The sequence below is a fragment of the Salmo salar genome, chromosome ssa07, assembly GCF_905237065.1.
Source record: "Salmo salar chromosome ssa07, Ssal_v3.1, whole genome shotgun sequence".
Classification (NCBI taxonomy): domain Eukaryota; kingdom Metazoa; phylum Chordata; class Actinopteri; order Salmoniformes; family Salmonidae; genus Salmo; species Salmo salar.
This window is the reverse complement of record NC_059448.1, coordinates 36721389-36938945: the sequence shown is the minus strand read 5'-3', so window position 1 is coordinate 36938945 and position 217557 is coordinate 36721389. Positions and strand designations below refer to the sequence as shown.

The following is a 217557-nucleotide window of genomic DNA, read 5'->3' as shown; positions in this document are numbered from 1 at the left end:
TACTTGCGATTCAATTCCATATGCTTTATTGTCCATCAAAATGTCATAAAACAGAAAATTGTAAAGACAGGATCATGTAAGGACACAGTTTTTACGTATCAGACAGGGCCCTTGAGGGTCGAGCCTGGGGCCTTCAAGAAGAAGCTCTGAAAATATGTGGAACACTATAACTATGGGAGGAAGAAGGAGCCCTCGAGTTGTTATCAGCTTGGTATTTGAAGCCACAACTGCAGGCAGACACTGGCAAGGTACTATGATTAAAGGTGGTGGGAAACTTTATTTTGTTGCTAGGTTACATATGTCAGATAATGCAATCCTCTATGGAAAATAATTATAATAATACAATATTACGTCAAATATGTTGAGAGACAACTGAACCCTCTCAACAGTTGCCTTGTAAGATGACAAAAACCTTATGAACCGCTGTCACGTCCTGACCAGTAAGGGGTCATTTTGTTATTATAGTATGGTCAGGACGTGGCAGGGGTGTGTTTGATTTATGTGTCTTGGGTTTTTGCGTAATGTTCTATGTTGTCTATTTCTATGTTTGAATGTCTATTTAGTCTATTTCTATGTTCAGGTTTGGGTTGGCCTTCAATTAGAAGCAGCTGTTCTTCGTTGCTTCTAATTGGAGGCCATATTTAAGTAGTTTTTTTTTTGGTCACTGTTTTGGTGGGTAGTTCTATGTATAGCTGTGTAGCCTTACAGGACTGGGTTTTCATCGGTGTTTGTTATTTTTGTTAAGTGTTCACGTTTATCCAAATAAAAAAGGAAGATGAGCATGATACCCGCTGCGCCTTGGTCTACTTTTTACGACGCACCTGACAACCGCTTTGAACTTACAGGGCCCATCATCAACTGAAAATAACTGGTAGGAAATTATCCAGACACAGGTAGCTGTGTTGTGGAAATATCGGTTTGCAGAATCATCAATGCCTTGAGCCTCATGGGCCTTCCTTTGGCACAATGTGGTTACTGTTAGAGGGTCGAGAGGTTAGCAAAACCTTAAGCACACAGTACATCACTCAGATTCATTACCATCAAAACGAACAACAGCAACAACCACAAAAACCGATGTATGTAGAGGATGAACAGGGTAATCGACGAGATTCTTTGACCATACCTTTTCTGTTAGAGTAAAATAGATATTACAGGTCCACCCCAGATCTAGGAGAGCAAATTTATCATGCAGAGACACTGACCTTTTGTTTGGCCATAGCTCCTCTCATCCCTGCAGCGTTATAATTAATGCAAGACTGACTGTATTTTCCTCTCAGCAAGAAATCGTGTTAATCCCTCATGTCTCTTTTTCTGCCTAAGCACACAGATTGTGTTAAAAGGTAGTTCTGAAAGTTTTGAAAAAAATGGTAATGTTTTACTCTCAACTCTCACTAGGGTCACAAGCTTGATGTAATCATGTGTGCAGTGAATATGGGACCAAATACTAAACTTTTGACTTTTAATGCACTATTATATTACTGAATTTGTCAAAATACTTATGACTTCCAATGGGAGGAGTAAATACATAAATTGCTTTAATTTCTAAATGGTAAAACAAATATGTATGAAAATACCCTCAAATAAAAGGTGACATTCTGTACTGTTGCCTCATATGAAACATTTTATCTCAAATCCAAAATGCTGAAGTATATAGCCAAATGTAAACATTTTAGCTTCACTGTCCAAATAAATACGGAGGGGAGTGTAGTAGCAGTGACACATATTCATGAAAAATGTATCGAACTTGCAGAGTATACTGCAGAAAACAACTTCTATTCATTTTCTACTGAAAGTAAAGAACATTGTTATCAAAGCCTTAAGTTTACTGAAGAAGATGAAGGCCAGGTAAACAGAGTCCGTTCATAAAACATGTGAGGCTTATGGGCATAATATTTAATAGCTAGACATAGAAAACATAAACCAAAAACACATTTAAACAAAGTGACACTTTTAGTGACACACAATGTCTGTATACTACCTGGAAAAACAGACACACTTGTGTGAGTCTAACATCGAGCAAGCAGATCAGAAGCTGTGAGGAATTGAAGAGCTTTCAAAAAATGTTACTCTACAAAGGGATGCTGTCCACACTCAAACAAAAGTATTTAATAGACTTTGAAATAATGTGTCAAAGTCAAACACAACAGGCAGAGAAAAATAAGCTTCTTGAATTCATCAATGGGCCCGAGGGTTAAAAGTTTTAGATTGAAATTCTTTCAAGGCCAAATCATAACTTCTGAACAACGTGTGCAACTCAAATATTCCTGCTAATCCTACACTGATATCAATACATGATCAATGGGAAAGTTTGAGTTAAGTGCATAATATCTGAAGTTATTATTCGACCCCTGAGGTAAAAATAATTAAAGATTGATCCACCCTGGTGCAACAGTTGACTGAGCTGACAGTGAATAAAAGCATACGTGATGAGATTTCACACTGAGCATCTTTAAACATGCACATGGCTGATGTGTCTGAATCAGGGGTGCAACTTTCACTGGGGACAGGGGAGATGCAAAACGAGGCAACGGTGTGCTTTAGGACCATGTGGTTGTCTCCGAGTGGTCGGAGACTCCAAACAGCCTCTATCTGACTGGATAAAAAATTATGTCACCCCCACTTCTAAAACCAAAGTTGCACCCTTGGTTTGAATCAAGACTATTTGTAAAATGAGTCTGTACTGAGGAGCGCTGTAAAAAATGCTGCCGCTTGGATTTCAAATTGCTGTGTATGAAGACTGATCTTCCGTCAGACTGTTGCGCTGCGTTTTATCAAGTGGAGCCTTGACAGCTTTCATTCTGATGATTGATTGTACAAAAAAGATCACCCTATGAGCGCTACACAACAATATATCATTCATCAATCACTACTCTTGAGAGAATGTAAAATGACTGGCTTGAAAACAAAAACAGCCCATATATTATGATTGAAAAAGGATCCTAATACAGATATGAGCCTAGTTTCCATACTAATTTCTCTTTCTCTCTCTAACTCTCTCTAGCTGAGAAATTTTTTCCACCTGGGCCTCGGGGTAGCAGTGTATGACGTAACCGTCGCATGACTCCAATGTACAACACTGTGTTTTTTAAAGTGACACCTCTCTCCCACTGATGAGCTTGCCAAGACTATTTGTGGAGCTCTAATGATGTTCCCCACCTGTCTGCTGAGAAACTAAAGGTGCTAATCCGACAGACACAAAGTGTCAGAGGATAGATAAAACAGGGGAGAAAAGAGAGAGGGGGAGGGAAATAAAGGGAGAGAGGGGAAGTGAGAGAGAGGGAGAGAGGGGAAGTGAGAGAGAGAGGGAGAGAGGGGAAGTGAGAGAGAGAGAGAGGGAGAGAGGGGGGAGAGAGAGAGGGGGAGGAGAGAGAGAGAGAGAGATGAATAAGTGGGAAAATTTTCAAAACAGGAAAGGAGCTCACTAGCTAAGGACACACACATCACATTACCCTCTCTCTCTCAGTCTGTCTCTGTCCCTCTCCCCCCTCTCTCCATCTGTCTGTCCCTCTCTCGCTCTCTCACACACACATACCACAAACACAACACTAATGATCTATTCTGTGTGAAATAGATGTGTTTCATTAGCATCTGAAATAGACGCTCTCAGAATGTACATGACATCAATCGCATGTTCTTCAAAACCTCTCCTGTTCTATTCACAATATAACTCCCCTTCATTCCCAACAGAAGGTGTTAATGCATAATAACATGAGGTAATTTACACCTCCACACTAGTGGACAACTCAGCGGGAGGGAACACGAAATCACACCCCAATAAATGCAGCCTTAGCGCACCTTGGACAACATGGGTTTTTATGTCAGGCTCTTGTGACAAATTTAGGGAAGCTAAAGGAGACTAGAGATTCATGAATATATTCCAGACTGCTGCTGGCCCAGAAGCTCGGTTTAATTGTTGTGACATCTAGCCCTGAGCCTGAGAAAGGTAAATGGATGAAAACAATGGCAGAATGGTCACCAGGTTTAGAATCAGGTAAAGTGGAGAAATTGGCCCTTAAACAGGAGGAGGGAGAATGAGATAGAGAACAAGTAAAGAGTGCAGAGATGGGATATAGATCATTTTCTGAGAGAGAGAGAGAGAGAGAGATACACAGACTGATAGAGTGATAGAGAAATGGGCACATAAAGGGAGGACGGGAAGGTGAAACAGAGGGAAAGAGATATGAGAGAGAGAGAAAGGTTACCACCCTGTCTCTGGTTTGTTCCACCAGAGTGCCTGGCTGACTCCTATAACCACCATGAGGAGTTAGGGAAACACATTTTAGACAGACTGAGAGACAGAAACGAAGACAGAGACAGACAAAAGGAGTGGCAGAGTTCTGTCGACACCACGGTTGTAGGTCTGATAACCATCAGTTTTAAGTTCCTCTGCGTCCACATCACAGAGGACTTGACATGGACCAACACTCTTGTCAAGAGGGAGTAACAGCGTCTCTACTTCCTAAGGCAGCTGAAGAAATTTGGCACGCCATCCCAGGTCCTCTCCAAATACTACCGCTGCACCATCGAGAGTGTCCTGACCGGTTGCATCACGGCCTGGTACGGGAATTGCTCTGTCAATGACCGCAAGGCCCTCCAGCGGGTGCTCCCACCCATCCAGGACATCTAATCAAAACCGTGCCTAGGGAAGGCTCGCAGCATCATCAAGGACCCCACACACCCTAGCCACGAGCTGTTCACTCCCTTACCGTCGGGCAGATGGTATCAGAGTATGAGGTCTGATACCAACAGGCGCAGAGACAGTTTCTATATACAAACCATCAGTCTGCTGAAACCTTGAACTGGACTGATCACCTGCACTGACTCTCTGCACCTTAGCACACACACACATACACACACACACACACACACACACACACACACACACACACACACACACACACACACACACACACACACACACACACATTGAGTATACCAAACGTTAGGAACATCTTCCTAGTATTGAGTTGCACTCTCCCCCTTTTGCCCTCAGAACAGCCTCAATTCTTCGGGGCATGGACTCTACAGGTGTCGAAAGGCCAGTTCCCTGTGGAATGCTATGTTGACTCCAATGCTTCCCACAGTTGTGTCAAGTTGGCTGGATGTCCTTTGGGTGGTTGACCATATCCTGATACACACAGGAAACTGTTGAGCGTGAAAAACCCTGCAGCATTGCAGTTCTTGACACAAATCAGTGTGCCTAGCACCTACTACCATACCCCGTTCAAAGGCACAAATATTTTGTCTTGCACATTCACCCTCTGAATGGCACACATACACAGTTCATGTCTCAATTGGAAAGAGCAGGTGTTCTTAATGTTTTGTATAGTCAGTGTATACACATTCGTGACACACACACACATCATAACTGCTGCTGCCAGATTTGTATTATGATTGCTAAATACTGCACAATTTAAACACTTGCTACCCAGTCCCCCTTCCCCAAAACACATGTAAATATTGAACTATAAATTGTGCCTTCCTGTATTATACTTATGCTAAAATGTGTATTATATTCTACTGACCCATTTACTTTATGTTCGTATTCTTAACTTTTATTAGTTCTTATTGTTGTTGCATTGTCGAGAAGGAACCTGCAAGTAAGCACTTCGTTGGACAGTTGTATACCATGTGTATCCCGTACATACGACTAATTTAGGGGCAGCAGGTAGCCTAGTGGTTAGGGGCGGCAGGTAGCCTAGTGGTTAGGGGCGGCAGGTAACCTAGTGGTTAGGGGCGGCAGGTAGCCTAGTGGTTAGGGGCGGCAGGTAGCCTAGTGGTTAGGGGCGGCAGGTAGCCTAGTGGTTAGGGGCGGCAGGTAACCTAGTGGTTAGGGGCGGCAGGTAGCCTAGTGGTTAGGGCGGCAGGTAGCCTAGTGGTTAGGGCGGCAGGTAGCCTAGTGGTTAGGGGCGGCAGGTAGCCTAGTGGTTAGGGGCGGCAGGTAGCCTAGTGGTTAGGGGCGGCAGGTAGCCTAGTGGTTAGGGGCGGCAGGTAACCTAGTGGTTAGGGGCGGCAGGTAGCCTAGTGGTTAGGGGCGGCAGGTAGCCTAGTGGTTGGATTATTGGGCAAGTAACCGAAAGGTTGCTAGATTGAATCCCCGAGCTGACAAGGTCAAAATCTGTCGTTCTGCCCCTGAACAAGGCAGTTAACCCACTGTTCCTAGGCCGTCATTGTAAATAAGAAGAATTTGTTCTTAACTGACTTGCCTAGTTAAATAAAGGTTCAATTGAAATAGACAGACAAAAGGATGATTTTTATTTAACTAGTCAAGTCAGTTAAGAACAAATTCTTATTTACAATGACGGCCTACCAAAAGGAAAAAGGCCTCCTGCGGGGACGGAGGCCTGGGATTTAAAAAAAATAATACAATATAAATATAGGACAAAACACACATCAAACAAGAGAGACAACACAACACTACATAAAGAGAGACCTAAGACAACATAGCAAGGCAGCAACACATGACAACTCAACACGGTAGCAACACAACATAACAACATGGTAGCAACACAACATGGTAGCAGCACAAAACATTTTACAAACATTATAAGGCGCAGTCAACAGCAAAGGTCAAAAAGGTAGAGACAACAATACATCACAAAAAGCAGCCACAACTGTCAGTAAGAGTGTCCATGATTGAGTCTTTGAATTAAGAGACTGAGATACAACTGTCCAGTTTGAGTGTTTGTTGCAGCTCGTTCCAGTCTCCAGCTGCTGTGAACTGAAAAGAGGAGCGACCCAGGGATGTCTGTGTTTTGAGGACCTTTAACAGAATGTGACTGGCAGAACGGGTGTTGTATGTGGAGGATGAGGGCTGCTGTAGATATCTCAGATAGGGAGGAGTGAGGCCTAAGAGGGTTTCATAAATGAGCATCAACCAGTGGGTCTTGCGACGGGTATACAGAGATGACCAGTTTACAGAGGAGTATAGAGTGCAGTGATGTGTCCTATAAGGAGCATTGGTGGCATATCTGATGGCCGAATGGTAAAGAACGTCCAGCCGATGATATTATTCTTTCTATACAAAATATACAGTTTCAACTTGTGTTTCGAGGTCTTTCAACCAGATTCTTCCATGCCTCAGGAGTGAAAATAAAGTAGGATCACTATTCAAATTGCCCAACTTCAAATAAACCGTGGAGTCTGTGGGAGCGCCGATATATAAGGCTTGTAACGTCATGATCAGGACACAAACATGAGTATGTCATTGTCATTACATGTTACACCATGTTTATTCTGTATTCACACAGCAATCAATCAAAAACATACACCACAACATCAAAGCGTCATTCATTTTTTCAATTCCCTTTTCAGGCCTTGCTCTTGCCCTTATCCCAGTAAGACCATGCCTTGGCTACAGGGAAAGAAACAATGTTCTGTTTAATCGGAGCGGATCCAGCCTTGTGGCTTGCCAGTCTGGTGCCTCTCAATTAGCAAGGTCGCAGAGCAACATCACCAGGACTCCACTGCAGGGGGGTTAAACGTTGCCACACAGCCAGAGTCACAAGGCCTTTTGTTTGGGGTTGAGAGAGGTTTGGTTTTAGCCTACGGACTGAAGTAACTAAATGAAGGCATGTGAGAAGAACGAAAGCGCCTGTCTAAGGCAGTGCATCATGGGCTGTCAGTTGGTCTTTGGCATGGGCGGATGGTGGTTGGTGTTGTGAATTCAGCTTTACTGAATGTGGGAAGAGGAGGTTGGTACTGGAGTATACTAGAGCAACGGTGGTGTCACCACAGCCAAGCATCACCTTTCTCTTCCTTTTATGTTGTTTGTGTAGTGGGCATGCAGAGGCTATAGCCTGCCACTTGCTTCAGACAACTGTTAAAGATGCTGATAACAGAAACAATTTGCAGAGCCTTCCACACAATGCCTCTGACAAAGTTGACATGTACAGCTCCCACACAGAGAGAGGATACATTCACTTCCTCCACAACACTGTCACCCTCAGGTGAAAAAGAGGAACACTGCACCTTTTAAAGAGTCCAATGGGGCTTACTGATATGTCCCAAATGATTTATGCTAAACAAAATCATAAACGCAACATATAACAATTTCAACGATTTTACTGAGTTACAGTTCAAATAAGGAAATCAGTCAATTAAAATAAATAAATTAGGCCATAATCTATGGATTTCACATGACTGGGCAGCAGCGCAGCCATGGATGGGCTTGGGAGGGCATAGGCTCACCCACTGGGGAGCCAGGCCCAGTCAATCAGAATGATTTTTTCCCAACAAAAGGGCTTTATTACAGACAAAAATAGTCCTCCGTTTCATCAGCTGTCTGGGTGGCTGGTCTCAGACAATCCCGCAGGTGAAGAAGCAGGATGTGGAGGTCCTGGGCTGGATTGGTTACACGTGGTCTGCGGATATGATATGATGCCGGTTGGACGTACTGCCAAATTCTCTAAAATGATGTTGGAGACAGCTTATGGTAGAGAAATGAACATTGAATTCTCTGGCAACAGCTCTGGAGGACATTCCTACAGTCAGCATGACAATTGCAAGCTCCCTCAGAACTTGAGACATCTGTGGCATTGTGTTGTGTGACAAAACTGCACATTTTAGAGTGGCCTTTTATTGTCCCCAGCACAAGGTGCACCTGTGTAATGATAACGCTGTTTAATCAGTTTCTTGATATGCCAAACCTGTCAAGTGGTTGGGTTATCTTGGTAAAGGAGAAATGTTCACAAACAGGGATATAAATAAATTTGTACGCAACATTTGAGAACAATAAGCTTTTTTGCATATGTAAAATACTGAAATATTTTATTTCAGCTCATGAAACATGGGACCAACACTTTACATGTTGTATTTATATTTTTGTTCAGTATATACAGTACCTGTCAAAAGTTTGGAAACACCTACTCATTCAAGGGATTTTCTTTATTTTTTACTATTTTCTACATTGTAGAATAGTGAAGACATCAAAAGAACGAAATAACACATATGGATTCATACTCTAACCAAGAAAGTGTTAAACAAATCAAAATATATTTATATTTTATATTCCTCAAAAATTGACGACAGCTTTTCTACACTCTTGACATTCTCTCAACCAGCTTCATGAGGTAGTCACCTGGAATACATAAAATACGTCCATATTATGGAACAGCTCAAATAAGCAAAGAGAAACGACAGTCCATCATTACTTTAAGACATGAAGGTCAGTCAATCTGGAACATTTCAAGAACTTTGAAAGTTTCTTCAAGTGCAGTCGCAAAAACCATCAAGCGCTATGATGAAACTGGCTCTCATGAGGACCGGCACAGGAAAAGAAGACCCAGAGTTACCTCTGCTGCAGAGTTAAAACCCTTGAAGGGAGACCAAAGGGTAGCTGTCGATAGATCAATTATCCAGTAGGAGGTACTGCCCAGACGTTTAAATTTTGTATAATGTTTTTTAAGACCTGACGTTGTTTTAAAGATACAAATTCAGAAGAAAAAGAAATGCACACCTATTAAGGCGAGATGCTGGCTAGCGGAGTAGAAAACTAGAAAATAAGGGAGAGCCGCACACTCTAGGAGCTCAGATGCAAAAATGTAATATCCAACGTTGACAGCCAAGGTACAAATTCAACATATTTTATACAAGGCATGTCTATGTTGAAATTTGTTTAACATGATGACATAATTCTGTGGTTGAAATGTTATTTGATGTTATTTGATGACTTCTTTCAAATCCAATGTATTTTACACCTATGGTCCACCTCGCAATAGGTTCACAAATTACTTCACAATACATTGGATTGTGTGTGTGCGCGCGAATAAGTGTGTTTGAGCAAGAGTCCCAATATGGACACGGATGGAGTCCAGTGGCATGTATTCATGGGGGCCAAGGGAAGCCAGGCTCCCCCTAAAAATTACATTTCTTTTTTACAAAAAACATACAAAATAAAGTATCTTTCGTCTCTCTGTGTTTCATAAATTGCCTTCAATTCGCAAGAGGCTGAATGTATCTCACCGGAGAAAGCATCCGAATAAACGAAACAGCGCCCCTCAGTCCCAGTATGTGTAGTGTATATATCTGATGCTGTCTGGTCAGAAAGAGTATGATATTGTTGCCGCCTGTAGCATTGAATGCAAGAGAAGCCAGAAAACATTTGACCTCCGTTGATTAAAAACAACATAAAATATTAGCCAATCAGCATTGAGCTAAACTGTTAATGCTCCAGGGGCACCAAAATTAAGTGTAAAGGGAAGCCAGTTTGGATTTGGCTTCAGACCAATCACATCACAAGCCAAAGGTCATTATTGACCGAAAAAAATATTGAATTGTTGCATCTCGTTGCGTTGTTGTCCTCCGGTGGCAAGCTAGCTAAAACCGTTCCTTTCCTAAATTAGCCATGATGGTGATAGGGACTTGGTGATTTTTCTTAATTCTCCGTACTGGCCAGTGATTATAACAACGATTCTGATCCAACCATAAATTCATACATTGTGCCCCTGGTCTGAGAGGATAGAGGTTCAACATGTAGCTAGATGTACAGCAGTATACTAATGTTAACTAGCTCGTTGGTGTCACGCCCTGACCTTAGAGAGACGTTTTATTTCCTCTAGTTTGGTTAGGTCAGGATGTGACATGGGGTGGGCATTCTATGTTTTGTATTTCTTTGCGTTTGGCCGAGTATGGTTCCTAATCAGAGGCAGCTGTCTATCGTTGTCTCTGATTGGGAATCATACTTAGGCAGCCCTTTTTCCCTCCTTCAGTTGTGGGATCTTGTTTTTGTACAGCTCAGTAAAGCCTGCAGAACGTGACGTTTGGTTTCCTTTGTTTGTTGTTTTGATTTAGTTAATAAATATTAATATGAGCACTTACCACGCTGCACCTTGGTCTCCTCACTACGACGTTCGTCACAGTCGTCGCATTGTTGCCCATGAAAGGAAGCTAGGCTAGTGAGCAAGTATTATAGCTAGGTAGCCTACGACAACAACAACTAAAAGCGTGTATTGAATGACAGAGTCATAGACCGTATAGGCAACATTAAAGAGGAGGATGGCATTGTCAACATGTTTTTTCTACTTGCACACATGCATGCACACACAGAAATAAATACCACTATCATATTTAGCGTACGTTGACAGGACTAAATAGTTTTTGGAATGTTTAGTTGTCACTGTATTAGACTAATCATACAGTGCATTCAGAAAGTATTTAGACCCCTTGACTTTTTCCACATTTTGCTACGTTACAGCCTTATTTTAAAATGTACACACAAAACCCCATAATAACAAAGCAAAAACAGGTTTTTAGATTTTTTTGCAAATGTATTCAAAATAAAAACTGAAATAACTTATTTACTTAAGTATTCAGACCCTTTGCTATGAGATTCGAAATTGAGCTCAGGTGCATCCTGTTTCCATTGATCATCCTTGAGATGTTTCTACAATGTGATTGGAGTCCACCTCTGGTAAATTCAATTGATTGGACATGATTTGGAAAGGCACACACCTGTCTATATAAGGTCTCACCGTTGACAGTGCATGTCAGAGCAAAAATCAAGCCATGAGGTCAAAGGAATTGTCTGTAGAGCTCAGAGACAGGATGTTGAGGTACAGACCTGGGGAAGGGTACCAAAACATTTCTGCAGCATTGAAGGTTCCCAAGAACACAGTGGCCTCTATCATTCTTAAAAGATGGAGGCCACCAAGACTCTTCCTAGAGCTGGATGCCCGGCTAAACTGAGAAATCGGGGGAGAAGGGCCTTGGTCAGCGAGGTTACCAAGAACCCGATAGTCACTCTGACAGAGCTCCAGAGTTCCTTGGTGGAGATGGGAGAACCTTCCAGAAGGACAACCACCTCTCCAGCACTCCACCAATCAGGCCTTTATGGAAGAGTGGCCAGACAGAAGCCATTCCTCAGTAAAAGGCACATGACAGCCTGCTTGGAGTTTGCCAAAAGGACTCTGACCATGAGAAACAAGATTCTCTGGTCTGATGAAACAAGATCGAATTCTTTGGCCTGAATGCCAAGCGTCACGCCTGGAGGAAACCTGGCGCTATCCCTACGGTGAAGCGTGGTGGTGGCAGCATCATGCTGTGGGGCTGTCTTTCAGCAATAGGAACTGGGAGACTAGTCAGGATCGAGGGAAAGATGATCGGAGCAAAGTACAGAGAGATCCTTGATGAAAACCTGCTCCAGAGCACTCAGGACCTCAGACTGGGGTGAAGGTTTACCTTCCAACAGGACAATAACCCTAAGCACACAGCCAAGACAACACAGGAGTGGCTTTGGGACAAGTCTCTGAATGTCCTTGAGAGGCCCAGCCAGAGCCCGGACTTGAACCCGATCTAACATCTCTGGAGAGATCTGAAAATAGCTGTGCAGCGACGCTCCCCATCCAACCTGACAGAGCATGAGAGGATCTGCAGAGAAGAATGGAAGAAAGTCCCCAAATACAGGTGTGCCAAGATTGTAGCATCATACCCAAGAAGACTCGAGGCTGTAATCGCTGCCAAAGGTGCTTTAACAAAGTACTGAGTAAAGGGTATGAATACTTATGTAAATGTGATATTTCAGTTGTTTGTTTTTAATAAATGTGCAAACATTTAAAAAATGTGGTTTTTGCTTTGTCATTATGGGGTATTCCTTGATGAGGAAAAACAACAATTTAATCCATTTTAGAATAAGGCTGTAACGAAACAAAATGTGGAAAAAGTCAAGGGGTCTGAATACTTTCCGAATGCACTGTAGGTGATTAGATTATGTTGGAAGGTTGAAGTTGAAATGGTGCTGGAATAGTGGAGGCAGCTCCTGTTTTCTTTGCGACTTGCGGTAAATCAATGGTTCTAAATCAATAGTTGTAAATCAATAGTTGTTTAGTAGTACGAAAATGTTGGAAACATTACCTTGCATGACCATGCTGTAGCTCAAATGCTGTTTGTTACAAGCAATATGTTTTGTGGGCTTCACCAGACAGATGTTGTTCTCCGGTTTTGTAATGAAACAAATGTGTGGTTGAATTTATTCTGCCACTTTGTCTTCTTATTGTCTCGGCCTTAGGCCTATACATCACGGTGTCAAGGTATATGAACTAACAGGTTTTAAAGCAAACAACGCAATTATTACAACACATTTTTTTCTGGATTGGCTTTCTCTGATTTTACCCACACACTGCTTCTAATGGATACGTGTCTAATCCACAATAACTGTTAATCAGCACAGCAGTAAGAGACCCTAAGCCAATTAACCTGCTGCAACAAGGCAGGAGCCCTGCTGATATACCGGTAAAGTAGAATTAAATGTTAACGCAGGAGCAAATGTGCAGCACTACACAGGCAACTGCTGCCATTGCCTATAGGTTTTCTTATAGAGATGGGGAAAGCAGATTTGTGAAGAAAAGAGAGGGAGGAAGCAAGAGAGAGAGGGAGAGAGAGAGAGAGTTTGCCAAGCTGTTTAAAACCTTGTCAAAAGTAATTAAGGAATTGCATGGTGCGAGTTACCCAAAGGACTCTAAAAAAAGAGAGAGACAAAGAGGGAGGCATCTGGCTTTAGAAAAGGGCTGCTGTACTGTAAACTGATGAGAAGTGATTGTAACTGTACTATCATTTAATCAACAGCAAAATAGATATCAATACCAAGGTAAACACACCAAGGTAAGCTATACAGTACTGTTTGGGGCTTATAGAAAACATGCTGTAATAATCCCTTTACTGTATTTTTTATTTATTTTTTCCTCATCTGATTAATCATTTTATTCCGACACCAAAATCCATACTCCTACAGTATGGCGGCACGTTTGTCGGTTTAATCCTAACTGGTGGTGTTGCAATTAACAGAGCCTCTGTAGTTGGAAGGGAAACCAAGGCCTCTCTTCCTGCATGGATTCACAACACTAATGGGGTGTCATGATGATTCTTCAGCACACCGAGTGATCCGTCAGACACTACCCAGCAAGGGGCTCATAGTGACTAGTGAGAGTGATATGGGGGCTTGGTGGGAGAGCTCTACTGACACCCCTAGGCTGGTTTAGTGTCATTAGCAGCACAGCCAGCGTTGTTCTCGGTTCAACCTCCCTCTCTCTTAACTGCTGTACTGAATGGCTATCCTGTCCTGGAAATGCCAGCTAAGCCCCCAGTCTGTGCTCTACGCAGGAGCTCTTAATGCTCTCTCCCAACACACACACACCTCCCTCTTTCTCTCCCTCTCCCTGCCACGCTCCCACGCTTAGGGAACAAGGCTCAACCAGTGGTGGTGGGAGAAGCGGGACTGGAGTGTTTAGTGCTGTCGTCACTGCTCTTGATTGTTTGACCCTGGGAGAAAGTTCTGCCACAGGGGGAGATATGTGTCTGAAACCGAGGGACTGGAACAGACAGAATAGGAGAGGGATACCGCGAGCGTGAGAGCCTCGGCTCAGGCTTTGACCATTCAGCTACCGGACGCCAGTGAGTATGGTGTGAGCCTACATGTAAATTAGTGTAAATTAGTATGTGTAGGAGAAAATATGTGAGTGTGTATGAGTGTATGTAAGAATGTGGGTGAAGTGCTAAGCCTCCTGACAAATTTTCACATCATTGCGACATCACATCACCTTGAGTTACATGTGCATTAAAGGTATCCGACCTCCATTGCCTTCTAACTAAGTGGTGATAATTGCAAACAATAACCTTTAGTCTAGGGAACATAATGTTCCAACTGAATTAATATCTGGTGTGTGTGACCAAAAATATCACCATGGATTAACCTTCTGTTTTGCTTTGACTCGACCTGGGTATTCATTTGTGGATGTCTATCATCAATGTATTACGAATTATTCATACAATAAGTTACGAATATGCAACGTTACCAATTTGTTGTGGCTAACATTAGCTAGGTGGCTAAAGCTAACGTTAGGTATGAGGTTAACGTTAGCTAGGCTAGGGCTTAGGGGTTAAGGATAGGGTTTGGGATAGATTTAAGGATAGAGTTAAGGATAGGTTAAACGGTTAAGTTCAGGGAATGTTCGAAGCGGGCCCTAGTGGCTCAGTAATTGCTGTGTTCAGTTATCAAAAGCACTTTGATGAGTTTAGTTAATTGTGATGGGTGCAGGACAAGAGGAGTTCAGAGAGCTTTTCAGAAAGAAACAAACTGGGCAACGCAGGCCTATTCAGCTAGAGCCTCAATTTCCAGCAACAGACAAAGGCAGGCTGGATGAGGCCGCTGTCAAAACAGTGCACAGAGGTACTTAAAATAACTGCCGCTGTGCTTTAATTTATTGCCACCCTTGCACGATTCACTATTTCTTTTCAAATATGTGGAAATTTAGAAAAAATCAATAAAATCGAAATTGAAACTGATATTTTTCACACCGAAGTCAAAAAATGGCCAAATTAATTTGGTTGGAGGCAGGTGATTCTCGTTTTCCTGGTAATTTCTCAACTGCGGTAGGTTGCCTACATTGTGAAAACAGCCATTCAACCAGTTTTGAAAAGAGAAAATTCTGCTCCATTGCACTTCATTGTAAAGTGCAAGGGAACCAATATATAAGTGCGCAACTGTATGTAAATGCAAGTTTGATGAAAGCTCCTCTACAACTTCTGCATCCCTCCGTTAAAACTACCTATTAATTGTATTATTATAGTGAACCAGATTGACCCAGACACAACTGGGTGACACAAACACAAAAGGGGGGAAACACAAACACACACTTACGCCTACATCTGCCAGGGGCAGGTGTGTCAAGCCGGGCTGGATAGGATATGGAATAATATTCAATATGTAATCCCCTGTTATCTGCCCGTGTGACAGAGACCTACTTCCTTGTCGCGAAGGTATTTCAATCAGATTAAAGACGGTATTAATCCAGAGACAGACTGACTCCACTCCTAATAACCAGCAGACACACACAGCATTATCCACAGCCTTACCAGCTGCTTTATCAGTCTCTACTCTTTTTAATAGATGTTCTATTGTGCAATACAAAAAAATAACTGTTCCAAGAAATGTATCATTTCATTTTCATATACTTGCCACACTAAATTAGTGAACTGATTTGTTTTTTGGGGTGAGGGCCATGAACCCAATCAATATTATACATGGAGTGTATAAAACACCTGATCTTTCCATGACATAGACTTACCAGGTGAATCCAGGTGAAAGCTATTATCCCTTATTGATGTCACTTGTTAAATCCACTTCAATCAGTGTAGATGAAGGGGAGGAGACAGGTTAAAGAAGGATTTTTAAGCCTTGAGACATGGATTGTGTATGTGTGCCATTCAGAGGTTGAATGGGAAAGACAAAAGATTTAAGCGCCTTTGAACAGGGTATAGTAGTAGGTGCCAGGCGCACTGGTTTGTGTCGAGAACTGCAATGCTGCTGGGTTTATCATGCTCAACCGTTTCCTGTGTGTATCAAGAATGGTCCACCACCCAATGGACATCCAGCCAACTTAACAACTGTGGGAAGCAACTCAATATTAGGAAGGTGTTCTTAATGTGTTGTCCAACATATCCATGTTGCCGTCGTTATTCCAATTTGGCACATTGAGACAATTCTATTTTATCCGCATCAAATCAGCAGTTATAATCTTAATTGCTACGTCTGTATAAGTAATCACATTCATCATAAGATGCTACTTGTACTGAACCTGTAGTGGTCTGGGTGTAGCTGGTGCAGAGGAGTCAGGCACAGGACAGCAGAGATGAGTAACACAAGTAACTTTACTCAAATATTCCAATAACATGTCGTAATACCGAGCCCACAATAACGGACCAAACATACATAAAACAATCACGCACAAAAACCATGGCGAAAACAGAGGGTTAAATAATGAACATGTAATTGGGGAATTGAAACCAGGTGTGTAAAACAAAGACAAAACAAATGGAAAATGAAAGGTGGATCGGCGATGGCTAGAAGGCCGGTGACGTCGACCGCCGAACGCCGCCGAACAAGGAGAGGGACCGACTTCGGCGGATGTTGTGACAGAACCATACTATTGTATTGAACACCAAGTAATCATGGTGACTTCCATGAAATTTCAACTGAAAAAGTGAGAGAAAAAACTGTACATTCTGTATTTCTGTTACTAAGAAAGCATAGTATCACTGAGCATGCATGATCTCAAGTAAAGGAAACTTTGGGCATCCATCGTGATGTACCTGTACTTCACCTCATGATTCTCTTGCGCTGTTAGGTCAGAGAGGTCAGACGAGACCTTCCAAACACACAACTCAGACACATAGCCTAATTCTAACACTGAACCTTATAACTACACTGAGCAGCGTGTGCATTTTTACACTCAAGCCACAGGTGGCATCTAAACACACTGTCATTTAAACAATAAATAGCAAACAGTAAAATATATTAAAGTAAGATTCTATAACAGTTGGCCTCCCGAGTGACGCAGCGGTCTAAGGCACTACATCGTCCGGGTTAGGCGAGGGTTTGGCTGGGGGGGCTTTACTTGACTGATCGCGCTCTAGAGACTACCTGTGGCCAGCCGGGCGCATGCAGGTTGACCTCGGTCGTCAGGTGAACAGTGTTTCCTCCAACACATTGGTGCGGCTGGCTTCCGGGTTCAGCGGAAGCCAGCCGGCGGTCATGTTTCGGAGGATGCATGACTCGACCGTCACCTCCTGAGCCCTTAGTGGAGTTGCAGCGATGAGACAAGATCGAAATTGGGGAGAAAAAAGTATTATTGATTCTATGACAGTAAAGTTTTGAGAACAGTAAAGGTGTGTGACCAATCCAGGTTTTGACTGCTGAGAGCAGGAAGGAGGGTGACTGACACTCAGTGGACACTCATAGGCAGATCAATCTGTTAAACAGACCTAGCAACAAATGACTAGCCTGGCTGCCAGTCTGTTTCTGCTCTCATGTCAACTCGCTATGGAAATGTCATGCCAAACATGTTTAGCATGACAAGGAGGGGAATAGCAAAATAGACTGGCACACAGGCTAACAATTGACTAGCACTGGCCTCAGGCTAATCAAATTGCAGTCATTTAACGTGATCAACAACATAAAACAAAACAAACATGAAAGGATTACCGGAGGGAGTGGTTCATTAGTCAACATTAGTCATAATGAATTACGGTAAATAACACAAGTTGCCTTGTTTTGGTGTAAGACATAAGCCTAAAAAATGTCAGAGAAGGGAAAATATTGAGGATTTAAAAGTTGATTATACAAGGAGCCAAAAAAAGCTTTCAGGCACTGAGAACACTTAATGGACACTGAGGTGGGGTTTAGCAAGAGAGGCCGCAGTGAAAGTCATGTCACCCGGGCTGGTTACCGTAACTGCCTTGGCAGAAGGCTGTTAGGAGTGAACAAAGAGGGACTAAATTGTTTGTAGCAGTGGTTCCCAATCAGGGGTACTAGGCCTATCCACAGGGGATACATGAGAAGACTCATAAGACCCTAGTCCTACTGGTAAAATGCACGAGGGGCTACTTCACGGGTACACCGGGCAGAGCCAAATTCAGTAGGTAGTAAAGTAACCAAAAAAGGTTGGGAACCACTGGTTTATAGTATTAGAAGGAGGACTTGCGGTGAATGCCAGGATGTAAACAAAGGGGAAATGGTTGTCAACTAGTGCTGGACTGACTGTACTTCATATTGGAAAACAAACAGTCTTAATCACAAAAGTTTTTTGGGGATCCTGGTTACCTAAATGCTGTCAATAATGATTTGCATATAATACAGAACTTAATATCCGGTCTCTGCTGGATTAAGTTATAAAAATGTAACACCGCTATTTTGCTGCTGGTTTCTGTGGGTTGCAGTTGTGGCTGAGAGACTGGAGGCTCAGGAGGCTAGAGGAAGATGTTGACCCCATGGGGGTTGTTCCTCTGCCAGCTGGCAATAATCACATCCTACCATGTCATCAAAGGTAGGCCAGAGTTCAATCAAACTCTCACTGTGGGGAATAGCGGTCTTGCTTCTTCAGTTGCCTCAACATGAAACTGCAAATACTGTGTGACCACTGGTATCATGTTATGGTTTTTGTAATTAATCACTTAAACCAAAACTACAATGCCTCCTGGCTTAATAAAGAGAACAATGCTACTTATGGTTGAACCGCTAATGAACATAAGTCATTGACATTTCATTTAAGTAATTGAATTGAGAGCCATTGACCCCAAATCTGTGTCTGTTGATTGACAGCCAGCCTCTGCCTGGGTGGGTCGGACATCTTTGCAACGGTGAGCGAGAACAGCCCCGTAGGAGAGTTCATAGCGAACCTCAGCATCATCGGGGACCCTACAGGAGTCAATAGCATCCGCTTGTGCCTCACCGGAGAGAACGCCAATTGGTTCTACCTTGAAGGGAGAACCATCAGGCTAAACTCATCCGTTTTAAGAGTCCTGGATCGAGAGGTAATAAGACATCACGCTGTTGCTGTCCTTCTGTTTTAATTCTTATACCAGAAAACCAGTTATCAGTTTTGATTGAGTAGGACACATTAATATCTTTGACAGTTCATACTTAACAAGTATAATTAATAGCTTTTTCTCTCCAAGCGCCATGGATCTGTTTTGATGGCAGCATTAACATGTTATGAAGATGACATAATACAGGTAAGGCATCTCAACTAGGCCTACAGCATGTTATTCCCAACCTTTAAATTTAGAATGTGAACCGACTTAAAATGAAGGAGAGGAAATACCTAAACTGAGTTTCTGAAAATACTGTTTTCTTTCTCTAGAGTGAATACAGGGTCATAGTTGAGATCCTGAATGAAAACGACAACAAACCAAGGTTCTTTGAGAAGACTATACAACCACGTTACATAAGTGAGGTAAAGATACATCTCTAGATCACACTTTGATGATATAGATACTCTTGTGTTTCAGATGCATAATGACAGGTCTTCTGTATTTCATCAATCCTCAGCTCACTGCAGTCAACTCTGTAGTCTTCACCGTCAAGGCCATCGATGCTGATGGAGACAGCATCACCTACATCATCGACAGAGCCTTGGTATGAAAAATGGCGCCAACAGATAGGGCTGCCGTGCTTCTAGCTCTTAAGAAACCCTGCAGTATTTCGTTTTTTTTTATGTGTTATTTCGTACATTATTAGCCCCCCCAAAAAATTGTGTTATTACATACAGCTGGGAATAACTTTTGGATATCAGAGCAGCAGTAACTCACCAGTATTACGACTAGGAATACTACTTTCCCAACTCAGATCCTTTGTTCGTACCCCCCAGGACAATTGAACTGATTTCAGAGGCTGATCCAAAACACCGCCGGTGGAGGAGAGCTACTCGGAGTGGACTTCTAGTCCGACTCAGGAGGCCTGCACACCACCCACCACTTCTGAGTATATTACTAGCTAATGTTCAGTCTCTGGATAATAAAGTTAACAAGCTCAGCGCGAGGATTTCCTTCCAGAGAGACATCAAGGACTGTAACATACTCTGTTTCACGGAAACATCGGGATATACTGTCTGAGTCCATACAGCCAGTTGGGTTCTCAGTTCATCGCGTAGACAGGAATAAATATTCTTTCCGGGAAGAAGAAGGTCGGGGGTGTATGTTTCATGATTAACTACTCATGGTGTAATTTAGATAACATACAGGAACTCAAGTCCTTTTGTTCACCCGACTTAGAATACCTCACAATCAAATGCCAACCGTATTACCTCGCAAGAGAATTCTCTTCGGTTATAGTCACAGCCGTGTATATTCCCCCTCAAGCCGCCACCACGACGGCCCTCAAAAGAACTTCACTGGACTTTATGCAAACTGGAAACCACATATCCGAGGCCACATTTATTGTAGCTGGGGATTTTAACAAAGCAAATTTCAGAAAAATGCTACCAAAGTTCTATCAACACATTGAATGAAGTACTCGCGCTGCTAAAACACTCGACCACTGCTACTCCAACTTCCGGGATGCCTACAAGGCATGACTCCATTTTGCTCCTCCCTTCCTATATGCAGAAACTCAAACAGGAAGTACCCGTGCTAAGGACTATCCAACGCTGGTCTAACCAATCGGAATCCACACTTCAAGATTGTTTTGATCACGCAGACTGGGATATGTTCCGGGTAGCCTCAGAGAATAACATCAACGAATACACTGATACGGTGACTGAGTTTATCAGGAAGTGTATAGGAGTGTATAGGAGACTTTTAAAACCTACATTAACCAGAAACTGTGGATAGATGGCAGCAGTTGCGCAAAACAGAAAGTGCGAACCATCGCATTTAACCATGGCAAGGTGACTGGGAATATGGCTGAATACAAAACAGTGTAGTTATCTCCTCCATAAGGCATTCAAACAGGCAAAACGTCAGTATAGAGACAAAGTAGAGTCGCAATTCAATGGCTCAGACACGAGTCGTATGTGGCAGGGTCTACAGACAATCACAGACTACAGAGGGAAAACCAGCCACGTCGCGGACACCGACGTCTTGCTTCCGGACAAGCTAAACACCTTCTTCACCCGCTTTAAGGAAAACACAGTTCCACCAACGTGGCCCGCTACCAAGGACTGTGGGCTCTCCTTCTCCGTGGCCGATGTGAGTAAGACATTTAAGCGTGTTAACCCTCACAAGGCTGCCGGGCCCAGACGGCATCCCTAGCCACATCCTCAGAACATGCGCAGACCAGCTGGCTGGAGTGTTTTCGGATATATTCAATCTCTCCCTATCCCAGTCTGCTGTTCCCACATGCTTCAAAATGTCAACCTTTGCTTTCTTGGGTACAGGAACAAAGGTAACTGAACTAAATGACTATCGCCCCGTAGTATTCACTTCTGTCATCATGAAGTGATTTGCGAGACTAGTCAAGGATCATATCACCTCTACCTTACCTGACACCCTAGACCCACTTCAATTTGCATACCGCCCCAATAGATCCACAGACGATGCAATCGCCATCGCACTGCACACTGCCCTATCCCATCTGGACAAGAGGAATACCTATGTAAGAATGCTGTTCATTGACTATAGCTCAGCATTCAACACCATAGTACCCTCCAAGCTCATCATTAACCTCGAAGCCCTGGGTCTGAACCCCACCCTGTGAAACTGGGTCCTGGACTTCCTGACGGGCCGGCCCCAGGTGATGAAGGTAAGAAACAACACCTCCACTTCGCTGATCGTCAACACTGGGGCCCCACAAGGATGCAGTCTCAGCCCACTCCTGTACTTCCTGTTCACCTATGACTGCGTGGCCACGCACACCTCCAACTCAATCATCAAGTTTGCAGATGACACAACAGAAGTAGGCCTGATTACCAACAATAACGAGAGCCTACAGGGAGGAGGTGAGGGCCCTGGGAGTATGGTGCCAGGAAAATAACCTCTCACCCAACATCATCAAAACAAAGGAGCTGATCGTGAACTTCAGGAAACAGCAGAGGGAGCACCCCCCTATCCAAATCGACAGGACCGCAGTAGAGAAGGTGGAAAGCTTCAAGTTCCTCTGCGTACACATCACTGACAAACTGAAATGTATTCTATCCTACTGTATCTTACTCTATGCCGCTCTGACATTGCTCGCCCTAGTATTTATATATTCTTAATTCCATTCCTTTACTTTAGATTTGTATGTATTGTGTGTATTGTTGTGAAATTGTTAGATATTACTTGTTAGATATTACTGCACTGTTGGAGCTAGAAACACAAGCATTTCGCTACACCAACAATAACATCTGCTAAACACGTGTATGTGACAAATAAAACTTGATTTGATTTGACAGTCCCATGAGTTTGAACTTACAGAGAATCATAATGGGACAGTGTGTGATAGAATTTAGAGAGTATGAAGAGTTAATTGACAGCAGTCAAACTGTATTTGTACCAATAAAACTCCTCGCTCTCTAGTAGGCAATTCACCACAGTGTTGAATCCTGTTGTCATGTTCCTGTTTATTTCAAACAATGACCCAATATATCCACTTATAGTGACAACCCAACATCTACTCAAATTAAATCTATTTTAATGCTCCTGTACCTCCTAACCTTGCTGATTACACCTCTGTGTCAATCACTTGGTAGACCATCTGTGCACTAAATTAATGAGCATTCATTTCCATGTTTCCTCTCATCCCAGCCTGATGCCAGCTACTTCAGGATAGACCTACCCAACAGTGGTAAAGTGATCCTGGACAAGCCATTGGACTATGAGACCAAAACCCAGCTGCAGCTAGTCATCTACGCTGTGGTAAGACCTGCTACTTATCAGACCTGGGTTCGAATAGTATGTGTTTTCTTTCAAATACTTTGAGCGTCTGATTGAGCCTGTCTGAGGTACCAGACGGACGGGGTTGCACTTCTTGGGCTATTTCAGTGAACTCATTGAGTCAGACATGCTCAATCAAGCACAGCTGAAGAATGTTAAAGAAAACAAATACCATTTGAACCCATTTCTGCTACTAATCCCCTTTTTCATTAATCAACAAGAACACATTGAGGCCAGAGGCCAATAATTCTGAAAGCCAGAGGCTATTACTGTGTACTCCCTGCCTAGTCATATAATATAATTATAATCTGAAAATATGTCATCTATTACTATGCCACTGCCTGACTAGACGTGTATTATAATCTACTCAACTATTTATGAGTAAAGCCACCCTCAAATACTCTGTGGAGAGCAACCAATCATAAATAGTTACAATGCAAAGCACATTGCATCTTGCAGGCAGCATCATTCTCTAACCTTAAATCTCAAATGCTGTGGAAGGACATGGCTGGGCTGAATACTGGTCTCCCGACCATGTCTTTGTCTTCCCTTACAGAAAAAAAACACATGAATTTCATGTGAACACGTGATTTTGTGTGATCTCGTGATGAAATGTAATTTCATGTGAATTTAATGTCATAACATGTAACAACATGTGAAGCAACATGTGACAACATAAAACTACATGTGACAACATGTGATCACATGGAAGAACATTATCTCATGTGAAACGAATGTTAAATAAATGTGACATGGGGAGGAAACATTTCTACATGCAATACCATTACATTTTAGTCATTTAGCAGATGCTCTTATCCAGAGCGACTTAGAGTAGTGAAGGCATACATTTCATACGTTTTCATACATTTTCTTTTTTTCCCCGTACTGGTCCCCCGTGGGAATCGAACCCACAACCCTGGCGTTGCAAACACCATGCTCTACCAACTGAGCCACACGGGACCTACACATGTAGTGACTGTATTTTCTTGACTGTATTTTTAATAAGGTTGGGATTTAATTTTAAGTCCAAAGTGTAGCAATACAGTCGAAATCGGTTACTGACACAGACATTGTGGCATAGCAGGAAAATCGGAACACTGTAAACCAAGAGGTTGTGAGTTAAAATCACAGGTAAGACATGTTGAATAATAATTACTGCATAAATAAACATACACAATGTAGTATTGTTTGTTAAAGTTGTTAAGTTGAAAACACCATGTTAAAAGTGCTGTGTGTATCACGACTCTGGATGTGGCCCAGATGCAGACACAGGAGGCAGATAGTTTGATTCTCTGAATATTTATTATAACAAAGGGACAGGCAAAGGGCAGGTCGAGGACAGGCAGAGGATCGTAATCCAAGTCAGAGTCAATCAGTGACAGAACGGCAGGCAGGCTCAGGGTCAGGACAGACAGAAAGGTCAGCACCGGGTAGAATAGAAAACAAAAACTTGAGAACAGCAGAAACGGAAAACATGCTGATAAGACGTGACAAGACGAACTGGCAACAGACAAACAGAAAAAGCAGGTATAAATATACAGGGGATAATGGGGAAAAATAGGAGACACCTGGTGGGGGGGGTGGAGATATGCACAAGACAGGTGAACAGATCACGGTGACAGAGTGATTATCATAATGAGTCATTATTGTTCGCAGGGCATCACCTGTGAAATCTCATGTGAAAATTTGAATCCACATCCAAAAACACATGGTTTCACATGTGCAAAACATGTAAAAATGTCAAATGTGAAATTGTGATTTTCCACATGTGAAATCAATGTGGTTTTTCCGTAAGGGTTTGCTCTCAGTCTTGCCAGGTGGAAGAGTTTTCCATTATATTGGGTGTCATTACTGAAGCTTAGATAAAATAATAATAAATATCTACTCCAGGAAACCAACACCAAGGAGTGGTACAACACTTCCGCCTCTCTGACTGTGAACGTGAAGGACGGGGACGACCAGTACCCTCAGTTCCTACCGTGCACACCTATCTCCCAGGACAACAACCACACGATTGTCTGCACCAATCCCATCTACGCAGTCAACATCACAGAAAAGGACCAGGTCATGACTACTGCTTAGATCTTTCATTGTAGAATTTTAATTATATGGATGTGCATACTGCATACACTATTGATTCTTTTTTTGATTAACCCTTAATATATTAACCAGGAAAGACACTTGAAGTTAGAAATCTCTTTTGCGAGGGCAACCTGGCAGGAGTCAAGATGTAACAATTGATTGATTAAACAATCCATGTGGATTCTAAGATGCAGTAATTCTCTGGTTTCAGGACATGTTACTGCATTTCTCTCCTGGTCCAATTCATGCCGAAGATGGAGACAGAAGCCTTGATACGCCTTTGCTCTACTCCATTCTCTCAGGTGTGGGCCTACCTAATAGTGTCTGCTTAAGCCATAGTCGCCAATAGGCATTTTCAAGGCCTATTGAGAGGCCAGTAGACGGCTCTAATGTTTCTTTTTTGAAAGGACTGCACTGCAGCCTTACACTTGACAGACGTGAACTCATATGGTCATTCTGTGTGACGTCCCGTGTATTTACCTGTAACACATGTGCCTCAGGTGCTGACAAAAACAGGTTTCAGATTGACAACCAAACAGCAGAGATCACATTGACTAGACGGGTGGAAAACAGACACCTGACACCTATATTCCGACTACGCATCATGGTAAGAAAATAACGAATGAAACAACGATAAAAGCACTAGTATCAGTAGAGTGCCTAATCAAAAAGCCACAAATGAGACAATAGGCACAGTACTAAGAGCCTTTTAAAAATCTAATTTGGTAACCGAATAGATCTGAAATGGGATCTTCCTGGACTGTTTGACATTGAAAACAACATCAATCATCTACAGGCATCTCAGCTGAATGACCCAAAGAAGTACAGTGTGGCGACAGCGCTGGTCCGGGTGCTAGCAGAGAACCGGTTCCCTCCCCTCTTTAACAGAACCACGTACAAGGGCTTCATCGTCGAGAGCTCCAGTCCGGCCACGCTAGTCTCCACCTATGGGAACGAGGTGCTTCTCATCCAAGCCATAGACCAGGACTTCGTAGATGTAAGCAATGGGACGATGTGTGTGTCTGACTAAATTTAGTTAGTTTAAAGGGATCATAAACCAAAGTATTTTCATCCCATCTTGGTTCCTGGTACATCCTCTCTCGGTTCACCTTCCCTCCATTCACAGGGGGTGAATCCAAAAATGCATTACTCTCTCCCGCCCACATCAGCCACAACTGCACTGTACCACATCACCCAGGAAGGGGTTATCATCGCTAAGACCGACCACCTACGACCCTTTGAGAGGCACATCCTAGAGGTACGGTCATAGTCAGACAAATATATACTGAACAAAAATATTAAATATAAAACGCAACATGCAATACGTTACAGTTCATATGATGAAATCAGTCAATTGAAATAAATTAATTTGGCCCTAATCTATTTATTTCACATGACTGGGAATACAGCTCTGCATCTGTTGGTCACAGATACCTTAAAAAATGGTAGGGGCGTGGATCAGAAAACCAGTCGGTATCTGGTGTGACCACCATTTGCCTCATGCAGTGCGACACAACTCACATACAGTTGATCAGGCTGTTGATTGGGGCCTGTGGAATGTTGTCCCACTCCTCTTCAATGGCTCTGCGAAGTTTCTGGATATTGGCAGGAACTGGAACTCGCTGTCGTACACGTCAATCCAGAGCATTCCAAACTTGCTAAATGGGTGACATGTCTGGTGAGTATACAGGCCACGGAAGAACTGGGACATTTTCAGCTTCCAGGAATTGTGTACAGATTCTTGCGACATGGGGCCGTGCATTACCATGCTGAAACATAAGGTGATGGCGGCGGATGAATGGCACGACTATGGGCTTCAAGATCTCGTCACAATATCTCTTTGCATTCAAATTGCCATCAATAAAATGCAATCGTGTTCGTTGTCCATAGCTTATGCCTGCCCATTGCAGAACCCCACTGCCACCATGGGGCACTCTGTTCACAACGTTGACATCAGCAAACCGCTCACCCCCACGACGCCATACACGTGGTCTGCGGTTGTGAGGCCGGTTGGATGTACTGCTAAATTCTCTAAAACGACGTTGGAGGCAGCTTATAGTCGAGAACTGAACATTTAATTCTCTGGCAACAGCTCTGGTGGACATTCCTGCAGTCAGCATGCCAATTGCACACTCCCTCAAAACTTGAGACATCTGTGGCATTGTGTTGTGTGACAAAATTGCACATTTTAGAGTGGCCTTTTATTGTCCCCAGCACAAAGTGCACCTGTGTAATGATCATGCTGTTTAATCATCTTCTTGATATGCCAGACATGTCAGGTGGATGGATTATCTTGGAAAAGGAAAAATGCTCGCTAAGAGGGATAAACAAATTTGTGCACAACATTTGAGAGAAATAAGCTTTTTGTGTATTTGGAACATTTCTGAGATATTTTATTTCAGCACATGAAACATGGGACCAACACTTTACATGTTGCATTTATATATTTTTTTCAGTGTAAAACCTGGATTTGTTAAACAGGGACATTTGGTTTTACTAGTCGTCCCTGGCTAACTGTATAGCTAGGTTAGACCAATAAGTGGTCCAGTAGTAATACAACTGTAGGTAACACACACATTAAAATGTGTTTAATTTAAGATTAGGGTTAGAAATACACATAGAAGACTTTTTTGGCTAAAATCTACAGTTCTCTGTAATATCATTATTTATCCTATAGGTGGTCGCTATGGATGAGGAATCAGGTGAGGTTGCTAAAGCCTCAGTCGACATAGAGCTGCTACAAAGAGGCCAGCCAGGTAAGTACTGAGTATTACTGACACGTCAAGGGGGAAAGGGCGGGTTAGGATACAGGAACCCCACGTACAGAACACACACACACACACACAGTATCAGCTCTTTAACAGTTAGGGAAAGTCACAATGACAGTACTGTGCACACAACATATGGAGCAGATCAACACTGGTTAATCCACTAGGGCTCTCTGAATGTCAACAAAGAACAATACTATTTTCTTACAGTGTAGCCTATAGATGCAGGAAAGACATCAATTGAACTCAACCAAAACAATGGAAATGCCATGGCATGCCAGGCAACTATACTCACGTGTCCCCCATGGGGGAAAGATTCAGAATCTCTTCATTGCCCCCCATCAAAAGTAGTTTACAGTTAGGCTATGGTATTTCTCACTATTTTGGGATAAAAATCTGAATATGGTGCTTGTATGGATGTCAACCCCAATACATGTTCATGTCATTGCCACCAACCAACTCCATTACACTTAAAAACGGCTTCACCACAGATTTCTATATGCCTTGCTATGCTACCAGCTTACACGAATGGCAGTTAACAGAAATCTTTTCTAACCCCGAAATTGACTATTTCTAAATATTATGCAGCGAAAACAGCCAAATTGTTTAGTAACCACATTGTGGGCCTGTTAGAACACAAAAATCATGACGGATTTAGGTGCGCAAAATGACAGCGTCCTTGTTCTTTCCCCCACGGTCTGCATTCCAAATTATTGACACCCTTGATAAAGATGAGCAAAAATGACTGTATAAAATATATAATTGAAAGACAGAGCTACAGTATATTGTATGCTCCAAAAAAATGGGAAACTATATTATTTTATACTAATACAATTGCTCAGAGAAAGAGATTTTGTTTAACAAGTAATATAATATATTATATATATATTTTAAGCTAGGGGTCAAAATTATTTATACCCTGTTTTCATTACCTTACCTTGCGAGGATAACGGCACAAAGCCTTTCTAAAATGTCCTTTATATCCTTCGTATGTGCTTATGGACTGCCCTCTTCAATTCAAACCACAGGTTTTCAATGTGTTTTAAGTCCGGAGACTAAGATGGTCATTGCAAAATGTTGATTTTGTGGCCAATTAACTATTTCTTTGTGGCTTTTAATGTGTGGTTGATCTATTCATTAAATATTTGTGACCTTATTTGCATAAGAGGTGATAAGAAGCATAAGAATTGATCCATGCTGGACGACTTAGAACAAACCCGAATGACATAATGCATTTATTCTTTAAAGTTATTGTCTTGCTGGAAGATCCACTTATAATCTCCCAGTTCACCCCCCCCAATGCACGGTCAATCACGCCACTCCAGACAACATGAATACAATAGGAAGAGTTAAGCCAGTCAACTGGCTGGACGTCAAGGATGAATGAGTAGGACTCTGCAGGGCTATGAGCACAAGCCGGTGCAAAGTGAACCGGCTTGTGCTCATAGCCCTGGACCAGTTGTGCGGGCAGTTGGACTTCATACGCTAAACCGTCTCTCCTATCCCTCCATCCTTTTCTCCATAGTTCCACGGACACCTTTTGGAGAAGAGCGGTTGTTCAGAGACATGGATGTGAGGATGGCTGGCGGTATCATGGGTGGGATGCTGCTGCTGTTAGTGACCACCCTGTTCCTGCTGATCCGATGGGCCAAGAGGAGACGGAGACGGGACCCGGCCAGACGAGGGGCTGTCGCCCTGGGGAAGCACCCCAATGTGGTAAGGGCTGCTCCATGTACACGTAACACACACATTGTATCCACACACGACTCTCACACACACACAGTGGCAACTAAAGCACGCACACAAGTGAAAGAAAGATATTGATCCAGGTGTTGAAATATTGAATGACCATTTGCTGGCTAGTTGCGACTGAATGAATGCTCAGGAATGGCAAAGACACATAAAGTATAAGCATGAAACAACATGTAAACCCACTGAGTACTACAGTCAAACACAATGAAGCAACTAAGGACAGCTCGCTTATACAACCCTAATCTGAGCTAAATGTGTCATTAACCAGGTTTTCATCCAACCTTTTTATGCAAGTAAAAAAAAAAGTTGTTGGTGAACTTTCCAAATGTCGACAAAACCAAATACGCAACGTAAAGTGAGAAATTCCGGAGGAAACACCTTTATGCGCAAATATTGATACAATAACCATCATATTGAAGTAAACTTGGAGTCACGCCATGATATGCTGTGTGGTCCTCCCACTACGACTTGGGAAACTATGCAGTTTATTAGGCTACTGATGAAATAAATGATGATGAACTTCACAGGGTGGTGAAAGTGCACGGTGATCTTGATGCTCCTTTCCAATAAATATCAAGGGTCTGATTCTGGTGACATGATGATCGATGCTTGACTGCCATTTGACAAATAAAAATATCCTCACTTCTTATCTATAATAATCTCATCACGTAGACTAGCCTACCCGCACTGTATCTGAGAGCTGTTGGCTAGAACGCACATGCCAATACCATAGTAGGCACATTTGCTATTTAACACAACAGTTTTTGTGAAAAAATGTTGGGAGTGGAAACCACACTGGTGGAAAAATGCACATATTTTCTATATGCAGGTTTTAGAATATTGGTATGACAATCTGTCGCCAATTGGATGGAAACCTAGCTACTGTCAAATCTAAACTAATCGACCACTTATCTAAACTACAGCGTAATCCAAGGCAAAAAAACATTGGGACTAATATATATATTTTTAAACATGTCTGTAACGCCATATCAACTACAATCTTTGAGCTCTGACTCCTAAACCAGTGGTTGGCAGAACAAGTTAAAACTCAGCATATCAGTCTTTCTTTCCTCCCGTCCTCACTCTCTCCCTCTATGCCCCTGATGTCTTTTTTCACTAATGCTGTTTATATAGAGCTTAAGGGGGTTCCAGATGGTGAGTTTTCATGAATGCATTGCTTTGACGTATGCACTAGAGTGATGTTGTGGTTGTGACAGTGAGATGGTGTAATGTGTGTTAAATGTTTACATGTGATGCACTTCCATTGCATAATTATGCTAATTCAAGTATGGCACCTGTGGTTGTACTGTGACGTCGTGGTTCTGCATTGTGTTTTGTTTTCTCAAGATGCAGCAACAAGAAAATGTAGTGCAGCTTGAGAAAATGTATTATGGTGAACTCTGTAAATGTTACACATCGGTGATGTGTAACAGTAACACATGAAACATAATAGTTACATGTACAGTACAGCTCCAAAAGTATTGGGACAGTGGAATTTTTGTTGTTGTTTTGGCTCGGTACTCCAGCAGTCTGAATTTCAAAAGATACATCAACTGAGGTTAAAGTGCAGACTGTCAGCTTTAATTTTGCACCATTTTAGGGGACCAAAAGTATTGGGACAAATTCACTTACGTGTATTAAAGTAGTAAAAAGTTAAGTGGCCCCATATTCATAGCACACAATGATTACAGAAAGCTTGTGACTCTACACATTTGTTGGATGCATTTGCTGTTTATTTTGGTTGTAGTTCAGATTATTTTGTACCCAATAGAAATGATTGGTAAATAATGTATTGTGTCATTTTGGAGTCACTTTTATGTTTCTAAACATTTCTACATTAATGTGGATGCTACCATGTTTATGGATCATTCTAAATGAATCGTGAATAATGATGTGTGAGAAAGTTAGACGCACAAATATCATACCCCCAAGATATGCTAATACAATAGCAGGGGAGGCTAGCATTTTTGGTGGTTATGATATTTCTGCCTCTGTACCTTTCTCACTATCAGGTGACAGGAGACAAAGGGCTGTGAGACATGGGTTTACATCTACACACATGAAAGTAGGAAGTATACGGAGGGTACGGGACAACAGAGGACGAACAGCAGAGGGGCTAATGATTTTGGAGCAGGAGGGAAAGGTCTCGGCTTCCAGGGATGTAGCCGCGGGGCTATAGCGGCGTGCCAGCGCATCCGGTTTGACCTTCTTGGATACCGGTTGGTGCTGCGGAAGCAAAGTGGACCGGGCCTTACTGAAACCCTCCCGGAGGTCCTGGTACTCCGTAGGGTTGGCGGAGAGGTCCAGAGCAATTTCCAAGCCCCCAGGAATATGTCCCGGGGCAGGCAGAGCTGACTTCAGGCAATGAGTGTGGCAGAACAGGCTCCAGCCCACAATGGCACCAGTAGGCCAGTCAATCGAGGGATTGTGTCGCTGGAGCCAAGAGAATCCCAATACCACGGGAACCTACAGAGATTCAATTAGCAGGAATTTTATCGTCTCGCTGTGGTTCCCCGACACTCGTAGGTTGATGGGGTGGTATGGTGGGTGACCCGGCCTATAGAGTGCCTTTCCAGCGCTCTAACATCCATGGAAATGGAGAGGGGTTGAGTGGGGATGCCCAGCTCGGACGCCAGGGTAATGTCCATAAGACGCATATCGGCCCCCGAGTCGATGAGTATCTGGAGAAACTTGGACTGGTCGCCCCACAGTAGGGTGGCATGGAGAGGGGGTTGAGTAGGGGGAGAAGCAACATTATCCTTAAGACCCATCAGAGTACTCATTCCTACCAATGAGCTAGGTCTCTTGAAGGGACAGGTAGACACATAATGACTGGCAATATCGCAATACAGACAACTCTAGGTGTTAAGTCTGTGTATGCATTTGGCTGGAGACAGCCTTGCCCTGCCGAGCTGCATCGGCTTGGGAAGGGACAAATCAGCAGTCTTCGGAGGCTCTTGGAGGAACTAGGGTAAGCTCGGATCCTCTCGGAGATGAAGATGCCGGGGACTTCCAGAGTTCATCAATGCAAGGTGGGATCCTTGAGTGAGCGTTTGGGACCACAATCAGACCTCTTCTCCCTCCTACGGTCCCATAGCCGACCATCGATCCGAATGGTTAAAGCGATGAGTGAGTCGAGATCCGTCGGAAGTTCCCAGGCTGCAAGCTCGTCCTTTACTTCCTCTGATAATTCGTGCAGGAACGTGTCGAACAGTGCTTCCGGGTTCCAGGCACCCTCCGCTGGTAGCGTGCGGAAATCCACCGCATAGTCTACCACACGGAGGGAGTCCTGCCGAAGCTGGAGTAACTTCCGGGGAGCCTCTCTCCTGGACACCGGAGCCTCAAACTTCTCACCTCCGCTACGAATACCTCCAGACTGAGGCAGACGGCGGATTGTTGCTCCCACACCGCCATGGCCCAGGCGAGTGCCCCCCGGACATCAGCGTAATAATGTACTCTATCTTCGAGCGGTCCGAGGGGAACGAAGAAGGCTGCAGCTCAAAAATGAGGGAGCACTGGGGGAGAAAGGCCCAGCAGGTTCTGGAATCTCCATCGTCGTGCTCCGGGGGAGGTAAGCGGGGTTCCTGGGAATCCGAGGTGACGGGGCTGCTACCAGCTGGGTTACTGAGGGGCATGGATGTTACCATTGTGGTAGGCTGCCTAGTAGGCAAACCACAGAATTGCTCCCGCAAAGCGGACGTTCGGCCACGTCTTGGAACCCTTCCATCAGACCACGATGCAACTCCTCGTGTCTACCAATGAGGGCTCCTTGGGAGGAGATGGCGTTGCGGAGCTGGTCCAAGTCTGCTGGGTCAGTCATGGCCAGTTCATACTATCAGGTTTCAGGTAAGGTGCAGACTGTGTTGAAGTAACAATGTGTATTGCAACAACAGGGGCAGGCAAACGACAGGTCAAGGCAGGCAGGGGTCGATAATCCAGAGTAGTGTGGCCAAGGTACAGGACGGCAGGCAGGCACAGAGCCAGGACAGGCAAGGGTCAAAACCAGGAGGGCGAGAAAAAGAGAGACTGGGGAAAATCAGGAGCTGAGAGAAAACGCTGGTTGACTTGAACAAACAAGACGAACTGGCACAGACAGACAGAAAACACAGGTATAAGTACCCAGGGGATAATGGGGAAGATGGGCGACACCCGGAGGGGGGTGGAGACAAGCACAAGAACAGGTGAAACAGATGAGGGCGTGACACTCACTCATCCTTACTCCTGATTCATTCAGGATTATTCGTAATCATGGTAGCATGGTAGCACAGAGCCAAAACATTTTTTTTTTTAAATGTCACTGTCCCAATACTTTTGGAGTAATTATTGTGAGTTTGGTGATGAGGTGAAATACTGACTTGCTTATGTTTTGCATCGTAGACTGAAGCCGATTTATGGTCAGTACCCAACCCCATGTGTAAGTGGAATATTATAGATTCAGTCATAGAATAGATCTAGTATCTATCTATATGGATTCAGTAAGCCAATGTGTGGTGTTTTAATATTTCAAAAACGGAGTGGCTTCGTGACCAGATTCTCTGGAAGCTTCTTCCCGATAGCTAAACAACCGTACCTTCTGCGTATGTGCTAGTTCGGCTGGCCAGAGCTGAAACGGGCGACTCTGGCAAATTTCAATGATGTGCTGTCTATCATATCGTTTGGTGTTGCGAAATAACTGCGTTAGGCTACATGTTATGTTGTCATGTAGGCTAAATGCATTTGGTTTCCCACCACGTTTAGGATAAGGATATTGCAAAAAAAATTGCGTACTGCTTATGTTTGTGCTACTGCAATATCCTTAGTTACAACAGACAGAGAAGGTTGTAGCTACATGCTAATCATGTACTCTTAAATTAGCCTACAAAATAGATATTTTGGGGGAATGCTCTTTCAAAATGCTACAGGGTTTTTATTTCAGCTGTTAAAAAATGTGTGCGTGAAGTAACACATGAACAGAATGTGATACGGTTGTTTAGCTCTGTGGAAGAGGCATCCTGGGAGGCGGGGTATGGGCATGGAGGGGCAGTTTGATCTGGTCGTACAGCCTCAGCTTTTCAAACGTGCTGAATTGTTTGTCCATAATTGCCCAATGTACTTTTGAAATTCTGAACGAGACCAATGAGACTTTTGCACGGACAAGGACAACACTGCATCAGTTGGAACATAAGTCACAAAGCAACCATTTCAACTCAAAGCAACCCTCTAAATGCCCCTTCTTTCCGTGATCGACAGGTGAACTCGGGCCGGCCCATGATCCCCCTGATCGAGGAGGTCTGCTACCAGAACAAAGGGTTCAGCATAGACTACGAGGCCTCGGGAGGTTCCGAAAGCCTCCATGGGAGACATGGGGTCTACACCAGGAAACAGTCACTGATCCCACCACAACCACGCTCCCACAGCAGCTATCCAGACTGCGGCTCCAGGACCGTAACAGGCGACATGCTGCCTATACTGGTGATGCCAGAGCCCTTGGTTAAAAACCTCACTCCCACCCTACTCTCCAATGGCAGGAAAGCTGACAGCACCATCAGCATGGGGGCTGTGACGAAAGACGAGAAGGAGAAGGAGAGGAATAAGCAGAGGGATATGGAGAAGGAGGAGGAGGGGGAATGGGAGAAGGAGTGGGAACGCGCCGTTGACACAAAAGAGAAGAGATATTCCGAGGGGGAAAGGACGGATAAGTCGAGAGATGTTTTGGGTGCTTCTAGTGGCGCTTCTAGTGAGACCGCAGATGTAAGCGAGACCTCTGAGGACCGAACAAACACAGAAAAGCCTCAGAGTCACAGAATGAAAACACACCAAATCAGAGATCCCAAAGACGGACACAAAAGCACTTCTGAAGAGGAGTCTGAGACAGAAAACCAATATAAGAATATGCACTCAGTGATCTGTCTTTCAGACGATTATGACATAGCCATGGAGGATGAAGCTGGCGCCAGGTCCAGTTGCTCCAGCATCAGGACGTCGACGGGGGAATCGCAGCGCAGGGGCTCAACGAAACAAACCGGCGACCAAGCAAACAGACGACCAAGTAACCCACAGATGCACCATTCAGACTCACACTCTGGGCTTCAGACTCACACTGAGGAAGATGCAAAAGAACTCTAACCATTTATTCAAAAATAAAACGGATATTATGGAGCCAAACGAACACTGTACACAGACAAAAATGTTTATAAATTGTTTTGTTTTCTCAGTGTTTTTTCTCTCTCCAATTCCAAATGATTATTTTGGCCTAAAAGAGCTCAATCACTTTTCAGGTCTTGATTGAGTAAATGGACGAATGTAAATCTGATAACAGAAACGTGTGTTTTCTGTAAAACAGTGTGGGACCAGACTTAATGTGAATGAAGTCATTCGGTATTACTTTCATTTGCAGTGTTGAAGAACTAGTATTTCAGGAATTAAAGTCATAATGTAAGCGCATGCAATGTAACTACAGTGCTAGGGAAGCTACTCTGAAAATGTAGTTTACCAAGCTACCAATTACTTCACACTGGAAGAAATGAAGCTACACTAAAGCTACCCTTAAGAAAAATATAGTTAAGTAAACTTAATTTGAAAAAGTAGTTCACTACATCCAAACTACTATACTTAGTTAAAAATTATCATATCTAAATCTGAAATGCCATAGACTACATATTGCAAGAACAAATCACTCTGGAATCAGATGTTAACAGAGTGTGTAGTGAGAATTAGGCACACAAAATGTGTTTCAACTGAGAATTAGGCAGGTCTGATGCCAAAAAAGAAAGAAAATTCTTACCTACTTCACCTATATTTTATTTTATCGTTGCAACAAAGTAGTGTGTAGTTCCAGTAGTTAGCTACACTGCCACATGGCAAAAACAAGTTATTAACTACTGAAAATACTACCAAGATTAGAATTTTGCTACTGCAAAATGTAATTAAATTACTTGTTGAACTACACGTAGTTCACTACTCCCGAACACTGTGTAACTATAGTGTACAGTGATTATGTGGCGTCACTAGTGTTTGCTTTAGAGTGTAAACCGAAGTTTCATACTGTAGATGTTCACACACGAAGACATTAGTGTTGTTTCAAAAACAATGGTTCAACCCCACTTGAATGATGTGTTCAGCACATTGCAAATAAACACATTTTGTGATTTCAGTAACTGTTTCAAAATTGTGTTTTCTTATGAATAACTGGAAGGAATGGATGTATTCCATGTGCAGCTATGATAGAATGATATTGGGTATACTGTATATGTAACTATGATATTTGTATTAATGTATAATTGTAGCTAGTAATAACTAGCTAAAAACTACAACACTTCTCTTAAACATAAAGGCACACTTTCAATCACTGAGAAAAGTTAAGTTATAGTAGCTTTATAGGCTTTTAATTGCCCTTGGGCTTCCTGAATCACTCATCCTGTCTGCCACGAGGCTCAGCAGCAGCCATGTTGACTTCCACGAGCCTGAACGATTGGACGAGTAGTGCTACGTGCATAAAGACTTCCCTAACAATGCCCATGAGACGTTGACGAAACACCTGGCCATGGGCTGGAGGGTGTGGCTAAACAGTGCCCCGAACAGAGGTGTGATCACCTGTTCCCCTAGCGCTACGACTAGTCCCACTATCAACACCTGTGTGCACACGGGTAAAGACAGGTGAACTAAATGCAACCTAATATAATATACTTTGAAATAAGTGAATTCTAGTATCTGAATATACCCATGTACATCATTATCCCTCTGAGAGCAACTTTACCTTTATGACATACTGTGTGATGAAGCTGAGCAGCTCTATGATGAAGGCAGTAGCCGGGCTGAAGGGGAAGCTGATGGACTGGAAGATTCTGCTCCAACACCTGTGGATCATCTTATTCCCCCTGCGGAGACAAAATAAACTTCAGCAAGAAGGTCAATTTCAACATGGATAATGAACAAAGTGTGGCAAGAAAGGTTGCCACTACCTGTGCAGGGAATGGTCAGAGGCGTCGTCATCCTCTGGGCTCATGCTCTCTCTGTGATGGGGTGACATATGCACAGGTCTGTGAAAAGGAAACAAAAATCTCAAATACTTTATTAATAATCCATCAATAAATTGAATACTCAATGTGCACAACCAAACAACGCAGAACAACCAAACAATGCCAGAGTCTACATCCTTTGCAAGGGGCTGTGAGCTGCTGTGTGATTGCTTACCTATCCTCCATGTGGTTGTTGGCTGTCCTCTCACCTGCTGCCTCTCTCTGTCTGTCCCCAGGATTTGCATGAGCCCTGTCATCCTCTCCAGGCTCCTTAGAGAGGGAGAACACACATCTCTCACACCACTCTGGACATCAATCACACATCCACAGACTGAACTGCTTTTAATTGTGATTCATTTTCAGTTATTATGTCTGTATGACATGTACTGTATATACTGTAGTACTATCTCTTTAGAAGCACTGTTGCCTTTAGAGATGTGTCCCTTTTATAGAGGTTAAGGGGTGGAACAGACATTAGTACTGCAAGACATTAGACATTAGCAATGTAAGTACAATTGGTTCGTCTCGCTCGCTGCTGTGTTGCCATCGATTGTCTTGCCCCGGGGGGCCCTTCATAGTGTCCAGTTTCAGGAGAAGATGCTGGAGTTTGTCCTTTTTCAGAGAGAGATCTATCAGAGAAAATAAAAATAATACATTAACTTTAGCTAAATGCAAACCAAACATTAACTAGGCCTACATTTTGAATAATTTTGCATCCTAGACAGTGAAAGGCCAATTTCTTAGGGTCATGCTCTGATTACTACCTCATGCTGTGAAAAACATGATTCAGGTACATTACTATCAACAAATCCACCCAGTATATTTCCCCTTTGCCCTGTCAAAGACCTCTGACATTTCCCTCTGACCACTGACCTTTGACATGGCGTTCCTTCTGGGCCCTGAGATGGGAACCGGCCTGCTGTTTGAGATGGAGAAGGTACTCATGGCTGCTGGAGGGATTGTTGTAACTGGAGGGTCCTACATCATTATCTTCATCATTCACTTTGGTGCTACAGCCCTCTATGAAAACACAAAGCTTTCTACTCAAGTGATGTTTTGTCTTGCCTCAGGAAAGTCCTAGTTAGTGGTTTTTGATTGAACAGGGCCCTCAGTCAAGAGATACACTTCAATGCAATCTAGTGTTTGGAATATAAGGAGTGTCTCATCATGATCAATGGACAGGAAGTTATCATCGATGACCTCATAATTCTCTGCCATTTGGCTTTTGCTGTGATTGGTGGAGGTGACATTTACAGGTGTGCTTGGACCTTTACTTGAGAGATCTAAAACCTGCCCTGAGACAGAGGCAATACCCAAAGGTAATCACCTGCTTTTGACAGTTGTTAGGCCTAAATTAACATTATGTAATCCATTCAATCATCACTCGCCTGCAGTATTTTTTGTTCCTATCATTTGTTATACAAATTCAGTGCTCTCTTTTACCAGGGTTGAGATTGTTCTCCATAGGCTGTGATGGTGGGATAACATGCCCTGACACCAGCCCTTTCTCCACGTACTGAGGAACATTGCTGATCACCCTCTCGGTGGAACATCTGCAAAAACACATTAAACCATAGTGTTGCGCTCATAAGCCAGTTATCCAATTAGTGGCAGAAGAAAAACAACAGATAAAATACAAAGCAAGTTAAGCCATGGCTGTGATGTTGGGTGTTGGCTGTAATAGAAGGCTATAAACTACAAAACAAATAAACAGTTGGCTGTGATTTAGTATTCTACTGTAGTCGGCATGTATATTGTGCCAGTAACTGCAATGCAGGTACACTCAGCAAATACACTAATTTTGCATCTACACTGCCTCCACAATTTCTTTCAAACATTCAGCAGGGGGTCTACTACCTTGAAGAATTCAAAGAGTTCTACTCGGAGGCAGACACAAGGTCCTCTCTCCCTGTTTTGATCCAGTGCCCATGAAATTATGCCTAGATATGGGGAATGTGTTAGAGAAAAAAATTAAAACAGTATGCTGGTGAAGTCAATGGATCACATTTTAATTATTTTACTCACCATAGTGAAAATTAGGTCAACTCTAGTGCACTATGGTATCACAGACTTGCATACAATTCATTTACTGATGTTTAGAGAACAGAAAGAACCCATGCAGGTTATTCCACATATCCCTTCCAAAATGAATGTTTCCTGCTATAATTATGTGTATGGAACCACTTGTTGAAGTGGACGGATGAATAATGACTACAATACCACCTATCAACTAAATCAGCAACCATTACCATTCTCCTAGCAGCAGGATAGTAATGGAAGCACTATCCTGCCACTAAAGTGTCAATACTATCTCAAAATGTCTACTTATTATAAACATTTTTAGATACCTAAGTAAACATTTCTAGATAATATCTAAACATTTATAGATCCTAAGTCGAAGTTTACCATGTCTTTGCAGGGAGACTGAATGTGTTGCCAGCATAATATCCTTTTCCTATCTTATAGCATATGTTTCTTCATTTGTAACATTTTGTGATTACATTGGGGGGGGGTTCAACCTATCAACTAACAACTAATCATGAGTCAACTTGTCAAATAATCATCAAGCCCTTGATTGGGTGAATCATCTGGGACATGATGTCCCAGATGTGCTCAATTGGATTCAGGTCTGGGGAACGGACGGGCCAGTCCATAGCATCAATGCCTTCCTCTTGCAGGAACTGCTGACACACTCCAGCCACATGAGGTCTAGCATTGTCTTGCATTTGGAGGAACCAGGGCCAACCGCACCAGCATATGGTCTCACAAGGGGTCTGAGGATCTCATCTCGGTACCTAATGGCAGTCAGGCTACCTCTGGCGAGCACATGGAGGGCTGTGCGGCCCCCCAAAGAAATGCCTCCCCACACCATGACTGACCCACCGCCAAACCGGTCATGCTGGGGGATGTTGCAGGCAGCAGAACGTTCTCCACGGCGTCTCCAGACTCTGTCACGTCTGTCACGTGCTCAGTGTGAACCTGCTTTCATCTGTGAAGAGCACAGGGCGCCAGTGGCGAATTTGCCAATCTTGGTGTTCTCTGGCAAATGCCAAACGTCCTGCACGGTGTTGGGCTGTAAGCACAACCCCCACCTGTGGACGTCGGGCCCTCATACCACCCTCATGGAGTCTGTTTCTGACCGTTTGAGCAGACACATGCACATTTGTGGCCTGCTGGAGGTCATTTTGCAGGGCTCTGGCAGTGCTCCTCCTGCTCTTCCTTGCACAAAGGCGGAGGTAGCGGTCCTGCTGCTGGGTTGTTGCCCTCCTACGGCCTCCTCCACGTCTCCTGATGTACTGGCCTGTCTCCTGGTAGCGCCTCCATGCTCTGGACACTACGCTGACAGACACAGCAAACCTTCTTGCCACAGCTCGCATTGATGTGCCATCCTGGATGAGCTGCACTACCTGAGCCACTTGTGTGGGTTGTAGACTCCGTCTCATGCTACCACTAGAGTGAAAGCACCGCCAGCATTCAAAAGTGACCAAAACATCAGCCAGGAAGCATAGGAACTGAGAAGTGGTCTGTGGTCTCCACCTGCAGAACCACTCCTTTATTGGTGGTGTCTTGTTTATTGCCTATAATTTCCACCTGTTGTCTATTCCATTTGCACAACAGCATGTGAAATTTATTGTCAATCAGTGTTGCTTCCTAAGTGGACAGTTTGATTTCACAGAAGTGTGATTGACTTGGAGTTACATTGTGTTGTTTAAGTGTTCCCTTTATTTTTTTGAGCAGTATAGTTCAGGGCTAAAATAAAATTGTGAAACGTCTGGACGTCACCGAGGAGGTATTTTAGAACCACAAGGCTAACCTAATCAGGTTAAACTCCAGACCCTAGTTGGAGGGTATGACATAAAATGGTTTTATATGGGCTATGATGGGACCATATTTTTTCTAATTATGTCATATGGTAAAAAAAAAAAATGCAATTGGACAATAGAACCAACGGGGCTGCGTTTGCTTTATTAGGCCTTCAATTAGGACTTTGCATGTGTAATAAAAAAAAGTTAATCACACAGTATTTCATCACTATTGTGTCAATTGATTAATTCGAGTCAATAATTGTGGTTTGAAGGTCTAAGTAGCCTAGCCACCCGAAGTTTGAATATGAACCAAATTTGATCACATTCACATTTTCTCTTAACACAAATAAATAGGCCCATTTCAGGCTATAAATGCATGACGTTACTGACTCTTTTCCCCTGGCCAGAGGGGATCAGAGCTTAATAGGCTTCTCTACCTGCAGCTGTGGTTGTTGTCAGTAGGCTACCGTTGATCAGACTGAAGCACAGATAAATTGTGCACGAGTTGACAAATCATGATGCAAATCAGTCTAAACAACTTTACTTTGTCCCTATTTTCAATGCGTTCCGTGTCAATACGTTTTATCAAACCGAATCAAAAGTGTTGGGGCATATGCCAGCTCGCCACACGTTTGCCAGCGGCCCTGCTGTGCTGATCTCTGGAACGTGGTTAGATTGAGATCGCCACATAATTTTGAGATAATTGTCGTTTGAGATACTCTTTTTTTTATATATATGTTGCAGGGCTTCCAAAGGATATTATGCAGGCAGCATTCATTAAAAAAAATGTTATTTAACTAGGCAAGTCAGTTAAGAACAAATTCTTATTCACAATGACAGCTTACCGGGGAACAGTGGGTTAACTGCCTTATTCAGGGGCAGAACGACAGATTTGTACCTTGTCAGCTTGGGGATTTGATCTAGCAACCTTTCGGTTACTGGCCCAACGCTCTAGCCACTTGGCTACCTGCCACCCCATGATTATAGGTTTTCTTTCTTTAAAATAAGAGTCCCCCTGCAAAAGCGTTTCACTGCATTGCAACCACCTTTGAAAAAATACATGGATAATTTGATGTATTATATTTTATATTGTATTATTTACACCAGCATTTATTTTGAAAGTTTACACAAATACTGGTATATCGAAAGCGATTGTGTAGGCTTGTCACACCCTGATCTGTTTCACCTGTCTTGTGATTGTCTCCAACCCCCACCAGGTGTCTCCCATTACCTCATGTGTATTTATACCTGCGTTTTCTGTGTGTCTGTTGCCAGTTTGCCGTGTCCCGTCAAGTCCTACCAGCATGTGCCCGTGTTTACTGTGCTCTATTTTTTTGTTGTTGCTTTTTCTAGTCTTCCCAGTTCTAGTCTTCCCAGTTCTGACCTTCCCAGTTCCTTTCTGCCTGTCCTGATCCTGCTTTCAATCCTGTACCTGCCTGACTCTGATTTGGATTACGACTCTTTGCCTGCCTTGACCTACCGATTGCCTGCCCCTTGTACTGTAATAAACTCGGAGACTCGTACTATCCGCCTCCCGTGTCTGCATCTGGGTCTTAGTCTGAGCCGTGATAGTACGAACTGGCCATAACTGCCCCAGCAGACTCGGACCAGCTCCGCAACGCCATCTCCTCCCAAGGAGCCACCATTGGAAGACACGAGGAGTTACTCCAAAGGACCAGAAACTGCATTTCTGCGCCTTTCTTTCCCGTCGTCTTAACCTCGCTGAGAGGAACTATGACGTGGGAAATCGAGAATTACTCGCAGTTAAGATGGCGTTATGGGATACTTATTGGCTTGTAGAGAAAGACTTTCTACCTCTCTCAGCTAAAGAGGGGTGGGAAATACTCAGTAGGGTCTTTACTAACCAAATATGGTTAGTTTTGGAGGGGGACTGCGTCGTACATACAGCACTTCATTATCCAACCCTTCCATAGTCCCCAATGCAATACACTGTAATAGATTTTACATGGGATACATACTGTTTTGTAGAAATAACTTTTCTACTTGTCTCAGCTAAAGTGGGGTTGGAAATACTCTGAAGGGTCTCTACCAAACAAATATGTGTAGTTTCGTACATATCCAGCAACACAGCTTTAAATGACCTGGTGGCCTACTATCCATGGTCCTGAAATCAATACACAAGCAACAACTAGTCTCCGGAGGCTCAGGGCCGATGGGCGTCTCCGCAGGCTCAGGGCCGATGGGCGTCTCCGCAGGCTCAGGGCCGATGGGCGTCTCCGGAGGCTCAGGGCCGATGGGCGTCTCCTGTAGGGCGACTCTGGCTGCGCCGGTTCCGGACTGTAGGGCGGCTCTGGCTGCGCCGGTTCCGGACTGTAGGGCGGCTCTGGCTGTGCCGGTACGGACTGTAGGGCGGCTCTGGCTGCGCCGGTTTCCGGACTGTAGGGCGGCTCTGGCTGCGCCGGTTCCGGACTGTAGGGCGGCTCTGGCTGCGCCGGTTCCGGACTGTAGGGCGGCTCTGGCTGCGCCGGTTCCGGACTGTAAGGCCGTCTCTCTTGGTTCCGGACTGTGGGCCGTCTCACTCGGTTCCGGACTGTGGGCCGTCTCACTCGGTTCCGGACTGTGGGCCGTCTCACTCGGTTCCGGACTGTGGGCCATCTCTAGACGGGGCACTGTCGCCGGACACTCTGGACGGGGCACTGTTTCCGGACACTCTGGACGGGGTACTGTCGTCGGAAGCTCTGGACAGGGACTGCGCACTGAAAGCCTGATGCGTGGGGCTGGTAGTGGAGGTACCAGACTGGATACATGCACCCCAAGGCTAGTGCGAGGAGCAGGAGTAGGACGAGCTGGACTGGACTGACGCACTGGAGGCCTGGTGCGTGGGGCTGGTACTGGAGACACCAAGGAACTTGAAGCTCTCAACCTGTTCCACTGCAGCCCCATCGATGAGAATGGGGGCATGCTCGGTCCTCCTTTTCCTGTAGTCCACAATTATCTCCTTTGTCTTGATTACGTTAAGGGAGAGGTTGTTGTCCTGGCAGCACACAGCCAGGTCTCTGACCTCCTCCCTATAGGCTGTCTCATCGTTGCTGGTGATCAGGCATACCACTGTTGTGTCATCGGCAAACTTTTTAAAATATATATATATATATATATATATATATATATATATATATATATACAGTGGGGGAAAAAAGTACTTGATCCCCTGCTGATTTTGTACGTTTGCCCACTGACAAAGAAAGGATCAGTCCATAATTTGAATGGTAGGTTTATTTGAACAGTGAGAGACAGAATATCAACAAAAAATATCCAGAAAAACGCATGTTTGAAATGTTATAAATTGATTAGCATTTTAATGAGGGAAATAAGTATTTGACCCCTCTGCAAAACATGACTTAGTACTTGTGTGTGTGTGTGTGTATATATATATATATATATATATATTTGGCCCCTTTTTCGTCATTTCCAATTGGTAGTTACAGTCTTGTCCCATTGCTGCCACTCCCGTACGGCCTCGGGAGAGGCGAAGGTCAAGAGCCATGCATCCTCCGATAAACAACTCCGACACAATGCACAGTTAACCCGGAAGCCAGCCGCAACAGTGTGTCAGAGGAAACACCGTACACCTGGCGACCGTGTCAGTGTGCATGTACCCGGCCCGCCACAGGAGTCACTACAGCACGATTGGACAAGGACATCCCGGCCGGCCAAACCCTCCCCTAACCCGGACAACGCTGGGCAATCTGTGCATCACCTCAAGGGTCTCCAGGTCGCGGCTGGCTGCGACACAGATGGGGATCAAACCAGCATCTGTAGCAACGCAGCTTGCACTGCAATACAGTGTCTTAGAAAGCTGCGCCACCTGGGAGGCGTGTCATCGGCAAACTTGATGATGGTGTTGGAGTCGTGCCTGGCTATGCAGTCATGAGTGAACAGGGAGTGCAGGAGAGGAATGAGCACGCACCCCTTGAGGAGCCCCCGTGTTGAGGATCAGAGTGGCGGATGTGTTGTTACCTACCTTTACCACCTGGGGGCAGCCTGTCAGGAACTCCAGGATTCAGTTGCAGAGGGAGGTGATTAGTCCCAGGGTCCTTAGCTTAGTGACTAGCTCTGAGGGCACTATGGTGTTGAAAGCTGAGCCGTAGTCAATGAATGACATTCTCACATAGGTGTTCCTTTTGTCCAGGTGGGAAAGGGCAGTGTTGAGTGCAATAGAGATTGCATCATCTGTGGATCTGTTGGGGTGGTATGCAAATTGGAGAGGGTCTAGGGTTTCTAGGATAATGGTGTTAACGTGAGCCACGACCAGCATTTTAAAGCATTTCATGGCTACAGACATGAGTGCTACGGGTCGGTAGTCATTTAGGCAGGTTACCTTAGTGTTCTTGGGCACAGGGACTATGGTGGTCTGCTTGAAATATGTTGGTATTACAAACTCAGTCAGGGACAGGTTGAAAATGTCAGTGAAGACACTTGCCAGTTGGTCAGCGCATGCATCATTTCAGGTGAACAAAAAAGTCAATACCAGAGGTGGCCAACCTCGCTCCACTGATCCCTGATCTACTGACTTCTGTTCCAGCCCAGCATTAGAACACTTGATTATTAACTAATTACGTTTGATACATTGAATCAGGTGCGTAGACTGAGTTTGGTTTTCCAACATGGCGCTTGGTGCGGTTGCTAGGTGATTTGTGACGCAACTGTAAACCCTATATACGTAATTCTCAAACGTTCTAAGAATTTATGAAAACATGAAAATGACCATCTCTAAGTGGTCGCTTGTTAGAATTATATATATATTTTTTAAATAGTGTCATTCTTCCTGTGGGTGTATATGGACAGATTAAAATAGGATTTAATGTTGCTAAAATGCAGTTCCACTTTAAATGCAACAATGTTTCACACACATAAGTTATTTTGAAAGAGATGGCTAACAACAGCAAGCCCGCTGCAATAAAAAACACAGTTCCACTCACCAGATGATGATCACTTGAAACGTAACTTCTTGTTGAAAGATATATTCTCGAAAAGGGAGAAGCTAACAAATTAGCAACGACATCCTCTTTGGAAACACCTGCTGCAGCGCTGCAAACGAGCCGACAACAAAAGCTAGCTAGCTAGACTGTTCGCTATTGCACAGTGACCTTTTGGCCTTCAAGAAGGCAGAAGCACGGATAGAAGAACAATGAGGTTTAGTTATAAAAAAATATTTGGCAGAGGTTTCCATACATTTTTATAAAACGGTCCCACCCATAAAGTCAAAATGTGATTGGCTGATTCTATTGTCACTCTATTGTCACTGCCTTTTATCTATCTTCTGATGCCCTAGCCCCTCATACTCAGACCGGATCCGGACACAGATGTGTCAATGTAGACCAGAGCAATTAGCTTTAAAACAGAGGAAGAAAATCTCTGCCCAATGCAAAATGTGTAGAATTGATGGAAATTAGCTTTAAAACTGCAACATTTTCTCTCCTCCAACAAGAGGGATGTGAAAAGTTTGGGGTCACATGGGTTGCGAGGTGGGGGTTTGTTACTACACCGATAAATTACATTAGACATCTGAACCTTTGCCACCTAGGAAATTTGTGTGACCGGACTTTCTCAAATAGTACTTGAGTACCCCTGGCCTAGCCAATGGCTGACTGACAGTTAAAGTCAGAAGTTTACATACATTTAGGTTGGAGTCATTAATAAATCCTCATTGGGCTAGGGGGTAGTATTTTCACATCCGGATGAAAAGCGTGCCCAAAGTAAACTGCCTGTTACTCAGGCCCAGAAGCTAGGATATGCATATGGTAGTGGTAGTAGTGGTAGTAGTGGTAGTATTGGTAGTATTGGATAGAAAACACTCTAAAGTTTCTAAAACTGTAAAATAATGTCTGTGAGTATAACAGAACTGATTTGGCAGGCGAAACCCCGAGCACAATCCATCCATGGCAAAATACATTTCAGGTCATTGAGTTTTCCAATACTTTTCTATGGGAAACCTGGATTGCAGTTCCTATGGCTTCCACTAGATTTCAACAGTCTTTAGAAATTGTTCAATGTTTTTCTTTTGAGAAATGAAGAAGTAGTCCTATTCTTTCCATGTGTCACTCAGATGGACTCAAGTCTTTTTGGTGCGCGTGAACCGGAGCGCGCTCCTCGTTATTTTTCTCCGGTGTTGGAAACAGTTTATTCTGTCTTCAATTTTATTGATTATTTACATTTTAGGGTACCTGAGGTTGGATTAGAAACGTTGTTTGAAATATTTGGACCAAGTTTACAGGTAACTTATTAGATACTTTTTAGTCATGTTGGGCGAGTTGGAACTGGTGTATTTCTGAATCAAACGCGCCAAATACATGGACATTTTGGGGATATAAAGAAGGAATTTATCGAACAAAATGACCATTCATTGTGTCACTGAGACATTTGGGATTGCAAAAAGATGAAGATCTTCAAAGGTAAGGTATTTATTATAGCACTATTTCTGACTTTCGTGTCGCACCTGCCTGGTTGAAAAATGTTTTTCATGTTTTTGTATGCGGTGCGCTGTCCTCAGATAATCGCATGGTGTGCTTTTGCCGTAAAGCCTTTTTGAAATCTGACACAGCGGCTGGATTAACAAGAAGTTAAGCTTTATTTTGATGTATTACACTTGTATTTATATGAATGTTAAATATTTATATTTCTGTAGTTTGAATTTGGCGCTCTGCAATTTCACCGGATGTTGTAAATCTATCCCGCTAACGGGATTCGAGCGTTAAGGGATCCCTAAGAGGTTTTAAAATTCGTTTTTCAACCACTCCACAAATTTCTTGTTAACAAACTATAGATTTGGCAAGTCGGTTAGGACATCTACTTTGTGCATGACACAAGTAATTTTTCCAAAAATTGTTTACAGACAGATTATTTCACTTATAATTCACTGTATCACAATTCCAGTGGGTCATAAGTTTACATACACTAAGTTGACTGTGCCTTTAAACAGCTTGGAAAATTCCAGAAAATGATGTCATGGCTTTAGGAGCTTCTGATAGGCTAATTGACATCATTTGAGCCATTTGGAGGTGTACCTGTGGATGTATTTCAAGGCCTACCTTCAAACTCAGTGCCTCTCTGCTTGACATCATGGGAAAATCAAAAGAAATCAGCCAAGACCTCAGAAAAAAAATTGTAGACCTCCACAAGTTTTGTTCATCTCTGGGAGCAATTTCCAAATGCCTGAAGGTACCACGTTCATCTGTACAAACAATAGTACACAAGAATAAATACCATGGGACCACGCAGCCGTCATACCGCTCAGGAAGGGGACCCGTTCTGTCTCCTAGAGATGTGCAACTCAAAAGTGCAACTCAATCTCAGAACAACAGCAAAGGACCTTGTGAAGATGCTGGAGGAAACAGGTACAAAAGTATCTATATCCACAGTAAAATGAGTCCTATATTGACATAACCTGAAAAGCCGCTCAGCAAGGAAGAACCCACTGCTCCAAAACCGCCATAAAAAAGCCAGACTACGGTTTGCAACTGCACACGGGGACAAAGATCGTACTTTTTGGAGAAATGTCCTCTGGTCTGATGACACAAAAATAAAACTGTTTGGCCATAATGACCATCGGTATGTTTGGAGGAAAAAGGGGGAGGCTTGCAAGCCGAAGAACACCATCCCAACCGTGAAGCACGGAGGTGGCAGCAGGACAACAAGGTCAAGGTATTGGAGTGGCCATCACAAAGCCCTGACCTCAATCCTATAGAAAATGTGTGGGCAGAACTGTAAAAGCGTGTGCGAGCAAGGAGGCCTAGAAACCTGCCTCAGTTACACCAGCTCTGTCAGGAGGAATGGGCCAAAATTCACCCAACTTATTGTGGGAAGCTTGTGGAAGGCTACCGAAACATTTGACCCAAGTTAAACAATTTAAAGGCAATGCTACCAAATACTAATTGAGTGTATGTAAACTTCTGACCCACTGGGAATGTGATGAAAGAAATAAAAGCTGAAATAAATAATTCTCTCTACTATTATTCTGACATTTCACATTCTTAAAATTAAGTGGGGATCCTAACTGACCTAAAACAGGGAATTTTCACTTCGATTAAATGTCAGGATTTGTGAAAAACTGCATTTAAATGTTTTTGGCTAAGGTGTATGTAAACTTCCTACTTCAACTGTAACTAGCTAGATTTATCTCCCCAGAGACCAGCAAAGAAAAATCCTGATGGGATTTCTGTTTCGCTTCAGTGTTAACCCTTTCCTTTCCAACTAAAACTGAAGGGATTACATCAGAACATCATTGAAAATAATAATATAATTATTATTGGTATTATATTATTGTTATTTTATGAATCATTAGCCCTTCTCTGAAGGAGTAGAAGGCCCATTGTTCCCCACTGTGTTTAGGTTAGTAATAATTTGAAGAGTGGCTCTATTTCCACTCAGTATGCATTTTTTCACGTTGCTTTTTTAATATTTTTTCATGTTGTTCTGAAATATGAACACAGAAATACTCTTATTATTGTGGTGATTTGACAAAATTACAAATATGGTCTTGAATTGGACTTGCATTTTTCTGGTCTGGGTCTTGACTCAGTCTCGAACCCTTCGTCCCCCTCCTGGTCCTGGTCTTGACTCGGGCACGCCGTCCCTCCGGTCTTGGTCTTGACTCGGTCACGCCCTCCCTCCGGTCTTGGTCTTGACTCGGACTCGATTTGGGGCATCTCAAACACAACCCTGACTAAAACATATTCTTGTATTTCTTTGTAAGTGTATATTTTTCATACACTGTGTTTGATTAATATGTATCAAGTCTGGTAATGCTTTTGTCATTCTGTTGCTGTGATTTCCATTTTTAATGATTATTTTGTTATCTGCTGATAGTTGGTTCAGGGTTATGGAGTCTAAGAAGGCTGTAGGATCAGTCCAACTGTTATTCAATTCTGATTCAATGAAGCTTTTAAAATGGTTATAAATAGCGTTGTTGTAAATCCTTATCTTTTAAAATGATAAATGGTTTGGCATCTATTTCTTATGTGAAGTCAGAGGTGTTTACCAGGTTTATTTGCCATTACATAGTTTGCTTTATTTGAGTTTAACGTATAGTTTTGGGTTCTCTTCAAAAGTAAAATATTATATTCCTGCTTAAGTTTAGATTTCTTTGTATTTTTATTACATTTTTTTATTTTGCAGTGTATGAGATTATCATTCCCCTAATGTATGCATAAAAGCATCCCAAATTATGTTGGGTGTCGGCTTTTCTCTGTCCTCTATGTCTACATTTGTAATGGTAAAGGTCTTCGTTTACATATTTAATACATTTCAGGTCTTGAAGATGCGCTCTGTTCATTCTCCACATTCTGTCACTGGGTGTATTTTCTGTTGGTGTAATTAAGCGTGATACAGGAGAATGATATGACATCATTATACCATGGATTTTAGAACCCAGTATATTGTTTAGTGCATTTTTTAAAATAAAAATGTAAATTCTAGAATAGATGTAATTTTTTTGAGAAAGAAATTGTAGTCTTTTGTAGTTGTAGGTGTCTTGTAAAATATTTGTAGAGATTAACATTTTTGTCACGGCTGTCGTAGTGATGAGACCAAGGCGCAGCGGGTTGCGTGCTCAACATATTATTTATTAAAGACGTGACCACAAAAATACATAAACACGACAGCAACAGTTTTGCAGGCTAACAAAACGCAGTGCAAAAACAACTACCCACAACTAAACAGGTGAAAACAAGCACTTTAAATATGACTCCCAATCAGGAACAACGATGAACAGCTGTTCCTAATCGAGAGCCACACAGACCACAAAGAAATACACAAACTAGAAACCTAGAACACAAAAACCCAGAACATACACCAAAACCCCGGAACACATAAATACAACACCCCTCTACATACACATAACCCCCCGAACCACATAAAACAAATACTCTCTGCCACGTCCTGACTGAACTACAATAAGAAATACTCCCTCTACTGGTCAGGATGTGACAATTTTCAGGCTCTTTGGAGTTTCCCTGAATGACCCTTGTTTATTGCTTTGTCTGTCTAACTTTCTGAATGCTTGATTTAGGTCACCTGCTAAAATAATAGTTCCTGTCTGGGTTTGATCTAATATAGCTTGAATTGTATCTAAAAACACAAGTTTTGCTACTGGGGGGGATATACAATGAAATCAATGTGTATTTTTCCCCATCTAAGGTACAATTCAAAATGATAAAGAAATCCTTCTTGGTCCCTATGCTGGTCTAAGGCACTGCATCTCAGTGCTAGAGGCGTCACTACAGACCCTGGTTTGATTCCAGGCTGTATCACAACCGGCCGTGATTGGGAGTCCCATAGAACAGCGCACAATTGGCCCAGCGTTGTCCGGGGTTAGAGTAGGCTGTTATTGTAACTAAGAATTTGTTCTTAACTGACTTGCCTAGTTAAATAAAATAAAATCAGCATGCCTACAACTCTGCTGTTCAACCCAACTCCTCTTAGAATATTACATTTGTGTAGCTCTTGCAAAAAAAAACCCCAGATCTGCTGACAATCTCTTTCAATGTTCTAGAACTTTATGCTTTTTTTGCCATTATGAAGCCAGTGCACATTACATGTAATAAGTTGGATTTTCTTGGCCTACAAAGTTAACATTGTCTGTTCCATCTGTCATGAAGAACCAGATAAAAAAAGGCAGTGGACATACCATGGATATGGAAGAGTCATAGTATGAATGCATAGTTATCATGTAGGCTGTGCAAACATTTAACAGAGAACATACAAAAAAACAGAAAGGAAGTACTTATTTGTACTTTGAGGATTTTACTCTTCTACTCCTCCCCTAATGTACCAAAAATCGGTGGATTATGTAATTGTACACACATAGGAGAAAGACTGCAACTTAAATATTGTGGTCAGTTTGTAATACCTTAAAGCATAGTGGCTGGTGGGGCTCTACTTGGGGAGAGTGGATCTGCTGAGAGACCGAAGTGAGGTGAGTGGAGGCACCACTCATACTTCAGGAAAATGTCTGATGCCCTCCCAGATCCCCCGTCCCGATCCCTTGGATAGAGCCCATCTCCACTATCGCCAATAACTATGATGGCAAACAAGGAATAATAATGACTTGACCTCCTAATTTGGCCAGAAATAAAATTACATTGTTGTATAGATAAATCCTTCCTTTCCACTTTCCAAAGGCAAGCTTGTCCCTCTCCACCCCCCCTCCCATTTCCCTCCCCCCTTTACCCCTGCCCAAGCTTGTCTCACCCTCCCATCCTTGCCCACCCAAGCCAAGCTTGTCACAACCTCCCATCCTTGCCTACCCTTACCCAACCAAGTCAAGTTTGTCCCGACCTCCTGTCTTTTCCCACCCTCCCTTTTTCTCAGACACATCTACAACCATCCATACATCGATTTACTCATCCATTCTTCTTTGCTCACATATCATATACCCTATGCATCCACACACTCATTCTCTCCCACCCTCCTACACATATTCACCCTCTTTCACAATCCCATTCATATGCACAGACACACACATACACCCACACACACCTGCACTCACACACACATGCCCACACACACATCCATAGAACTTGTTTAGGGCTTCATCAGCACTTGTGAATTCCATCCTTTGTGTTCCGTTCTATACCCGCAGCACTGACAGGAAGTGGAGTTGAGATTTGATTACATTTTTCTTCAGTGACTGTCTGATCAGAATGTATTCCTTGTGTTTTTTCCTCAGCCTAGCAGACAAATCCTGGACGAATCGAATGGACTGGCCGTGGATTTTGATCTCCTTTCCCCCTGTGCCTTTAGAATGTTGACTTTGGTCTGATAGTTCCACAGCTTGAAGATTACCATGCGGGGGGCGTTCTTCTGTTTCACGCCAATCATAGGGCATCGTTCCAGATCCTCTGGTGATATATCCACATCAAGTTCCTCTGATATCAGTTTGACCACATAGCTGGAAATGTCAACTTTTTCCTCCTCCTTCCGGTAAGGACAATATCCTCATGTTGTTCCGTCTAATTCATCAGTCCAATTCATCTATCTTTGTTTCCAGAAGGCAATTTTTGGGGTCTTGTTCGTTCATGTACACACCTTATATGTTCATGTCTGACATGAAAGACTCTACTTTCTTTTTGATCTAATTCACTTTTTTAATAACAGATTGTAGCAGTTTGTTTGTCTTGGTGTGCATTAAGAGCATTTTAGCTATCTGGATATCCTTTAGCTGTTCATTACTCTTGTTTGCATCTCCATTACTCTCGTTTGCATCTACAAGCCATGGCTTGTTGGATTGGTGTAGCTGCGCCGTGTTACCAACTGATTGGTTCGCTGTTGTAAATAACTGATTCCTCACTCTCTCCCAGTTGCTTGGGGATATATTCAATCAATCAAATGTATTTATAAAGCCCTTTTTACATTAGCAGATGTCACAAAGTGTTATACAGAAACCCAGCCTAAAATCCCAAACAGCAAGCAATGCAGATGTAGAAAATCTATTGATTTTAGAGGCTTGGTTTAAACTTTGTTGTCTGGCTCTAGATATAACCACAAACGTTATATCGGTATGCACATACACTACCGTTCAAAAGTTTGGGGTCACTTAGAATGTCCTTGTTTTTGAAAGAAAAGCACATTTTTGTTCATTAAAATAACATCAAATTGATCAGAAATACAGTGTAGACATTGTTAATATTGTAAATTACTATTGTAGCTTTTTATGGAATATCTACATAGGTGTACAGAGGCCCATTATCAGCAACCATCACTCCTGTGTTCCAATGACACTTTGTGTTAGCTAATCCAAGTTTATCATCTAAAAGGCTAATTGATCATTAGAAAACCCTTTTGCAATTATGTTAGCTGAAAACTGTTGTACTGATTAAAAAAACAATAAAACTGGCCTTCTTTAGACTAGTTGAGTATCTGGAGCATCAGCATTTGTGGGTTCGATTACAGGCTCAAAGGGGCCAGAAACAAAAAACTTTCTTCTGAAACTCGTCAGTCTATTCTTGTTCTGAGAAATGAAGGCTATTCCATGCCAGAAATTTCCAAGAAACTGAAGATCTCGCCATCACGGTTGACAACTCCATTGTGTCCTCCTCCCAGAGTGCTAAGAGCCTTGGCGTGACCCTGGACAACACCCTGTCGTTCTCCGCTAACATCAAGGCGGTGACCCGATCCTGTAGGTTCATGCTCTACAACATTCGCAGAGTACGACCCTGCCTTACACAGGAAGCGGCACAGGTCCTAATCCAGGCACTTGTCATCTCCCGTCTGGATTACTGCAACTCGCTGCTGGCGGGGCTCCCTGCCTGTGCCATTAAACCCCTACAACTCATCCAGAACGCCGCAGCCCATCTGGTGTTCAACCTTCCCAAGTTCTCTCACGTCACCCCGCTCCTCCGCACACTCCACTGGCTTCCAGTTGAGGCTCGCATCTGCTACAAGACCATGGGGCTTGCCTACGGAGCTGTGAGGGGAACGGCACCTTCAGGCTCTGATCAGTCCCTACACCCAAAGAAGGGCACTGCGTTCATCCACCTCTGGCCTGCTCGCCCCCCTACCTCTGCGGAAGCACAGTTCCCGCTCAGCCCAGGCAAAACTGTTCGCTGCTCTGGCACCCCAATGGTGGAACAAGCTCCCTCATGACGCAAGGACAGCGGAGTCAATCACCACCTTCCGGAGACACCTGAAACCCCACCTCTTTAAGGAATACCTGGGATAGGATAAAGTAATCCTTCTAACCCCCCCCCCCCACCAAAAAATATATATAGATGTACTATTGTAAAGTGGTTGTTCCACTGGATATCATAAGGTGAATGCACCAATTTGTAAGTCGCTCTGAATAAGAGCGTCTGCTAAATTACGTAAATGTAAAATGTAAATGTAAATGTCACGTCCTGATCATAGAAAGCTGTCATTTTCTATGGTAGAGTAGGTCAGGGCGTGACAGTTTTTTTTTCTAGTTTAGATTTTCTATGTTGTTATGTTGTAGTTTGTGTATTTCTATGTTGGGCTTTTTTTGGGATGATCTCCAATTAGAGGTCATCGTTGTCTCAGATTGGAGATCATACTTAAGTAGTTGTTTTTCCCACCTGGGTTTGTGGGAGATTGCTTTTGAGTAAGGGTATTTGTAACTCTTCGTTACGGTTTGTTGTTTTGTTCATTTAGTTTATTTTGTATGTATTGCATAGTTTCACAGTTTAATAAAGAAAATGTGGAACGATACACACGTTGCGCTTTGGTCCGCTCCTTCATCCTACGACAAACGTGACAGCTGTGTACTACTCCCTTCACAGAACCCCGCAAACTGGCTCTAACCAGAATAGAAAGAGGAGTGGAAGGCCTCGGTGCACAACTGAGCAAGAGGACAAGTACATTAGAGTGTCTAGTTTGAGAAACAAACGCCTCACAAGTCCTCAACTGGCAGCTTCATTAAATAGTACCCGCAAAACACCCGTCTCAATGTCAACAGTGAAGAGGCGACTCCGGGATGCTGGCCTTCTTGGCAGAGTTGCAAAGAAAAAGACATATCACAGACTGGCTAATAAAAATTAAATATTAAGATGGGCAAAAGAACATACACTGGACAGAGGAAGATTGGAAAAAAGTGTTATGGACAGACAAATCTAAGTTTGAGGTGTTCAGATAACAAAGAAGAACGGATGGAGGATGGAGGATTCTTTGGCGAAAGCAAAGTTTGAAGGACACAAGTATTATTTAAATTAAAAATCATTATTTATAACCTTGTCAACGTCTTGACTAAATTTCCTATTAATTTTGCAACTAATTTCATGTATGTTTTCATGGAAAACAAGGAAATGTCTAAGTGACCCCAAACTTTTGAACGGTAGTGTATGTCTGTCCTCCCTGGGGGTGATATAAACGTATAGCAACATGATTTTACTAGGATACTGCCTAAAAAATATTTGATTTGTCAGGCCAAGCGAGTGAACTTATGCATTTTTTGGGCACATCTGGCCTTGGGTTGATTTAAATGCGTAAAGGTGTGCCATTACCATCACCATCAGGTTAATCTACGTCATTAACAGGTATGCCAGTTCATCATTGTTTACACTGTGTCTTTGTCTTTGTTTCCATTTTATTTCACACTGGAAGCAAACAGGGTAAGCAAAACATGTTTTTAAGTGTTTTGTCTTTACAACTGATATTCAACACAACAGTACATTCATTTATAGTTTTGGAATAATTATAACATACAAATGCAAATAATGCAGCCCCCTCCAAAACAACACATGTTTTGTCAGTAGAGACCCTACTAAGTATTTCCCACCCCACTTCAGCTGAGACAGGTAGAAAAGTTCGCTCTACACGCCAATATTTATCCCATGTACAATCTATTGCATTAGGGGCTATGGAGGAGGCGAAGTGAAAAGCCAGCAGCAGGCCGTGCGACACAGTTCCCCTTCAAATTAACCATATGAAAAAAAAGACATTGCATTTTCTTGTTGGCATAGTAAAAGTGGCTATTGATTCAAATTCTATATCTTTGAATGAGTTATCCACATTTAAATGTGGGCTTTTATTTTTAAGGTTTCCTCATTACCAGTACTAGAATATACATTACCAACAGCATACCACCCTGCATCCCACTGCTGGCTTGCCTCTGAAGCTGTAAGGCCAGTAGGAAGCACTCTTTCCTCTGGTCTAAAATATAAAAAATATCTCAATGCCCCAGGGCAGAGAATGGGGACATTGCCCTGTGTAGGGTGCCATCTTTCGGATGGGACATTAAACAAGTGTCCTGACTCTATGTGGTCACTGAAGATCCCATGGCACTTATCATAAGAGTAGGGGTATTAACCCCGGTGTCCTGGCTAAATTCCTAATCTGGCCCTTATACCATCATGGCTACCTAATCATCCCCAGCTTCCGATTGGCTCATTCATCTCCCATCCCCTTTAACTAGTCCCCAGGTTGTTGCTGTAAATGATAATGTGTTCTCTTCTCAATCAATTTACCTGGTAATAAAAGGGATAACTACTATAGTATAGAACCAGGACTACTTCAATGTAAGACAAAAGCTTTGTCAAAGAAACAAAATAGCCTAACGAAGGCTTAACAATGATGTTGGGGGTTAAAATCTTCCTAGAAGTCACGGAGGGACTTGTCAACAAGTCTCTCCTCCATTGATTAAAATGCAATATCTTTTGAATGAGTTATCCACATTTAAATGTTTTCAAATGCGGGCTTTTAGGTTTCTTCTTTACCATACAATCCTTACCAACACTAGCATAGACGTTACAGAAGGGGTAACCTTATAAAGTTATAAATATCTTTGATACGAAACTCCCGCCCCCCGTGTAGTGATGTGTTCGGTTTTGTTTCTTCAGGCTTACAGGATTTCCGCAGATCCTCTTCAGTGGCGCCATGATCACTTATGTTTTCTACACAATGAAACTCAAATAGGCTACTTTGATAAAATATAGCTATTTCATCAAATCTCACCAGCTGCTCTCAATCGCATATCACCATGAATGTAAGAACACAGAGCCAAATTGGACTGGATTTTTATGAATTGTTGCAAGAAACAAATCGAACAGCAATGAGAAGTGAACACCGAGACATCTACAACTCAGAGTTTCGAAACAGGTAAACTCCTCTTCATCGATGAGATGACTCTTGTCCAACTATTTGTTCAAACTTGGAGGAAAGACTTGTTGACAAGTCCCTTCGTGCACTCTCTGTGACTGGTAAGATTCTAACCCCTAACATTTCTCGAAATGTTCACCATCATTGTAAAAACCTAGTTTGGCTATTGTTTCTATAAGACCTTTTTTGGAACGTAAACCAAAACAATGAAATTAGAACACGCGGCCCCACTACATCCTGCAAGCTGCCCCAATAACTCAACATGTCAAGTGCATGTTACAAGAAGAAAAGTAAACAAAGTCTTATAAAGACGGAAAAACAGGTTTACATGTAGCCTATAGTCAGTGTATGGTGAATTCAGAGGCGGAACTAGCAGACCAGACACTTCAAAGGACGTGGCTACTTGGCCTGGATAGTGGCGAGAAGCAACGGGCCATGGGGAGGGGTGCAGTGGACACTAGCCTCATTGTAGGACAGGCAAACATGGTGGGACAAATTTTTCACAGGGGTGTTGGGGGAAAAAAATACACTTTTAAGCCACATTTTTATATTTAAATGCTTATAATTTCCGCAATTTAATAGGCTATTTTATTGCTCCACTCCTTTTCCCCAGACAAAATAAATAACATTTGGGGCGTCATTGTACTGCATGAAATACATAATTCTGCAGGAGTTCATTTCATATTAGGCTACATGTGAGATGTTATAGGCCTGACAGTTTCCAGATTTCAGTATGTATTCCATTTAACCCATCTCAAGTTCAAATTGATCATTTTGGCTCTCTCGTTTCAGCTCTCTCATTGGTTGGCAAAGTAAACATGTTATAATGCTAATTCTTAATCTTTCGTAATACTCCAAATAGGCATAGTAATAACGACAGTCTTTCAGTGTCATATTTAAGTAGGCATAGTAAAACTTAACGTTTATTTGTTCTGAACATACAGGATACTTTACATAGCACAATTAAATAGTAGCCATACTTTCAGTAATGGCAGTGTAGTACAATACAAGGAATACTTGTACAGTGGTGCAATAGAGACAAAAGTGGTGTGGGTGTAGAGATGTGCAAAGAGTCATCTTGTGACAAAAACATGGAGGGAATAGATACTTTAATTGTACATTGGCACATCTCTGTTCTTCATGCTTTTCCCAACATGCTGCAGTGCAGCACCCCTGGGTGGAGAGCAATTGTGGGGGGGGTTCAGTACCTTGCTCAAGGGCACAATGGCAAGAGATGGTACATGGGAGCCTTCCAGCTGCCAGTTCAGCTCCATACCCATTTTCTGGGCTTGAACCATTGTAGTCATGGCACTCCACTCAGTCATTGTTTCTGATGTAGCCTAGCCCAAGATCAGTGTTTCCTGGTCCTAGGGACCCAAAGAGGTGCACATTTTTGTTTTTTCTTAGCACTAGCCATCTGGTTCAAATGATCACCATATCAACATTTGACTATTTGCATCCGCTGTGTGGTGTTAGGACAAAACATGAGCACAATGTTTCTGAACAGGCCTCGAGACCATGCCAGGACCATCAGAAGGACCAGTCCCGACATTAGGTCCACTTAGTACAGAAACATCCATATAAGCGCCATCAGTCCGCACTGTAGGTCTACAAATCTGTCTTACAGCCTCTGCAAATGATACATCATTGCTGATTATATATCTCTGAGCCCCTCTCTGCATCTGGCATCCACCAAATGCTGCACTGTGTTCTCCCCCACAATTACAACACTTAACCTTCCCATTGCTTCCACATTCACTGTAATCAGTCCCATTCAAAACACTGCAGTGCATATGAGACACAGTCTCTAACATTGTAACTAAGGAATCCTATCTGTACTTTTCTCAGCAAAACCTCAAATCTCAGCATCACTGATAAGTGTAATGAACACGAGGGGAGACAGAGCTGGTTTCAAGCGCAGCAGGTGTTTATTGCAAAGGACCACAGGAGGAGGCAGGTAGCTGGGTCCAGGCAGAGGGTCATACACAGGGGGTCCAAAAGGGCAACAGTACAGGCAGGGAAAAGGCTAGTAACGTCATCCAGGAGATCAGGCAATAGGTAGATAACAGGAAATCCGATATGGGCAGGGAAAAGGCGTCGTTAGTGAGGCAGGCAAAAACTATCATACACGGGAAGAGTAAATCACGGGAAACCTGGCACTCTGAAAGTCGTGTCAAAACAAACACTACCTCAGTGATGGTGTGCAAAGAGCTGAACTAAATAGTGTGTGATAATGACATACAGGTGTGTGAACAGGTGATTAGAATTCAGGTGATTGGGATCTGGAGAGTGAGCTGCGTTCAGGGGATGTAGGTGTTTGAGAGTGAGCTGGAAAGTGGGTTGTGTTCAGGGGATCTACGTGTTTGAGAGTGTGAGTTGGAAGCAGACGTTGCAGTACGCCACCCCCGGGCGGCACTTGACGGCCTAGGAAGCGGAGCAAAGGGCCTCCCCCGGGGGCGTGGAGCTGTGCGGTCACGGTGGAAAGCCAGGATCAAGACTGGGTCGAGGATGTCCTGGGCATGGATCCAGGACCGTTCCCCTCCCAATCCACTAGGTAGTGGATGCGACCACCCAGGCACTTGGAGTCAAGGAGGGCTCGGATGGAATAAGCAGGTGCAACGCCGACGTCAAACGGAGGGGGTGCGCCACAGGAGGATGGAGAGGGCTGTACCTCACAGGCTTGAGAAGGGACACATGGAAGGATGAGGAGATCTGGTAATGAGGTAATGAGGATCTGGGAAACTGGGGATGGTAGGTGACAGGATTGATGCAGTGTGTTATTTTGAAGGGACCAATGAACTGGGGACGGAACTTTTTGCAGGGGTCATGAAGCCGGATGTCCCGGGTAGAGAGCCACACACGTTGCCCAGGGTGGAAGAGTGGAGTAGGTTGGCGACGCCGGTCAGTGAACCGTTTCTGGGAGAGGGAAGCTTGATGGAGGTGCTGATGTGCGGCCTCTCAAACCTGCTCGCTTGTCAAAAGCACTCATTGACGGCAGGCACAGTTCCAGGCTCTGTCTTCCATGGGAACACGGGGCTGGTTGGTATCCGAGGACACACTGAAAAGGAGTGAGATGGAGTGAGGAATGCACCAGGGAGTTCTGTGGGTATTCGGCCCAGGCTAGATAGCGACTCCACTCGTGTGGTTGGTGGGTGCAGTGTTGGCGAAGGTACTGCCCTATTTCCTGATTCAGGCGTTCCGTCTGCCCGTTGGTTTGGGGGACGGTATCTGGAGGATAGGTTGATGGAGACCCCCAGTCGGTCACAGAAGGCTTGCCACACCCTGGAGATGAACTGGGGTCCCCGATCCAAAAATGTCTTCCGAGATCCCATACAGACGAAACACCTGTTGGAACATGCACTCGGCCATTTCCATGGCATTAGATAGATGCGGAAGGGGTATGAGTCGGCACATCTTGGAGAACCGGTCCACTACAACAAATAGTCTTGAAGCCCGACGAGTCCTGCAGATCCGTGAGGAAGTCCATGGCGATGTGGGACCATGGTCTGTGTGGTGTAGGCTCGAGCTTACCGGTAGGTAGTTGGCGAGGGCTCTTTGCCCAAGCACAGACGGGACAGGAAAGAACGTAATCTCGGACGTCGGCGGTTAGGGATGACCACCAGAACTTGCGTGTCAGTAGCTCTGTGGTCCGGGTGATTCCGGGACGGCCAGAACTCAGCGGGTCTGATGGCCATACATGGAAGGAGTAAATTGTGGGGAACCCAGCGCTCTGAAAGACGTGTGTCACAAAGCAAACAATACCTCACAGTGATGGGGTGCAAAGAACTGAACTAAATAGTGTGTGATAATGACATACAGGTGTGTGAACAGGTGATTAGAATTCAGGTGATTGGGATCTGGAGAGTGAGCTGCGTTCAGGGGATCTAGGTGTTTGAGAGTGTGGGCTGGAAAGTGAGCTAGAAAGTGAGCTGCGTTTAGGGGATCTACGCGTTTGAGGGTGTGAGTTGGAAGCAGACGTTACAATAAGCTTTCACTTCTTTGGTCCTCTTTCCTACTGATCAACCTTTTGGCCTCAATCACTCTGCCTCTCTTCACATTTTCTTTAATATCATCTATGGACATAGATATTGGGACCCCAGTGATGACTCCCCTCAACCTAGCATAAGCACAAGGTACATGGCTTTTAATCTTCTTTCCATTTGCAGAACCTTTTCCATTTGCAGAATCTTCCCTTGCTGAGCCAGGCTACCACAATCTACCATTTTCAATTAACCGGGCTAGTTTAACTTCACCTATCGCTTCCTCTAAGGCATTAGTTAGTCAGATAGGGTGTAAATGAGGCCTTGTGGTCTCATCAAACACCATTACAACAGGTTAAGTGTTGGTCCCATGTTTCATGAGCTGAAAAAAAAATAAAAGAATCCCAGAAATGTTCCATATGCACAAAAAAAGGATCTCAAATGTGCACAAATTTGTCTACATCACTGTTAGTGAACATTTCTCTGCCAAGATAATCCATCCACCTGACAGATGTGGCATATCAAGAAGCTGATTTAAAAGCATGATCATTACACAGGTGGACAATAAAAGGCCACTTTATAATGTGCAGTTTTGTCACGCAACACAATGCCCAAGATGTCTCAAGTGTTGAGAGAGTGTGCAATTGGCATGCTGACTGTAGGAATGTACACCAGAGCTGTTGCCAGATAATCTAATGTTAATTTCTCTACCATACACTGCCTTCAAAGTTGTTTTAGAGAATTTGGCAGTACTTCCAACCGGCCTCACAACCGCAGACCATGTGTAACCACAACAGCCCAGGACCTCCACATCCGGTTTCTTCACCTACGGGATCGTCTGGGGTGGGGAGGTACTGATGAGCATTTATGTCTGCAATAAAGCCCTTTTGTGGGAAGAAAAACAAATTCTGATTGCCTGGGACTGGCTCCCCAGTGGGTGGGTCTCCCTGCCAAGTGGGTGGTGGCCTATGGCCTCCAAGGCCCACCCATGACTGCACCCCTGCCCAGTCATGTGAAATCCATAGATTAGGGCCTAATTAATTTATTTATGATTGGTAAGTGTAGATTGATTTCTTTATATGAACTGTAACTCAGTAGAATCTTTGAAATTGTTGCATGTTGCGTTTATATTTTTGTTAAGTATACATCTAAAATCAAATCAAATCACATTTTATTTGTCACATGTGCCGAATACAACAGGTATCTTACAGTGAAATATTACTTACAAGCCCTTAACCAGCAATGCAGTTTTAAGAAAATACCTAAAAAAGTAAGAAATAAAAGTAACAAATCATTAAAGAGCAGCAGCAAAATAACAATAGCGAGGATATATACAGGGGGCACCGGTTAGTCAAGGTAATTGAGGTAATATGTACATGTAGGTAGAGTTATTAAAGTGACTATGCATAGATAATAAGAGAGAGCAGCAGCAGCGTTCCGGGGGGGGGGGGGGGGGACAATGCTAATAGTCTGGGTAGCCATTATAGTAGATGTTCAGGAGTCTTATGGCTTGGGGGTAGAAGCTGTTTAGGAGCCACTTGGACCTAGACTTGGCGCTACGGTACCGCTTGCCGTGCAATAGCAGAGAGAACAGTCTATGACTCGGGTGGCTGGAGTCTTTGACATTTTTTTAGGGCCTTACTCTGACACCACCTGGTGTAGAGGTCCTGGATGGCAGGAAGCCCTCATGATGTACTGGGCCGTACGCACTACCTCTGTAGTGCCTTGCAGGTTCTACTCTTTTTGGCCATATGCTGGTGTTTTGTGATGGAAAACTGAGCGGGTTGAGTATAACACGTCAACTCTGTTACTCATAAAACATTTTATGGGTGAAGCTTGCATTCAATTGCCACTCTCGGTTGCTCACAAATAGCTTCCATTCCCCATGTCACAAGGGAATCTATGGTTTATGTAGTCAACCGGTCAACCCTGTTACTTTATTTGGCACTTATACAACGGGTGGGTCTAATCCTGAATGGTGATTGTTTAAAACCGAATTCCAGCCGGTGTCTATTCCACAAGTTACAACCGGCTAAATCTATGACGTTAAAATGCTATTTACTCTGTTCCATCTGACTGCGCAATCCACTGTCTCATCAGCCCAGCTAGGCACTTTATAAACTTGATCTCCGCTATAAAGATCTAGACATTATTTTACATTTCTTTTAGACTAACATTTTGTTTTGAACAGCGGAGATTTGTATAAACCTTGCTGTCTGTCTGGCCGACATTTGCAACATTGTTTCAATATTCAAATTCGACCTCCAGCTGTCCCATAGTAGTCTAGTGGGAGGCTTCTCTCGGGCCTAACACCCATGCCGATATATCCTCTAAACACTTGCTTCTCTGGCATTATCACTTAATTATGAGCACTTACTAAAGTCTTTAAAAAGAATTACTTCTTGAGATGTGAAAGAGTTTATCTTTTTTTATTCAAAGTTTTAAGTTCTTGTTTTTCAGTCAACAAAGAAAACACAATACACATTCACAGATGTGGCAGACATAAATAATATAATAAAAAATAAAATGAAACAAACAACAAATTTGCAGCAGCATTATCAGTGATCATGTTAGATATTTCCAGCTTTAGCTGAGATAACGAGAACATCATTCATTTTATAGCCCCTTACACATCATGTATACAGACACATTTCCTTAATCACCACATTCACTCTGTCCAGTTTGAAATATAGTTGAGTAGTGGAGACCGACCCTGGGTTGTCTCTTGCGGAGGTCATAATTTAGCTTTTCAAGAGGAAGAAAGTCAACAATCTGGTCAATCCACATTTTAAACGTAGGAGAGGAATCTGAAGCCCGCATTAGGAGAATACATTTGAAAACATGTTTTTTACAAAGTTGAACATGTACTCTTTATGACAGAAGGTTAAAATTAGTTGAAATTCCCCCCAAAATTGACCAAGTTACACTTCTCAAAAGGCACAGAATTGGTAGAACAGCCCGTTTGTATTTGGACGTGACTGGTCTGAATGGATGGGGGGAGTTCATGAACACTTCTGAATTTTAACCTCTCTCTTTCTTAGGGATGGAGTGAGAGACCCTAACTTCATTAAAATCCTCTACGCTCTCAAGCTATCCAATAATGCCAAAGTCTATTCAGGAGTGGTGAACTTCAAACCAAAGGTAGGCCTACAACACTAGCCTGGTACAGAGTTATATGAACATATGGCCCTGGCCTGGTTGCTTTAGACAGGGTGTTGGTAGGCCAACTTAACTAAACAGTGTGCCAGGGGGATTCCAGGGTGTACAGCACCACTTTATGGTGTTGCCAGTTAGGTTTAGCAGAGCCCCACACATACACACACTGTGGTCCATTGTGTCTGATGGTCACATGTTAACTACTAACTCATAAGGGTCATTGGGTTACTGTTGTGTTCCTCAACCCGTTCACAAGTTGTGCGTGTGTCCCGGTTCAAGTCCGGGTTCATGATCAGCCCACATCCTCCCACACCCTCTCCAGCTCAGCTTTTACAACCTGTACCAACCTGGCAATCGATACCAACCGCATTCTGGCGTGTGTGTTTCCGTATGTTACAAAGTCAACATTGCCAAACTGAAATAAAAAAGAAGACCGACGTCCAAATGACTCTGCTCTGATAGCAGATATAGTCGTGGCACTAGACTAAAGAGGCGGAAGGTTGAATTTGACACCTGAGTGTGTTGGTCTGCAGGTGAGGGAGTTCTGTCAGGACCAGTGGCAAGGACCCCGAGGAAAAGGGTGTGGCCAGAAGCAGCAGGGGGTGTCTAGCTCTTTTCCTGTTCAGAATGGAGGACAGGTTAATGGTGTGGGGCAGAAGAATGGTGTGTGTGTGAGTGGAGGGTGTGTGGCGCCCTCACCTGGCCCAGCCCAGACATCACACACCCCCAGGAGAGACTGGAGAATTCCATCCTCAGGAAGTTCAACTCTGACAGGTGATTGGTCCAGACATGGAGCTGTTTGTTTTTACCTTTATTCTTCATTCGTCAGGTCCTTATGGATCCTCGGTAGCCCAATCCCAAATTCCCTATGGACTGACAGGATTTGATAGATATAGGCAATATGGTTAAACTTCCACCTAGCCTTTCAGTGAGCAAGTGGAGCTATTATCATATTGCTCACATTTTTCAAATCCTCTCCGATCTCGACAAGTGCATAGGGTCTAGGGGTCTATTTGGGATTGGACCTCTGTGTAATGTGACTAACCTAACCCCTGACCCCTACCCCGTCAGAGCTAAGTTGATCTCAGACCGTGGCGGTGTAAGCATCACTTCTGACCACCTTGTTGTTGATGGCCTGATCAAGTTCACTCTGGAGAGTGAGACAGAGGTAAGACCAGAACTTTAACCCTGACTCTGTCTGACCCTAATGCTGCGTTCATAACATCTCGTAAATTCGTAAATACCAGCATACGACTGGGAAAAATCCACTTGAACGCTTGAACTGGTAATTACTAGTGGGAAACTCGTCTATCATTTCGGAACTCTGACTTCTCCTACATGCTTAACTCTGAAGTCACATACTAAGTAAACAACCTCAATAACAGCATTTTCGGCAGTTAAATGCAACAACAAAACCTTATTTATAAAAAAAACGATCTTTTCATGTTTTTTGAACACTAATTAGTTTGCCTGCATAATATGTGTACTTTTAGTTTATGTTTGTCTCAGCAGCCAATTGGCGTTCTCGACGAGTTCAAAGCACGTGAATGCACAGAACGCAGACAACTCGTTTCTCCCAGTTTACAAGTAATATTTTACGAGTTTCCCACTTGCTGTGAACGCAGCATTACCCTAGCATTGTTTAAATTGGGGACACAGGGGGGAACGCCCAGCACCCAACATCAGAGTTTTTCCTCACAAAGCCGACATAGAATTTATACTGGTGCGTTAATTAAGGATAGGTGTCCCTAAACATTTAGGTACATATAAGTGTCTTATATCGTCTGAAAGCTTAAATTCTTGTTAATCTAACTGCACTGTCCGATTTACAGTAGCTATTACAGTGAAAACATGCCATGCGATTGTTTGAAAACAGCGCCCCACATCAAAATATAAATATCCACTGGCACAGGTTTCATACATTCACAAATGACGATTAATTCACTTACTTTTTGAAAATCTTCCTCCGATTTGTCATCCAAAGGATCACAGCTATTACGTGTAGTGTCGTTTTGCTAGATAATATCATTCTTTATATCCCAAAAAAGTCTGTTTATTTGCCACCATCGATTAGATTAATCCACTCGTTCAACATGCAGAGAAAGGAATCCGAAAATCTACCTTCTAAACTTTGTTTCAACAAGTCAAAATATGTTTCCATTTACTCCTCAGATACCCTAAAATGTAATCAAACTATAATATTTCTTACGGAAAGAAGTATGTTCAATAGGAAACCGATTTTAGCAGGTGCGTACTGTCTTCATGGCACGCTCAAACATGAATTTCCAAGACTGTGTCTGTACTAAAACTGATATTTCTTATTCATTTCTGAAGTTACAAGCCTCAAACCTTGAACATAAATTGCTGTGGAAGCCATAGGAATTGCATTCAGGGAGCTAATTTTCAATATGACCTTTTACTTGCATTTCTAAGAGGATGGTCTCTCTCAAAGAAATAATTCTGGTTGGTTTTTATTTGGATTTTCTCCTACCATATCTATTGTGTTGTATTCTCCTACATTATTTTAACATTTCTACAAACGTCAAAGTGTTTCCTTTCCAATGGTACCAATTATATGCATATCCTGGCTTCAGGGCCTGAGCTACAGGCAGTTTACTTTGGGCACTTCACTCAGGCGGAAATGGAGAAAAAAGGGGCCTAGCCCTAAGAAGTTTTGAATGGTCAGATGCGGCACATGCAAATCTAAAGTGATAGCAGGCGACAAGATGTGGGAGAATGGGAATAAAAGGCGTCAGACTGCTCTGAACTCTAATTCACAAATAAGAGACAGTAGTTAGTTGTCCCACATCTGTAAATCTACTTTTACCCTAACTCTAAGACCAGTCCTGTGACAAAATAGTAGCTGTTTTCTTTCAATGACTTTACAGGAGAAACGAACAAACTCCTCCCCTCCCGCGCGCTCTCTCTCAGTACATGCTGGGAGTTTTTTTGGAGTCTGAGTGTTTGGTGTGGAGTTAGATTCCCTGTGTTTTCTTTTTTGTTTCATTTTCTTGGTGGTTTTCATTTTTCTAGGCATGATTAAGGTTATCATTACTTAAATGTTTTGTGGTAGAACTAGGTATATTTCATGTCTGGTTGGAATTTTTTTCGCTTTAGTGGCAATGGCTACCCACATGGGGACGCTGTCCCTGTCACTTCGGCTATTGTCACTGTGGAGGAGTTTCCGGTCGCCGTAGGAGAGAAAGTAGGCTATGAAAATGTTGCTTATGCGTCGCAGATGAATAAAGCGGTGGTGGTTTTTCTGAAAGAAGAGAGTCTAGTTGATCGGATGCTTGAGCATGGCGTACTTCTTAAAGGTATGTTTATTCAAGTTATGCCGCTTTTTTCTCCATCAACAAGGGTAACGATTTCGGATGTGCCGCCGTTTATTCCCAATGAGCTATTGGAGCGCGAGTTATTGCGGTTCAATTAAGATTGTCCCGTTGGGTTGCAAACACCCGGCGTTGAAACAGGTTATGTTGTTTCGGCGACAGGTGTTTATGTTTTTGGACTCACCGGAACAGACTTTGGAGGTATCGTTTAAAGTCAAGTATGACAACAGACTGTATATGGCTTATGCTAGTATGGATAGTCAACAGTGTTTTGAGTGTGGGGATGTTGGCCATAAGCGACATACTGAAAAGGAAGAAGGCGAGGGAGGGGCGCAGGTGGTCCTCGTAACACCTGGGCCCACTGAGGTAGGGATAGGTGGGCCGACAGTGGTAGAGCAGCCACAAGCACCTGTTGCTGAGTAACAAGCTGTCTGTGTTGAGGGTATGGAGTTGCAGCTTGTACCAGAGGGAAATATAGCGTTTGATGTGCAGCAGAAAAATATTGTTGTAGGAGGTAAGAATGGATCTGGGGAGCCAATTCCCCAGACTGGAGAGGAGATGCCTGGGTACGAGTGATGGGGTGCAAGTGGGGAGTTTTGAGAGTGATGTGGCAGAGGAGGGGTCTGTGGCCTCAGTTGAGGAGGATCAGTATGATACGGTATCATCTGGTGACGACTCAATTTACAATCTAGAGGAGGTAAATTGGTTCCTGGATCAGACTTTTGGGAAATCTGTCAAATTGGCAGATTTTTTTTTTATGTTGATACGTTTGTGGGGTCACCTGTGGTGTTATAGAAGACGGTGGGGTTAGATCAGTTGTGTGAAGAAGCATTTCCGCTTGAGGAAATTTGTTACTGCTGTCACGGCAGCAAAAGGTAGTGAGAAACGTGGTAAGGTTAAGAGAAAATGAAAACAATATGATGATCATACCTCATAGGGTATTTTTCTCTCTGTCTGGGTTCTCTGTGGTTTCAGCAGATTTTCCTTTCTCCTTTCTATATGGCAATCATTTGCAAGGATCCTCAATCAACGTAGACAAACTGAGCGTGATATATAATCGTATAGTACATAGCAAACTCACTTGGGTTATCATGGCTTTGAGGTGAGCCTTGCAGTTCGTTTTCAAAGTGAGTGACAGAAGCAAAACGGCCACCCTTTACCGAGATGTTCTCGGCATGAAGATTTTGTGTCACAAAGAGTTTGAAGAGGGATGTAAAAGAAACATGTAACGGCCCTTATGATGGAAACTGGAGCAAGACAATGGTCAGCTTTGGGCCAGAGGATGGTAACTTTGTGGCTGAACTGATCTACGATTATGGAGTGGGAGAATATTGCCTAGGCAACTACTTCCTGGGTCTGACTCGACAGTCTAGCCAGGCTGTCAGCAATGCTAAGTAGCTTGGTTGGCTCCTCACTGAGGTTGGAAAGGCCCTCTATCTGGCTGAGGCACCAGGAGGTTATCGCTTCTACCTGGTGGACAAAGAACAGCCTCCCAATGATCCTGTACAGAAGGTGTGTCTAGCAGGGTCTGACATGCAGGAATCAATACACTACTGGTCCTCCCTTTTGGGGATGAAGGAGAAAGAGAGATATGAAGAGAAGAAGACTGTGCTGATGGGATTTGCATACACTCAGTGTAAACTAGAGCTTCAGAACATTGTTGAGATAGTAGATCATGGGACAGCCTTTGGACGTATAGCATTCTCCTGTCCACGTGAACAATTGGCAGATCTTGAAGCACTGATGACAAAAGGAAACCCAAAAAATTAATTAGCCTGGACACCCCTGGGAAGGTTACAGTAGAAGTGGTCATTTGGGCTGATCCAGATGCCCATGATATCTGCTTTGTTGTTTGAGTGTTCATTGTGCTGTGGGTAGGGTTGCAAAGGGTCTGAAACGTTCCAGGAAATTTTCCATGGGAAGTTAAGAATTTGGGGAATTTTGCTTAAATTCATCAAAAAAGTTACCTTATAACAGTGAACCTTTTTTTGTGGGATACACATAAGGCAATTCTAGGTCTTGTGGCATATTTTGATTACACTATTCCCAATTCAATGGAATTGTAACCCTCTGCATGCACAGTGCATTCTTCCATCACATGTACAGCTGATTCTCAAGATCTTGCACACTAATGAGATGCCATTGAGCCCACACTACTACACTGTCTGAGCCAAGGATGACATGCTTTCTGGTAAGTTTTGATTACAATACTGGGTGGGGTGAATATATGTTATATGACATACATTATTTTTTTGTTAACTAGTAAATAGTAGCCTACAGCAAAGTTTGTTTAAATCATTTCTAACTTGTTAATTTCTGCTAGTTTGTTTTTGCTACCATGTGAGTTTTAGCTTGATTGAGCCTGCTAACTGAGGAGTGTTAATTCACCTGTTTCCATACATGTTTCATTTTAAAACATTTATCTTACAAAGGAGTTGTTTAATCTCCTTAAATATTTATCTGTACATGGAATTGTATTTGTTTTATTTTTACATTTTCTTTTCTAATCTTTACAGGAAAATGCCACAGGCACTATCTGTTGTGTGGAGACATTTCACTGCAGCTAATGTAGAAGGAAAAGATGTGTACATTTGCAAATACTGTGCCAAATCATATGTGAAGAATGCAACAAAGATGCAGAATCATCTGGCCAAGTGCATAAAGTTTCCTCAACGCTCACAACAAGCAACCTCTGACAAAAGTCCCTCTACTTCTATTCGAGGTAAAAATTATGAATCAGAAACCGATAGCAACAGCTCATGGTCCTCCTGGAATCAAAGTTTTTTGACTCAATGGAGGAACGTAGTCACAGAAATGCTGATGAATGTCTTGCTCGAGTTGTGTATGCAACTGGTTCACCTCTGATGCTCACAGGCAATGTGTATTGGAAGAGATTTCTGAATGTTCTTTGCCCAGCATACACCACTCCAACCAGACATGCTTTATCTACTCATTTGCTGGATACAGAGTTCAACAGAGTTCAAGTGAAGGTCAAGAAAATCGTAGAGAAAGCAGACTGTATTGCAATCCTCTCTGATGGGTGGTCAAGTTTGTGGGCAAGGAATAATTAACTACATCATCTCCACCCCTCAACCAGTATTCTACAAGAGCACAGACACACCGGTCTGTACATTGCAGTTGAGCTGAAGGCAGTCATCAATGACCTTGGACCACAGAAGGTATTTGCACTGGTGACAGACAATGCTGCAAACATGAAGGCTGCTTGGTCTAAAGTGGAAAAGTCCTATCCTCACATCACACCCATTGACTGTGCTGCTCATTCATTGAATCTGCTCCTCAAGGACATCATGGCACTGAAAACAATGGATACACTCTACAAGAGAGCCAAGGAAATGGTTAGGTATGTGAAGCATCATCAAGTTATAGCAGCAATCTACCTCACCAAACAAAGTGAGAAGAATAAGAGCACCACATTGAAGCTGCCCAGCAACACCCATTGGGGTGGGGTTGTCATCATGTTTGACTGTCTCCTGGAGGGGAAGGAGTCTCTCCAAGAAATGGCCATATCACAGTCTGCCGATATGGACAGCCCCATCAAGAGGATCTTCCTGGATTATGTATTTTGGGAGAGAGTGGTAAGCAGCCTGAAACCTATAGCAGTAGCCATTGCACGGATTAAGGGAGTCAATGCCATCCTGTCTGATGTTCAGACACTGCTTCACTGTTGCTCCAAGCAGAGGAAACTGCAGTTCTGAAATACATCAAAAGCGTGAAAACTTCTGCCTGAAGCCGATACACGCCGCAGTGTACATGTTGGACCCCAAGTATGCTGGCAAGAGCATCCTGTCTGGTGCAGAGATCAACAAGGCCTATGGTGTCATCACTACCTTGTCTCGCCACCTTGGCCTTGATGAGGGCAAGGTTCTTGGCAGTCTGGTGAAGTACATTTCCAAGCAAGAGCTTTGGGATGGAGATGCAATATGGCAGTCGTGCCAACATATCTCATCAGCCACCTGGTGGAAGGGACTGTCTGTATCTGAGGCTCTTTCCCCTGTTGCCTCCATCATCCTCCAAATCCCAACAACATCAGCCGCCTCAGAGCGCAACTGGTCCTTTGTTTGGGACACACACACACACCAAAGCACGCAACAGGCTAACCAATACAAGGGTTGAAAAATCAGGGGCCATCTGGGCAAATTTGAGGCTTTTTGAGCCTGACAACGAGCCATCCTCAACAAGGTTAGAAAGTGACAGTTAAGATGAGGCCTCAGAGTCTGATGTTCAAGCGGTGGACACTGAGGAGGTCCAGGGAGAAGACATTGAAGCCTGAGGGGAAGACAACCAAAGCTTTAGTTTCTAGACTATCATTTTACAGAAGTATGTTGAAATTTTTTTGGGGAGATGCGATCGATCATTGGTGATCATTCAATATTCCCTTTTGTTGTTCAGTGAAATCATCCCAAGTGAAGAGTCAACTCATTTAATTCAAGTTCAATTCGTAACAATAAATGTTTTATTATTTCTATCATTGGCAATTATGTCTACTTATGATAAGGTAAAAGGTTTATGTTTCTGTCTCCATATGATATGGTAAATATAGCCAATGCAAAAAACATCTACATTTAAATGGTACTAATATTAATTTGCATATATTTCCGTTAATTCCCATATATTCCCATTAATTACCACGGAAAGTTTCCACCTCTGAATATTCCCCAAAATGTGCAACCCTAGCTGTGGGTTCCCAGACCCAATAAATGTTCTTTAAAACTCAAAAATCTCTCTCTCTTCCCCCTCCCAACCATCTTCTCCTCTCTCTGCCCCTTCCTCCCCATCAGTCTCTCAGCCAACAGCCTGAAGCCCATGGTGCTTTTCCAGGACCACAAGGTTCCAGGATATGCCAAAGATCTGATCAAGTTCCTCAATGGATACTCCTCCTCCTCTACTCTTTTACTGGATGCTCAGTGAGTACCTCCTCTTCCTCCTCTGTAATCCTAGACCACCCTGCCAGTGTTCAATATGAGTGCTGTGAATGTCTCTTTCTTTCTCTCTCTCACCCTCCCTCCCCCTCTTCCCCCAGGTCTATCCTAGAGTCAGGTCTGAGTAGAGAATTACTCTAAACGGTTCCAGCTGCTGCTGTATCTAGAGGAGCTACAGATGGAGGTGGACATTAAAATATACAACAAGCCCAACACTCCCATGGTCAGAGACAAGACACTACTGGTGCTAGAGGCACACACAAACACAGATGTACTCACACATGGTCAGAGACAAGACCAACAAGACACTACTGGTGCTGCAGGACACACACAAACAAACAAACACTAGGAACGTATCTCCTCCTCTACTAGATGGCCCAGGGTTTATCTCCAGCCCAGTATGTTGTGTGCTCATGCAGGTACCAGGTGAGTCAGAGAACCGTCCGTCTGTTCTGCAGGGCAACTCCATCCTGGTGACGAGGTCAGGTGACGCTAATAAGGGGGGCGTGGTCAAATACCGTGGTTACGTCCACCGTGTGGAGCTGGACTCCGTCAAACTGGGATTTGACAGGAAGTAAGGACATGATTGGAGGAGGCTTCTTCCCGAAGGGATCTTATAAATCAAAGCTCTCTCTCTTCATGGTTGTCTGGTTACATTCCGATTCTCTACTCTTTCTTCTAAAGTGCGCACTCGTTCACTCCCCCTCATGCATTTAAAAGCACTGGATTAGGGAAAGCATGGCTGGGGGGAGTTTCCACCATATTCCTTATACTAGTTAATTTCTTTTAAATCCGTGAGGTGGCGTGTACGAGTGTACACTGCCACTCTGAACTCTCACACTAAATTCTTACGCTGCTCTATCATTTGTTAGACTTTAGTCTGAATCTTCCATCATTGAAAGTTGTTTTTTGGCATTGTTTGTGGTGAAAACCAATCCCAGTATCAAAGCCAATTACGTACCACAAAAACGCAGCTTCACCCATGTGTGTTCTGGCCCAACACATTGGTTTCTGGAACCAATCAGACAGCCCCAAAGGGTCTAAAACAAACGTCCGTGGGTGTGGCATTGTGTTTGAACAGATTAAGGAGTCAGAGTAGCAGTGTTGTAAAGCACTTAAGTAAAAATACTTGAAAGTACTACTTAAGTTGTTTTTTGGGGTATCTGTACTTTACCATTTATATTTTGGTCAACTTTTACTTTGCTGCATTCCTAAAGAAAATAATGTACTTTTTACTCCTTACATTTTCCCTGACACCCAAAAGTACTCATTACATTTTGAATGGTTAGCAGGACAGAATATTGTACAATTCACACACTAATAAACAGAACCTCCCTGGTCATCCCTACTGCCTCTGATCTGGCGGACTCACTAGACACAAATGCTTTGTTGGTAAATTGTCTGACTGTTGGAGTGTGCTTAATATAAGGAATTTTAAATTATTCATACTATTCATTTTGATACTTAAGTATATTTAAAACCAAATACTTTTAGATTTTTACACAAGTAGTAATTTACTGTAATTCTTCACTGGATCAGTCTGAAACTTTGCACACATACTGCTACCATCTGGTGGCCAAAATCGAAATTAAACATAGGCCATACTTTAAGATAGGAATCTTTCTCTTGCATTTCAAAGATGATGGAGGAAAAAAATTACGTTTTTTGTTTGTATTATCTTTTACCAGATCTAATGTGTTATATTATCCTACATTAATTTCACATTTCCACAAATTCAAAGTGGTTCCTTTCAAATTGTAACAAGAATATTCATATCCTTGCTTCGGGGCCTGACCTAGACAGATTTGGGTATGTCATTTTAGGCGAAAATTGAAAAACAAAAAAGGGTACGATCCTTATTAAGGAAGTCAGACATGTTTTTTTTTAAAGGCAGTAAATGAGGCTGAATAAACAGTTTCGCCTCAAGACAAGGCTCCGCTGATAGCCAGGTGCAGCACTGGTAAGATGTTGGGACAGCTTTATGTAGGCCCTAACAGTTTGTGGGCACCGTTTGTCATCGTTATAGTGCAATTAATGTTTTGTTTAGTGGCTTTGCAGGCATGCATTCCACTTTTTCTTCCCCCACCAAGATTTACATGCTAAAATCGCCACTGATTCACTTCTTGGAGTTTCTCCCATTCTTCTCTGCAGATCATCTCAAACTCTGTCAGTTTGGATGGGGAACGTTACTGCACAGATATTTTCAGGTCTCCAGAGATGTTAGATTCGGTTCAAGCTAGACTAGAATATCTTGCTAGAAGAATTTATTTGTAGCATTTCTTATACAAATAGACTATTGTACGAGGGATGCAAGCTGTTTACTCAATGTTAAATGCAGCAGCTAATAGAACTCAGGGCCACAGGCCAGGGAGATTGAAGGAAGAGAGAATGAGGGATGGCGGTAAGCTATAGCAGTTATTTGTTCAGACCCGTAACCATTCAGTCTTCATGAAGAGAAAAGAAAGCCATCTGCATCTTATTGTAGTCCTGTCTTATTCAAGCATGTCATTACAATGATGATCAGGATAAAACGTATTTCATTTAACTGTTGAAAGCGAGGAAGGAATGAAGCAACAATAGAGAAAGAGGAGGTAGGCTGATAAGCATGTTGCACAACTGTAGGGGAAATATGAAAGGTATGTATGCATCAACCTACTAATGATGAAAATGTAAAGTAGGGCCTAATTGTAACTTCGTAGGAAGCATGTCCTTCACCAAGATCACATGTTCTCTCCCTGGTTCATGGTTTGAAAGAGGTGCATATAGTACAGTCCACACTAAAAAAAGATTAGCTTACTGGAGCTTATTTAATTTACTTTCCCAACAGAGCATAGCTACATCTATGAGCTTTTATGTTTTTCTGTATTGTGTAAATGTTTTATTTCACCTTTATTTAACCAGGTAGGCTAGTTGAACAAGTTCTCATTTACAACTGCGACCTGGCCAAGATAAAGCAAAGCAGTGTGACACAAACAACAGAGTTACACATGGAATAAACAAACCCAGTCAATAATACAATAGAAAGTCTATACACAGTGTGTGCAAATGAGGTAGGATAAGGGAGGTAAGGCAATAAATAGGCCATAGTGCCAAAATAATTACAATATAGCAATTAAACACTGGAGTGATAGATGTGCAGAAGATGAATGCAAGTGGACGCAAAGGAGCTAAATAAATAACAGCATGGGGTTGAGGTAGTTGGTTGGACAGATGGGCTATGTGCAGTGATCTGTGAACTGCTCTGACAGCTGGTGCTTAAAGTTAGTGAGGGACATATGGGTCTCCAGCTTCAGTGATTATTGCAGTTCGTTCCAGTCATTGGCAGCAGAGAACTGGAAGGAAAGGCGACCAAAGGAGGAATTTGCTTTGGGGGTGACCAGTGAAATATACCTGCTGGAGCGCGTGCTACAGGTGGGTGATGCTATGGTGACCAGTGAGCTGAGATAAGGCTGGGCTTTACCTAGCAAAGACTTATCGATGACCTGGAGCCAGTGGGTTTGGCGACGAATATGAAGCGAGGACCAGCCAATGAGAGCATACAGGTCGCAGTGGTGGGTAGTATATGGGGCTTTGGTGACAAAACGGATGGCACTGTGATAGAATGCATCCAATCTGTTGAGTACAGTGTTGGAGGCTATTTTGTAAATGACACCGCCGAAGTCAAGGATCGGTAGGATAGTTAGTTTTACGAGGGTATGTTTGGCAGCATGAGTGAAGGATGCTTTGTTGCGAAATAGGAAGCCAGTTCTAGATTTAATTTTGGATTGGAGATGCTTAATGTGAGTCTGGAAGGAGAGTTTACAGTCTAACCAGACACTAGGTTTTAAACTGCACATCTCCAGGAAACTTTTCCAATTAACACTAGGTATTTGTAGTTGTCCACATATTCTAAGTCAGAATCGTCCAGAGTAGTGATGCTGAACGGGTGGGCGGGGGCAGCGACCGGTTGAAGAGCATGCATTTAGTTTTACTTGCTTTTAAAAGCAGTTGGAGGCCATGGGAAGGAGCGTTGTATGGCATTGAAGCTCGCCTGGAGGTTAGTTAACAGTGTCCAAAGAAGGGCCAGAGGGTGCCTGTGTTTACGGATTTGGGGGTAATGTACCTATCGTGGGCTATGTTTTGAAATAAAAATGTAATTAACGTAAGGATTACAAAATGTGTGGCTCATCGGGCTCAGGCAGCATCAGACTTGAATTTTCAAGTCGATCAAAGCTCTAATCAAATCCAGGCATATGCTTTAGAATGACACTTCCGGTTTGGTTGGGAATAACCGGGTTACCCAGGAGAAAATTAATTATTCTTGGGATGGAACATATGTAAAATACAGGGAAAATATTCGACCCTAATATGTAGCTTATTCTTTAGATGTTTGGGGCTGCTGGTGAACCATGATGTGCAGGCATAATCAAAGTGACACTGGACTAGCCCACTTGCCAGTCTTTAGGATGTCTATAGCTATAGGTTCCGATCCATTGGTGACAGATTTTCATGCAAATATTCTAAAATCAGCATATAAACAACGTGAGCATTTCAGGGTTTACTTTACAAAAGTTTGGCACCTGTCAACATGACTGAAGAAATTTACCGAACATCCATACGCATGCAGATCCGACTTGGCGCAGCCACCGGGCCAATAAACAAGAGATATTGGCCAAATGACAAAAGCTTAAGAAAATACGCACATCCAGGTACTTTCCGCAGGTTGCTGGAGTTGTAGGCAAACTCATGGAAAACAGAAAGGAAAATGCAGCACACTGCTGTTCATGCTCCCAGGTTATTTTATTTATAACGTTTCAACCCGTAGGTCTTCATCAGGCATCCATCCAGATGGGGATGGAAGGTCCTATATACAGGGTGAGTACTCAGTTACATCACTTCCTGAAACTATAAGTAAAAAAAATATATATAACATAGGTTCACAATATTAACATTCATAGGTATCAAAATATATGATCATACACAAGGAACTGTGAGGGATGCCATCATGTCACAAGAACAAGACATTTATTGAAAGGAGCATCCAACTCATCACTGCACTTTCACCACTGTGAAGTTCATCATAGCTTATTTCATCTGTAGCCTAATAAACTGCATGCTTTCCCATGATGTCATGACATTTTTTATCCGACATGTAGGCTACTTACCTGCATAAAAAGGGTGGATGGAAACCTGGTTAATGTCAAGCCATTTTGAGGATGCTGGAATTATATTTTAGATGGTGTGCATGCCTACAGAAGACTTTTGTAGTAGCCTAATCAGACTAAAACATTGTGACTGGTTGTGTTTATGCCACATAAAAGGTAATACATTTTAAAAAGTTAAATAAAAAAATATTTAGGCTATATTGAAGCGTTAGGTTCTAAGTTCGCAAGGAATAGCCGCTTACAAATGAAGCGTGTGTTTAGTGAGTAAGCTAGATCACGAGGCAGTAGGGATGACTAGGGATGTTCTGTTGATAAGTGTTTGAATTGGACCACTTTTCTCTCCTGCTTAGCATTCAAAATGTAACAAGTACTTTTGGGCGACAAGGAAAATGTATGGAGTAAAAAGTACATTATTTTCTTTAGGAATGTAGTGAAGTTAAAAGTAGTCAAAATATAAATAGTAAAGTACAGATACCCCAAAAAAACTACTTAAGTAGTACTTTAAAGTATTTTTACACCACTGCTCCAACTGTATGAACCAAGTGCCTAAAACCGTAGTGCTGAGCGAATCACCGAAATTCATTTTTTTCCTCTGCGGTTTTTAAACAACTAATTGACCGACGGCAGTTCAATAATTTGAATTCCATTTCTTTCAGTCTTTTTATATGAGCTCAATGCACACATTACAGTTTCTTGAGAGATAAATCAGATCCAGTCTTAGTAGGGAGTTATACTTTCCAACAGGTCAATATTCTACATAGTTTAGCGCAGAAAACGTTGTAATTAACTACAATGACCATAATCCATTATTGCGCATTGTCGTGTCTTTTTCTTTTATGCCTGCTACGAAAAGGCAGAAGAATGCGTGATCGTGAGGGGATAGAGAGCAGCTGTTGCTTCGCGAGTTATCTCTACCTAAAAATACATTAAGTGATTTATAAAAGTATGCCTTATTTACTTTAAAGAACTACAATATAGTGATTTTGTCAGACAGCATATGCTGCAGCTCTATAGAGATGAGATGATGCTCGGAATGAAATAAAGTCATCAAATCAAACAAATGTCCAGGTTCGATCCCAGGCTGTGTGGCAGCCGGCCGCGACCGGGAGACCCATGAGGCAGCGCACAATTGGCCCAGAGTCGTCCTGGTTAGGGGAGGGTTTGGCTAGCCGGGATGTCCTTGTCCCATCGCACACTAGCGAGTTGTGGTGGGCCAGGCACATGCACACTGACTTCGGTCGCCAGTTGTGCGGTGTTTCCTCTGACAGCAATGTATGGGGGGTGATTCATGCCAGAATTAAGCCTCATGAAGCTACTGATACCTCTCACCAAGTCACCTAACAACTTCCTAGCGCCATTAAATAACGCCATGAATTAACATGGACTGTCAATGGAGACAAGTTTGTTTCTAAGGCGCCAAACTGCCGACGCATTCACGTCACGTGACACGTACACGTCATGCAGAGTGTTCACCTGGTCTTCACTTTGCGTGTCAGTTTGTGTGCAAGTTTATTATGAATGATCTTACCATTAACGCCTTAAAAACGTCTACATGTGTTACGCGTTAGTTTAAGTGTCTGTTTAGTTCATCAATTTCATTTGTCGAAATAGCTTAAGTAGGCCTATCAAATCTATGCAAATATTATTATTGCAGCCACCATTACTGTGTAGATATGCCTATTTCTTGCATCAATACAAACACATAGGCTTCTTGGTAGCCTAGTGGTTAGTGTTTGGTCAATAAACCTAAGGTTGCTAGATCGAATTCCAAAACTGACAAGATAAACTTTTTTTGTCGTTTTGCCCAAGCAAGACAGTTAACCCATTGTTCCCAGGGCGACGAATACGTGGATTTCGATTAAGGCAGCCCCCGCACCTCCTCTGATTCAGAGGGGTTGGGTTAAATGCGGAAGACACATTTCAGTTGAAAGCATTCAGTTGTACAACTGACTAGGTATCCCCCTTTCCTTTTTTTTGTTGGGGGTAGTCTAGGTCTCTAGTGGTGCATTCAAACCAACTCGGAAGTCGGCAATTTCTGTTCTTCCGAATTCAGTGCGTTCAAGACAACTTGGAACTCTGAAAAAAAACAGACTGGGATTTTTGTTTTGAACAGTGATCCAACTCGGAATCTCAGGCATATTTCTCTGACCTGAAAATCACTGATGTCATGATTTGACCTAATTTCCCCACTGTACACAGTGATGCCGAAACGTTGGTAAATACCCATTAAATTGTTAGGAGATTATACATGCAGTTCGCAACTTTATTTTGATAGTTTATTCACCATCAGTCAACACCTCCACACAAACTATTTTCTTGGTGTGCGCCAGCTCATGTTTTTTTATTGAATAATGTTATTTACCATCTTCCGCTTTTTATGAATAAACAGGCATTGGGGTTAACATAAAATCATTTCAATGCACCCCCACACACACATTGTCACTTACATGCTGTCAGCGTTGGTACTGCTGACAGCATGGCGATGCCACCCACCACGAGGCAGCAAATGCAAATAGTTATCGGAGATTTTTATATTCACCTTAACGGATGTTGACCCCAGCTAGGAGGGAAAGAGCACCACGCTTTCCTGGGTCTCGCCTTCCTTTCGTCCTTCCATTCACCCAGATGTCGAAGCACTTGGTCCCCTTGATTCTTCTCAGGTGGCTCTCCTCATGTGCCCTGTCCATGTTCAGTCTCACCTTGATTGATAATAGAAATGCAAATATGTTTCATATTATTACAAAATACATTTCTTATATATCTATCTCTTGGAAGTCCAGAAAATAAATTAACTGCGGACAATCATTTTTACCTGGTCAAAAACCTCCACATCCTTCTCAGTCCGTGCCTGAAGGTGGTCTTCAAAGGCGTTCTGACCTGATTCAACAACTTCCACATCAGGTGGAGTATCAGTGGCGTCAAAGTAATAAAAATTATACTACAGTATATGCAATTGCATTGTTTATGTCAGTTAGTTAACTGCTGCGGCTCCCCTCCATATAGCAGGCGATAGAGTGAATACTCTGGAGGTCTGGACACTGCTGTGTTGTGTGAAAAGATAATTACCTTCAGATTGTCCTTCCACCATTCCTGGTACCCGTCAAGGGACTTGCCAGTGGCAGTCCCATTGGTCCGTTCATCCAAACGTGGAGTCACCATACATCTACACATTATATAACTCACTGTACAATCAGTGTCAATTTTGAAGAAGAAAAAAACTAAATTACTGGATGCCTATGCGAAACAATGCTACTGTGACCTTCCTGGTCCCGTCCCTCAAGTCAGGGAGTCAACACAGGAAGGAGTAATGGATGGATAGTTCATTTATCTCCAAAGCTGCAATCAAGGGGGACACAGTATGGATGAATGATGAGTAGTCGACGGGATATAAATAGCACTTCCACAGCAATTCTCCATAGATCTGCTCTATAATATACTAACAAAAGAACAATTAAAATGTCTATCAAAGTCGTGATCATATAGTCGATTTAACAATTTCTAATAATTCCTAATTTACTATAATAAAAAATATTGTTTCCATGTGTAATCTCATATTTACATCAGAATAAACTATCATCCATTTTAGTATTCAAAATATATCAAATGAACCTGAAAGATTACTCAACGTCACACTCTTGTGGCGAAGAAATATAATATCTAGAATGTACCACATTTTCCTAAGCTAACACAAACAGGCTAATACGCTGTTAGCTGGTGCTCGTAAATGTATAAAACATATACTTTATACATTTGTCATAAATTACCTGCAATCATGGGACACACACAGTGTGGATGAATGATGAGTAGTCGAAGGGATATAAATAGCACTCCTAAAGAAGATGCATTTTCAAGTTAGCTACCAACTTCAAAGAGGGAACTTTAACTAGCATAAAACCCACATGGCAAACAGGTTCGGCAAATAACATATAAAGAGTGGCTTATTTGGCGCATAAACCAACAACATTGGTTACTAATAACATAAATTGCTAATGTACGACGTAAAAGGTGGATTTTATGATCTTATGTCAACTTTATACATTTCTATCCCAGGATCATACATTTTCAACTCACCTACAGCAATTCTCCATAGATCTGCTGTGGATTACCCAGAATCCCATACCTTTATCACTGAGTGTATTAGACAATGTAAACATACTAATCCACCATGAGGTGGCATAATACCCATTTTATGCAGGAATATAACAATTTAATTACACCATTATACTACAACCATTACATTAAACTGACATTGACTAAAACCAATTAGGCTAGAGCTAACTAGCGCTTAGCCAAGCTAAATTTGGTTAGCATCAAGCTAGCGAACTGTTAAACGCTATTTTCGTACAAATATTAACACTAACACATTTTATCGTGCCGTCAGATATTTACATATATTACCTAAAGTAAACTGAGCCTTTGCTCATAGAATATAAAACAAATTGAATCTAAAACGTTGTGGGGGGGGGAAATACAGAAAGTTGATGTTAATCCCTTCTCGTTCATGTAAAGTGTAAACCATTACCGTTAGGCTAGGTTGCTAACTCCATTACTTACAATGGGGAATATACCAAGCAGTTTTTCACTCAGTTAAAACTGCCTTCAAACATCACCAAACTCATGGACTATGTAATTAACCATGTTACCTCAATATTTTGAGTCGTATTGCATTTTTGCACATTGCATACCTGAATTAATATGGTAAAATGAAGAGGCAGAGAAACGTTCGTTTTCAGAACTAGTCATTCTCCATAATGAAGAAGAAATGTTAAATATCTCACTAACTCACTTCATTGACGTCACAGCTCCCCTAGCGGCAGTAATTATAAACAGACATTAAATGCAAATACCTGGGAGGCAAAATAAAACATTAAAAATATCACCATACATATGTGTGTCACATACACATGGCATATGCTTGAGTACTACCTTGCCATCTCTGATCTGCTTGCCTCAATAAATTAATACTAGAACATTGGTAGCCAGGAATAGCTATTTCAAATCAAACTTTGTCACATGCACCGAATACCACAAGTGTAGACCTTACTGTGAAATGCTTACTTACAAGCCCTGAAACAACAGTGCAGCTCAAGAAGAGTAAGAAAATATCTACCAAATAAACTAAAGTAAAAAATAAAATTAAAATAAATAAAAAGTAAAACATAACATAACAATAACGAGGCAATATACAGGGGGTACCGGTACTTAGTCAGTGTGCAGGGGTACAGGTTAGTTGAGGTAATTTGTACATGTAGGTAGGGGTGAAGTGACTATGCATAGATAATAAACAGCGAGTAGCAGCATTTTACAAAACAAATGGAGGGGGGTCAATGTAGCAGCAGCAGCGTATCTCATCTCCTAATAATTGCATAATGGTGCAAGTTAGACACGTCATCTTTTGTTTGTATGTTTTTTTATATACATTTTTTTTATTGAACCTTTATTTAACTAGGCAAGTCAGTTAAGAACAAATTCTTATTTACAATGACGACCTACCCCAGCCAAACCCTAACCCGGATGAAGCTGGGCCAATTGTGCGCTGCCCTATGGGACTCCCAATCACAGCCGGTTGTGATACAGCCTGGAAACTAACCAGGGTCTGTAGTGATGCCTCTAGCACTGAGATGCCGTGCCTTAGACCGCTGCGCCTCTCAGGAGTCCCAAGCATGTATTTTTTGTTGGTTCTGTATATGTTGAGTGATCACACATGCCTTAGCACACATAGGTTACTTTGCCTGCTTGCAAATGTGTGCTAAAAGTGGGGATGTTTCATAGTATTTCTGATTAACTCACCACCACCAATTAATTTTATTTTTCACAGATATCCACGGAACCACGACTGCAATATAGGCCTACACTCAGATAAAAAGGTGCTATCTACAAACTAACAGGATTCATGCGCTGTCCCCATAGGATAAACTTTTTTGGTTCCAGGTAGAACCCCTTCTGTGTCTAGGTAGAACCTTTTTGGGCTCCATTCCACAGAAGGTTCTACATGGAACCAAAAATACTTCTACCTGGAACCAAAAAGTTCTCTCCTTTGGTGACAGCCAAAGAACCCTGTTGGAACCCCTTTCTCAAAGAGTGTACTCAATAAGTTTAGCCTGTTAAGTTTACACCATTTGATTCTGTACTCAAACATCTGCCTGGTATTCAAGATAACAAGCAACATAGCACCACCACCTTTCAAGGTTTTTGTCAACCTCTGCTCAGACTTAAATCACAGTGTTCCAACAACCTCCACCAGGGGTGACTGTAGTATCCTCAAATGGACAAAAAGGAGACACAAGAGGCACCCCACACTCATTTTAGATCCCAATGGGTCTTTATTTTCATACTGTATGCTCTCACTCTCATCACTATCTCCTTTGCCATCTTATCAAGTCTTTACGTGGAACTCCATCCATACACACATACTATAGCATCTTGCTTACATTTCTCCCATTTTAGGCATCCAGCTGAGGTCTTGGATGGATCATGTGACACAGATGGGCACAGGGGTATATGTACAGTCATTGTTAGAGTGGTGGCAAAGTAGTTGAACAGGAGAAGAGGATGTGGTTACTTGTGGAGGGAGAACAGTGAGGGTGGGGGGTTGAGCACCTACAGTGAAGCTGATTGGTTGCTCTGGCTCATCACATTTTGACTAAAAGAAATTAAAAGAAATTATTTCGACATTGCCATAGTTCAACAGCTGAAAAGCCGTCATTAACATACTCCCAGAGACAGCAATATATTCAGTAGCCTACCCATCCCCATGTACAATTGTATTCATCAATGAAAGAAATGATACTATAGCACATTCAATTACATTACTATTGTAGACTATAGACTATTCCTGTGTCTACCTTGTACAATAACGTAAATATTGAATGAAATAGCGTACCCATCCACATTTACAATGTAATTGATCAATTAGATAAATAATACTAGCATGCACATACAGTTAAATTGTTGAAGAATAGGCTACTACTGTATCCACACTATATTAGGATACCGTTGTGATATTGTCAGGCATGATTTTAGGTCTTCAATCGAAGTTGCATGTTGTACCTCGTTTCCCTTCAGTGAAAAATAGCTATTTCATTTACAATTGAATGAATCCATTAAATAAATAATACTAGCACATCAAATTACGTTATTGTACACTAGCCTCGACACAGTAAATAATATTGCCTACGTGCTTTCGACAATACGTAATCAACAATTTGTTTTTATTTTCCAATAAACCAAATTTGCCTTAATACAGTAGACCTAAATATTTCCTAACGATATCGCAATTTAAATATAGCCTACTTACTCCTCATTTGGATTAAGGACATCTTGGTAATTGTTTTCATTGTCTCGAATAAGTAAACTATCCGGTGCAGACACTCGAAAGTCGCTTCTGCCGCTTGTACAAAACAAAAAAACAAATGAATGTCTGTGTCGCTGCCGAGCTCTCAAATACCGTGCCAGTCTCCCACTCTATGAACGGTCACTGCAATACGGATTCATTGGGACGTCCTTACCCTGCTGAACCCCTCTTTTACGCTGCTGCTACTCTCTGTTTATCATATATGCATAGTCACTTTATCCATACCTACATGTACATACTACCTCAATTAACCCGACTAACCGGTGCCTGTATATAGCCTCGCTGCTGTTATAGCCTCACTACTGTATGTAGCCTCGCTACTGTTATTTTTCACTGTCTTTTTACAGTTGTTTTTTTATTTCTTTACTTATCTATTGTTCACCTAATGCCATTTTTTAAGTTAAAATGTGCACTGTTGGTTAGGGCCTGTAAGTAAGCGTTTCACTGTAAGGTCAACACCTGTTGTATTCGGCGAACGTGACAAATAAACTTTGATTTGATTCGATAGAGGTGTGGACAGCCCAAGGATTCCAAATAACATGGACCCTCTGGGAAAATCTATGAACGGCTCTATTCGACTGAGAGGACATCCCAAGGATGCCGAATAGCAACTATGAACTCCTCTGAAAGCCATGGACACAACTCTTATTGGGTGTCTGATGTCGAACTCGTAACAACACAGTCTGTGATTGGCTAACAACATTTCAATCTGTATACAGCGAGACAAGATAACGTACCATGCCATGAGGTGTTGAGGGAAAGACAGATTATCTATAGATTGGACATCATCTTTTCTAGGCCATTAGCGATAACAGGAAATACACAAGCCGTAGGCTACACTATAGTTTGCCTGCTTGCACGGGAAAAATTGTAAATTTCTAACATTTATGGTTGAGACTGAATTAATATAAATATAAACTTTGCACATTATGACTTTCATTAATGCAGGTGTCACGCAGACGTTAGTAAGGTGTTGGTATAATGTCATGTAAGTCAGACGCGTTAGTATCATGTCATGTCAAGTGGTACGGTTGCCTAAGCTTATATATGTCCCTTATCACCCCCCATAGCAGTGTGTCAAGAAGCAGTGCGGCTTGGCAGGGTCGTGTTTCGGTGGATGCATGGCTCTCGACCTTCACCTCTCCTGAGTCTGTAGCTATGGAACAAGACTGTAACTACCAATTGGATATCACGACATTGGGGAGAAAAAGGGGTAAAAAAAATAATTTGAATAAATGAAGGTAATTAAGTGATAAGCAGTAATGGCCTGTCACTACCATCAAAATATTATAATTGAACTGTAACCAAACCAACCTCAAAAAGCACCAATAGCTCAGCACTGGTAAACAGGAACAGGATATGACATCACACAGGGAGCAAGAGATGGCTGGAGCAGTGGTGCCCTGTATGTCCCAGGTTCCCCTGGTGTAAGCCGGGTTACTGTAAATGCACTTTGACAACTGCTGATGTAAAAAAAAAAAAGGCATATATAATTTTGATTGATTGATTGTATATGTAGAAGTAATGTGCAGGTAGGAAGTAGCAGTGCCAACACTGCCAAGTGGCTGAGTCCACCGTTCTCTCCACCGCTCCCACCGTCTGCACCCCAGCCCCCTCTGACCACAGGTTGACCCACCAGACTCTTCGCATATTTGGGCGAAAGTGTCTGGGAACGAGATTAAATCAAACACAACTGAGAACACACACAACTTCATAGAACAGTGAACACATTCATCTCTCACAAAAAACACACTTTTATGAGTATTATGGGTAGGGCAGACTAAAACAACTGACACACAAGCACACAGGTTTTGTTAGACTTCAGTGCGGCTCTTGACATTATCAATCATAGTCTGTTGCTGGAAAAGCATATGTGTTATGGCTTTACACCTCCTACTATATTGTGGATAAAGAGCTACCTGTCTAACAGGTAACTAAGATTTTTCAATCTTTACGAATGGCATGCCACTGGCTTTGAGTACATCCAGTGTGTATGTATGCGGATGACTCAACACTATACACGTCAGCTGCCACAGCAACTGAAATGACTGCAACACTTAACAAAGAGCTGCAATTAGTTTCAGAATGGATGGCAAGGAATAAGTTAGTCCTAAATATTTCAAAAACGAAAAGCATTGTATTTGGGACAAATCATTCACTAAACCCTAAACCTAAACTAAATATTGTAATGAATAATGTGGTAATTGAGCAAGTTGAGGAGACTAAACTGCTTGGAGTAACCCTGGATTGTTAACTGTCATGGTCAAAACATATTAATACAATAGTAGCTAGGATGGCGAGAAGTCTGTTCATAAAAAAGTGCAGCTCTGCATTCTTAACAGCACTATCAACAAGGCTGGTCCTACAGGCCCTAGTTTAGTCACACCTGTACTACTGTTCAGTCGTGTGCCACAAAGAGGGACTTAGGGAAATTTCAATTGGCTCAGAACAGGGCAGCACGGCTGGCCCTTGGATGTACACAGAGAGATAACATTAATAATATGCATGTCAATCTCTCCTGGCTCGAAGTTTAAAAGAGATTGACTTCATCACTACTTGTATTTGTGAGCTGTCTTTTTGAACTACTGGCACACCACTCGGACACGCATGCATACCCCACAAGACATGACACCAGAGGTCTCTTCAGAGTCCTCAAGTCCAGAACAGACTATAGGAGGCACACAGTACTGTGGGGACTGTGAAGCAACACAAACATAGGCACAGACACATGCATACAAACACACAATAACATACACTATACACACACGTACACATGGATTTTGTGTTGTAGATATGTGGTAGTAGGGGGCCTCCCGAGTGCTAGCTGTGCCACTAGAGATCCTGGTTTGAGTCCAAGCTCTGTCGCAGCCGGCCGCGACCGGAAGACCAATGGGGCGGCATACAATTAGCTCAGCTTCGTCCGGGTTAGGGGAGGGTTTGGCAGGCAGGGATGTTCTTGTCCCATCACGCACTAGAGACTTCTGTGGCAGGCCGGGCGCAATGGACGCTGACACGGTAGCCAGGTGCACGGTGTTTCCTCCGACACATTGGTGAGGCTGGCTTCCGGGTTAAGCGGTCATTGTGTCAAGAAGCAGCGCGGCTTGGCTAGGTTGTGTTTCGGAGGACGCACGGCTCTCGACCTTCACCTCTCCCGAGTCCGTACGGGATTTGCAGCGATGGGACAAGACTGTAATTACCAATTGGATACCACGAAATTGGGTAGAAAAAATGGGTAAACAAATACATAAAATACAAACATATAAAAAAGACGTGTCTGAGGGCACACACTTAATATGTTGTGACATCTGTTGTGAATGTATTGTAATGTTTTTGAAAATGTATAATTGCCTTAATTTTGCTAGGAAGAGTAGCTGCTACCTTGGCAGCAGCTAATGGGGATCCATAATAAAATACAAATACACGTACACACTCACATTTGTGGAGATTAAGATGTGTGTGTCCTGGTGAAAGGAGAGGAAGGTCATGTTTTTCTGGATGTTCTTCCTCAGAGGGAGCAGCATCAGAAGCAGCAGGATAACCCCTTCAGAGAGGAAAGAGAGAACAACACAGTCTGCCTCCTCACTTCCTACACACACACGCACACACACACGGGTTAGAGCCTTCAGATACATACCCTCTAACAGTTCCCATCAGGAAACACTCACTCACTCTACCACACCACACAGACACAGGCGCACACAAAACACACACACACACACACACACACCTCATAAGATTCTCAGTATAGACTTTAAGCCTTTCTATGCGGAAATGATTACCATGTGTATGTCTGTGTGTGCTCATCCATTCCTGTGTGTGTGTTATCTATAGGAAGTGGACTGGCTGGTATGTCTATGGATGTTCGTCTCCACTGAACATGTGAAGGATGTGAGGGATTGTAAGGGAGAATGAAGATTCTACACACAGCGAGTCAAATACAAAGTCAGTTTAGTTAATCTTATTTTACTCAGTGTCCCTGTCCCTCTCGAAAAACTGAGGGAAATATGTCATACTCTAGTACAGGTGTATTCAACTCTTAACCTATGAGGTCTGGAGCCTGCTGTTTTTCTGTTCTTCCTGATAATTCATTGCACCCACCTGGTGTCCCAGTCTAAATCAGTCCCTGATTAGAGGGGAACAATGAAAAAATGCAGTGGAACTGGCTTCAAGGTCCAGAGTGTAGTTTGAGGGCTCTAATATATACAAAGCCCTACCATGCAAGGTAGGGGATGGCAGAAGTGTTGTACCTGCCTATATGTGTAGTGTCACTGTCAACGCTGCCAGCTTCAATCTCACCCAGTGGTGCAGGTGTGGTGGTGGCCATACATGCACACCTAAAGTGCATTCGGAAAGTATTAAGGCCCTTTGACTTTTTCCACATTTTATTACAGCCTTATTCTAAAATGGATTAAATTGGGGGTTTTTCCTCATCAATCTACACACAATACCCCATAATGACAAAGCAAAAACAGGTTTTAGGACATTTTTGCAAATGTTTTCAGGTCTCTCCAGAGATGTAGGCATCAACATTGACAGTGGTGTAAAAATACTTTAAAGTACTACTTTAGTCGTTTTTTGGGGTATTTGTACTTTATATTTTTGAAACTAAACTACATTCCCAAAGAAAATAAAGTACTTTTTACTCCAAACATTTTCCCTGAACCCCAAAAGTACTCATTAAATGCTCAATACACACACTTATCAAGAAAACATCCCTGGTTATCCCTTCTGCCTCTGATCTGGCAGACTCACTAAACAAACAGACATGCTTAATTTTTAAATGATGTGCTCTGGGCAATCTGTAGATACAAAAAAAAAATATGCAATTTGGTTTGCCTACAATAAGGAATTTTTAATTATTTATAATTTTACTTTTGATACTTGAGTATATTTTAGCAATTACATTTACTTTTGATACTTAAGTATATTAAAACCAAATACATTTAGACTTTTACTCAATAGTATTTTACTGGGTGACTTTCACTTTTACTTGGGTCCTTTTCTATAAGGTATCTTTACTTTTACTCAAGTATGACGTTTGGGTTACTTTTTACACCACTGAAAATAGATACATCTTACAACCACTAGGCTAGTACTAGGAGCCTATCGAAAATGAAACAATGTTTGCATATTACTTCTGTCTACTTTAGAGCACTGTCTATCAACCGGTAGGGTGGCACCACTTTGTTCATGTTTAACCACAAATCATGTTTGGCCGCTGTTTGTGGAAAGTTTTCTGAATAAGACTTTCTGACTGTCATTCTCCCACAAACCCATTGAACTTGTGACGGTGTTTGACATGGTTTTAGTCAGTTAGCCTACCTAGTAAAAAAGCTTACATGTGGCAGCGCACATACTCTCTGCCTGGCCGGTTTCTGTTTGTGGAAGGAGGGATCCCTACAGTCAGCGTACTAGAACTCTTCGATACAAGGGAGCGAAATAATTTTGTGGGGAAGACCTATCGTTAAAAAGGTGGGTGCCGCTTAAAGTTGTACTTGTTTCCTAAAACAACTATAGTAGCCAATTGAGATTGTTTTCAGACCGATTAACTCATCTTTTGAAGATTGTGTACATACTCATGTCAGTGTCAGGCGGCCGATTTTCAGCTTTTGTCGCTTTATTTTCATTTTTTTTCTCAACCTGCCTTCTGCACCCTAGTAAACCTATTCCTGTTTTAAAACATTTTTCACTTAAACATACTATCTATGGAGTCTAGACAATAGAATCCAGACTTGTGCAATTATTAAGTTCTTGAAACTAATGGGAAGTCCCCTTTTTATCTCCACCAACATTGTGGTTACTCCACAATACTAACCTAAATGACAGAGTGAAAAGAAGGAAGCTTGTAGAAAATAAAAATAATCCAAAATGTGTATCCTGTTTGCAATAAAGCACTAAAGTAAAACTGCACAAACAAAATCGATGTCCTGAATACAACGTGTTATGTTTGGGGCAAATACAACATACAACACATCACTGAGTACCACTCTTCATATTTTCAAGCATAGTGGTGGCTGGATTATGTTATGGGTATGCTTGTCATCGGCAAGGACTAGGGAGTTTTTTGGGGGTTATAAAAAGACCTGGAATAGAGCTAAGTACAGGCAAAATCCTAGAGGAAAACCTGCTTCAGTCTGCTCTCCAACAGACAGAGACAAATGCACCTTTCAGCAGCACAATAACCTAAAACACAAGGCCAAATATTTTATTTGAACTTTTTTTATTTCACCTTTATTTAAACCAGGTAGGCAAGTTGAGAACAAGTTCTCGTTTACAATTGCGACCTGGCCAAGATAAAGCAAAGCAGTTCGACACATACAACAACAGAGTTACACATGGTGTAAACCATACAGTCAATAATACAGTAGAAAAATAAGTCTATATACAATGTGAGCAAATGAGGAGAGATAAGGAGGTAAAGGCAAAAAAGGCCATGGTGGCAAAGTAAATACAATATAGCAAGTAAAACACTGGAATGGTAGATTTTTAGTGGAAGAAAGTGAAAAGTAGAAATAGAAATAATGGGGTGCAAAGGAGCTAAATAAATAAATACAGTAGGGGAAGAGGTAGTTGTTTGGGCTAAATTATAGATGGGCTATGTACAGGTGCAGTGATCTGTGAGTTGCTCTGACAGCTGGTGCGTAAAGCTAGTGAGGGAGATAAGTGTTTCCAGTTTCAGAGATTTTTGTAGTTCGTTCCAGTCATTGGCAGCAGAGAACTGGAAGGAGAGACGGCCAAAGGAGGAATTGGCTTTGGGGGTGACCAGAGAGATATACCTGCTGGAGCGCGTGCTACAGGTGGGTGCTGCTATGGTGACCAGTGAGCGGAGATAAGGGGGGACTTTACCTAGCAGGGCCTTGTAGATGACCTGGAGCCAGTGGGTTTGGCGACGAGTATGATGCGAGGGCCAGCCAACGAGAGCGTACAGGTCACAGTGGTGGGTAGTATATGGGGCTTTGGTGACAAAACGGATGGCACTGTGATAGACTGCATCCAGTTTAATGAGTAGGGTATTGGAGGCTATTTTGTAAATGACATCGCCAAAGTCGAGGATCGGTAGGATGGTCAGTTTTACGAGGGTATGTTTGGCAGCATGAGTGAAGGATGCTTTGTTGCGAAATAGGAAGCCAATTCTAGATTTAACTTTGGATTGGAGATGTTTGATGTGAGTCTGGAAGGAGAGTTTACAGTCTAACCAGACACCTAGGTATTTGTAGTTGTCCACGTATTCTAAGTCAGAACCGTCCAGAGTAGTGATGCTGGACGGGCGGGCAGGTGCGGGCAGTGATCGATTGAAGAGCATGCATTTAGTTTTACTTGTATTTAAGAGCAGTTGGAGGCCACGGAAGGAAAGTTGTATGGCATTGAAGCTCGTCTGGAGGGTTGTTAACACAGTGTCCAAAGAAGGGCCAGAAGTATACAGAATGGTGTCGTCTGCGTAGAGGTGGATCAGAGACTCACCAGCAGCAAGAGCGACATCATTTGATGTATACAGAGAAAAGAGTTGGCCCAAGTATTGAACCCTGTGGCACCCCCATAGAGACTACCAGAGGCCCGGACAACAGGCCATCCAATTTGACACATTGAACTCTATCAGAGAAGTAGTTGGTGAACCAGGCGAGGCAATCATTTAAGAAACCAAATATACACTGGAGTTGCTTATCAAGACAACATTGCATGTTCCTGAGAGACCTAGTTACAGTTTTGACTTAAATCGGCTTAAAAATCTATGGCAAGACTTGAAAATTACTGTCTAGCAATGATCAATAACAACTTGACAGAGCTTGAAGAATGAAAAGAAAATGTATGTGCAAATATTGTACAATCCAGGTGTGCAAAGCTCTTAGAGACGTACCCAGAAAGACTCACAGCTGTAATCGCTGCCAAAGGTGATTCTAAAATGTATTGACTCGGGGGTTGAATACTTATGTAATCAAGATGTATTCGGTTTTTTTCTTCATTTTTTTTTTTAAATGTTTGAATTTTTCTTCCACTTTGACATTACAGTATTTTTTGTAGATTGTTGAGAAAAAAATACAATTAAATCCACAACAAAATGTGGAAAAAGTAAAGGGGTGTGAATAATGTCTGAAGGCACGGTACAATGTGAAGCGCTTTAACTTCTTACATCTTGGCGAACCCCGTTCCGCCAGCGGAACCCCTAGCCAACAGCCAATGGAATCGCAGGGCGCGAAATACAAAAATACCGCAATTCAATTTTCTCAAACAATCAACTATTTTACACCATTTTAAAGATAAACTTCTCGTTAATCCAACCACATTGTCCGATTTCAAAAAGGCTTTACAGTGAAAGCAAAACATTAGATTATGTTAGGAGAGTACATAGACAAAAATAATCACACAGCCATTTTCCGAGCAAGGATGTATGTCACAAAAACCCAAAACACAGCTAAATGAAGCACTAACCTTTGACGATCTTCATCAGATGACACTCCTAGGACATTATGTTACACAATACATGTATGTTTTGTTCGATAAAGTTCATATTTATATCCAAAAACAGCATTTTACATTGGCGCGTGATGTTCAGAAAATGTATTTCCCACCAAAAACTTCCGGTGAATTTACAAAAATACTCATCATAAACGTTGACAAAATACATAACAATTATTTAAAGAATTATAGATAGACTACTCCTTTATGCAACTGCTGTGTCAGATTTTAAAATAGCTTTACGGAGAAAGAACATTTTTCAATATTCTGAGTACATAGCTCGCCATCACAGCGAGCTATACTGACACCCGCCAAGTTCGGGGCAACCTAAACTCAGAATTAGTATTAGAAATATTGTCTTACCTTTGCTGATCTTCGTCAGAATGCACTCCCAGGACTGCTACTTCCACAAGAAATGTTGTTTTTGTTCAAAATAATCAATTTTTATGTCCAAATACCTCCATTTTGTTTGTGCGTTCAGGTCACTATCCAAAAGTATGATGCATGAGCGCAATTCGAGACGCAAAAAGTCAAAATGTTCCATTACCGTACTTAGAAGCATGTCAAACGCTGTTTAAAATCAATCTTTATGGTATTTTTAACGTAGAAATGCGATTAATATTCAAACCGGACAATAGCGTATTCATTCAAGGAGAAAAACAAGGAACAGCGTGCTCGCGGGACCGCACATATCCAATCCCTTTGTTGCCAGGCAGTCCATTCAGAAACTAAGCTCCTATTATCTGCCCAGTGACAGGAGAATGCTCAAACCACTTTCTGAAGGCTTTAGACAGCCAATGGAAGCCTTAGAAAGTGCAACGTAACCCCACAGATACTGTAGTTTCGAAAGGGACTAGAAAGAAGAACTACAATTCTCAGATCCTCCACTTCCTGGTTGACTTTTTCTCAGGTTTCTGCCTGCCATATGAGTTCTGTTATACTCACAGACACCATTCAAACAGTTTTAGAAACTTCAGAGTGTTTTCTATCCAAATCTACTAATAATATGCATATTCTAGTTTCTGGGCCAAAGTAGTAACCAGATTAATTTGGATACGTTTTTCATCCGGCCGTGAAAATACTGCCCCCTATCTTCAACAGGTTTTAAGCACCAGCAAAAAGTGCATAGGGGCCTACCGGTATAAAGGCAATTCATTATGTATTGCTGAAGTGCTTATAGTTGAATCCCATTGAGCTTTTACTCAGCCACCTGTTATTCACTCATTCCTGGTGAATTAAGTGAAACTCAATTTTCACCTCACCACCTCTGCTCACTGGGTGGGAGCCTATAGCATGACATGTTTTTCATTCACAAAGTGTTGAATGAATAACTCAAAATAAATGTGTGGTTGTGTACTGCATCACAAGACATCTCAGTTCACCCAGCGAGGGGTGTCATGCACCCCAAAAATCTAAGGGGGCACAAAGTATGCAAGGATGGCTGGGGTGTGCTCCAGAGGGGGCCTAGTCCCCCCCTGTCTGCAAGTTGGAGAATTTATCATTTTTCAAACACCTGAAACAGCATTTTCCTGCAATGTATAGAGCCATAATCATTATTGTTAATTCTGTAAAAAAAATATATATATGCATGAATGAATGAATGAATCTGGGCAGAAGATTAAAAGGAATGTGAGTCTTATTCAATACATTTAGTAATTGCTTGCCTTTTCTAAATTCTTAACAACCTTGCCAGCAGGCATGCCAGCTAAGATAGATAGACAAGCTAGCCACTCTAATTTGATTGATAGCCTGAAATAACTTATTGGAAGCTTGTTATGAGGTTGGAAAATTGGGAACCTATCTAGACTATTTAAAGCCAAAAATAAACAGGACAAATCTGAGGGGGCATGTGCCACTGTGCCCCCTATCGGCATGACGCCTCTGCACCCAGCTGTTGTTCTGTGTTACATACTCCTTAAAGTTACATTACCTTTTTCAACTTGTGTGTGTGTTGGTACAAGGGCTCAGAAGGACATGAATGGGAGCCTCGGGAAGAGGACATATTCTATCCAGATGCATTAGTTTGTCTCAGCGCGTCCAGAGGAAAATGCAAGCTGGCCTTGTATTTTCCTCTGATGTGCTGCTTGAGACAGAAGTTGGTCTTTGGCTATAAAGGAGTTACCTGCATTCCTCTGTGTTCATATGATCCTCTGTGATCTCATACAATACACTTGTGTGACAGTGGACTCTGCATCTGTGCCCGGAGGGCCTAAGCTTGCTGTCATAGTATCAAATCCAACATTTTAGGATGACAAAAGCAAATTTGGTACTGTTTTGAAATGGCGTAAAGGATTAAGGAATAGTCTACAACTGTTACATGATGTATGTTAATTCACCAAACTCTATAATGTTGTTTTTTATTGCCTTGGAAGTGTTTTTGTTCTGTATCCTTCAACCACAGAGCACTTTTTTTGGTTTCTCAGTAGATCATTTCCTAAATAGGCCTGTTGCCATCATAAATAAAAACGGAGTTGTTTACTACTCTCTCCACCCTCATACCTCTCTTTTCCCCACCCATCCTCTCTCCCCATTTTCCCCAGCCCTCTTACTGCAAATGGTAGGGAGTATCTTCTTTCAACCCTCCCCACATTGCCTCATCACCCATCTGAACCATTACTCTCGTATCACGCTTCAAGACACTCCCTCAGTACCCACTCTCTCCCCTACCCCCAGTGCCCCATCACCCATCTAAACCATTACTTTTCCCTTCACCTTTCCAGCCTCTTCACACACCCCCTCTGAAGCCTCTTTCTCCTCCCTGTGTGGTGCTCTGCCCCATGATGAGTGCACAGCCTCGGAGGATCCGCCTAAAGCCCTGGCTGTTAGCCCAGGTGAACAGCGGGAGGTACCCCGGCCTGCAGTGGCTCAGCCCGGACCACCGGATCTTCCAGATCCCCTGGAGACATGCCACAAGACACCAGCCCACCTCTGAGGAAGAGAACACCATCTTCAAGGTGAGAGGGGGGTCCATGCTGAGAATGGCATGACAGATCTGAATACTTAAACTCTGTATGCCATCATTTGGATATCAAACTGTAGTTAGATCAAAGTTTTGTCTTAGATCTACTTTTTCTTTGATTACTACTGGCAAGTCGAGGAACAGACATTTGTCAAAAGCTAAACCATTTTCAGAAGTGTTTAATCAAAACAGCACAGACATTATTCCCTGAACTTCAAGTAGCACGTTTCAGAAAAGTATTTCTAAGGAACTACGTTACTAAACTCAGCAAAAAAAGAAACGTCCTCTCACTGTCAACAGCGTTTATTTATAGCAAACTTAACATGTGTAAATATTTGTAGGAACATAACAAGATTCAAACTGAACAAGTTCCACAGACATGTGACTAACAGAAATTGAATAATGTGTCCCTGAACAAAGGGGGGGGAGGGGTCAAAAGTAACAGTCACTATCTAGTGTGGCCACCAGCTGCATTAAGTACTGCAGTGCATCTCCTCCTCAGGGACTGCATTCGATTTGCCAGTTCTTGCTGTGAGATATTACCTCACTCTACCACCAAGGCACCTGCAATTTCCCGGACATTTCTGGGGGGTATGGCCCTAGCCCTCACCCTCCGATCCAACAGGTCCCAGACGTGCTCAATGGGATTGAGATCCGGGCTCTTTGCTGGCCATGGCAGAACACTGACATTTCTGTCTTGCAGGAAATCATGCACAGAGCAAGCAGTATGGCTGGTGGCATTGTCATGGTGGATGAGCCTACAGGAAGGGTACCACATGAGGGAGGAGGATGCCTTCCCTATAACGCACAGCGTTGAGATTCCCTGCAATGACAACAAGCACAGTCCGATGATGCTGTGATACACCGCCCCAGACCATGACGGACCCTCCACCTCCAAATCAATCCCGCTCCAGAGTACAGGCCTCGGTGTAACGCTCATTCCTTCCACGATAAACGCGAATCTGACCATCACCCCTGGTGAGACAAAACTGCGACTCGTCAGTGAAGAGCATCTTTTTGTCAGTCCTGTCTGGTCCAGCGATGGTGGGTTTGTGCCCATAGGCAACGTTGTTGCCGGTGATGTCTGGTGAGGACCTGCCTTACAACAAGCCTACAAGCCCTCAGTCCAGCCTTTCTCAGCCTATTGCGGACAGTCTGAGCACTGATGGAGGGACTGTGCGTTCCTGGTGTAACTCGGGCAGTTGTTGCCATCCTGTACCTGTCCCGCAGGTGTGATGTTCAGATGTACCGATCCTGTGCAGGTGTTGTTACACGTGGTCTGCCACTGCGAGGACGATCAGCTGTCCGTCCCGTCTCCCTGTAGTGCTGTCTTATGCGTCTCACAGTATGGATATTGCAATTTATTGCCCTGGCCACATCTGCAGTCCTCATGCCTCCTTGCAGCATGCCTAAGGCACATTTGCGCAGATGAGCAGGGACCCTGTTCATCTTTCTTTTGGTGTTTTTCAGAGTCAGTAGAAAGGCATCTTTAGTGTCCTAAGTTTTCATAACTGTGACCTTAATTGCCTACCGTCTGTAAGCTGTTAGTGTCTTAATGACCGTTCCACAGGTGCATGTTTATTAATTGTTTATGGTTCATTGAACAAGCATGGGAAACAGTGTTTAAACCCTTTACAATGAAGGTCTGTGAAGTTATTTGGATTTTTACGAATTATCTTTGAAAGACAGGGTCCTGAAAAGGGGGCGTTTCTTTTTGTTTGTCACCCGCACACTTCCTTATCCCATTCAGCGATAAATGCATCAACTGTTTTAGTGAACTGAAAGAGCCTTAGTTTCATTTCCACTGATTCTCTAGTGTCAAACCTCTCTGGGTGTTCCTGACCTCGTGTATAAGGATGTCCACATGATATCCACTGCACCAACAGCTGTAATTGCCTACTCCCTGCCTCAGACATGCTTTTGGCTGGAGTCATTTCCTCATTAGCCATTACCCTGTTCTCCATTTACAGTGCATTCGGAAAGTATTCAGATCCCTTTTTGCACATTTTATTACGTTACAGCTTTATTCTAAAATGTATGAAATTATTTTTTTCCTTATCAATCTACACCAATACTCCATAATGACAAAGCAAACTGTTTTTTGACATTTTTGCAAATGTATAAAAAAGAAATTTAAAAACTGAAATACCTTATTAACGTAAGTATTCAGATCCTTTGCTATGAGACTCGAAATTGAGCTCCGACGTATCCTGGGAAGTGTACCAAAAAAATTCTGCAGCATTGAAGGTGCACAAGAACACAGTGGCCATCATTCTTAAATGGAAGAAGTTTGGAACCACCAAGACTCTTCCTAGGGCTGCCCGCCCGGCAAAACAGAGCAATCGGGAGAGAACGGCCTTAGTTAGAGGTGTGACCAAGAACCCGATGATCACACTGACAGAGCTCCAGAGAGTTCCTTTGTGTAAATGGGTGAACCTTCCAGAAGGACAACCATCACTGCAGCACTTCACCACTTCACCAATCTGGCCTTTATGGTAGAGTGGCCAGACGAAAGCCACTCCTCAGTAAAAGGCACATGATAGCCCACTTGGAGTTTGCCAAAAGACACCTAAAGGACTCAGACCATGAGAAACAAGATTATCTGGCCTGAATGCCAAGCGTCACATCAGGAGGAAACCTGGCACTATTCCTGTGGTGAAGCATGGTGGTGGCAGCATCATGCTGTGGGGATGTTTTTCAGCGGCAGGGACTGGGAGACTAGTCAGGATCGGGAAGGGTGAACGGAGCAAAGTACAGAGAGATCCTTGAAGAAAACCTGCTCCAGTGCACTCAGCACCTCAGACTGGGGTGAAGGTTCAACTTCCAACAGGACAACAACCCTAAGCACACAGCCAAGACAACGCAGGAGTGGCTTCGGGACAAGTCTCAATGTCCTTGAGTGGCCCATCCAGAGCTCGGAATTGAACCCGATCGAACATTTCTGGAGAGACATGAAAATGGCTGTGCAGCGACGCTCCCCATCCAACCTGACAGAGCTTGAGAGGATCTGCAGAGAATAATGGGAGAAACTCCCCAAATACAGGTGTGCCAACCTTGTAGCGTCATATCCAAGGAGACTTGAGGCTGTAATCACTGCCAAAGACACTTCAAAAAAGTACTGAGTAAAGGGTCTGAATACTTATGTAAATGTGATATTTCTGCAACAATTTCTAAACACCTGTTTTTGGGTTGTCATTTCTAAACACCCAAAAACAGGTGTTTAGAAATTGTAGCAGAATGAGGGGGGGAAACTATTTAGTCCATTTTAGAATAAGGCTGTAACGTAACAAAGTGTGGAAAAAGTCAAGGTGTCTGAACACTTTCTGAATGCACCCTAGTTGTGACTAATGTGGTTGGTTAATGGCAGTGCAGTAACCCAACCATGACCCCTGTAAGCTTATGAAACAACAGAGTTAAATGCTCGGCAGTGGCCAACTTATTACAGGCACATAATGCCGAATGTTTATTCATCATTTGTTCCAGGGCACTTCAATTGGCACTGCTACCCTTAATAATTGCCCCTTGTGGATGAATAAACTATATTGATTTGAATTTAATTTAACTCTCACCCATTTGATTCCATCCAGATGTGACCCCTTCTCCCATTCATTAAAATGTAAACTCATTCTCCTCCTTGCCTACCCCTCTCTTCCCACAGGCCTGGGCTCTAGAGACAGGGAAGTACCAGGAGGGTCTGGATGAGCCTGACCCTGCCAAGTGGAAGGCCAACCTGCGCTGTGCCCTCAACAAGAGCCGGGAGTTCAAACTGAAATACGACTGCACCAAGGAGACACCCGTCCAGCCCTACAAGATCTACGAGGTCTGTGACCAGCCCTGCAATGGAGGTAAGAGTGTGTGTAAGCATGCAGGCTCATTGGCAGCTTTGCAAGTCTTATCTGATTGTCTGTCTTCGAATTTAAATTAGTTATTTTAAAATAACTTTGTTGAACTTGTCTATCCTCAGATATGAATGTTTTGTGAAATTAATGAGATTTTCTCCCCCATGTTGATGGCATATTCCTTTTGATTTGGTTTTAGACACAGTTGATGAAGATGATGAGGAGGTGGTAAGGTGTAGACAATTACTTTTCCATTATTTCAGAACAATGTGTTATCTCAGAACAATCTGAGAACAATAACCATATACCAGCTTTTTTACATAAACATTAAATCTTGTCTTTTTCAGATGCCGAATATTGTTGGTCTCTCCATTGGTAAGTGTATACTGTCAATACACCTTTGCTACTGAGCCATGGGTGAATTAGGCAGAAATCGCTTGAAAGGTTAACCATTTCAAATGTGTCACTATTGACATTATGCAATGTCTTAAGTGTGTGTGTGCGTTTGTCCTCCTGTCTCTCCCAGACCCCAGAATTAGTGACCCACACAGTTTTCAGGCATTCGGGGTGCACCCTGGACCCGTAGGATCCCTCCAACAGCCTGGGGTTGGGCGGAGGGAGCATGCAGCCTCCTGTGGTCACTGAGATGTCCCCCATGGTTCCTTCTGCTGCATCTGTGGCTCCGGTTGCCCCTAACCCAGGTGCCGCCCCCATGGAGGCCATGTCAGGAGTCCAGAACCAGGAAGAAGGGCAGGCGGTGCCACCCTACAAATATGACCTGCTGAACAGCCTGCCATGTGAGTGGAATAGAACCTATAGGTCCATGCTGTGTTGAGAGGAATACTGCTTAATGTACAATGGCTTTACTTTGGCAGTCAGGCACTAATGCAATAGTTCTTACATGTTATCCAAAAAATCCTTCATTGTAATTCCCCTACCATAAAAACAGGGTGTCAACTTTATTTGGTATTGCAATACATTCACTGCAATACATTCACTCAAAACAGTTGCCTCCAATTGACTCATTCGATGGATTATAGGCTATCAGGCATTAGTGTAGTAGTCTGGAATACCTGCCTGTCATATCCATCAAATGGAATACACTGGCAGCTGTCAAAGTGTGGGGAACGGTAAGACAGGCTCTGTAGTTAATTGGAATAGGCAAAATCGAGTTTTGCCCTTTTAATTGCTAAAGCGATAATGTGTTATTCATTGATTCTCACCCCTTTTCAGTCTTATGATAACTTGGTATCAGAATACTATTGGGCATGATTAGAAAGAGCTTTATTCAATGTTGACTTTTTGAAGTGCCCACAATTATTCTAACACTACATTATTTGACTCTGGTTTCAGTGACTGACCTAGACATGAAGTTCCTGTACCGGGGTCGCAAGATGGGCTCCCTGACGGTGAGTAACCACCAGGGCTGCCGGCTGTACTACGGCCACCTGGAGCCCACCCCGGACCAGGTGGACCTGTTTGGCCCTGTCACCCTCAACCAAGTTCTCTTCCCTGGCTCGGCCGACATCCAGAACGAGAAGCAGCGGTTCTACACAGAGCACCTGCTGGATGTGATGGACCGAGGCCTGATCCTGGAGATCTGGGAGCAGGATATATACGCTATCAGGTTGTGTCAGTGCAAGGTGTATTGGTCTGGGCCGGGCATTGACGAGCAGGGGCCACCCAACCCTATGGAGAGGGAGAGGAAGTACAAAGTGTTCAGCCTCAATAACTTCCTGCACGGTAAGTCAGTCAATCCATTTTATTGCTGGGTATTTTAGTCATCTAAGGCACAAGTTTCATAGTGTTTGAATCCCCATCTGATCAATAACAACAATGCTGGACTCCATTGCCATGATTTTTCAGTTAACTTGAGGCTCTCTGAGTTTCAATTGATCCCTGAATATTTCAGTCACATGCCCTTTCTGTGAGTAAGCTCTTGAGTAGTACTTATTGCTTGTACTGGTATTGTTGCACAGCCCAGGCATCCAAATGGATTAGCTGTAAAACAGATATCACATTAGAGAAGATAATCTTTATTTCTCCCTCTCGTGCACACACACACCAATAGGGCTCATCTTGTTCCAGAAGGGTGAAACTCCCACCCCACCACCGTTTGAGCTCTACTTCTGCTTCGGGGAGGACTGGCCAGACCAACAGAAACCCAAGGAGAAGAAGCTCATCGTTGTGCAGGTGAGCAGAACGAATTGACCCCATACCCTTGTTGATCGTTGACAGATACAGTACACACACATGGAATGATAACAGGGACCCTCCATCCATTTCATGTCTAGGTGGTCCCGGTGGTGGCGCGGATCCTAACAGAGATGTTTTCTGGAGATCTGTCCTGGTCCACAGACAGCATCCGGTTGCAGATCTCCAACCCAGACCTGAAGGACCAGACAGTGGAGCAGTTCAAGGAACTCCAGAGGCTTCTCCAGAGTCAGCATGGCCTGGGACCCTGAGTCAGGGGCCTCTTGCTGGGTCTTAAACAGGGCCTGTCCTGGATCAAGGCCTTGACTGCACTTGGATAAATAACCTTATTCAACTGCGTTTTGTGTTGGGATATTAGCCTTCTTTCAACCCTGAGCCTCCCTCAATGGAATCGATCATCCCTACCATCCAGCCTAGAGCCCTGTATCTTGGGCAGAACTACATCAAAATCCAGACTGCTGTATCCTCAATGTGTTTTAGTTCCTTAAATTATTTTTTTGAATTTCAATAAATACCATTGCAGTATTTTTTTTTTTTTTATAGTTGTGGCAGATATTACTCCCTCGATTGTCACAAATTTCTATCCATTTTCCTTTCGCAACACTAACTGGCTCTCTCGAATGGACACGGATGCTACGGAGCCAGAAATGTGACACACGCAAGCAATGAATACATTAATCAGCAAAGTGGTCATTTGGTACTTGAGACAGCTGTCAGAGGGTGTCTAAGTCAAGGCTTTGTAAAGTTGCAGTTGAGAATGGGTGAAAGTATCCACTGATACTGTCGCTTCACACAGGCTCATTACCCTCAGATTCCATAGGCAATTCTAGAACATTAAGAAACGCTTACCTTCGTTCAGTTAACAGCTGGAAGGGAACCTGTTTGACTTGAACAGAGTTGTGGACGTGATCCAAACATGTACTTGGCAGTGAGGGTGAACCAGTCAGCAAATTACCCTCCGCTGATGTCACTCACCACCCTTCTATGGAGTTCTACACGCATTCACTGGAAATTTGATTAGTGTGAATGGGATTGAGGAAAAGTAGGGGCTTGTGTGGAAGTGTCTCCGGATATATTTCCGAGTTGCAGCTACACAGTAAGCTACTTAAATGTCCAGACGAATTCATGTCGGCATCCAAGTAGAAAACACCTATAGCACTCCAAATGCATAATATCAATGTGTGTATGTGTTGTCTGACAGACTAGTGGCTCTGCTGCAACAAAGAACACCTTGACCAACTCGTTACTTTTAGGGGGTGAGGGATCTGGTATGAACAAACATCTAAACATGATACAGACAAGAGCACGTTTGTTCCTCACAGTCGTTTTTATTGTTGTTCACAACATGGCTACAACGCCGACGGTGGTGCCTACCTCCAAGAATGGACATTGCCAGAGGTGGAAGAACAAAAAAAATATATATACTATTTGCCAGAGTCCCACTCGACCTGTCACAACTCTCCTTCCCTGGTAATAGAGAACAGTAAAACTCCAGCCAACATGTTTAAAAAGGTCAAAGGTGACGCCAAATCTCCCAGCATTCCCTTCAACCATTTCCTTAATGCCTCCACAAAGCAGTGGTGACCATTTTGTGAAGGGCCTCGTGGGTTTGCTATTTATTTTTCTATATGGCACCGACAGCAAGACCATGTTAAAGTTCTAAAGACACATCCATGAAAATAAATCATTTCTCAATTTAAAAACGTACAAGTCTTTTTTTGATGCATTATGATTAGCAACCAGGCACATCCTTAGTTTTTTTCCCCCTTCCCTTGTTCTTTTTGAAGATAGATCCTGTAGAAATCCAACTGACGCAGAACAAATCCCATTTCTTTGAGTCGGTGAATTCTCCCTCAGACATGCCCCCCTGCCCCACCCCCTTTCAACCCTCGTGCCACCTGTTACTGTGGCAACAGTGAGGCAGGGGAGCGAGAGGGAGCGGAAGGGGGGGGGGCGTCTCTTCTCACACAGCCAAAGTCAAAGGCGCATTTCGTTTACGGGTTCACCCTGTCACTCCAATCCTTGCGATGCGTCTTGATTGGCTTTCCACAGTGCCAAGTCCCGCCCATCTGTCCAGTAAGAGATCCCTTTAGATTCTCGTCTGCTGCGGTCTTCAGCCTCTTTGCCGTCACCTCTGAATGTTCGCCAAAATATTTAACCTGAGGAAGAAAAACAAATGAAATGACAATAAGAAATCAATGGAGATGTTACTGACACTTGCCAACCTAAATACGATCAGATATGTTTTTGGAACCATCTAAAAGACATGAGGAGAGATGAGTCTGCAGATCCCAGTGGGGGGGGCTGTTTGGGTTTCTGTGTTGATGCCTAACCTGGTGTTCTGGCAGAGCTCTTTGGGCGTGGCTATCGGAACAATCTGGTGAACTCCCGGATAGCCCAGCACACCTGCTTACACTCCTCCGCACTGGAGAGATGGAGAAAGAGGGGGTGTCAGGAAGAGGGGGAGAGCGAGAAAAGGGCAACATTATTAATGTGGTGCATTTACATGGTTAAGGTTATTTCAAATGAAATAGGAAAATAAATGTTAATTCAACACATTCATTCAAGTTCACTTTAAATGAATCTGAACTGAAATGAACCCATGTCGAGCATGCGGTTTGTCTCACAAGACTCCTACTTGGAACTCAAGGTGCTCCCTGAGAAATACTATCTAGCGGTCATCTGTCTGAAGCTCCCATTCCCTCAGAGAGACTGCATGTGAGGGAGGGTGGAGCGCTGGAAAACTGGGGCAGGGAAGGGATGCTTCTAGGCGCGCCTGAACATGTGGCAGGGAATCCATGAGGTTTCCCCTACTCCGGTTTTCCAGCGTTCCACTGCTGCAGGAGCAGCTTCTTTAAGCATGCCCAGTGACCCATGAGCTCTTCCCAGAGTCAGAACATAAACAGCTAGCTGTTTTCCAGTAGGAAAGGGGCGTGGCTGTGATATGCTCACCTGGTGACCTGCTTGTGGAAGTCTGTGAGCTGTTTGTGTGTGACTGTCAACGCCCCGCCTGACGTCTCCTTAGGAAGCCCCTTCAGCGCGTTCTCCAGCCAGCGGCAGGACGTCTAGAAGACATATCCGCAGCATTAAACATCAAACACACATCAGGAGGCAATGCAATTGTAGTACTACAACACTTTCTCACAAGGGAAAGTGCTGTCATGCCCATGTCATTGGAAGTGTGTGTGAATATGAATTGTGGTCCCTGTTGAAAGATATTCTCTTAGCTCCATCTTGTGGTATGACAGTGAGCACCTGTCGAAGACAGTGTATGTGTACTTTCAACTGCATATGTATTGTACAAGTACTGTCGGGAGTGGTAGAGCTACGAGCGTGTGTCAATATACTTGTGTGACTCACCGGCCTGTCGAACACCATGATCTCCCAGAGCACCTCAGCCACATCGGGGAGTGTGTAAGGTGGCAGACAGAAGCAGCATGTGTGCATGAGCTGGGTGACCAACTGCTGCCCGTGCTGCCCCATGGCCTGGCCTATTAGCTGCTTTCGCAGCTCAAAGTCATCCTCGTGCTGCAACGGAGGGGGAAAAAAACACATGACAATCTGACTGACAGATTGTTGTTATTCAGAGGAAACTTTTGGTTGATCGTCAGACAGTGAATCCCCATGTTTGAGGGGGTCAGTTTGAGCAAGGCGAGGCACAGATTTGCTAATCTTGATGACATAAGGAATAATTTGGGATACAAATGTATTTGTGGTTCTGCGCAGTCTGCAACAGAGACATCAAACAAACATTGACTGTTGAAATAGATTGACTTTGTTGGGGCTGACTCACGTCGTTGCTGACGCCCGTGTGGATGAGGTCTCTGACGAACTTCATGACGCTGCAGTTGGCGTCCCGGTGGTCCAGTGTGGTGGCCGCGATAGCACACTGGATGATGTGGACGATGATGCCACTGCTGAGCAGGGTGACGGGACTACGCTGGACAAACCTGCAGAGAGAAGAAGCGAGAGAATCTTTATAACCTGAATGCTGCTGTAAAACAAGTATGCCTGTGTCAGGTCCCCGGCAATGGTTAGTTTTCATCCTTGCCACTCAGACAAGGCCCATTGAGTTGACATTTAAACTTATTATTTTGAGGGAGAGGAGCAACTGTTTGAACTGTGTTCCAGTCGATCATACCTGGTGGCAAGTCTGAAGAGGTCATCTACTGTGTCTGGGTGGTTACGGAGACCGTTGGGCTGCTCCAACAGCTGGAAGGTGGGCATACACAGAGCCTACAGGGAGCGAGAAGGGACAGTCAGTTCAAAACCAATAGAACAACCAGAGTTTCACTGCCACTCCAGTGAACTATGAGTACCTATGAAAGTGATGTGTGTGTCCTACCTGTAGCATGTCTAGTAGACCTTGTCTGCAGCCTTCCTCCATGCCGTACTCATCCACCAGGATGCTGCCCAGATAAAGGAAGCAGGAGTGGGGATACACCTGATACACACTGACCATCTGAAACACCACACATTTAACATCTTTACACCTGGTACACATTGACCATCAGAAACATCACACATTTAACATCTTTACACCTGGTACACACACTGACAAGGGCCTGACATTATCTTTTGGGACTGAATTTTTACCTGTCCGAAAGCTCAAGTCTGAAAATTGGTGACTGAAAATTGTGTTGTATGATGCAAGGAACCACTTTACCAATAACATTCATTATTATAACTGGTATTGACAATGGAATGCTGCTGGTCTCTGATTCCATGTATTAGATCTCCTGCCGTTGTGCCTTGAGCAAGGCACTTAACTTCATCGGGGTAGGGGGCAGTATTTTGACGTCCGGATGAAAAGCGTGCCCGTAGTAAACTGCCTGCTACTCAGGCCCAGAAGGTAGGATATGCATATTATTAGTAGATTTGGATAGAAAACTCTGAAGTTTCTACAACTGTTTGAATGATGTCTGTGAGTATAACAGAACTCATATGGCAGGCAAAAACCTGAGAAAAAAATCCAACCAGGAAGTTGGAAATCTGAGGTTTGTAGTTTTTCAAGTGATTGCCTATCCAGTATACAGTGTCTGTGGGGTCATTTTGCACTTCCTAAGGCTTCCAATAGATGTCAACAGTCTTTAGAACGTTATTTCATGCTTCTACTGTGAATGGGAAGAGAATAAGAGCCATTGGAATCAGATGACTGAGAAAATGACATGAGCTCAGACAGGCATGCGCCTGTGAGAGTTAGGTGTGTTCCTTTTCATTTCTGAAGACAATGGAATTGTCCGGTTGGAATACTATCGAAGATTTATGATAAAAACATCCTAAAGATTGATGCTATACATTGTTTGACATGTTTCTACGAACTGTAATATAACTTTTTTGACTTTTCGTTTGAACTTACTGCACGAGCACAGTTCATTTGGATTACCCGACTGAACGCGCAAACAAAAAGGAGGTATTTGGACATAATGGATGGATTTTATCGAAACAAAACATTTATTGTGGAACTGGGATTCCATTCCGATGAAGATCAAAGGTACCGTAATATCCGGACTATTGAGCGCACCTGAATATAAGCCGCACCCACTGAATTTTAAAAAAAAGTATTATTTTGAACATAAATAAGCCGCACATGTCTATAAGCCGCAGGTGCCTACCGGTACATTGAAACAAATTACCTTTACACAGGCTTTAACGAAACACGGCTTGTAACAAAAATAAATAGGCTGTAACAAATAAAAAAATTAGCAGTAAACTGTAGCCTACCAAGAAAGTCATTGGTCACCATCTTCCTCCTCCTGTGCACTGAAACCACTGAAGTCATCTCCTTCGGTGTCGGAGTTGAATAGCCTCAGAATTGCTTCATCCGATATTGGATCGTTTTCATTGTCGCTCTCGTCACTGTTTGACCTTAACCCGTTCGGCAATTTCATTGGTCTAATGAAAGCTTCATGCCGCCCAAAAACTGAGCACGTCACAGAATGTGTTTTTTGGAGAAAAAAAATTGAAAGCGGGAAAAATCCATATATTAGCCGCGTCATTGTTCAAAGCGTGGGAAAGGTTCAAAGCGAGGGAAAAAAAGTTGCGGCTTATAATCCGGAATTTACGGTAAGTGAATATTTATAATGCCATTTCTGTCTTTTGTTGGCTCCGCAATATGGCGGGTTTCTGTATTGGTTGTGTTTGTTGCTGAGCGCTCTACTCAGATTATTGCAAAATGTGCTTTCGCTGTAAAACTTTTTTGAAATCTGACACAGCGGTTGCATTAAGGACAAGTGTATCAATAATTCTTTGAATAACAGTTGTATATTTTATCAACGTTTATGATGAGTATTTCTCTAAATTGATGTGCTCATTCACCGGAAGTTTTGGGAGGCAAAACATTTCTGAACATTACACGCCAATGTAAAATGGGGTGTTTGGATATAAATATGAACTTTATCGAGCAAAACATACATGTATTGTGTAACATGAAGTCCTATGAGTGCCATCTGATGAAGATCAAAGGTTAGTGATTAATTTTAGCTGTATTTCTGTTTTTTGTGACGCCTCTCCTTGCTTGGAAAATGGCTGTGTGGTTTTTCTTGTCTAGGCGCTGTCCTAACATAATCTAATGTTATGCTTTCGCTGTAAATCCTTTTTGAAATCGGACACTGTGGTTGGATTAACGAGAAGTGTATCTTTAAAATGGGATATAATAGTTGTATGTTTGAGAAATTTGAATTTGGCGCCCTGCTATTACACTGGCTGTTGGCGAGTGTGTCCCACATACCCCAGAGAGGTTTAAACCCCCCCCCCAAGTAAAATACTGCACAGATAGGCTACCGTATATAAAACGTATGGTCGGTCAACCCTCCATCCGGAGAACTACTGGGTGTACAGGCTTTTTAGCCAACCCTGCTCAAACACCAGTCAGCTTATCAAGGTCCTGTTGTGCAATGTGGTGTGTTAGAGCAGGGCTGGAGCAAAATCCTACACACCCAGTAGCTCTCCTGGACGAGGGTTGGCCACCCTGCAACATTACAACTAAGGATGCATGATAGAAATGTATATATATATATATATATACATACTGCTCAAAAAAATAAAGGGAACACTTAAACAACACATCCTAGATCTGAATGAAAGAAATAATCTTATTAAATACTTTTTTCTTTACATAGTTGAATGTGCTGACAACAAAATCACACAAAAATAATCAATGTAAATCCAATTTATCAACCCATGGAGGTCTGGATTTGGAGTCACACTCAAAATTAAAGTGGAAAACCACACTACAGGCTGATCCAACTTTGATGTAATGTCCTTAAAACAAGTCAAAATGAGGCTCAGTAGTGTGTGTGGCCTCCACGTGCCTGTATGACCTCCCTACCACGCCTGGGCATGCTCCTGATGAGGTGGCGGATGGTCTCCTGAGGGATCTCCTCCCAGACCTGGACTAAAGCCTCCGCCAACTCCTGGACAGTCTGTGGTGCAACGTGGCGTTGGTGGATGGAGCGAGACATGATGTCCCAGATGTGCTCAATTGAATTCAGGTCTGGGGAACGGGCGGGCCAGTCCATAGCATCAATGCCTTCCTCTTGCAGGAACTGCTGACACACTCCAGCCACATGAGGTCTAGCATTGTCTTGCATTAGGAGGAACCCAGGGCCAACCGCACCAGCATATGGTCTCACAAGGGGTCTGAGGATGTCATCTCGGTACCTAATGGCAGTCAGGCTACCTCTGGCGAGCACACGGAGGGCTGTGCGGCCCCCCAAAGAAATGCCACCCCACACCATGACTGACCCACCACCAAACCGGTCATGTTGGAGGATGTTGCAGGCAGCAGAACGTTCTCCACGGCGTCTCCAGACTCTGTCATGTCTGTCACGTGCTCAGTGTGAACCTGCTTTCATCTGTGAAGAGCACAGGGCGCCAGTGGCGAATTTGCCAATCTTGGTGTTCTCTGGAAAATGCCAAACGTCCTGCACGGTGTTGGTCTGTAAGCGCAACCCCCACCTGTGGACGTCGGGCCCTCATACCACCCTCATGGAGTCTGTTTCTGACCGTTTGAGCAGACACATGCACATTTGTGGCCTGCTGGAGGTCATTTTGCAGGGCTCTGGCAGTGCTTCTCCTGCTCCTCCTTGCACAAAGGCGGAGGTAGCGGTCCTGCTGCTGGGTTGTTGCCCTCCTACGGCCTCCTCCACATCGCTGACAGACACAGCCATCCTTCTTGCCACAGCTCGCATTGATGTGCCATCCTGGATGAGCTGCACTACCTGAGCCACTTGTGTGGGTTGTAGACTCAGTCTCATGCTACCACTAGAGTGAAAGCACCGCCAGCATTCAAAAGTGACCAAACATCAGCCAGGAAGCATAGGAACTGAGAAGTGGTCTGTGGTCGCCACCTGCAGAACCACTCCTTTATTGGGGGTGTCTTGCTAATTGCCTATAATTTCCACCTGTTGTCTATTCCATTTGCACAACAGCATGTGAAATGTATTGTCAATCAGTGTTGCTTCCTAAGTGGACAGTTTGATTTCACAGAAGTGTGATTGACTTGGAGTTACATTGTGTTGTTTAAGTGTTACCTTTATTTTTTTGAGCGAGATAGATAGATACAATCGGTGAACATATCTGAAGATTAGCTAAAAATACCAACATTGGTATCAGCCCAATGTCTAGTTTAACGCCGATGTGCAAAAGCGATGTCAAAGCTGACGCGCATACCTATAAAATTGTAGGTACATGACACAATGACAACACGTAAAATTTTGTGCTACACGTGCAACACAGCAATCCTAACCTAGCCCACAATGTCTGCTGTGTGGATCAAACAGTCAACAAGTCAAGCAATCATTTGAAAGAGTAAGAAAATTTCAGCGAGACAACTCAAATGCAAAATCAATTAACGGCAAGATAATAGAATTCATTGCCCTTGACAAATCAACCGTTCACTGTCGTGGGTGATGGCTTTCGTCGAGTACTGGTACACGTTGCCATACCGGAGTAACACAGTAATAGTGTCACTTGCTATTAGCTTCACGACATACTATGGAACGCCGTTTGGGTCTTTGCATGTCAAAAAATACACAGGTCAACACTATTTGACACGTAAAATAATACTTCTTGACCCGTAAAATAAGCTTTTAACTTGACACGTCAAATAAGAGTTCTATTATAGAATGTTGAGTGTTGAATTTGCACGTGCAAGCCAAGCGCCACCACTACTATCAGTAGCACTGTCAAAGCTGTACAAATAGTCTGTAAACAAGAAAACACCGGCCACAAACGATGTGTTTACAATACCGCATTAGTAATAAAGCATTATTTGTTCGACCGCAACTTCTGGGGTAGCTAGCTTTAGCTTGGTACCTAGCTAGCACCAAAACAACCAGCCTGAAAACAATGACCAGTAGTAACTGCAGTCATTTTCATTATTCTTAGTAATGATTTAGGAATCCTTGTAAGTATTAGCTAGGTTGCCACTTGTTCACCTTTTAAAATTGAACTTCAGTTCATGGAAATAAATAGCTAGCCAGCTACTTAACCCTGTTGCCCAAAGCTAACGTTAAAAGCAGCTAGCTAGCTTCATCTGGCTAGTGATGCTCGACCGGACCGGGTTGTGTTGTGAAGCTAGCCACAATAAGGATTAGGCACAACAGTGGAATTTGCGGTTTGCCTTTTAATAAAAGTACCTATTTGAAAGTGATGCAGAAGGTTACAATTGGTGGAATCCTGCCATATTTATACTAGATAATGCTAAACAAGGTTGGAATGTGAAGCAATGAAATGGGATATCAGTCTACTCAATACCCAAGATAGTTTCCCCCAACGTCCTCAGAGTTATCACGCAAACATCCACACAGTATTGTTTTTCCTCTGGAATAGTGTTCAATACACATAGGTTGACAATAAATGTGGCTCAATTCACAGTAGTTTCAGAGTCCCACAATAAGAGCTACGACGCTAATGTTCTCTGCGTGTCAATTAGTAGACTGATACCTATGGATTGTGGATCAATTACATGTTGTAAGGCTGTACAGTGAAATAAGTATGCCCCCAATGCAATTCTAAAGTCTAATACATCCAGTGTGATTTCAGATTTGTCAAATGAACAAATTGTATTTTGTTGATTTTATACAACATTCCAACCTCGTTTAGCCTGATCTATTCAATAATGGGATAATTCTACTATTCATTTGCATCACTGTCATACTTTTATTTTGAAGGCTAACTGCAAAGTCCACTATTGTGGCTAGATTCACGAAGATGGGTCCGACCCCCATTAATCAAATAAGAACGGTCTTATAAATTAGGGTTATTTTAGATGACACCTAGCTCGATTAGTTAGTTAGTTAGCTAGCTAACTATCGCTACTGAAACAGATGTCGTTTTGCTATGTTTTTGGGGAAGAACATTGTTTGCATCCATCAGATACCTAACTTACCTACAGTGCTAGCTATCGATGAATCGTTGTGACATGAAATACAAGTGGTAGAGTAATCAATGTGTAATAATTACGTTAAAAAAAAATGTATGAACGTGTTAAATTTGATGCAGTCATATTCAGGTCCTGACTGGTCAAAATAGTGTTATTTGACACGTCAAAATAGTGTTATTTGAGGTGTATCTTTTATGACACGCAAAGACCCAAAACGGCGTTCCATAGAAATCCTGGTTGAGAATGAAACGACTGAACGAAACAGCACAGCAAGTAAGTGAGAGAAATAGGTTTTGATTATGTTTTACTGGTAATGGGGACATATGTAAATGCCAACAAAATAACTTTTTTGGTCAGTGTGGCGTGTGTGTGACCTTTATTTAACTAGGCAAGTCAGTTAAGAACAAATTCTTATTTACAATGATGGCCAAACCCGGACAACGCTGGGCCAATTGTGTGCCGCCCTATGGGACTCCAATTACGGCTGGATGTGATACAGCCTGGATTCAAACCAGGGACTGTAGTGTCGCCTCTTGCACTGAGATGCAGTGCCTTAGACCGCTGTGTCCAAGTGTGTGTGTGCTAACTATTTAACTGTACTAGAATGCATAAAAGGCCCTTAGATATTTTTACATTTTATCTTTTGGGCAAGGAAAATATCCTTTTGGTGTATCACTAATTACAACCAAATACTTATGTCTTTATAAAACAATTCACTCATTTAATGAACCAGGGATTAAAATGATTAAGGTGGGCGAGGTAGCCTACTATAAAGTTTCTATTTGTTAGGTTAAAATATTCAGTGTTCAGGGGAGATCTTTACAGCAAACGAGTTACTTGTCAATTGGGCTATTCTAAGAATATTTGTTAACTTTGTCAGAATTACATGGCCAGTATTGAATAGAGGAGAATCCTAGCTAATTGAGCGCTATAGAGATGGTTGTAAAACCGGAGTATGAAGAATCGGCTTCATCAACTGCGCACCCATATCAAAATGTGTGTTGGCCATTTGGGATAATAAATGAGTGCCGGTGGAAAGTTATTTTAGTACGTCGGACATGACATTTAATGCATACTAACAGTTAACTAGCGAGATTCAAATGCAAAGCAGTGTAGTTTGGCTGGTTATCTAGTTAGTCTTTTGCATATCATTATTTTACCTGCTGTGCAAATGTACCTGTCTCGCTCTCCCTCCCTCCGGAAACTGGCGCACAGCTGATGCACACCATGACTTTTTCCGGATTCTTATTGTTGACCAAAAATGTGCTATAACTGGGAAATAGCTTACTAGCAATTATCATCAACAAATGTGCAAACGAGGATCCCTTTGACCTCAAAAACACATCTCGCGACTGCATGATTGAAAGACCACTTTGCCTGTGTGATAGAAAAATTACCTATTTACCTGATTTGTTTGATATTAATAATTAACGATGATATACTTAACTATAGTAAGACATTTGTTCTATTAAATGTTGTGTTTCTGTAAAGGGATGGTTTCCACTAACTTCCTGCAGTTAGTATGGCGTATGGTCAGGGAAATGGGTTTTTCTAGAGATAGCTTGAGCTGACAATGACTTGGTGATAAAAATCTAAAACCGGCATTCCATAGACAAGATGTGGTGTGTGTGACCCAGATAGAGATAGCCTGGAAGACTTTAGAACAATCACTCATTGTCTTATCTTCCGGGCATCTGGGAAACTAAGCCGAGTTGGGAGTAAAAATAACACCCCCCGTGCAGATGACCACAGGATAAATCCAAAGTGGCTAATGGTGCCCCCAACCTTTTTTGGGAGGGGTGGAACCAGCCATGACTAAGCATCTTTAGTGTCAGCTATATAAAAACTCGGCATTGTCTGTAAAGTTTAAAGCTCGGCCCAACAGTCAAGAGTGTTGGGTTGGGGGCCTCCCGGGTTGGATGTGCGTTGTGTCAAGAAGCAGTGCGGCTAGGTTGGGTTTCGGAGGACGCATTGCTCTCGACCTTCGCCTCTCCCGAGTCCGTACGGGAGTTGCAGCGATGAGACAAGACTAACTACTACCAATTGGGTACCACGAATAAAAGTGTGTTGGGTTGACTAGTCTCATCATTATTGTAATAATTCATCGATATTAAATAAAGATGATTGTTTGAAGAAATGACAGTCTCTCTCAGTATGAATTTCCACGAAACCTGTCAGTGCAGGCCTACAATAACTATACTGTACTCCAATGCGCTCTGCAGAGATTGGGAGGACAGTGAGCAAAACATTGCATCCGGAGGACACTGATCCAATTGTGATCAGTGATTATGATCGACAAGCGTTAATGTTATGTTCTGCTGACCATCTGAAACACACACTGTTAAAGACCTATACTAGGGCAAAACAAATTCCAGTAACTTTTCACAGATTCCCAGAAATCTAGATTCAAGAGCGAATAATCAGGAAGCAAGGGAATCTGTCAACCCAGCAGTTTTGAAAAGTTACAACCCTATACTGTACATTCAGCCTGACTTTGTCATCAGTCACCAGCTGCCCTGGGCTCAACAAGCACCCGGTGGCGATGGACATTGTATACACAAATAACAGACACGCCAACAAAGATTAACCCATCTGTATATGGGGCGTATTGTGACCCAAACACAGGAACACGCACCTGTGTGACGAGTGGCTGTAATAGAGAGGCAGAGCCCTTGCCCACGCAGCGCACAGCGAACCGCAGACAGCGACAGCAGCGTTCCACGATGCGGTTATCAGCCTGGTGTGTGTTTAGAGTCTGTGACAGGACCGGCCAGATCTACAGAGAATAAAGGAAACACCAAATATAGGTTTAGCATGAGAAACTGTGGGAATGACTGTACGGAATCATGGCCTCAAATTGAAATTACAATCTGAAAAGGAAAAAAGCACCAGAGTAGTTGAACACCAAAATAGTCGCATTAAAACAACTCAGTCCAATTCATGTGTTGAACAACGCAGGTTGTATGCAATGGTAGCCTTGTCCAAATACAAAAAAAATGTAGAGGGTGAAAAAAAAAATGCCAGTTGCTTTACCTCCTGGATGACTTTCTGACATGGGTGTGTCTGTCCATTCTCTACGATGGGGTTTGTGTGTCTGGGGGGGGGAGAAAACATTAAGACAAACATTTCTGCTTAAAATATTAATCAGCACAGCTACATTAGACAGTTCGTGAACTGTGCAACCAGGATAGGTATATAGCATAATGTGTTATAAATGAGTTGTGTACCGGAAAATAACTGCTAGTCTGTCCAGCCAGACAGTGGGGTCAGCAGCTTTCCCATTGCTGGGGTCCTGTGAGAGAAGCTGAAGATGGGAGACAAATAAGCAAACCTGTTGGTATCACACATATACCCAATCCACAAAACTATTACACTATTGCAGTGGGTTACACACTTCTGAGGTACCTCATACACACAACCTACAACCAAACTTGCACACAAACAAATGGCAGAATAACACACACCTTTTTGAGGGCCATGACCTGCACAGCACACAGGTCACTCAAACACTCAGCAATCTTCTCCAGGGGAAGACGAGCCAGGACCAGGGCTGTACCTGCATTGCAAAACAACCAGCATTACCATGGTGACAGAGCAACACCACTTGGTTTAATACAAATAAAACTCATTAGGCAATCAAATAAAAATACAAACTGGACCCACAGTCCAGAGAGAACAAGTTGCTGAAAGAAATGAACTAGCAAGTGAGACAGAAATTAATAAAACAAGAGATTGAAAGTGAGAGATGGAATAGAGAAGGAGCGGAGCGGAGGAGAGAAAGAAAGACCGACAGACCAAAGTAGTGGAAAGGGTGGCATAGTATAAATGCCTGGACTATATTAATTTTGGAGAATCTCTTATACAATGGGTTAAAGTTATGTATAATAGTAAATAATGGCCACTTCTCAGAAAGTATTACAATTGTCAAAAGGAGTTAAAACACTGTTGTCCACTATTGCCGTATCCATTTATGGCCATTGAAATGTTAGCTATTAAAATCAGATCCAACAATAATATCAAGGGGTCTAGAAATCCAGGGCTTTAAGACAAAGGTGTCATTGTACACTGACGATGCATGTTGTTTTCTTTTAAATCTGCAATTTGGATCCCTGCACAGCCTTGGAAGATATAGATCAATCTCTCTCAAACCTCTCGATTACAACAGAATTATGATAAATTCACCATATTACGCATAAAAAATTTTAAAAAAATACTTCTACATTACTGTGTAGTTTACCAATAAAACGGTCTGACGGTGAAGTGGAAATACTCTGTATTCATATCCCAAAATAAATAAATTCTCACTACAATACATTTTAATAGAAAGTTAGCCAAATTAGTTAAGATCTTGCTACCATGGAAAATGACAACACCTGTCTATTTGTGGAAAGAAAAAAAAGTAAATAAATTCACCCAGATTAATTATTTAGTCATACCAGTTTACCTATTTACTTATGGCCCTGCCTACACTCAACTTTTTAACAATGTTTTATTCTACTTTATTTGGAACGGGCCCATTTATATAATGAATATGAATTCGGAGGGCAGAAATGACTAAATATTAAAGCATTAGACCTCTCACTAAATGCTTCAATCATACAAAAACTATACTTATATCCAAACTGGTTCTCTAGCCAATCAGTAAGAATGGCTCACCTAGTATTCAAGAATGGCCTTTTTCTCTTCATTCAGATTACAACCTCTCACTTTTGGTTATTTTTAACACAAGACATAGAAAACTGTTTGCAATTTCAGTTTAATCCACCAGAAGAGACAGTACAAATATTATCGTTAAACTCCAATAGACTGATTAAAAAAAGTGTTTTTGGAGAAAAAAAAATTCAACTGTATAATCTTTGTAAATGATATAAATATGACTGGTGGAGTTATCACACTGGCAGTTAACAAAAACATATGGAAAGGTTTGCTCTAACCAAAATCACAACCAACGGATTGCAGCATTACAGCACAAATGGAGGAGTCAAGTGGAAGGGGGAGAAGGTAAGGAACTTGTCTGTTGTCCCTACATGAAGACCAAAATCATTTACAGCTGCGCCATACAGGTTGACAAAATAGTCAGATTTGCGATGTACCAATTCCCTGGCACATGGTTTATGAACTGATGGACAAAACGACACCAGATTAAAAACGTAGAATTTCAAATATACAAAATTCTTGTGACACACACACACACACACACACACACACACACACACAGTACCAGTCAAAAGTTTACACCTACTCATTCCAGGGATATTTTTACTATTTTTCTACACAGTGTAGAATAATAGTGAAGACATCAAAACTATGAAATTACATATGGACTCATGTTGTAACCAAGAAAGTGTTAAACCAAAATATATTTTATATTTGAGAATCTTCAAAGTAGCCACCCTTTGCCTTGATGACAGCTTTGCATACTTGGAATTCTCTCAACCAGCTTCATGAGGTAGTCATCCGGAATGCATTTCAATTAACAGGTGTGCCTTCTTAAAAGTGAATGTGGAATTTCTTTCCTTCTTAATGCGTTTGAGCCAATCAGTTGTGTTGTGACAAGGTAGGGTGATATACAGAAGATTGCCCTATTTGGTAAAAGACCAAGTCCATATTATGCAAGAACAGCTCAAATAAGCAAAGAGTAACAGTCCATCATTACTTTAAGACATGAAGGTCAGTCAATTCTGAACTTTTATATGTTTCTTCAAGTACAGTCGCAAAAACCATCAAGCACTATGATGAAACTTGCTCTCGTGAGGACCGCCACAGGAAAAAAAGACCCAGAGTTAACTCTACTGCAGAGGATAAGTTCATTAGAGTTACCAGGATCAGAAATTGCAGCCCATATAAATGCTTCAGAGTTCAGAAAAGAAAAACAGTTCAGAAAAGACTGCATGAATCAGGCCACCACTACTAAAGGACACCAAAAATAATAAGAGATTTGCTAGGCCAAAATACACAAGCAACGGACATTAGACCGGTGGAAAACTGTCCTTTGGTCTGATGAGACCAGATGATCTCTGCATGTGTAGTTCCCACCGTAAAGCATGGAGGAGGTGGGATGGTGCTTTGCTGGTGACACTGTCAGTGATTTATTAAGAATTCAAAGCACACAACCAGCATGGCTACCAAAGCATTTTGTAGCGATAAGCCATCCCATCTGGTTTGAGCTTAGTGGGACTATCATTTGTCTTTCCACAGGACAATGACCCAAAACACCTCCAGGCTGTATAAGGGCTATTTTACCAAGGAAGAGAGTGATGGAGTGCTGCATCAGATGACCTGGCCTCCACAATCACCTGACCTCAACCCAATTGAGATGGTTTGGGATGAGTTGGACTGCAGAGTGAAAGAAAAGCAGCCAACAAGTGCTCAGCATGTGTGGGAACCCCTTCAAGACTGTCAGAAATGCCTTCCAGGTGAAGCTGGTTGAGAGAACGCAAAGAGTGTGCAAAACTGCCAAGGCAAAGGGTGGCTACTTTGAAGAATCTCAAATATATTTTGATTTGTTTAACACTTTTGGTTACTACATGATTCCATGTGTTATTTCATAGTTTTGATATTTTCACTATTATTCTACAACGTAGAAAAAAGTACAAATAAAAGAAAAACGCTTGAATAAATTGTTGTGTCCAAACTTTTTGACTGGTACACATGATACAACCATCCCAGCTCTGCAGACTTTACTGTGAAGAAACAATCATTAGATCACTTGTTTTGGTACTGTCCATATGTACTGTAGCTTGTTTTTGGTCGCAGGTTCAGGAATGGCTGAAAGCTCCAGGTACATTTACCTGGAAGCTAACTCCACAAATGTTATAAGTCATAGTCAAATCGATCAGTAATACTCTAAGCAAAGGTTTTGAACTTTAAATGTACAATCTGTAGAAACTATGAGAATAGAAAGGTTCAAAACTTTTGTGAAACATCAGTGGAAAAATATATGGCAGCTAGAAATCAATACTGGATGATCTTCAGAGATAGATGGGAGGGGTTGGGGTAGTTGAAGGAGTAAATGTATATAGTATTTATGAGCTGGAAGTAGAAGCCTAAGTATTTTTGTCCATTAGTTTACTCCAATTTGGGGAGGGGTGGTAGGGTCAAGGGAAAAAAAATAAAAAAATAAATAAAAGTGGGATTGAAAATGCAGACTACACAGATAGAAGCCACAATCTGCAATATTAAAACTGATCTACCCCATAAAAATGGTGTCAAAAATAAGGGTGGCATAACATTACCTTTGAGGAGGCCTACGGCGGCTTCGGTGGTCAGGGCAAAGGAGTCGAGGGCACGGGCGATGTCCAACAGGCCCTGGAAGTGCTGGGCCATGTGGTCCCGGCACACAGAGCAGATGTTATGGATCGCCTTGGCCGCCACGGAAGCCAGGGTCTTCTCCCTCAGGCCCTTCATCAGGTAGTTCAGCACGGGGTCTGTGACAGAGCGGGGCTAAGGTCATACACACATCCAGAGTATACAACCAAGAGAGGCAGAGGTGTAACAAAACAGAGCGATACAGGCATTTGACACAGGAAGGAACAAGGAATGGAAAACAAAGAAAAATTACAAGGAAACAGACGTGCTCAAAACTAGCGTTATATACACACTAACACACAGATGAAGATGAACCTCCAAATTGATTAACTCAAGCCACTCAGGTCCCGAGCTAAGCAATTGACCGTAACGTGACCACTGAACCTACCTAGGAATCGTGGGTTGCGGTCAACGACCTCGCTCATCTCCCCCACCAGCTCAATGCTGGTGTAGCGCACGGCGATATGGACAGTCTCTGGCAGCAGCACCACCTGCTCTAACACCTCTGTCAGGGTGGGGTTGTTCTCACTGACAGGGGGAAAGCAATAACACGTTACACACAGGATTTATACATAACGCACAAATTAAAGATTGAAACGTTACACAAACACCCTGGGGGGGGGATGGATATACAAATCTACAGTAGTTGTACACATTCTACACAGTGGGGAAGGGATTTAGTCATTCATTCTATTAATGAGTAATAATGTGCAGAGGACACTCACGGGTCTACACTCTTGGCGATGGCGGCCATGATGAAGAGAACAGCCTCGGTCACCTCCCAGGGAGGGTTCCCTTCTTTTAGAGTGGAGTACAACTGAGAGAGCGAGAGGGAGGGAGAAAGAGAAAAAAGGAGAAGGCAGTGGGTATAGTTTGTCATCTTAATGACATCATTTGAACGTGCAATATCCGAAGGTAGCTACCTGGGAGAAACATTCCATGGAGCCCACAAGGAAAATGACATCCTTCACAAGATCAGACACCCTCATCCTGAACTCCCCAAAGTCATCTGTATCTTCTGGGATGCCCTCCTGTGGATTAACACAAAAGTGGAGACCGTGAGTGAATGATACTGTACTACCAAAGCCAAATGATGTACTGAACTACTTGGTAATACATGCACATGGTTAAGGGATTCTACAATCAGATATGACACAAGCAGAGTATTGGAGAGTATGGTTGGCATCACTGGAATTGGTTAAGGACTCCTTGTCATGTGCTGGGTGGACCTTACGTGGTCGGGGTCTAGTTGGCAGTGGCGGGCCAGGCCGTGCAGCAGTCTCTGGATATAGGGTCTGAAGATGCCGTGGAGGGCAGGGTCGTTGGTCTTATACAGGTTCTCTCCCAGACGATACCAGAAGTTAAAGGAGATCTCCACGACCTGAGATTCACCAGAAGAGAACCCACACACACACTTGAAATCCACCCAAAACAACAGAGCGTGTGTGTGTGTGTGTGTGTGCGCGGGTGGATCTTGTGTTGTGTACCTCATATTGGGGGTGTCCTGCGCAGATGAGCAGTAGCTCAAGCGGTCGCAGGTCTCCCATGCCCTGGCCTGGACTCTTGACTGTGGTCTCCAGAAACGTCTCACACAACTCAGTGAAGATCCTACAGTAATTCAACACTCTGACAGAACAAGGGAGAAGGAGAGAGAGAGTTAAGGAATGAGAGAGAGTTGTGGATAAAAGTTAGCATTCTTTTCTTCCACACAGAGGACAGCGGAGAAGAGTCAGACGAGTTCAACATCAAGAGCAATGGAGAGGAAGGATAGGTTTGGGGCAGGAAGGAGTGTGGTGATTGGATAGGTGATCTTGGTGTATGTATGTAAAGGGGAGTAGTGTGTTCATACTTGTCGAGGTCCTCCCGTGCCACGGCCATATGGTAGGCCGTCTCCAGCGTGAGGACGCCCTGGAAAAGCTGCAGGGCCAGGGGCATGTGTGTGTCCACGTTCTCGATGGCGTACAGCGCTGAACACACGCAGTCGGACGCAGCCTCGTGCAGGTTAGTGGACGTCTCGTCTCTTTGCTGCCAAAACAGACAAAAAAAATAACAGTATGTCAAAGAGAGCTGTTCCGTGGCTGAAACCCATGCATTATGCATACAAGCGATTTGCATTCTAAACCGCCATAAATTATTTCCCTGCCCCCCCATGGTTGTTGCACAAATAAGGGTTTGGAACGAATGCTGCTCTAATATTTCAAGAGACTTTGGGAGTGTTTGTCACTAGCACTGTTTATTTGTGCTTCCAAAATGCGATATGAGAGAGTGAGAGAAAGAGAGAAACAAAGAGCGAGAGAGAGAGAGACAAAGAGAGCGAGAGAAAGAGACATACCAGCACTTGGAAAAGGACCATGAGGAGCTGGTTGTTGGCCATAAAGTTGCTGTCCAGGACTCCCAGGTTGAACCAGCTTCCCAGACAGCGGAACACCTTGATCAGCATCTTCTCATTGCTGCCAGACTTCTCCACACAGGTCATCTGGAGACAACATTTTAGTCATTTAGCAGACGCACTTATCCAGAGCGACTTAGTGAGTGCATACATTTAAAATATTTATTTTTTTATTTTTTAGTACTGGTCCCCCGTGGGAATCGAACCCACAACCCTGGCGTTGCAAACACCATGCTCTACCAACTGAGCCACACGGGACCACAACACACACGCGCTAACAACACTGATCCTTATCAAAACCACAATGCTTAAAAACATCTACAGTCAAACGTGGACATTCTGCAGAGAAAATTATACTACAAAGTGAGTGGTTCAGTTTGTCCCTCTAAGGTAGTGGTAGTAGTTGAATAGCTTTGTGATAATGAGGCTGTACATCCCAGGGTTTTATAATGAGAGGATGAACCCATGGGAGGTCTGCTTAACCAGTAAGGGGGAGTGGTGACAGGTGCTCTAGTTTAGACCAGCTTAAATCAGGTGGGTAAAATAGGCTAGTATGCGAGTGTTGGCGAGAGAAAGATGAACAGATAGTGTGCGTGTCGGCCAGAGAGAGAACTCTCACCAGTAGGGTGACCACAGTACTGGAGTAATAGGCCAGGTCCTCGATGATCTCTGTCCTGCGATTGGCGCCGATGCGTAGGGAGCGGCTGTGGACCTCCTCGGGGAGCACTGTAAGGATCTCTATCAGAAACGTCATGGAGCTGACATCATTGCTATACCTGAGAGAGAGAGGGAGAGAGAGAGAGAAGGCAAGGAGAGTGGAGGAGAGACGGCAGCAGTCAGTTATGAGAAAATTAGCATGAAGGAGATGTATTTGAAGCTTAATGTCACCTCAAAAATACCAACTCACCAACTATTTACAATGGCTTTTGACTTTATAGAACCACCTACAACGGTCTAATATCCTGTAACTCTTGCATTCTGTTACCCACAGGTGTGATCTGAGATGAGTGGTTGAGCGGCAATGGGAGGGGTCTTACTTTTCAATGAGGGTGTGGACACAGCCCTTCCATGAGGCCATCTGTAGGGCGAGGTCTGCAATGGCCAGAGCAAGCTGAGAGAGGGAGGAGAGAAATTAGACAAAAAAACAGGAAGAACTTGTAAGGATTAGAGTATCTTAATGCCCTGTAATACTGTACTTGTTAAATTGTACCACAGCTACACCCCTGTAGTGGTACATTGGGGTAAATGCTAGAGTTCTATTGTTACTGTGCCATGTGCATTGCTAAGGCTTTGGGACATTTCGATGGTCAGTGGGACATTCCTTGAGAGCATTCTAGGAGCATAAAGGCTACTGACAAAAATCCAAGTCATCCGAGAGTTTCAGTGGTCACTGACAGAGGGTGATATCGGACAGACAATAATTGGATGGAAGGAGCGTTACATCAATGTGCGAGGATGCCATTACCTGAGTGACGATGATGGGGGAGAGGTCTTTGAGGCTCTGTATGTGTGAGAGCAGGGAGTCTCGGAGGGCAATGTGGGTCTCTGGGGGCAGCTCAAAGAACGACGTCTGGATCTTCATCTTCATGGTCTGGGCGGCGAAGTAACAAGACTCCACGTCTTGTTTCAGCTGGAGGAGCTGGTCTGCCATCTCCCACGCGTACATCTGCGGGGAGGGGATATGGGTAGAACAGTTAGCGCCACCTTTAACTTTATTCAGACAGGAAGGTTACCGAAACAAGGAAGTCAGAACCGCCCTGAATGAGAGATGTGCCCCCCTAAATGCAGCAAAAGTAAAATTCTAAAAGCATGCTAATTTAACCATTTTCCTATTTGTTAAAATGAATCTAACTGCTACAGTGGTAAATATAAAAATCAAAGCCCATTCCAAATGAAACAAATAAACCCACCTCCGTGTCATTGTTTAAACCATTTTTCCCATGTGGCTGCACTTGTCATCCCGGGACAGTGCCGTATTTCAGGCCCTTTTCAAGTGTCACGACATTTCTTTCTACAAAAAAGGACCGAATGTCATTACACTTTGGTGTTTTTTTTTTAACATGTCTCTTTCCATATATCAAATGGGTGCACGGTTTTAGATTTATTTTGGAGTGGACAAACATGCACAGGTAGCCTACTTTTTCAAGTGATTTGTTTGACAAGCAGATGAAATCATGACTGGTTGTGTTCATGCCACATTAAAGGGTAATACATTTTTTGCATTAAAATGGCATGGCTTAACTATTAGGCCCCTAAAAATAGTCAGACATGTTCAGTCGATTGTCAAAAAAAATCCTTTCCATGTTCGTCCACTCAATCCATTTAGAAAATTCCAAAGGAAGAATAAACTAAATCGAATGTCTGTATATAAAAGAGATTTTGGTCTGTAACCGTGAAAAAAAGTGTCTTTCAACGAGGAAAATAGTGCCCAGTTTCATATGATCACTGAGGATAACAGTTGCAACTTTTTATTTTATTCTGTTATAATACATCATGTTTTTTTTTTACTATAAAAATAGGTGTCTTGACTGTGATAAAGGCTCGGGAAATAAGCGTCTTGTCTGCTAAATTAACAATGCAAGGCTATGCAATTGCACAGCCATAGGCTTCTCCAAGTAAGCGCCACTGCTGAGGTTACTGCCTTTTTGAAGATTGTGTTCCACAATATAATCAGTTGACATTAAGGTTTCAATAATTTAACTTGCTTTTAAAATTAGGATTCGTTATCTGTAATGGTTATTATAAATTAGGCATTGTTGGCATAGTCCTACAGAAAAATGTAAACAATTTTAAATATATTTTTTTCCCCGTTTGACAACTCAGGAAAAAAATAAGGTGAGAACTCGAACAGTCCCCCAAAAAAAGCCCATCCCAGTAAATGGATTACTATGCTTACATTCTCAGGTCTGGGCTCCAACCCACTCAAATGATTTCAAAACCACCCTAGTCACACAAAGACCCAAAGGGAGTAGGCCCATTTACAAATTACAGTAGGCCAAATCTGATGGCCTTCCTATGCAACACCATCAGGTGTCTGTAGCTAGCTTCCTTCATAGAGGGTTGTTGCCTTAACCAACAGTTGGTCAAGCTGTTAGTTATTCTATAGTATGGTATAATGACTAAGGTAAAACCTGGTAAAATGTGTATGAGAATTTATATTGCAAAGTGAAACAGCCAAGCCCCTTCCCCATTTGTCCATCAGTGTCCAGTAAGTCCTGGCAGCCAGGGTGAAAAAGATGCTGACAACATAGAGGCACACACACACACACACACACACACACACACACACACACACACACACACACACACACAGTGCTCATCACTCAGATGGCTCCTACTCTCCCAAATTAGACCGTTCAGATCCCCAAGTGCTAGCAAACTCAGGAAGTTGCTTGTGTCACAGTCAAGTGTTTTAAAACATGTTATGCAACATTACATTTTTTCTTAGGGAATCAATACATGGCTTTGTGAGGTCTTTCTGTGGGAACTGAATGACAGTGGGGAGAAATAGCTGTTTTGAATCCAGTTACCCTGAAGCTGTGTCTCTCAATGCAACCTGCAGGAAGGCCATCTATTATAGAAATGATCACAATAATAAGTTGGTAGGAATACGTAGCGGCAACATGTAGATGGGCCGTATTTCAATCATTGATTGTCCGGTGACAGACAATGATTACATTTCCTGCAGTAGTTAAGGAAGTAACCAATGAATATGCGGAAACCAGATCGACGCAGCACCAATGGAGGAAAAAAACAAAACAAATGCGGAAATAAAACGGCTAACGTTATCCAACAGAAAACAACTTGAAGTGGCACACCATTTACCCAACATAATCAACACAAATGGAAGTTGTTAGTGTAACTAGCCAAGTTAACGTTTGCTGACTAACTCAGAGCAAAAGCATCCCTGGCAATATCGTTAGCCCGCTAGCTAACTTTATGTAGCGAGGCAACACGCCCCTCTACTAAGCAGTTTAGCCATATGTGGCTAAAACGGCACGTTTGCTAGCAAGTAATGGACGCTAGCATGATGGCCACCCTCGCCTCGCGCTCTTCCTGTGCTATGGCCGGCTAACGTAACTGTCATTAGCGCGAGCTACTAAATCTGTCAATATAACCCAAGCCAACTACAGAAGCTAACTAAACAACTAGCTAGCAATAACTGGATGTTAACTAGTTACTGTATCTGCTGTGTGGCTAACTAGCATTTTCAAACACCGTGGATTGTTTAAGGACTAACGTTACACGCGAGAGAAAGCTAGCTTATGTTTGCCTTCATTATCTTCGTTGCACATAGGAATCCCCATAGATCTATCACCGTTTCCATTTGACAGTTACTAGCAGGCTAGTAGTAGAAAAAACAACTGTGCGGCTAATGCTAAGTAGTTAGTTAGCTATCTACCAAACTAGCTTAACTAAGGTAACTAGATAATGCTATGCAGTTTGTTGCTAGCTAACGTGTGAATCTATGCTCATTCATTCGTTGTTGGGTCAGCATATACAAATACATGTTTTTATATCACCATGGTATTACGCATTCTGATGCAATGTTTTGTTTTCGGCCTCACACGACCTGCCTAGCCATGTCTTGTTCTAGGCCCATTCCAAGTCCCCCCCATCTCTCGAGTTTACTTACCGATCTCTGTAGCTCCCCCAGCCACACCGAAGCTCGCTCTTTGCCGGCGGGGTCCGGATCATGATAAAGAGCCTGCACAGCTTGATACACAAGTGCGACTGTCGGTTTCTCCATAGCGCTATGCTACGTTCCGGGTTACAGTTTAGGGTAAATGTGAAGCCGCTACAAGTTCCACAGTTTATGTTTAGACGGGGTAATATTTATTATTTCCTTGTGCTCGCTGTTCCGACCGCCATCTCAATCGAACACAGGTTCCCCGTGTGTGTCGCCGATAAACGCCCCCGTCTAGAAATACAGATACAGGAACTAAAAGCTGTCCTTCACATATTCGAGAGACACAATGGGCGGGTCTCTTTTACTGTTATTGTAAAAACAAGAAACACCATATCAATTGAATTGAATTAATGGTTACAATGTATAACTATGTTACTAGGCTGTATGTAATTTGTTTTTTGTAAGAGAACCCCAATATACACTGAAAGACCGTTAGATGTCAGCAAAGCGCATGATTTACAACAGTTGTTCTCAAACTGGGGTACGAGTACCAAAGATGCCTATTAATCTGTACTAGGAGTACCCATGAGGGTACCTACCTGGCCTATCCACAGGGGGTATTTGGGAATATGCATAATAACATTTGCTTAACTATCAGATGGACGTGAGGGGGTACTTCAGTTCAGACTGAGCGAAATGTGATTATTGTAACCAAAAAAGGTTGAAAACCATTTACAACAATCAAACCAGATAGTGGGTCATTACAGGTTTGCGTCCTAGAAGCAGTTGTCAATAGTTTCCCTGCAGGAGAGTAACCTGATGCAAAGAAGACATTGGACCCCAAATTTTTACTGGTCAGGTCACATGGTTAGAAAAACTCCTGCCACTATTGGCATGCTTCATGGGTGTAAGTACACTACATGGCCAAAAGTATGTGGACAGCTGCTTGTCAAACATCTCATTCCAAAATCATGGGCATTGCTCCTGTAACAGCCTCAACTCTTCTGTGAAAGCTTTCCACTAGATGTTGGAACATTGCTGCGGGGACTTGCTTCCATTCAGTCACAAGAGCATTAGTGAGGTCGGGCATGGATGTTGGGTGATTAGGCCTGGCTCGCACTCAGCGTTCCAATTCATTCTGAAGGTGTTCGATGAGGTTGAGGTCAGGGCTCTGTGCAGGCCAGTTAAGTTCTCAACAAACCATTTCTGTATGGACCTCGTTTTGTGCACGGGGTAATTGTCATGCTGAAACAGGAAATGGCTTTCCCCAAACTGTTGTCACAAAGTTGGAAGTACAGAATTGTCTAAAATGTCATAGAATGCTATAGCGTTAAGATTTCCCTTCACTGGAACTAAGGGGCCTAGTGTGAACCATGAAAAACAGCCCCATACCATTATTCCTCCTGCACCAAAATTTACAGTTGGCACTATGCATTCGGGCAGGTAGCGTTTTCCTGGCATCAGCCAAACCCAGATCGTCCATCGGACTGCCAAATGGTGAAGCGTGATTCATCACTCCGGAGAATGCGTTTCCACTGCTCCAGACGCTTGGCATTACGCATGGTGATCTACCACTTCGTGGCTGAGCCGTTGTTGCTCCTAGACGTTTCCACTTCACAATAACAGCACTTACAGTTGACTGGGGCAGCTCTGGCAGGGCAGAAATTTTATGAACTGTCTTGTTGGAAAGGTGGCGTCCTATGACGGTGCCACATTGAAAGTCACTGAGCTCTTCAGTAAGGCCATTCTACTGACAATGTTTGTCTATGGAGATTGCATAGCTGTGCGCTCGATGTTATACACCTGTCATCAACAGGTGTGGCTGAAATAGCTGAATCCACTCATTTGAAGGGGTGTCCACATGCTTTTGTATATATAGAGTATCTCAAGTTTGTTAATTGGTGCTTACTCTATAAGGAGTGTTGTTTTACATTTACTATGGATGTTTAGAAGCCTGTGTGTGAAAGATTTGATTAAAGCATCACTATATTTTAAAAGAGCAACTCTTAGGTGCACTTGACTTTGCTTGCCTGGCGCACCAAGAGGGTGTGGTTTACCCCTTTAGGATCATTATGCTGTTACTCCACCCTCACAAGATTACATTTATTTAATAAATCCATTTTTAAATCAGCAGTTGTCAAAAAGTGCTTTACAGATATCCAGGCTAAAACCCAAAAGAGCAAGAAATGCAGAGGCAGAAGCACAGTGGCTCGGAAAAACTCCCTAGAAGGCAGGAACCTATAAAGAAACCTAGAGAGGAACCAGGCTCCGAGGGGTGGCCAGTCCTCTTCTGGCTGTACCGGGTAGATCCCACTGGTGTCACCAACCCCCACAGCAGCTAATCTAAGGGTTTTTAAATGGATGCTTTTCTATTTGCCATGATCTCACAATAGCAGAGTAGACCGAAGTACAAGGTTTGTTCTATTTAGTTTATTTTGTGGATCACTTTCTGGAGCATACTTTTGTCGCAAAACACAAAATGCAAAAGTCAAGAGTGCCATTTTAAGCAATTGTACAGCTGTTAAAACAATTCCTTTTAGGCTGCTATACATTCTTCTCTTGGCAAAATGGAAAGGAAAAGTAAAAGGTAAGAAAATACATGCAAAATACTCAGTTATAGAGAGCCATTGGTGTTAGCACCCTCTGTTTGAAGGCAGCAGCAGACCACCGTCAAACCCAGGTCGTATCATACCCATACGTCTAACCCATACAGCTTGGTTATGATACAACCCTGAGTCTGGGGATGATATTTATCTTGCATTCGTTCTTTCACTCGCTCTCCATCTTTTCTTCACCATGTATCTTGAAGGACTGTAGTGGTCCTTCATCTTCACCTAGTTTGAGGAAAAATCTTCAAAATAAGGGTCATCACAATGCATGCACCTCGGTTTGCTGTGCAGTACAAACACAGTTTTGTTGTCATTAGTGTCAAACTATATCAAATCCTTTTTAATGCTAAAAGTTATATGCATTTTTCCAAAGATCCAATCTCAGTCAAATAGGCATTGTCGACTGAGATTTCTCCTTAAAGCTAAAATCTTAAACTAATCAATTTACCTCAAATTAAACAACCAACCCAAATGCTAAGCTGAAATATAGTCTGTTAAACAAGCCTACTCACCCATATAAAAAAAACTGGAAATGAAAAAAGCATACCTTTATTGCTGATGGTAAATTGGCAGAAGCTCTGGTTTTCAAGCAAAAACTAGATCAAAACCCTACTGCCTTAAACTTAACTAGAGTAGCACTGATCTGAAAAGGCACGAGAGCCAGACAGAGGAGGACAGAGGATAAGGATGGAAGAGGAAACTGTTCCTTGGAGAGGTTCCAAGGTAAAGAGGATAGGCTGACTGTGTGCAGGTGTATAAAAAGGAGGACGGGGGGCACGGTGAGGAGGAGTAGGGACATTTAACAATAAACCCACCCCTGATCCTTCCTCAAATTAGTAATTTGACCCCACAATCTGTGGCTAAAGGGATGATCTTGTAGTTTGATCCTTATCCCATGTTACATCCCTGCAGTTTGCAGAGATTGGAAGGATTGGCCAGGTACATCTCAGGTAAATCTTGTTTCCAGATTAAGGCTCATCCCTGTATTGTGGCATTTTAAGACCCCAATGTCAACCGATCTAGTAAACATGGCAGGCAACAGGCAGCAGGTGGATGGCAGAAAGGTTTCACATGTGATGAAGCTCAGGGAAAGGGCCGTTGACAACAAAACTAAGCATCTTATGTAGCTAACATTAGCTGTACCTGTTAGCCATGACCATGTATGAGTTTAAAAAATAACTCCAACTACTGTAGCATACAGTTTATTAAGTAAATCAATAAGATGGGGGAAACTTTTCCATGCTTACATAGTGGGGTGGTGTCATGAGAGTATGTTTTCCTATTGGTGTGTCTGCATGAGTTATTGGTAAAAAAACAGTAACTGAAAAAAGTAGCTGAGACACTTTGCAGATACAATGTCAGCGGCTGCCATCCCTGACAATATATGCAACAGTACCGTGAAGAGGAAAAATAGACAAGACATTCTGAATATCCATGTCCTGCACAGAGAATAATTATTTGTTAATGAGGTATGTTGATCAGAATTCACCTGATTTCAACTCTCAGAAACGTAGACACCCTTTCCAGGGCGGGAAGGAGGGAGGAATGGACGAGGGGGTGGGGTGTATTGGGGCTGATTGTGCTCTAATTGGCTTGCTGCCCGGATAGTCGTAAGCTTTCTGTTTTCACCCGATCAAGGTTATCTATAACTCTAAACCATAATCTCTGTCCCACGTCAAAGGTCATCATTGAAATAGTGTAATCCAAGGAGCAGTTTAAGGGTCAAATGCCTTGCTCAAGGGCCTGAGTTTTTGGTACGAATTGGGGATTCAAACTGGCAACCCTCAAGTTGCTGGCTCACCTCTCTAACCTATTATATGGCACTCATTTTTTTGTTCCATTCAAGCTACATCTTGATACCAGTAGGTTAATAATTTAAACCTGAATGTGCACTGTTAAAAATAAGTGCTTTGTAGTACCCAAAATAGTGGCAACTGAGCTGCCACCAACTTGAAGGAAACAAAACATCTGCATTGCTTGCTGTTTGGGGTTTTAGGCTGGGTTTCTGGACAGCAGTTTGTGACATCGGCTGATGTAAATAGGGCTTTATAAATACATTTGATTTGATTGAAAACTTTAACTTTGCTGGATTATTGAAACACATCATCCTAAGCTGTTTTGAAACATTACATGGTGTATTGGAACATCACTTAATCAAGAGTAGGACTGAGAGTCCTACCGAAAAAAGTTGAAAGCATAATTTTGGTGTTTTGAGTCCTGTTCAGTGCAGAATTAGAACCTTCTCTTTTGGTGTCATTTCCTCTCTCTTAAGCTTCTAAACACTATTATGGTGTTTCAACCCTGTCTAGTGCAGAATTAGATCACTTCATCTGGAGAATTTTAATGGTTAACATTGTTTCATGTATTTAATCGTTTGCCATTTTGGCAGGCATTGTCATGCACAGTGTTCAAATCACCATAAGTAACTGGAGGTTGAATTGCATGAATTGAGAATTCTGCATTTGCCTCTTCCATTAACAATCATGAGTTTGGGAATGGGTGCTGTTCTCAATGAACGTCAATTTGTCTGACTGTTTTGATATCCGTTCATCAGGAACCATTACACCTCATGGCACAACAAGCTTAATACTAGTATAAAAATATACTTTTCTTTCTTCAAACATGTATACAACATTGTGTGAAATAATTATGAAGTCTAAAAATGTTGAAGTACCCACAATCAGAGTCAAGTGGCAAGATAGAAAATGCAAGCTGATTAAAACCACTTCCAATGAGTTCAATCACTAAATGTTGTCTCTCTTTGGTTATCCTCATGAAATATACTTTTTGAGCAACACATTAAGTTGTATTTGATATTACATTTTTTGGTCAAATGAAATTAACAAATCATTTAAACAACTTGCATAATTAAAAATATATATATTTTGCGGAGTATTTTCACACTTTATTGAAATGACAGAGGGGATACAGATAGGTGTGAGAAACAGATTAAAGGGTTGGAGCGGGGGAATTTAATCCAGTCTTCGATGGGGAGAGGGGTGTTTTAGTGTGTTACCGCTAGACCACAGGCTCTGCATGACTTGCATTCATTTTTATTAAGTATACTTTTTTTGTTTGTTGTGAATTTCAATAACCCCAGAGTAATTTCTTATAGTCTGGCTGTGTTGTTGAGTGTGTAAAATTCAAACAAAATGTATCATTTTACTGCCCTTCCTGTTTCTAATCTGTCTAAGTAAAGCATTGAAAAAATAACAAAAAATATTCTTCATAGTCCCTTATCATCAATCAATTTATAATGTATAAACCATGTCCATTTCTAAACCATTTATTGTATGAGAAACACAGTTTTTGTATTTTGATGCTGCCTTTTACTTGCACTGAAAGTACAAAATGTTTTGTTTTTTTGCAACACTCTTAAAAACACCAATATTCAGGTTGAAGAACCACTTTAGGTGTTTCAGAGTACTTCATTTCTGTTTTAATCACACTCTGTGAACTACAACACTTACATTGGGTTAACATTCAAACACCCTCTAAACACCAGATCTCAGTTTAGGTGTACTACTTTTCATGGTGTCACTAAACAATCATGGTGTTTTGAGACATTCTATTTTTACATTGTGACATGTATCTTTCACAGTGCTCAGTGTGCTAGAGCTTCCCTGTAGAAAGGTAGACAACAAGAGCAAGTCTCTCTATGTTTGCTTAGAATCTGTAATTAATTAATTCATTGGTTGATGGATTAGCACTTAACAATAATGAATTGTTAAAGTGGAGTTTCCAAACATTGTTGATGTGATTGCCACTGCCCAGTCAGCTTGTTCTATTTACCCCTGTTCACCACATTCCCTTCCCCCTCCCCTTAGGTTACATTCGTGGAAGGTTAATGTCTATCAAAGATTAGTCCCTCAGAGATGAATGGGAACTGGATAAGGCAGTTACCACCTCATAAGAACAGCCTACACAGCTTAGCTTGAATCAGTGATATACATTACAAACTCCAGAAGTATGGCAATGCTTTCTATCTTAACACTGTCCGCACCAACAAAAACAACGTGTCTCTGCTATAAGTTCAATTCTTCTTCTAAATTGTTTTCTTTCTCACTGGCTCTTTAAAATGGATAACTGCGCCCAACAAAGTAAGGTCTCTTCTTACGGGTCATGGGGACAGCTTAATCCTAAAGTTTATTCTTCCACCTACAAGATCAGGAAGATCCGCAGGAGAAGCTTGTTCCAGACATAATTTAAAGAGGTTTATAAGTAGTTTCTGGTCATATAAAAGGGAGCCTTTCAGCATCACAGTGCACATCTAAGGGACGGACGGGTAGGGGTACTGAGTCAGAGAGGAGCCAAGATGGGAAAGAACTTCCATCTGTACGAGAACATCTCTAAGGTCAGCCCATTTGAGGGGCCACAGTATCACCTGGCCCCAGTATGGGCTTTCTACCTACAGGCTGCTTTCATGGGCTTTGTGTTCTTTGCTGGAACACCCCTAAACTTTAGAATTCTCGTGGTGACAGTGAAGTACAAGAAACTGAGACAACCGCTGAACTACATCCTGGTCAATGTCTCGTTAGCAGGTTTCATCTTTGTGACGTTCTCTGTGAGTCAAGTGTTCGTTTCTAGTGCGAGAGGATACTACTTCCTGGGTTACACCTTGTGTGCAATGGAAGCTTGCATGGGTTCAATAGCAGGTAAACATCATCATAACAACAAAAAAAGCAACAACTTTAGAGATTCATTTTACTCTTCTGATTATTTACATAGTTATTGTGTTTGATATCTCCTAACCTGTTGATAGCTTCTTCTCTCTTCCTCAGGGTTGGTGTCAGCTTGGTCTCTGGCTGTCCTTGCCTTTGAGAGATACGTGGTCATCTGCAAACCCTTCGGCACCTTCAAAGTTGACAACAACCAGGCTCTGGCGGCTGTTGCCTTCACCTGGGTCATGGGGATTGGATGTGCAACCCCACCATTCTTCGTCTGGAGCAGGTATTCATCCCCAGCCTCTCACAAACACTTTGATCTTGTCTGGATTAATAAATACTCTTTGCATTTGGCTACTATTAGGCTATTTGGTTCATATTGCACACACAGGGGATGGGGAAAATGGTAAATATCCTAAAATGAGTTAAAATTATGTTTTGCCGTACGTGTAAGGTTCTGACCAGCAATTAATGTCACTAATTGGCTTCAATGTTTGCATCGCTCACTGCTTTTCAAGTTAGATAAGTCGCTGATTTATATAGGCATGGAGGAAACCCTTCAGAGAGACAATGTGTGGGGCCTGAGTTACAGTAACTTGGGTTTGTTTTACAGGTATATCCCTGAGGGTCTGGGCTGCTCCTGTGGACCTGACTGGTATACAAACAATGAGGAGTACCACTGTGCCAGCTACACCAAATTCCTTATTGTTACCCGTTTCCTCATGCCCATCATCTTTTTCTCCTACTCCCAGCTACTGGGAGCACTACGGGCTGTGAGTTCAACGCTTTCTGGGTTAAAAAAACTAAACAAAGTACAGTATAGTCAATGTTTGGAACCCAGATGTGACCAGCTTGTCCTGTCTGTGTGTGTATGTGTAGGTGGCAGCTGCACAGGCTGAGTCAGCTTCCACCCAGAAGGCAGAAAAATAAGTATCTAGGATGGTGATTGTGATGGTGTGCTCCTTCATTCTGTGTTACGGCCCCTACGCCTTGGCAGGCTTGTACTTTGCCTATACAACAAGCGAGAACAAAGACTACCGCCTGGTCACCATCCCTGCTTTCTTCTCTAAAAGCTCCTGTGTATACAACCCTCTCATTTACGCCTTCATGAACAAACAGGTGATTCTATAAGCCCCAAATACACCGACATAGTGGCACACATACACTCAGGCATTGACAAACACTCAGAAATGAAGCACATGAATTAAGACGTGAGTCTGAACAAGACACACAACCTTATGTTCATTCTCTGTCATAAATCTACGTCTCCCTCCTCAGTTCAACGCCTGCATCATGGAAACCGTGTTTGGAAAGCAGATTGAGGAGACTTGAGTTTCAGCCTCCAAGACTGAGGTCTCCACAGCCTAATCTGCGACTCTGGTCTCAGTCCATCAGGAGCCCATCCCCAAGAGCAATGGGGTGGATTCAATAAACCATCTAAGGTTCCCTTGAAATTGTGAGTTCAGGGGAAATAGGGTTTATTGAATCTACTCATGTTGAATTATTGTAACATATCTAAGGTAAAAAGATTTATATTGTATTACGATGCACTTTTAAAAACAGTGGTGAACAGTGTTTTACTTCAACCACGCTCTCCATTTCCTGGATATCTTAACTAAATCATTAACACAACCAGACATACAAAAGAAGATGTGCACTGAGGCTCAAACTTGAACAATTAAGTTTACTCAATTTGTTTTTTTATTGAGAAATGGGCTGTGGAATCCAAAGTAAAGCATTTAATCCAAAATATGAATATCCATACAGTCTATGCATAAACTCAGAAAATAAACACTTGCGAAGTATGTAAATACTACAACATAATCTTAATTTAGAGCAAGCGGAATTCAGTAACAACGCTGCAATGCACCAACCTTTCAGTTCCGCATGCCCCATAGGAAGGAAGTACAACCGCTTTTATTTGTAACCAATAGAAAGATGTGTGCTCACATGTGTGCTGGGTCTCAATAGTCTAAAATGGTTTCCTTTTCTTGTGTCACATTGGTCATCCAACATATTTCTTTCCCCTATCATTTGTTTCTAGATCAGTGCAGATGGAGGCGAGGAAGCCACTCTAGACTATTGAGAGGCAGTGATTGACAGGAGAGAAGGCTACAGAAGCAGTGATGAACTTGGCAACATTGTAATAACAACCCTAGTCATGATAGACAAATACAGTACATATGAAGAAGAGGGGGTCAAAGAGAGTGTTTATGGAGAAACAGAGCAGGGTGAAGGATGATTTCACTGTAGTGGACTCACGTTCCTATGACCCTCTAATATTACGTGTCGGTTTCATTGGTTGAGCTTCCAAAAGACTACTCAGAGAAGGCACACACTGGGTAAAAGGAAACGTATGAGGCTAACGTTGGGTAGCATCTCTCATCTACTAACTATACTAAGAAATTATGGGCTATCACTACAATCAGTGTCATTCAAAACATGACTGTAAAAAACACCAAATAATTCCCACATATGAAGGGTTTGGTGGAAGAATTATAAATTACTACAACTCCAAAAGGAATATTCAGTGCTTGTGAGTATAGCATCATATTTCAAACCAAGGCAAAAATAATGACCAATCTAAACTACCTATGTATGTAGCAGAACAATAAAATTAAGTGTTGGGCTGGGTAGTCAGTAAATAACACAACACACACAACTATTGGGTGCTATCAACCACAAACTAATTGGAGACAATGGAGTGTATGAATAGGTTTCGTACAAAATACATTTGATCATTTATCAAATCAAGTTTAAAACTGTTTTATCTAACTAGCACCAAATAACCTAAAACTCATCATGCCGTACTAGCGCCTCGCCAAAGTCAGTTGCTTGACTTCCTACAAACAGGTCGTACTTGTTCAGGATTTCTTCCTTGTTGAGCTTTCCATCCTGAAATCAAAACCAAAAGGATATTTAGTCAATAGAACGCTTAAACAGACACAGCTATTGTGAAAGAAAGACAGGGAAAGGGGGAGAAAGAGAGAAAGAAAACCAATAGAGAGAGCGATTGTCTCACCTTGTTCAAGTCAGACTCGTAGACGAGGTGTTTGGCCTCGGCCTCTGCATGGTCGTAATCTGAAGGAAGGATCCAGTCCAAAGTCTCCTCCCGATCCATCTTCCCGTCTTTGTTCTTGTCTCGGAACTCTGAGAACTGCTCACGCTCCGTAGCAACCCAGTCTGGCTCCTCCATCTCATCTTCATGGTTGTACATGTCACCTAGGAAATGAGGGGGATGAAAGTGTGTCTGAGGGTAGAAACATCAACATAGTACATCTATTGAATGGGGACCTCAGAATAAAGTGACTATACCAAACATTAGGAACACCTTCTGCAATGCTTCCCACAGTTGTGTCAAGTTGGCTGGATGTCATTTGGGTGGTGGACCATTCTTGATACACACGGGAAACTGTTGAGTGTGAAAAACCCAGCAGCGTTGCAGTTCTGGAAACAAACCGCTACGCTTGGCACCTACTACCATAACCCATTCAAAGGCATATAAATCTTTTGTCTTACCCAGTCACCATCAACATGGCACAAATACACAATCCATATCTCAGTTGTCTCAAGGCTTAAAAATCCTTCTTTAACCTGTCTCCTCTGCTTCATCTACACTGATTGAGGTTGATTTAACAAGTGACATCAATAAGGCCTAGTCACTTTACCCTGCCTTCATGTACATATCTACCTCAAGTTCCTTGTACACATTGATATGGTTCTAGTACTCCCTGTATATAGCTCCACATTGATCTGGTACTAGTACTCCTTGTATATAGCTCCACATTGATCTGGTTCTAGTACTCCCTGTATATAGCTCCACATTGATCTGGTTCTAGTACTCCCTGTATATAGCTCCACATTGATCTGGTACTAGTACTCCCTGTATATAGCTCCACATTGATCTGGTACTAGTACTCCTTGTATATAACTCCACATTGATCTGGTACTAGTACTCCCTGTATATAGCTCCACATTGATCTGGTTCTAGTACTCCCTGTATATAACTCCACATTGATCTGGTTCTAGTACTCCCTGTATATAACTCCACATTGATCTGGTTCTAGTACTCCCTGTATATAGCTCCACATTGATCTGGTACTAGTACTCCCTGTATATAGCTCCACATTGATCTGGTACTAGTACTCCCTGTATATAGCTCCATTCTTGTACATTTTATTTTATTCCTCGTGTTACTTTTTACCCCCCAATAATTTTTTAAACTTTGCATCGTTGGGAAAGGTTCGTAAGCAAGCATTTCACAGTAAAGTCTACACCAGTTGTATTCAGCGCATGTGATAAATAAAATGTGATTTCATTTGACTTAAGGGATCATAGCTTCACCTGGTCAGTCTATGTCATGGAAAGAGCAGGTGTTCATAATGTTTTGTATACTCAAGAGTATGTTCACTTCAGTCCTTACCTATGTATTCATTCAGGTCAATGAAACCATCACCATTCTTATCAATGTCCTCCATGGTTTCCTGTGGGGTAAACAAGGAGAAAGAGGAGGCTGGTTAGAGAGCCGACCGGTGAACACTGGTTCCGTGTTTCATTTTTTCCAAATACCTTTTAATCTAATGAACACAGAGAATGAAACACACATACCAGCACCACTATGTGCTTCATGTGGTCGTACTCCTCTGGGTGTAGGAAGGCGGTAAACTCCTCTTTGTTGGCGATCTGGTCTCCGTTCTGGTCGGCCATTTTGAAACGCCTCTCGTCCCTCGCCATCATGTGCTGGTAGTTGTAACCATCATCTGGTTCCGGGTCATCTGTGGGGTCAAAGGGAAGCAGCTATGATCTCTAGTTAATCACACGTGATACACCCTGACCTGAATTGATACGGTAAATCAACCAATCAGTGAAACTAATACTAAAGGCCCTGCAACTATCGAATCAATCATAACCAACACATTTGTTTTGGACATATTGCATTTCCCGGGCTCATGCATGCTCATGTCATGCCCTTCCCTTCTTACCCAGATAGGTACCATAAGTTACATTCCTGTATTCCTCCCAAGAGATCATGCCGTCATTGTTGACATCAAAGTCCTTCCATTGGCGGTCCACGTTCTCATAGATGTACTTCTTCTGAGCCTTCTTAATCCAAGCTTTCAGCTCCACCTCAGTGACAAAACCATCACTGTCCCCATCAATCTTCTCTACAATCACACTGTATCAGAAAGGGGAAGAGCGAGAAAGAGAGAGACTGTTAAACTAAAAATGTCATTCAAAAGAGGTCAAACTATATTTACTACAATACCAATGTAATAACAGTCAACACCAAGATCTAGTACAGTCTACGTGAAAGTGATAGCCTGTTCTTTGAATCTGATGATGGGAAAGGGGGAATTCTACCTCCTCTCCATTTACTGGTGATGGGTTCAGATTTCTAAACTTTAAATTGTTAATCATCAGTTATACTAAAGACATGAGGGGTGCCATAGTCTAGGATTTACACCATAAGTTAGTGGTTATCTGTAGGAGGAATGTATATGGTGGAAGCAATTAAGCTTGGAATGTACTGAGTGCAGGGAAGACGATCATGTTGGCAGGCACTGATAAGGGTGGAGAGCTGTGGATTAGTGAGGAAGGGGGTCGAGGTCAGGTCAGGCCACATTAGGTGAGAAGGAACAGTTTATTGCCGTATCACTTAAGTTCCTGCCTAGAAATAAAGATGTAATGTTTAGAGAGAAGGAGACTCCACCCAAATTGGGATGGGTATATACAGTCTTGGCCAAAAGTTTTGAGAATGACACAGATATTAATTTTCAAAGTCTGCCGCCTCAGTTTGTATGATGGCAATTTGCATATACTCCAGAATGTTATGAAGAGTGATCAGATGAATTGCAAAGTCCCTCTTTGCGATGCAAATGAACTGAATCCACTGCATTTCAGCCCTGCCACAAAAGGACCAGCTGACATCATGTCAGTGAATCTCTCATTAACACAGGTGTGAGTGTTGACGAGGACAAGGCTGGAGATCACTTGGTCATGCTGATTGAGTTCGAATAACAGACTGGAAGCTTCAAAAGGAGGGTGGTGCTTGTAATCATTGTTCTTCCTCTGTCAACATGGATACCTGCAAGGAAACACGTGCCGTCATCATTGCTTTGCACAACAAGGGCTTCACAGGCAAGGATATTGCTGCCAGTAAGATTGCACCTAAATCAACCATTTATCGGATCGTCAAGAACTTCAAGGAGAGTGGTGCAATTGTTGTGAAGAAGGCTTCAGGGCACCCAAGAAAGTCCAGCAAGCACCAGGACTGTCTCCTAAAGTTGATTCAGCTGCGGGATCGGGGAACCACCAGTATAGACCTTGCTCAGGAATGGCAGCAGGCAGGTGTGAGTGCATCTGCACGCACAGTGAGGCAAAGACTTTTGGAGGATGGCCTGGTGTCAAGAAGGGTAGCAAAGAAGCCACTTCTCTCCAGGAAAAACATCAAGTTTGGTGACAAACAATGCCTTTTCCAGCATGATGGAGCACCTTGCCATAAGGCAAAAGTAATAACTAAGTGGCTCGGGGAACAAAACATCGATATTTGGGTCCATGGCCAGGAAACTCCCCAGACCTTAATCCCATTGAGAACTTGTGGTCAATCCTCAAGAGGCGGGTGGACAAACAAAAACCCACAAATTCTGACAAACTCCAAGCATTGATTATGCAAGAATGGGCTGCCATCAGTCAGGATGTGGCCCAGAAGTTAATTGACAGCATGCCAGGGTGGATTGCAGTGGTCTTGAAAAAGAAGGGTCAACACTGCAAATATTGACTCTGCATCAACTTCATGTAATTGTCAATAAAAGCCTTTGACACTTATGAAATGCTTGTAATTATACTTCAGTATTCCATAGTAACATCTGACAAAAATATTTAAAGACACTGAAGCAGCAAACTTTGTGGAAATTAATATTTGTGTCATTCTCAAAACTTTTGGCCACGACTGTGTACACACACACACTCTCCCCCCCACTGGGGGAAATATGTTTTTGTCTTATGCAGCTGTATGACACAATGGGTGAATAAACTTGGTTTAAGCTTTACTAATCGTCTGAGAGTTTTAATAGGTTCATTTAGAACCTAACACAAGCAAACAAGTCTATACGTTGATTAACTTTTACTGAAAAGAGGACATACTTCCTTGTATGTTTTACATTGCAATGAGTACTTTTCCATGTATATTACTCCGCCACGTTATCATACAGGTAACTTGTTGGTAGCGAACTACATGAACATTCTCTGATTGGCTCCTCAACTATGGCTGTGACAGTCTTAGAATTTAAGGTAACGGTAATTGGCAAGACCAATGTACACGGTCACCGACATAACCGTTCAAGGGATAGGGGGTGGTCACAACTCTGTACAGTTGCTTACATGGATATGCTTCTTAATAAAAGCCTACTTGAAACAAGCCATTACACTTTGTTGTTATTATCATCATCATGGCATTTCATTACTATTATTCAGGTTATTACTTATAAATATTAAGTCGACAAATTAAGAAACTAATGATTCTGTCTCTTCTGTTACGAAAAGACAATCATTAGATCACTTATTTTGGTATTGCCCCAATGTAGCTTGTTTCTTGTCACAGGTTCAAGAATGGCTGAAAAACCACAACAATGATCTAAAATGAACCCTACAAATAGCACTGTTTGGACATTTGGAAAGCCATAGTCAAACAATCAACAAAATAATACTTTCAGTAAAAATATTTATCTTCAACTTACAATCTGGAGATTCTATGCAATTAGAAAGGTTCAGAATTTATGTGAACCATCACAGGTGAAAAATATATGGCACATGGAAATCATAAGAGGGCGGTTACGGAGATAGATGGGATGGACTGAGAGTAGCTGAGGGGTGGTTTAAATCTATTGTTCTATTATAATTATGGCTGAACAAGATGTATAATGTACAGCGTATAATGTATAGCGTATAAATACTATCTATCCAAATGTAATGTACATCAAATTCCTTTATTTTTGCTATGTAATTACTGTGAGAAAAAAAGTGCCATGTTTGTAAAAAGTGTGTAGAATGAACAGTACAAGTCAAGTTCGCACATACCTCATTCAAGGGTTTTTCTTTATTTTTACTATTTTCTACTTTGTAGAATAATAGTGAAGACATCAAAACTATGAAATAACACACGGAATAATGTAGTGACCAAAAAAAGTGTTAAAGAAATCAAAATATATTTTAGATTCTTTAAAGTAGCCACCTTTTGCCTTGGTGCCAGCTTCGCAAACTCTTGGCATTTTCTCAACCAGTATCCACTGGAATGATTTTCCAACAGTCTTGAAGGAGTTACCACATATGCTGAGCACTTGTTGGCTGCTTTTTCTTCACTGCGGTCCAACTCATCCCAAACCATCTCAATTGGGTTGAGGTCGGGTGATTGTGGAGGCCAGGTCATCTGATGCAGCACTCCATCACTCTCATTCTTGGTCAAAATAGCCCTTACACAGCCTGGAGTTGTGTTGAGTCATTGTCCTGTTGAAAAACAAATGATAGTGGGACTAAGTGTAAACCAGATGGGATGGCGTATTGCTGCAGAATGCTGTGGTAGCCATGCTGGTTAAGTGTGTCTTGAATTCGAAATAAAATCACTGACAGTCACCAGAAAAGCACCCCCACACCATAACACCACCGCCATGCTTCACGTTGGAAACCATACATGCGGAGATCATCCGTTCATTAAAATTCGGACTCAGACCAAAGGACAGATTTCCACCAGTCTAATGTCCATTGCTCGTGTTTCTTGGACCAAGCAAGTCTTTTCTTCTTAGTGTCCTTTTGTAGTGGTTTCTTTGTAGCAATTCGACCATGAAGGCCGGATTCACACAGTTTTTGCGACTTTTTCTAATCATAATCGCACACCTCATGTAGCCTAGCCCATAGGCCTATACAGTTGAAGTCGGAAGTTTACATACACCTTAGGCAAATACATTTAAACTCAGTTTCTCACAATTCCTGACATTTAATCCTAGTAAAAATTCCCCGTCTTAGGTCAGCTGGATCACCACTTTATTTTAAGAATGTGAAATTTCTGAATAATACTAGAGAGAATGATTGATTTCAGCTTTTATTTCTTTCATCACATTCCCAGTGGGTCAGAAGTTTACATACACTCAGTTAGTATTTGATAGCACTGCCTTTAAATTGTTTAACTTGGGTCAAACGTTTTGGGTAGCCTTCCACAAGCTTCCTACAATAAGTTAGGTGAATTTTGTCCCATTCCTCCTGACAGAGCTGGTGAAACTGAGTCAGGTTTCTAGGCCTCCTTGCTCGCACACGCTTTTCAGTTCTGCCCACACATTTTCTATAGGATTGAGGTCAGGGCTTTGTGATGGCCACTCCAATACCTTGACTTTGTGGCCTTAAGCTATTTTGCCACAACTTTGGCAGTATGCTTGGGGTCATTGTCCATTTGGAAGATCCATTTGCGACCAAGCTTTAACTTCCTGACTTATGTCTGGATGTTGCTTCAATATATCCACATGATTTTCCTTCCACATGATGTCATTTATTTTGTGAAGTGCACCAGTCCCTCCTGCAGCAAAGCACCCCCACAACATACTGTCACCCTCGTACTTCACGGTTGGGACGGTGTTCTTCGGCTTGCAAGCCTCCCCATTTTTCCTCCAAACATAACAATGGTCATTATGGCCAAACACTTACATTTAGATTTTATCAGACCAGAAGACATTTCTCCAAAAAGTACAATCTTTGTCCCCATGTGCAGTTGCAAACCGTAATCTGTCTATTTTATGGCGGTTTTGGAGCGGTGGCTTGTCCTTGCTGAGCGGCCTTTCATGTTATGTCGATATAGGACTCGTTTTACTGTGGATATAGATACATTTGTACCCGTTTCCTCCAGCATCTTCACAAGGTCCTTTGCTGTTGTTCTGTGATTGATTTGAACTTTTCTCACCAAAGTACATTCATCTCTAGGAGACAGATCAGGTCCCCTTCCTGAGCGATATGACAGCTGCGTCTTCCCATGGTGTTTATACTTGCGTACTATTGCTTGTACAGATGAACGTGGTACCTTCAGGCGTTTGGAAATTGCTCCCAAGGATGAACCAGCCTTGTGGAGGTCTACAATTTTATTTTCTGAGGTCTTGGCTGACTTCTTTTGATTTTCCAATGATGTCAAGCAAAGAGACACTGAGTTTGAAGGTAGGCCTTGAAATACATCCACAGGTACACTTCCAATTGACTCAAATGATGTCAATTAGCCTATCAGAAGCTGTTTAAAGGCAGAGTCAACTTAGTGTATGTAAACTTCTGACCCACTTGAACTGTGATACAGTGAATTATAAGTGAAATAATCTGTCTGTAAACAATTGTTGGAAAAAGTACTCATGTCATGCACAAAGTAGATGTTCTAACCGACTTGCCAAAACTATAGTTTGTTAACAAGAAATGTATGGAGTGGTTGAAAAACGAATTTTAATGACTCCAATCTAAGTGTATGTAAACTTCCGACTTCAACTGTATGTTTTAATAAAGTTTGTATCACAACTAAAGTGGACAAATAACTGTAAAGCACATTAATCCGCTTTACAAGGGGTGTAGAGCCTAACTGGCATACATAAGCAGCGCGTGAGTTTCAAGTTTGGGCAAGATAATATTCACCATAAAAATGCACCTTTACAAAAGAACCATTACATGCATAATTGCATTTGCAGTCACTTTTGATAACGATGTTTTCTGCTAATGGAAAATGTGCGCTTTTAGCGTACTAGCATGTGCACATTGCTGCACTGATAATGTGAAGAAATAGCCTAATAGTTTATTAACATTTTAAGCTAAACATTCTGATTGGTTGCGACAGCCACATTCAATAAAAAAGTTTGATGCTAGTGGTTGTATTAATTTGGGATCTATCGCATCCCACAACTGTCCCAGAATATTTATTTCTAGCACAGAATAGGTCGACCTTTGTACTATGGAGAATAGTAGATTGACATTGGCTAGTGCTTTTGCTGTTCATTAGACCTACTCATATTGTTGACTGACAAAAAGTAAATGTGGACATTTCTTCCATTTACATTTAAGTCATTTAGCAGACGCTCTTATCCAGAGCGACTTACAGTAGTGAATGCATACATTTGATTAAAACATTTAACTTTTTTTTGTACTGGCCCCCCGTGGGAATCAAACCCACAACCCTGGCGTTGCACACACCATGCTGGCGTTGCAAACACCATGCTCTACCAACTGAGCCACAGGGAAGCCTGGAACCATCACAGCCCTAGTCCAGAAGCCTATGCATCTTGGAATTGGATAAGGACTTGCGCAGTTTTGTCCCCGATGTGTGTCTTCACTTGTAGCCTGTGAGAAAGATCCGATCACGTGATGAGTGCGCAGCACTGGCCGCAAAAGGCATACATTTTTTCAGGGTGCATTACAGCCACACAAAGGGGATACCGCTGTGAAATTCTAGGCATTATGAAATGCTTGTCAAATTGTGAATGAGTGAGTGATGTAGTGTGTACAGTCTGCGCAAAAAACAAAGCAGAGCTCATGCGTTTCAAGCGACTATTTTCAAAGCAATAGAGTCGCATCATGCAGCCTTACAATATATTAAAAATCAAAAACATACAGCCCAACGTTTGTATTACAACTAAAGTAACATTAATAACTCTAAATTAAGCATATAGGAATACCTATTTCTTTGTTAACCTCTCAACACAGAATAGCCAGATGTGCGCACTCCCTCAAATCATTTGGAAAAATATTTATATTTTAATCAGCTTTGTTCAAAATGTATTCTTCAAAATATAAAATAATGCCACGGAATTCTAAGCAAATCTTGTCTGCTAAATTAACTAGTGTAGCCCACAGCCATTTGGCATTGCCAGATCAGGACAACTCAGAGTATGCTATTCTGTTCATCTAAAATAGACTACATTTTCTTCATATCATGCTTCTTTAGACCTGTCTAAAATAAATAATGTATTTATTGTGAAGGTGTAGGCTATTTTACATGGATTTATTAGACTTTTTCAAATATAGATGTCCCAAAGGTCTGCATCAATGGCTTGTAGGCGTTGTGTGGAAGCCAGGAGATGCTAAATGCGTTTATGTTAATTAAACGGTCAATTACCGTGAGACCGACAGTTATTTGCTTGACAATCACTAGCTAACAAAATTTCGTGACCGTCACAGCCCTAGTCCAGACAGGCTACTTTTGGAAACTTTCTGAATGGACATTTAGGCCTATAGAGAGAATCAGCGAACTGACACAGGCACACCCCCATAAAAGCACCCATCAATCAAAACCACCAGACACAAGAGCAAATATTTATTCTTTCACTAAAACATAATAAAAAAAACCTTGGCCTACATTAGCCTTTCCTGAGAGTAGGATGCAAGATAATTAAAGTATGAAGGGGACAGCTATGCCTTAGTATGAAGATGAAATTGACCATCATTAAAATAGAAACAAATACACACAACATGTCCAAAGCCTATTTATCAGCGATGTTGATTATCGTGGGGTTGGAAAGATTTTTCAAATACTGTGAGGAACTATTATAATGGACTTCATTGACTTACAGTGTGAGGTGAAGAAAATATGACTTAGAAGCCCAGCAGGGCACTTTCCTACTTTTGACATTTGCGAGAAGCAGGCCAGGTACTTCTATGCGTGTTCAGGTGCATGCGCTCCGTCAACATTAACAGGTCAGAGAAACCAGACATGCTCATATGGAGCGCGTAAATTATGGTATGAAATAAATCAAAACATGTTTGTCACAAGTGTAGCAGGTTCTGAACAGTGCAAACAACATTTCCACTCAGAATGAATGAGAACGGTAAATGACTAATTAATACATGCATTTACAGAAATGTATGTAACCAGATTACAGGAATTCATAGTAAATTGCCTGTTTTACAAACAGTAGCCTACCACATGGGAATTCCTAAAAGTGCCTAGTGGGCCTAGGCTACTATAATACTTTGCGGGGATAGGAGGACAGCAATTTTTTTGGTCTAGTTCAGGGCAGCATATTGGCCAGAACCTGGCCTGATCAGCGTTGATTAGTCTATAATTTAAGAAAAGATTCTGTATCAAATTATACCATGCCTGGTTGGAGAGGCTTGGCGAATTGTCCATTTGACACAACAGAGCATTATAGGCCTCAGAGCCAAAACAACCTTGTCGACGGCTGTTGAATAATTAATGAAGTCAGAAACACCCAAACTTTTTTTTAAAGAAGACCGATTTATTTATTTACTAGCAAGCAATGAAAATGTGCATTGTATAAAAAAAGTCCACACATCAAACAATGTTTTAACTGAAGTGCCCTAGCCTATAGCACTCTACATCCCGCTCATCAAGCAATTAGCTGCTCAAGCAAAGGTAAGTTGAAAAGAGATGTAGAATGTTTAATAGACAAACTATGTTAACAAAACATTTGCAAACACTCCCGCTATTAGGTACAGGTTATCTACATGAAAATAATATTTTTTTTAATCCTAAAATGAATGTAGTAATATTTAAATAGTTTTATTTTCATGACGCTCTTCATCCGTAATCATCAGTTACATAGTTATTCAATTACCGTCACAGCCCTATCCTCAACTTGATACTATTGATGCACAGCCGACCCAGGAAAGGTGGCCACATTGGACTATTGAGACGCAACCAGGCAGAGACTTGAGCCTACTCACCCTAGCCTGCGCTTGCTCTCCTCTGGGCTGAGGTCGTCAAAAGACTTGGCCTCCTTTTGTCCTAGGAAGGCATCGTGGTCGTAGTCGAAGCCCTGAGCATCGTCATGCTCGCGGCTGCTTAGAGGTGCATCGTGGTGAATGCGTTCCTTTTTCTCTGTGGGTTTACTGGTGGCATAGACCACGCAGAGGGCAAAGCACATGAGCAATGGCCTGATCTCCATCCTATGAGAGAGACAGAGGTATTAAAGACACCTATTCCAGAGTGTTAACATCAAAGCCTGTGACTAGCTCACAGGCAGCATCTGCATCTGCTGCTCATTAGGGCTGATCCAGGTCTTAGGGAATTTAAACATGTGTAGCTCTGCTTCTTTGACAGGCTCTTTGACATTATGGTGTTACAGGACTTGTTTCACATGATCAACTGTTGGTTGTTTATTAAACTGCTGCTTCTGGCAGCATGTCAGCATAGACTTGTGATAGAACATTTAAAAAACGGAAGAAAATAGTCTTGTAGACACGACATATGAGTCAGGCAGGAAAGCCAAATACATGTCTGCATGGCAGTGCATTCATGATGTGGTATTTGTAACACTGACGTTTTTAAATAGTTTACAGTAATTGAATACAGATCAGGGAAATGCAATAACAAAATTGCTCACTATAACGGTAAAGTGGAAAGAATGTAGCTTTTGGCTGTCTGCACACAAATAAAGGCACAGATTGTAACAATGTATCAACATATACACCATTCACACACGGACTACACTGTTTATGCAAAATGTTCCATTTCGCTACTTTACAAAATGTGGAACAACAAACCAGAAATCAGTTGTTGACAGTAATGTAAGATATGTTGTATTCAGTCTCTTCATCATAATAAGATCGGCTGCTAGCCGCTAGCTCTCGTCAGACTATTGGAATGCGCCTGAATTGCAAATCCTACCATTTAGGGTTAGCTGATCATACAAAGTAACACTATCAACGCATCAATATTAGCTTGTAAGATAAGTAATATCATAGTATTACCTTCCTGGCTGATGATTCCAGACACAATATGTACACTATGTCTGTTTCACAAGCCAACAGTTTAATAAACACCCCAGCATCGGCACTTTTCGTTCTTAAAGGAGATCCAATGAGATTATAGATATGAGCCTTCACGAGCTTTGATTGGTCCACTTCAGCAAAAAGGCACATTCGGCGGATGACTTCATGTTCCACAATAAAACGTTTATTCATCGCATTTACGTTTAATTGGATTACACGAAAGTTTGTAGTGTTTGAACCAATCGTGTTTTAGAGAATGTATTTACGTTGGTTAAAATCTTCGCTGCTGTCCTTTTGCCTGAAACCTCATCCTGGGCACCTGATTGGCTACTAATTGCCACGTCCCCAAATTTGAGTAAATATTTCTAGAACTGTCATCATCCACTGAAGTTTACATGGACATGTGTTTCAGTTGCTGTTGAACATAGGATAAAATAGAAATACATATAAAGTTAAAATGTTCTTCTCGCCATACTGTATTTCAGTCATCTGTCTTGAGTGGACCTGACAACTTTAACTTGCTGGCTTCAGTATCTTGGACAAGACCAAAATGTATGCTGCTGATTAAGTACTACGTTTATGGGGAGATGGGTATGGTAGAGGATGTTGCATGTGCAACATTGACTGAAAAATAAATTAAAAATAGTTTTGGGGTCAGTACACAGTTTAGCATATGTTATAGCAGGTGCAGCTAAATGCTTGTTACTAGCTCATAACAATGCAGATAAAATGCCAAAGTACACAAATAAAATCTTGAAATGTCAGAACAAATCCAATTAATCCAAATGCAATCTTTTACTATATACACCGGATAAATGTACACATGCGTAAGGAACGACTCTGCAGAAGAGAAGCAGGTACACGGACAGGAACAGCGTCAGAACTGTGAAACACAAAGAGACGAGAATCAAAGCAGCAGTGGGGAACTGACAAGTATAGGGGAGGTAATAAACAGGTGATTGAGTCCAATATCGTTGATGCGCGACAACAGGGATGCTGGCTCATGTTGACTCCAATGCTTCCTACAGTTGTGTCAAGTTGGCTGGATGTCCTTTGGGTGGTGGACCATTCTTTATACAAGCGGGAAACTGTTCTTGACACAAACTGATTCGCCTGGCATCTACTCCACTGAACAAAAATCTAAACGCAGCATGTAAAGTGTTGGTCCAATGTTTCATGAGCTGAAATAAAATATTCCAGAAATGTTCCATACACACAAAAAGCTTATTTTTTTCAAATGTTGTGCACAAATTTGTTTAAATCCCTGTTAGTGAGCATTTCTCCTTTGTCAAGATAATCCATCCACCTGAAAGGTGTGGCATATCAATTAGATGATTAAACAGCATGATCATTACACAGGTGCACCTTGAGCTGGGGACAATAGAAAGGCCACTCTAAAATGTGCAGTTTTGTCACACAACACAATGCCACATATGTCTCAAGTTTTGAGGGAGCTTGCAATTGGTATGCTGACTACAGGAATGTCCACCAGAGCTGTTGCCAGATAATTAAATGTTCAGTTCTCTACCATAACGTTGTCTAAGTGAATTTGGTGGTACGTCCAACCGGCCTCACAACTGAAGACCATGTACTCCCAGTCATGTGACATCTGTAGATAAGGGCCTAATGAATTTATTACAATTGACTGATTTCCTTAAATGAACTGTAACTCAGTAAAATCTTTGAAATTGTTGCATGTTGCGTTTATATTTTTGTTCAGTATGGTCTGAAAATAGATGTTGTTATTCAGTTTCTCGGCTCCAGCTTCTCGATGTTAGTGGGGTGAACAGGCTGCTCTCGATGGTGCATCTGTATAAGTTCCTGAGGGTCTTAGGGGCCATGCCAAATTTCTTCAGCCTCCTGAAGTTGAAGAGGCGCTGTTGCACCTTCTTCACCAAGCTGTTGGTGTGAAGGGACCATTTCAGGACCTCAGTGATGTACACGCAGGGGAACTTTGAAGCTTTTGACCATCTCCACTGCGGCTCCCTTCGGTGTGGATGGGGGCGTGCTCTCTCTGCTGTTTCCTGTAGTCCATGATCAGCTATATCATTTTGTTGACGTTGTGAAAGAGGTTATTTTCCTGGCACCAATCTACCAGGGCTCTCACCTCCTCCCTGTAGGCCAGGGTTCCCCAACAGGCCAAATTGGGCCCGCAGGTGATTTTATTTAGCTCCCTAAGTCTCTATCTAAAACATCTGGACCGGCAGGGAAGGTGGGGCAAAGACCAACCTGTTTTGAGCCACACCGGTTTAGTTTAAAAAAAAAAAAACGCAAAATCTACTGGGAAAGCTTGAATATTCAAGCCCCTTAGGTGCTACCATAGAGTTACATTAGAAGTGCCCATCCATGCATGCTCAAGGTCATTGGCCACAGATAAAATGAGTCAAATCACATGATTCTGGAGTAGAAAGAAACACACATCTGTTTAGGCGAGGTGCTGGTTAGTGGAGTAGAACACTTGAAAAAGAAAAGGAGAGCCGCACACTCTAGGAGCTCAGATGCAATAATTGAATAACCTAATAACCAACGTTTCGACAGACAAGTGGTCTTCATCAGGGTATAATGACAAACACTACGGGTCACTAGTTTATAAAGTGTCAAAGAACACACACAGGTGTCTGTAATCATATCGTTTGTTAATTCTCAGACATAAGAACATACAAAAACATGAATGGATAGCATATGATAATAGATACAATTTGGCTACATAGGCCTACAAACATTTACAATGAATAGCAAAATCACAATAATGGCTTCGGATCAAAGTCTACGTTGAGACGGAAGGGAGCAAGGGTCTTTAAATTAAAGATCCAGGCAGCCTCTCATTTTAACAGTAAATTGTTGAGGTCACCCCCTCTCCTAGGGAGGGTGACATGTTCTATGTCGACATAACATAGGGACGAAATCGAGTGGTTTGCTTCCAAATAGTGGGCCGCAACTGGGTAAGTCGTGTTTTTGCACCTAATGGTGCTACGATGCTCCGAGATTTGTACATTTCATTCGCGCCTTTTTTACCCACATACTTTTTTTTTACCACAGGGACAGGTTATAAGATAAATAACTGCTTTAGTGGAGCACATGATAACACCTTTGATTGGGATCTATTTCCCTGTTTGGGGGTGTTTGAAGGATCTACATTTGTAAGTGCCATTGCATTGAGCGCAGCCATTACACTTGTAGTTTCCATCCGGTAGAGGCGCAAATAGACGTGCAGGGATATTTTGGGGTGGTAAATCAGAGTTTACCAATTGATCTCTGAGATTTCTGCCCCGCGAGAATACAACCAAGAGAGGGTCCGAAAACACATTACCGATACTGTCATCGGATCTTAGAATGTGCCAATGTTTGTGAACAATTCCCTTAATTTGTTCAGAGCACTTTGAATAGCAGGTAGTTAGGACGCAAGAATTCTTCTTTTTGCGAGACTGTCCTTGAAAGAGATCATGTCTCGATTTGTTTTGAATTTTCTCAATGGCAGTATTAATCTGACCATTTTTGTACCCCCTCTCCATAAATTTTCTTTGCTTCTCAGCCATATTTCTATCGAAATCTTTTTTTTTTCTTCCAATTCTTTTGATTCAACAGAATTGGCTGTTGGGCAAATTGTTTTTTAAGGGAAGCGGGTGACAACTATCAGCTCTCAACAAACTGTTACGATCAGTCGCATTATATGGGGTGGCAGCGTAGCCCAGTGGTTAGAGTGTTGCAAGTTCGAATCCCCGAGCTGACAAGGTACAAATCCGTCGTTCTGCCCCTGAACAAGGCAGTTAACCCACTGTTCCTAGGCCGTCATTGAAAATAATAATTTGTTCTTAACTGAGTTAAATAAAGGTAAAAAAAATATCTACAGTTGATTGGACTGATCATGTCAACATCATACTTTCAATCTGGTCAGCCTTGCTCCTGGTGAGCTGATGTCAGCTGCATTTGTTCAAGAAAGACCTGCTTTAACACACATTGTTTCAGGCAGAAGGTCCTGGCTGCTCCAGAAAATGAGGAAAATCCACAACCTGTGGGGAAATGCAGGTCTTCTTGGGCAGTGGTGTGTAGTTTTGATGATGACCTTTATCCAGGCATCATCCTCGACATGGGTGAAATGTATGCATTGTGTAGGACCAAACAGATTTTTCTGGCCTTCTCGAGACGACATCCACTGGTATCAGTTTGATGAAGTCCTTGAGATGATTCCACCAATGTGTAGAGGTTGAGACTGATGTGTGGGAACATCTCTGTTGACAAGTCTATGGTACATAAAACACTAAACAAAAATGGTGTTCATGGGAGGACACCACGGAAGAAGCCACTGCTGTCCAAAAAAAACATTGCTGCACGTCTGAAGTTCGCAAAAGAGTACCTGGATGTTCACAGCGCTTCTGGCAAAATATTCTGTGGACAGATTAAACTAAAGTTGAGTTGTTTGGAAGGAACACACAACACTATGTGTGGAGAGAAAAAAGGCACAGCACACCAACATCAGAACCTCATCCCAACTGTAAAGTATGGTGGAGGGAGCCTCATGGTTTGGGGCTGCTTTGCTGACTCAGGGCCTGGACAGCTTGCTATCATCGACAGAAAAATGAAAGTTTATCAAGACATTTTGCAGGAAGGCTAGTCCGCCAACTGATGCTCAACAGAAGTTGGGTGATGCAACAGGACAACGACACAAAACACAGAAGTAAATCAACAACAGAATGGCTTCAACAGAAGAAAATAGACCTTCTGGAGTGGCCCAGTCAGAGTCCTGACCTCAACCTGATTTAAAATGCTGTGGCATGACCTCGAGAGCAGATCAAATGAAAGTTTATTTGTCACATGCGCCGAATACAACAGGTGTAGACCTTACAGTGAAATTCTTACTTACAGGCTCTAACCAATAGTGCAAAAAAGGTATTAGGTGAATAATAGGTAAGTAAAGAAATAAAACCATAGTAAAAAGACAGTGAAAAATAACAGTAGCGAGGCTATATACAGTCGTGGCCAAAAGTTTTGAGAATGACACAAATATTAATTTTCAAAGTCTGCCGCATCAGTTTGTATGATGGCAATTTGCATATACTCCAGAATGTTATTTAGAGTGATCAGATGAATTGCAATTAATTGCAAAATCCCTCTTTGCCATGCAAATGAACTGAATCCCCAAAAAACATTTCCACTGCATTTCAGCACTGCCACAAAAGGACCAGCTGACATCATGTCAGTGAATCTCTCATTAACACAGGTGTGAGTGTTGATGAGGACAAGGCTGGAGATCACTCTGTCATGCTGATTGAGTTCGAATAACAGACTGGAAGCTTCAAAAGGAGGGTGGTGCTTGTAATCATTGTTCTTCCTCTGTCAACATGGTTCCCTGCAAGGAAACACGTGCCGTCATCATTGCTTTGCACAACAAGGGCTTCACAGGCAAGGATATTGCTGCCAGTAAGATTGCACCTAAATCAACCATTTATCGGATCGTCAAGAACTTCAAGGAGAGCGGTAAAATTGTTGTGAAGAAGGCTTCAGGGCGCCCAAGAAAGTCCAGCAAGCGCCAGGACCGTCTCCTAAAGTTGATTCAGCTGCAGGATCGGGGCACCACCAGTACAGACCTTGCTCAGGAATGGCAGCAGGCAGGTGTGAGTGCATCTGCACACACAGTGAGGCAAAGACTTTTGGAGGATGGCCTGGTGTCAAGAAGGGCAGCAAAGAAGCCACTTCTCTCCAGGAAAAACATCAAGTTTGGTGACAAACAATGCCTTTTCCAGCATGATGGAGCACCTTGCCATAAGGCAAAAGTGATAACTAAGTGGCTCAGGGAACAAAACATTGATATTTGGGTCCATGGCCAGGAAACTCCCCAGACCTTAATCCCATTGAGAACGTGTGGTCAATCCTCAAGAGGCGGGTGGACAAACAAAAACCCACAAATTCTGACAAACTCCAAGCATTGATTATGCAAGAATGGGCTGCCATCAGTCAGGATGTGGCCCAGAAGTTAATTGACAGCATGCCAGGGTGGATTGCAGAGGTCTTGAAAAAGAAGGGTCAACACTGCAAATATTGACTCTGCATCAACTTCATGTAATTGTCAATAAAAGCCTTTGACACTTATGAAATGCTTGTAATTATACTTCAGTATTCCATAGTAACATCTGACAAAAATATCTAAAGACACTGAAGCAGTAAACTTTGTGGAAATTAATTTTGTGTCACTCTCAAAACTTTTGGCCTCGACTGTACAGTAGCGAGGCTATAAAAGTAGCGAGGCTACATGCCGACAGCGGTTCGTCAGGCTGATTGAGGTAGTATGTACATGTAGATATGGTTAAAGTGACTATGCATATATGATCAAAAGAGAGTAGCAGTAGCAGTAAAAGAGGGGTTGACGGGTGGTGGGTGGTGGGTGGCAGGACACAATGCAGATAGCCCGGTTAGCCAATGTGCGGGAGCACTGGTTGGTCGACCCAATTGAGGTAGTATGTACATGAATGTATACAGTGCCTTGCGAAAGTATTCGGCCCCCTTGAACTTTTCGACCTTTTGCCACATTTCAGGCTTCAAACATAAAGATATAAAACTGTAATTTTTTTGGAAGAATCAACAACAAGTGGGACACAATCATGAAGTGGAATGAAATGTATTGGATTTTTCAAACTTTTTAACAAATAAAAAACGGAAAAATTGGCCGTGCAAAATTATTCAGCCCCTTTACTTTCAGTGCAGCAAACTCTCTCCAGAAGTTCAGTGAATGATCCAATGTTGACCTAAATGACTAATGATGATAAATAGAATCCACCTGTGTGTAATCAAGTCTCCGTATAAATGCACCTGCTCTGTGATAGTCTCAGAGGTCCGTTTAAAGCGCAGAGAGCATCATGAAGAACAAGGAACACACCAGGCAGGTCCGAGATACTGTTGTGGAGAAGTTTAAAGCCGGATTTGGATACAAAAAGATTTCCCAAGCTTTAAACATCCCAAGGAGCACTGTGCAAGCGATAATATTGAAATGGAAGGAGTATCAGACCACTGCAAATCTACGAAGACCCGGCCGTCTCTCTAAACTTTCAGCTCATACAAGGAGAAGACTGATCAGAGATGCAGCCAAGAGGCCCATGATCACTCTGGATGAACTGCAGAGATCTACAGCTGAGGTGGGAGACTCTGTCCATAGGACAACAATCAGTCGTATACTGCACAAATCTGGCCTTTATGGAAAAGTGGCAAGAAGAAAGCCATTTCTTAAAGATATCCATAAAAAGTGTCGTTTAAAGTTTGCCACTAGCCACCTGGGAGACACAAACATGTGGAAGAAGGTGCTCTGGTCAGATGAAACCAAAATCGAACTTTTTGCCAACAATGCAAAACGTTATGTTTGGCGTAAAAGCAACACAGCTCATCACCCTGAACACACCATCCCCACTGTCAAACATGGTGGTGGCATCATCATGGTTTGGGCCTGCTTTTCTTCAGCAGGGGCAGGGAAGATGGTTAAAATTGATGGGAAGATGGATGGAGCCAAATACAGGACCATTCTGGAAGAAAACCTGATGGAGTCTGCAAAAGACCTGAGACTGGGACGGAGATTTGTCTTCCAACAAGACAATGATCCAAAACATAAAGCAAAATCTACAATGGAATGGTTCACAAATAAACATATCCAGGTGTTAGAATGGCCAAGTCAAAGTCCAGACCTGAATCCAATTGAGAATCTGTGGAAAGAACTGAAAACTGCTGTTCACAAACGCTCTCCATCCAACCTCACTGAGCTCGAGCTGTTTTGCAAGAAGGAATGGGCAAAAATGTCAGTCTCTCGATGTGCAAAACTGATAGAGACATACCCCAAGTGACTTACAGCTGTAATCGCAGCAAAAGGAGGCGCTACAAAGTATTAACTTAAGGGGACTGAATAATTTTGCACACCCAATATTTCAGTTTTTTATTTGTTAATAAAAAAGTTTGAAATATCCAATAAATTTCGTTCCACTTCATGATCGTGTCCCACTTGTTGTTGATTCTTCACAAAAAATTACAGTTTTATATCTTTATGTTTGAAGCCTGAAATGTGGCAAAAGGTCGAAAAGTTCAAGGGGGCCGAATACTTTCGCAAGGCACTGTAGTTAAAGTGACTATGCATATATGATAAACAGAGAGTAGCAGCAGCGTAAAAGAGGGGTTTGGGGGGGGGGGAGGGCACACAATACAAATAGTCCAGGTAGCCATTTGATTACCTGTTCAGGAGTCTTATGGCTTGGGGGTAAAAACTGTTGAGAAGCCTTTTTGTCCTGGACTTGGCACTCTGGTACCGCTTGCCATGCAGTAGCAGAGAGAACAGTCTATGACTGGGGTGGCTGGGGTCTTTGACAATTTTTAAGGCCTTCCTCTGACACCACCTGGTGTAGGGGTCCTGGATGGCAGGCAGCTTAGCCCCAGTAATGTACTGGGCCATACGTTCTACCCTCTGTAGTGCCTTGCGGTCGGAGGTCAAGCAATACGAGGCAGTGATGCAACCAGTCAGGATGCTCTCGATGGTGCAGCTGTAGAACCTTTTGAGGATCTGAGGACCCATGCCAAATATTTTTAGTTTCCTGAGGGGGAATAGGCTTTGTCGTGCCCTCTTCACACCTGTCTTGGTGTGTTTGGAACATTCTAGTTTGTTGTTGATGTGGACACCAAGGAACTTGAAGCTCTCAACCTGCTCCACTACAGCCCCGTCGATGAGAATGGGGGCGTGCTCGGTCCTCCTTTTCCTGTAGTCCACAATCATCTTCTTAGTCTTGGTTACGTTGAGGGATAGGTTGTTGTTCTGGCACCACCCGGCCAGGTCTCTGACCTCCTCCCTATAGGCTGTTTCGTCGTTGTCGGTGATCAGGCCTACCAGTGTTGTGTCGTCTGCAAACTTAATGGTGTTGGAATCGTGCCTGGCCATGCAGTCGTGGGTGAACAGGGAGTACAGGAAGGGACTGAGCACGCACCCCTGGGGAGCTCCAGTGTTGAGGATCAGCGTGGCAGATGTGTTGCTACCTACCCTCACCACCTGAGGGCGGCCCATCAGGAAGTCCAGGATCTAGTTGCAGAGGGAGGTGTTTAGTCCCAGGATCCTTAGCTTAGTGATGAGCATTGAGGGTACTATGGTGTTGAACGCTGAGCTGTAGTCAATGAATAGCATTCTCACGTGTTCCTTCTGTCCAGGTTGGAAAGTGTGGAGTGTGGAGTGCAATAGAGATTGCATCATCTGTGGATCTGTTTGGGTGGTATGCAAATTGGAGTGGGTCTAGGGTTTCTGGGATAATGGTGTTGATGTGAGCCATTACCAGCCTTTCAAAGCATTTCATGGCTACGTACGTGAGTGCTACAGGTCTGTAGTCATTTAGGCTGCCTTTGTGTTCTTGGGCACAGGGACTATGGTGGTCTGCTGGAAACATGTTGGTATTACAGACTCAATCAGGGACATGTTTAAAATGTCAGTGAAGACACCTGCCAGTTGGTCAGCACATGTCCGGAGCATACGTCCTGATAATCCGTCTGGCCCCGCAGCCTTGTGTTTGTAGACCTGTTTAAAGGTCTTACTCACGTCGGCTACGGAGAGCGTGATCACACAGTCGTCCGGAACAGCTGATGCTCTCATGCATGCCTCAGTGTTGCTTGCCTCAAAGCGAGCATAGAAGTGATTTAGCTAGTCTGGTAGGCTCATGTCACTGGGCAGCTCGCGGCTGTGCTTCCCTTGTAGTCTGTAATAGTTTGCAAGCCCTGCCATATAAAATGAGCGTCGGAACCGGTGTAGTATGATTCAATCTTAGCCCTGTATTGACGCTTAGCCTGTTTGATGGTTTGTCGCAGGATTTCGTGTAAGCTTCCGGGTTAGAGTCCCACACCTTGAAAGTGGCAGCTCTACCCTTTAGCTTAGTGTGAATGTTGCCTGTAATCCATGGCTTCTGGTTGGGGTATGTACGTACAGTCACTGGAGGGGGGACGGGGGATGTCCTCGATCACGATGTGTCAATAAAGACATGAAAACACATAATTGTTTGTGTTATTAGTTTAAGCAGACTGTCTATTGTTGTGACAGATGAAGATCAGATCAAATTTGATGAACTATTTATGCAGAAATCCAGGTAATTCCAAAGGGTTCACATACTTTTTCCTTGCCACTGTATGCCCTATTTATTTATCTTATGCTTCTGATTTGGTGTACAGGGAGAATACTGTAAGAACGGCCCATGCTCCAAATTCTGTCGCTGTACATTTCAAAATTGTCTGCACGTCATATTGACTATGTTCGTCCTAGCTCGCTCATGAATGTCTTAATCAAAATTACTGATGGCCTCTTATCCACTCGTCATCCCCTTATGCCATAGTTTGTACATCTCAATTGTCAGTAGAAACCACATTAGTGTAAGCAAGTGGCAGGTAGCCTAGTGGTTAGTGCATTGGGCCAGTAACCAAAAGGTTGGTGAATTGAATCCCTGAGCTGACAAGGTAAAAATCTGTCGTTCTGCCCCTGAACGAGGCATTTAACCCACTGTTCCTAGGCCGTCATTGTAAATAAGATTTTAATTTTTTTTAACTGACTTGCCTAGTTAAAATAAATAAAAAATCTGGCGTCTCAACTATGTTTTTGTTAAAGGCAGTAAATTATGCTTTGTCCCACCAAGATTTACATGCTAAAATCAACACTGTGGACCGGCAAAACAAATCCCCTGAAAGTTCTCTCCATAGAATTTGTTCTCTTATCAGTAATAGACGAGGGAAAACTGACAAAATAGAATGGAAACTTTTAGACTATTGAAACCATAACACATTTCTACAAATGTATATAATGGATAATAGGATAATGATTTAATATTTCGTACCATTAGTTATGTTTTCTATTATGCATGCAGACATCTGACAGTAAACGAAATATAAAACGTGATAACCAAATATTTATCAGTTAAGACTGCTAATTCTTTACCCACAGCGGTTAAGAGTGTTAGGACAATAACCGAAAGATCACTGGTTTGGATCCCCGAGCTGATCAGGTGAAAAATCTGTAGATGTGCCCTTGAGCAAGGCACTTAACCATAATTGCTCCTGTAAATGTGCTAAATGACTAATGTATAAATAATTGACTGGAACTCTCTGCTACAACTGTTGCTCCAGCAGACACAACAGAGACACAACAGAGACCCACTCCCTAATGTAATCTGCGACATTGCCTGTCTGAATTAATGTACCATGAATACATAACTAAATTATATAATTGGTGTAGATCAACTTATCTACTGATAAAATACTACTATAATAAAGATTTTCGATCTGCTTATCGATTCAATAAACAAAGTAGATTAGACCCTACATTTCCTTTTAGGCAGATTGTTTGGTGCCTAACCCAAGGGGTCCTTTGCCGCACAAGGAAATCATTTTTACTTATTAACACAAGTCAGATGTTTATTTTGAGAGAAATCGAAGGTAATAATTTGGTTTTAGACTATATTCTATAATGAGCGTTATGTAATTATTACTAATATATGTTGACACTTATTTTTGGTTTATGCAGACGATTGACATCGACGATCTTAATGCTCGCGGGCAACCAAGGCATTTGTTTACTTCTCGAGTCGAGACTCAAGCCGAAGCGGCCTAACAACAGTTAGCTAGCTAACGCGTTAGCAACGTAACTTTGTCTTAATGTGTGCGGTTTTGTCAACACTGGTGGTAAAAACATTCACTTTATTTCATTGTTATAAAATAATTGCACATACTCGTACACATGCTAAATTACGACGAACGGTTCTTACCTAACCGTTGTGTGTTCAGCAAGTTAGCATGAACTAGGCTATCTATACGTGCGTCGTAGGTAAGACAATGTCAACATAGTGCTGTTTAGGTAACGTTAGCTATCACAACCGCAATTTAAGAGTAAAATAGGCTCATAACGCACGTTGATAAACATGTAATTGGCGTGTAGTCAACTTGGAGGTTTTATGCATTTTATGACGTTACCTAGATATGGTAGTTGGCGGAGATTAGGAAAAAAATAACTAGCTAGCTAACGTTAACTGTTGAAATATTCAATCACTGACATTTCATCTTGTGACGCTTTCACCAACGGCTGGCTAAAACTTTTAGCAACTCCGCCAGTCACAAATCAAATCAAAGTTTGTCACGTGCGTCGAATACAACAGGTGTAGACTTTACAGTGAAATGCTTACTTACAGGCTCTAACCAACAGTGCTAGTACTGTTATATCGACATTTTGTGATACATGTGTAGCTAGCAATGTGAATTAGCCAATGATCTGATCAGCGAATATTAACGTTAAATCAAAGTTGATATTTTTTTTTAATTTAGATTAAAAAACATGAGCTTGCGCACACCCAGAATAATAGTTTGTGTGGAGGTGCTGACTAACAGCGAATAAACTATCAAAATAAATAAAGTCGCACACTCCATGTATAAACTCCCAGCAATTTAATGGGTATTTACCAACGTTTCGGCGTTACTGTGCCTTTTTCAGGGTAATATTATGAATACTTGAACCGGGTTATGTAGACAAACAGTGCAATTAGTGTAACCAATGACAATAGTAAGGGGTGTGTCATAATGATTGATAATTAAAATGAATTAGTGAAACTTAAAAAATAGTATATGGCATATTCAATATATTACGCTATTATCATATAGAAACATAATGGAATATTGTACATCATATTAGCATCAACATACAATATTGTTTCATTCAATTTCACTTATTTTCGTATTTCATTTCATTTTTGTTACGTGTAATCATTTGGTTCAACCTTAATATATAATGAGCATCATCAACAGGGGGAACATATTAGGTGTACGCTGATAAGCTGTAGAAATAATATTTCAATTTATTAGACTTGTTCATAAAGGAAAACTTAGTTCATAAGAAGGGCCTGAGATCAAAGTCAATATTCAGACCACTAGGGTTCAATGTTTTTATTTATTTAACGAGGCAAGTCAATTAAGAACAAATTCTTATTTACAATGATGGCCTAGGAACAGTGGGTTAAACCTTGTTCAGGGGCAGAAAGACAGATTTTTACCTTGTAAGCTCGGGGATTCGATCTAGCAACCTTTCGGTTACTGGCCCAACGCTCTAACCACTAGGCTACCAGGCGCCCAACGTTATTAACTATGCTTGCCTAGCACTGATATGTGTGACATGCTAATGTGAATGATTCAACTTTGTTTTTCTAGAATGCTTGCTGAGGGCAAGAGATCATTAAACATGGATGAGAAAGAAGTGAGCTCCTTTAGTAACAAGGAGAAAGACAGAGAGGGTGATAGACGGCCCGCCTCCTCCCGGGATAAAGTGAAGGATGAGGCAAAGATGAGTGGCAAGAAAGATATCGGTAAGGCCGCAGAGGAAAAGAGGAGGAGACTTGAGGAGGACAAAAGAAAGAAGGAAGAAAAGGAGCGGAAACGGAAAGAGGAGGAGAAACAGAAGGCAGAGGAGGAGCAGAGGAAGAAGGAGGAAGAGGAGAAGAAGCAGCAGGAGGAGCAGGAGAGGAAAGTTCAGGAGGAAGAGGCCAAGAGACAGCGTGAAGAGGAGGCAGCTCAACTCAAGTAAGAGCTCAGGGGAAGAACCACCATAATAATATATCTACTGTAGGTGCTCTCAACATCATAAACTTTGTGTATGGTTAGTATTTGTGAATTCAGATAATTGCTAACTTGATTCTCCATCTTTCTTCCCACTCCAGGGAGAAGGAGGAGGGTCACCAGCTCCACCAGGAGGCCTGGGAGCGCCACCAGTGCCGGAAGGAGCTGCGCATCCGCAACCAGAATGCCCACGAGGGCCGTCCTGAGGAGACCTTCTTTAGCCGCCTTGACTCCAGCTTGAAGAAGAACACGGCCTTTGTCAAGAAGCTGCGCACGCTCACTGAGCAGCAGCGCGAAGCCCTCTCCAATGACTTCGGCTCGCTCAACCTAAGCAAGTACATCGGTGAGGCGGTGGGCTCGGTGGTGGAGGCCAAGCTGAAGATCTCTGATGTGGGCTGCGCCGTGCACCTGTGCTCCCTCTTTCACCAGCGCTACGCTGAATTCGCCCCACTGCTCCTCCAGGCCTGGAAGAGGCACTTTGAGGCGCGCAAGGAGGAGAAGGCGCCCAATGTGAGCAAGCTGCGCACCGACCTGCGCTTCATCGCAGAGCTTACCATCGTGGGCCTGTTTACGGACAAGGAGGGCCTTTCGCTCATCTACGAGCAGCTGAAGAGCATCATCGGGACAGACCGCGAGACACACACGCATGTGTCGGTGGTCATCAGCTTCTGTAAGCACTGCGGGGACGACATCGCGGGCCTGGTGCCTCGCAAAGTGAAGGCTGCCCGGGAGAAGTTTGGCCTGGCCTTCCCTCCCAGTGAGATCATCAACACAGAGAAGCAGCAGCCCTTCCAGAACCTTCTGAGGGAGTACTTCACCTCGCTCACCAAGCACCTCAAGAAGGACCACCGCGAGTTACAGAACATCGAGAGGCAGAACAGGTGATGGGGCCTAGGCTTCCTGGAGACATTTTTCAACATGACCCATCTCGCAACTTCTCCTGTATTATTGATTTCAGTGTATACTCCTGCCACAGTACATGACGTATAGCCATTTTGAGTAACATGCTAAATGTCTTTTAGTGTACATACTGACACCTCCATGGTTTTTCTTCCTCCAGGCGTATCCTCCACTCCAAAGGGGAGCTGAGTGAGGACAGACACAAGCAGTATGAGGAGTTTGCTACGTCCTACCAGAAGTTGCTGGCTAACACCCAGTCTCTGGCTGACTTTCTGGATGAGAACATGCCAGAACTTCCACTGGACAAGACTGTGCAGGAAGGTAAAGAGTAACAACCCTTGTATACTGTTTATTACTTTGTTATAGGAACAATATAAAGACTGTGCATTTTGTTGTAATTTTGGGTGATTTTTTTTTGTTATAAAGCCACATTGTTATCATGTTTTATTGCTGTTGGTTATATGTAGCCTACAGTCTTTGGTGTCTGTGTGTATCTAACCGTCTCCTCTCCTCTCTGTGTGATAGAGCACGGCCCTGGCATTGACATCTTCACCCCAGGGAAGCCCGGGGAGTATGACCTGGAGGGCGGCATCTGGGAGGACGAGGATGCCAGGAACTTCTACGAGAACATGGTGGACCTGAAGGCCTTCGTCCCCGCCATCCTGTTCAAAGATAACGAGAAGGGCAAGGACAAAGAGGAGGCTGCTAGTAAAGGTACAGCCGCATACACACTTGCACGCATGCACACACACACAAACTCACACTGCCTGAATGACCCTTCTCTTGTTGCTGTATCCTTTCCTCAGAGGCTAAAGATGCTGCGGCCACCACAGAGGAGTTGGAGTTGGAGCTCGAGGCTCTAGACATCGCTGATGACCCTCTGGAGCTGGATGGACCTGATGAGGCAGAGAACGAGGCAGAGCTTGCCAAAAAACTGTTGGACGAGCAAGGTAAAGATGAAGGTATTCTCTACCCACCAGCCTGCCAGCCACCAAGCAGCACACACCACCCAGCGCTTTGCACTGCCAGCTTTCCATTTTGACAATTACAACAAGAGGGCGGCAATAATCGAATATCTACAACCTCTGGATAGAGGAGGCATGTTGGTTATTGACATGGACAGTGTCTTGGTGTTTGTGTGTCTTTTCCAGGGCTCAAGTTAGGGTATGAGAGAGGTCAGGGAAACAGAGCTAGGGCCCACTCATGGGTGCTCAGGGCCGATCAAGTAAACAGAGGTGTGTTGCTGAGCATGTGGAAACCAGACAGTCATTCACAAGGTTTCTAATATTCCACGTGTATCAACCCCATTCTTAGGTCTATACCTATGCTATGGCTTTGCTGTTTCTGTCGCTGAGTGACTCTTAAGTTCGCTAAGGAGATATTTGGAGCATGACTTTGTTGTATTCATGTTTGACTGTGTCCTCCCTGTTTCTGTGTGAAGAACAAGAGGATGAGGAGGCAAGTACCGGGTCCCACCTGAAGCTCATCGTGGACGCCTTCATCCAGCAGCTTCCCAACTGTGTCAACAGAGACCTCATAGACAAGGCAAGGAGAGAACAACACACCTTCAGCGTACCAGAAGGATGTATTCCATGCTTAACAATTTGAGTTTAGCCACAAAGGCAATGATTCACAGGGAATGTGGTACTAAGTACACAGTTGTGCAGTGAATTAGTCTGACTGTGTGTGTGTTTGTTCACAGGCTGCCATGGATTTCTGCATGAACATGAACACCAAGTCAAACAGGAGGAAGCTGGTCCGGGCTCTCTTCACCGTTCCCAGACAAAGGTACCAGGCTCACTATAAAGCAGATAATTCATTTGAAAGGATTTGATTAGGAAGCTGGTCCAGACTCTCTTCACCGTTCCCTGACAAAGCACACATGCACACACACACGCAGATAGTTAATTTGGAATGATTTGATCATGGATTGATTTGTGTGGGAATGTTTTTGTTGTTGTAGTCCCTTTTACCCACTAGGTGGTGCTGTTGCTCATTTAATTTGAAATGGCATAAAGGAAGTCAATGGTACTTATACCATTGTAAAGCTCATGATTGTGTTGTGTTCTTCCAGGTTGGATCTGCTGCCCTTTTACTCCCGTCTGGTGGCCACCCTTCACCCCTGCATGTCAGATGTGGCCGATGATCTGTGCTCCATACTCAAAGGAGACTTCAGGTTCCATGTAGGTCCCAAGACTTTACAACAACTATTAACACCTTCGTCTTTGTTGTGTATTTCATATAGAACCACTGCCTCATTAAAATAGGACCTATACTGAAGGAAACAAACAGTTTTGAAGGCGATTTCAATACAGAATGCTTGCTGTGTTTCCTTGTAGATTCGGAAGAAGGACCAGATCAACATCGAAACAAAAAATAAAACTGTAAGGTTTATCGGGGAGCTGGCGAAGTTCAAGCTGTTCTCTAAAACGGACACTCTGCATTGTCTGAAGGTAGGGGATGCGTCTCTTTCACCAGGAAGCTGTGCTATCATTAGCTGGGTTTACATCCAATTGGCGACAGATTATCATACAACTATTCTAAAATCTGCAAAGAAAAACAAATTTCAAATTTTCCCACGAGGTGTGTTTCCATCAAACTGATGAAATGCTGTGTGTGATTTTAAAAAATTTAGATTTTTTTTGGGCCTTAATTTTTCATGTACCAAATAAAAAGCAGAAGTTCAATGTTTCCATTTCATTTTTAACTCTACCAATGGTTTTGTCACCAAAACTGTTGTGATAAATGGGTAACTTGCCCAATCTGGTTTTGGCACATGCTCTCTAGACAACAGTTCGCTGATAAAGTGGACAGGGTAGGTTACAACTTATATGATGAGATATGGATAAGAGCAATATCATTTGTATTTGATAATTGGCAGCCTTGCATCAATCATCAAGTCACCAGCATTCAAATAACACCTTCAAAGCTCATCACCATCCATCACTTAACCAACATGACGTTCATCAGAACTTATTTCATCTGCCTATCAACTCTTAATACTTTTCCATGCCGTAGTGGTAGTACAACTTCATATCAAGCATTCCTCGTGACTCCAAGTTTACATCAACATGATGGTTTTATTATAGCAATATTTGCGCATTAAAGGAGTTTTCACTGCGATTGTCACATAATTCATTTTACCGACACAAAATGATCCCACCATGTCGAACGAACAAATTGTTTGTCGACATTTATGAAATTGTACTGACACTTCCTGTTTCCATCACGCCTGTCGTGATTAAAAAAATTATATATGACATGACTTTACTCGCATAAAAACTGTGGATGGAAACGTGGTTACTGTTACAATTATTGTATGACACTGTCATCATCATGTTACTGAGTGATGTTTGTGTGTGTTGCTCCACAGATGCTGCTGTCAGACTTCTCCCACCACCACATAGAGATGGCCTGCACCCTGCTGGAGACCAGTGGACGCTTCCTCTTCAGATCCCCCGACTCCCACCTCCGGACCAGCGTCCTTCTGGTACAAACACACACACGCACACACGGCAGTGCACGCACGTACGTATACAGCACAGGAGGTTGGCGAGCCTTAATTAGGGAGAACGGGTTCGTGGTAATGACTGGAGCGGAATCAGTGGAATTTTTTTCAAATAGATTGAACACATGGTTTCCAGGTGTTTTATGCCGTTCCATTTGCTCCGTTCCGGCTATTATTAGGAGCCGTTCTCCCCTAAGCAGCCTCCACTAATGTACAAGCACACACACCTATCAAACACTGTACTGGAATTCCCCAAAGGTTTTGGAGTGCATCCAAAGTCCCGGAGAGAGACCTGTCTTGGCCTTCCTAACCGGTGCCGAAATCCAGGGTTAAATCTGATTCATAAAGTGCTATTAATCCAGCTTTATTGTCCCTAAATTGCATTTGGACGAGGTTATTCATGTCGGGTGCACAGCTGCCATATTTTCTAGGTTACGTTTAGCAAGATAATAACACACCTTTTTGAGAGCTTTTAGTTGGGTTCTATATCGAATGGCTCACTTGTTTTTGTATACTTGCGTGTCTCAGGAGCAAATGATGCGGAAGAAGCAGGCGCAGCACCTGGATGCTCGCTACGTGACCATGGTGGAGAATGCCTACTACTACTGCAACCCCCCGCCCATGGAGAAGACTGTCAGGAAGAAGAGGCCCCCGCTGCAGGAGTACATCCGCAAACTGCTCTACAAGGACCTCTCCAAGGTCACCACGGAGAAGGTATGAAGATTTTACATTTGAGTCATTTAGCAGACGCCCGTATCCAGAGCAACTTACAGTTAGTGCACTCATCTTAAGATACAGTGAGCTCCAAAAGTATTGGGACAGTGACACGTTTGTTTGTTGTTTTGCCTCGGTACTCCAGCACTTTGTAGTTGAAATGATACTATCAGGTTAAAGTGCAGACTGTCAGCTTTAATTTGAAGGTATTTTGATCCATATCGGGTGAACCTTTTATGAAATTACATACATTGTTGTCCATAGTCCCCGCATTTTAGGGGACCAAAGGTATTGGGTCAAATTCACTTGTGTATTAAAATAGTAAAATGTATTTGCTCACATATTCCTAGACTATACAAACTTGTTGGATACATCTGCTGTGTTTCAGATCATTTTGTGCCCAATAGAAATGAATGGTACATAATGTATTGTGTCATTTTGGTGGCGCTTTTATTGTAAATATGAATAGAATGTTTCTAAACACATCTACATTAATGTGGATGCTACAATGATGCTACGGATAATCCTGAATGAATCGTTATGAGTGAGAAAGTTGGAAGAACAAATGTCATAACCCCCAAGACATGCTAACCTCTCACGATTACAGTAACAGTGGAGGTTATTAACCCCCCAGACATGCTAACCTCTCACGATTATAGTAACAATGGAGGTTAGTATTTTTGGGGGGGGGGGGTGTATTTAGGCCTCTGTAACTTTCACTGGAACGGTTTCGACACCTTGTAGAGTCCATGCCTCGACAAATTGACGCTGTTTTGAAGGCAAAAGGGGAGCAACTCAATATTAGGAAGGTTTTACAAATATTTTGTACACTCATGCTACACACACATCACAACTGCTGCGACCAGTCTCTTATTATACTGCTCTATTTATACCCTTGCCCCCCATCCTCCCCTTCCCCAGTACAAATGTAAATATTGAAATATAAATTGTGCCTTCCTGTATTATACTTATGCTAAAATGTCTTATTCTATTCTACTGCCATTTACTTTTTTTTCCCCGTATTCTTATCTTTTATTATTTCTTATTCTTGTTGCATTTTCGAGAAGGAACCTGCAAGTAAGCATTTAGTTGGACAGTTGTATACCATGCGTATCCCGTACATATACGACTAATTCAACTTGAAGTCAGTAAGGAGGAAAAAAGTCACGTGCAAGTGTTAGTTCACGAAAGGCTTTACATTTTATTTTTATGGTGCCTCGTTTATATAGTCACTGGATGATGCATATTCATCAAAAGACTATAGAGAGATTTGAGGGGGGAAAAGGCTCATGACCGCCACCCCCCGATTAGTCTGGAATTTCTTTAACATACCAAAAAACTAAACCACAACAGAATTATTAAACACCTGCCGATTATCATCTTTCCTCTCCCTTCTCGTTCTCCGCTTCCTTGTCTCCCTCCTCTTCATCCTCTTCTCTCCTCCCTCCCCTACCCTAGGTGTTGAGGCAGATGCGTAAACTCCCCTGGCAGGACCCAGAGTCTAAAGGCTACCTGATCTGTTGCATGGTCAACATCTGGAACATCAAGTACAACAGCATCCACTGTGTGGCCAACCTGCTGGCCGGCCTTGTGGCCTACCAGGAGGACGTGGGCATCCACGTGGTGGATGGGGTCTTGGAGGACATCCGCCTGGGAATGGAGGTGAGCACCATGGGAGGGCGTGGGGAGGGCAAGGCAAGCCCAGGGTGGTGAGCTGTTTCTGGGATTGGAGGTGAGGACCAGGGAGGAGGAGCTGGTTGGAGTCAGGCCCAGATTCAAGAGTTCATTCCTGGATGTAAGGGCCATGTGAAGAGCCCTAGCAGGAGAGAATGATGGTATGTTTTTTATGACTTGAATGAGTGATTGTTGAGGCTACGTGTTGTATACCGTGTGAACAGGCTGTCGAACTGCATGTTTCTGGTTCAGATATGTGGTTTGCGTGACACACAGTAACAAATTGAGTGATACAGCTGAGGTTCATGTGGGTAAAATCTTCCCTGGGGCTTCATATTTATGGTGTTTCTGAGCACAGATGCACTCAACTTCAACACCTCTCTGCCATTCCATCTCACCTGCTTTCTCTCTCCCTTTCTCTCCCTCTCCTCTCCATGTCTATCCATCTCACCCCCTTTTCTCCTCTATCTCCCTTTCTCTCCCCCCCATCGTCGCTCCTTCTCCCCTCTCCTTTGCAGGTGAACCAGCCCAAGTTCAACCAGCGTCGGATCAGCAGTGCCAAGTTTCTGGGGGAGCTCTACAACTACCGCATGGTGGAGTCAGCGGTCATCTTCCGCACCCTCTTCTCCTTCATCTCGTTCGGAGTGAACCCGGACGGCAGCCCCAGCCCCCTGGACCCCCCCGAGCACCTGTTCCGCATCCGCATGGTCTGCACCCTGCTTGACACCTGCGGACAGTACTTTGACCGCGGCTCCAGCAAGAGGAAGCTGGACTGCTTCCTAATCTACTTCCAGGTCAGTCGGTATGACCGTTTAACCTCCCCTTATTTCACTCCTCTCTCTCTCTCTCTCTCTCTCTCTCTCTCTCTCTCTCTCTCTCTCTCGCCATGAATGGTTTTGATACTCTTGTGACATAATGTCAATTACATTAATTCCTTACAAGACTGTCCCTAAATTCTGATGTGTTGTTGTCTGTCCTCCAGAGGTATATCTGGTGGAAGAAGAGTGTGGAGGTGTGGAGTGCGGAGCACCAGTTCCCCATCGACATTGACTACATGATCAGTGACACCCTGGAGCTGCTCCGGCCCAAGATGAAGCTCTGCATCTCCCTGGAAGACTCCACACGACAGGTCACCGAGTTGGAGAGGGAGTTCCTCGTTAAACTGGGTAAGAGAGAGAGAGATTCACACACACACACACACACACACACACACACAGGAATGTATGCATAAGGGCACACGCACACTACAACAAACAAGGTTGTTAAAGATCCTTGTCATACCTGAGTCCCCCACATGTTTCTAGTGTGTGTGTGTGTGCCTGCGGGCCTCAGAAATGTGTTGCAGTAGCAGCTAGCTCCTCAGGTTGGCCCACTCCTGCTCTCTGTCCTCCTTGCTGAGCAACATTCCCCAGTGTGGAGGAGGCTGCTTTAGCTCCTGCCACTCTCTGTCTGTCAGACAGGTCTAATTCCCTCATAATAACACACATACCTGGCCCTATCACACACATACCACAAACACACAGCAGTCAGACCTGCCTGCACTGTAGACTGTCACTTAAAGCACATACTCTTAAGTCTGCACAAACCTAAACATATTTACTCAAGTAAGTGTTCACTTCAGGGTTATAGGGGAATATTAATAAATACCTGAGTGACATCCCAATGACACGATATCTCAATATATTGTCAAATATAACATTGCCCTATTGCACCTGCTGTTCGAAAGTGGCACAATACTGAAAGTGTTTATTTAGGTGAAACGTAGTTGATCACTATCTGATGGAGAGGAAACTAAAGAGATGCACAGAGATAGGGAAACAATCAAGAGACAGACAGGATGTAGATAATAAAATACCCTGTTGGACACAGAGGAGGAAGAGGGAAGCATTCATTTAGCAGGTGTAATGCATTCTGAGTCACGGAACAAGTACTCCGCTGTATTAACCCAGGCACAGATCGTTGTTTCAAGGTGTTGACGTGGAATGCGAGAGAACGCTTTTGAAAAGCACTGTGCATGTGTGCGTGTCTGTCTGTCTGTACTGTGAGTGCTCTGAGTGATTGATGAGGGTGATGTAAGCCACAGGCTGTACAGTGGCCTCATTGTTTCGCCATTCATCCTTTAACCAAGATAAGGCAATGAAGGCATTCCTCTGACTCTGTTGAACCCTGCTTAACTAAGTTCGACTGCTTAGTAGCGTCTCTTAACTATACACCTATCTGCTCCTCTACTGCTCTCTGCTCATCAGGCTTCTGAAGTTATATTCATGGTTTCTCCAAGCTCTGTGTTGAAGCACCTGTTTAGTTTCACAATGAATGTCACTATGACTTGTATTTCTTGCAATGACTTGACTTTCCTGCAGTTCCACCCCAACAAAGTGTTATGTTTCTAAATGGGCTTGTTGTTTGCGTTAGTCTGTCCTCACTCCTGGACATAATTCAAGTAGTTTAGGATATAGTCTGTGGTAAATGTCTATGCTTTGTGTATGATTTGATTTATTATGTAAAGAGCCAGGGAAAAGCCTGTTCAGAACATGGAGCGATGGCTCACGAGAGGAGCTTTTTACTAATGATTGTAATCAATGACTATTATGCAAATGGTTTAGCGTTTTCTCTCGAAGTCTCTTGCTTCAAGACTTAGTCTTGCAACCTGACGTTGCGCCATTCGAATGAAGGTGTGTGTGTGTGTGTGTGTGTGTGTGTGTGTGTGTGTGTGTGTGTGTGTGTGTGCATATGTTTGTGTCCTGCAGGACTGGCCATGGATGGACAGAAGGACGGCCGGCCCTCCAGTGCCATGGGGAGTGAAGGCGAGGCTCTAGACGAGGATGATGACGATGACGACGAAGAGGGAGGGGCGGACACAGAGGAACAGTCTGGCAATGAGAGCGAGATGAACGAGCCAGAGGAAGATGTGATTCTGTCAATCTTTTATTCATTATTCATTCATTGCATGTCTAAGACACAAGTCTCTCATAATAGGTGGATACTAGATCTCTCACTTGTTCGCTCATCTATCATCCATTCATTCATTCATTTGGCCCTCACCCCTAGTTTTGTAAGGGGGGGGCAAACTGAGGACAGCCCAGTCCTAAGCAAGATACTGTATAAGGAAGCGGGTCATCTTGTTGTGTTGCTAGATTGATGTGTTCACTCAACTCTTATCATGCCAGACCTACAACATAGCTCTCCAGGTTTAGTGTTTTGTTTTTCTACCTTACAGAAGCTAGCACACAATCACACTCCCCCATCTAAGAACCTGCTGTGTGTTCCAGGAAGGGTCTGAGAATGAGGAAGAGGAGCGGGAGGAAGAGGAGGAGGAGAACACTGACTATCTGACCGACTCCAACAAGGAGAACGAGACGGACGAGGAGAACAATGTAAGAAGATGGCAAGGAGAGGGAGAGAGGGAGAGAGGGAGAGAGGTTATTGTGTTGCTGACGGTCTTGTCCTGTAGGAGGTGACCATCCGTGGTGGCGGTCTGAAGCATGTGGCATGTGCTGAGGATGAGGACTTCATCCAGGCTCTGGACAAGATGATGCTGGAGAACCTGCAGGTACAGTATCTCTCCTATTCTCTCGAATCTGTGTGCTACAGTCACTATGTCCGTAGTACTGTACTACTTTTGTTAAATAAACGGGTATTAACAGGTGTGTGTGTGTGTGTGTGTGTGTGTGTGTGTGTGTGTGTGTGTGTGTGTGTGTGTAGCAGCGGAGCGGGGAGGCTGTGAAGGTGCACCAGTTGGACGTGGCCATCCCCCTGCAGCTGAAGAGCCAGCTGAAGAAAGGCCCTGGAGGACCCGTCTGCTCTGGAGAGGGAGACGCAGACATCTCAGACACCATGCAGTTTGTCATGCTCACGCGCAAGGGCAACAAGCAGCAGGTACACACATACACACACATACAAACTTGCTGAAGTCTCCTTCGCTGTGAGTTCAGTCAGATCCCTCCACAGAATCAGCACTGTCAGACAGACACAGCGATAATATTGACTCTGAGCTGTGTGTGTGTGTATTTAGGCCCAGTCCGCTGGTGGAATGAATGGTGGTGGGGTAGAGACGACAAGCTCTTTACTGTTGTAGGTTCAGAGAGTGTACACATTCTCTGTCCAGAAAAATCAAGACGTTAAAGTAAAGCTCACTAAACTCAGTCCACTACACTTCCAGCAACTGTTTTTAAAGGACATTTACCAGATTACAAACCCTATGTAAACATTGTGTTTTGACCAAATAACAGTACCGGCTATAGACGGTTTTTGTGGTTGTTAAATGAAGCTATATAAATTACTTAATGCATTATAGATGACATGTCTCTCCATACGCCCCCATGGTAAACACACTATCTCCTGTAGTGCGTTTCCTGATGTGAGGATAAAGAGGTTCAGTGTGTGTTAGTAAGCGTCACAGCCGTACCTGGACCCCTCCCTGTCAGACACATTCACTGCATTCCTCTGTCAGCTCCACACCAAGGGAGTGGCCCTCCCTCACTTTCTCTGCTGCCTGGGCCTCCGTCCGAGAAACACATTTTGAGTTTTAGCACATCCAGAGAAAAAACATCACAGGGCGGGTTGTAAAAGGTTGAATAGTAAGCCAGGAGAGCATGTTTCTGCAGTGTGAATACTGAGCACTTGTCCCATTGTCTGCCTACAGCATGAGATGTAACTCTTGCTCCTTCTCAATGTGCCTGTTTCAGATCTCCTAACTGTAGTTAAAGTTCTTGAATGTGTCTCTGTTTTGTCTCTTTTGTTTCTAGTTTAAGATCCTGAACGTGCCTTTATCCTCCCACCTGGCTGCCAACCACTTCAATCAGCAGCAGGCAGAGCAGGAGGAGAGGATGAGGATGAAGAAGCTCACTCTGGACATCAACGAGAGACAGGAGCAAGAAGACTACCAAGGTATTAAATAGGGTGTCCACTCACTCTGCCTAGAGTGGGTGAAAACGCACTTCGGTGATAAAATGTAACTTCCTTATGTTATAAAATACATTTTACCTAGACAAATATGATTATACAGTGAGGGAAAAAAGTATTTGATCCCCTGCTGATTCTGTACATTTGCCCACTGACAAAGAAATGATCAGTCTATAATTTTAATGGTAGGTTTATTTGAACAGTGAGAAACAGAATAACAACAAAAAAATCCAGAAAAACGCATGTCAAAAATGTTATAAATTGATTTGCATTTTAATGAGGGAAATAAGTATTTGACCCCTCAGCAAAACATGACTTAGTGCTTGGTGGCAAAACCCTTGTTGGCAATCAGAGGTCAGACGTTTCTTGTAGTTGGCCACCAGGTTTGCACACATCTCAGGAGGGATTTTGTCCCACTCCTCTTTGCAGATCTTCTCCAAGTCATTAAGGTTTCAAGGCTGACGTTTGGCAACTCGAACCTTCAGCTCCCTCCACAGATTTTCTATGGGATTAACTTCTCAGGGCTACGTGGGACGCTACCGTCCCACCCACGGTTCACACTATTCAACAGCCAGTGAAATATCAGGGCGGCAAATTCAAAACAACAAAATGTCATAATTCAAATTTCTCAAACATACAACTATTTTACACCATTTTAAAGATACACCTCTCCTTAATCCAACCACATTGTCCGATTTCAAAAAGGCTTTATGGCGAAAGCATAAAGTTAGATTATGTTAGGACAGTGCCAACACAAGAAAAACCACACAGCCATTTTCCAAGCAGGAGAGGGGTCACAAAAACCAGAAATACAGTTAAAATTAAGCACTAACCTTTGACGATCTTCATCAGATGGCACTCCTAGGACTCAATGTTACACAATACATATATGTTTTGTTCAATAAAGTTCATATTTATATCCAAAAACCCCATTTGACATTGGCGCGTAATGTTCAGAAAATATTTTGCCTCCAAAACTGCCGGTGAATCAGCACAACAATTTACAAAAATACTCATCATAAACGTTGATAAAATATTAAACTGTTATTCAAAGAATTCGAGATAAACATCTCCTTAATGCAACCGCTGTGACAGATTTAAAAAAAGCTTCACGGGGAAAGCACACTTTGCAATAATCTGAGTACGGCGCTCAGAAAAATACATCAGGCAATACAGGTACCCGCCATTTTGGAGTCATCTAAAATCATAAATAGCATTATAAATATTCACTTACCTTTGATGATCTTCATCAGAAGGCACTTCCAGGAATCCCAGGTCCACAATAAATGTTGTTTTGTTCGATAAAGTCCATAATTTATGTCCAAATACCTCCTTGTTGTTTGCGCGTTCAGTAAGCTACTCCAAATGTAGGAAGCGCGCCGAAAATGTCACGACTAAAAGTCAAAAAAGTTATATTTACGTTCGTAGAAACATGTCAAACGTTGTATAGCATCAATCTATAGGGCCTTTTTAACATAAAACTTCAATAATATTCCAACCGGACGATTCCAATGTCTTGAAAAACGTTATGGAACACAGCTACCTCATCACGTGAATGCGCGCCACTGATCTCATGTCATTGTCTGAGTCACCAACTTCCCGGCCTTCTTGTTCACTCTCTGTTCACTGCAAAAGCCTGAAACAAGGTTCTAAAGACTGTTGACATCTAGTGGAAGCCTTAGGAAGTGCAAAATGAACCCTAAGTCACTGAGTGTTAGATAGGCAATGACTTGAAAAGACTACAAGCATCAGAATTCCCACTTCCTGGTTGGATTTTTCTCAGGTTTTTGCCTGCCATATGAGTTCTGTTATACTCAGACATTATTCAAACAGTTTTAGAAACTTCAGAGTGTTTTCTACCCAAATCTACTAATAATATGCAAATATTTGACTCTGGGCCCGAGTATTAGGCAGTTTACTCTGGGCACGCTTTTCATCCGAAATCGAAAATACTGCCCCCTATACCTTAAAAAGTTAAGGTCTGGAGACTGGCTAGGCCACTCCAGGACCTTAATGTGCTTCTTCTTGAGCCACTCCTTTGTTGCCTTGGCCGTGTGTTTTGGGTCATTGTCATGCTGGAATACCCATCCACGACCCATTTTCATGCCCTGGCTGAGGGAAGGAGGTTCTCACCCAAGATTTGACGGTACATGGCCCCATCCATCGTCCCTTTGATGCAGTGAAGTTGTCCTGTCCCCTTAGCAGAAAAACACCCCCAAAGCATCATGTTTCCACCTCCATGTTTGATGGTGGGGATGGTGTTCTTAGGGTCATAGGCAGCAAGCATTCCTCCTCCTCCAAACACGGCGAGTTGAGTTGATGCCAAAGAGCTCCATTTTGATCTCATCAAACCACAACACTTTCACCCAGTTGTCCTCTGAATCATTCAGATGTTCATTGGAAAACTTCAGACGGGCATGTATATGTGCTTTCTTGAGCAGGGGGACCTTGCGGGCGCTGCAAGATTTCAGTCCTTCACGGCGTAGTGTGTTATCAATTGTTTTCTTGGTGACTATGGTCCCAGCTGCCTTGAGATCATTGACAAGATCCTCCCGTGTAGTTCTGGGCTGATTCCTCACCGTTCTCATGATCATTGCAACTCCACGAGGTGAGATCTTGCATGGAGCCCCCCCAGGCCGAGGGAGATTGACAGTTCTTTTGTGTTTCTTACATTTGCGAATAATCGCACCAACTGCTGTCACCTTCTCACCAAGCTGCTTGGCGATGTTCTTGTAGCCCATTCCAGCCTTGTGTAGGTCTACAATCTTGTCCCTGACATCCTTGGAGAGCTCTTTGGTCTTGGCCATGGTGGAGAGTTTGGAATCTGATTGATTGCTTCTGTGGACAGGTGTTGTTTATACAGGTAACAAGTTGAGATTAGGAGCACTCCATTTAAGAGTGTGCTCCTAATCTCAGCTCGTTACCTGTATAAAAGACACCTGGGAGCCAGAAATCTTTCTGATTGAGAGGGTGTCAAAAACTTATTTCCCTCATTAAAATGCAAATCAATTTATAACATTTTTGACATGCGTTTTTTCTGGATTTTTTTGTTGTTATTCTGTCTCTCACTGTTCAAATAAACCTACCATTAAAATTATAGACCGATCATTTCTTTGTCAGTGGGCAAACGTACAAAATCAGCAGGGGATCAAATACTTTTTTCCCTCACTGTACATGTTCTGAATCATTCAGTGTGGTCTTTCTCTAACATATCATGAACTTTATATCCAAAATGGTTGAGTTCATAACCTAATACAGCCGATAAAAAACAAACAGTCACCACTAGCCGGCCTCCGCCCAGTACCCTGCCCTGAACCTTAGTCACTGTTACTAGCCGGCTACCACCCGGTACTCTACCCTGCACCTTAGAGACTGCTGCCCTATGTACATAGTCATTGAACACTGGTCACTTTAATAATTGTTAATTGATGAGGGAAAAAACTATTTAATCCATCTACACACAGTACCCCATAATGACAAAGCAAAAAAAAATATACCACATTTACATAAGTATTCAGACCCTTTACTCAGTACTTTGTTGAAGCACCTTTGGCAGCGATTACAGCCTCGAGTCTTCTTGGGTATGACGCTACAAGCTTGGCACACCTCTATTTGGGGAGTTTCTCCCATTCTTCTCTGCAGAGCCTCTCAAGCTCTGTCAGTCGCTGCACAGCTATTTTCAGGTCTCTCCAGAGATGTCGATCAGGTTCAAGTCCGGGCTTTGGCTGGGCCACTCAAGGACATTCAGAGACTTGTCCCGAAGCCACTCCTGCATTGTCTTGGCTGTGTGCTTAGGGTAGTTTGTCCTGTTGGAAGGTGAACCTTCGCCCCAGTCTGAGGTCCTGAGCACTCTGGAGCAGGTTTTCATCAAGGATCTCTCTGTACTTTGCTCTGTTCTACTTTCCCTCGATCCTGACTAGTCTCCCTGTCCCTGCCGCTGAAAAACATCCCCACAGCATGATGCTGCCACCATCATGCTTCACCGTAGGGATGGTGGTAGGTTTCCTCCAGACGTAACGCTTGGCATTCAGGCCAAAGACTTCAATCTTGGTTTCATCAGACCAGAGAATCTTGTTTCTCATTGTCTGAGAGTTTTTAGGTGCCTTTTGGCTAACTCCAAGCGGGCTGTCATGTGCCTTTTAATGAGGAGTCACTTCCATCTGGCCACTCTACCATAAAGTCCAGATTGGTGGAGTGCTGCAAAAATGGTTGTTCTTCTGGAAGGTTCTCCTCCACAAAGGAACTCTTTGTCACCTCCCTGACCAAGGCCCTTCTCCCCAGATTGCTCAGTTTGGCTGGGCGGCAAGCTCTAGGAAGAGTCTTAGTGGTCCCAAACTTCTTCCATTTAAGAATGATGGAGGCCACTGTGTTCTTGGGGACCTTCAAGGCTGTACCTATCCCCAGATCTGTGCGTTGACACAATCCTGTCTCGGAGCTCTACGGACAATTTCTTTGACCTCATGGCTTGAGTTTTGCTTTGCCATGCACTGTCAATTGTGGGACCTTTTATATAGACAGGTGTGTGCCTTTACAAACCCAATTGAGATGGTTTGGGATGAGTTAGGAAAAGCAGCCAACAAGTGCTCAGCATATGTGGGAACCCCTTCAAGACTGTTGGAAAGCATTCCAGGTGGCTGGTTGAAAGAATGAGTGTGCAAAGCTGTCATCAAGTTAAAGGGTGGCTACTTTGAAGAATCTAAAATATATTTTGATTTGTTTAACACTTTTTTTTTAGTTGGTTACTACATGATTCAATATGTGTTATTTCATAGTTTTGATATCTTCAATATTATTCTACAATGTAGAAAATAGTAAGAATAAAGAAAAACCCTGGAGTGAGTAGGTGTGTCCAAACTTTTGACTGGTACTGTATGTGTGTATATATATATATATATATTCTGACATTGCTCATTCTTTATGCATTATGTGTGTGTTACTGCACTGTTGGAGCTAGAAATACAAGCATTTCGCTGCACCTGCAATAACATCTCCAAATCTGTGTACGCGACCAATAAACGTCAATTTGATTTGGATAAGCACCGTGCTCTGTTGACATAGCGACGCAGGTTTCTTGTGGCACCTTTTGAAGATTTGACATTTTGTGGCTGTCGTCTTTTTAAAGTTGTTTCTGCAGTTCGCAAAAAAGCTTAATTAGCATGACACGAGCTGAATTAAATGTAAAATAATACACTTGGTATACGCTCAGTGCTCCGTTGACATTTCACAGAGATATGCTTGTTTTTGTGTGAAATCTTCTAACTGAAAAAGCGTATAATATCAAATGCGTATACTAAAATATGAAAATACTGTGTCATGTCTCAAAACCAATATCCATCTTACCTCTATTGTTTTATGTACTGCCGATTCAGAGAAAGATGACGAGTTCAATGGGAAAGTGAGCCTGTCATGAAGCAGTTGCCTTAATTCTTGCACAGAATCCTCCTAGCTGAAGCGATACAATTGTCCTGACTTTTGCCTACTTTTCTTCTCGCGCCTCCATTGATTTAGTTCTGGCCATCCTACAAGAGTTTAAAACGCCAGTAAGTTTTGTAACAGATTATGATAGACATGAGGTTTGGGGGAGACATGAGGTTTTCTTAGAGGAGTATCTACACGTTACTTTACTCGTTTGTCAAAAGATGCATTTTTGATAGGACACCCTTTATTATACAGTACTGAGAAGAAGAGGGACAGATGGAGAATGAGGCATGCATTAGGAAAATAAATGGGGAGGGTTTTTTGAGTGATGACAAGAGAAAGCCGCAGGAGTACTATCAAAATTCAACATGCCTACATTTTGTTGGTTTTGTGTAGCGTTCTTTTAACATTGTTGGTTTGTGTTGCATATGTTTTTGTAGCATTGTCTTAAACTCGCTTGGTTTGTGTAGCATTGTGTTAACCTTCTTGGTTTTTGTTATGTAGAAATGATGGCGTCTCTGGCCCAGCGGCCCGCTCCTGCCAACACCAACCGGGAGCGGCGCCCGCGCTACCAACACCCCAAAGGGGCACCCAACGCCGACCTCATCTTCAAGACCGGAGGAAGGTGAGACTCGCTCCTCAACTTACCTACCCACTACACACACACTCACCACCAGGGCCTGGAATCAACAGCAGACCACCAGCCAAATGCTGGTAGAAAGTCTGGGTGACTGGTGAACTTTCCTTAATGCAGCAGCCACAGTGGCTGGGACAGTGGTGGAATGAAAAGTTTGTTTTATGTCCTAATCACCACCACACCTAAATACAAGCACACATAGCCTGTATTCAATGCGGGGGGAATAGGGTTGGCATTAGAATGGGATCCTGTCGAAGGATGTGGTGCTAGTCAACTTACTGACTCTCCCTCCTTGTTCTCTGCACCTGAACAGAAAGCAGGAAACAAAGCAGGAGAGAAATGAAAGGCACGAAAAGCGTGACAGACAAGAAAGGCAAGAGAAACACGAGAGAAACAACAGATATGAGGGCCAGGAGGCTAGGGCCAGCCAGCTCAGTCGGACACGCTACTGACAGACTGCATTCCGCACTCAGGCCCTGCTTATATTAAAACCGGAAAGGGTTAATGTCTCCCAACTGTAGAACAATATTTTGTTTTGAGTATTCTGATCAGATACAGACTTGTCCCCCTTTATTTTTGCACTGTCAAAGAAAATATATCTGTTCTACTTTGCAGGCACTAAAGTGCATTTTCATATTATTTTTCCTTAAAAGCTGTAAAGATTCCTTTCTATTTTTGGAAATAAAGATTGCCCGAAATTTCTATTTTCATCAAAACAGAACTAGCTTGTGGTTCTTTGTCCTCTCCGCATATTTGTCTTGGAAAAGTGACAAAATAATTCAGAAAGGAGATATTTAGATCCACGTCAACATAACGCATCATATTCATGCCTAACATACATTTGACAGATGCTTACATGATACTGATGGCAAAGTACACAATTATGTTTTTGATGAATAACAAAACTTTATTTTGGATTGTCACTCACAATTCCATTTTCTCACGAACAGACGCTAGACCATTGCAACCTATGGATGGAAGGAGATGCAGTAATGATGGTACTGAAGGAGTGAATGGGGATGGATATTGGGGCAGGAGGTTGAGGGAAGGATGGGTGGAGAAAAGGATGTGGATCTTGGATGGATGTTTTGGGGATTTGAGGATGGGATAAATAGTCCACTGAGTGTTCTGGAAGACAGCTACTACAGTAAAGCCCTGCTCTGTCCCCTAGGAGATGCTGATTGGAGTCTGGCCGAGGGAGCAAGCAAATGAGAGAGCAAGACAGGGCGAGCGGACCATCGGTCTCGCCTGAGCAGGGAGTGAGACCGCCAGCCGCCCACTGACGCAAGCGCAGACCCCCACACCTAACCCCGCCGCCGGAGGAAGAGAAGGAGAAAGGGCATCAATGAGGGGTGGGGAAGAGGGGGGCACCCCCTTCACCCAGCTAAGGCGTTCCAGAGAACACCCCTTCCTTTCTGTGCGTCGCCCGGGACGACACTAGCACAGCAGCACAAACACCCACCCCGCCTGAACAAAAGAACGAATCAAAAGATGAATGAAAGAACGATCGACCAGCTGACGGACGTATGTACGGACAGACATGGACGCAGACAAACAGATGCAAGGACAGCTGGGCTGCAGGACACGGGACTACAGTCGTCTTCTCTTCGCTCCCGTGCAGGATGAGGATATGGTGTACAAGGGCTCACAAGAGGAGGAGAATACAAGAGGAGGACAATGGACAGAATGTGTGTCAAAGCAAAGGGGACGGGTGATGGTGTAACATCTTTGGAGATGGACTGTGCTTCTCTTACTGGGAACAGATCTGTTGTTCAGTCTTTTTTTCTGTTTATCTTGCTAAATCACACACTGTTCAAAGGCAGCTTGATGGAGGAGGAGGAGGAGAGGGAGCACAGATGGGGTCACCACTACTAAATGGCTCGATAAACAAGGGAACAAGGAGGGCAGGATGATGTACAGAAAGGCGTGGTTGCTTGTGTGAGCAAGGGTTACAGATGTAGGATCTTCATTTGAGTCAGTTTGCTACAGCAGGACAATAATCCTGCAGCAACAGGAAATGTGAATTATTATGATTAACGGACATTTTTTGGTTGATACATTTTTGTAAAGTTGAAATTAAAAACTTCAGAAGCCTCATACACTACAAGTTTTAAAATGTCCTGCATTGCAGGAAAGTAAGTTATCCTGCCACAGGGTGATCAAATTAAGATCCTACATCTGTACCATAGAGATGGTTTGCTCCTCCTAACCCTGTTGGAAGTGGAACACCTTGTGACGACCCTGACCCCGAGGCGGGTACGAGACCAGTGTTAACTGACCAGCGTTTCGTCATTAGAAATAAAAAATAAAATATAAGTGATGAATATAATACATATTCTTTATTTTTTCAGCATTTTTGCTTTCTAGATGTTTTCTTTATTTTCATGAAAAATCTATACTTTTTGGGGTGATTATACAGTTTGTTGTTTTGGAATTTGTGTGATGTATTGTAGTCTTCGACAAATGGATAAGATACTTATCTGTGCCCCTAGCCTCCTGAGTCATACTCAGTGATGATCATTTCTGTTTGATTATTTCTGTCTGTTGAATATATAGATAGATAATCTGTACTGTACTGCATGGGCTTTTCTGCACCAGCTCTGTAAACCAATTTCTGCCTGTGTTTCAGTAAAAGTGTCAGTTTGTGACTCACTCCTCTGACTTGACTTCTTTACTGTGTCCATGATCTGCGTCCCACCCAGGGTTGGGTAGGTTACTTTCTAAGTACAGTTACTAGTCACCTGTTAAAAATTGTTATCAGTAATGTAACTTTTGGATTACCCAAACTTGGTAACGTAATCTGATTACACTTTTAGATTTCTTTCCCCTTAAGAGGCATTAGAAGAATACAAAAATGTATGTTAACAATTGAACCACATTTATTGCAGGATAAATAAATGTTAAAGTTTACATAGGTGGCCATATATGGATGTTACATTTTACTTTGAGTTGGTTATGTAGGCTTCTAATAACCCATCGCTTTCTACCACATATAATAAAACGATTAAGTGATATATTTACATTAAAAAAGTCTATCAGAATTACAGTCATTCCAATAAATGTTATACCCATTAATCTTCAAGAATAGGACTTGGAAATATAGAAGTATAGATTAGCCAAATTGTTTTACCTGAGCATAAAACCAAAACTAAAGACTTAATAGCCAGCCCTACCCTGTTGTTTATTTTGTTGTCATGGAGGACTGATTGGGCTCATTGATTCGAGCTGAAAAATAAATCATGCGCTCATGGAATGGCATGCTTTGAGCACTACAGAAAAGTGCTTTACATGTGAAAAATGAATGCCATATGCTGCATTTGCTATAGGCCTATTGTTTAACTTTTTGTTTGTGACACTTTCATATCTTGATAATATGCAGCTGTTTAAAGGGCAAATCCACAGATGAAACTGTCTTCTAAGCAGAGTTGCAAAGAAAAAGCCATATCTCGGACTGGCCAATAAAACAAAAGATTAAGATGGGCAAAAGAACACAGACACTGGACAGAGGAACTCTGCCTAGAAGGCCAGCATCCCGGAGTTGCCTCTTCACTGTTGATGTTGAGACTGGTGTTTTGTGGGTACTATTTAATGAAGCTGCCAGTTGAGGACTTGTGAGGCGTCTGTTTCTCAAACTAGACACACTAAAGTACTTGTCCTCTTGCTCAGTTGTGCACCGCGGCCTCCAACTCCTCTTTCTATTCTGATAAGAGCCAGTTTGCGCTGTTCTGTGAAGGGACTAGTACACAGTGTTGTACGAGATCTTCAGTTTCTTGGCAATTTCTCGTATGGAACCGCCTTCATTTCTCAGAACAAGAATAGACTGACGAGTTTCAGAAGAAAGGTCTTTGTTTCTGGCAACTTTGAGCCTGTAATCGAACCCACAAATTCTGATGCTCCAGATACTCAACTAGTCTAAAGAAGGCCAGTTTTAATGCTTCTTTAATCAGAACAACAGTTTTTAGCTGTGCTAACATAATTGCAAAAGGGTTTTCTAATGATCAATTAGCCTTTTTAAAATGATAAACTTGGATTAGCTAACACAACGTGCCATTGGAACACAGGAGTGATGGTTGCTGATAATGGGCCTCTGTACGCCGATGTAAATATTCCACTAAAATCAGCGGTTTCCAGCTACAACAGGGATTTACAACATTAACAATGCCTACACTGTATTTCTGATCAATTTGATGTTATTTTAATGGACAAAAAATGAGCTTTTCTTCAAAAAGAAGGACATTTCGAAGTGACCCCAAACTTTTGAACGGTAGTGTATAAATACAGTTGAAGTCGGAGGTTTACATACACTTAGGTTGGAGTCATTAAAACTCGTTTTTCAACCACTCCACAAATTTCTTGTTAACAAACTATAGTTTTGGCAAGTCGGTTAGGACATCTGCTTTGTGCTTGACACAAGTAATTTTTCAAAATATTGTTTACAGACAGATTATTTCACTTATAATTCACTGTATCACAATTCCAGTGGGTCAGAAGTTTACATACACTAAGTTGTCTGTGCCTTTAAACAGCTTGAAAATGATGTCATGGCTTTAGAAGCTTCTGATAGGCCTAATTTCAGTCAATTGGAGGTGTACTTGTGGATGTATTTCAAGGCCAACCTTCAAATGCAGTGCCTCTTTGCTTGACATCATGGGAAAATCAAAAGAAATCAGCCAAGACCTCAGAAAAAAGATTGCAGACCTCCACAAGTCTGGTTCATCCTTGGGAGCAATTTCCAAACACCTGAAGGCACCACATTCATCTGTACAAACAATAGTACGCAAGTCTAAACACCATAGGACCACGCAGCCCTCATACCGCTCAGGAAGGAGATGCGTTCTGTCTCCTAGGGATGAACGTACTTTGGTGTGAAAAGTGCAAATGAATCCCAGAACAACAGCAAAGGACCTTGTGAAGATGCTGGAGGAAACAGGTACAAAAGTATCTATATCCACAGTAAAACGAGTCCGATATCGATATAACCTGAAAGGCAGCTCAGCAAGGAAGAAGCCACTGCTCCAAAACCGACATAAAAAAGCCAGACTACGGTTTGCAACTGCACATGGGGACAAAGAGCATACTTTTTGGAGAAATGTCCTCTGGTCTGATCAAACAAAAATAGAACTGTTTGGCCATAATGACCATCGTTATGTTTGGAGGAAAAAGGGGGACGCTTGCAAGCCGAAGAACACCGTCCCAACCATGAAGCATGGGGGTGGCAGCATCATGTTGTGGGGGTCCTTTGCTGCAGGAGGGACTGGTGCACTTCACAAAATAGATGGCATCATGAGGAAGGGAAATTATGTGGATATATTGAAGCAACATCTCAAGACATCAGTCAGAAAGGTAAAGCTTGGTCACAAATGGATCTTCCAAATGGACAATGACCCCAAGCATACTTCCAAAGTTGTGGCAAAATGGCTTAAGGACAACAAAGTCAAGGTATTGGAGTGGCCATCACAAAGCCCTGACCTCAATCCTATAGAAAAATTGTGGGCAGAACTGAAAAAGTGTGTACGAGCAAGGAGTGGCCATCACAAAGCCCTGACAAACCTGACTCAGTTACACCAGCTCTGTCAGGAGGAATGGGACAAAATTCACCCAACTTATTGTAGGAAGCTTGTGGAAGGCAACCCGAAATGTTTGACCCAAGTTAAACAATTTAAAGGCAATGCTACCAAGTACTTTTTGAGTGTATGTAAACTTCTGACCCACTGGGAATGTGATGAAAGAAATAAAAGCTGAAATAAATAATTCTCTCTACTATTATTCTGACATTTGACATTCTTACAATAAAGTGGTGATCCTAACTGACCTAAAACTGAATTTTTACTAGGATTAAATGTCAGAAATTGTGTAAACTTCCGACTTAAACTGTATATGTGCCATTGAGAAACAGAAGTGTCAAAGATTTTTTTTTGCAAACCTCCTTTCTGAATTTAAAAGTAATCCTCGAAGTAAGCATTCGTTTTTCAAAAAGTATCTGTAAATCTCATTACAATATTTTTGCTGGTAACGTAATAGATTACAGTTACCGTTTTTTTGTAGTCCCTTACATGTTCCCACTTATATGGCTTGGAGCCTTTGCTCCTCCATTGATGTACCATTGTGTGTATTAGAGGGAGTGCAAGACTATATTAGTGCATCTGTGTGTAAGAGAAAGAGGTTGTATGACAGAGGGAGTGTGTGTGTTTGTTAGAGGGCACTCTTAGAGGGTTTTCTACTGGCTCTAATTACAGACCCTAAACATGCTTATTTCCTCACTTTCTGCCTGAGTACCTCCCCTCAACACACACACACACACACACACACACACCACAGCTTTAGTTGCCTCGCTCACATTCCCAAAGAAGCCAATGCCCCAGATCTTCTTGGTCACACACACTCAGATACACACTTAGACCAATGCCCCACAGAGGGAAAGAAAGGCTCTCTGTTAGGGCTGGGAACAGTGGTCTGACTCTGCAGTGTAGACAGCATGCCCATGTGACACTGGGAGCTGCCGTCCACCTAGCAGAGCGAGTACACAGTGGGCTACAGCTCTCCAGGAAATATTCTGAATATAAGAGAAAGTATCTCAATAGTCTTCCAATTTTCCTCTGCCGTCAGATCTGAAAAAGGGAAAGCTTAAAACAATATTGAGGAAGATTTATGGGAATTTGACTCTACAATTATTTCATCGTAGCGGCAGAAAGGAGACAAGGAACTTTGGAATCATGACCTTCATGGAAGCCCAGTCAAAAAGGTAATAGAATGAGGGTTTAGAATGTAGGCTGAGGTGAGTTCATGCATGCATGGAAAGCATGTCTGTTTACTGTTCCATTAAAACCATGGTGAATTATTTCCCAGGGGAAGGTCAATCATTGTAAACCAAATACTGAGATTCTACGCATCCATAACATTCCATAGTAAATGCCCTGCGAATAATAACAAACTCTGCGTAGGCTAAGTCATGTATATTACTCTCTTTATTAAGTGACACAGATGTACATTAAACGTTGTGTACAATATGACATTGAGCAAAAAAATATAAAGGCGCTGTTGTACCATACCAGCAACTTTAGTTGACAATTTGTAAATGTTAATTGAATGTCAAATAAAGATGTTGTCCGTGAGGCTTTTTTGTTTCTCGCTCTGGGTCTGCAAACTACAGGTATATTTCCCCAGTGTGTGTTTGTGTGTATTAGATACTTCAAGAGTTACTGTAGATTTACTACAAAACCGGAGTCAAGATATTAATAGTTAAATATGTTTCACTCACACAACCACAATAATGTGTGCATGGTGAAACACAGGATCCTTCATGAGTTACTGTAGATGAACTACAAAACCGGAGTCTGACTTTTATTCATTAAATAAAACGTTAAAATGGACAAACATGTTTCACGCAGACACACCCGCACACACATACACACACACACACACACACGCACACGCACACACACACACACACACACACACACACAGGGTTATGTACCAATATAGCTGCAGTCCAGAGAGAAACAAGAGGCATCAGTTATGATGACAGTTAAATTACGTATTGCAAATGCAAGTGCAGCATACATGAACAAAACAAATTGTCCTTGTGAGTATTTCTGGATTCTGTGGCTTCAGTGTTTGTGTTTTGGGCATTACAAGCCCTTGCCAGTCCTCACTAAGTACATTTTTTCCCCCTCAAAGTAGTAAAAGTCTACATTTCAAACCACATTTAGTGGTTTTGTGTGGGAGGCATGTCCATGGAGTAAAAATACCCTTTAGCCAGCGGTGTAGTGACATATCACTCCTTTCCTAAAAACTCAAGCCTGTGCTCTTTTCTGTAACTTACATTCACAAAAATGTCATATGAGGAGATAAACACATGGGGTCACTTCAGAACTTCCAATAATGTTATATCCTTAGAGCTGAGCATATGAGGTACATGAATGTAAACTATTTTAATTGCTGCTTAGTTTGCTTGGTATGTCAATCAATCGTTATGTTTATACTTTGCTCTTGCCTGTAGGAATGTAGCCCCTTCCAAGTGACCTGTCTTTAACATACCATAAGGCAGCAGTGGAAATCAATGGGTGCATAAATACCTATATAGTAAAATATAATCAATATGCATGAGTAGGATGGTTACCGTCCTCACAGGGAATATAGGTACATTCTAATAGATCAGTGTGTGAAGTTAATTCAACCTTATTCTACCAGGAAAGTGCTTCAAACTATGTCCTTGTTCATGCTCATAAGAGCTGTACACTCATAATTATCCCCGGGACAACAACAATGCTCAAATCGGTTAACAAAATAACATGTTGTGAGGCTCTTCAGTTGTCAGGTTACTTCAATGTCAGTTTATAATGATTCAAGTTCACTTTATCAGTACCAGCAGTACCAGCCTCAAACCGATCAGTAATCAATATAGTGTCATATAAAGTAAATGTAATTTTTGGGGGGTATATAAATCCATCTTTGGAGAGTGAGAGCATGTAAGGATTCTCACTGGTAGCTGAGTATGTGACATCAGAAGGAGGCAAAGGGAGTAAAACGTCTGTCTCTGCCAAATGTGCCAATGTCAAAGACATTCAGCTGTCTGCGTTCCCCTTTGCACAGATCTGGTTTTTGTCTGTTTTGGCCCAGAGAAAAAATAGGAGGTACATGAATACTGTAAAGTACACTATGTCTTGGTTCAGAGAAAAAATAGGAGGTACATGTATACTGTAAAGTACACTATGTCTTGGTTCAGAGAAAAAATAGGAGGTACATGTATACTGTAAAGTACACTATGTCTTGGTTCAGAGGCAATGTAAAACACTGAGTAGGATTACAGTTAAATAGAGCACAATAAAGAGACAGAGCTTTGATGCATATAACAGCTCCGTGGGAGTGTGGGAGTTGTTGGGTGAATGTATTTGTGGGTATGAGTGCATGTGCGCGTATGTGTTTGACGAGTGCGTGTGTATACATGTGCGCGTGTGTGTATTTGAAAAGAAAACGTACGCGTGCTCCTTTGTCAACTAGGCCATGTGACGCGTTGGACTCGTTTGTCAGCATTCAGCGGCTCAAAACCTGGTGTGCCGGGTTTCAACCAGGATCCTGTTTCATTCCACAGTAATGTAGGTATCCTCTCCTGCCACACCTCACATTCTTTCAGAAAAAAAACGGCCGAGGCATTAGTTACGTCTGTCCACCTGGAAGCTGAATGGAGGTTATGCAGAGGAGACAATGAAAGAGGGAAGACAGAGGTGGCGATCCCAGAGTTAGAAAGTGTCTTTCAGCAGTCCCAGTTTCCGGAGCGCTTCTCTGCGCGACTCATCCGTCGCTCCCCGTCCGGAGAACTGCACAGTGATCCCTTGGGAGCGGAAGGACGCCTTGGAGACGGCGGACTTCGGCCGGGGCTCCGGGGGAGACGCCACCACCCTGTTGGAGCTAGGGGGAGTGCTGTAGCGGAAAGGTCTGGGGGCTTGAGAAGGCACTGAGGATGAAGCTTTGCTGGGGGACCGCACTAGAGTGTGTGCGAGGATGTCAGGGGTGGTAATGGGGGAGGGGGTGGTGTGGGATGGAGTGACCATTCTGGTCTTCCCCCCGTAGCTGTTGACCTCGTAGGGCATGGTTTCTACTTTGGTTGGGATGGAGGTGGAGGTTGGTAGAGGCATCCTTTTGGCTGGGGTGGAGTTGAAAGCTGGGGGAGGCATCACTCTGGCTGGGGAGGGGGTGGAGACTGGGGGAGGCATCACTCTGGCTGAGGTGGATGCTGGGGGAGGTATGGCACTGCTCTGGATGTCTGGTTGTGGTGGGTCAGCCCTGGTTGTGGTAACAGGAGCAGGTTTCATTACCTTAGTCTTACCCCCCGTAAGGGTTGAAGTCACTGTGAGAGGTCACTAAGTGGGCCTTACTGCCATGGCTACTGGTGGAGGGAGCAGCAGCAGCAGCCTTAGAGGGGTTCACCATGATGGACTTCCCGCCGTAGCTGTTAAAGTCCTTGGACGAGACTTCGGGCGGGGGAGAAGCAAGCTTTTTGTCATGGATACTGGCATGAGAGCTGTTGGTGTTGACTGTTACTGGTGGCAAGGGGCTTGTCTGTCTGGCCACGCCTGGTTTACTCACGGGTGTCAGTGTAGGGGTAGGTGTAGGAACGGGTGTAGGGGTGGCAACCGGAATCGGGGCAGCAGCGGGTTTGGTGTTTGTGCTGCTGTTGGGGGTGATTATAAGAGAGAAATCTCCTGACGGGGAGCGGTTTCGGCTCAAGCCCAGTTTGGACAGTGCCTCCATTCGGGACTTATTTGGAGTGGGATCCCTGAAAGACACACTGCGGGTGGGAAGGTTTACCTGGGCCTTCTGCAGCCCATGGAGCTCCTCTGCCTCCACAGGGTGGGACGTCCCTGATAGGTTAGCCAGCATCTGAGACTTCCTGTCCTGGAGGTTCACACTGGCCAGCGAATCGCTGTGGTGCTGGTTGCTGCCCATTATCATGCTGATGTTGACGGGGTAATGGTTGGGCTTGGCTGAGGTGGTCGGGCCCTGTTTGATTGGATAATCTGGGGAGGTGGGTGGTCTCTCTATGTTCTCTAAATCAAGGTTCCTACGGTGGTTGGACAGGAGGGAGGAGGAGAGGATGTTGGTGTTCCCCCCGCTCCCCTGGTGCTCGGCGATCTTCTGGGCGATGAAGACGGGGGTGGGGACGGAGCCTACAGGCTGGTACAGGGCGTGGCCATAGGGGGCATTGTCTTTGCCAGGGAGGGGCAGGTTGCAGTCTGTAGGTAAGTGTTCCATCACCTCGCGCCTCGGTTTGTTATCAAAATGCCTCTCAGGGTTGTTCATTACCATATTCTGGGTAAAATCTGCTAAAAGAAAGTTTGAGAAATAAACTCATCAGTTCTATATACATTCTGTATCTTCGAAAGACAAGGTCAATGGCAAGTCTATATCTTCAAAAAACCATTGGGTCAATGGCAAGTCTGAATCATATTTCTTGTAGAATGACTACACAGTGCAAATGTCAATGCTGAGTAATCCGTCATTCTGATGACAGTGATAAAGTCTGATCTCATTTGACTGTAGTAATTCTAATGATCAAAGGGACTGATAATCATAATCAAATGTAAACAGTACTGTTCAGGGTGGAGCAAGTAGTGGACTGTGCTGTACCTGGCATGAAGGACTTGAACGGTGCCTGTATTGGGTGGACTAGATCAGGCTGTGCTGGGTGAACCAGGTCTATGATGTCCTGGTCCTTGGTGCTGGTGGGTCTGTCCAAGGCTGAGCGGGGTGGTACGGGGCTGGGGGCGGATGCCAGGATGGGGGGTCCTGGTCCATTAAGCTCATCTACTGCTGGGGCAGTCAGAAGGGAGTCGATGGTCTCCTCAAAGAACAGGATACAATCCTGCTCCTCCTGGCTTAAGAACTGAAGCGCCTTATCCTCCTGTAGGGGGCGACACAGAGCACAGGGCAACACAACACACATGAGTTGGATGGGAAGAACCGGCTACAAGGACACACTAGTAGATCATAAAAAACGTAAGTTAAAGGTGCTCTTTGGTTAAGGGGTAATTGGTCATACATGAGTTACTGTTTTACAATAATGTATGTCACAGTAATGTATCTCCTATACCATCTCAGGTCTGGTGTATGGAATATACTTCCTGTTTCCCCAAAAAAGTTATGTAAAGGATGTAAACAAACACAGATCCTGTTGGTTTAGCCTTTCCCCTCATACTCGAAAGGACCACACACACTACACCGAATGTTGATCTGCCGTTCGTCTGGCGTTCTTTCGGTGCGCCATGTACTAGGGACCACCCGCTGGTGGACATCTGACTGCCAACATTTTTGAACAATTCTTAACTGAGAGACCCTGTGTCCCAATCCAGCAAGCTGCCTGCCATCTCAGTTGAAACCAAACACAAAGACCATTGACTTTTGTTGTGTGATGCAGGACCTACAAAATTGCACCTTAACCGGTTTCCCTTAGTCTCTGTGGTGTGTGTGTGTGTCATCCCTGCGGCATGCAACAGGATGTAGTGGTTAATCCTGTGTAATTTCTCAGTGACAGTATGACAGAGGGGGGCATGGAGACAGACTTTGCTGTATAAACAGCACAGTCAGGTTTTTTAAAGTCACACAATGAAAAGCACCTGCTCTCAACCAGGAACAGGTGAATTCTTCAATGCCATGCCCCCCTAACATGGGTGCATAAATTGTGAACAAAGGGAGAAATATTTCTCATTTTTTATTCGAGATACTAAGAGAATAAACCATTAACTGAAAGGGTTTCATACAAGTTATACTCACAAATGGTCTACTGCGGGAGTTTCTATTAGCGCCATCATGACCCCCGTTGACCCCGAAATGGAGGTTCGGATTGGCCTGCACTCGGACGTCCATGGTTATCGGGTCAAATGCCAGGCGACTCGTGGGTATCTCATGAAGGGTCAGTGGTTTCCGAGCAGTCCTTGGAGAGAAAGTCCAGGAACGTGTCTGCTCTCACTGAATAATCTTTTAATCTCCTCAAACACCGTCTAGAAACAAATAGAGAGAGGAGTAACGGCTTAAAGGAAAGGAGGCCATCTCAAACAAGAACCCAGTAGTAGTTGTACAGTATAAGACTACTTCCCTGATAGCCTGAACTAAGACTGTACAGTAATAGAATGAATGTAATAATACAGTGGTGTTTTGGTTTACTATAACATCAATAGCATGTTGTTGACTGTCTAAATACTCTCAGGGGAAACAGCTGGTGGGAACAGAACACTCCCCCACAGCTCTCCTTGGGACAATGTCTCCCTCCTTCCTTCCCTCCCCAAACACTTATTCAGTGTAAATCTATATCATGTAAATTCCAAACTCTCAACACAAAGTTTGAACTCCAAGCTGACACTGACTCAACCATCTCAGCTGAAGTGAAGTATCAAAGTCATTTTGCAACAAGTTGTCATGTTTACCATTGCTGGTCGCCTCAGCTTGAGGGAACACATCCCCAAGTCATAGTCAAGAACAAGGTGCACCTTGTTCAGTAGTTCCCTCGACTAGTGCGTCCTTGTCATTTGTGATAGTTATTACACTCTCGATAGCAGGTAGTTATTACAATATACCTATTACATATAGTCACGTTTTTTTTCCACCAGTCACTCCGTGGGTAGTGATGGCACAGAATCACTGGTACAGAGCTCATAAACTGATAGACGAATTATTCTGGATCAGGTATGTTAGCGACGAGCAAACAGGCTCCACCAGACAAGCCCTCCTTGTTTAGGACCTTAAAATACACCTACATTGGACGCTCAAAGCTGTTGAGTGATTTGTCAAGGTGACTGCTTTGACACATTCCATTCTCGCCACTGGTTTCGATGTAGCCTATGAGTTTACGTCATGATCAAATAAAACCTAAAATGAAGATATTTTGCAGTGGGACACTGGGACTTCATATTCCCAGTCCCAGTATTTTCTATGCAAATATCCTACCCAGTGAGTCCAAAATAGGTTTCCATAGACACAGGGTATGGAAGACACATTTACATTGAATTTACTTTACTTAACTTTCTTAAAAATTGAGGAGATGCACTTACCTTTATAATAATCTTAAAATAACCATAGGCTACAGAGAAAAATATCAAAATGTCCCAAAACTCCACTCTGTATACAGGGATGGAGTAACAAACTCTTCCTTTTCGTAGAACAAAAACATGAAATCGTTAGCGTTGTTCTTAAAGTTCTCTTCCCTCCCGTCTCCTTGCGGAACAGGCGTGCTTGGCGAACTCCCCGTGCGTAATGTGGCAGATCTCTTGTTCCAGTGGAGCCTTAAGCGCACAGGACTCCACCCACTACAGCAGCTGAGCAGTAAACTGGAGCTTTCGTTCAAGTGCTGGAAACTGCCCACTGACTCATATAAATTATTAAGACCGCCTTTCTTTGAGTCCCAGTTAAATATGTAGGCGATCATAGGCTTTTTCACTTACACATTTAAGCAACCTTGAACTTAACGCATGCACTAACGTGTCACATCTGGAATGTTCTGCAAACCTTTTGCTACAGACCCTATAGCCTTAATAATTACGAGCTAATATCATGCACGAAATGTAATTAGTAATACTGTTTAGCCTACAAATTCCGTGTAGCAGTTTTTGCCCTGCCCTGATTGGGACCAACATTTAACAAACCAGACTCTCTAGACTAGAGTTTCATTAGTTTCAGCTTTGGCACAAATGAGATTGGCACCCAGTGCACGACATAACCTGGCCTTGTTAATAACATTTCATTCATAGGCAGGCATGTCTGTTATTTTCATGAATCATAGAGCATCTCTTTTTTTCCACCAGCCTAATGAATGACATAATTATTGGAATTCCAAAAGAACTGTTATCACCATAGCCACACCAAAATTAAAATGCAAGGCAATTGGAGGATTGTTATGTAGGTTGGTTTAGCTGCAAACATTGCGTTTAATTTGAGGACATGTATTTTTTTTTGTCATGACTCGGAAGTCTTTGGCCGCGGTTTTTGCTGCTGGCGTTACACTATTCGCCCCCAATAATATAAAGAGGGTTCGTCTTTGTAGCTGTGCCATAATGGCTTCTGTGTCCGCATAGCAGCACCATTAAGCGCTATCGCCATTTTAAAGAAACATTTATTCTTATTTTGTGTTTGAAAAAAGCGTAAAGCTAATATCGGTGATTTAACGCCACCTGCAGTGCTGGAGCACCCAGTGGCGATCCATCATTCACGGAAGGCGGAGCAGAGCCCCACCTGTTTGAGCCACACCTGTTCAGCTAAAAAATATATACAGTTGAGGTCGGGAGTTTACATACACTAAGGTTGGAGTTATTAAAAATCGTTTTTCAACCACTCCACAAATTTCTTGTTTAGAAACTATAGTTTTGGCAAGTCGGTTAGGACATCTACTTTGTGCATGACACAAGTAATTTTTCAAAATATTGTTTACAGACAGATTATTTAATTTATAATTCACTGTATCACAATTCCAGTGGGTCAGAAGTTTACATACACTAAGTTGACTGTGCCTTTTAAACAGCTTGGACAATTCCAGAAAATGATGTCATGGCTTTAGAATCTTCTGATAGGCTAATTGACATCATTTGAGTCAATTGGAGGTGTACCAGTGGATGTATGTCAAGGCCTACCTTCAAACTCAGTGCCTCTGCTTGACATCATGGGAAAATCAAAAGAAATCACCAAGACCACAGCAAAAACATTGTAGACCTCCACAACTCTGGTTCATCCTTGGGAGCAATTTCCAAACGCCTGAAGGTACCACGTTCATCAGTACAAACAATAGTACGCAAGTATTAACACCATAGGACCACGCAGCCGTCCTACCGCTCAGGAAGGAGATGCGTTTTGTCTCCTAGAGATTAACGTACTTTGGTGAGAAAAGTGCAAATCAATCCCAGAAAAACAGCACAGGAGAAGATGCTGGAGGAAACAGGTACAAAAGTATCTATATCCACAGTAAAACGAGTCCTATATCGACATAACCTGAAAGGCCACTCAGCAAGGAAGTAGCCACTGCTCCAAAACCAGCATAAAAAAGCAAGACTACGGTTTGCAACTGGACATGAGGACAAAGATTGTACTTTTTGGAGAAATGTCCTCTGGTCTGATCAAACAAAAATAGAACTGTTTGACCATAATGACCATCGTTATGTTTGGAGGAAAAAGGGGGAGGCTTGCAAGCCAAAGAACACCGTCCCAACTGTGAAGCACGGGGGTGGCAGCATCATGTTGTGGGGGTGCTTTGCTGCGGGAGGGACTGGTGCACTTCACAAAATAGATGGCATCATGAGGCAGGACAATTATGTGGATATATTGAAGCAACATCTCAAGACTTGGTCGCAAATGGGTCTTCCAAATGGACAATGACCCCAAGCATACTTCCAAAGTTGTGGCAAAATGGCTTAAGGACAACAAAGTCAAGGTATTGGAGTGGCCATCACAAAGCCCTGACCTCAATCACATAGAACATTTGTGGGCAGAACTGAAAAAGTGTGTGCGAGCAAGGAGGCCTAGAAACCTGACTCAGTTACACCAGCTCTGTCTGGAGGAATAGGCCAAAATTCACCCAACTTATTGTGGGAAGCTTGTGGAAGGCTACCCAAAACATTTGACCCAAGTTAAACAATTTAAAGGCAATGCTACCAAATACTAATTGAGTGTATGTAAACTTCTGACCCACTGTGAATGTGATGAAAGAAATAAAAGCTGAAATAAATCATTCTCTCTACTATTATTCTGACATTTCACATTCTTAAAATAAAGTGGTGATCCTAACTGACCTAAAACAGGGAATATTTACTAGGATTAAATGTCAGGAATTGTGAAAAACCAGAGTTTAAATGTAGTTGGCTAAGGTGTATGTAAACTTCCGACTTCAACTGTATATACAGTACCAGTCAAAAGTTTACTCATTCAGGGGTTTTTCCTCATTTTTACTATTTTCTACATTGTAGAACAATAGTGAAGACATCAAAACTATGAAATAACACATAAGGAATCATGCAGTAACCAAAAAGTGTAAAACAAATCAAAATATATTTTAAATGGGAGATTCTTCAAAGTAGCCACCCTTTGCCTTGATGACAGCTTTGCACACTCTTGGCATTCTCTCAACCAGCTTCACCAGGAATTCACAATGCAGAATCATCCAACTCAGAATTCCAGTTCGGGAACTCGGGCCTCTTTCTAGAGCTCTGACCTGAAGATCACTGACGTCATGATTCAACCTTGTTTATTCCCCCAGAGTTCCCAGTTGTCTTGAAAGCACCATAAATCCAGAGAATGCCAGACTTTGATGACAAAGTTTGCCCACAAGAAGGACCACCGTGCAACCTTCCTGTTCAATTGAGCACAGCACAACGGTGAGTCCTTAAATGTCTTGCATGCTGCTGCATAAATTATGTAATATTCCAGGGAGATATCTATACCATAGCTAAGAAAGTATTGCTAAGTGTATGTTGTGTAGTAAGCTGTTAGTAGCCCATGTGCCTTTATTTATTTTTGGATACTCAGACATCATTTACAAACACAGTATTGTGTTTAGCGAGTCTGCCAGATCAGAGGCAGTAGTGATGACCAGGGATGTTCTCTTGATAAGTGTGCAAATTGGACATTTTCCTGTCCTGCTAAGCATTTAAAGTGTAACGAGTACTTTTGGGTGTCAGGGAAAATGTATGGAGTAAAAAGTATCACATTTTCTTTAGGAATGTAATGAAGTAAAAGTAAAAGTTGTCAAAAATATAAATAGTCAAGTAAAATACAAATACCCTGAAAAACTACTTAAGGAGTATTTCAAAGTATTTTTTACTTAAGTACTTTACACCACTGCCATCTAGTGGCCTGAACAAATTAATGCATTTTCTTCAAAAAATGTTGGGTTTAGGGACAGCCAGTGACTATTTTAGCATGTAATTATTGGTGATACATGCCAGCAAAGCCACTACACAACACAACACTAAACAATACATGAATTGCACTATAACGGTGGCAAACGGTGCACACAAACTGTTAGGGCCTACATAAAGCTGTCCCAACAGCAGAGCTTTCTTTTCAGCACCATGGAGTGAATCCTTACCACCGCTATGCCAGGCTATCAGCCTTTTCTGGCAGCGAAATAGTGGTGTGGCCAGTCCTCCTCTGGCTGTGCCGGGTGGAGATTATAAGAGTACATGGCCATTTAAGGCCAGATTGTTCTTCAAGATGTTCAAATGTTCATAGATGACCAGCAGGGTCAAATAATAATCACAGTGGTTGTAGAAGGTGCAACAGATCAGTAAATCAGGATTAAATGTCAGTTGGCTTTTCATAGCCGATCATTCAGAGGTCGAGACAGCAGGTGCGGTAGAGAGAGAGAGAGTCTAAATAATCGAATAATTACACCAGATATAACAGACTGACCCTAGCCCCCCGGCGCATACACTATTGCAGCATAGATACTGGAGACTGAGACAGGGGTGAGTTGGGGGACACTGTGGCCCTGTCCGACGATACCCCCGGACAGGGCCAACCAGGCAGGATATAACCCCACCAACTTTGCCAAAGCACAGCCCCCACATCACTAGAGGGATATCAACAGACCAACTTACTACCCTGAGACAAGGCTGAGTAGAGTCTAGGATGATCTCCTCCAGTACACAAGCCCGAGGGAGTTAAAAAAAATAGTCTGTGACTCAACCCACCCAACCCCTCCTCAACCCACCCAACCCCTTCTAGAGACGGCATGGAAGAGCACTAGTAAGCCAGTGACTCAGCCCCTGAGAATGCCTTGCCGTTCACCTTCGCACCCCTGGGCCAGACTACACTCAATCATAGGACCTACTGAAAAGATGAGTCTTCAGTAAAGACTCAGAGTCTGCATCTCTCACATGGATAGGCAGATCATTCCATAAAAAATCAGCTCAACGGGAGAAAGCCCTGCCTCCAGCTGTTTGCTTAGAAATTCTAGGGACAATAACGAAGCCTGCGTCTTGTGACTGTAGCGTACGTGTAGGTATGTACAGCAGGACCAAATCGGAGAGATACGTAGGAGCAAGCCCATGTAATGCTTTGTAGGTTAGCAGTAAAACCTTGAAATCAGCCCTAGCCATAACAGGAAGCCAATGTAGAGAGGCTAGCACTGGAGTAATATGATCAAATTTTTGGGTTCTAGTCAGGAATCGAGCAGCCGAGTTAAGCACTAACTGAAGTTTATTTAGTGCATTATCCGGGTAGCCGGAGAGTAGAGCGTTGCAGTAGACTAATCTAGAAGTGACAAAAGCAAAAGCATTTTTGCATCATTTTTGGACAAAAAGTTTCAGATCTTTGCAATGTTACGAAGACGGAAAAAAGCTGTTCTTGAAATATTCTTGATATGTTCGTCCAAAGAGAGATCAGGGTCCAGAGCAACGCCGAGGTCCTGAGGACCTTCAGTTTTATTTGAGACTGGACAACCATCAAGATTAATTGTCAGAGTCAACAGCAGATCTCCTTGTTTCTTGGGACCTAGAAACTAGCATCTCTGTTTTGTCCGAGTTTAAAAGTAAAATATTTTCTGCCATCCATTTCCTTATGTCTGAAACACAGGCTTCCAGGGTAGGCAATTTTGGGGCTTCACCATGTGGTCCTAAAACGGAGCCTTGAGGAACACCGAAAATTTACAGTTGATTTGTCAGAGGACAAACCATCCACAGAGACAAACTGATATCTTTCTAAAAGATAAGATCTAAACCAGGCCAGAACTTGTCCGTGTAGACCAATTTGGGTTTCCAATCTCTCCAAAAGAATGTGGTGATCGATGGTATCAAAAGCAGCACTAAGGTCTAGGAGCACGAGGAGTCATTAAAAGGTCATTTACCACCTTCACAGGTGCAGTCTCAGTGCTATGATGAGGTCTAAAACCAGACTGAAGCGTTTCATATACATTGTTTGTTTTTCAAAATTTTTTGAGAGGAATGGGAGATTCGATATATGCCAATAGTTTTTTATATTTTCTGGGTCAAGGTTTGGCTTTTTCAAGAGAGGCTTTATTACTGCCACTTTTAGGGTGTTTGGTACACATCCGGTGGATAAGGAGCCATTTATTATGTTCAACATGGGAGGGCCAAGCACAGGAAGTAGCTCTTTCAGTAGTTTAGTTGGAATAGGGTCCAGTATGCAGCTTGACGGTTTAGAGGCCATGACTATTTTCATGAATGTGTCAAGAGATACAGAATTAAAAAAACTTGAATGTCTCCATTTATCCTAGGTCCTGGCAGTTCTGTGCAGACTCGGGACAATTGAGCTTTGGAGAGATACGCAGATTCAAAGTGGAGTCCATCATTTGCTTTCTAATGATCATGATCTTTTCATTGAAGAAGTTCATGAATTTATCACTGCTGAAGTGAAAGATATCCTCTCTTGTTGAATGCTGCTTTTTAGTTAGCTTTGCAACAGTATCAAATATACATTTGGGATTGTTCTTAGCCTCATTTAACACAGTAAATTCATCAGGCTTGAGCCATGTTCCAGTCAGGCCAATCACATCAAGATTATGATCAGTGATTAGTTCATTGACTATGACTGCCTTGGAAGTGAGGGATCTAACATTAAGTAACCCTATTTTGAGATATTACAATCTCTTTTAATAATGACAGGAATGGAGGAGGCCTTTATTCCAGTGAGATTGCTAAGGTGAATACCGCCATGTTTTGTTTTGCTCAACGTAGATCAAGGCACAGACACGGTCTCAATGGGGATAGCTGAGCTGACTACACTGACTGTGCTAGTGGCAGACTCCACTAAACTGGCAGGCTGACTAAAAGCCTGCTGCCTGGCCTGCACCCTATCCTATCTCATTGTGGAGCTAGAGGAGTTAAAGCCCAGTCTATGTTCGTAGATAAGATGAGACCACCCCTCCAGCTAGGATGGAGTCCGTCACTCCTCAGCAGGCCAGACTTGGTCCTGTTTGTGGGTGAGTCCCAGAAAGAGGGCCAATTATCTAGAAATTCTATCTTTTGGGAGGGGCAGAAAACAGTTTTCAACCAGCGATTGAGTTGTGAGACTGCTGTAGAGCTCATCACTCCCCCTAACTGAGGATGGGGCCAGAGACAATTACTCAATGCCGACACATCTTTGTAGCTGATTTACATGTTGAAGCTATGTTGCGTTTGGTGACCTCTGACTGTTTCATTCTAACTTCTTGGTGCCGACGTGGATAACAATATCTCTACACTTGCCAGTTCTAGCCTTAGCCAGCACCATCGTCAGATTAGCCTTTTTGTCGGTAGCCCTGCCCCCTGGTAAACAGTGTATGATCGCTGTATGATTATTTTTATGTGTCATACTGTGGTTAATGGAGTCGCCAATGACTAGGGTTTTCAATTTGTCAGAGCTAATGGTGGGAGGCTTCGGCGGCTCAAACCCTGTAACGGGTGGAGGAGAGACCTGAGAAGGCTTGGCCTCTGGACGACTCATTGCTTAATGGGGAGAACCGGTTGAAAGTTTCTGTCGGCTGAATGAGCGACAAGGTTGAGTATGCTGACAGCATTTCTTTCCATAAGCCTTGAGAACATTGTCCGGCTGCGGGGACTGTGCGAGGGGGCATTTATACTACTATCTGTACTTACTGGTGGCACAGACGCTGTTTCATCCTTTCCTACACTTAAAATGGCCCTTACCTAACGATTTCATCTGAAGCTGTGCTTGCAACACGGCTATCCTCACCATAAGGCGATAGTTCTCCTGTATATTAGGAGTACAGCGGCTGCAATTAGATGGCATAGTGTTAATGTTACTAAACTCAGCAAAAAAAGAAACTACTCTTTTTCAGGAACCTGTCTTTCAAAGATAATTTGTAAAAAAACAAATAACTTCACAGATCTTCATTGTAAAGGGTTTAAACACTGTATCCCATGCTTGTTCAATGAACCATAAACAATTAATGAACATGCACCTGTGGAACGGTCATTAAGACACTAACAGCTTACAGACGGTAGGCAATTAAGGTCACAATTATGAAAACTAAATAGGCCTTTCTAATGACTCTGAAAAACAACAAAAGAAAGATGCCCAGGGTCCCTCCTCATCTGCGCGAACCTGCCTTAGGCATGCTGCATGGAAGCATGAGGACTGCAGATGTGGCCAGGGCAATAAATTGCAATGTCCATACTGTGAGACACATAAGACAGCACTACAGGGAGACGGGACGGACAGCTGATCGTCCTCGCAGTGGCAGACCACGTGTAACAACACCTGCACAGGATCGGTAGATCTGAACATCACGGGACAGGTACAGGATGCGGGACAGGTACAGGATGGCAACAACTGCCCGAGTTATAACCAGGAATACACAATCCCTCTATCAGTGCTCAGACTGTCTGCAATAGGCTGAGAGAGGCTGGACTGAGGGCTTGTAGGCCTGTTGTAAGGCAGGTCCTCACCAGACTAGAGGTCGACCGATTATGATTTTTCAACGCCGATGCCGCCGATTATTGGAGGACCAAAAAAAAGCTGATACTGATTAATTAATCGGACGATTTATTAATTTTTTATTTGTAATAATGACAATTACAACAATACTGAATGAACACTTATTTTAACTTAATATAATACATCAATAAAATCAATTTAACCTCAAATAAATAATGAAATATGTTCAATTTGGTTTAAATAATGCAAAAACAAAGTGTTGGAGAATTAAGTAAAAGTGCAATATGTGCCATGTAAAAAAGCTAACATTTAAGTTCCTTGCTCAGAACATGAGAACATATGAAAGCTGGTGGTTCCTTTTAACATGAGTCTTCAATATTCCCAGGTAAGAAGTTTTAGGTTGTAGTTATTATAGGACTATTTCTCTCTATACGATTTGTATTTCATATACCTTGGACTATTGGATGTTCTTATAGGCACTTTAGTATTGCCAGTGTAACAGTATAGCTTCCGTCCCTCTCCTCGCTCCTACCTGGGCTCGAACCAGGAACACATCGACAACAGCCACCCTTGAAGCAGCGTTACCCATGCAGAGCAAGGGGAACAACTACTCCAAGGCTCAGACGCTATTAGCGCTCACCCCGCTAACTAGCTAGCCATTTCACATCGGTTACACCAGCCTAATCTCGGGAGTTGATAGGCTTGAAGTCATAAACAGCACAATGCTTGAAGCATTGCGAAGAGCTGCTGGCAAACGCACGAAAGTGCTGTTTGAATGAATGCTTACGAGCCTGCTGGTGCCTACCATCGCTCAGTCAGACTGCTCTATCAAATCATAGACTTAATTATAACACAATAACACACAGAAATGCGAGCCTTTGGTGATTCAAATGGTTGAATCCGGAAACTATCATTTCGAAAACAAAATGTTTATTCTTTCAGTGAAATACGGAACCATTCCGTATTTTATCTAACGGATGGCATCCCTAAGTCTAAATATTGCTGTTACATTGTACAACCTTCAATGTTATGTTATAATTATGTACAATTCTGGCAAATTAATTACGGCCTTTGTTAGGAATAAATGGACTTCACACAGTTCACAATGAGCCAGGTGGCCCAAACTGCTGCATATACCCTGACTGCTTGCACGGAACGCAAGAGAAGTGACACAATTTCCCTAGTTATAAGAAATTCATGTTAGCTGGCAATATTAACTAAATATGCAGGTTTAAAAATATATACTTGTGTATTGATTTTAAAGAAAGGCATTGATGTTTGTGGTTAGGTACATTGGTGCAACGACAGTGCTTTTTTTCGCAAATGCGCTTGTTAAATCATCACCCGTTTGTCGGAGTAGGCTGTGATTCAATGAGAAATTAACAGGCACCGCATCGATTATATGCAACGCAGGACACGCTAGATAAACTAGTAATATCATCAACCATGTATAGTTAACTAGTGATTATGTTAAGACTGAATGTTTTTTATAAGTTAAGTTTAATGCTATCTAGCAACTTACCTTGGCTTCTTGCTGCCCTCGCGTATCAGGTAGTCAGCCTGCCACGCAGGCTCCTCGTGGAGTGCAATGTAAGGCAGGTGGTTAGAGCGTTGGATTTGTAACCGGAAGGTTGCAAAAACGAATCCCCGAGCTGACAAGGTAAAAATCTGTCATTCTGCCCCTGAACAAGGCAGTAAACCCACTGTTCCTAGGCCGTCATTGAAAATAAGAATGTGTTCTTAACTGACTTGCCTAGTTAAATAAATAAAAAAATTTAACAAATATTTTTTTTAAATAAACAAAATAAATCACCAAATCGGTGTCCAAAAATACCTATTACCGATTGTCATGAATACTTGAAATCGGCCCTAATTAAATCGGCCATTCCGATTAATCGGTCGACCTCTACACCAGACATCACCGGTAACAACGTCGCCTATGGGCACAAACCCACACCGTCGCTGGACCAGACAGGACTAACAAAAAGTGCTCTTCGCTGACGAGTCGGGGTCTTGTCTCACCATGGGTGATGGTCGGATTCGCGTTTAACGTCGAAGGAATGAGCGTTACACCAATGCCTGTACTCTGGAGCAGGATCGATTTGGAGGTGGAGGGTCCGTCATGGTCTGGGGCGGTGTGTCACAGCATCATCGGACTGAGCTTGTTGTCATTGCAGGCAATCTCAATGCTGTGCGTTACAGGGAAGACATCCTCCTCCCTCATGTGGTACTCTTCCTGCAGGCTCATCCTGACATGACCCTCCAGCATGACAATGCCACAAGCCATACTGCTCGTTCTTTGCATGATTTCCTGCAAGACAGGAATGTCAGTGTTCTGCCATGGCCAGCGAAGAGCCCGGATCTCAATCCCATTGAGCATGGCTGGAACCTGTTGGATCGGAGGGTGAGGGCTAGGGCCATTCCCCCCAGAAATGTCCGGGAACATGCAGGTGCCTTGGTGGAAGAGTGGGGTAACATCTCACAGCAAGAACAGGCAAATCTGGTGCAGTCCATGAGGAGGAGATGCATTGCAGTACTTAATGCAGCTGGTGGCCACACCAGATACTGTCTGTTACTTTTGATTTTGACCCCCCCCCCTTGTTCAGGAACACATTATTCTGTTAGTCACATGTCTGTGGAACTTGTTCAGTTTATGTCTCAGTTGTTGAATCTAGTTATGTTAATACAAATATTTACACATGTTAAGTTTGCTGAAAATAAACACAGTTGACAGTGAGAGGACATTTATTTTTTTGCTGAGTTGACTTGAATGAAAAAAGTAGAGCAAGGAAAAGACGTTGGTAAAATCTAATCAAAGTAAAAACAATTTGGCAGCTAGCCAAGCAGCAACAAACAGCACAACAGCACTGAGACAAGTCCGGAAGTTGAGATGTAAGTTTTTCCTTTGAAATGTGTTAGTGTGTTGCTAAGGGAAATTCAGCCAACACATTGAAAATGAAGACTAAAATAGCCTACATGTATCTTTCTTATAGTACTGCATCTTTCTTCAGCCTTGTAGACAATCACACTGCTGGCTAATAATCAAGTTTATTAGGCCTACATACAGTTTCCATATTTTCTTTAAGTTACAACCTTATTCCCCCCAAAAATGTCCTCATCAATTTACACACAATAACCCATAATGACAAAGCAAAAACAGGTTTTTTAGAATTTTTGGCAAATGTATAATTTTTTAAAACTGATTAGTATTCAGACCCTTTGCTATGAGACTCGAAATTGAGCTCAGGTTCATCCTGTTTCTATTAATCATCCTTGAGATGTTTCTACAACTTGATTGGAGTCCACCTGTGGTAAATTCAATTGATTGTACATGATTTGGAAAGGCACACACCTGTGTATATAAGGTCCCACAGTTGACAGTGCATGTCAGAGTAAAACCCAAGACATGAGGCCGAAGGAATTGTCTGTAGAGCGCCGAGACAGCATTGTGTCGAGGCACAGATCTGGGGAAGGGTGCCAAAAAAATGTCTGCAGCGTTGAATGTCCCCAAGAACAAGGCCACCCGGCCAAACTGAGCAATCGTGGGAGAAGGGCCTTGCTCAGGGAGGTGACCAAGAACCTGGTGGTCACTCTGAAAGAGCTCCAGAGTTCCTCTGTGGAGATGGGAGAACCTTCTAGAAGGACAACCATCTCTGCAGCACTCAATCAATCAGCCCTTTATTGTAGTGGCCAGACGGAAGCGACTCCTCAGTAAAAGGCACATGACAGCCCACTTGGAGTTTGCCAAACGGCACCTAAAGGACTCTCAGACCATGAAAAACAATATTCTCTGGTCTGATGAAAGCAAGATTGAACTCTTTGGCCTGAATGCCAAGCGTAATGTCTGGAGGAAACCTAGCATCATCCGTAAGGTAAAGCATGGTGGTGGCAGAAGACTAGTCAGGATCAAGGGAAAGATGAACGGAGCAAAGTACAGAGAGATCCTTGATGAAAACCTGCTCCAGAGCACTCAGGACCTCAGACTGGGGCGAAGGTTCACCTTCCAACAGGACAACGACCCTAAGTACACAGCCAAGACAACGCAGGAGTGGCTTTGGGACAAGTCTCTGAATGTCCTTGAGTGTCCTATGCATTAAAATCATCCACTTTGTCACGTGTTATTTGAATCGAGCATCGACGACCAACAGTTTTTTCCTTCAAGAGATACTAGGGGATTTTGGTAATGAGTAATGGTAATGCCCTTTAACTGAGCGCAGTTTGAAGGAAGTTGCTAACTAGCGCTAGCGCAATCCTGAAGCATCCCTTTAACAACAAAGCTTGACATGAGGGGGCCTCAAACCTTTTAAGGAGAAAAAGTCTAAACGTAATTTAGATGTTCGCAAGTATGTTCTCGGTATGTTAGTTTCCCTGGCACCGTTTCCACATGCTAACGTTTTAGCATTTGTGGCACAAATCCCGTCCAAGTCATGTCCAAATCATCCAAAACATCCAAAATGTATTGTGAAGCTCAACAGTCACTTATAGATGATTTGAACATGATGCACAAACAATTATAATATCGGTCTCATGACTTGAATGGGAAAGCATGTCATACTTTGTCCATAGACTGGTTACAGGGAAGGAAACCCAATATGATATTTAGTAATTTGGGTGAATTATCTCCTTAATAGCTTTGGCTGTGAGGGATGAAAAAATAAATCAGCATCTGCGACAAAGGTGATGATTAAAGTGTCTTATTAAGAATTTTCGAATTTGACTTCTCCATGTCTCTGGGAATTGTCTTCCTGGGCCGGACTATAGTTAAACTGCAATACCGAAAGTGTCCTCAACGCCAGCAAGACAAAGAGGCTGATCGGGAACTACAGGAAATGGAGGGGCGAGCATGCCCCCATCCACATTCTTAGGAGCTACAGTGGAGAGGGTCAAGAGCTTAATGTTCTTCGGTGTCCACATCACTAAGGAATGAATATGGTCCACACACACCCACACAGTTGTGAAGAGGGCACGACAGCGCCTCTTCCCCCTCAGGAGGCTGAAAAGATTTGACATGGGCCCTCAGATCCTCAAAAGGTCCTACAGCTGCACAATTGAGAGCATCGTGACTGGCTGCATCACTGCTTGGTACGGCAACTGCAAGGCACCCAACTGCAAAACTCTACAGAGGGTGATGAGTACAGCCCAGTACATAACTGGGGCCAAGTTCCATGCAATCCTGGACCTCTATAACAGGTGATGTCAGATGAAGGCCCAAAAAATTGCCAAAGCCCTATGTTCTCTCTACCACCACATGGCAAGCGGCACCAGTGCACCAAGTCTGAAAACAACGGGACCATGAACAGCTTATACCCCCAAGCCATAAGACTTCTAAACAAGACCGCTAAATAGCTAATCAAATGGCTACCCGGACTGCCTGCACTGACCCTTTTTGCACTAACTCTCTTGTACACACTGAACTACCCAAACACTGACACATACTTACACTGACACCCCAACACACACACACTCACACATTTTCACACTCACAACATATGCTGCGGCTACTGTCTTATCTATTCTGTTGCCTAGTCACCTTACTTCTACCTCTATGTACATAGCTACCTCAATTAACTTGTAACCTTGCTCATCGACTCGGTACTGGTACTCCCTGTATATTCCCATGTTATTTGTACTCATTATTCGCTGTGTATTTATTCCTCGTATCACTATTTCTATTTTTTTTAAATAATCTTTAACACTGCATTGTTAGAAAAGGACCCGTAAGTAAGCATTTCACTGTTAGTCTACACCTGTTGTTTACGAAGCATGTGACAAATTAAATTTGATTTTATTTGTCCTCTGGGTACAGTGGAAAGCGGTGGTGTAAAGTACTTGAGTAAAAATACTTGAAAGCACTACTTAAGTAGTTTTTTAGGGTATCTGTACTTTACGATTTATATTTTTGACAACTTTTACTTTTACTTCACTACATTCCTAAAGAAAAGTATGTACTTTTTACTCCATACATTTTCCCTGACACCCAAAAGTACTGGTTACATGTTTAATGCTTAGCAGGAGAAGAAAAGTGTCACACACTTATCAAGCGAACATCCCTGGTCATCCCTACTGCCTCTGATCTGACGGACTCACTAAACACGTGCTTAGATTGTAAATTATGTCTGAGTGTTGGAGCATGCCCCTGGCTATCTGTAAATTTAAAAAACAAGAACATGATGCTGTCTGGTTTGCTTAATATAAGGAATTAGAAATTATTAATATTTTTGCTTTTACTTTTGATACTTAAGTATATTTAAAACCAAATACTTGAACTTTTACTCAAGTAGTATTTTACTGGGTAACTTGAATAATTTTCTATTAAGGTACAGTTGAAGTCGGAAGTTTACATACACTTAGCTTGGAGTCATTAAAACTTGTTTTTCAACCACTCCACAAATTTCTTGTTAACAAGCTATAGTTTTGGCAAGTCGGTTAGGAGGATATCTACTTTGTGCATGACACAAGTAATTTTTCCAACAATTGTTTACAGACAGATTATTTCACTTATAATTCACTGTATCACAATTCCAGTGGGTCAGAAGTTTACATACGCTAAGTTGACTGTGCCTTTAAACAGCTTGGACAATTCCAGAAAATGATGTCATGGCTTTAGAAGCTAATTTACATCATTTGAGTCAATTGGAGGTGTACCTGTGGATGTATTTCAAGGTCTACCTTCAAACTCAGTGCCTCTTTGCTCATGGGACAATCAAAAGAAATCAGCCAAGACCTCAGAAAAAGAGATTGTAGACCTCCACAAGTCTGATTCATCCGTGGGAGCAATTTCCAAATGCCTGAAGGTAGCACATTCATCTTAACAAACAATAGTACGCAAGTATAAACACCATGGGACCACGCAGCCGTCATACCACTTAGGAAGGAGACGCGTTCTGTCTCCTAGAGATAAACGTACTTTGGTGTGAAAAGTGCAAATCAATCCCAGAACAACAGCAAAGAATCTTGTGAAGATGCTGGAGGAAACAGGTACAAAAGTATCTATATCCACAGTAAAACGAGTCCTATATCGACATAACCTGAAAGGCCGCTGAGCAAGGAAGAAGCCACTGCTCCAAAACCGACATAAAAAAGCCAGATTACAGTTTGCAACTGCACATGGGGACAAAGATCGTACTTTTTGGAGAAATGTCCTCTGGTCTGATGAAACAAAAATAGAACTGTTTGGCCATATTGACCACCGTTATGTTTGGAGGAAAAAGGGGGAGGCTTGCAAGCCGAAGAACACCATCCAACAGTGAAGCACGGGGGTGGCAGCATCATGTTGTTGGGGTGCTTTGCTGCAGGAGGGACTGGTGCACTTTACAAAATAGATGGCATCATGAGGGAGGAAAATGATGTGGATATATTGAAGCAACATCACAAGACAGTCAGTTAAAGCTTGGTCGAAAATGGGTCTTCCAAATGGACAATGACCCCAAGCATACTTCCAAAGTTGTGGCAAAATGGCTTAAGGACAACAAAGCCAAGGTATTGGAGTGGCCATCACAAAGCCTTGACGTCAATCCCATAGAAAATGTGTGGGCAGAACTGAAAAAGCGTGTGCGAGCAAGGAGGCCTACAAACCTGACTCAGTTACACCAGCTTTGTCAGGAGGAATGGGACAAAATTCACCCAACTTATTGTAGGAAGCTTGTGGAAGGCTACCCAAAACGTTTGACCCAAGTTAAACAATTTAAAGGCAATGCTACCAAATACTAATTGAGTGTATGTAAACTTCTGACCCACTGGTAATGTGATGAAAGAAATAAAAGCTGAAATAAATCATTCTCTCTACTATTATTCTGACATTTCACATTCTTAAAATAAAGTGGTGATCCTAACTGACCTAAAACAGGGAATTTTTACTAGGATTAAATGTCAGGAATTGTGAAAAACCAGAGTTTAAATGTATTTGGCTAAGGTGTATGTAAACTTCCGACATCAACTGTATCTTTACTTTTATTCAAGTTTAACAATTGGGTATTTTTTCCACCACTGGTGGAAAGTGTGCTTCTAGACCAGAACCCTGGTGGCCTTAATCCAGAGCCCTCTTTCTACCTCTGTTTCATGTACAATCTGTGTGGGACAAAACCATCTAAGGCAAGCCTACATGTTATTTTCAACACCATAAAGCTCTAAGAGCTTTCTTTGCACAAATTGTACCCTCACACGCCTGATGCTCTAGATTTCCACAGGTCCCCCCCAAAAGTTCTGTAAATTGTACAATATTATAATATTCAATGTAGCACATTTAAATAAGAGTCTTGATGCTAGATTATTTCATTGTACCACCAATGATCTTGAGTCTTGACCATTCATTTAGATCTGGGACTTTTATTTAGAAAAGACTTCAGCTTTCATGATACCGGAAGTATTTCTATATTTACAATGTTTTTTAAATACCTAAGGTCGCTAACTGCACGTTGCTAGTTAGTTGCAATATTGTAGCTATTAGCGCGCTATTTCCTAGCTGGGAGAGAAGCCCTTTGCCTTCACAGAAACATCAATATCTTCGCTTAATTCCTTCTCTTTTTTTCCATAACATCTAGTTAACGGTGGTTGCGTTATCTTCAAATGATCTAGAATCGTTGGCTAGCTAATGTTTGTCAAGCTAACTTTGGTACCATTGGAAGCTAACGTTAGGCTATTCAGCACCAGCCAGAATTTTAGCAATCTCATTCCATATATTAGCTAGCCAGTTGCAAGCTGGCATTTATATTCACTAACTAGCTCCATACTTTTGGCGATTTTATTTAGTATTTAGTATTGTTTACTAGCTCGTCAGTCTGAAACAAAGGTGAGCATGGCAATGAGACAGACACCACTCACCTGCTCTGGCCACACAAGACCTGTGGTGGATCTAGCCTTCAGTGGCATCACCCCATACGGGTATTTTCTCATCAGTGCCTGCAAAGGTAAGATATATTTTCTAGATACGGTCCTTGTTTTAGTAGATAACCATAGATCATTGTTTAGAAAATATTGAATGTAAAGTAGAGGTTAACAAAGTTATATTAGCCCTTTTTCTCAGGTGGGAGTCAGAATAGAGAGGGGAATTTAATAATGTATTTAGGAAATTATCATTATAGACTTTTCCTCTTATGTATGTGCTACAGTTGGAGGTACTGTAGTTGTCTAACCACTTGTGAATGTACTAACCACTTATGATTGTTCCTTCTTGTAGATGGCAAACCCATGTTGCGCCAGGGAGACACAGGGGACTGGATCGGAACGTTCCTGGGTCACAAGGGTGCTGTCTGGGGGGCCACTCTGAATAATGAAGCCACCAAGGCAGCCACTGCTGCTGCAGATTTCACTGCGTATGTATTTAGGCCTACAACATAGCCTGGCCATGACCATGTTATGACAACAATATAGAGAGCAATGGTAAATGTGTCTTTTTGTAGGCACTAATGGAGGCTATACCTTGATCATGACTCTTAGTTCCATTACACATAAGAGTCATTGGACGAAGGCGTTTTGTTAAGAGCAGCATGCTCAATCTGAACATTGACATGTGTTACTTGTGGTACGGTTTTGGAAGAATAAGGACCTTTCATATCAGCGACAAATAATTTTCAAAATACAAAAGGTTCAATTGATACACCTTGATAGGGTTAGTGTTGCCACACGGCCATATCTCCATGTTACAGCACTTGCTTATGCGAAACCGATGGAAGACGAGCAGCGACCACATATACTAATTGGCTGTCTAGCATTCTCCGAAAACCTGTGTGTAAGATTAACTCGCCAGTCTTGTGCGCCGCTTATGGTTGAAAACTGTAGGGAGAAGGCAGAATTCTGACTAGAGTTTGAGGGCTATAATGGAGGCTAACTTCGCCATGGCTCTTTGGCTAACGCCTATGGGGAAATGAATGTTTTTAGGGGGATTAACACCGAAAATAAGGTCTGTCGTAAACAAGGGCTTAGGAGATCTTATGCATTTTGTTCTATGAGATAATTATTAACTATTTACGTAATCAAAACAAGTAAAAAGCTAACAATATGTAATGTAAAAGATTTTAAAAAACTACCATTTATTTAACCATTATTTCACTAGGCAAGTCAGTTAAGGACAAATTCTTATTTACAATGACGGCCTACCCCAGCCAAACCCTAACCCGGAAGACGCTGGGCCAATTGTGCGCCGCCCTATGGGACTCACAATCACGGCCGGTTGTGATACAGCCTGGAATCAAACCAGGGTCTGTAGTGACGCCTCTAGCACAAAGATGTAGTGCCTTAGACCGCTGCACTACTCGGGAGCCCATGCCTTTGATGTCTAGCAAACAGGCTTAGCTTACCTTGTCAGACGGACCCAAAGTCAATTCTGGACGACATCGTTCGGGAACCAGTAAAACAAGCACCTTCCCACTGAAGAGATGTGGTTGCAGCCTGGAGCAAAACAATATACCATTCTTGTGTTTTTGTTTGAGCTGGTAGCTTACAAAGCTAACTGGCTTTTTTCAGACTAGTATAGCCTAATTTTGCAACTAATGTTGTCGTTTCATATCTCTGATAGTGAGTGACTTGTTGGCAACTGACTTATTTTGAGTACATAGGCTTCATAATTCATAAAGGTCATGTTAACTGACTGATATTATCTCATAGAACAAAACATATAAGATCTCCTAAGCCTGTGTTAAACTCAGACCTTATTTTCGGCGTATATCCCAAAACACCATTATTTTCCCGATTAATTTCCCCCATAGGAATGGTGAACGAACCATAGGTAGAAAATGGCAACTAATTTCTGATTTTTAGGACTACAAGCTGGCGGGCTCTATAAGAGTTGGCTACGCCACATACAGTATAGAACCAGGCTATAACCCTTTACTGTACTTCAGAACAGAATGAGTTGAAAGTCTTCAATTATTCAGATTGTTCAATGAGAGATCTCCAAGATTTCTGACATTAGCTTATTACTCCCCTAGCCTGGGTGCTAGTCTGTCTGCTTTAGCCAACTCCTTTGTCATTTCAACAACAGAGTTGGTGAAAGCCAAAGAATGTCTGGCAAGTGGTAATTAGGCTACTGTATTATCTTTCTTGGCTGATGTAGCCTGGTGGGTAGGAGCGTTGGGTCAGTAACTGAAAGGTTGCTGGATTGAATCCCCGAGCTGACAAGGCAAAAAAAAATCTGTTGCTCTGCCCCTGAGCAAGGCAGTTAACCAACTGTTCACTGGTCGCCAATGACATGGATGTTAAGGCAGCCCCCCGCACCTCTCTTGATTCAGAAGACACATTTCAGTTGAATGCATTGTTGTACAACTGACTAGGTATCCCCCTTTCCCTTTTTATACTGATGATGACTATCTCTTTGCTCTTCAGGAAGGTGTGGGATGCCGTGACTGGAGATGAGGTCCTCACGCTGGCACACAAGCACATTGTCAAGTCAGTCAATTTTACTCAGGTACTACAGTTACTTGGAATTGATATGGGTTTTACTGTACGTGTCAAATGTATGAGATTGAGGACTTATATTCTCCCTGTCATGACAGTGTAAACCTGTTTACATGTCTCGCATATCTTTTTTGTTCTGGGGACTTTCTTATATTGGATATTTCAGTCAACTTCTTCCCCCTCCATTTCTCTCTGACAGGATAGCAGTTGTTTGTTAACAGGAGGGAATGATAAGATCATTCGCATCTACGACCTCAACAAACCGGAAGCAGGTTTGTACCAATGCAAGCCCTCGTTTAATTGTTTGTGTCAACGTTTGGTTGTGTTTAGATATGTATTGTGTTTTGTTTTCCTCAGAACCGCAAGAGATTACAGGGCACACGTCTGCCATAAAGAAAGCCCTGTGGTGTAAGAACGACACACAGATCCTCTCTGCCGCTGATGACAAAACCGTACGGTCAGTGCTCTTTGATCTACCTGGTTCTACATTTGTCATGGATATTATTATGATGCCAAAAGGCTGATAGGATGACCACACACCTTATATACTATCGGGAACATTTGGAAGCATTTTCAGTCATTTTCCCTTGCGGCAAAAAGTATCTGCCCACTATGAACACAGGAGGGCAGTGTGTGATTATCAACATTGAAAAGTCATAAACATACTATGGTCATAAATCTGGCCATCACTCTCAGATTTTTGCTGTCATTTCTTGATGACTTTTCAATCAATAAAGTACTGTATCTATTGATCTAAAATATGTATTTCTATATATGCTCTATATTCCCTTATGTAGACTGTGGGACAGGAATTCCACTGAGGTTGTGAAGCAGCTCTCCTTTGACATGTCAGTCAGCAGCATGGAGTACATCCCTGACGGAGAAGTTTTGGTCATCACGTATGGAAAGACCATCGCGTTCTACAATGCCCTCAGGTACAATACACAAAACCCAGGCATTGCCCTCAGACATAGATCGAGGTAGACGTTGTCACTAACCACACATCTAGGATAAGATTTTCCCAAACCTAGCCTAAACCTTAGGGGACTGATAAAATATCTGACCCTGTATCATAGGTTAGGGACTACTTCTACCTACTCCTCAGGGGCAGTCATAGCATACAGTATATGACATCCATTATAGTTTGATTTCTCTCATATTTTGATTGTAATTGCTAGTGCTAAAGCTGTGTGTGTTTCCTTACTGACTTGTGTTTCTCCCTAGCCTTGACATGATCAAGACTGTGGATGCCCCTGCCTCCATTCACTCTGCCTCGCTGCATCCAGATAAGGACTTCTTTGTTGCCGGGGGAGATGACTTCAAGCTCTACAAATTTGACTACGGCACCAAGGAGGAGTTGGGTAAGCAGCAGCTTAAACTATAAAAAAAATTCAAATAAAATCCCACCAATTTACAGTGCATTTGGAAAGTATTCAGACCCCTTGACTTTTCCCATATTTTGTAACGTTACAGCCTTATTCTAAAATAGATTAAATTGTTTTTTCCCCTCATCAATCTACACACCATACCCCATAATGACAAAACAAAAACAGGTTTTAGATTTTTTCACAAATGTATAAAAATAAAATATGCAAATAATACATTTACATAAGTATATCCTTTACTCAATACTTTGTTGAAGCACCTTTGGCAGTGATTACAGCCTCGAGTCTTCTTGGGTATGACGCTACATGCTTGGCACACCTGTATTTGGGGAGTTTCTCCCATTCTTCTCTGCAAATCCTCTCAAGCTCTGTCAGGTTGGCTGGGGAGCGTTGCTGCACAGCTATTTTCAGATCTCTCCAGAGATGTTCGATCGGGTTCAAGTCCGGGCTCTGGCTGAGCCACTCAAGGACATTCAGAGACTTGTCCCAAAGCCACTCCTGCATTGTATTGGCTGTGTGCTTAGGGTTGTTGTCCTGTTGTAAGGTGAACCTTCGGCTCAGTCTGAGATCCTGGGTACTCTGGAGCAGGTTTTTTGTTCAAGGATCTCTCTGTACTTTGCTCTGTTCAACATTCCCTCGATCCTGACTTGTCTCCCAGTCCCTGCCGCTGAGAAACATCCCCATAGCATGATGCTGCCACCACCATGCTTCACCGTAGGGGTGGTGCCAAGTTTCCTCCAGACGTGATTCTTGGCATTCAAGGCCAAAGAGTTCAATCTTGGCTTCATCAGACTAGAGAATCTTGTTTCTCATGGTCTGATAGTCCTTTAGGTGCCTTTTTGCTGAGGAGTGGCTTCCGTCTGGCCACTCTACCATAAAGGGCTGATTGGTGTTGTGTTGCAGATATGGTTGTCCTTCTGGAAGTTTCTCCCATCTCCACAGTGGACCTCTGGAGCTCTGTCAGAGTGACCATCGGGTTCTTGGTCACATCCCTGACCAAGGCCCTTCTCCCCCGATTGCTCAGTTTGGTCGGGCGGCCAGCTCTATGAAGAGTCTTGGTGGTTCCTAACTTCTTCCATTTAAGAATAATGGACGCCACTGTATTCTTTGGGACCTTCAATACTGCAGAATCTATGGATAATTCCCTCAACATCATGGCTTGGTTTTTGCTTCGACATGCACTGTCAACTGTGGGATCTTATATAAACAGGTGTGTATCTTTCCAAATCATGTCAAATCAATTGAATTTCCCACAGGTGGACTCCAATCAAGTTGTATAAACATCTCAAGGATGATCAATGGAAACAGGATGTACCTGAGCTCAATTTCGAGTCTCATAGCAAAGGGTCTGAATACTTCAATAAAAAAAGTATTCTTT

The 217557-nt window shown here is 42.7% G+C and overlaps 7 protein-coding genes, 1 long non-coding RNA gene and 2 pseudogenes across 23 annotated transcripts in view; 7 read left to right on the top strand and 3 right to left on the bottom strand.

The window, feature by feature from the left end:
- The first annotated feature begins 14133 nt into the window (after positions 1-14133).
- LOC106609137 (cadherin-related family member 5) lies at positions 14134-40109 on the top strand. Of its 3 annotated transcripts, none has more exons than XM_045721912.1 (15): positions 14134-14385; positions 18709-18815; positions 19091-19302; positions 19447-19503; positions 19632-19724; positions 19820-19906; positions 22993-23103; positions 25012-25185; positions 25415-25505; positions 25704-25810; positions 26000-26200; positions 26330-26461; positions 27881-27959; positions 29497-29687; positions 37957-40109. In XM_045721912.1, exons 2-15 carry the CDS (start codon positions 18749-18751, stop codon positions 37993-37995), a joined length of 1641 nt encoding a protein of 546 aa, XP_045577868.1. In that variant the 5' UTR covers positions 14134-14385; positions 18709-18748; the 3' UTR covers positions 37996-40109. The 3 variants fall into 3 exon arrangements, with proteins under 3 accessions (XP_045577868.1, XP_014063085.2, XP_045577867.1); XM_014207610.2 differs by lacking the exon at positions 37957-40109 and adding an exon at positions 34953-36855; XM_045721911.1 differs by lacking the exons at positions 19820-19906; positions 37957-40109 and adding an exon at positions 34953-36855.
- Positions 40110-57843: 17734 nt separating this feature from the next.
- Positions 57844-70474, top strand: LOC106609161 (glyoxalase domain-containing protein 4-like; annotated as a pseudogene).
- Positions 70475-71205: 731 nt separating this feature from the next.
- LOC106609136 (uncharacterized) lies at positions 71206-74842 on the top strand. The gene is made up of 3 exons (XR_001329652.2): positions 71206-71282; positions 73360-73485; positions 73602-74842. It is a non-coding gene; the product is annotated as an uncharacterized lncRNA (long non-coding RNA).
- Positions 74843-91118: 16276 nt separating this feature from the next.
- On the top strand, positions 91119-105167 carry LOC106609132 (interferon regulatory factor 5-like). The gene is given in 10 exon segments (XM_014207605.2): positions 91119-91470; positions 97173-97406; positions 101070-101256; positions 101450-101478; positions 101598-101625; positions 101777-101870; positions 101872-102047; positions 102604-102993; positions 103322-103443; positions 103545-105167. Coding segments are annotated over 9 exon segments (1374 nt in total). The 5' UTR covers positions 91119-91470; positions 97173-97229; the 3' UTR covers positions 103716-105167.
- LOC106609131 (transportin-3) lies at positions 104773-128485 on the bottom strand. The gene is made up of 23 exons (XM_014207604.2): positions 128185-128485; positions 125014-125214; positions 124586-124659; positions 124168-124324; positions 123492-123635; positions 123009-123184; positions 122647-122785; positions 122394-122540; positions 122083-122190; positions 121885-121976; positions 121548-121687; positions 121087-121278; positions 117316-117407; positions 117079-117155; positions 116885-116945; positions 116487-116627; positions 107810-107926; positions 107606-107700; positions 107258-107414; positions 106825-106992; positions 106417-106529; positions 105798-105889; positions 104773-105623 (listed from the first exon to the last, which is right to left on the bottom strand). The coding sequence occupies exons 1-22, from the start codon at positions 128296-128298 to the stop codon at positions 105829-105831; spliced, it is 2766 nt and encodes a 921-aa protein (XP_014063079.1). The 5' UTR covers positions 128299-128485; the 3' UTR covers positions 104773-105623; positions 105798-105828.
- Positions 128486-135102: 6617 nt separating this feature from the next.
- On the top strand, positions 135103-136819 carry LOC106609129 (putative violet-sensitive opsin; annotated as a pseudogene).
- A 310-nt stretch (positions 136820-137129) lies between these two features.
- LOC106609130 (calumenin-A-like) lies at positions 137130-161144 on the bottom strand. 3 transcript variants are annotated; one of them, XM_014207601.2, is made up of 7 exons: positions 161122-161144; positions 149144-149365; positions 140434-140627; positions 140060-140226; positions 139875-139935; positions 138474-138673; positions 137130-138346 (listed from the first exon to the last, which is right to left on the bottom strand). In XM_014207601.2, the coding sequence occupies exons 2-7, from the start codon at positions 149362-149364 to the stop codon at positions 138242-138244; spliced, it is 948 nt and encodes a 315-aa protein (XP_014063076.1). In that variant the 5' UTR covers position 149365; positions 161122-161144; the 3' UTR covers positions 137130-138241. The 3 variants fall into 3 exon arrangements, with proteins under 3 accessions (XP_014063076.1, XP_014063074.1, XP_014063077.1); XM_014207599.2 differs by lacking the exon at positions 161122-161144 and adding an exon at positions 150170-150447; XM_014207602.2 differs by lacking the exon at positions 161122-161144 and adding an exon at positions 150170-150447 and having other exon boundaries at positions 140446-140627.
- Positions 161145-161512: 368 nt separating this feature from the next.
- Positions 161513-184182, top strand: LOC106609128 (regulator of nonsense transcripts 2). 11 transcript variants are annotated; one of them, XM_045721908.1, is made up of 24 exons: positions 161767-161860; positions 163373-163741; positions 163879-164658; positions 164838-164998; positions 165203-165391; positions 165484-165639; positions 165829-165912; positions 166119-166222; positions 166380-166465; positions 166752-166860; positions 167017-167130; positions 168051-168167; positions 168714-168899; positions 170358-170561; positions 171092-171367; positions 171556-171739; positions 173321-173481; positions 173843-173947; positions 174025-174123; positions 174276-174449; positions 175319-175460; positions 181398-181518; positions 182481-182528; positions 182705-184182. In XM_045721908.1, exons 2-23 carry the CDS (start codon positions 163374-163376, stop codon positions 182485-182487), a joined length of 3927 nt encoding a protein of 1308 aa, XP_045577864.1. In that variant the 5' UTR covers positions 161767-161860; position 163373; the 3' UTR covers positions 182488-182528; positions 182705-184182. The 11 variants fall into 11 exon arrangements, with proteins under 11 accessions (XP_014063061.1, XP_045577857.1, XP_045577858.1 ...); XM_045721907.1 differs by having other exon boundaries at positions 182702-184182; XM_014207586.2 differs by lacking the exons at positions 161767-161860; positions 182481-182528; positions 182705-184182 and adding exons at positions 161513-161614; positions 181844-182449.
- A 4295-nt stretch (positions 184183-188477) lies between these two features.
- Positions 188478-195345, bottom strand: LOC106609127 (proline and serine-rich protein 2). Of its 2 annotated transcripts, none has more exons than XM_014207583.2 (4): positions 195075-195345; positions 193801-194027; positions 192658-192931; positions 188478-192353 (listed from the first exon to the last, which is right to left on the bottom strand). In XM_014207583.2, the coding sequence occupies exons 2-4, from the start codon at positions 193891-193893 to the stop codon at positions 191353-191355; spliced, it is 1368 nt and encodes a 455-aa protein (XP_014063058.2). In that variant the 5' UTR covers positions 193894-194027; positions 195075-195345; the 3' UTR covers positions 188478-191352. The 2 variants fall into 2 exon arrangements, with proteins under 2 accessions (XP_014063058.2, XP_014063060.2); XM_014207585.2 differs by having other exon boundaries at positions 188478-192350.
- A 16431-nt stretch (positions 195346-211776) lies between these two features.
- The window catches only part of strap (serine/threonine kinase receptor associated protein), a 14489-nt gene continuing 8708 nt past the window's right edge, over positions 211777-217557 (top strand). Inside the window, exons 1-7 of the mRNA XM_014207582.2 lie at positions 211777-212309; positions 212579-212714; positions 214723-214804; positions 214994-215066; positions 215152-215251; positions 215592-215729; positions 216019-216155. Coding sequence (XP_014063057.1) covers positions 212198-212309; positions 212579-212714; positions 214723-214804; positions 214994-215066; positions 215152-215251; positions 215592-215729; positions 216019-216155 — 778 coding nt within the window. The 5' untranslated portion in view covers positions 211777-212197. The remainder of the gene's footprint in view (positions 212310-212578; positions 212715-214722; positions 214805-214993; positions 215067-215151; positions 215252-215591; positions 215730-216018; positions 216156-217557) is intronic.

Excerpts from the sequence above, each read along its gene's own strand:
- LOC106609137 (XM_014207610.2), top strand. The coding sequence starts at position 18,749 with ATGTTGACCCCATGGGGGTTGTTCCTCTGCCAGCTGGCAATAATCACA. Across the intron at positions 23,104-25,011 it reads AGCTAGTCATCTACGCTGTG|GAAACCAACACCAAGGAGTG; the intron begins GTAAGACCTGCT and ends TATCTACTCCAG. Across the intron at positions 25,186-25,414 it reads ACATCACAGAAAAGGACCAG|GACATGTTACTGCATTTCTC; the intron begins GTCATGACTACT and ends CTCTGGTTTCAG.
- LOC106609130 (XM_014207601.2), bottom strand. The coding sequence starts at position 149,364 with ATGGAGATCAGGCCATTGCTCATGTGCTTTGCCCTCTGCGTGGTCTAT. Across the intron at positions 139,936-140,059 it reads TGAAGCACATAGTGGTGCTG|GAAACCATGGAGGACATTGA; the intron begins GTATGTGTGTTT and ends TTTACCCCACAG. Across the intron at positions 138,674-139,874 it reads TGACCTGAATGAATACATAG|GTGACATGTACAACCATGAA; the intron begins GTAAGGACTGAA and ends CTCATTTCCTAG.
- LOC106609127 (XM_014207583.2), bottom strand. The coding sequence starts at position 193,893 with ATGGACGTCCGAGTGCAGGCCAATCCGAACCTCCATTTCGGGGTCAAC. Across the intron at positions 192,932-193,800 it reads ACTCCCGCAGTAGACCATTT|GAGGATAAGGCGCTTCAGTT; the intron begins GTGAGTATAACT and ends CGCCCCCTACAG. Across the intron at positions 192,354-192,657 it reads GTTCAAGTCCTTCATGCCAG|CAGATTTTACCCAGAATATG; the intron begins GTACAGCACAGT and ends ACTTTCTTTTAG.
- LOC106609128 (XM_014207587.2), top strand. The coding sequence starts at position 163,374 with ATGCTTGCTGAGGGCAAGAGATCATTAAACATGGATGAGAAAGAAGTG. Across the intron at positions 164,659-164,837 it reads AACATCGAGAGGCAGAACAG|GCGTATCCTCCACTCCAAAG; the intron begins GTGATGGGGCCT and ends TTCTTCCTCCAG. Across the intron at positions 166,861-167,016 it reads AAGGAGACTTCAGGTTCCAT|ATTCGGAAGAAGGACCAGAT; the intron begins GTAGGTCCCAAG and ends GTTTCCTTGTAG.
- LOC106609131 (XM_014207604.2), bottom strand. The coding sequence starts at position 128,298 with ATGGAGAAACCGACAGTCGCACTTGTGTATCAAGCTGTGCAGGCTCTT. Across the intron at positions 107,927-116,486 it reads TACAGCCACTCGTCACACAG|ATGGTCAGTGTGTATCAGGT; the intron begins GTGCGTGTTCCT and ends GTGGTGTTTCAG. Across the intron at positions 106,993-107,257 it reads ACACGGGCGTCAGCAACGAC|CACGAGGATGACTTTGAGCT; the intron begins GTGAGTCAGCCC and ends CCTCCGTTGCAG.